General features: G+C 37.9%; 2 protein-coding genes across 2 annotated transcripts; one reads left to right on the forward strand and one right to left on the reverse strand.

Moving 5' to 3' along the window:
- Positions 1-15,528: 15,528 nt before the first annotated feature.
- Positions 15,529-22,892, reverse strand: YIPF5 (Yip1 domain family member 5). The gene is made up of 6 exons (XM_087709591.1): positions 22,746-22,892; positions 21,300-21,415; positions 19,965-20,137; positions 19,198-19,343; positions 17,877-18,058; positions 15,529-16,839 (listed from the first exon to the last, which is right to left on the reverse strand). Exons 2-6 carry the CDS (start codon positions 21,407-21,409, stop codon positions 16,677-16,679), a joined length of 774 nt encoding a protein of 257 aa, XP_087565717.1. The 5' UTR covers positions 21,410-21,415; positions 22,746-22,892; the 3' UTR covers positions 15,529-16,676.
- A 15,188-nt stretch (positions 22,893-38,080) lies between these two features.
- On the forward strand, positions 38,081-220,382 carry KCTD16 (potassium channel tetramerization domain containing 16). Its single transcript, XM_014060160.2, has 3 exons — positions 38,081-38,623; positions 38,889-40,034; positions 219,369-220,382. Exons 2-3 carry the CDS (start codon positions 39,203-39,205, stop codon positions 219,818-219,820), a joined length of 1,284 nt encoding a protein of 427 aa, XP_013915635.1. The 5' UTR covers positions 38,081-38,623; positions 38,889-39,202; the 3' UTR covers positions 219,821-220,382.
- Positions 220,383-288,358: the final 67,976 nt, after the last annotated feature.

Raw genomic sequence — 288,358 nt, forward strand, 5'->3', positions numbered from 1 at the left:
TACTTCTTCTAGGAATGAGGTACCTTGACTCACATTATGTCAGGCCATCAAGTACAATTACTTTGTTACCACTCCCAATTTACCTTTCTCTCCAGTGCTGTGCGGTGAGGTTTATGGCTGGTGAGGCACTGACACAATTTTTTTTAGACTTGTGGACTTCAACTCCCAGTTAAGCACTAAGCAGAGTCATCCACAGTGACTCTGGCAGCAACTAGCTCAGCCTGACCTCAGCTCTTGACTTTTTCCTTTTACATTTTCTTTTCTTTTCATGATGACAGTGGTGAGGCTCTGCCTCCCCTGTCTGCACGTCACTGTTTCTCTCCCAGTATGCTATTGTAACTTAGCTGGTCACACCACTTGGCAGTTTTTAAATTCTGAATGAAATGGAATGGAATAGCAGAGTTGGAAGATTGGAGATCTTGGAGATTTCTAATCTAAGCCCCTGCTCAAGCATGAGACCCTATATCATTTCAGAAAAAATGGCTGTCCATTCTCTTCTTAAAAACCTCCCGTGATGGAATATTCACAACTTCTGAAGGCAAGCCACTCTGCTAATTCTAACTGTCAAGAAATTTCTCATTTCTAAATTGGATTTCTTTACGATTAGTTTTCATCCATTCCTTCTTGTCCTGCTTTCAGATGCCTTGGAGATTAGGTTTTCCCAACTGCCTGCTAATTATCTTCCAATAACTTCCAACATATCTGCCTGCTCTGCTTTTTGGCACAGTCTTTGAAATCTGAACATACAATATTTTCTGAATGCCTCCCTCCCACTGTTAGCTCATCTTCCTGCGTGCCCATTGTTATATGAAAACCGAGTTGGCTGTTGATCACAACTAAAATAAAAGTGTGTGGATGTATTGCTTCCTGCTACACCACTGCCTGCTTCTATAATCAGCCTTCCTACTGTGTGGTATGATTTACCAAATCTGCTAACTTGATATTTTCTCTTCTGGTGACAATCACTCATTTCTGCCAACTCCACTGGCCCTGTTTGTTTGCTGCCTGCCTGATACAGATTCTCAACTCAGAGAATGACACTTTCTATACCTACCTCTGCTGCTTGTCTTCTCATTGAGAGTAAGTGACTCAGAGAGTAAGAGTATTCATTTTTGTGCCATACTGTCTGCTTCACAAAAACTTGCCCACCTGTCAAGAAACCTGAGTCGGAATTTAACCCTGCAATTCTTACAAAGAATATAGTCAGCAAACTGTAGCCCTTTGTGTTTAGTTTACATCAAATTCAAATTTATCATTGAACATTTTTCTGGGTCATTTTCAGAAAGCTTGAAAGAGACATACCTGGTGCTTCTGAGGAATCATACAAAGATGCCTACTGTACTCAGAAGTTACGGATCCCATAGTTGACACTCCTGGATTTAGGACATTGGCCTAGGAGAGGATTGAATAGACAGACACATAACCTAACAACAATCCCAAAAGTGCTTTTTCAAGAGGCAACTGGACTTTTTTGTTTCTTGAAGACGTTTCGCTTCTCATCCAAGAAGCTTCTTCAGCTCTGACAAGATAGCAGGGAATGGAAGGATTTATGCATAGATGTCTGCAAGGAGCATAAATCTTTCCATTGCCCACTATCCTGTCAGAGCTGAAGAAGCTTCTGGGATGAGAAGTGAAACGTTTTCAAAGAATAACAAGGAAGTCTAGTTGCTTTTTGAAAAAGCACCTTTAGGACAACCATGACCTGGATGACTTGAGAATCTCCATAGACATTTAGCTACAAACCTAACAACAACTTTTCCCCAAATTGTATGAAGTAGAGATCAGGCTGCAAATGTGCCATTATCTACAAGAAAAGTATAGTCATTTGCTAATGGGTTTGTGTTTAGGGGTGTGGGCCTTAATAAATTTCGCTCAGTGTTTCTCAACCTTAGAGATTTTAAAATGGGTGGACTTCAATTCCCAGTATTCCATGTGCGTGAATAGGAGAATTCCATGGCTGGGAGATCATGGTTGGGAGAATTCTGGGAATTAAAATCCATATATCTTAAAGTTGAGAAACACTGGGTTAGTTAAAAATTGCTCTCTGCTTTATTCACTTTTTCAGCACTTAGAATCTTGAACGTTGCCCATCAGGTGCCTTAATTTAATTCTTCCCTCCTTTTAATCTAGTGGAAAGTTTTACTTCTTTAATAATTCTGACAACATAATAGAAATTCAGCTGGCTACAACAGGGCACTCAAAGCTGACCAGCCCGGTATATTTATTCTTACTATAGGTGATATCATACTTTTAAAAATCTATATAGCTGGGGCAGATTTAAACTTCTTCACAATGAATGAATATATATCAGACTAAATCCGAGGCACTGATCCAAATATTTACAACTTGGATGAAGTGAAATGGGTGTGTATGTATGTGTAATGTGCCAGCTTCGTATAGATCTTATTGTGTCAGCCTGCCTTTCTTCTACTAAATACCAGCAAGCTACAAAGGTCACCTAACCAATTCAGAGTTTAAAGCAGGGAGTGTTGCAAACACATAATATAGTTTACCAACTCTCCACCCCTATTCTTTCAAAAAAAGCATTTCACCAGAGGTAGGCTGTTAAACTGCTTCTTCTTGTTCTTGAAGGGAGCAGTCCCTCCTCCTTTGCCACAGCAGAACAGGGGATCCCCGTTTACCGGGACCAAGCTTTTAAATAAATGGTGGTCTCATTTAACCAGAGGTTAGCAGGCCTCAAGTGGTTCTGGAGTATGCTGAAACTTTATTCTGTCACAAAGAAGTTACTATGCTTTGAGAACTGACACTCCTTTTATCAGTGGGAGAAGCAGCTTTCTCATTTCCCTTAAAAGAGGTACAGAAGAGAACGTTGCATTGTGGTAAAACCCTTGAAAATATCTGGCTGAATCTTTGTGAGGCATCTTCTTCTTGTTGTTAGTCGTGAAGTAGTGTCCGACCCATTGCAACCCCATGGACAATGTTCCTCCAGGCCTGCCTGTCCTCTACTATCCCCTGGAGCTGACTGCTCCAGCCACCTCATTCTCTGTCATCCCCTTCTTGTTTTGCCCTCAATCATTCCCAGCATTAGGCTCTTCTCCAGTGAGTCCTTCCTTCTCATTAGGTGGCCAAAGTATTTGAGTTTCATCTTCAGGATCTGGCCTTCTAAAAAGCAGTCAGGGTTGATCTCCTCTAGGACTGACTGGTTTGATCGCCTTGCAGCCCAAGGGACTCACAGGACTCTTCTCCAGCACCATAGTTCAAAAGCCTCATTGCTTCTCTTTTCCTTGGGGATGGGGTGACACACCAACAGTCCAGTGAGGCAATTTTAAAATGTTTGACATGCTGAGCTCAGAAGGGTCTCCATCACTGCAATAGACAAACTTTTTTTCTAATCTGGATAACAAATTATTATTTTGTACTTCAAATCCTGAATTACAAAAATCAACTGGGTAAGTTTGATTCACATAGACCAATAAATAGAAAAATATGTTTTGTCTTCTTTAAGTTCCATTTCAGTCATTTCAGTCTATGGATCATTTCAGTCTATGGATTTTGCAAAGACAAGAGCATTTTATTATATTTTCTCGGCAAATCGCACTGCTCTTCGGTCCATCAATCGAATGAGGAATTCCCCAACACCTAAGAAGCTCTGAAAAGAATTTAATTTTTTGTTTTCATTCACAAAAGCCCTCCTACTGTGATGCCAAAAAGGCAGTTTGAAAAAAAAAGTACTTTTGCAGGGGTTGATATGCTGATACCAACCCCTGCGATAATTCGAACTAACATTCAAAGACTTTTCTGTTAACTTGTATCAGGAGCTGTAGGATTTGAAATTCAGCTTATTTTCAAGATGTTATGCAATGGTAATTCTTGTATCTCTCCCTCATTCTCTTTTAGTAATGTAAGAAATAAGTTTGGCTTAATTGTTAATGCCTATTTCACAGGATGGATCGAAGATATTCCTGTTCTTATTTACTCTTTGTGAATTGGGGCAGGGGTGAAATGCTCTGAAGTCTGCTACCGCTTCGCTTTGCACCGCAGGCACTAAGAAGCGTTTTCTGAGTCTGCAAAGTTAAGTAGAACAGTGAAGGGGGGGGGGGGAGTGCCAACAATCAGTTGTGCGACAATCAGCTGTGCCGCGTGATCATCGGAACTTTTTAAAAAACTTTTTTTAAACATTTTTAAACTACCAGTTCAGGTGAATTGGTCCAAAGTGCTGATAAATAAATAAAGGGAGACTAGTATAGATCTATTTCAAGCTATTTAGCTCTCATCAGCTAGCCTCTCATCAGGTTTGATTCCCAGCAAGGGTATGGCTAGCTGATGAGAATATATATATATTCATCTAGCCATGTCTAAATAAAAAAAATGTCTTGAATTCAAATCACATGAGAAAAAAATCTTGAATGGAGGAAGATTTTAAAAAAATAGCATTCAAATGATTTTTGTAAGACGTAGGAAGATTGGCTTACATTGTAAAACTGAAACATTAAAGACAAACATACCATGAAGCAGCTTTCTTTTTTTGTTTTTTTACCCATCACCAGGGTTACCCAATTCACTCAAGCTTGTGATCGTATCTGTACTAATTTGAAAGACCATGATTAAAACAACCCCCTTGTGTTCTGCAGGAAACAGGGGCCTGGATTGCTGAAGCTGTGAATTTTAGCTCCGTTACTGATTCCTCTTGATGAATTTTGGATGGAAAAAGAACATAAATCTTTTTCTGGTATCAGCTGTGATAGTTTGGAGTTTCATTTGTGAATGAATAAATTGTAAAGCAAATTCAATTAGATATGCTGTAGGTCCACCCAGTGGGGAACTCGCATATAGCAATTTAAATGGATTGCTGTAGCTTTCTTTCGCGTCGCGTAGATACTATTCTTTCAGGTTTATACATCAGCTTTTCATACCTTCATACAGAATTAGAAGAATAAATGGAATAATGGTTGATCTGTATCAGATTTTGGAGAGGAGAAAGATATTTATATCTCTAGCTTAATATCTATCTATCTATCTATCTATCTATCTATCATCTATCTATCTATCTATCATTTATCATCTATCTATATCTATCTATCTATCTATCTATCCATCCATCCATCCATCCATCCATCCATCCATCCATCCATCTATATCTATCTATCTATATCTATCTATCTATCTATCTATCTATCTATCTATCTATCTATCTATCTATCTATCTATCTATCTATCTATCTATCTATCTATCTATCTATCTATCTATCTTGGTTAGGGGGTATTGACCCAGACATAGACCCTCAAAATAAAAAAGCCAGTAGTGACATGAAGTGATCATAAACATACTTGGAGAATGTTCCTCATTTCTACACTCCAAAGAATCTTATGGAAAGCAACTGAAAGTGGTGCTAGGGATAGTTGGGAGAATAGGGAATTCATGGAAAAAATCTCTTTCTATTGTTTTATGAGAGCTTCTGTTGAATTTTTCAGCTCCAGAAGTCACAAAGGGGAAAGGAATGGAATGTTATGGAATTTCATGCTTAATCTTATTGTTGATCATTATGCCACGGAAAGTAGAATGTCTAGGGAATTGATCCCCACCCACCCCAGGATCATAGAATAGAAAAAAGATTCCATTCAAATCTTCAATTTGGTTGTTAAGAAATGGTTTAATGCAGGCAGTCTTGGAAGTCGTTGACTTCTAGTGCTGGCTGATTTTGAAGCAAGGTTCCTAAGCCAGAAAGTTCACTTCTTCTTTCTTTATGTCATGAAAAATCTTTAAAATGCCCCCTTTTAATCTAACTGGATTTGTGAGCACGTTAGAACTTGCTGAGCAGGTGAAGTCTGCCAGCTGCTATGAATTTTTTTTTTAAAAGGATTTGGAGGTTTAGATGATAACTTCCTTTAATATTATGTTTCATTTTTTAACAGAATTAGATGACATTTGCTGACATGGTAGGCCCTTCAGGAGCAATAAAGCCTCAAAACAGGAGCAACAACAACAATAATAGTGGCTAGGGGGGAATGTGTGTATGAGGAGCCATTACTGTTTTATGGTGATTGACATTTGTGTATTTCTGCATCAACTTCAGCTCTGTGCTAAATGAATAACAAACTATTTGGTTTCTGAAATTGAGTAGACTTACTAGACATCTGCAAAAGGATGCCATGTCCTCTGTCTGGCAAGCATAGCCTTAAAATCAAATATTGTCCAGCTTTTTGTGTATGTAACTGTACAGCCTTTTCCCCAAACTTCCCTAGTAAATCTAACTGCAAATTAACAAACCTTACTTGAAGCTTCCCACAGAAAGCTTCAACCCTGAAGCAGAATTGTTTGCTGTGGGATTTATCCCTCAAATACTCGTCATCAGTCATCCTTCCAAAGTGGGGGCTGAGAAAAGGTGCATTGACAGACTTTAATGAGAAGAGTTATAGGAAATATAAACTTTCTGTTATACGAATTAGAAATGAATTTGTCATATTGGACCCATTGACTTGTGAAGTGTTCTATCTCTCAAGGTGTAAGGTGCAAATAACCAGATCCACATGTGTAGAGTTCAAAGTAGCTACTACCAATAATACAGGAATCTTGCCAGACTGGCAACTTTTGTCTAGGAAAGACTAAATAAGGCTAGGGGCATTTAGGGGAAAGACCTTGTCCTCTTGTATTTATTCAGTGGATCCAGGTTAATTTCCTGCTTGAGCCCTTTTCCCAATTGGGACTATTGCTTTCCAATACAGGGGTGTAGATCAGGGATTTTATGAAACAGCCTTCAAGACTTACAAAGTCTGCAGGGGTTATCTTTTTGGCTTCTATATTTGGGGGATAAATGAGGGTGCTAGAAATGTCTCAGTTTCGTTTCTGGAGTTCAAAGAAAGAAGCTGGAGAACCTTGAGGCTCAAGTGGTATAGTCATCATCCTTCTTGATCCATAGAAGAAAACATGAAATGGAATTAAGAATACTGCAGGGAAACTTTAGGTTCATTAATAGAGTTAATGGGAAACAGTTGATTCCTGGAATTACAATCTGTTTTACTTAAATAATAAATTTCTGAAAGAAAAAAGTTGAACTTGATAACTCTTGTGTTTGGACAAAATATTACACTTGACTAGAAAGGCTTTAAATTAAATACTTTAGGGTTGAATGTGAAAATGCAGAAGTAGGAATTTCAGATAAGTATAAATGCTTCAAGTATAAGTGAAAGAGTAAGCAAACAGGACTCTATTAAATTACTCATTGAAAGATCAGGAAGAACATTGACTCATAACAATCAGGTCCTTTGTTGTCTCGGTATTAACTGAAGCAGATGGGAAGTAAACAAGATGACCTTGAATTCTTATTACATGAAAGCAAACAATAATCTAAAACTTCCAATCATGAAAATAATTGTAGACAATAATTGAGACTTGGTAGGATGATTTTCATGATTGGAATACAGAAATTGAAGGATACAATTTGTTCAAAGGGAAGAGAACCAAAGGAAGAGAAAGAGTTGCATTGTTTGTTAAAAAAAATACTAACATCTGTACAGAAAATCCAAAGGAATGAACTTGGTGGTCTTAATGAGAACATTCTGGTTAAAATTAATGGAGGGTGGAATAAAACAGCACTGCTGCTAATGTATACTACTTTCCAATCAGCCAAGAAGAAAAGTAGATGATGTTTTTAAACATAAATTGCATTGTTTTGCATTAAAGAAGTAGTGAGAGAATGGGAGTTAAAAACCCTAACATCTGTGAGAAGACAACATTTGCAAAACACGAAGGCATCAGCTATTTTTTAACTTTTTTTTTTTAGCTGCCCAGAGATATATGACCAGGATGGCATCAAATATATCAAATCAATAATTTGTGACCAATAAAGAAAAATCCTAAAAGCAAATCTGCTATCTGCTATTCTTCAGATAGGTTCAAACAAAGAAAAGGAGAATCAGCATATTGTGACTTCAGTTAGGAGAGCAAAAGATAAGAAATTCAGCTCTTCAACTCCTATTTTATTTCATTCTTTTCTGAAAAGAAAATATGTGTTACTCCTTTGTTGCGAAGTCCAGGCTGAAACTGTCACTTTGTGTTTGATGCAGATACACAGAATATCTACAAATCTCCATGGCCAGATCATCTCAGAAAACAGTCTGGCTGAACTTCTGCTTATTGTCTGAGAAATCCTAGAGAAGAGATGAAGTGCTAGAGAATGAATAGACAACAAATGTTTTCTCCTAATGGGGGGGAGGGGATCCCCAATCAGTCAGTTTGACACTAAACACTGCTAACATTCTAGAACAGATCTGTGAATACTAAGAGTTCACAGATCTAACAATGCAGGGATTATTAAAAATCAGAACAGATTTGCAAAAGAAAAACAATTTTTGCCATATTAAAATAATTTTTATAACGTTTGCTTCATTAGTAGATTGTAGAAACAGTACATTGATTTTAGCAAAACATTCATCAAAAGACTTCATGACATTCTGATTAGTAAGCCAAAAAACTATAGGCCAGATGATATAATTAAATCATGCTCAAAAAGAGTTAATTACTAATTCCTCATCAAATTGAAGAGAAACATCAAAAGGGATTGTACAAAGTTAAGTCTTGAAACCTATACCTAGAATATTTGGTTAATATCTTGGATGAGGGAAGAAAAGATTTCTTTTGCAGCTGATAGAAAATTGGATTGGAGAGCTAATATTCAAGAAAAAGAAAAAAAATGGAATTATCATGATGTGTAGGTTACTAGAAACAACAATGTGAAGTTTAATAAATTTCATTTTTTTCCAGTTAGGAAACAGAAATCAGTACTTAAGTAAAGAATGGAGTATTATTTGGCATAATCTTAATACTTGTGGGGTGGGGGGGGCTTGGAAGAGATGCTAATTACAAATTAAATATGAATAATGTGTGCATAAATGTATTCTATAAATTTATAGAATGTATAATCAATAGTATAGTTAGTAAATCACAGCAGGTAATTGTGCTTTATTCTGTAATGATTTGAGCCCACTTGCAATATGGGTACCAGAAGTTTTAAGGGAATTGGAGCATGATCTGAGAAGTGGAATATGGATTATCAGACCTAGAAACCAAGTCTGATAAAGAGTGATGGGAGGTTCTGATTTGCTTAGCCTGGAGAAGAATAGCAAAGGATGGGATAACACTCTCCAAAAATCTAAAAGGATATCACATAAAAACATGCAGTTGAACATCTGAGACGGAAACAGAAATAATGGATTTAAGGTATAGAAAGGAAGGTTCTAGAAGAATGTTAGGGAAGCCCCCCAAGGCCTCCTCCCACCTTCCTAACAGTAGGAGCAATTCAGTAGCAGAACCAATTAGCTAAGTAGGTTCCTCTTTGCTAGATCTGTTCAAGTAAAAACTGGAGAGAACCACTTCTCAAGAGGGAAATAATAGCAAGACTGATTTTTTAAAAAAACAAGCCCCTATTCTTATTTTAAGAACCTACTATCAAATAAGAGCTGAGATCAGATGACATTTGCGTCATATTTTATACAAGCATTTTTTTCAAACATTTCTATTAGTGCAAACAAAAAATCCAAAATAAGAGTCTTTAAATTAGCCATTCTGTAAGCTGGCCACAAAATTATTCTTTAATTCAGTCGCTGAAAGTCCAAAGTTAAGGTGAAGATGAGATGATTAGTATATCTCATAACAGCATAACATTTTAGGATGAGAAGCAGATGTGCTCAGGAAAGAATTTGAGCTTTCATATCTATTAGAACAGTTTGGAATATGATTAGTTCTCATTTGAAAAAGTAACCACTGTAATTTAGTTGCACAAACACAGAACACTGTGATCCCTAAGCAGATACAATAAATAACTTTGTACTTTGGGGCAGATACATCACAATAATCAGAATGCAATGTATTATTTTAAAATACTCTTTGCAATTATATTTACGGTAGATCAAGAACATCATCCTATACATACCTATTCAAAATTAATTCCTACTAAATCCCAGCTTAGTTCATAGGTTTGTAGCCTTAGAGATCAAAATGCCAGTGAAAAGAAAAAAAAAAACTTCACCTCTTGGGAAACACAAACATGAAAATTAATGTTTCCAAAGTAGCTTGATGCTCATGTCTTGTAAATTGGGGGGGGGGGGATTATTACAGAATAATTTTGATAAGTAGGTAAGGTATACATACAATGCATTTCAATGGATATAAATAACTAGCACACTTACAGAGCCTCAGGACTGAGATCTAATGCAATGGATCTTCTAGTACTGGGCTCCTGTATTCCTAAGGACAAATACAATTGCTATAATTGTTTCTAAGCCACCTCCCTTTGCATTATAACAGGCTTGAAATGCTGCCTATGCAACATTATACCAATTGCTAACCACTGCCAGTTATATTGAGAAGGAAAGGGAATGTTATATAATGGCTCATTCAAGCATTGGCTCATTGCTTCTTAATTCAAGATGAAGTCTCTACCTTAACAAAACTCACTTGGCCAATGAAAGGACAAAGGTGCTTTTGGTGAAGATTCTCTGTCATCTAGAGTTGTATGCAAGTTGAGTCATGGGAACTGAACTTCTTTTCTTGTTGATTCAAAACGTTCAAAACATTTTACTGCTTATCCAAGTTGCTTCTTCTATCTGAAGAGATGACATATTGTTTATGATTACTTCCATTGGTAAAACCTACCTCACCTAAATTCAACCATATGGTTTTAAAATACAACATAATGTTATTAGGCATACAAATAATAATAATCTCAGCTCCTAGCAAAGCATTGGCAATTCTGTTGGGTAGCCCTTAGCAAAGGCAGAATCACAGCTTATTTATACCTTTGGCTGACTTTATATTGCAAAGGAAAGGCAAAGAAAAAGGAATATCCAATGGAACTTGCAGCATGATGTTGGAATGTTTTTGAAATGTTTCTTATTATTTATTCCTTTCTACTAGGTTGGCATGCTAGCTGTACGATTTTTTGAGATATGTTCAGTGCATATAAACAATCTGGTTTATTGGGACACAGGTTTGTGACTGATTCTTCTCCCTACGACCACATTCAGCTTGCTGTGAATGATTTCTTACAAGGTCACTTAAAGCGATTGGCACAGATTCGTGATGGTGAACCTATGGCACATGTGCCACACGTGGCACATGGAGCCATATCTGCTGGCACGCGAGCTGTCAGCTCCAGCACGCATGTGCGTGAGGGCCAGTTGATTTTCGGCCTTCTGGAGGGCTGGGAGAGGCTGTTTTTGCCCTCCCAGGCTCTGGAGGCTTTCCTGGAGCCTGGGGAGGGTGAAAATGGCCTTTCCTCAGCCCCCCAGAGGAAATACCAAGCTCAGCTTGGAGGCGAGCAGTGCGGTGCGCATGGGGGGGAAGTGTAGGGAGAGGGTTGTGCATCCATGCGCATGTGGGTGCCGGCACACACATGCACCATCATGCACCAGCACATTTTGGCACCACCCCCCCAAAAAAAAATTGTTAGCCATCACTGGCATAGATGGTGGAGGGGCATCTCATAGGCTTGGAAATGAATGCAGCTGGCATATGTTGAGGTGGGGGGTTGTGACTTTTTACCACTGCAAATGTACTAGAAGTTTTCCTGCAGGGTCCTTTGTGCTCTGAGAACTTGGTTGTTTTCTTCCAGATATTTCATTACTCAAACTAGGTAACATAATCAGTGCTGGTCGGGAGCGGCCTTTGTGCTCATCTTATATTCTAGCGCAGTAATGGCGAGCCTTTTTCACCTCAGATGTCAAAAGCACACGCATGTGTGCTATTGTGCTTGCATGCCCACCCCCATAATTTAATGCCCCCGTGCCGTGCCTCCTGCGCATGCACACATGGCCTTCCACCCCGCTGCCCCGTGGATGCTTGCATGGCTTTCTTGGAGCCTGGGGAGGGCGAAAACAGCCTTTCCCTGCCCCCCCCCCCCAGGAAGGCCTCTGGAGGCTGGAAATGGCCGTTTTCTGACTTCAGTGGGCCCAGTAGGTCTGTTTTTCATCCTCCCCAGGCTCCAGAGGCTTTCTAGGAGCCTGGGAAGGGCGAAAAACAGCCCAAAAGCCAAACCGGATGTCAATTCCCGAAAAACGGCTGAAAATCAAGTCCAAAAATAAGCTGGCCAGCACACACATGCGTGCTGGAACTGACAGGGCAACATCTTGCATCCCCTCAGAAATGGCTACACCTGTGGCACATGTGCCATAGGTACACCATCACAGTTCTAGTGCCTTGCCCTGTCCGTGTACATAGGAGTTGTCTTGGTTGTTTTTTGGTTGGTCTGTTGTTTACTGTTAGCTTGTTTGGTAATTCCTTGATTGGGGTATTGTTTGCCTCTTGATTGTTGGTCTAATGTTAATCGTGGTTTTCCTGCTTTTTCATTCTGCCTTCTCATTTCCACTCTTTCCATGAATAAATATTACAGTTTGCTAATTTGTCCAATTCTCTCTAAATACTGAATTATTTTCATTGTTTTGGGTAGGCCTTCTGTTGACTATTTATTTCAAAGAGATGGGAGCATTAGGACCTCTATTTTTTAAAAATCACAATATATTATATATTTAATAGTGCTAACACATACACATTTCCTATTTTTTTTTAAAAAAAAACATCTTTCAAAGCAGTCCATATTACCTCATATCCAGAAAAGGTTAACCCTGCCAAAGAGCCATGCCAGCAAGCCTAACACTACTAGCCTAGAAAAGCAATTTTTAAAAAAAATATGTTTACCATTTTAAATAACTTTTGGAAATTTTTATTTCTATATTGGAGGAGACAGTCTGCTTTAGTTCAACACAATATCCATATAGGTTCGATTGGGAGGTTGCTGCTATATTCTGTATTTATCCTTGCCTAAAGAGAGGTATAGAAGAATGTATCCAACATTTATTGCAGAGGATTCTTTGAAAGTATCTGATTGGAATCCGACAAGGTTAATTTGTTAAAGAAAGATACAATTTAGAAGTAAGGAGACATTTTCTCTTACAAGAAGAAGTTGTACTATTAATCAATGGAACTTGAGTTGTGGATGCTTCATCACTGCAGGTTTTCAAAAGTAGATTGAATAGCCATTTGACTGGGATAGTATAAAGTCTCTTCCCTTGAGCAGGGGGTTAGACTAGAAGACCTTTGAGGTTCCTTCCAACCCTATGATTCTATGTTCCATGATCAGTCGTGCTTTCTTAAATCCCAGATTGTCAAATAATGATGCAGCTGCAACCTGCATCATTTTGGGGTGGGTTTTTTTTTGCTTTTGATTTTTTTTATTCAAAGGGGGTTGAATTGAATTTTGTTTCCTTTGAACCTTGAATCAAAACATTGAATTAAATTATTCAACTGAGATGTGCCATCTCAGCCCTCAAACTCCAATTGGATTTTGTTTACTTCCCATGTTCCTATAAATTTCCCAGTTATGAGAAAATCAGTTGTTTTATTAAGTTTGTAATTGAGACTCTATAACTTGATAGTCCCAGAAAGACTCCATGAGAATCCCATAATTTTAAGAGCGGTATCTTAGAGTGGGGCTTTCAGAGCTAAAGTGTGATGGAGAAGGCAGGCGACTGCACAGTAATGATGTAGCTTTCGATGGATGGTGTCATTGGCAGCAAATGCTACATGCTCCTCCAATCTGTGCAGCACTGGAGAAGGTACAATGTACATCTTGTGAAATTTTGTCCTTGCTATCTTTTCAGATGTCTTGATGCTTCCGTCCCTCTGAAATTAGTCAATATAATGAATAAATTGCCTATTTCTCTCAGATCGGTTTTCCAGCTTCCCTCCCTACAACCCCTGCTTTTTATCTCCCAAAGCTTCACAGTACAGCTTCTCTGGTCACCTATCTGTTCATCCCTAATTCTATATTATCTGTGCAAAGTAACAAAGAATGCAACCCTTCAACCAAGCAATTCACATTACCTCACAGCCTGCTTTTGATTTCTCAGCCATCTTCAGGTTGGGTGACTTTGGTTTTCCAACTTTGGCATTGTACTCTGGGAGGTGGCTAGGAAGGAACACAAAGGGGTGCAATCCAAAACACTAAGGCTAATTCACTTTACGCTCAGAAGTGGGGCTATTTTATTTCATGTACCACAACTTCAAGGGGCACAGCCCACCTTCACAGCTTTGCAGAGTCAAATTTATAAGCAAGTTAAAAAACATATGTGACAATATGAAAACTTGGATTCCTGAAGAAAAAGGATCCTAGTCTTTAGGTATTTTTTTTTAAATAATAAGAATCACAGAGTTTTTTTCCTCTGACCTTTAACCAATCACCCATTATCAATACTATTTCATTTATTGAATGATTGCTAGGCCTGGAAAATTTTATTGAGTTCATGAAGAAATGAATCTAAATTAAGTCAATTTTGTCTGCTTGACCTTATTGGCATGCTTGACATCTGAAAACTCTAAAATAGATACTGAGATTTCTCTTTGTAAAACCAGTTCTAATTCCTTCAGAAAAGCAGGCACTTCAACGTGCTTTAATATGAAATCTAATAAAGCTTCATACTAATTTGCCCAGACAAATTATGCTAATACATCTATTATCTTAAATCCCATCGGGATCTTCCTTTAAAAAAATAATTGCATTGCCTATTGAATGATAAGAGCATCCAATCTTGGAGATATGCTATATGTTTTTGCTAGAATCCCATATGTCTGATAAGGTCCTCCATTTTCTCTTCTGGTTGTCCTATCATTAACACTTTGCAGTGACAAGCAGAAGTACTGAATGCTGCAGTATTATTACAAAGACCTCAAAAGCAACATGATACAAAATAGAATTATCCTATAAGATTCAGTAGGTATGACATTTAAATCTAGAACTTTTGCCATTTTAAAAAATATACCACTATTAAATTCAACATTCTCATTTTTGAAACATCTTACATTTTTAAAAGTCCAAGGCCATTTACAAAAGGTACTGGTTCAAATGTCTATCACAACATTGAGGGTAGATTTTATATAATAAAGAGTGTTGCAGAACCTGGTTTTCTGTTTTGAGTTCATTTTATTTAACAGAATTAACAGAATCAGAGGAAATCTTGGGGGGGTCTTCTAGTCCAACCCGCTGTTCAAGATGGTGAACATACCTAATACTTCTATTTTTCCCACAACAGGCCTGTGTGAGGTGGACTGGTCTGAAAGTAACTGGGCCGAAGTCACCCAGCTTGCTTTCATGCCTAAGGTAGGACTAAAACTCATTCTCCTGGTTTCTAGCATGTTGCCTTAACCATTACACCAAACTATCTCTATCCTGTTGTTCTGCTACAAATGAATTCTAAGTATGTAGAGGTAGCAATAAAGAGAAACGACATTATTTGCCAACATTGCCTTTATGTAGCAAAGCCCAACAAAGCTGTTTCTAATGGTACAAAATATCCATCATTTGGGGCATCAGGATAGTTCATTTGCATGTGAAATCACATCAATTAAGCATCATGGGGGGGGGGGGGGTGCCTAAATCTGGAATGTAGTTTATAATACAAATATCAGAAATTTGTATGTGTAAAGAAGTCTGAACTTCTTACACTGTAAGAAATTTAATAGGTAAAGTCAAACAATGTATGAAGAGCTCTGCAGTAACTCAGGAAGTTTTTTTTGGGGGGAGGGGGGGCTGGAAGTACAAAAAGAATTGCTACATTGTTCACCAGTATTGCTCAACGATACTTTAAAATGTCTACTTTTGTAATAAGCTTGTAAAGAACATGTTAGCCATTTCATTTCGTTATTCCATAACATTAAAGTAAGTCATTACTGCATTTTGTTAATGGTGTACATGGTTTCCAATTAAATCATTGTTTTTGTCATTATGGCTAAAATCTGAACTCAATATTTCTTGATAACCATGACACTGTAGTTGTTTAAACTGCTTAAATATGAAATGGATTCTACTACATCATAATTTAAACAATGTTTGCTCGGTGGGAATAAATTTTTATTCAAATAAATAGCTAAGCAATTCTGTAGTGGACAATATTACAGTAAAGGAAATTACTAAAAGGAAAAACGTAAGAACATTTTGAGAAAATTCAATCTGTGTGTTTTATACTAGACTGCATTACTGATATTTGTCAAAGCTGTTTTCTAAAACAAGCTTTTGGTGAACTACTGGAATTTTCAATTTTGCAATAAAAAGCACTTTCCCACATGTATATAAGATGACAGAACTATTTACAAAGTATATATAAAATGAAATAAACACAATAACTTTGAGCCTGGAAAGACATTTGGATAGTAAAGAAAAAGAATTGGAGGATTATAAAAAGGCTGAAAAATTATATATGGGATCCATTTTGTGTTTGCTTTCAGATTAAATGTTATTATGAGAAATTTTCTATTTTGCTAAGTTGATAAAATGGGAAATGTTTGTCATTTAAATTTGTTGCTGTATATTACTATGGGAAAACATGTTAATGATTTCATTTTCTTTTGTCAATAAAAATTTCTGAATTACAAAATTTTTCAAAAATAACGTTTTGCAAGTTATAGGACTGAAAAGAGTTTTACATTTTAAACAGCATAATTAGCTTGTTTGAAAGCTGAAGCTTTTATAGGTCAATGTAAAAATGTATTTAAGAGTCCTATAAAAAGAAACACAAAAGGAAAACTTTGTTATTGTTGCTCCAGACAATAATTCAAATATTAATCTTGAAAGATAGCAGCCAACAGTTGATTTCTGGTCCCAGTTTAAGGATCCCAAGTAAAAGCTTTCAGTTCGGCTCATTTAAGTCCAATAATTAAGACAGTCAGCTCAAAACACAGAAATGAGGGCGAAGACTCCATATAATAAAGCACAGGGATATGCTACTAGAAGTTGTTGTCCTTCCATTGCTAATGCTGAGATGAAGAGCTTGGAGGCCGAAAAACTACACCATCCAATAATTCCAGCAGCAAGAATAATTCCCATCATGCCCCTGAAAACAACAACAGGAAAGGAATCAAGCACTAATAATATCACATAACTCTGTATATATCAGAATAGTTTTACATTAGAGACATGCCAAGTGTGCTATCCAATTATACAGATTTTACGCACTAAATTATTTTCTGGCCAAAACTGTTGTTAACATTCCTAATTCAAATGTTCAAAAGCCTCCAACTGTCAATACAAAAGCTTTCCATTGAATTAGTACTTATATGGATCTCAGTAAATTTGGAAAATGTATACACACTTGGATGTCATTGAGCTTTATGTAACACTTTAATGTTAAATTACGTAACTATGATCTTGTTCTGAAGTCAGATAGTATTTCCTTTTAATAAGCTTCAGAAATTCACCCACTTTAGGTTACTCTGAATAATTTTTCCCCTACTAATGTAAAATGTTATGGAATTGTTTCAAAGATAAAAATGATAAAAGCTTGTACTTTGTATTATAGCATTTGTTTCTTATTTACTTATAATTAAAATGATTTTGAAAATAAGAAAATGAGAGGGGACAGGGAACCTTGTTAATGGAAAAGAACACATCTGCAGGACCAGACTGCCCACTTCTGGACTAAAAGATCCAACACAAAATATTGTGCTGAGAAGCTACTATTCCATAGTTTTAAACTAAAATGTTTGTGGTACTTGCATTTTGGAAGTGCTACAGTATCACATACTTTTTTTACTGGCTACATTTTGTTATTTAGATTGGTAGGTAGAATTTTAAAGAATGCTTAAAAAAAGCGAGATAATAGATTGAAAAAAAGAGCAAAAATTCAAATAATTTTCCCAGATTTGATTTAAAATGTTCCTTTCCAGTCAAATAGGACCAAAAATACAAACACTCTATTAATTTTAAAAAAAATGCAAAAATCAAATTCAGTTTGATTATAAATTGTAAAGTATTTTTTAAAATTCTACATAAATTCACATTCATTTGAGTACATTTTTATGGTGAGCAATATTATACAGTATTATTACAGTATTATTAAATGCAAATGTAATGGTCTTTGGTATTACTTACTGTAGGGAAAATACAATTCCAAAGCTTGAAAGTATGATCATAGGAAGAAGACAATATCCTAGGACACTTGCAACACAACCAAATGAGACACCTGTCATACTCATCAGATTCAGGAGACAGAACATTCCTAGACACCCTATTGCACTAATTCCATATACGTAGCCGAACTGAATTTTTCCAGCCTAAAAAAAAAAGGTGGGGGGAGAGGGGAAAATACATTAACATTCTGGATGTATTTTAGGAAGAGATTTTGCAAAGAGATAAATAAAGCATACAAAATAAAATCAAGCGAGTACCAGATACATTTTTTGGTAACAATGAACATTTCTGAAACCTTAGAACCTAAGATTATCTTTGTATTATTTCACATCTATGTTTCAAACGTTTTTTTACATTGGTTTAAAAAATAGGTTTCCCACATAAAAGTAGTGCCACCATTCCACTGCTTTATATAACTCAACCAAGTTTAGAGGGAAATACCAGCAATACAAATATCTGTCTAGTGAACCAACTTAGAAGTGAAGTACAGCTGTTTGGATCCAGAGTAGAAGAGGTATTTTGGCAGGCGCCTGGGTGTGCTCCTTAATAATGCGGTGCTGTTTCCTGTGCTTGCTCACAGTGGCCACCATGATTTCAGGAAAATAACAAAGAACCACAGTGAAGTACAAAAAAGTTAGTAAACCCTGTTGCCGTCTCCAAAATGCTTTATTTTTAATGAGGTATGCCATAATTAAGGACCGATAGATGGAGTAAGTATGCCCCATCTCTTCCAAAGCATCCTCTCCTCTTTGGATAGCTACGCATCCCTACAAGCTAGTTTTATAGAGACTTTTAATGCAACAGATGAAGCACCACTTAAGTATTTTTAAGGAGCATTGTTCATAAAAGTAATCCCAGAGATGTATCATTAATGCCTAAGTCTATATAAAAATACTATATCCATTAAAAAAGAAAAAAGGGGAAAAAAGGGAAGGGAGAGGGAACTGTAATTCCCTACCGAATTTGGAAGAATTTATATTTTTATGATAATTTACATATTACCCAGCCATTAACTGGGGACCCCTGTTCTAAATTATTCTGAGTGTAGTAAATGGGAGTATCCATCAACAGTTCTTGTCTTTCTCACCTTGTGGATCATGGGCAAGGTTCCAAATAATAACCATAAGACTGTAATTCACATTCTTCAATAGAAATTATATTCAACCCTGTGTATCAGTTTTTATAAATTACTGATGTTTAAATAAACAAGTCTTGATTCTGTTTGCTTTAAACTTGTAACTTTCAAACTGACAGGACTATATCTATAGTAATGAAATCTTACCAACAATAAGGTGGCTCCAAAGGCTAGGCAGAAAACCATAGGTCCTGCCAGATCAGTTTCATTCATAATGTTGCCATCTGCAGCTTTTAATGGGTGTAGTACTGTTAAAGTCTTCTGCCAGATATGGTCAAAATTTATTCCTAGTTCTGCAGATCAAATTAAGAACACAGATTTAATGGATTAATAAATGTAAGAGTCCTTCTCAATTATAATTGCATCCCTTGTGGATTACAAAATGTAGAACGTTCAACTAACAATAACTGACAACAGAAAATGACCAACCACCTAGATAAGGAAAAAACTACTAAACCACTTACGGAAACATAAAGTGTATTAGAAAAAAGGCTTATAATCCATTCTGCCCCTCCACCTGCTGAAACAAGAGAGATCTTCAGGGTTTTGCAGAAGCCTTGGATTACAGAAGTGGGTCCACACTTCTGTACTAAATTGGAGATCCACTTAGATCACCAAAGGTCAGAGACCAAGTATATAACTAGCTGCACTAGTCATCTTACTTTATAAAAGATCATTCTATTTCAATTTCGTATGGTTTTTTTCCTTTTGGTTTAAGCTAAAGATCTTAAAATCTTGATTTTAAGAGATCATGCCACTTAAGTAATTGAAGTGAAATTAAATGTTAAAAACTGCTATTTACATTAACATACATACATGCACACAAACTTCATCATCAGCTATGATTACGCCTTTGCTTATTGGATGATGTATTTTGGCTGGCATGGAAATTCTGCAAGGAATAAAAATCAAACCTTCTAGTAACGGAGGTTCATCCTCAAAATTGTTTCCATAGAACGATTGTGGTGAAGATGGAGTATATGCTGGTGTTGGCTGAAAAATTTGACCAGTATATGGCTGTTGAGGCGGGATCATCTCTGGAGGGACATATCCACCTTGCTGAGAATACTCATAGCCACCATATTGCCTGCAGAAAACAGAACTTAAACGTTTATCATATGAAAACAGAATCTTTCTTTGTCACAGAGGCAAGTTTACAATATTAGCTAAGCCACAAAGTACCCATTCCGTAACAAAGGCATCATTGTACACTGATAATCACATTGATACAAACTGTAAATATTCTATATAGTCCCTGAAGAAAACATTTTTATTAAATTTGTTTGCCGCCCAGCTCATCACAAGAAAATTAATGGAATATATTTATATAAACATTATTTATATAAAGAAAACAGATACATCAATGTTTGAAACATATCAAAATTATTTACAGGATACTTTGATTAAAATTACATGCATTTATTTGACTTTACTTTCTAACATGACAAAATACAATTTCTCACTTTAAATTTGTTATAACTTTCCAACTTATCTAACATTTTTCTCAAATTATTACCAAGTAAAAAGATATTATAATATATTCCTTCATATCCGCAGATATTATAATATAGTCCTTCTTTCAAGATAATGTAGGCCATTACTTTGCTTTCCCATCTGCTGCTATATAAAATAATTGATACTAGCATACTTCGGGTTTTGTGACATATAGGTCACCATGAATCTATTGTGACATATAGGGACACTGCCAGACTTAAGGAAGAGGAATTTCAGTGTCAGTATTTTCAGAAAACTTTATTGCAATAATCAATAATGGATACTTAAAGAGAAATTTTATACTGAAGAATGATTAATCCTTATTTGAATCAATAAACTAGTAATAGGTACATTATCTGGTAAGTGTGCCACATATTAAGAAGTACTATGGCAGTTCATACTGTATAAAAGAAGAATTCAATATGCACTAACATAAAAGCCGATTAGCATTAGCCTAACCAACTGCATTTATAACAGTCAACAGGTTATAAGTAATCTTGGTTGAGCATCAGTAAATGCTGTTATTCAAGAAATGGTATAGGATCTCCTGCTTGAACGGGGGAGGGGGGGGCTGGACTAGATGACTTATAAAGTCCCTTCGAACTCTGTTAATCTATTTTTAAATAAACAAAACCCTTCAGATATAAAAGTGGCATGACCATCAGAAATTAAATAAAATCAAACACTTCAATCAAATACAAATATCAGAGAATAATATATTGGTTATTTAGAAAAATTTTAAAAAATCAAATTACTTGCTATACGCTCCTCCTCCTCCAGCATCTGCTCCATATTGTTGTGCTTGATCATCAATACTGTAACTTGTCTGATAGAACTCTGTATTTAAATTATCAAATCCAGACATTGCTATCTGTAAAATAAATATTTATGTTACTATTTTCAAAAACATCACCCAAAGTATGGCTCTTCTATGAATAGCTTCATCTATCAATCATCAAAAGTAAATTACACAATCTTTTGGGGGAAAAATAATGCATGCAGTCAAACACTAAATTACTAGATACTTGCACTGTTGTGCATCCAAGTGGTTTACCCAAAAGGAGTAAAGGACCATAACATTTTATAATCTAGCATCTGATTTTCCTCAAATTGCCTAAGGAAAGTACAAGTAGTCCTCAACTTACAAACACAACTGAGCCCAAAATGTTGATTGCTAAGCAAGACATTTGTTAAGTAAGTTCTGTCCCATTTACTACCTTTCTTGTCAAAGTTGTTAAGTGGAATCACGGCACTTGATAAGTTAGTAACACAGTTGTTAAATGAATCTGGCTTCCCCATTGACTTTGCTTGTCAGAAAGTCACAAAAGGGGACACTACAACTGTCATAAATATGAGTCTGTTGCCAAGCAGCTGAATTTTGATCATGCTTCCATGGGGATGCTGTAATGTTGTTAAGTGTGCAAAACAGTCATAAGTCACTTTTTTTCAGTGATGTAACTTCAGTCATTTAACAAACTGTTGTAACTCGAAGACCACCTTGTACAATCTCCAACAGAACCTACAGCTATTATATTAAGATCTATATATTTTTCAATGTTTTCTATCATCCCGAAGGGAGGGTACATAAGCGCACCAACGTGCCTACCGTTCCTGTCCTACTGTCCCCATTGATATGTACTCATTTTATGTGTTCATGGCCATGTTATACTTATTTATATCCAACTATTTGTACCAATCTCAGGCGAAAATGTTGACAAATATTTTTTTTTTAAAAAAATCAAAGTGTTGGTGCCACGCAATTTGGCAGTTCTAATCCCACCAGGCTCACGGTTGACTCAGCCTTCCATCCTTCCGAGACGGATAAAACGAGGACCCAGATCGTTGGGGCAAAATATGCTGACTCTGTAAACCGCTTAGAGAAGGCAGTAAAGCACTGTGAAGCGGTATATAAGTCTAAGCGCTATTGCTATTAGACCTTCGGGGCGGCACAGAACACGATGACGATGGAAAACACAGGATCCAGAGAAAGGGGAAAGAGAAAAACCCATTGGGTCTCGAGAGACCACTAGCAGTATTAGGGCATCTCAGCCACGCACTCCAAAATCAGCCGGGGAGGCGAAAAGAAGCGAGGAAGATGCTCCTAGAACGACTCTCGCCGCCTGATATACGTCGCCCTGAAGGAGCGTCAGCTCTCTTAACAAGCTCGGACACCACCCTGCTCCCCATTTCCCGAAGCTCACCTTCCTTGGAAGCCTCCTTCCCCGGCGAGGCAACGACTCCCCCTCAACCTGCCCTCCTGGCGCCGTTGGGAACGACCCCTTCTTCCTCCTACCCGCTTTATCCCGCTCTCTGGGAAGCTACGTGTCAGGACCCAAGAGCAACAACTTCCGGGTTGCGGAAGTGAAGCGGCCGAACGCAACAGACGTTTCCTAGCGGAAGCCAGTCTCTCTCTCTATCTCTATCTCCCAGCATCTCCATGGTCAAACCTTCCAATCGGGATGAGAATGCCAAACACGAGCGGCGGGACTGGTTCAATACGCATAAGGACTTCAGCCTCTTCCCTACAACTTTGCACATCCTTGTGGATCCGCTTATATGTATATATGAATATACAAGCCGAGGGTATCCGAATATGTTAAGGGAAAAAGAGGATCTTTTATACAACTATAAAATGTGTATACAAATTTATTTTATACACATATACATTTATCTTTTTATGCAAATATTTTACGCAGCTTTGGTAGCTATAAGCTGAGATCTGGAGGGCAGTCAAATATGTAGAAAAACGTTTGTTGATCTCTAGCGATGCCCCTGATGCCTCCCCCCCCCTCAACACCAGAACACCAGACACCAGAAATGGTAAAAAGAACAAGAAGAAAAAGAAGACCCTAATTTTTGCAATCTTATATCTGGTAGTTTTAGGCTGTGGTATAGAATAGAATTCAATAGAATAGGAATAGGCATAGGAATAAATAGGAATAGAATGAATGGAGTGTGATTGAACGCACAAGAAATTTGTTTTTTGGTGCTTATGCTGTCAGTGTACATAAAAAGACAATACATTTGTTTTTATGGCCCTGTATAATTGTGCCTGTTGCTCTCTTTCTGCATTACATTTCCATATTGCAGGATGCTAAAGTGTTAACAATGGCACTTGCAGGCTTCTGATCCTTGACTTAGACTTTTTCAGAAGTTACTTTCATTTTTGCAGAAGGGAAGTTGGCATGTTGTAAAGCAAGTTGGCAGCCTCCGGACTCATCCTTATTTTTGTCAGTGTTCAATGCTTTGTTTGAAAATAGATCCACCTGCCCTGAATAAAATGGTTATAAATAAATAACCAGAAACGAACACTAAAAGGTTAGCCCAGATCATGCAGAAGGGCGCAATTACTGGAGCTGACAGCACTGGGAAATATTTCCCATGGCTGTTGTAGTATGAATGAGAAAATGTTTTACAGACCATTTGTGTGAGTGCCCACAACATGTACTCAAAATGTCCAAATATGCCCAGTAACCCTCCAAAAGTGAAAATATCCACTCTGTGACTTATCATTATTGGGATAATTGGGATTATCACTTCATTTAGTTTATAATATCGCTTCTGATAAGATATTCAAACACAAATCTGATGTTTTCAGTGCTTTATATTTATTACTAGAAATAAATATACACTACAATGAGCTTTCTGCATGTAGAAAGAAATTACAAGGAAGAAAAAGAAAACCCAATGAGCTGGATATTCCCTGCCGCTAGTATCAATTCTGGTTATAGGTACAATTTATGGAGGTTAGAAATGCAATCAGTCAGAAGTACAGTGAGGTCAAAAGGACAATCAAGGAAACAGAAACCTTATAAGGCTGATTGGATGCAGAATTACACTTTAACAATACTTGCATAAAACAGTGGGCAGGTTTTGTGGGAGATAGAAGAATTATTTATCTTTCGTTTATGAGAGTTCCAAGACTTTAAATAAAATGTCTATAAGGCAGAGCGGGTAATTCCTTCTAGTTGCTGAATCCTACCATTTATTAATTCTAGCAGATGATCAGAAATAATTGGAATTGTTATTTAAAAATTTCTTCAGGGCCTGTGTTACTAGAGAACTTGAGTTTGTACAATTTGCTGGAGTAACAAAATATAATGGGTATTTTTAATTTTGCCTTTAACATCCCATGAGTAATCTGGTTTGCTCAGTTCTTAATACATTATTCAATCTTCCATTGTCCGTCAGAAGATAAATTTTGGGTTCAAAATTGCCATATTTTATGTATCATACATAATCATAGCAGTCTTGTCTTTTATCCTTCATTATGTCAATAATTATAATGCATTTTATCTGTAACCAAATCTGTTATTTTCATGATTATTTTACTCTGGATTTCAGCAGGGTATTTTGAGGCTGTTGATATGTGAGATACTCTTGAAAATAACAGCAAACATTTGAAAAAAATATTAATATTACCTCTCAAGAAAAGGAAATGAAACACCTGATGATCAATGAAAAATATGGTTCTATTAATTTTTTTAGCATCATGCTTCTATTAGTGCTGCTTTGGGGTGATGTCTCATGATATTTAAGTGACTTTTATTTTGTCAGCAAGAAAATCTTTGGGGCAAGAAGTTACCCCTTAAAACAGCGTCTGTGTCTGTCTGTGGCAATGATTGGTAGTCTAAGACTTGAGTAGCAGAAATCAGCTTAATTTGTCTACAAATAGAAAAGGGAGGCCTTGGGAAACAGCTATTCCCAACCTCTCTCTTAATCCCTAAACTTCTTCAAATGGCCTGAAACTGTTCTAGGAAGGAAGAAAGGGAGGGAGAAAATTAAGAGTACTCCCAGGTCCCTCTTCCCCTCTAATCCCTATTATTGCCCCTTTCTCTGTTCATCTGACCTATCTAAGGACTCAGTATAGTGTAGCGGTTAGGGTATTAAACAGAACAGGGAAGAATCTGATACTAGTCTACCCTCAGTTGCAGAAGTTTAGTGGTACCAGTCATTCTCTGTAAGCACAGTTGATCTTATAAAGGGTGTGTGCATGAAAGAGAGAACACTATAAATGCTTTGAGTGCTGCACAAAAGGTAGGATATAAATGTAACACATCACTGTCAGTAGGGACAAACTTCAATTAGCAGAAATAACTTTCTATTTGCTATTCTTAGATTACTATTAATCTCAGACTGCTATTGCAACAGGGATGAATAAGAGGTGTACAGGTATGCCATACTGAATATATTTGTCACATATCTTGAGTGTACAGTCAACAATCAAGACTATTCTATTTGGATCAGTAATTTATCAAAGATGTTTTATAGTCAAGTTAAGCTCTTGACTTTATGCCCTCTTAATTAGAATTTAATTTTCAGATGTCATTTTTCTACTGGGATAGAAAAATGACATCTGAATGAATAAATAAATAAAGGGAGACTAGTATAGATCTATTTCAAGCTATTTAGCTCTCATCAGCTAGCCATGCCCTTACTGGGATTCGAACCTGGGCATCTGCCTAATATGTAATACAGCCCAGGTTCGAATCCCAGTAAGGGTATGGCTAGCTGATGAGAGCTAAATAGCTTGAAATAGATCTATACTAGTCTCCCTTTATTTATTTATCAGCACAAAAATACTACATACATACATACATACATACATACATACATACATACATACATACATACATACATATATATGATTACCCTTATTTATATATGATTTAAATTTAATAGGTTGAGTAGCTGATTCCTCAGTTGGCCAGTGAGATTTCATGTGCAAAAAAAGGAGTTTTGTGAGTCATTGGTACTACAGCTTTCGGCCATTTTAAGTGTGTTTCACTGTATGTTTCTCAGAATTTCTCCCCTGAATGGGAATTCATGTTATATGTAAATAAATAAGTGAGGCTGGCCCTTGATGGAGAATTGCCCTCAGTTAATTCCATCTCAGCTGCTTGTTTTTCCATTGGTTCTTAGATGCTGGCACTCCATTATGCTATTCCTTTCTGTTGCTAAGCTTTAATCCCAAGACATTTCATTAGGCATGTGTAGTTACTAACCTGCTTTGAAAATAATTTGTAACACTGGCACTGTTTCATCACTGTTATTTACTTCGGTTCGGGCCGTTAGTGATTCTGAAGATGCTTTAGATCACGTCACCTACAATAACTTCTCTGCAACTCACACCATCTATTGTGACTGACTGTGGAGTGGAAATACTGTTCATAAAAAGCAACTGGAAATTACTATGGAGATATTATTAAAATAATAATAATAATGAAGAGGGCTTTAGGTAATTCCTGGCTGGCTGATTTTACATATGGAGTTATGCTTTTCTTTTTCTCTGGTCATAATGTAAGGAGAAGCATTTTTTTCTACCTTAAAGTTATTCCAAAGAAGATCAGTTTAACGTATTTTCCGGCGTATAAGGCGACTGGGTGTATAAATTGACCCCCTACTTTTTCTGTTAAAATATAGGGTTTGGGCTATACTCGCCATATAAGACGACCCCCAATTTTTGGAATGATTTTTATAGGCTAAAAAGTCATCTTATACGCCAGAAAATACGGTAATCAATGGAACAATTTGCCTCCAGAAATTGTGAATGCTCCAACACTGGAAGTTTTTAAAGAAGAGATTAGATAACAATTTGTCTGAAGTGGTGTAGGGTTTCCTGTCTAGGCACTGGGTTGGACAAGTAGACTTCCAAGGTCCCTTCCAACTCTGTTATTCTATTCTATTCTATTTGAATATAAAAGTGCTTTATTTGATCAAGGTTAAATTAGTATATTATCTCTGGCTACCCTTAATGGACTTTTACTAACTGGGATCAAATGGCCGCCTTTACACTTGCTTACAAATAAGAGATGAGATATGGGAAGAAGATATTATTAGTTGTATTTTAAGAGAAATTGATATATTACTAAAATGCATATACTTTTATGAACCGATAAGTCATTTCTTTATATATTTTTGTTTTATTTTCTTTCACTTTTATTTTTCTTTCCATTCTTTTTACTTAGCATTCATTTGTAAATTTTAATGCCAATGTTTAATAAAATTATCTTATTTTTTTAAAGAACTCCTTACCACCATCCCCCGATACCCATTGAAATCCTTCAGGCTGGGTGTTACAGTCCGGCTGAATCCGAAGGCATCAGATAGGGAGCATATCACTTGTGCAGTCATAAGTTTTCTAAATCATTTAAGTTACTGACTCACGAAAACCTTCGTTACTTTGGCCACACACTACCTGAAGGTTTACACTAGTGGTTTTTTTTCAAACTGGGCCGCGTAAAGATGTGTGGACTTCAACTCCCAGAATTCCTCTGCCAGCATAGGGAATGGTTCATGGCTGGCTGGCTGTGGAATTTTGGGAGTTGAAGTCCACACATCTTAACATGGCCCAGTTTGAAAAACATTACTGTTAGATTGGGTAATGGATAGGCACACACAGGCTTAACGGTAACAACAGCTCTTTATTGAATACAACAAGTGAGAACAATCCAGCGGAGGTTGAGTCTGACAGCAGCCCTTTTATAGGGAGCTGTCAGACCCTTCGACCAATAGGATTAAACTTCTGTTCCTGCCGGAATAGAGGACCTTGGTGGAAACCACGGTAGATAGAGTGAATATATAACAATTACTGTTGCAAACACGAAAGAGTTAAGAAAAAATACATGCCGCAGCCAGGCTCCTAGAGTGGCTTGGCGAGCACCATTCAAAGGGAGGCGATGCAAGATGTGACCACGCTTTCCTGTTCCGTCCAAAGATGGAAAGAAACGGAATGCGGCCTTCAATTTGATCCCTTTTATTATTAGCCTCGAGGGGAACAGCAACAGCACTGAGTCCCAGGCAGTGAGAAAAAAGAGAGATGGAAGCCAGTGGTGACAATCCTGGGCTGGAGAATCAATGGGAAACAATGGCTCGCTTTGCTTTGCTTTGCTCCACCAGCCACGTGGTTCCTGAGCTCGAGGGGCTTTTTTGTATCGTGGGATGCACCCTTTTTTGGGGTGTGGGGCAGTGTGAAGTTGGTTTGGGGCTTTCCCTGGTCAATGTATGCGTGTCTTTCCACCCTTTGGAAAGATTTGGGTCTTCCTAGGTTGATTTGCACTAGTTTTAGGCAGAGCGGGATGGTGGAAGGGGAGGGAGAACCGCTCTATGAGCCAAGGTGGCGCAGTGGTTAAATGCAGCACTGCAGGCTACTGCTAGATCAGCAGGTCAGCAGTTCAAATCTCACCGGCTCAGGGTTGACTCAGCCTTCCATCCTTCCGAGGTGGGTAAAATGAGGACCCAGATTGTTGGGGGCAATATGCTGACTCTCTGTAAACCGCTTAGAGAGGCCTGAAAGGCCTATGAAGCGGTATATAAGTCTACTGCTATTGCTATTGCTATATGGTCAAGCATGTAGGTTGAGGATGCTGGCTTACTTTTGTTTTGAAAACCAATGCAAAGAAGCACCCTGCAAGTCTAGCATCGCTGCAGCTGGAAATCAAGGGTTCCCCTAACTCTCCCACCCACCCACCCCTCATTTTCTCTCCTTGTTGGGTTAGTCTTTTGCATGCAGGGAGTCTATGGAGAGCTGCTTTTGGCAGCGAGAGCATTAAAAAGTGTGCACTTTCCCATCCGTGTCCTGAAGTGGTGCAGTCCGTTCTTCCACTGTGCTTCAGACCGGTTTGGAATTGGTATACCTGGCGTATAAGACAACCCCTGATTTTTTGAATGATTTTTATAGGCTAAAAAGTCATCTTATACGCTGGAAAACATGCTATCTTTTATTGCCTTGACTTCTTTTTGCAAGATGGCTTAGTAAAAGTTCCAGCCATTCCCAATTAATTTATTTTCTTGTCATGTGGTGTTATAGCTGTATAATTCACCTTTTCCTGTAAAATGTGTCCTGTATACTGAATATTTACCTTCGGAATGGCAAAGGAATGGGGTTTACAAAGACACCTGCATGAAGCCTTGTAACATTGATCCTACAAAGGGCTTGAAGTTAAACGTTGATGCTAAAGTTGTTAAAGTGATTTTGCACTCAAGATATCAGTCTGTAATATTGCCTTCAATAGTTTATGTTATGCAGTCTTAAGAAAGGGGCATCAGCTTGGATAATGTGAGATTATTAATAAACATAGTTGGTGTCCAATCAGATAAATTAGATTTTGTGATGGTTATTTCATTGGATGCTGAGAAGGCCATTGATAAGGTTCATTTTAAATTTTTAGGGTGGATGTTGCTAAATATTGTTCTCTGTAAGAAAAATATTCTAACTGTTACTAGATTTGTCACAAATGGCATCATTTATTTGCTGAACAGGATGTTGCATGGAACTTGTAAAACAATGCCTACGTTCTCTTTTTATATTTAATTTGACTTTGAAATCATTGTCACTGAAATCACTGTTTCATCAAACAATACGAAGGTATTCTGGTTACTAAGATGGCCAGAATGGAATACAAATTGTTGTATTATGCTGATGATATTTCATGGCTTACTGACAATTACATTTTTAACCAAATGTGCAGTATAACTGTAGCACAAAATTTTTGTCTATTATCTGGTTATCATTTAAATAATCAGCATATTTAATGTTCTTACTATGGGATCTGTTTGTTAAAAAATGAAGCATTACATATTGTTTGAATTCATTGAATTTTTCATTTTATAAAGGTAAACATTTCAAATGGTTTACCTTGAATCAATAGTGATATAAATTGATGGTTAACAAGCCTGATGAGTTTATGGAGAAGAATAAATGTTTATAAAATGAATGTAACTCCAATATTTATAATAAACATTCAGAGGAATTCTATTTGTTACATATTTTAAACAGAATAATAAAAGTGAGTAAACTCTTATTAAATGAATACACTAGATTTTCTTAATATGAATTAAAACTGCCATATGCAGATAAAACTTTCATTTTTTTTCATTTCCAACTCTTATTGGACTTATATTTTTATTTCTAATTTTTTGTTATTGATATAAATGATTTCAAAACCATTATGGATACAATTATAAAGTTGTTGTTTGACTTCTTTTATTTCCTGACAATTCTTAGGATTTTCCATTTATATGCATTGCAACATCTAAGAACATTTATCACCTCTTATAAGTCATATCACTTTATCCATGTACATCCAAACTTCATAGATGTTCATGTTACATGGTCTGAGTTCTCTAATTCCAAAGCTCTGTCAGAATGAATGAGAGGATTGGAATGGGGAAAATTATGCATGATAATGCATATAAAATCCTAGAACCAAGGTTTACGCAATGAAATTGAAACTTGAAAGAATCAGGACAGACAAAAACATTTTTTTTCATACAATGTGTAATTAAACTTGGAATTCACTAGTTAAGAGGTCTGGTGCTGACAATCAGCATAGCTGGATTCAAAACAGGGTTGGACCAATTCATGGAAGACATGGGGATCAATGGTTATTAGACTTGTTGGTAGTAGAGTTTAGAGTTTTATTGGTTTTGTATGCCGCCCACTCCCGAAGGACTCCGGGTAGCTTTACGGAACGCCGGGAGCGTAGTAAGGGTCCGGAACTCCATGGAGAGCTTGTTCCAGAGGGCCGGAGCAGCAACAGAGAAGATCCTCCCCCAGAGGGTCGCCAGCCGACATTGGCTGGCAGATTGAATCCGGAGAAGGCCAAGCCTGTGCGATCAAATCGGTCTTTGGGAGGTAATTGGCAGGAGGCAGTCTCTCAGGTACCCAGGTCCGATGCCATGCAGGGCTTTATAAGTAACGACTAGCACCTTGAAGCATGTCCAGAGACCAATGGGCAGCCAGTGCAGCTCGCGGAGGATAGGTATAACCTGGGTGTACCTAGGTGCACCCACAATCGCTCGCGCGGCTGCATTCTGGACTAGCTGAAGTCTTCGAACACTCTTCAAGGGCAGCCCCATGTAGAGCGCATTACAATAATCCAGTCTTGAGGTGACGAGGGCATGAGTGACTATCTGAAGTGCCTCCCGGTCCAGGTAGGGTCGCAATTGGTGCACCTTTGCCCTCCAACGAACACCGACTGTGACCTGTCCGAGAGGTAGGAGGAGAATGGTGCCTCCCACCCCCACCTATCGCAACCGTCGCAGAAGGCTACCATGGTCGATGGTATCGAAGGCCGCTGAGAGGTCAAGGAGCACTAGGATAGAGGAGTGACCCCTATCTCTGGCTCGCCAGAGATCATCGATCAGCACGACCAAAGCAGTTTCCGTGCTGTAACCAGGCCTGAAAACGGACTGAAAGGGTTCCAGATAATCGGCTTTATCCAAGGACCGTCGGAGTTGAGAGGCCACCACTTTCTCAACAACCTTCCCTACAAAGGGGAGGTTGGAGACTGGATGATAGTTGCTCAAAATGGCTGGGTCCAGAGAGGGTTTCTTCAGGAGGGGTCTCACCACCGCATCCTTTAGGAGGAGCGGGAATGATCCCTCCCGGAGAGAGGTGTTAACTATCGTCTGGATCCAGCTACGTGTCACCTCCCTGCTGGTCGAGACCAGCCAGGAGGGGCACGGGTCCAGTATACAGGTGGAGGCACTCACCGCTCCCATGGCCCTGTCCACTTCCTCAGGAGCGTATGAGTAAAATACTCAGTATGAGTATTTTATATGGCTTAGAGTAAATGAGAAACCATGGCTTTCTGCTACATTTGATTTCTTCTGGATAAAACACAGGCTGGATCATCCCTAGGACACCATTAGCTATTTCTGGTTGGTTTGGACAATGTGATCACCCAGAGGGAGAAAGGGAAGCTATTGTTTAACTAATCAAGCATTTGCCAGGGAAAACCAGAGCTGGTTTTGATTATTCAGTACCAAAATGGTGTATCCAATAAAGTTTTACTTTTGGAAATTCAAAACTTCTGAGAGTGTTTTCTTGTTTTGGGTGCACTAGTTGGACAGTTGACAGCAGTTGGTTCTCATAGCAATATATAAGGATGACTTTGAATAATGAGTGGGGGTAGCATATAATGTTGATATAAATGTTTGTATGTATCCATTGTATGTACAAACATACATGGCTTATCTAGAGAGTGAATTGAATGTTTTAGAGTTCTCCAGAATATCCAATCCAAAAGATGAGGGTTTTTTTTAAAAAAAACCCATCCCTAATATACACTGATTTGCAAGCTGATTTATGCACTAGACAAGCAAGACTATAAATACCTTAGATAAATCATGCTTGTTCAGCCTTTGTGGTTCCCTATTAATTTTCATTGCCTGTTCAGGCCATTGCTGATCATTATTTATTAGAATCATTTACAGTTATTACTTCTGGAGCTCTAAAAAGCTTTGGTCCATCAAATCAGAAGCCCATTCTTCCTAATTTTATGAAGGATAGATAAGCGATTCTATTGGTAAATATCTATTCCCAAGGTTTTGATTGCCAAAACAATGGGGGATGAGTGTAAGAGGGATTTACAAGAAAGAATCAGAAGACACTGGAAAAGAATTGCTTGTTCGTACACACAAGTCAAATAGCATACAGGTAGTCTTTGACTTACAACTGTAGTGGACCTTGGAGTTATGGTTGTAAGTCATTGCAGTCATATGCCAGGGCATTACAAGACCACCTTCAACGTTACAACTATTTTAACAAGGGTTGGTAAGTGGATATGGTGACTGCCCCAAAGGCTGATTTTTGCTGGAAGTAAAAACTGGGAACTAGCAAAAATTAAAAATTAAAAGTAAACCAAGGTCATATAAGTGCAGGATGATGTCAATGACTGTAAAGGTGAGCTGGCTACTAAATGTGATCATGTGACCAAGGGCTTGTATACATCTGTTATAATTGTGAAAATGAGTTGTAAGTAGCTGTAGGTTAGATAAGTGACTGGTCATTAGTAGAGGACTACCTTTATATACTAGACTGGACTGGTCTGGACTAGACTAGACTAGAATAACAGAGTTGGAAGGGACCTTGGAAGTCTTCAAATCCAACACGCTGCTCAAGCAGGAGACCCTATACCATTTCAGACATATGGCTATCCAATCTCTTCTTAAAATCATCTAGTGATGGAGCACCCACAACTTCTGAAGGCAAGCTGTTCCAGTGATTGATTGCTGTATCAGGCAATTTCTCCTTATTTCTAGGTTGGATCTCTCCTTAATGAGTTTCCATCCATTGCTTCTTGTCCTGCCTTCAGATACTTTGGAGAATAGGTTGACCTTATCTTCTTTGTGGCTGCCCCTTGGAAGACTACTATCATGTCATCCCCTAGCCCTTCTTTTTGTTAGGCTACGAATACCCAGTTCCTGCAACATTTTGATGTTTTAGCCTCCAATCCCCTAATCCTCTTTGTTGCTCTTCTCTGCACACTTACCAGAATCTCAACAACTTTTTATATTGTGGTGACCAAAATTGGATGCAATATCCCAAATGTGGTCTTACCAAGGTATTGTATATTGCAGTGATGGCAAGCATTTTTTGGCTGCCGTGCCAAACATACGGGTAGCACAAGGGGGTCATGCACTGGCATGCCACACCCATAATGCTATGCGGTGATCTCCCCCAAGCACGCATGCATGCGTGTGATCAGCAACAACCCCCCCCCCCACTTTGCTGTGGCTTTTTCACCTTCCCCAAGCTCCAGAGGCTTTCTAGGACTCTGGGGAGGGCAAAAACAGCCTCTCCTGACCCACCCACCCCCAGGACGCCCTCAGGAGCTTCCCTGAAGCTTCCGAAGGGCGAAAAACAGACCTATGGGGAACCTGGAAGTTCAGGAATGGTGACTTCTGGTTTATCCATAAGGCCAATTTTCGACCCCCGGAGCCTTCAGGGGCCTTCAGGAGGCTTCCCTGAAGGCTCCGGAGGGAGAAAAATGGCCCTACGGACAAACTGGAAGTCCATTCCTGAATTTCCGGTTTGCCCGTAGGGCCAGCTTTTCACACTTTGGAGGCTTCAGGGAACCCTTTGGAGGGCAAAAAATGGCCTCAAAAGAAGGCCAAAGTCAGCTGGCCAGCACAGGCATGCGCGCTGGCCAGCTGACAGGACAACGCCTCGTGTTCCCTGACAAATGGCTCCATGTGCCACCTGTGGCACACGTGTCATAGGTTCGCCATCACGGGTATAGCCACTTTGCTATTTCTGCAAAAATTCAGTTAGCTCATTTTAAAATAATGAATACATCACAAACTATTAGGAAAGTATTAGCTGTTGGATTCAGTCTAAAGCAGTTTTTCTCAATCTTGGCAACTCTAAGGTGCGTATAGCACTAGCTGGGGAGTTCTGGGAGTTGAATTCAATGCATCTTAAAGTTGCCAAGGTTGAGAAACACTACTGTAAAGACAAATGGGAAACTCTTTTACAGTGCAGTCTTGTATTGCAAAGTAATAGGGATGAAGGCTATAAGAAAGATACAGACTTGTATATTGTATTTGAATGATACATATCTACATAGATGAACTACAAACAGAGTAGCAACAATAGTGCATTGAAAGATCTGCAAGAAATACCATTTGTCTACAAGCAAGAACTGGTGAGAACATGAAATAGACATTTTTTTTAAAAAAAAATTATGAAGTAGCTAAAGTGCACTGGGATCTTAAAATTCAGACAGACAGGAATCTTTCATGTATTATCTTAATCTCAACAATTGTCAATAAGAAGGACAAAAAAGTCTGGTTAATGGATGTTGTAGTGTATAGAGATAGCAGAAGAGAAGAGAAAGAACAGGAGACAATCACAAAATACGAAGGCCTACAAACAGAAGTAAAATGAGTGTGTTGAAAGAAAGCAAAGATAGAACCAACAGTGATAGGTGCCTTAGATACAACCTCAAAACATTTAGAACACCACTTGAACACCATCGGCATTGACATTGCCCATCAATTGCAAAAAGTAGATTTACTTGGAACAGCTTCCATCTTGCAACAACACTTTTATATCATCAAATGACAACTGCTTATCCCAGATCCTTGAGAAGGATTCAGCAGGAGGATAAGATGCCAAATACAGTGTAAAGATTTGGCTGACTGTGCAACACAACAGTAGTAATACATTGTTGGTAAGAAAGAAAGAAAAGTTATGAATAATGTATGTGGTACCTAGAGTCAGCAGGGTAGAAGGAAAAGAACTGGAAAGAATAGGAAAAATACTAAGACTTGCAAATACCAATAGTAGAATGACTGTGGCAAAAGGAAACAAAGACAATAGTAATAAGTGCCTTGGTTGCAATCCCAAAACATCATGAGCATCACTTGTACACTATCGGCATTGACAAAACCACTGTCAGTCAATTGCAAAAGGCAGTTTTATTTATAACAAGTTACATACTGCAACAATACCTCTAACACCATCAAAACCCAGTATCTGCTTCTTCCAAGTCCTTGGGAAGGGCTTGATAGGTAGGATAAAAATGCCAGATGCAGTCTAAACTTTCAGTTGACTGTATGGCCAACCATAATAAAAATACCCAGCCAAGAAGTTTCTTGAATGAATTCAATAATGAAATAAAACAAAGTGAATTCACGAATAAAGTGAATTCAAGATAGCATAAAAAAACACACCACAGTACTTAGGAGGTCTTTACACTTGTTTACAGTTTACAGTTATAGAAAAACAAGATCCCTAAATATATATTTTTGCAAGTCAGTCTTTAGCAATTTCCTCAGAAAAAGTAGCTATTTTTCTGAGAAAATTAGTGAACAAAACACTAAGATTTAAGTCTCTTTGGTATCCCCCCCTCAAATAAAAGACTCATTTTAATATCTTACTTTTTCCATTATATTCAAATCCAACAGACTAAATTAACTTATTATTGTAGTCATATTTTGTAACACTGTGAAAGAAAACTTTTAAATCAATGCAATACAATTTTTCAGCCATTAGGTGGTACTATAAACATATAAGAGAAGACTGCCTACAACTTGGTTTATCTACCTTTTTATGTATCGGAGCACAATTATTCAGACCACAGCTATTTAAGCTAAAATAGGACCAGAATTCAATGCGATCTAAGTTTATCATTTTATACATTTATCAAAATGAAAAGTATATTGTGTACTCTTTGGTCTATGGCAGTTTAGATAACAAATAAAATTAATACAAATAAATAAATTATTACCTATATTCAGTAGGCCAGCTATTTAAACATTTTTAACTCCAAGGATTCAGTTGAGACAGTGCAAACATAAAATCTGAGCCAACATCCCTGGATTCCAGGCTGGCAAATTCAAAATACATTAAATTGGAACTATTGCAAGTTCTCTGCCTCCCCCCCTCCTTTCTGCAATGCCTATAAAAATCCTCTGAGCAGCAATTACATATGATTGCACTTGACACTGTGCAACGAAGAATTTAAAATGACAAACTCCTAAGTAAGCCTTAGCTCAGCTTTTCCCACATGCACAGCCCAATTGTGTGGAGATCATGAGGATAGCAGTCATAGCTCATCAAGAGTGCTTGTGATGGGGTGAGAGGGGAGATTGTCTTAGTTAATCCTGATTATAACGGAGACATGAAACTATTAACCATCAGCATCATTTAATCCTTGCAACTTTATCACCTATAATGCATGTATCAGTGATATTATCATGGAACAACGCATCATATTATTGTTATTGCTGGATTTTCTCCATCTGTCAAATTGCCCTGATTGATTATATGCCATCAAGTCCCCAACCTGGTCCTCTGTCTCTTGCCTTTCATCTTTCCCAGCATTAGAGTCTTCTCCAGAGAGCTGGGTTTTTTGCATAATGTGTCTGAAGTCGGATAATTTGAGCCTGGTTATTTGTGCCTCGAGTGAAAAATCTGGGTTGAGTAGTAGCACTAATTAACTGTTTTTATATTACTCAGTCCTCAATGCTCTTTCCTGGGAGTAAGCCTCCCTGAACTCAATGGGGTTCACTGTAGTCTTGGGCAAAATTGTGCTGTGTATAGGTTTCTTTGCAGTAAACATGAATGGGATATTTTACTGCAAAGGCATAATTTGGCTCCTTTTTTGACTTCACAATAAAATGACTCTTTTCTTTACTCTCAGATTCTTTCCCCCCATCCTACATTGCTTTGACAGATCACAAAGTTCTATCTGTAAAGGCTAGCATTCCCTCTCCCTGCTCCCCGTGTGTGTGTGTGTGTGTGTGTGTGTGTGTGTGTGTGTGTAAAAAACAAAACTCGTCTTCACCTTAGCTCAGTTTTATTCTGCATTGCTCTTAAGGACAATAGCAAACTTGTTAGATAGGCAGCCTTTAGCAAGTTAGTCAAACAAATTCCGGGTTTAGGACAAGGACAAAAGTTAAATGAATGGCCACAGCCAGCGACTGCTGCTGCCACTGCCAGAGACGAGCTGCAGAGTTTGAAGATTTTTCATCCAGAAGATCGAGCAGTGTAAGCTTTCCTGGGGAATCGCTGTTGGTTGAGGGAGAGCTGTCTGAGGCACTCTCGTGCTGCTGTACTTCTCCTTCTGCAGCCGGTTAAAAAAAAAACGGAGAAGGGAGAAGCGAACGAATGAGTCCCACCCACTCTAGGTCTGCTTTCTCAAAGCCATATTCCTTTAAGATGATGTAATAGCCATTTCCCTGGATGGTTTCTTCCCTGCACTGCTGAAACAACAGCATCTGAACTGCACTGGGAACTGTGGAACCACCCAGCTCAGCAACTAGAGCAGCAGCTTAAGGTAGTGAAAGCACCAGGAGCAGCTTCCCTGGGCAGCCTTTTCAAACCTGCTGCAGGTTTGCACTCTCAGCCTAGCTGAGGACATGAGAGGCTCTCTGTGGAGAGTGATGGAGAAAGGGACTGCTCTGGGATGGAGCTCCTGAAAGATGCCTGGGGACTCCTCAGCATCTGGGCTTTCTGCAAGTCATCAAAACCAAATCCCCTCCCCTCCTAAAGGATCCTGACTTTGGGATTTATGTTGTTTTGCCTGTTCTGCCTCGTCTCCTGCTACACGTCTCTATTTCTCTTCCGTGCCTATTCCTGGTTAACTTTTGCATGTGTGGGTTTAACTCTTAACTTCTGCCTGGATCTTGCCAAACGGACTCGGCTTATCTTCTCTGAGCCTTTTCCCTCTTTGGATTTGCTGCTTCTCGAGTTGCAACCTACCACAACCATGATGTTGCTCCTGGAGCTGCTTAGAAAATGTTGTTGCTTCCTCTCAGAAGAACTGCATGCAGCAGCGTGACCAAGGTAAGGAGAGTCTCATCTCCTTTAAATGAGAATCGTGGGCAACGTGAAATGTGCAGGGAATCGGTTAATGCCTTTTCTGACAGGCAAAGAAATCCAAAAGGGGGAGGAAAAAAAAGAGAGGATGAAATAAGCAAATGTTCCCTTAAAGGGGTGACTTGTGGAGCTTTTGTAACTCAAATGCTTTTTTTGTTTTGTTTTGTTCTCTCAATCTTTTTCTCCATGCCTAGGGGGATAATGATTTTCTATTTTTCTTCTTATTCAACAGGCTTGTGAATAACAGGGATCTTGCGTTGATCATACTGTTTTGGGCTTTAGTGGAAGATTATTTGATTGCATCTTGTGACCTGAACTTTCTTCATCCACCAATTTTTTATGACCATCCTTTCTAGAAAAACTGGAAAAAAAAAAAACCCCACTTCCACATCTTCCTTTCCATTTTTCCCTCCCTCCCATCCCACAGATCCCAGGCTCCTTAAATGTTAGGAGATCCTTGGGGGAACGGATCTCGACACCTTGTTGAGACCTTGGGTGTCAGTGGGAGCTCTGCTATAACTTTCGGTTGTTTGGTTTGAAAGTACCATGGCCTTGAGTGGAAACTGCAGGACTTACCTCCCTCCGAGAGAACAAGCAACTGCTGCACATCCTTTCCCAGAGGTGATAGAACTGAATGTGGGGGGCCAGGTTTACTTCACTCGTCTCTCCACGTTAACAGGCCTTCCTCAATCCCTGCTTTGGAAAATGTTCACCTCCAAAAAAGAAACAGCCAATGACCTGGCCAAAGATTCCAAAGGAAGGATTTTCATTGATCGCGATGGCTTCCTATTCCGTTACATTCTGGACTATCTCAGGGACAAGCAGGTGGTCCTGCCCGACCATTTTCCAGAGCGAGGAAGGCTCAAGAGGGAAGCCGAGTACTTTCAGCTCCCAGATTTGGTCAAACTTCTGACGCCCGATGAGATCAAGCAAAGCCCTGACGATTATTGCCATAGTGACTATGAGGAGGTTTCCCAAAGCAGTGACCCAAGAATATGCGCCCCTTCATCTCTCATGGCCTCGGATAGAAAGTGGGGCTTCATTACCATTGGCTACAGAGGTTCATGCCCCATGGGCAGAGAGACCCAAGCAGATGCCAAATTCAGAAGAGTCCCGAGGATTTTGGTTTGTGGCAGGATTGCTCTAGTCAAAGAAGTTTTTGGAGAAAGTTTGAATGAAAGCAGAGACCCAGACCGAGCTCCCGATAGGTACACTTCTAGGTTCTACCTGAAGTTCAGGCACCTGGAACGGGCTTTTGATATGTTGTCAGAATGTGGCTTCCACATGGTAACCTGCAATTCCTCTGTGACGGCTTCTTTTGTCAATCAGTACACTGATGATAAAGTATGGTCCAGCTACACAGAATATGTCTTTTATCGTAAGTACAAACGATGTCTGATATTGATCCAGTTTGCTTGAAGTCTGTTTCTTTTGAGGGGCCCCCCTTTCTAGTTCATACGAGACTCACCGTCTGTGCTTTTAATTTGAGTTTCATTCTAGGAAAACAGGGTCCGAGGGGGATAAGTTTAGAACAAGTCTTTTCAGCACAGATTGACTGTACATTCAGGGGTATGGTCTTGGCTAGGTGGCAGCAAAGACTGCCAGAATTTTCTGGATCCTCCTTATGTCCAGCACACATTCAAAGACAAATACAGAGACACTACTATCTCTTTTATGTTAACTATTAATTGGATTGTCTGATGTGTTATCTGAGGATTCACTTAGTACCATCATGGCTCACAAAAAGGGACTGCTGATTTAATTACAGCAAATTGTCAAATGTGATTTAATGTGGGTGTTTGGAATAATCACACCCAGTCAGCAAAATCATCTGTCAACAATTTAACTCGCTTTCATGCAGAGGAAGGAAGTGAAATCTACTCATTCTATCCCTTTTCCAATAGGATCCTTTTTTTTAAAAAAAAATGAACATTTAAAAATAGTAACTGAAGAATGACATTCCAGTAATAATTCTGATATTTGCTGACTTTTTAAGGAGTCTCATCAGTTTTAGTATCTGATATAATGTTTTGTTATCTCTGAACATTCTGCTATTTTTTTCTGACAACAATATAGTTGTATTCAACTCCTGTACAAGTACTTGCATAGATTTGATCCTCATCAAAATCAGATTTTCAGTTTCTGTGGACACCAATATGAACTTGAATTGCTTTTCCCTGTTACTCTGCATGTAAATGAGTGCTTATGGTAATTTTGAAAAGTAATGCAGACATTGCAATGTTGCTCTTATTATGGTTCAGTAACAAATGCTAATACTTGAATTAGTGACTTAATTGGAAATGTAATTTATAAGGATGCTTATGTTAGGAAACTTTATGGCATGTTTTATATTAAAATACTTAATGTGCTATAATGTTAATTTATTTTAAACACTCTTTTTTGCTAAAATCTTCTGATCTACCCTGTTTTTGAAAGTAATGAACCAAAAACAATGTTAACTATATATGATTGTACAAGGGCAAAAACAGAATGTTGGCTACATATGATTGTACGTGGTTGATTGTTGGTGATTTTGCTTGTTTGAGAAGAGCTGGATTTCTTCTTTGTACTTGTATTGGGAAAATGAGAAAACATTAGAGATTGCCAATGTTGTAGTTAAAATCAATTATATTCATGCTGTTAATTAGGTTCTCATTTTCCTTTTGGATTGTTGTTTAAATTTTAGTATTTTCTTTTTTCTTATTTTTTTAATATCGAGGTTTTATTATCTATATGAAACACTGGTCATCAGGGGCCTCTAAGTATGGTGATGACTCTAAATCTTATCATCAGATTCAGAAGATGAAGTATTGGTGTCGAAACAATGTCTCAATGCCAATTAACATGGAATCCTATTAAATGGAAATAGATTGCACTGCTGGCCCATAGGTGCATGATTTGCATAGATCTATGACTCTGGATGATGTATACTCCTGTCCCTCAAAAACAAAAGCAAACAGTCTCCTAGTTTTGATGCACCATTGGATTCATCTCTGTCATGCAGAATAGCATCAGTGGCCCAAATCCATTTGGTCAGCTCTGATTTCCCTGAATCCTGAATAGAAGTGTCCCCAATGATCCATATTTTGGTAATTTTCCATTTAGGTTACTCACAATACATCAAGGGATCTGCATGCAATAGGTCCTAGAAAATGATTGCAAAGTTGCAGCTGATGCTCTTATGTGGAACACTCTTTGACTAGAACATTTTGATGCTAAACTGGTAGAGCGACATTAAAACTCAGTAACATTATTTTAAAAAAAGATTTCAATATTTTAATGATATATAAGGGTTTTAACAGTTTAGGAACTCATACCAGGGGAATCCTCTCATAGCATGGTAGTGATGGTGGCATTAGCTGCGGGGTTGTTAAGTATGTATATCGTATTATACATGGGCACAAGAGATGACCATTTCAGTTAAGGCATCCATAGCGATAGTACATTGGTTGCAGGTGAGTTTCAAATGTTGACTCCAAATCCTAAAATGGCTCAGAACCCAAATATCTGAAAGATCACTTCTTCCAATACCAGTACATCAACTAAGAGACAGCTGCTTGTGATCCAAAAGTCTAGTGGTGGGGAGTAGATACTGTAGTAGCACTTCATTTATGGAACTCTCTTAAAGGAAATATTTTATTCATAGCATGTCACCCAGGCATATTTCTATAGATTATATTTATGTTTTTTTATAAAACAAAAATGAGTTTGTTTTGTTTTATACAAAAACAAAAGCTTCCCTGAGATAAAGAACAATACTTATATAAATAAGATTTACTTACTAGTAAATTTCATAATGACCTTTTTGTGTTAAAAGTAGTTCTTCTCTTTCCCCATTCTTTGAAATATGTGATTTGTAGAACAAATAATTGTTTCGATCAGTTTCTGCACTGCTCTCTCACACAGACAAGCATGGTATAGGCATGCACTTTTGGATGTTTGGTGCTATAATTCACATCATTCTTGATGATTGATGGTGCTAGTGTTGCAACTTGTCACTTGGTGTCATGAATGGATGGGCTTTCTCTGACTGATCTATCTCCCTCCAAGTCATCAATGCAAGGACTTAGTCATACTTGGATTTAAGACTTTTCTTCGTTTTTCTTTTTCCTTACTCTTATATCCCTCTTTTCCTCTACAGCTCTTACGATAGCATATACTGTATGGGATGACCTTACAATTTATCTGTACAATAATAATATGTACTATAAAGTTGGTTGAGATATAGGGACTAAGTTTTAGTAGTTCATAGGGTTCTATGGTAAATCTGGGTCTCCCTAATCCCAGCCTAATTCTCTGAGCACTCAATCATTCATTGGACAAGGAACATTTTATAACATTCATAATTGTTGGGAAACTTTTCAGTGAGATCTCAGACTTGGGTCATAGTATAGAACCAATATTGATCATGTTTATTGATGACTTCTATGAGAACTGCGATATAGTGGTGGTTCTCCTTTATCTTTCACAACTTTGAATACTATTGATCATGGTATCCTTTTGGACATAATATGGAGATCAGGAGTGGGAGGCACAGTATAGGGTTTCTTCTTTTTTCACACCTGGTTCTAGTTGATGTTGGCATTGACTGGCAGGAGTGTTGCAATTGAGGCCTCTTATGTGTGGGTGCCATAAGACTTGTGGTTTATATCATCAATATGCTATCAATATCCTGTTCCTTGGGGTGCTATTGTTTTTGGATCTGGATGAGAAGAAGCAGATTTAAACTCCACCCTGGAAAGACCAAGTCACTTTATGTTTTGTGTTCTCTGTATTAAGCCTTTACTATTTTTAATTCTAAATGGGGTGGTGCCCCTTCAGATACCGTATGGAATTTGAGATTGTTCTAGACTCAACCCCCCTACTTAAAGAGCAGGTAAGTGCTGTTGCTGGGGTGGAGTAGGGACTGCTGAAATACATTTGGTGTGACAACTACATCCTTTCCTGGACTGGAAATACAATCCAATGGTCACTCACATCTTGTCAATTTTATGTGGATTATTGCAATGTGCAACGTTAGGATGCCATTTGGAAGCTACAGCTGATTCAGAACAGTGGCATGGGCCAATGTTCCCTCTAAGCTGCGTGGCTGCACGGCCGTGCACATGGCAACAAAACATTGCACAGCAGTTTCCAACTGCCGTGCAGTGGTTTTGGGGAGACGCCTTCCACGATAATAGGAAAGGAGAGCCAGCCCGCAGACAGCAGTGATCCAATCAGTTCTAGGTCCACGAGGCAGAAAGTAGATGAGAGAAGGGGTGAGGGGGTTGGGAGAAGGCATGGGATGGGCTCCCAGCAGCGGCTGCTCGGATTTGCTATGAGAACTCATCTCTCTTGCCTCTTCGCTTCCCCATTCAGTCGTTGGGTGGCAGATCGAAAGTAGGAGCCAAGCTGGGTCATTCCTTCCGAGAGGCAATTTTCCCAATGAATGACTCGAGGAGACCCTCTGCAGTCCCTCTTGCCTGGCCGGGACGCCAGCAAGAGTGTTGGGTTGAAGGAAGGAGGGATACACATGCTCACTCTCATGAGAGAGAGAGAGAGAGAGAGAGAGAGAGAGAGAGAGAGAGAGAGTGAGTGAGTGAGTGAGTGTATTGGTGGGCAGACTTAGCACTTTGTTAAGTTTGTTTCTCTGTGTGTTGTGTATATATATACATGTCTCCATGGGTGCAATTGTGCAAGCATTTTTTTCCTCTTTAAAAGAATTTTTGGATTTATCCTCACCAAACCTTTAAAACTGAAAGAGTTAGAGTTGGAATATAAAGAGATTGTCAATCGCCATACTGTTAGATTGATAGGCAATTATGGACTATCTTGATTATATCCTCCTTAGAAAGAATATGCTACTGTATGGTTGAGAAAAAGATCAAACTTCATTCCATGGAAACCCAATAAAGTTCACAGGGAGGGTTTCTTTCTATGATGGGCTTCTTGGGTCAACAGTGAATATCAGTTATCAAAAATGTAGGTAGAAAATTAAGCAGGCAATAGGCAATTACAAAAAGGGAAGCCAACTTTTTGAATTCTGTTTCTTTGCACTTAGTGACATAAATAGTAGACTAATGTTCTGAAAACCTGACCTAAATTACTATATATTTTAAATAGCTGAAAAGCTGTGCTGAAAAGGTTGTTCTCAAGGTATTGTGATAAATTCAATGAAAAGAAGGGAATTCTTCTTTAAGGAGAAATGAGAGTATTGGATAGTAAATGGACAAATAAAATTACCAATCAAAGAGAATATTTGCATCTCAGGGTTGAAATGAGATGTTCTCTCTTACTCTTTCCTCTTCTTCTCTTCTCTCTCTCTCTCTCTCATCCTATTTCTCTTTGTCTCTCTTCTCTTTCTCTCTCCTTCTCCATTCTTCTGATACTTTCTTTCTCCTTCTCCCTTCTCTCTCCTCCTTGTCTCTCTCACCCTCTTTCTCCTTGTCTCTCTTTCTCTCTCCTTCTTTCCTACTCTTCTGTCACTTTTCCTTTCCTCTTTCTGTCTCTCTTCCCTCTTTTTTCTTCCTCTCCTCCTCTCTCCCACTCTTTTATCACTTTCTCTCTCTCCCTCTTCCACTCTACTGATGCTCAGGCATGAAAATGTGCCACTCAAACACTATACTTTTCTGCACACACTGAAAAAAAATTAGAGGGAACATTGGTGTGGGCAGAACTATTATCCATGTGGGCAATCGCTTCCTAGTCAGCTGCCAAGTGCAATTAAAGGTGCTGGTTGTGATCTATAAAACCCTTCTTGGCATAGGACCTACTTATCTGAGGGACAACCAGTCTTCCATTCATTCTGCCCATCCAATAAGATCTGACAAAGTGCACATGCTCCAGGTTCCATCTTTAAATCAGTGTCATCTGATAGAACTTAGGTGGCACATCTGTATTCTATCTGATCTCCCCTCTGGAATACTATCCCTGAAAAAGTTTGAGTTGCCCCAGCCCTTGCTGTTTTGGAAGACTTAGCTGTTCCCCCAGATGCCAGGCAATCTTAGTCCCAATTTTATTAAAGCGACAATTTTATTAATGTGTTACTTGCCTAGTTATCCATTTCCCTTATTTCTATTGTTTTATATTCTTTTTATATCTCATATGCCACCCAGAGTTTCTTTGAGTTGAGTGGCCCATACATCACATTTATCAAACGGTCAGTAAATTAATAACCGGAATGGGATTTGAGGGTCATAAAAAGTGCTGTAGGCTGCTCATCCTGGTAGATCAGAGTGGAATATAAGGGGTTGCTGCTTGTTTATTTGTTAAGAAGGATTAAACATTGTGAGCCTCAGATCAGTTTCTGTGTACCAATAATTCTGTTTGTAGTGCAAATGTTTGCTGACTCAGCATTCCAATTCCAAATGAACTCAATGTTTGAGTCAGGACTGAGGAGTTAAACGCTCTTATCATGCTTTATTTATTTAGAAATTGTGGGTGGACACTATACACACATATTTATGTATAATCTTAATATGAGGATGAGGCCATTCCAATTTTCAGGGTGGGTTGAACATTGACATTCTGGTTTAAGTGCTGTCTTAGTACTTCATACTTCTTAAACATAAGACAGATTCATGTTGGCCATTTTATATATTAATCACTGTATCCCTTTCTCATCACTGACAGTGGTGGCAGTGGCAGTGGGAGCCGGGCAGTGGGAGCTGTGCATGATTAGGTTTCCAGCATGCAACCTAAACATGCACAAGTGCAAATGGAGCTTTCAGCATTCTTCAACTGCTTGGGTAGCCTGGTTCTCAGCGGTCCATGGACCGATACCAGTCCATGAACTGGGGGTTGGGTACCCTATCTTAGTGTACCTTTTAACTCAACTGATAATATTTCCTATATTTTCTTTTATTTTCTATACTATTCTTGTAGTCTTATTTTGAACTGAACAGTACCCATAAGATATACTGTATAACATGGTATCTCACAAGGGAGCATCTAAGGGATCAATCTGTTGTCCCCTATTAGTCCAGACTAGAACTGCCTACTCTACTTAAGAAGGAGCAGGATCATTGTAGAACAGTGCCATTAACCTCAAACCCTTGGAGACAATCCAGAAGGATGCTATGAACCAGGGAATCACAGGCTGCACTTCCTTTATCCAGCTTCCACAAAAGGTCCAGAAGATCAATTTAGTTCCTATTTAAAGAAATTTAGCATGCTAGAGACAACTAGGTTTTACTCTGATCAGTGGATCCAAATGGATTGATTCTTCTTTATATAATATGTGGACACTCAGAAATTTGGCTCCTATGAAATCAGTGGTTGTCACAAGAACCTACTCTTCGGACAGGACTCTGATGCAAAGCAGGAGAAGCTGGCTGGATCAGGAAATTTAAAGACATAACAAAGTCCATATCCAGATCCCAGCCCAAAGTTAAGTCAAGAGTCCCATGAATCAAAACGTCCCGATTTGAGATTTTATGAAACAGGCACCTCTTGAACCCCATTCTCCTTAGGAAGTACCCTTCTTAAATTTCCTGACAGTCTCCCAAATTGAATACCCATTTTGTCCAGGGGAATGTTTTATCCTGCCCTGAGTCAGATGTTAAATCTCCTCAACCAGGGAGGGTGTGTGTGAAATCCATTAACCTGGATGAATTTTTGTGACAGAATGATGCTGGTGAAGTGCTGATGAAGTGCCTGAGGTAGAATTTAGAGGTCACTGCACAGAGATCTTGCTGTTAAAAGTGCTATATTTTCCTACGGAAAAACATTATTTTTTATTATATTTATTTATTAAATGTGAACGCCGCCCAAGTCTCAATGCCTCTTGTTCCATATGAGATTCCCTCTCTCATCCCTTCCATGGGTCCATGAATGTAAATAACCAAAATATCACCTCCCATCTTGCGGTTCACTGACAAATGCGTGTACGATAAAAGCGTGTCGACAAAACCGCGGCGAGAAAACCGTGACCTCAAAATTGCGCCAACAGCGTGCCGACAAAAGCATGCCATCAACAAACAACGTGAAAACAAGGTAATAACCCTAACCCTAACCCCAACCCTAAACCTAACCCTGAACCTAACTCTAACTCTAATCCTTACCTTAACCTAATCACGCTTTTGTTGGTGCGCTGTTGTTGGCGCACTGTTGTGGGCGTGATTTCGAGGTCACGGTTTTCTCGCCACGGTTTTGTCGGCGTGCTTTTGTTGCACGCGCATCTTGCCAATGCATCCAAAGCAACACTAGGAAGTGGTACATTTGTTCAAGCAATTGTACCTGGATACATCATACACACTGCTGCATAATATTTGATTTTTGCTGAGATGCATCTTTGATATGAACATTTTTTAATCCCCTCTTGGACATCCTAAAATTTTGTTTTGAAAATGTATAGAATGGTGAAAGCCCCTTAACATCAAATTTCAAAAACTCTGAGGACCAATAAAACTGGCATCTGGTTTTCTAATGGGACATTCCAGCTTCTTTACAGCTGCATATCCATAATTATTTAATTAGAGCTGCCAACTGTGCCTCTATAAGCATTAATTCATCAAGCTGTTGAGTTTAGGTTAATGGCCCGAAACAGTGGGAGGTATTTCTAAAGCAACTAGTTAGCAAAGACATTCTTTCCTATCAATTTAGGAACCTCCTATCCAGATGCACAGGGAAGATAAACATCTGATTGAAAGAATTCTTACTTTTCAAAGGAGAAGAGAGAAACCAGTTTATTATATAAAATCCTCTTTTTGTGAATTTTTTGCTTCTTTGAAGGCGGAAATACTGCATCCCGCATTGCCAATATTTGGATGGATTAAGAAAAGCTATCAATTACGCGACTGTGCAGATGTCTGGGGAGCAGCAAAAGGGAGAGAGAGAGAGAGGGAGAGATCCCATTTCTCTTCCTGGAGGAGACAAGCAAATGCCCCCAATTCCTGCGTGGGACTTGCATTTGCTTGTACTTGCAGATGCCACTAAAGGCAGCCAGCACAGCAAAACTATTTCTGCTTTGCTGGGTGAACGGAGATAAAGTAGATGTAGGAAGCAAAAGCAAACTTATTCTGCATGTTCAGGGCAGCTGGGCTGTGTTCCAGTTTTAAACTAGGCTGGTAGAAGATTGTGGCTGTGTGTGTGGGTGCGGGCACGCGTGTGTTCGTTGAATAGACCTGTGGATTACAATCTCTTTGTACAATAAAGTTGAAACAGAGGATTTTGTGCTTCCTGTTGAATGAGCCACTGGTCCAGCTTTCTCTGGATTGAGTAGATTCCCTATTAATTCTTTATTAAGAAGAATTAATAGGGAATCCCCCTCCTGTTTTGCTCTTCATCTTATCTTCTTTTCCTTTTTCTGTTGCTCTTTTTTCATGAGAAGAGGTGTATTTAGCTTCTTTCCCCCTTTTCAGTGTTCAACATGCCACTTGGTTCTCTACACTTTCTCTAAAATCTGCTCTCAATATACAGAATTGTGGCATCATGAAGATGTAGGTTAGTTGATGATGTGAGTGAGAATATCGCCATTCCAAATGTGAATGAATTCTGGAAAAGTTCTGTCTGGAGGTCTCTCCCTATCAATTGATTTTACAAGCTCTATTCTTCCTGGTGCAGGTAGACTGCTGCACCAGCAGTCTTAGTAGTGATGCTCTGAGCAGCACAGACTAACTTTGATTTTGATTTCCGACAATGCCTTGGCATGATGCCAAGCTAATACTATTGTGGTGTATTCAAGTGACTGGGGCAGCTCTTAAAATTATGGGCTTGAAAAAGTGAAGTCCAAAAAGTTTTTCAGCAAGAGCTTTACAAGGATCTGTGGAACATCCCCAAAGTATTAAAATGCAGAATAATATAGGAAATGGGTGAAGCAGACTCATAAATCAAGACATATGCTCCAGATAAAAAATGAGTTCCCTTTCTTTATCTTCTTCTACATTTTCCATCACTTAGGAAAGGGGAAATGAAACAGTACAAAGAGAGGCTAAAACAATGTAATACTTTAAAGGGGGGGGGGTTGTGGTGGTTCAATGGTTAAAGACCCTGAACTTTTCAGCTGGAAAGAGCTGACCGCCTACGTTTGATAGCCGAGCGCCGCACAATGGGGTGAACTCCCGTTCCTGTTTTAGCTCCTGTTCACCTAGCAGTTTGAAAGCATGCAAATGTGAATAGGTTAATAGGTACCAGTTTGGTGGAAAGATAACAAGAGTTCTGGGTGCCTTTAGCGCAGAGCCACATTCTCAAGGGAAATTTCTTTAGACAACACTGGCTTCCTCAGCCAAGAAATGGAGATGAACACCACGCCCTAGAATTAGATACAACTGGACAGGGAAATCTTTACCTTTTACTTTAAAAGAAATTTGATGAGGCTTAACCAAATGACCATAGTGGAATCCATCTTCATAAAGCCTTATGATGCCCCCCCCCAATATGCTCTTTTAAAAGGGAATAAGGCAAAGGGAAAATTAAGACTGCCAATCAGAGGTGGTATTCAGCAGGTTCTGACCAGTTCTGGAGAATCAGCAGCAGAAATTTTGAGTAGTTCTGAGAACCGGTAAATACCACCTCTGATTGGCCCCACCTCCATCTATTCTTTGCCTCCTGAATCCCAGCTGATTGAGAGAGAATGGAGATTTTGCAGTAACCTTCCCCTGCCATGGCCACCAAGCCACGCCCACCAAGCCACGTCCACAGCACTGGTAGTATTTTTTTTAATCCCACCACTGCTGTCAATGATTAGAGGTGACAAAGATATCCTAGTTCCAAGATGAATGAATCTCCCCTGTGAATGCTAGTTTCAAAAACAGGTCCAAAAATGTGTGAAGAAATTTAGAATGTACATGGTTAGCCATTGTGAGAAAAGGAATGCAGGAATAAATGGATTTGTTTTTTCTGTTCTTCACATTCATACTCTGCCACTCACCTAATGAGCCCAGACACACCTGTACATAAATTTATCCATAATACCTGGGGACACTTTTTGAAGTGTATAGAAGCTCCTCTTTTTTTTAAAAAATGATGGGTATTATTTCAGGCTTGTCTTAGCTTCATGACCACATCTATAAAGATTCTGTGTAATTGTTTGGTTTAAAAAAAACCCCCAAAACTCCAGGACATCCATGGCTGTGAGGTGTAAATTAATTAACAGGCTTTCCAAGCCTTAAAATGACTAGCTACTTTGATTTGTTATTCAACCCCTAAGGAGATGGCCCCATTTTTCACCTTACTTTTCAACAAAGCGCATTTGGCTCATTCATTCTGCTGCTCAAATCTGCTGAGAATACGAAGGAATAGTTACGGTATACTCATCAAAGGTGCAGAGGTTCCAGTGAAAATGAATTCTCTGCTTAAGGAGAATCGTAACGTGACGACGACATGAGCCACCATCCCAAATGCTTGTGGAGGCAGATAAGAGCCAAGGTGGCACAGTGGTTAAATGCAGCACTGCAGGCTACTGCTAGATCAGCAGTTCAGCGGTTCAAATCTCACCGGCTCAGGGTTGACTCAGCCTTCCATCCTTCCGAGGTGGGTAAAATGAGGACCCAGATTGTTGGGGGCAATATGCTGACTCTCTGTAAACCGCTTAGAGAGGCCTGAAAGGCCTATGAAGCGGTATATAAGTCTACTGCTATATTGCTATTGCTATTGCCTTTTAGAGCCTTCTCTCAGCATGGTTGGAATGTCAACATCATATCATGATCTTTAAAAGAAATGACATAGACTACCTGGCTTTCTACTTTGATTGCGGCATTTGATTGTTGTTTGCTTTTGTAGACTGCAAGTCAGTTCATCACCTTATCAAAAAAGCTCGGAAAGTACTGTGTGTGAGTGAGTATACGTGCCTAGACAAACATATCCCATGCATACAGAGGAACAAACTTACAAAATATGGCTAAACAGTAATGAAAATGGATGAGATAATATAGAGCCGTGATGGCGAACCTATTGCACGCCTGCCAAAGGTGGCACACAGAGCCCTCTCTGCTGGCACGTGCGCTATTGCCCCTGCAAATGATGAAACAGAAGCTCACAGAAGAAAAAAGACCTGAAAAGACCTCTTGTCGCACTGCTGGTGTTGGGATGCCCCGCCCCCTGCTGGCCAGCTGGTCTTGGGGTCTCTGCTGCGCATGCATGTCCAGACGGGTGCACATTTGTGCATGTCTGTGGACAATCAAACAATTCCAGTGGAGCTGCAGGGTTCAGGTATGTAGGCGGTCAAGTTTTAAAACTTTCACAAACTAAAGAAAAGGTCTTATGAATAATGGCAGAAAAGCATGCATGCTTTACCAAGGTTTGTATGCCGCTGAGTTAAAGAATGGACTTCCACTGATTCAAACTTTGCTGTGAAGTCGAGGTTTGGAAGGAATATGAAGTCCTGCCTGCAGTACATTGTTCCAGAAACTTTTTTGGTATTTTCTTTAATAACTTCGTAATAATAACAACCCATGTTCCTTTCCATAGGCATGCTTACCTAGTGCAGTTCTATTGCAAAGGTGAAGAACAGAAAAAGAAGAGATTGTGTTCTTCAGAAAAGAACATAAACTACTTGTCAAACATTCTCAAACCTGCATATTCAGAGAGGATTGCAATGTAATTCAGCCGCTGTGATCTCCGTAATATGCAGTTTTATGTGAGATACGGGTGAATGATTCATTACCTATGTGCACTCTCGGCTTGGCAGGATTTGAAATTGCCTCTATTGACCATTGGGATTTATGTACTCCATCATTTATTTATCTCATGACGATTCAAAAATGTAAAACAAAGTTTAGAGTGAGTCATCTTATTTTCTAAGTGAGACTGCTGAGCAAAGTTTCATTCTTTTTTTTTTTTAATATATCACTGATTGCAGAATTACTTACTTAACTCTTGTGTCTAAATATACAGACATGGGTATTATTTTCTAGATATGCTATAAGCAGTTGGCAGCCTTGACACTGCTGCACAATGAAGAAGGAAATGTGCAGAATCTCTTATGCCATAGGGAAGGGGGGCATTGTGTGACTGGGAAGATGCTCCTGGAATAGTTTGGGCCTGGAATAGTGTTCTGCTTGCTTTAGACAAGAGGTGGGCATCTAGCAGGCCTTATCTACTTTTATGTTGCTTTAAGAATCCTCCTCTGAAAACTGAATTGACTGTTTCCCATCATAGTACAGTCCCTAAAACAAAAATAAAACAAACAACCTGTCCCCAAACTCCTAAAAACCCAGTCTCAAATTCATGGTTGACTCCACCTGAAAAATAACCATTTGCTATCTATCCTCCATATTAAAAGATGTAAAAACACTGGTGCTAATTATTATAACATATGATAGTAATTAATTAGGATATGGTAGCCAAAGTAGGGGAGAGTTGGGACAGGAGGCCACTCTGAAGATTTTTGACTGTTTCTTAAGTGGACTTCTTTAATATGAAGGTGGCAGTTACATTTTTAGTTAGAAGCATCTTGAGATCTCCAACTGCCTTTTTAATAGGTCCAGTTATTATCTAAAAGCAAAGCACATTTTGAAGTTATTGCGCTGTGCAGTAGATGACACAAACTGCTGATTGTTCTAAAATGTAATGATTTCTCATGAGAGCCAGAGTTCCAAAGTACTCAGAGTGTACGAAAGGAAGTGTGGGAGGAAGGAAGTTCAAATGCTGTTGGGTTTATACAGTGCCAGAGTGCAAGACAGATTGTGCACAGGATGAGAATTGAGGGAACCAAAACACCATCCCTTGATACAGGGTAGGATTTCCCTAAATGGAAGTGGAAATGATCTTAATTCATAGCAATATTCAGGGCTTGAGAGAAATATTAAATAAGAACATTTATGTTACTTCCTTGAGTTTTGCAGCTTATGTTCCTCGAGTCAATTGAAATTAAGCACTGATAGTTTTCTGCACTGGAATTGTTTGATTGTGAAAAAAATATTCTAAATTATCATATAGTTAGTAGAAAAGATAGCCCAATAATAGATGCTATTATGAATGTATATTGACTATATGTATAATATATTGCATGTCCTAGATTGAAGGGAATGGGAGAAAGAAGGATTGGCATGCAATTCAAGCCTCCTATTATGGGGTAGACATGGGGTATTCAGAAATTCATAGCCTGCCACAAGGATCTAAAGGATCTGTTCTAGAAAGAGAAGTAAGTGGGGTGACAGATAGAAGACAGAAGAGCTTGTGGTTGAATAAAAAGTTCCACCAAATCAGGGGTGGGTTCCTGCCAGTTCTAACCTCTTCTATAGAAGAGGTTCCACAAATCTACAGTGCCGTTTAGAACCAGTTCCAGCTCCCTCCCCCTGCTGGTCTGCACATCATCAAGATGAAGAGCGAGAGGAGGAATTCTGGAAATTAAAGTCCACAAGTCTTAAAGCTGTCAGGTTTGAACACCCCTGATTTTTTTTCCCTAAAGGGTTAGGGGTGCAACGGTCTTGAAACTTGACAGTTTTAAGACTTGCACACTCCAATACCAGAGTTCCTGGGCCAACATTTTGGTTGCTAAGTAAGAGTGTTGTTAAGTGAGTTTCATCACATTTTACAAGTTGGTCACGCACACCCAGTCACACGGCCGGCAAGCCACTCCCACCCGGTCACATGGCTGGCAAGCCACTCCCACAAAGCAGGCCACACCTACAGAAGAGGTTCTAAAAAATTTTGAAACCCACCACTGCACCAAATGTATGATTCATCTCTATCCATACAACTGGATCACATGGCATATCTATAGGAATAGATTCTATAGCTTTTTGATTCCATGACTCTAAGAAGAAAGTTATGATGGTGTGATGGATAATCTGTTGAATATAAGCTTCTTCTGAAGCTTATTGAGTATCTTTTTCTGAAAAGGCTCTGATGAGTTAAATGAGATATATGATTATGATTGGGGAGGGAAATAAATAATACTAGACACCATATGTTCTCTTCAACTGCAAGGTTTCCATATACTGTAGAACCAGATCCACTAAAATCCTGAAGATTAATGATCAACAAGCAGATTTTCTTGGCAAGTCTAGCATTTGTATGTTTAGCCTTATTGCCACCTGATGTATCTTTATAGACCTGTTACCTCCCCTAAAACAAGAACTCCCCCCCACTTTTGCTAAATTACACATTGTTAAATGATGACTTAAGAGAGAAAAAGTTGATCAGGAAGAAACAAGCATTTAGGAAAGTTTCAGACTATACAAGCTTCAGCCAGATGCCTGTCATTTTTACTGTGCTTTCTTTTAAAAACAAAATGATTTCACACATGGATTAGCCGCATATATTACACTATACTTTTAGTTGTTTTTGCACTGATTTGAAGCCTGTTTATTATTATTTTTTGACAATTAAGGTACTTTGAGCTTAACTTGAAATGATGCCATAGTTGGCATTACAATTCTACAAATAATGTTGGAAAACTATTAGTTATGTATGTATACTGTATATGGGCGTGTGTAGATAGATGAGATAGAGATAGATAGATGATAGATAGATAGATAGATAGATAGATAGATAGATAGATAGATAGATAGATAGACAGACAGATAAATAGATAGAGATTCGTTTCACAACAACAGGCATGTCATGAAGTATTTTCGTTGTAGGAATAAGATTGCTTGATTGGCAGCCAAGAAGAAAAGTAGTCACATGTCTATCAAATTGAACAGACTGTGATTCTAGCAGGAGACAATAACACTGGATTCTGTGATGCCACATTTCAGTGAGTCATTCGTAAAGGTTTTTTTTTTTAAACCAAGAAAGCTGCAAATGAACAAATACTTGTCAAGTTATTTTATATCAATTTGCAACACAGGGGGTCCTATGTATTTCTTGCTCTTTGTAAAGAAAATAAGAGAGAGGCTTAACCTGTCATTTTGCCTATTTCCCTAAGGACAAAAAAAATACCCTGTTCATAGTGATATGTTCTTTGGACATGCACTATAGCAGCTAAAAATTGTGTTACTCTGCAATTCCAGATTCTTGGAGAGTGACACATCGCTTGTCTTTATTTAAAGTGGTGGGCTGCCAAAAGCCATGCTCTATTAGCTATGGTGTTAACTTGAGTGGATTCTTCCTCATGATAGACACCATCTTGATTGGCAGTGGAACTGCTGCTGGAAGCATTCAGTTATCGAATATAATGATTCCAAAGATTTTTGGCGATTATCTAGCCTAACTCATACCTAGTGCAGGAATTACCTCTGCAGCGTTCTCAACACAGGGTTATTCAATCCAGTTTACCCATCCAGTGAAGAACAGCATTGCCTCTCACTCTCTGAACAGCTTTTAGTGTTAGGAATTTTCCCTGATACCCTATTGAAATTTCCTTCTTTATATCTGAAGCCCATTGTTTCTTGCCCTCTCTCCTGGAACAACTGTGAACAGTTCTCTCCATTTTCTACAAACTCGCTTAAATAACTGGGAGGCAGTTGTCATGACTTTTCTTTTCTCCACAATGAACTTCCACAACACTTCCAATTATTCCTCATAAAAATCCCTCCCTTATCATCTTAGTTGCTTTCCACTGGACAGCTACCAGTTTATCAATGTCCTTCCTCTCATGCAATGCCTGGAACTCAAGGCAATATTTTAGTATTTTAGTGTTTGAGTATTGCAGAATAGATAGGGAGGATGACTTCTCTACTGAGCCATTGACATGCATATGGGAAGGGAATCAGTCATCCTGTGGGGCAAGGGGGGTGGGTTTCCACAGCCATATTCAAGAGAACCCTTTGGAGTCTGGTGCCAGCTCAGGGAGAATACCAATAAAGGGAAAGGGTAGGCAACTCCTAGGGCAAAAGACTAACATGTATGCTAATAATTTATTTTGTATTGGGATTACTTTGAATGCAAACTACATTAAATATTTTTAATGAAGAAAGAACTAAATAACAACCTGGAATAAAGACAAGTTAGATTTGATTTAACACTTCTGTGCAATCCAATTATTTATATTTCTCTGACTTCCATGTGAACCACTTTATAATCATCTGTTTTAACATTCTCCAAATGCTGTGCTGCTGTTCCCCCAATTAAAAACAAATGATGCAACACATATTCACTTACACAATTATATACAAAAATGTATAAAAAAGTTTATGAAGACTTTTAAAAAAACCCTTTCAGATATATGACCTGTAAATATTATAGCAAGGAAAAATGACAGATTTCATCCACGCCCAAATGGATCCCAATTTAAAAATATATATTTCCTTAGGCGTTTGGTATAACACAAGGTGATGCACACATACTTGAAGATGAAATTAATTGGGACTTTGTAACACAAATACCAACCTTTGGTACTTGCATCTCAGTGTCAGTGCAAGTATCTAACTCATAAAACTTTGTAACCCTTTCATTCTTCCACCTTTCCCACTTCTGTTGAATGTGCAGAACAAATCATTTCAGATGCTTATTGATTAACTCTGGCAGTTTCTTTTTAATCATATAAAAGTAAAAGTGGGTACATAATAGGTTTTGTTTTTAAAAAAAGAACTTGTATCGCTTGTTTAAAGTTGCTGGTAGGAGGCATCGGTTTTGTAGGCTTGCTGGCTAGCTATCTTCTCTACAGATGTCATGACTGTGCTTTAGTTCCCTCCAGGCACCTGAAAGGTTTTTGTAACAGTCTGAAGCTGTGAGCTTCAGGTGGTGAGGGTGGAGTTGAATTTGCCCCACTCCTGAAGAGAAAGCACTTAACGCTACTTCTTCGACTTTAAAAGCAATAATTGTAAGAAAGGGACCACAAAACTTGGTGGGATCAGCAGACACACACAGGAAATGCTCACTTACAAATTGATTTTTGGACTTTACAGTATTTAAAGGGGAGTTCAGTTTAGAATTGCCACTAAGCAAATACAAAATATTATATATGATATATCCTACGGTATACGGTATAGCAGTGATGGTGAACCTTTTTTGCCTTGGGTGCCAAAAGCATGCATGTGTGCACTATCATGCGCACTTATGTGCCCTCCCCCATAATTTAATGCCTCCGCTGTGCCATTCCTGAACTTCCGGTTTGCACGTTGGGCTGTTTTTTTGCCCTCCAGGGAAGCTTCCGGAGGGCGAAAACCAGCCAAAAATCAAGCCCAAAAATCAGCTGGCCAGCATGCACATGGATACTGAAGCTGACAGGGCAATGTCTTGTGTGCCCTCAGAAATGGCTCCGTGTGCCACCTGTAGCACGTGTGCCATAGGTTCGCTATCACAGCGGTATAGCCTATACGGACCAGCGTAGGGGCCTAAAGGTGGAGATCTCACTTTTCAGCCAGGAAGTTGAGTTTGGTCCTAGGTAATGCCAGATATTTCTCTCTCTGGGGGCAATGAGTTATTGTTGTGAACTCCACATAGGCATCAGGAAGGGCACCCAGCCAGTAAATGTTTGAGTTCTGTTTAGTCATGCCCCAGCTCCACTGTGATGCAAGGAGTTACAGGGTCAATAAAACAGGGAAAAAATATATCCTATGCATATATATTCTTTCTCTCACACACTTGTTCTTTCTCTCCCCACCCCCCGCCAAACACATAAATTTATCCCAGTCTCACTGATTTCTCTTCTCTGGGTACTTTAGTCCTTCCTTAAATGAAACATTTGCTAATTGATTAACCCTCCAGGCCCAAAAGCTGGATCCACTTATACTCTCTTCAGCCACAAAGTGAAACTTCCTTAGTTTAGGAAGCTGCATGGTGCTATGAATGCTATCATAAAGAGGGTCAGGTTTATCATAGCAGCAAATACATCAGGTTGTAAGTGCCTATGAAAAAGCCTTTTTCCTTTCCTTCAGTCATTATAAGATAAATAATGAACATAGGAAAACTATATCTTATTAAGTGATAATTGTAGCATTAAGTGATATATAGGGCTACTAGATATGTGAATAGGCAAAGGACTATACAGATTGTTGGAAAAGAAAACAATGTGGCAAAAAGAAAGACTAACTTTGTAACATTCTTGGCATCAGTGACAAAGATTATAGCAGAAAGTGTATCCAGGCCTACAGGTATATTAAATTACTTTTTTCAGCATCAAAAAGACTGGTTTTTCAATTGCAATATTTTTCCAACGCATCTTTATTTTCAAGAACATATGCCTGTGATAATATAGAATCAATGATGATGTGCTTTTCCAATTTCACGATAGAAACATATGAAGGGGCATATGAACTACAGACTATATTGAGCATAAATTGAAAGGAATTGGATTGAAGCCGATTGCTGAAATTAACATAAATCTAGGCTGTTGAGTCTGCTGATGGACCAAAGAAAGAAAGACGAAGACAATCTTCAAGACCACAAGACACAAACATTTGAAAGGCAGTTGTGGAAACCATCAATTGTCTTTTTAAAGAGACACTCAGAAATCTGGACAATATTTCATTATAAAGCTATGTCAGCCAGATGGGGTCATGAGGACAAAACGGAGGACATCTCCTTTAGCTGGAGGTCTGGTAACTATTAATGTTTTCAGGACTTGGGTGGCTTCCACGTCTGTGGAATTACAATGCCCAGAATATTCAATGGGCATGAAAACTCTGGAAACTCCTGGGTTGGGGAAATTTATATTAATGCTTTGCAGGACATTTTACTTTGACAATTATTCTTCATGTGGTAGGCCTCAGCTTCAGGGTCTTCAATCTGACATCAACTAATTTTCTGTCCCTGGTTGGCTATGTCAGATGGGGAGTTATGGCACCAAAGGTCTGACATATCTGTGTAGTGCCCAGTGGACGAAAACTGAGTAACCCTATTTGATTGGATTTAGCACAAATATTTCCCACTGGAAAGACAAATTGTAAGGTATGTACCCTTACTTTGAAACTAGTCCCACTGAACAGGGTGGGAATTATTTCTCAGTAGTTCTGAAGAGCATCTCATTACACAGCTACAAATAAGAAGTGTGCCTGCTTGAATGTGTCTCTTTTTTCCCTCTCTACTTGCTGTTCAGATGAAAAAAAAAGTCAAAATGGATGCTTGATTGTATTATTGCTTTATGTAATGATTGTTTTCTCATTGGAAATAAATAAGGAATATAAAATAACTTATACTAAATTAGCAGTGCTAAGTACTACTGAAAGCACTATTGTATTTTCCACTCGAGGGAAACTCGTAGTGCCAACAATTAAAAGGTAAATGATGCTTTGGTTTTTTGACCAAAAGGGGAGAGGAGGAAAAAGAAGAAGCAGTAGGATTTGAAGAGATATAGATGAAGGGAAAATTGCATCTATGTCTGGGAAAGACAGTTCACAGAAATGTCTCCCCACCTTAATCAACCACAAATTCCCCCTTTTTTAAAATTCCAAAAAGTGTAATTTTCAGAATTCTTTTGGAAAATAAAACAATGCTCTTTTTTTTTCTGGGGAAATATTGCTAGTAATATATGAGAGAAAATAATTTAATTTTTTAAATCCTGCCTGTATTTTTTTAAAATAACCCAGGTAGTCAACATATCTAATACTTTTTTCTCCTCTTTTTTCCCCACAACAGCCCTGTGGAGTGAGTTGGGCTGAGAGAGACTGGCCCAAAGATACCCAGCCAGATTTACAGCCTATGGCAGTATTAGAACTTATATTTTCCTGGTTTCTAATCTGTTGCCCTAACCACTAAATAAAACTGGCTTAAAAGCTAAAAAAAAAAGTGTGTATTCCTGTTTGTTTAATCATTTAGAATGTCAAATGCACATTAAATATAATGTTAAGTACCGGAAATGTTATTACATTATAGCTAATGTAATCAGTGGCACATTTAATGTGTTGGAAAAATTGAATATGAAGTGAATAGAACTCTTTTAGTATTTTAACACTAATGAAGTCAATGCAGTTATTGTTTTGGGGATGGGTATTTCAAAAAGCAGCAGTATAATAAGAGGGCCTTGTTTTCTGGTTGATGTCAGATCATGTGGAATTGTGTTTGCTTATATCCAAAACACTAGTTGAATTAAAACCTCAGCCCAGAGCTTCACTGATTTGTTTGAGAATACTTTAGGGTGGGCCTTGGAAGATTGGAAACCATCAAATATCATTTACCATTTAGGGAAGGGGGTTGAGAAGGTAGTTCATGGCTTTTCCAGAGAACCTTGGAGGAAGCAGATTATCTGGTCTCCCTCAAGTTAGGATTCAGGCTTGCAAACTTTTTCTTTGACCTGGTTGCTATTTACATATATATTGAGGTGAAATCATTATTTTATTGAAACACACAAATAAACAAAATATATGAACTGGCCCCAGAAACACCACTGTTTGCAATACTGTGGAAGTGAAATTAAGAGTAGTTACAAGAAGGCAACACACCTATTTTGCACTACGCAGGCGTCCCTGGGGGCACATATAGATCTCCAGGTGGCCTCAATGAACTCTCTGAAAGAATGCAAATGACCAGCTGTCTGCAAGGAATATAAATTATTTCATTCCCGCTATCCAGTTAGAGCTGAAGAAGCTTCTTGGATGAGAAGTGAAAAGTCTTCAAAGAAAAACAAGAAACTCCAGTTGCCTCTTGAAAAGAAGTATCTTTGGGACAACCTGGATGACTGAGAATCCCCATGGATACTGTGGAAGAGAGAAGTCTCAGCACTTCTTTCAATGGTGATAGTCACTGAAAATTACTATTAATTAGGGAGATCATAAATGGGCTTAACCAAATAGTGATGACCACACGAATTGCTTTACATGATTGACAAAGGGATTGTGACAGGGAGTTCAAATAAGTAGGCTTTTGTGCAATAATACTAGCCTGGCAGGTAATTCTATTGTACCAATGGGTACTTCATACTATCCATTAAATGTAATTAAAAACATTTGAAGCAAAAATAATATGAGGAAGGGAGGGAGGGAAGGAAACAGAGAGAGACAGACAGAGAGAGACACAGACATAGACAGAGGGTCAGAGAGAGGGGGGGGAGGGAGGGAGGGAGGGAGGAAGAAGAAGAAGAAGAAGAAGAAGAAGAAGAAGAAGCAGAAGAAGAAGAAGAAGAAGAAGCAGAAGAAAAAGAAGAAGAAAAGAAGAAGAAGAAGAAATCCTACCTGTATCCTCTTCCCACCTTTCTACCTTCTCTTCACTGACTTCTTAGCAGTGTCAGTTGACTTATTTGCTCTTTCCTCTTGTGCTGCCTGTTTGACAGTTTTGATCTTCCTTCCTTTTTGAGGGAGCAGAGGTCTTGTAGCTTCTGATCTGTCTGACACAGTGCACAGATGGAACTTTGTAGTTGCCAATCAAACTCGCTTCTGGTATTGTTTCTTGTCGCAGGGATGTGTGAGAAGGTCTGTCTCCAACATATTTTCCTGACTGAGGTTGAACAGGACAATTTTTTTCCCTTCCTTGTCCTTGTTAAGGAGCATTGTGACTAAAGTTATCTTTCTCCAATGAAGCAGAAAATCTCACAAGCACCTCTTTCTGTCTCAGGTAGTAAAAATAAAGTAGTATCTAATGAAATAACACATGGTTTGTTGCTCTTTCCTTATACCTTGTAAAAAACAGTAAACGGGAACAGAGTTGGAAGGCACCTTGGAGGTCATGTAGTCCAACCCCCTGCTCACACAGGAGACCTGTACTAGGGATTTGAACCGCTGAACCGTCGAACTTTCTGATTGACAAGCTTGTATCTCTTTGTGGTGCTGTATTACTCTGCTTAATAAGTAGGCCTCTCCTCCATACCAATGTTGTTTAAAGAAGAAAGACACTATTCTCCTTTGGAAGAAAATGTGTTCCTTGCTCATCTTCCACCAGTTATGTGAACATTTGGCATGAACATAATGATCCTAAAATCAATGAAAGAGTCCTTTATTTTGCTAGATCGTTTTCATACCTTGCTTAACCCAGTTGACCATGTTTCATGTACCCAGTGAGAGATACTTTGGGTTCCATTAGAATTCTGTGCCATGTTTATTCCGCCTCTGTATAGGCCATAAGCTCACCAAGCTGTTGTGCTCCAAGTTAGCCACCCTTGGCGCCTCATTTCATTCAAATAGTGTAGCAAGTTATTTTGCAAATGAGGAGGCTGCCATCCTTAGTAACATAACTGTGATTTGACATATGGGTTACTGCATGGAAATCTCAGCTGAACAGATGGTGTTAGGATTTCACTAAACACTTAGGAGATGTAGTTAACCCAGGCGCTGAACTTATGTTCTTGTTATTTTTACTTCAAGCAGGTTAGGTATAAATTAGTTAATGGTTACACTCATTACTGTGGTCCTTGCCAATCTATGACATTCATAATTTATTCCTTTTCTTTGAAACCTAGTGTCAAATGATAGACAGTATATGATTTTCTGATTTTTGTCTCTATAAAAATTATATGGGACAAGGAAAAGTGGGGAGGGGGTTGTTTTACCCGTCAGCCAAAGTACTGGGACAAGGAATCATCCAAAGCAATTGATTGGAGGAAGATTTACACCGATAAAAGGACAATACATAATCCCGGTGTGTCTGGAGGCTGTGAGAGTTTAGAACAGGAAGAACAAACTCAAGTTTAGATCCAGTAAATCAACATGAGTTCAGAAAGCAGCCATGATGCGTATTAGGCAGAAGGAATAACTCCTAGTAGGAACAGAAGGAAGAGTTGCAACCAAGACAACAGTCACGTAAAAGAAATCGGAGTCCAGAGCAAAAATGTAGTGGGATAAAGCATCTCAGATATGACTTCTAAAGTTCTTATGAAGATAAATGGAAAGGAGGGAAGTAAATTCAGGCTGGCAAGACTGATATCAGCCTTCTAAGATAGACCAAACCTGGAAATAAAAGACACATAAGCTAATACTGTTTTTATTGTAAAGTTATAGTAACAGAATACTACATTACATATTTTTTGGGGGGTGCCTTCAAAGTAATTTTTGACTCCTGGGCTGCTACCTGCACAGGTCCATGAAATTTTCTTGGCAACTGGTTTGCCACTGTTTCCTTCCTAGACTATGGATGACTACCCCAAAGTCATCTTTAAGAAGAGCCGAGGTGGCACAGTGGTTAGAGTGCAGTACTGCAGGCCACTTCAGCTGACTGCTATCTGCAGTTCAGCAGTTCAAATCTCACCGGCTCAAGGTTGACCTAGCCTTCCATCCTTCCGAGGTGGGTAAAATGAGGACCCAGACTGTGGGGGCAATATGCTGTAAACTGCTTAGAGAGGGCTGAAACCCCTATGAAGCGGTATATAAGTCTAACTGCTATTGCTATTGCTATCTATCTGTCTTCATGCCTAAAGTAACCACTGCACCAAACTAGCTTTCTCTGTGGTCTTGGGCATCCAGACAGATAACCAGAGAACTCTTTGTGCCCCATATCTGTAAAACTGTTAGCAGAGTCTATAGGGCTAGATATCTTCTGTTACTGACTCTCTCCTTTGAAAAAGTATTCTCCTCAAAAATTAGAACAGCATCATTCATGTCAGTGTTTTAAACAGCTGCTAAGATGTAGCATTTAGCATTTATTACTTATTTAATGTTCCCTATTTTGTTCCTTGTATTTATTAGATTATTGTTGATTTTTTTATTAGATCGTTTTAGTCTAGGTTGTTGGTTGGGTTTAATATTTTTAACTGTTTTAATGTTTTTTTTCCTAGATTTATCCTTTCTACTAGAGTGGAGTGGTCAATAAACATAAACAAATAAGAAATTAATATTTCATAATGTTTCCACAGATATTATCATTAGGTTCCTTCATTGTGTTATATGATTTTTATGCTATAGAGAGTGATGTCATATTTTTTTGGTGTGATGGAGCTGAAGATGATCACTACTATTGCTTTTGTACTGTATTAGATTTGTTGTTTTAATCTTTGTGCTACATCAGAGTTTATAATGTTTAGTGTACTTTGCCAGTAAAGTGGCCTATAAAACCAAATAAATAAATCACCAATTAATGGAATTTATTACCATTAGGCAAGGTAATGGTCAATATTTTGGAGGATTTTAAGTTGGGTAATTTTGATAAGTGAGTATCAAGAATTGTTAGTCATTAAATCTCTGTGTTACCCCTCGATAGTAAGGCTCTATGCTTCCAAACACCAATTGCAAGTGAGAAAAATGGACATATTTCCATCTCTTGTTTTTGAGTACTCCAGATATGTAAGAAACAAAATTATGTACTAAGATGGGACTTTGTTCAATTCATCAGATCTAGTCTTATAGCTCCCCTCTCTATAATTCTCTCTCTCTCTCTCTCTCTCTCTCTCTCTCTCTCTCTCTCACACACACACACACACACACACACACACCCACACCCACACCCACACACACTTTTTTTCACCTCTTCCACCGACTTAACCTCCCTCAATTTATTGTTCAATAGAAAACTTGCCATTTCAGTCCATTTGTGTTACTGGATGGTTTGAACCCCCTGCAGAGGAGAAGCTGCCTATGACATTTGAAGTGGGATAATTCTCACGTTGTAATTTATTTCAATCTTCTGAGGGGGAAAAAAAGCATACTTTATTGTCAAGAAAAACAAATTTCCTGGCAGGCTTCCTGAAACACTTTCCGGGTGCTGCAACTGAAGAAAAAAGCCGAATGCTGGAAAGACAGATGTAAACAAGCCTTTTTTTGATATGTTTCTTTTGACCGTGGGATAAAAATGAAATGAGCTCCTCCTGTGTAGGGAGGTGGTCTTCAGCTGGAAAGCAGAGCAAATATAAAATGAGAATTGAGGTGCACAAATTTCAAATGGCTCTAAAATCAAATGTCTCATTCCAAGGGTTTCACTGTGCCTGGATTAAACCATTTCTACCAGTTGGGATTGTTATTTTGAACTTGAAGCTACTGTTTTGAATTTGAAATCTTTTCCATAGCTCTAGTGCAGGGGTCTCCAACCTTGGCAACTTTAAGCCTGGCGGACCTCAACTCCCAGAATTTACCAGCCAGCTTTCAGTTGAAGTCTTCCAGGCTTAAAGTTGCCAAGGTTGGAGACCCATGCACGGCATCCTCTTTTCTCCAGAGCATGCCCATTTCACAAATTTAAAATCAGATATAAAAAGTTTTGGGGAATTCAACTATGATACTAATCTCTGCATCAGTAAGTTAGTAACGGTAAGCTACTTCACTGTGTAAGATCTTGAGCAAAGGGCTATGTTTCTTTATTGGCCGTACAGCTATTTCAGTTCACACTTTCCCTCCACAAGTGCAAGAAAGAACAATTGCTATCCTATATTCTTTTACAACCCAAAGGGAGAATGAAGGATTTGGCTTTTCAAAAAGATATTCTCCTGTACTACTTGCAGCAGAAGGAATGTAATAGGTTCCTGAATCATTTGTGCTCAAGTATCCAGGAAAAACTGTAGAAAGTAACATCCAGCAGTGATACAATAATGAGCTGCAGTTGATTTAGTTTGAACTGAGGTGGCAGGGAGACAAAAGTTATAGCAGTGTTCTGTTATTATGTGAATACAGACAGTCTATAGCTCTATTCTTTTTTTTAAAACAACATCATTCAAAAATTGAAAAAAACTAAATTTCAAGTGATACTACCAAGTGCTAGCTTATAGTATAAACATTCAGTGCACATATAACGAGTCAGCTTCATTTATTTAAGCTTAATTTAACTGGAGTCCTGTAATCCCCAGCATAGAGAATACACACCATTTCTCATTAAGAGTTTCCACTTGGTATAGCGCTTAATTGTAGCTACTGCACATTTTAAAGGGACTGACATTTAGAACTCATACACCAAGGCAAGATCATTCCTAGCAATATCTATTGGCTTATATGTGTATGTATTTGAGTAGGAAAATCTTCAACAAAATAACAGAATTGGAAGAGACCTTGGAGGTCTTCTAGTCTAATGCCCTGCTCAAGCAGGACACCCTATTCTATTTTAGACAAGTGGCTATCTGGTCTCTTTTTAAAAACATCCAGTGATGAAGCACCCACAATTTCTGAAGGCAAACCATTTTATTGGTTGATTGTTCTCACTGTTAGAAAATTCCTCCTTAGTTCTAGGTTGCTTCTCTCTGTATTGGCTTTGCTTAGTTTCCACACATTGTTTTATGGTGCTTTGGAAAATAGGTTGACACCCACCCTTCTTTGCAACAGCCCTTCAAATATTGAAACTATCATGTCACTCCTAGTCCTTCTTTTCACCAGACTAGACATACGCAATTCCTGCAACCATTCTTCATATATTTTAACCTCCAGCGCCCTAATCATTTTGTTGTCCTTTTCTGTTTAAATGTCGCCACAGTGGATACCAAGTGAGCTTCTCCGAGATCAGACATAACCATTGAAAGGCCTTCTTCTCCTATCAACAATTAATCAGACTTAACTTTTATGCAGCAGAATAACATAATTAAATAGTAAATCAGAGTCTATGGTCTGAAGAGACAAATGTTTGATTGATTATTTGCCATCAAATTGGTATTGACTCTTGGTGACTGCGTAGAGAGATTTTCTCCATGATGATCACTCTCTAACTTGGTTTTTCCAATGGTGTTCCCATTACCACTGAGTCCATCCATTCAGATGTAGTAGGTAATAACATTTGTTTCATGAGAGATTTGGGGTGTATAGGAAACCCAGATTCCAATGTAGAGGTAATATCCTGGCACTTTTATAAAAGAGGGCTCCCCCCCCGCCTGCCACCAAGTCTAGCAATCTTAAAGCATCAGAAATTTATAGCCCATCAATTTAACATGAGCTTCACTCATTTTTTTAAAATCTTGTATTACTATCTGATTTCTTCCTTGGGTCATACAACTTCAAGCAGTTGATCGGTACCACAGTATTCATTGGGTTAAAAATCAAGTTCTTTAAATTTCCTTTGATAAGAATCTGCACAGCTAATGGGCTGTTAAGGCCAATTGAATAATTAATATTTCTAAATGCCCTTTTGAAGATTCTCTTTAAATGCTAATCAGAATTTGCTACTTTCTCAGATTTTAAAACCTTCAGCTTTGTAAGAAATTCATTTGACACAATTGGTAATTAGTGTTTCTTACTGTTCCAGCAGTTTCTGAGTCACAGCTGCTGACTACTTATTCATACTGTAATGGTTGTCAGAAGATGATTTTTAACAGAGCCATAACACTGTAATTGATGAAAATAATGGCAATCTGGAAGCATTGTATGGAATCAGCACAGCAAATGTATGTATAGACAGGTTGTACAATGCTTTGGATTTGATTCCCCCAAAATTATAGACACATAGGGTGTGAGTTTTGTTATGTTTATACTATACAATGGGGCACAATGGCTCAATGACAAAGACACTGAACTTGTCAATAAGAAGGTCAGTAGTTCAGCAGTTTGAAACCCTAGTGCCACATAATGGAGTGAGCTCCCATTACTTGTCCCAGCTTCTTCCAACCTAGCAGTTCGAAAGCACGTTAAAAATTCAAAAATCAGGGACCACTTTGGTGGGAAGGTAACAGTGCTCCATGTGCCTTCGGCATTTAGTCATGCTGGCTACCTGGCTATGGAGATGTCTTCAGACAACGCTGGCTCTTCAGCTTAGAAACAGAGATGAGCACCGTCCCTAAAGCTGGAAATGACTAGCATGCATGTGCGGGGGAACCTTCACCTTTACCTGTGCTATACAACATACTCTGGAAAAAGATATATCCACTTTAAAGTGAAACTAATGGGTGTTGCATACACATTCCTATGCATGCTGAAGCACCTTTGGGAGTTCAAACCCAAATAAATGTTTCAGGGACAAATATATCAGAATAATAGTTATTCCCAGACCACTTGATTTTTTGAGCTTGGCTATAATACCTTATTTTTTGTTTGTTTATTTATTTATAAAATGTATTGCTGCCCATCTAGCCTCAAGATAACTCTGGATGGAGAACAGAGTTGATGAGACAGACTTTTCAACTAGTTATAGAGTATACTCTAGTTATAAAGTAGACTCTAGTAGACTCTATTGTTATGATCATTGGTTGGAAAGGAGCTGTAAAACTCTCAGAGTTAGGGGAGAAACTTACTCAGAACTAGAAGTGCTTGACAAATGGGCTTGGAGATTTATTGACATTCATATTTGTCTGTATTTAACATCTTTCTTACAGTCTTCATTCAGGCTAGCAAAATCAAAAGATGCACAGTAATTTCAAATATATTACAATGCTTCCAACTGTAGTGAGAGTGGGACGCGTCAATCAGAAAGGCAGGCAGTTTGGTATCTCGAATCCCTAGCAGTGTGTAACAGAGTGAGCTCCCGTTACTTGTCCCAGCTTCTCTCAACCTAGCAGTTCGAAAGCTTGTAAAAAAGCAAGTAGAAAAATAGGAACCACTTTGATGGGAAGGTAACAGCTTTCCATGCACTGTCAGTGTTTAGTCATGCTGACCACATGACCATGGAAATGTCTTCGGACAGTGCTGGCTCTTTGGCTTTGAAATGGAGATCAGCACCGCCCCCTAGAGTCAGATACTTTTGGTTCTTTATTTTTGTGTGTATTCAATTCCTGTAGCTGCCCAACTCAACCAAGTCCAAAGTCACCCAACAGACTTTCATGCCTCAGGAGGGACCAGAAGTTATAGTCTGGTTTCTAGCCTGGGGCCCTAACTATTAGAACTTTTATCTTGGCTCTTTTGCTGGACCCAATAGGCAATTCTTTTATTTCTATCATATTTCCAACACTGGAGGTTTTTAAGAAGACATTGCACAACCATTCATCTGGAATGGTATAGGGTCCCCTGCTTGAGCAGGGGGTTGGACTAGAAGTCCCCTTCCAACTCTCTTATTCTGTTATTTGAAAACAAACCAGTTGTTATTCTGTATTTAATGTGATTAATTGATTAACATTTGTTCTTTGGATAAAATAGTCTGATGGATATATTTTTATCCAAAAGAATACAACTTAACACCTGTATACATTTGTATAGTACTACTGATGTTTTCAGATCCTAATAAGAAAAATGGGGCATTATAAACATTGCTTGTTTATTATGCACACACATATGAATCTCTCTCTCACTTCCTCTGTAAACCCTTTCTAGTTGTTATCTTACCTGGAGGGAATAACAAATTATATTCCGAATTCAATGTGCCACAATTTTGCACTGGATGTTTGAAATTCTAAAATTCTGTTTCTGAACCATTGTATTAAATAGTTATGAAATATTAATTTCAAATGTTTTCTTTTATTATAGAAAGAAATTAACAGAAACCAAGTTTCTGTTCAAAGTTCTGTGAAATAGGAAAAAATATCCTTTCAAATGGTTGGTTTCACATTTAAAAAAAAGTCTATAATGTGCATCTCGCTAAATTCCAGAGGAAACTATAGGCACAGCAGAATCAACTATTTATTTAAGCCAAATAAATAAACACCCCCAAATTAGTGGAATGTGGCTTTTCCTAACAAATCTTGAAATGTATTTAATATACTTTGCAATATTGCTGCAAATTTTTTAGTACAGCTCAATAGCTATTAAGAGAACTCTAATTCCCTAGGCAGTGATTTAATTTAGCCTTTAGAAACAAGGAGACAAATTCAGAGAGGATAAGGTTTAATGTTATGTAAGCAAGTTGGGACATATGATATTCTACTTCTGCCTGTTCTGGGCTTTTTGAAAGAGAACATTGAAAAAGACAAAGGATTCCAGCACAACTTATACAATCATAGAGTTGAAAGGGTCAATTTAGGCTGGTGGATCCAATCTCAGTGCAGGAATCCAAATAAAAATATTTCCAAAATGTGATAGTCTAGTATATTTCCAGTGAAAGGGCATTTATCACCCACTTCATGAAAACTGGTTCTCCTGTTGAACTTCTCTTACTCTTAGTATAGATTCTAAGTTCTTGGAGTTTAATTCTGTTGCTGCATTCCATGTCCTGCACTCTGGAAAGACAGAAAACAGGTTTTCCATGTCACGTCCTTTCAGTTACAGTATTTTAAGAGTAGTATTATTCCCCCACTTCCAGCTCCATCTTTCTTTCTCAAGTCTTTCTTTTAGTCTTTCTCAAAACTAAATATTCCTAATTCCTTGAAATGTATTTCATAATCTGATAGATGTATGCAGTTGATGATAAACGGGGAAGTGATGTCATTATTTCCTGTGGTTTTCATAATTCTAATCAATGAGTTTCATGTGAATCAAATGTTTAGGATGGCAGCAATAGGAAGACATTTTTCTGGATGCCCTTTCTGATTGCTTGTAATAGGAAAAGTCTAGGAAGTCTATGATATGTTAATTCCCATGGATCTCTGCTGGAGACCCTGAAAATACCATCTTTCCAGATCTGATGGCTCTAGATTAGAGACTGGAAGGCATTTAGAAAGAGAGCACAGTGTCAATCCATTGCTGACTTCTGCTGTTGCACTAATAAGGGACAATTGAATCCATTGTCAAATTTGCTTGTTAAAACCAAGTTTGTCCTTATTTAAAAGACTCAATTTAGGGATGGGAGGTGCTTAGGTGCTATAAATATAACACCAATCAATGGAAACTCATTGTTTTGACTTTGGAGTGAGCAGAGTTTCATTTTACTAAGCATGGAATCAAGTATGTGCTTATCATTGACAAGGAACAGATGATTTCATTTTCTGTTAGAAGAAAGCAAAGGCTTGAGCTGCTGAGTTTCAAATGGTTGAACTCAGAATATTCTGGTGATCATGTATTCCTTGGGTATTTTTTTTCTTTTCCATGTATTAGCTGGACCACCTTCATTCAAAAAAGAATCCTACTGATGTCAATAACACAACTAAGAATAGGAATGAAATTTGACCTTATGCAGATGGATTTTTTTCCCATCCCATTAATATTTTCTCATCTCTTCCTTTCTATTCCAAAGAGCTTAGAGACCTTCCAGAGCACATTTTGGGGCATTATAAAATATGATAAGTTTTATAAAATATGACTAGCTTTATTATTAGAAAGAGGCTGCTAGATTTCATTTTTGCTTCACCCTTTGAGTTTCATACCACCAACATGCATGCATGCATATGTGGCAGCAAAGAAAGGAACCTACAGGAATGCTTATGCTTAGTTTTAATTATTTTATGGCTTGCCTAGTTAGCTCTAAAGAGCTTTGAGAAACCTGGCTTAGATTGCAGATGACTAGGAATCTTAAAACCTACCAGTGTTCCTATTAGGAATGCTTTGTACATTTTGTTACTTATTTATACGGTGTATGTTCTAGCTAAATAAAATGTTCCAGCCAAAAGATATATGTAAAAGCCAACAGTTTGCTGACTGCTGTACAACCTGGTTGATTATTTGACCCTAAAGTGGATTTATAATGAGCCAGAACACCTCGTCAATACTTGCTCATTTTTCATAGATAGAGTTTTCTATCAATCGTTTCCATCCGGCTGCAGGAAGTGAAAGGTTTATTCATCTCTTCTTTCTATTTGATGCCCTCAGTGCTTCCAACTAATGAGATATGAGATTGAAAAGAACCATGACTGGAAATAAAATTCCCCTTTACAGTGACAGGCGGTGTAAAACAAAGCAGGAGGGTCCCTGGGACCAGGTGAACAAAAATGGGGTGACGCAAAGCTGTATAACATGAAAATCAAGAGAGAGACAGAATAGAAGCAGCTACAGCAACATCTAGGGAGAAGAAGGGAAAGGCTTAGAAAGCACATGTCCCAGAAGGCAATTTCCATTGTTTTGAAATGCTTCAAAGTGACCAAGTGGTACATTTACCTTCCACTTCCTTTTTTGCTCTAAATAATGTAGAACAATCTATAACATTTGGAAAGAATCATTTGTGAATACTTTGTCTTTCAAATGATCAGGCCATCAAGTTCTTTTTAAATTTATATGCCTGCCTTCAACATTTTAGGCAACCCAAGCTATATATGTATCAACATGCCTCTTATGATTTCAGCAGCAGACAATCCCATGTGTAAGATCACAATCTCAAAACTATTATTTTAAGATATGAATTTATTAAAAGCCCATTCATCCAGAAAGGCTTCAACTGCATCTAAAGTATGAGCAATGAAAACGATAGACCTGGCACAAAAGAATAATGGGATGAAAAAGGAAAGGGGAAACCTAACATTCTCTGGCACCTATTTGGAAAAGTCCATGCTGATTAGAATAGAATGGAGTGAAAATGGGCTGTCTCAACAGCTCAGTTCTTGAAGGTCAGGAAAACAAAAATGATCTTTGAGCCGTGGTGGCGTAGTGGTTAGAATGCAGTATTGCAGGCTAACTCACTGCTCATTGTTAGAAGTTCAATTCTGACTGGCTCAAGATTGACTTAGCTTTCCATCCTTCAGAGGCTGGAAAAATGCAGATCCAGATTATTGGGGCAATATGCTGACTCTGTAAACCGCTTAGAGAGTGTGGGAAAGCACTCTGTGCTATTGCTATCTGTGGTGCCACATCTGCTTCAAGTTCTGAATATTTTGGAGAGAGATTGTAAGAAGAGCAAGTTAGAACCCACTAAGATCCATGGAATCTTCTCACTTCCCCATGTCAGATCCACAGTAGTCTGATTTGAGCCTCACTGAATTCTCCCTATTGCTTTCAGAGGGGGAAATTTAAAAATCATGTTGGACAAAAATCTCCACAAAACTGATCTCTTTTCTCTTCCTCCATCCTGACTGAAGTAACCTGGTGGGACTTTAGATGAAGGAAAAGCTCTTCTTTCTTGATTTTTTTCCAAACCTGACATAAGTGTCCACCATTTCTAATTCTGAAAATGACTGCTGGAATGGAGATAGCAACATCAATGTGATTGGTCCTTTTCCTCTGCTGTTACCTGATGAAATAGAAAGGGGCAGCTATTGATATATGGCTGGGTGAGGTTGTGGATTAATTCTCATTGGTTCTGTATCATACATTAAAAACTCCCAAACAATGTGATGTTAATAATGCAACCTTTCCCTTCTCATCATCAATAGCTTGTTTTCTCAAATAAAAGTCCTGGTCCTTATTTTGTGAGACAATCATTATGTGAGATAATAATCATTCTTATTATGTGAGACAACACACCGTATCATGTGAGAAATAAAAGGAAGACTCTTAAAAGAAGACAATGGTAAAATGCCCCTGTCAGGAGAGTCAACCTTATGTGAGACAACAAGTACCACAAGTCTGTGAGTTTGTATAAACAGATAAGAGAAACTAATTGCATTCCCTACCACATACTGTGTTATCTTTACAGGTTAATTGCTCTGCTGGTTGCTACTTTTGAAGCTGCTGCTCTCCCAGATTTCCTTTGCCACCTTTTACAAAATAAGCTGTTTTAAGATTCTGTATTCTTCTGGAAAATCACAGAGCCCCGCTTCTTAACTTATCAAAGTTGTCAGGAAATCATTTTATTTTCATTATAGTATAATAATAAATTTCACCTTCTGGGTCAATTTTGTTGTCTCTTAGGAACATGACAATGGTGTGTAGCTTCTAATGTATAATCTTTTATGTTTGGCAGTAGATTGAATTGAGGACATCTGCAAAATGAAAACAGCAATGCTTTTGTGAAAATACCATGCGGGCTTAAAAGTTTACCTCCTTCATACGTCACACCAAATAATAGCAGCTGCCACATGCCAATTTGCTTGTTTCCAAGATATTTGGATGTCAATCAGGGGTGGGTTCCAGAAGCCGCTACTGCCGGTTCACTCATGGTTGCGCAGTGCATGCACACACTTGATGCGTGCAGTGTGTGCATGCACAGTACTATTAAAACAAAGATGGCGGCTCCTACGGCACTGCTGGGGGACCAAGGGTGTGGCAGGCCTAGGTCATTGCCGGTTCCAGTGACCCAGGCTGTCAAATCACTACCAGTTTGGCTGAACGGGGCTGAACTGGTAGGAACCCATCACTGATGGTAATTATTTAAGAGTACGTTTGTCCATCTGACATATATCAGAGGTAGAACAGTGATGTGCCTTTCCTTCACTACAAGATTTGATCAAGTTCATCTTGACTTTGGCTGATTTGTAAAAAAACTAAACAAGATCAGATATGGTTCATGCTTGTGTGAGAGATCCTTGGGAAATATCAGGAGAATGGAAAAGACCAAGAAGTAAAAGAAAAAGACTCCTAAGGGAAGACAATGGCGAAATACCCTTTACAGCTATAAACAGGGGAGTCAAACTGTCAGTCCTGAGGAAGCTAATATATAGTACTTACTAAGTTTTTCTGTAGAGAAGAACAAAAATGGTACCCATTTATATAACTAGGAGAGATAACACATTTTTAGTTAAGACCATCTTCTGCAATAGTCTAAACTGATAAACCAGATTTTTTTTTACATATGAAAATCTGTGTTAAATTATTCTGGCTTTTTTGTGTGAGAAAACCCCTGTATTTTAATTGCCTGTTCCTTTGGAAGACAAGGAATCAATAGGCAGTGATGAAAACCCTTCTATAAATACTAAACCGTGTATGTCCAATAATAATCCAATGGTAAAATGTTAACATAAAGGGCTTCTGGCACCAGAGTGATTTATTTCTCAGTTCTGTGGGAGATGCAATCAGTTGGAACCTACAGTTGGAAGTGATGGCTGCAGCTTCATCTATGCATCGCTTCAAAACTCACCTCCCGTTCAAACTTTAATATGTCATATATCGATTGGAGTTTGATTGTAAGCCTGTCTTAAGTCTTGGACCCCGGGGGGGAGGGTGACTTACTGCCATTTTAAAAGATGCCTAAAGTAGATTGAAATAGATTATACTGCTGCTAAAAAAAAACAAACCTATGCTTATTCCCCAGCTAAAAACTTCCTCTCTGAAATAAAAATAGTTTATTTTGTGCCCTGGACTTCAGCAGCACCAATAGCAGTACACTGGCAGGTTCTATTTTCTTTGTGTAGTTTCTGCACAGTTGGCGGGAGAGTTAGAGTTACCCATATAGGGCTTAATGCAGTGTTTCTCAACCTCGGTGACATTAAGGTGCACGGACTTCAACTTTTCTTTAAAGAAGGGAGGAAAAAAAACCAGAAGGTGTGTGTGAATCAAAGTGGCATTTCTGTACAGGCAGTAATTATACACACAAAATAAGGGGCAGGGAATCACTGATTTGGTTTTTCCTCTGCATGGCAAATGCCATCTGCGCAAATCTTTTCTATTGTGACCCAATTAAAGGTGCAGGAATGTATGTCATAGCTGGGATGCTACAGATTTTATCTCTGCAATAACCCACTTAATTGTAAAGGAAGTAATTGTACAGACATCCCTGAAGGCCAATATGCATCTATCTGTGTGTATAGGTACCTGTGCAGGCATGTATGCGTTTTGAGATGGTGAATTTCATGTACAATTAAAGAGGAACCCAGCAACTAAAAATTGAAAGTCACTTTTCTATTATGTTATCTAAAACTAAAAGATAATTCAGAATTCAGGGTTAGAGATCTATACAATACAATAGCAGAGTTGGAAGGGACCTTGGAGGTCTTCTAGTCCAACCCCCTGCCTAGGCAGGAAACCCTATTCTGTTTCAGACAAATGGCTATCCAACATCTTTTTAAAGACTTCCAGTGTTGGGGCATTCACAACTTCTGGAGGCAAGCTGTTCTACTGATTAATTGTTCTAACTGTCAGGAAATTTCTCCTCAGTTCTAAGTTGCTTCTCTCCTTGATTAGTTTCCACCCATTGCTTCTTGTTCTACCCTCAGGTGCCTTGGAAAATAGTTTGACTCCCTCTTCTTTGTGGCAACCCCTTTGTGGGAATCTGTGACAGAATTCTCATCACAGTTACAGTTTCCAAGATTCACTAGAATAAACTATGATTAGTTAAATTATTAAAAAGCCAGTATAAACATAGTTTAAATTCCACATGTTCACTCCTTATTGATGCTCAGCATTAGGAAGCATTTTCTGCTTACCAGAGATGCTGTAATGGGAAAGGAATGAGCAATCAGTTGTGGACTCATAAAATGGGTACTTCTCTCCCCTCCAAAAATCCCCTCAATAAACTTTATATGAGAGCAATTCATTTTTTAATAAGTCTATAATTGATCCTGTCTCAAATATCACTTCAGATGTGGCATTACATTTTTAGTATTCTTTAGTTGAAGAGACTACCGGATCAATGAAAGTTGCTGCTGTTTCCCCAAAATGGGGAGCGAAGAGAAAGACACAAACTTGGCCCCTTTTCTAAACGCTTTTATCAGTTTGAAAGACAACTCCACAAAAGGACTATTACTCTAATGAAGTGGCTTTGTTTCTCAGATGAGCTCTTATATGGTGTTCTCATCTCACCTCCCATTCCTCACTGCAGAAAAGTGACACTTAAAAGTTGGCAGCTGAGGGAAATATCTCTGAGAAGATTGAGGAAAATAACACCCAAATAAAACGGCAGGTGTTTGGGGTTGCTCTTATGGTAGCAATTGAACTTCCAGCAATGTGCAGTAAATGTGTTTTATAGTCAGCGTTATTCACTAAATATGCATAGACATGGATGAAGCATAGATCAATGTAATGGTTCAGCAGGCCTCGATTAGTTGAATGAGAGCTGCACAGAGAGCAGGGTTTCTGCTCATATGCCACCTCAATTTATTTTAACGGAGGTTATGTTTGGCAGATTTCTCAGCAGATTATAGGTCTGAACTCCATTGCTTTTGATAACTGCCCTGCTCTGGCCATGAACTGTGTTCAGGTGGGCTCTTCTGGCACCAATATAAGTGATATAATAGCTCATCACAGACATGATATCCAGTTTGAAAGCTTGTGCTACAAATGGTGCTGCTTTGCTTTTTCAATATCAACATTTTAATTTTTTTTTATTTTGTTTTCCACCTGAGATCTTCTATAAAATAAATCATGTGGCCAGTAATAGAATCAGAAGCTTGTGGAAGTTCTCTGGAGACTTCTCTGAACAGATGACAAATCTGAATTCCTGTGGGAAAGTATTCCTGCATTTCTCCTGCCTGGACAGCTGTTACCTTTCCCAGCGGGTCAGTGTCAAAAACATCTCAATGTGACTTTTAAATTTCCTCATTATTCACTCGTTAAATTAGAGTTCATCTGACTTGAGGCACTTCACATTACCTTGCCTTTTTTAATCACTTCCTTACATCAATTCAGCAGAAAGCCTATAAAATGTGAAGATTTTTAAAATAAAAAAATATGGCCTTAATTAGTCATTGGAGAATTTCTTTCAGCTAAATGTGCAACCGTAGTAAGTGTTAAAAAGTTATACAAAAATTGGAGAGAAATAAAATGTGAAATGATCCTGATATTGATTTTAATATAACTCACCATTTTCATACATGAGTATTTCCTTTGATCTTTTTACCAAGATTTTTCACTCCCAAACTTTCAGTGGCAATCCTACCTATGCACGCACACGCACACACACATACACACACACCTTTCTTATTCTTACTGAGCAGATAAAACTTCATTATTGGTAAAAACAATGGTTTGATTCACTCATAACATCAAGTTGGGATTTGTTTTGACTTTTGTCTTATTGAAAAATGTACAATATTTTATTCTCATATAGTGCTAAATTGTAATGACCTTTACTAACAAGCCCATTCATATGGATTAGCTCACCTCAGCACATGTATCATATAAGAATCTTGTAATAAATATTTTGTTTATCTGAAGTATTTTATGTAAAGTTTTTTTATTGTTAAATTTTATAGTCTGCCTTTCACTTATACAACACAAAGGAATATATATAAGTAGGACCATTGTAAAGATAAGATGGATCTATGGGATATTAAAAAAGCAATCTTCAAGTATATTGTCAACAGTAGGGAAAAATTGTTATAAATACATATTATTAATAACAGTTATGAGATTATATAATTGTGAATGTATATATGAAATTGATAAAATTAATATATATATATTAATATATGTTGTATTTGTGCTGATAAATAAATAAAGGGAGACTAGTATAGATCTATTTCAAGCTATTTAGCTCTCATCAGCTAGCCATACCCTTACTGGGATTTGAACCTGGGCTATATTACATATTAGGCAGACGTCTTAGCCATTAGGCTAAGATGTCTGCCTAATATGTATATGTACATATTAGGCAGACGTCTGCCTAATATATGTACATATTACATATGTATACACACACACACACACACACACATATACATTGCTATTTTTTCCATGAAACAACCTTGTGAGATGGGCTTAGAGAGAGTGATATGCCCAAAGTAGTCTGTCTGTCTATCTACCTATCTACCAAATCTAGAGATACCCATCTCCCTCACATAGTGACTGAGCAGTGTACTCATACCTTAAATGAGAACTAGAACTCACCATTTCCCAGTTTCTATACCAGCACCTGATCACTATGGCAAACTGGCTCTCTTAGTCAGCCAAGATAACTTAAATTGAAAACAGTCATTATTTACTTCATTATTTAACTGCAACAAAATACTAAATATTGGTTATTTGATTCTCTGGTGACATTATCTGAACAGAGGAGATTAATATTGCTGATTAGCACTGATCAAATGATAGATGCAATGCAGTCCTGACTGTCTAAATTGCTAATTCATTCTCTTCAGCACTTGTATGCTTATCCTTGGTGCGCCACAGAGTGCGAACTAGCTTATGGCAGCTGACTAATGGCTTAAGGTTGCTTGCTTTTCCAAGCTCCTCTGCTGGTCTTGCCTCGCCTTGTGTTGCATTGCCCTACGTCAAGCCAGGTCCAGCACTGGCTTCCGCTTTCTTCATACATGAATGCAGCTAGGTTTTCCCACCGAAGTGATAACCATTTATTTACTTATAATGTGGGTTGCTTTCAAACTGCTGTGTGGGCAGGAGCCAGGGAGCGAGCAATGGGATTTCACCCCATCTCATGGAGTCAGGCTCCAACCACTGGAATGCAAAACATTTCTGGCTGATAGTTCCAGCATCATTAAGCCTGTGTGCCACCACATCCCTTAACAGTAATTAGAAAACTACCAACCATAAAAAGCCTCATAGCTGCCTCTGAATTTGAACTGTGGCTCCTTAATGATTCAGGATCCAAAAAAACAACTGTAAGTATTGGCTTCAACTCTGATGTGTTAAAAAAGTGATTTTGCACTATTGCTTTCTTTATCATCTCTCTCCTATCTATTGACATTTATTTGATCTCCTCTCTGTTTCAGATTTTTTTTTTCTTTCAAAATTTGCCATATATCCATTTTGGTCTCCCCGAATTCTTTCCAGGTCAATTTTTTCCTTGAAAATAGCAATAGCAGTTAGACTTATATACTGCTTCATAGGGCTTTCAGCCCCCTCTAAGCGGTTTACAGAGTCAGCATATTGCCCCCACAGTCTGGGTCCTCGTTTCACCCACCTCTGAAGGATTGAAGGCTGAGTCAACCTTGAGCCAGTGAGATTTGAACCTTTGAACTGCAGATAGCAGTCAGCTGAAGTGGCCTGCAGTACTGCACTCTAACCACTGCACCACCTTGGCTCTTGATATCCAGAATAAATTTCCACTCCATATGAGATTTAAGAACTCTCCAAGCCTGAAAAAAAGTACATTTCCCTCCCCTCATACAATTTAAAATGAAACTAGTCAATGGAAAGAGGGCGTTGGGATGTCATGATTACTTTTTTGACTTACGCTAGAATTATTTCTAAGGTATTATTCAACAAACAATAAAAAGGGAAATTTCTTCACAGGATTAATAATATTTTATTTCTATGCTGGAACTACAGCTAAGAGATATATGGTGATATCGGAGATTATAAACTTATTTTTCAAATGTGATTTAAAATTAGATTAGAAATAGTAGAATAACTCTGGGGCAGATGCGAGACGTATTTTAAAACTAATTTGCAGTGGGATTATATATACTTCATTCTTTTGAAAGATTCTATTCGTTAGAATCAGTTTTTTTCCCAAACACAAAACAAGCATATTGTGCATTGAGTTAAGAAACTGCAAATCTTCTTCAACATAATTTCTACAAAATATTACCAGTCAAATAAGAACTTGGCATCCTGTTGGTGAGATCACGCAAGAAGCAGCATGTTTTTGAATTCATGCCAGGGGCAGACCAATTTCTAACATTTGAATGCAAGTCACTTTGATTTAAACCCCAGGATTGATTTTGGAACTGTGCTGTGCTGAAAATTAAAACATTACCCAGGTAGATATTTCCATACAACTAGCATTTTATACTCCTACAGGTGGTTTGCATGGGTTTATTTTATTCTAGCATTGGAATAGTGGATAGCTTAAGCACCATTTTGAACTTTTTTTGGGTCACATCTAATTACATACAGACAACAACATACATTCTACCGTAGCTACATAAATGTAGGTATTTAGCTGAAGAAGCTTCTTGGATGAGAAGTGAAACGTCTTCAAAGAAAAACAAGAAAGTCCAGTTGCCTCTTGAAAAAGCACCTTTGGAATGTCTTACGGAGTATCTTAAAGAATTGAAATTATTATTTCAGACAACATTGCCATATAAAATACAGTTAAAGAAGCTGAAATAAATAAAACATAACAATCTAAAGAAATGTGATTCTCAGTAATGAGACTCAAAGGGAGAGCTACTAGGTCTCTATATTGGGTCTAAACGGCCCTGCTTCTTTTCCTGATCAGATGAGCTTCATGATAAAAAATAGAAGGTGAATAACAGGGATATGTTTTTCATGGGTAGTATTTATGTTTAACCATTTTGAGTAAATTTTAGTTTGAAATAATACAGTGCAAGCATGTGTCAAATATACAGTATGATGCAGGCTTTTTCACAAGAAAGGCAAAATTGCAACGCTCTAATTTTTTAACAGAAAGTTTGAAGACAATACCAGCTAGAGAAATAACTCTTATATTTAATAATTTAGTTCATTTAGGCAAAATAATAAGTAATAATACTCCAAATATATTGCTTTAACTACCTTTCAGAACAAGCAGGTAGAGACCTAAAGACTGCTTTAAATAATCTGTTGGAGGTTGGCTTGCCAAGGGAGGCCTTATTAGATAACATATTCAATATATCAAAGATGTATGACTGAAAATTCCAGAGAAATGTGGTTTGCCAAAAGTAATTTTGTATCTGGGTTATTTAATTGCTGATTATATATTCATTGTGTACAAATCACACCTGAAACCCCTAGCTGAAATTTGTACTTTGGGGGCAAAAGAAAAAGAAACCCAGCTGATTGCCTGAAAATATATAAACCTAGCTGATCAATTTCTAATGAAGGGTTTTAGAAATAAAAAAGGTTTATCCTTGTGTTTTGATATCCATGTTTCTCATCATTTCAATTACCCAATTTGGCCAGATGCATCAGAAATCTATTGAATCTACAATTCAAATTGTCCCCAGCCAACCCATTTGAGAATATGGGAGTCAACATTTGACATACTTCAAAGTTGGATGAGATTATTCTAGAAATATATAGTCTATGTGAGAATTAGCTGTGAATTCAACACACCAATCGTCTGATAGAAATTATATAATCTGAGAGAAAAGGAACATTGTTGAGGAAGGACTTGTTTTCTAAAAATAAGCACCTTAGTTTCCTCTCATCATTTATTTTTGATAAATGCTTCAGCTTTGTCTCACATTTGTCGGATAAACATTCATCCTGTGCCATATATCCCACCGGCATTGTCTTTCAAGTAACTCCTTAAAGTCTCCAAGAATTGATCTCATTCCAATGACAGCCGTGCTTTTGATAGTCTCTCTTTCTTTCCCTTTTTCATTTCCATTTTATAGAACTATATTTTTATCTGCCTTTCACAGCCTACACAACATAAGACGTTTCATTTCAAGAAAAATAAATCCTGTATTTTACAAGAATAATTAGACAAATGATTGCTTCTAATGATCAAACTGCTTTTAGACAGTATCTTGCATGATGATCAAAAAAGAAAAAGGGGGAAAGAGAATTCTAAAACACACCACAAACCAAGACAGAAGGGAACATCAATTTGCCTGAAATTTATGTATGCTAATTTATATAGCTAATTTATATGTAAAATGAAAACTTGGGAGCCACTGCTGGAACTGAAATGGGATGCAGACATTGTGACCAGATATCCCTCCCTCTTCCTATTGCAATCAGCCTGCTGAAAAGGAATTTTATGTGATTCCTTTTTTTACTTGCTTAACTTAAAACATGCTCAATTCAAAAGAGGACTATTGTCAATATTGCAGGATATATAAGCACCCAATCAGTTACAAAAGGAATCACAGACATGTCACTCACCCTTATGCTTCTAAAATATTATGAGATATACTTCTGCCTCTTAATTCAAAAAACTGCAGTCAAAATTTAATGGCTGGGATGGAGAGGAAGATAAATTTCATTTCTGTTTTACTTCCTAGCAAGACTTTGGGAAAACAACTTTATGATATTTGATGTTGTGAGAGTTGCAGCAGTCAACCAAACATAATACACAATTTTGGCTTCTTTCCAGGCTTTCTGGTGCTCAGGAACAAGCTTATTGTGGAGGGAAAATAAAGATTAACTTCATGGATTCATTAATGGACATTAATGAACATTAATGTAATGAACATGGACATTAATGAATCTGCTGACAGAAAGAAGAGAACAGCTGCATTTCATCCCAATTATTATCCAAATCCTTTCACAATTTTTAATTGTAGATTAATATGTTTACATAGCTTCACAACCTCCATTTCTTATAATCCTGACCTAGCATAACTCTTTTTGTTGGGCACAATGGTCTGATACAGCTGGAGAATGCCAGCTGAGGAAGAGTTTGAGTTCTAATAAAAGAGAATATTTGTAGCTCAGGATTGAATCCTGGGTGCTCTCTGAGTTTTGTTGTTTGCTTGTAGACATTTCATTACCTGACTAGGTAACATCATCAGTGTTAGTGTGAGGTTTGTTCCCTATGTAAAGCTCCTGTATATAAACAGAGAGCAAGCCCTATACTCGTTAGTACTGATGATGTTACCGAGTTGAATAATGTCAGCAAGTGAATAACTAACCTCAAAGAGCATCAAGGATTCTGAAGAGTTTTATGTAAGCTAACACTCTACATGAGCAAAGTGGTATGTTTTAAAACCCTTATTTTAATCTCCATAATTCCTCTTCAGCATAGTCTTAAATTCCAATGCATCTGGAATAGCTCAGGTTTGGGAAAACTGTTCTAAAATGTTTCAATAGAAATCCCATTTCACAATAAAAGAAACTCATTGTCTATGGAAGAAGGAAGCCATTCTATCTTAATCCGGCATTCTTGTGACAACTGATGTTCTTTAGAGATTAAGTGTTGAAATAGGTTAACTAGGAAAAAGAAATTATTATGCACTATTCTACTATAATGGAAAATTATATTTTGCAGATAAGCTTTGTTAGCAAATCCTTTGCACAAAAGATTCAAAGATCCTAAGCAGCTGTCATGGAGGGCACCCCAATAATTTCATATTACTTTCTCCCTCCAATCTGAATTCTCTTGGAACAAAATTTTAGATCAGTTGTAACTGCAACTTTTGTATTTCCTTGCAAAACCAGCTGCAGAGGGAAAAGTCTAGCTGATAACAAAGAGAAATCATGCTTTACTTTATTTAAGGAGAGTGCGTAATTGTCATTAGTGGGCAATAAGAATGGGATACTAAAGTTTTGTGCTGCCTCAAAAGGACGAGACTGTGGATAGTGAGTTTTAGACCTCTATTGTATGAGTTAATAAATTTACATCTACTAGGCAGCTGCATTGCTCTGACAGAAGAGCTGAAACCTTTCCTTTTCCTTATTTCTTATTCAGATAATGTACTATTTAATTAATTGACCAAAGGATACATTATGCAAAAAAAAAAAAGAGTGTTATCAGATTGTAGTTATTCAGAAAAAAATAAAAGGAAAACCAGCTGGGGAAAAAATGTAGTGCAAGCAGTAGTTTGGAGAACAGATGACATTTAATCACTTATTTTCAAGCTTTCTTTTACCAAATTTAAAATCCAGACTGAATCTACACCAGCGTTTTTCACAAGGCAGTGAAAGGTTTGATTCTCCCCCCTCCCCCCAATCAAGTCTATGGTCTAGTAATGTGGGCAAGCTTCCTTCGATTGTGGATGTTTGCTATGTGTCACTTGGCTGTTATTTTATGTTATCTTTGGTGTTGTTTATTGTTTTTAATTATTAGCTGCCCTGAGCATGCATTTGAGAAGTAATAGCAATAGCAATAGCACTTAGACATATATACTGCTTTACCGTGCTTTACAGCCCTCTCTAAGCGGTTTACAGAGTCAGCATATTGCCCTCAACAATCTGGGTCCTCATTTTACCCACTTCAGAAGGATGAAAGGCTGAGTCAACCTTGAGCCTGGTGAGATTTGAACTGTCAAATTGCAGGCAGCTGCCAGCCAGCAGAAATAGCCTGCAGTACTACATTCTAACCACTGTGCCACCATGGCTCATATATATTTAATGAATAAATAAACATATAACACTTTTAAGGAAGAAAATAATAATTAGCTGGGCAACTATTTGGAGATAGAAGTGACAAATATCAATATTTGAATTGGGGAAACTGAGAATGAAGAAAAGTTTTAAGCAGTTTATTTTCTGATGTCCCTGCTGAGACAAAATGCTGCCCCTCATTTTATTAGAAGTTTTAAAGGTTCTACCAAAATATCAAGAGGTCTTATGAGTGCTATCCAAAATACAATTGAGCCTTACATATGCATGCAATATAGAATCATTTATGAACACCTCACTGTCATGAAGGCAATTTTCAAAAGGAGGCCAGGTGGAGGAGGTGATAGAACATGGTACCTTTGAGCATCTATATAACAGTAGACATTTCCCTTGGCACTTACCCGGCTTTTTGACCCATCCGAAGATAAAATGGGAAGCTGGCAAGTTGCAAAGCAAAGAACATTTGTCTTCTTTATTTCCAAGAATGCCTCTGAGCTGCACATAACACATTCCCAAGAAATAAAAATGATGGATGGGTACAGTCTAGTGCTTTGTTTGAAAGGGTGCCTAAAAAAAGATAAAAATAACCTTGAATGGAGTGGAGCATCCTGTGTGTCCATACAGAGGGGCAAGGAATCATCTTATCCAAAAAAGAATAGAATAGATTAGAATAGAATAGAATAGAATAGAATAGTATAACAGAGTTGGAAGGGGCCTTGGTGGTCTTCTAGTCCAACCCTCTGCACCACTTCAGACAAATGGTTATTCAACATCTTTTTAAATACTTCCAGTGTTGGAGCATTCACAACTTCTGGGGACAAGTTGTTCCACGGATTAATTCTTCTAACTGTCAGGAAATTTCTCCTCAGTTCTAAGTTGTTTCTATCCTTGATTAGTTTTCACCCATTGCTTCTTGTCCTACCCTGTTTGCTTTTGGTGGGTGGTTGCTTTGTGACTGACCAGATTCCTATGGTAACTTTCTGCAAATGTAGAATTTCCTTTGATAGAAATCATTTTATTAAAAAATGGCTTTTGAGGTGCTTATTAGTCCTGAAAAATTGGCTTCCTCTTCCTCTGAATTAGGCTGTAGATTGGTCCTTTATCCATCGATCCCATGATCAAACATTTGCAGCATCAAGGCTGACTGCAGTTCTCTTTGACTTGGGTCCTACCCTATAAACCAATAGGAAACAAATTTACTTCAGTCATCCTAATAGACCTTTGAAGAAAGCAATGACATTGTCCCTTTTTCAGGCTAATATAATTCAACTGGTCTACAAACTCTCCCACTTTTTGTCATCCTTCTCAATTATAGTCACAGAAATGGAGTGGGAAGTATCACTATTTGGAACCCATTTTCAACAGTAATTAAATGGTCCAGTGGTATATAAATTTGAATGTTAAATGTTAAAGATTTTTGAGGATGATCAAGCAACTTCAAAAAGATGGTTCTGACTTCATGCTACTTGAGGTGCCCAACTTTTACCACCACAGAAATAATACAATACAGTTATTTAATTGCACAACATTGATATAAACTAGGAAGATAATCCTGATCCTATATAACCTTGGATGTAATTTTTATAAGAAGCATGTACAAAGATATATCCTTCTTGATTATTTTATAGTTAAGATATTTGCATTCCAGAGACAGGCCATTTTTGGAAAAGTTAAAGATCATATTTTGTATTTTGAATCAACCCAATTTGAAGTTAGGGATAAGGCAGGAGACATATTTTATTGATTTATTTATCAAATCTATATATGGTAGCTGCCCACTTCATCAAACAGCAAGCAACAATATTTGGATAAAAATCACTAACATAAAAGCAACAGATATAAAAAATATAGAAGTCTACTTTAAGAAATATATGGTATAAGAAAACAAATATGCAAATCCCTAGGCAAAAAGAGGATAAAAAGGGCCACCACAACAAAGCAAATCTCTGGTTCTCTGAGTACCCCATGCATAACCAGATTTTGCTGGCCTTGAGAAATGACAAAAGGGAAGGAGCTCATCTAATATCAGGGGGAAAGGAAGTCCCTTAAGGTGTGCATTGCAGGAGAGAATGCATTTTTCTTGGGACCCATGACACGTATATTCCTAGTTTACAGTATCCGTAGAATGCCTTTCTCCTCATATTTTCTTCACAATAGCAACCTTGTGAGGTGAGTTGGGCTGAGAGAGAGTGACTGGCTCAAGGTCACCCAGCTGTCTTTCATGGCTAATTCAGGACTAGAACTCACTGTTTCTTGCTTTCTAGCCTGGTACTTTAACCACTAGACCAAACATATTTTTAATTTTAACTTTAAGATACAAATTATTTCTATTTTATTGGATTTTCCTGCAAAGTTTTGTTATCATTCTAAATCCACAGGATGAGTGCATAAAAACTTTAATAAATATATGATGTATTTTCTTCTCAATATTTGAGTTTTTCAACACAATCCAATAAAGCTTGGTATCTGAGAAAACTTAATTTTGTTTGCCATATTTTCCTTCAGGATCAACAATTTCAATTTTTGATGATACTTTGGTATTTCTATTAAAATATGTTCTCGAAAAATTGTTAAGGTGTACATTAAAATGCAAATTGGTGGTTTTATTAAAGATTTCTTTAAGTTCCCTGACAATGCATTTATATGCAAATTGATGAAATGTAGACTTGGTATTAAAAATCAAACCACATATTGAAAATTAAAATAGAGAAGCATTCTACTTTTCAGAAGATCAGCAAACAACTTGAAAGTGTGCGAGAAACGGGTTTGCAAGTGTCTTGCATTTGTTCCCTGGTTACTCAATAGGAAGTAAACTGATAATGAAAATGTATTCTTATATGCCAAAAGGTCTGTATTGTTAAAAATGGAAGTTGGCAAATGGTTTGTTACTGGGCACAACCTAAGATGTTCCACAGTCCATTGTCTCCTGTCAAATATTATTATTATTATTATTATCAGTGATGAAGCACCCACAACTTCTGAGGACAATGAAAGAGCCTGCCGTTAGAAGTTGGGGATGCTTCATCACTGGAGGCTTTCAAGAAGAGATTGGACAGCCACTTGTCAGAAATGGTATAGGATCTCCTGTTATAGCAGGGAGTTGGACTAGATGATTTACAAGATCCTTTCCAACTCTGTTATTCTGTTAGGTGAACTGATAATGAAAATATATTCTTATATGCCAAAAAGTCTATATTGGTAAAATGGAAGTTGGCGTATGGTTTGCTGTTGGGCAGAACCTGAGATGCTCCACAGCCTTTTGTTTCCTGGCAAATATTATTATCCCTTTCATTTTCTCTGGTTGTTTCACATCAAAGATGAAAGTCCTTTTCTCCTATCTTGGCCATCCTAGGATGGGGAGAGCAGCTTTGAGATGATAGCAGAAACTGTGGACTTTTTATAGCATAACTCTTTTTGTAGGGCACAATGGTCTGATACAGCCGGAGAATGCCAGCTGAGGAAGAGTTTAAGTTCCAATAAAAGAGAATATTTGTAGCTCAGGGTTGAATCCTGGGTGCTCTCTTGAGTTTCGTTGTTTGCTTGTAGACATTTCATTACCTGACTAAGTGACATCATCAGTGTTAGTGTGAGGTTTGTTCCCTATGTAAAGCTCCTGTATATAAACAGAGAGCAAGCCCTATACTCGTTAGCACTGACGAGTTGAATAATGTCAGCAAGTGAATAACCAACCACAAAGAGCATCAAGGATTCTGAAGAGTTTTATGTAAGCTAACACTCTACATGAGCAAAGTGGTATGTTGTTTCACATCAAAGATGAAAGTCCTTTTCTCCCATCTTGGCCATCCTAGGATGGGGAGAGAAGTTTTGAGATGATAGCAGAAACTCTGGACTTTTTATAAAGATCACTTGGTCTTGGTGACTATTTGACAACAAAGGAAATTGATGAATAATCATCAATCACAAGCTGCATGTTCCATGTAGATCAGGGTGTCAAAGTTGCATCGTCACAATGTCGTCATTTGATGTATTGTGACTTCCCCCCCCTTTGCTAAATCGGGCATAGGCATGGCCAGCATGTGACACATCTGGCCTGCAGCCCTGATGTAGATTACCTAATGCAGCTTGTTGCTAGACAAAGCCGATCTAAGGCAGCAAAGTTGATGTTCTGCTGACTGGTCTCTCTCGTGATTGCTGATTGATTTATATCCTGGTAATATGAATCCCCAGACAAACCCCACCAATATATGGCATTTATACCATCAAGTTTACCATTGTATTATCCTATGCTGGAGCTAATTGTCATGCTTAAGGATTAGCAATATATGCAAAGCTGAAATGTCAGAATGTATAAAATAGAAAATTCAGAATATTAAACTTTTATAATATAGAGTTTGGAAAACGTATTTGAATTCCAACTGATTCTTCAAAATAGAACTTAAATACTGAGAGCCACTGCCCTTGAATTATCTGGCTGGAGAACTATGAATCTTTCAGTTAATTAAAAAGATGCTCTTCTTAAGGAGAGCTGATAACACAGTTTCCCCTCAGACATCAGCACCTCTTTGCAACAGAGTTTTATACAGAGGGATTTGAGCTGAATATTGGAATTTTTAAACTAATAATGAGAAATATTAGGATACACGAAGGATAATTTGACAGACACTTTAAAAGTGAAAAATGCAATCATTTGGAAGCTATTCCCAGGTTCTCTGAGTTATTATTCAGTCATTGATTAAACTGGCTACAGAATACTGAGAGATCTCCATTCCGCAAATCATCTAGCTGAGATTATAATGCTTAATTTGAGTTTCTTCGCAGTTTAAGAACTAGTTTCACATTATACAAGAACTTTTATTTCCTACAGCCCACAGCTGTGATGGTTTCTCTACAAGAGCTAGAAAAACCCGTACTTTCAATCTCATCATTACTTCAAACATTGTTTTTTCACCTTCCCTTGGATGCCCTAAATATTTTGGGCAGCAGAGAAGAAAACCAAGGAATCCCTTGCAGTTTTCTTTTTCCTTTTCCAAATAATTTTATTAGAAATCATAATAAAACAAAATCTATACAAGAATATAAAATAGTGTGAAAAAGAAGTAACTTTTCCTGTCTTCCCAACAAATACACATAATTTAGGTAAATTTATCACCATCTCTTAAATTGCAACCTATAGTCTCTTCATCCCAGATTTCATGTCTTAACTAAAAACAGAATCTAAGTTCTCATCATGCATTCCTTATCAGCAAAAGTTGAATAAGACGTAATTACTTATCTTAACCTGCACCAAATAAGCCATTCTTGTATTCCCTACTTAACAATCTCAATTCTTGACCCCCACCTCAAACAAAACCCTACACCTTGACTTTTTGTCATCTCCTCAAAAGATCTTTCAGCCATTTAGCAAGTCTGTTTTGTAAATCCAATGAAAGAATTTTTGGGGGTGTGTGTGTGACTCCTCAGAAAGTCCTTCAAAACTTTAACAGATCTCTTTTGTGCATGCTGTCAAAAATATCTCTTTTCTGGTTTCAAGTTGTATTGAAGCATCATCCGGTTTCATCTGAATGTCCAATGCATTCTTTTTCTGCATCTTTTGCTTTCCTTACCATATTTATATCCGTATTCAGATTAATTTCAAGCTTCTCCGAGGTATCTTGTTCTTTTTCCATTGCATCCTTAACTGTCCATTTATCAATCATTTCTGAGTTTCATTTGACAAAAATCTTCATAATTTTTTTCATGTGAGCCGAGGTGGCACAGTGGTTAGAGTGCAGCACTGCAGGCTACTTCAGCTGACTGCAGTTCAGCAGTTCGGTGTTCAAATCTCACCGGCTCAAGGTTGACTCAGTCTTCCATCCTTCCGAGGTGGGTAAAATGAGGACCCAGATTGTTGGGGGCAATATGCTGACTCTGTAAACTGCTTAGAGAGGGCTGAAAGCCCTATGAAGCAGTATATAAGTCTAACTGCTATTGCTAACTGCTATTGCTATTAGTATTGCATCAAAAAGTCCACTCTTAGATTTCCTTACATTTTTTTAACTTCTAGCTGCCTCTTGGGTCCAATTCTTGTGCCCAGTTTTTTAAAGTCTCATTATCCCATCTTGTTTTGGTTAGTGAAAGTATAAAAGTGAAAGTCACTCTCTTAGACAGATAGATAGATAGATAGATAGATGATAGATAGATAGATGATAGATAGATATAGATATATATGCCTTTAATCTATTACTGAACATATTTCTAAGCAAACCTTTTGCTGTTTAACCCCCAAAGTATTATTTTTCAAAAGCTTTTTAAACTGCATTTAAAAATCCTTTCTCTATGGAGAAATCAACTCACCTGGTGAATACAGTATAACTTGTTGTTCTAAAGAAAACAGGGAAAAAATCCACAAATCCAAAGGGATTCATAACTGAGGTTCATCTTCCTTAATGTCCTTAAAAAGACTATGTTAATGACTGTGAGCATAGATGGTCCCTTCCTTGACTCCCAGCTGCTCAACTCACAAGCAAACCACAAAATGGTGATACTCATGAGAAGCTGCTGTAAGGAGTCACAAGGGCTATCTCAAAGATCTCTCCTTAATCCAGAGATAATTTTGGCAGCCAGAATCCTGTATCCCATACCAATCTCCATTGTAATGCCATCCTCTGCAAAGAGGATGCTTAACTTGCCTTGACTTTTGGAGGCAAAAGTCTTCAAAAGCTTTGGAGGACTTTGGAGCCCTGCACTTTTCCACTGTTGGAAGAAAACAGATACTTCTAAAAAAGGAGAAAATGCTTCCTATCTTTGTGGCAAGGCAATTAAGGATGTGTGGAGCCATGCAAGTTGCTTGGTATTACAATGGAGCAGAATGCAGCAGTGTCATATCATGACGTTACTGTTTATGCTACATTTTGATGGCAATATACTGCGGTATCTGCTCCACCAGTAGCACCATGGAGGTGCCAGTCACTGTGGGTGAAAAGTGAAGAGGAGAGATAGGTCAAAACAGTGTTGTCATTGGCAGCATTCCTGATGTCTTTGGCTTAAAAGAACAATTATTAGAGCACATAACTTTAGAGCTATCTGGAGCTGAAGCTTCAAGGTCTATTTCACAGTTATTGTCACATTGATATCTCATCTTCCTTTAAGAGTCTCAGGACAGTAATTCATGTAAGCAATCTAATGTGGTTTTCAAAACATACTTGTGCAGTCAGTTGAATTGAGACTAGATGACTCAGCCAATCCATCACAGGTCTGTTGGAAGCTAAATTAGTGTGTGTCAGTTAGTGTCTATCTGCATATCTATGTACAGAGTACAGAACCTTTCTTGCAAAATGGAACTATGATGGTGCAGCACCCCTGGAAGTTACTTGCCCAAAGGCTTCCTCTCTGAAGACACAAATACCAAACAGCTGGCAACAGAAAGACTAGCTTGTCAAAGCACTATGGAAAATGTCTGATATGGATTTTGGGTACTCATGTTGCTCTGCCACAATGGTGAAATTCATTTTTTTAACTACTGGTTCTGTGGGCATGGCTTGGTGAGTGTGGCCAGCCAGAGGTGGTATTTGCCAGTTCTCCAAACCACTCAAACTTTCTGCTACTGGTTCTGCAGAACCTGTCAGAACATGCTGAATTTTACTCCCGCTTTGCCATTTATATTGCTAGCAGGACTGCTTTGAAACCAGAATGAAATTTAGAAGAGCCATGGATTTGATAGATTGCTCTTAAATATTGTCTGATTCTACAGTTATAGTGTGATCTGCTGTGATTGTCTAGCCCAGGGATGTCAAACAAACGACCCGTGGGCTGGATGCATCACACGCTGGCCACACACGGTTTAGCGAAGGGGAAAAAAGTCATGATACATCAAATGACTATACGGGTTTGAGACCCCTGGTCTAGCCTCTTGATCCTTTGTATGCTGTAGCGCTTGAGCATAGTCTTCCAGTTGGGTAAGATGCAGGGGTGGGTTACTGCTGGTTTTACTACCAGTTCGCAACCCATGTGCAACGCACGCTCTGCGTGTGTGCACTGTTCAATGTAAATTGTTCTTTGCACATGCACAGAACAATTTACAGTGAAATATGCACACGAAGTCACTAAAAAACAAAATTATGGTGGCCCAGCAGTGGCGAGGGAACCGATTCGCGGGCTGTGGCAAACCTGGGTCGCTGCCGGTTCTGAGATCCAGGCCTGAATTCCACTACCGGTTCAGTCGAACCAGGCTGAACTGGGAGCAACCCACCTCTGGTAAGATGGCTGCTTAATTAGAAAGTGGTTTGTATTGATCCTTGTTATGAAAAAAGGGATTCTCTTGTACTTGCTTCACAAAAGTTATTTGGCACAAAAGGAACAGAAAGAGAATCTTACCTTGAGACTTCCTCAACCTTTGCACCTAGCCAAAGCCTTGGTGTCTCTCTGTGTATAATAGTGCAGGCAGAGCTATTTTCTACATCAGTTGGATAAATCGGCTAGGTAAAAAATTGTAACTGTCAAAATGGACCACCTGTTTGAAATACAGAAAAACTCATTTTGCTCTGAATTGAGATATTGGTTAAGCAGGATAATAACTTTACCTTATTGCTTACTCTTCTTAATAATGTGCAATACAGCTGCACATTTTGCTTTAACAAAACCAGCTAACATCTCACCTGCCCTGACTATAAGCACAATCTGTTGTTTTAGCTCACTGAACAACAAAAGTTCTAAAAGCAATTTTATTCTTGACTGGCACAACTTAGTTTAAAAAAGCAGATTTTTAATAAGCAAAAAATAGCTAAAGTTAGGAAAAATGTGTCTAATAATCCAAGGCTGGCTACATCATCCCAAATCATGATCGGAACTACTTCATAAAGAGCTCTGAACTCTTTTGAACCATATTCTACAACACATACAGTATTTGCACACCAATCTTTGGCTAGTTGTACTAATTAAATTATTTTTATTTCTCATTCTTGTGTCATGATTACTATCACTTCTTAAAATGGCCCATATACCTCATGAAAATCAATTTGTCTTCAATATACCCTTTGATCGTTTTAATGTAGGTCTATATTGCTTGCCATACAATTTCTGTAGGAATAATTCTTATAGAATATGATGGTTTTGGGTAAAGTTGGTTAAAGTTCTTAAATGCCTCTGTGTACATGGGTAAGTAAATGCAGATGAGGATAAATTATCTGCAACACGATGATCACAATCATGCCTGATTTAGGATTATTGATCTGCAAGGACAAGATAGGAACCAGGGATTTCCCTGTCAGATATGGTAGTTATATGAATTGACAACTACTCCCCACCTTTAAGCTACTAATTACTATACCAAATATCTGTTTATTCCCAAGGGTAGGAGTGGAAACCATGACTTTAAATACCCAAGTGTATGAAAGCCCTTTACATGCTTTACACTGGAAGTTATGAATCACACTGTCTTTGTCTCGCAGCTTTTTGCATGGCTAATTATCTTCCATAGTGACTCCATCAGGTCCCAACTGTGTAGTGCAAGGATGTCTGAAGGCTGAATGACACAGAACACATTCATTCTATTCAAATTCATTCTGTGAGCAGATTCATAAAACATAGAATCATAGGATTGGAAGGGATCTCAGAGGTCTTATAGTCCAATCCCTTACTCAAGGAGGAGATCTTATACCATCACAAATGGTTGTTCAGTCTATTTCTGAAAACTTCCAGTGATGGAGCATCTACAACTCCAGGAGGCAAGCTCTTCCTGATTAATTGTTCTTACTATCAGAAAATTTCTTCTTACTGCTAAGTTGGATCTCTCTTTAACGAGCTTTGGCCCACAACTTTCCATTTATGGGCAGTTAGCCAGGGTTGCAACCTGGAATGAAAGCAAACAGGGAATTATACAACTACTATAAATGCTTGTGTGATTCATGTATTGTGATCTGGATGCATGGAATGTAGCTAAAAGTTAATTATTCCATTAGATCTCTCTGTTCCTTTTGTCAGTCTAGAGAATCAGTATTATTACCCAAAGATACTGAGTTCTGAAAAGAAGTGCCTTTTATGTGCCCTTGAATGTAATTCTTAATATAGGTTCTGTAACTTAAAGAGGGAAAAGCTAGGAAATTGAAAACAAGCACAATTTTTTTCCATTTTTACAATATGTATATGAGATTCTTAAAAAAAAAACTTTTTTATGCAATTGATCTTTCCGGTGTCAGAAAAAGTCAGGCACAAGGGAGGTATTTATTCTCCCTATCCCTGTATCATATTTAGTATATCAAAGTATCTATGCTCTTTTTTCCCAAATATGTAGAGATGTCCTTATTTTTAGACATAATGTTTTTTATCTGCATGGAATAAATTTTCCACCCTTATTTCTTAACAGCAGGGAGAGAGTCCTTGAATTTCAGTAAATAAATATATCTTTGAGGATTTATCTTCAAAACAAGCCTGTGATTCTATAAACTATGTGGTCTTATCCAGATAAATTCATGGTCGGAAAAATAGCATTTGGAGTTAGTCACTGAACTAAATGGAGCTTCTTTCTAAATGGGTGTATTTAGTCGTACTTTGTTCAGTTCTAGTTTAGTGCATTTGAGTAAGCCTAACCAAACATATTGGATACTGGAAGCCAAAAAGATTTTCAGTAAAGAAATTGCAAGCCAATGAGGTTTACTTCTAACAATCCCAGAAAAGCTAATTTTAATGAGCTAAGTGGTGAAAAAATACCATATATTAATGAGAACAATTATCTCTTAACTCCTTTGCAGGAATAAAAGAATCAATATGGTTAATTTATTTGCCCTATTCATGAAGCTGAATATGCCTCTTATGACAGGAATGGAATCTGTCTACAAATTTCTTTGATTCATTTCACTTTGAAAACTTCTGTCTATGGTAGACAGGTCCTTTAAGCAGTTTCTTGCCATACATTTTCTCAGGTATTAAAACATTCACTGGCTGATTATTTTTTCCTGACATGCAATCTGTTTCTGTGGAGGATGAACTTGAAGAATGCCGAAGTGCCTACTTTTCTTTGAAGCATTTTGTTTATAGGAAGTTTTAGAATTGTTAGTGCAGTTTTGATTGACGTTTTCAAACTTATTTTAAAAAAACTGATCTGAATTTCTGTTACAAAATATTGTCTTCTTGGAATGAGTTGAACTTTTCAGTCTATTTGGCAGATTAATTATTTCTTCCCATCCAGGACTGGAAAAAGAAAGAAGGATGGATAGAGACGTTTCTACCAGATTAACTGAACTATATCAAGAAGATAATCAGACATCCCCTGTACTTAGCCTCATCTAATCTATTCCTAATCAAGAAATAAATTGGATATACCATGACCACTTATGTAAAACTTTTACTTATGGTAAAAGTAAAATAGGGTAAACAAAGAAGCAACGAAGAGTGGCAATTCTCTTTTTTTCAAAGCCACTGAGAAATCTAACAGAACTAAGACAGGGAAACTACCCCCATCCAGATCCTGACAAAGATTATCCATGAGTGTGACCAAAAGTTGATTGTATATGTTATTCCATGACAGATACAATCAACTTTGGTCACACTAATGGATGATCTTTGTCAGGATCTGGATACGGGTAGTCTTGTCTTGGTTCTCTAAGATTTCTCAGTGGCTTTTAATAAAATTGACCATAGAATACTTCTGATCTGACTCCAAGAACTGTTTTACAATGATTTTATTCCTCCACCCTTGTAGATCAGTTACAGTGGTTGATGACAGGAGGGATTAAATTTACCCAATGCTCTCTTGTGGGGGCTACAGGGGACAATCCTGTTGCCCCTACTGCTTGGTATTTACACAGAATCCCTAGGTGAGATTATCCATCAGTTCAAAATGCAGTACCATAAGTGTCATGATGATAGTCAGTTTTACAACATCAGTTCTTCTTTTGGCTGGTAATGTCTTGGTGTTTGGTCGTTATAAAGGTCTGGATTTGTGAGAGCAAGCTAAAATTGGATTATGTCTAGCAAGGCATAATTATTGTTTGTTCACTGGGATTCTGCCTGCTCCAGTGCCTGTTGATGGTGAAGCACTGTCCCTGAAGCAACAAACCCATTACTTGGGTTTGAACTGGTGTGCTGTTGTGCAAATCCCTTGATAGTACAATCCATCTTTAGGATTGTGCTTACTAGCTTGAATTGGGAAAAGCAACCAAGGAATCCTTACTTTTAGGAAGTGTGGGAAGCTGAGGCACACAAGTGCTGCTTTCCAATAGCAGTGCTAGTTCTTTGAAGTGGTTTAACTGCATTCCGTAGGTAGTATTTTCAGACCAACATGGTCCAGAATTTATCTGTATCATGTATGTTTCAATTCACAGCTTAAACTTAACTTTACAAACTGTTTGGAATCTTAAATATTTATCTGGGTGGGGAGGGCACTGGGAGTTCTAATCCTTGCAACCTATAGGGTGAATGAAAAGCTGGAGCTATGCAAAATACCCTCTTTCATGTGGCCCCTGGTTCATTTCCAAACATCTGAAAGATGAAAAGTATTATTGGAAATGAATTTTGTCTAAATAATATCAACAGAATTTGGAAACTTCTGTTTGAATTAAACGTTTGAGAATGTCTAAGGTAGGGGTGTTAAACTCACATTGTCACATCATCATGTGACATATGATGACTTCCCCCCCTTTGTTAAAATGGGGTGGGCATGGCCAGCACATGATGCATCTGGCCCACGGGCCGCAAGCTTGACACCTCTGGTCTAAGGGATATTAGTAATAATGGTTGTTCTATTTCTTTTTTCTAGCTACAATAAGGTAATGTGCAGTCAAGATGTCCTGTGTTGAGGTTGCATCTCAACAGCATCATAAACTTGAGGCTTTACTTCTTCCAGTAAGTTTAGAATTGAAGAATTGGCATCCCAATGCAATGTGTATCTGCAAGCTATGATTTACAACAGGCTACCAGGTGTGTAAATTGCTCCTTTCAAAACAGAAATTATATACACACAGTGACCTTGAAGGTATGAAGTCACTTTATGTGTATTATTCAGAGAAAAACCACCATTTCTACCCATGGATAACCTTTATGAATAATGCCGTAATGTCTGGTTTTATACTTCAGAATCATTTGCTGGGCAAAAATATAGTTCAAGAAGGGAAATGCGGCAAATGGAACTGCAATACATTTTTAAAATCAGTTGTAAAGAAATGTTCCTAACCTCCATCTCAACATTTTTATATAATCTAAAAATTGAAAGGTACATAAAATGTTCATACCCTTGAATTGGCTATATATATCATCATACACCAGTAGCAATAGCATTTAGACTTATATACTTATCTGTAGTGCTTTACATCATTCTCTGGGTGGCTAACAATATAAGCATTATTTGCACATTGCTCCCAACAATCTGGGTCCTTATTTTACTCACTTGGAAGGCTGGAAGGGTGAATCAACCGTGAGCTGATCAGGATGAAATCTCCAGGCTATGGGGAGAGTTTTCCTGCAATACTGCACTTAACCATTGCCACCAAAGCTCCTTATATATGCCTAGCTCCACATGGGAAAAGAGAAGATTTTTTCTCTGGATTTCTCTTGCATGTGTGAGGAGCAATGGAAGAAAAGAGAGAGAGAGAGAGAATAGTGGTGGCATGGAGGAACTGAAGTGGGCAGGGCCTTTTCACATGAAGTTAACAAGATAGCAAACAAGAATGGTCTAATGGGTGAATTAATTTAGACTTACTCAAATTGGTTTCTTAACTTATGCTAAGATACTTGGCTCAGAATTCCCACCCAGCATGTCATGAGTACATAAAGACAATGGACTTGCAGGCTCTTCAAAATCTGCTGAAATCTGGACTCTGAATATTTTGATATAGACCTTATCAATATCTTATAACACTTCTTATGAATGATAATTATTTGTGTGTGTGTGTGTGTGTGTGTGTGTGTTTGTGTGTGTGTGTGTGTGTGTGTGTGTATAAAATCTCCCCAGCAAATAATATGCATATCTTGACTACCTTAGGAATAATAGAGGAAGTTAAGACTATGGTTTTGTCCAAAGTCATGGCACTCTTTATTGTGCCAAAACTAGCAAAAGAATCCATGGCACTATACAACACACCTAATTTCACTAAATACACTAAAAGCAAAATATCCAGAATCATGGACCTCATCAACTTCTGTCTCACTACCTACTTTCAGTTTGATGGACAAATATGCCAATATTTTTTTTTAAAAAAATAACATGGGATCACCACTTTCAGGACTCAGCAGAGACACTAATACAATGTCTAGAAAATATAGCACTACTACACATACAATCAAAAGTATGGATCTGGTATGTAGATATTAATAAAAAAGAAGACATGTGAAACTATGAACAACACCTTCAAAGGGATATAATTCATAACAGTTGGAGAAAACAGTAACATATTAGTCTTTCTGGATAGCCTCATCAGCAGAAGAAATAGGGACAAATTACAAACACAAGTCTATCGAAAAACACCCACATTCACCAATTGCTCCACTACCAAAGTAACAACCCAACCTCCCACAAAAGGATGTGTACAAGGACATTATTCAATGAGCACAAACACAGTGTAGCAAGCCAAAAATCAGAAAGAAGAAACAGACTGCCTATATATCATTTTCCAACAAAATAGATACACACAGAACTTTATCAAAAAGTATCTAACCACACAACTATTATAGCATAACCAAAACAAGCTATGAAAAGATAACACTCCTTACATTCAAAAATCACCTACTGTCTGTCTCAACACAAGGCATCTCCACAGCACACAAACCAACTAAAGACCTCCAAAATATCTTAAGTAAACCAAAAGATCCACTAGCCCAAGTAGAAAAAGCAGGAGTCATCCACAACATACACTATAAGGATTATAACAGCCACTATGTAGGATAGTCAGAAAATTAGACCAAGCTATATTTAACAATGGTAGGGAATTCCTGGAAGCTTGGCAATGAGACAAATCAGTCATTAATAGGCATATAGAGATAAGTATATCTCTATAAGTAGATAAATGTATGTAAATATTGCATATAAGCAATATTTACATACATTTCAAAACAGTACAATAAAAATGCTAAAAAGGAAACCAAAAGACTGGAACACTTCCTGGCAATCAATCAACATCCTGACAAGCAGAGATTAATACCAGGATTAATACCAGAGAAGCAATCAAGCAATAAACAATAGCCCAGTCAAGGAACTACCTAGGAGAAAACACCATCTCCATTAACACTGATAGGAGGAGCTAGTGTATATAAGGGAGAGCAAACTACACTCCCTTCAGAGGTGGCTTCCTACCAGTTCGCACCTATTCAGTAGAACCGGTTCGTCAAATCTACCGAACCGGTTAGAAGAGGTTCCACCAGTGGGTCCGGAAAGCAGGCCACACCTACAGAAGAGGTTCCAAATTTTTTTGAAACCCACCACTGGTCCTTGGATATGATTATTCTACACTATCATGCTCATATTTATAAAACTCAGTGCCTCTGTGAAAGGTAAGGATGACTGCTGCGTTTGTGGTGCAATCAGAATATTGCGTGTGTTGAAGTTGTTTTAACGCAAACCAAAGATGCCTTTTAAAAAACAAGTTTACATCATATTCTTATGCATGCCAGTGCTGTGTGTGAGGTAATTTAAGGTGGTTCTGACAAGTGTCGTCAGCATCTTCATATCCGGTCACATGGGCGGCAAGCCACTCCAATCCCATCACATGGGTGGCAAGCCACTCCCACAAAGGAGGCCACACCCACAGAGTAGGTTCGAACAATTTTTGAAACCCACCACTGACTCCCTTCCAACACTAATGAAACATCTTTATAAAAACAACCATGTTCAGAGAGCACCAAGGAATCTACAGTTCAGCCATGTACTTGTACTACATATATTCCCTTCTACTGCACCTGAGTTCTAGCTTTTGTTTAGGGAAAATTTGGATGCAATTATCTGTTTTCTTTCTGCTTTACTGATTAGTAATTCAAAACTCCTTACACACACACACACACACACACACACACACACACTCTTCTACCAACCAGAACATAACAATTATTTCTAGATGGCTGTTTTTTTTAAAAAAATGTGGCTATTACCTTATTCCTTTTGAGGAATATCCATATTGAAGTATTAAAACAATTCAGTTTACAAAAATCAACCTGTTTAATCATTGTGACCTATATAATAATAATAATGGACAAATGCATTTTTAGCATATTTTAAGAACATCATTCAGTACTTAGCAACAGCCACTAATTTGACTTTTTAAACTCTAGGGAGAATGATTACGAAGCATGCTTGGGGAAAAGTGTCAGAAATTGTGCAACGAAAGTAGATTAAGGGATAAAAGCATCTGCCTAAAATGTTGGAAAACTGGTATGAAAAGAAGCTACAGTGTATTTGGTTGAATGTATTTTTGCAGCTATTCAACAATGCAGTTTACATTTGCATTCCAGCTTGGAATAAGTGGTAATGCTCTCAAGATAACAGCTGAAAAGCCAGGGATTAGCTTGCTTGGAGATGTAGTGAAGGTAGCAGACACAGCAAATTATGTTGTAACTTCTCATTTGGACTTTTCATACAATTAACAAACAAACAAACAAATAAAAAGACCCCTCATCTACTGCAAGCCAGAGTGTTATTGCCACATTTTGCTGTAGTAATAAAGATATTGCAACTACAGCAGTTTCAAATAAATTCTTATTAAAGTTGTATAGGATCCACCAAGAATCTTGACATTTTAGGGCAGCAAGGCTAGATATGCAAAAAAACATTTCTTTGCCATGAGATGGGCAGCAAATTAACTGAATGAATGAATGAATGAATGAATGAATGAAGGAAGGAAGGAAGGAAGGAAGGAAGGAAGGAAGGAAGGAGAAAGGAAAGAAGAAATATTTTTCTATATGATCATGGCATGATGAGGCCATAAGGTCAAATGCAAAAATTAGATGTGTTAGCTTCCAATTGACATTTGGTTGATCTCTGTATGATCTTTTGATAGATCTTTTGCTCTATCTTCAATCCAAACATTTTAACAAGCTATTTTAAATCAAGTAGTATGCAAGGTTGACTCCCATATAGCAATATTACAGCAGGAAAAATAAACTGCTGTGTTGTTGCATCTCATTAAATATAGGAATAATCTTAGCAGATTTATATTTTGCAGAAGCAAAAGATTACATTTCAGATGATAGAAAAATCACGTATGTGTAATTAAAACTGAACTGGCTTTCAACCATGCCACCTTGAGCAATTGATACATTATTAGAGGATTATTGTATTTTCCCAAAAATGACTAATAGTTAAATAATCTGCAGTCATTAACATTTTTCTTATAGTAGATGACAGGAATAATTTTTGTTTCATTTACAAAGTCTGATATTAAAAAAGAAGCAATACCAAAGACAGTCACAAGTTTTTAAACATCTATGCCTTTCCAATGTCTCTCTCCTTTTTCTTGTTACAAGTTTTAAAAATGCTGTTGGGGAAAAGGTGGCAAAAATACTACTCTTGAATTAAATATTCATTTATCTTTTGGTTTAATTTGACAAAATCAGAAGGTGCAAACTTTGAGTCATGTCTCTCCTTCTTAGATCTGTCTAAAAAAAGGAGCTACTTCTCATCAGATGACATTGTTTTTTGTCCTGTCCCAATGGACATGAATGCCCCCCCCCCAACATGCCTCAAAACACAGGTCTGTTAAATGAAGGCATTGCAACCATGAATTGGAAATCTGAAATATCAAAGAGAAAACCTTTACAGAAAGATTCAGGGTCAGTTTCCCCCAATTTCACAGAAATCAGCTTGGATTACCAAAGCCTCGCTTTGGTAAGGATCCAAATCATCCTTACCGCCTGTAATGCCAATCCTGAACTATGAAAAGGATCGGTTTATAGTATGTTGCTGAGGTTAACTGGAGCCAGTTATTTACAAAAGGCTCACTGAGTCATAGCACATTTGAGAGCTTTTTCCTATCTAGTGCCTGTCCTCTGGCATCAATTGCCAATATTTTTAAAGGTGCTAAAACATTTCCACTCTATAGTTTTTTGTGGAGCTGGTTTAAGCAGTAATGCTTTATACAAAAATGCATGTTTATTCAGACAGATGTTCTAATTCTTGCCCTAAAACATATAATACGTTCAAATTGCTGAGGTGCTATCTTTTAGCTGTGATTCAAAACTAAAATGTTGTATTAATCACTTGATGTGATATTTTATTTCCTACTGTTCAAAGTTATAAATGTTAAACTATTGTTACTTCTACTACTGCAACCCCCCACTACTGCCATCACAACTACACTGCTGCTGAAAGTTGTCTAGTCAATTGTTTATCTGATTCAGTGGCAACATCCCAGCTCTCCTGCCCAAAAAGGAGATCTTCAATAGCCATGCTTTTTACAGCAACAAGCATCCACCCCAAAGATAGGTTGGGTGTCAGTCATTTGATAGGCCTAGTATGATGCGAACCACATAAACTGGCTAACGTTGTTGCATCTTGGCTATCAGCAACCAATTGTGTCATTTATGGGAAGAAGGATGAGTCATTTTGCCAGGAGGTAGAACAAGCAAGAGCAGAAGCAGAGATTTTTAGTCTTGCTGCACTGTCTTCAGCCGCAATCTAGTTCCATTCTGAGCTGTGAAAAGGCAGGGAGGGAAAATTTACCTATTGGTTCCAGTTTCTTTATTAGCTGAACTATTACAACAATTCAATGTATAGATTTAAGGTTATTAATAAGGCAAATACTTACATGCAGTGAGAGATTTTGCCATGGAGTTCTTGTCTATAATCTGGAGCAAAGAATAAGGGAATCCATAGAAGTAGCTGAAGGAGATAAAATCTAAGCCATTAGCTGGTAATTGCAGCATTCAGAGCCAGAGAAGCTTATGGAACTGAATCCCATGGTCCAAAGCTGGTTATCAATCCACAGGAAAAGGAGTCAGAAAGAACTAGAAACTTTAAGTCAGCAGAAAGCAAGTTGAAAGGGAGACAACTGTTTCCAACCAGGAAGAAAGTCTCAGAAATGTCATCTTATAGCAAGATTCCCTGGCCTTGTTTGATTAAAGGAGTTGACACAATTGTCTTCAAGGATTTGGATCATATGGCTCATTTTAACTGCCATCTTGTTTCAGGGCTAGGCACTTGGCCAAAGTTTGAATCCATCCCTCCCTCACCAGAGGTGGTATTCAGCAGGTTCTGACCAATTCTGGAGAACCAGTAGCAGAAATTTTGAGTAATTCAAAGAACCAGTAAATACCACCTCTGACTGGTCCCTCCCACATCTATTCTCTGCCACCTGAGCAGTGGTGAAATGCAATTTTTTTTTTACTACTGGTTCTATGGACCTGACTTGGTGGGTGTAGCAGGGGAAGGATACTGCAAAATCTCCATTTCCACCCCACTCTGGGGCCAGCCAGGAGTGGTATTTGATGGTTCTCTAAATTACTCAAAATTTCCACTACTGGTTCTCCAGAACCTGTCAGAACCTGCTGAATTTCATGCCTGCTTCCAAGTCCCAGCTGATTGGGAGGAAATGGGGATTGTGCAGTAATATTCCCCTGGAATGGGGAGGGAATGGAGATTTTACAGTATCCTTCTCCTGCCACACCCATCAAGCCATGCCCACCAAACCACACCCAAAGAACTGGTAGTAACAATTTTTGAATCCCACCACTGTCCCCCACCTTTGCTGAATCAAACTCATTCATTATAGAAACTGCATCAAGTGGCTGAGTTCCCATTGGCTTCCTTGTTATAGGCTGGCAATATCCAATTTCAAACTCAGAGAAGTTTATGATGCCCAAACAGTAATTTGTGAAGACTTTTCTGTCTCCCTTTGATTGCAGTTAATGTTAGGTGAATAGTCATAAAACTACTACTATCCATTATTTGATTATGAATCTACTTGTCATCAGTGAGACTTATTAGATTAACATTGGCTCATCTTATTTCAAACAGATAGTTGGTGCTCCAATGAAACCGCATACTTTGCATTGCAGATTGGTTTCTAAATCAGATTCAAAATTCTTCGACGCTCATAGTGTCCTGCCAGAACAATACAATGTTATGTCATCTCTCACTTGAATATTTCTATACTCAACATATTATTCATGTCAAACGTTGACATGTATTCACTCTGCTTTCACTTTTGCTGCTTCTCAGCTTGCCAACAAACTATGGGGGGAGGGGAGGGAGAATTGGAATGTGGATTTTAAACATCAAGCAGTCAAGCCACGGGAACCAAGGTCACATCAGCCAGTGTTTGCCAGATTTTCAAGTTATTTTCTCACTACAATATTGTGACACTCAATTGGACAATGTGACCTGCACTAATAGTAGAGAGAGAGAGTATTCTATACTTTAATTATATTGAATTGCATGGGAATTAGCCAGAGTTGGTTTTGCTTTAATTCTGTGCCAAAATGATGTACCCAATAAAGTTTTGCATAAAGAGATTGGATCGTCTCAAGAGTGCTTGCTTGCTTGAGTTCATCAGTCAGAACCTTGACAGTTATCTCTGAACTAAACAAAATGTTATTACACCTTCATCTGAAGCCCCCAGAGTTATTGGTCCTGGATACTTTTACTATGAATACTATTGACAGTTATAATCGGTAATATATATTTTTGGGAGACTATATTTTCTTTACAGTTCTTACAGAGTATAAAAAAATATTTGTATTTGGGGTGATTTAGATGTGGTTTGTCAATACATTTCTTAATGATTGAGTGCAGAATGATATTTTTGTCAAGGACCAATCATTATCTACTGCAATGCCTGATTTAAGAAAAACTTCCTCCATTAGCTTTACCCAAGAAGCAAGTCAGATGTGGCAATTTTCACCTTACTCAATGAGCCTTCAAGAGTCCCAGCCTTTTGGCCAGTATTCTACTTATAACAGCATAGCTGACTGGTTCCCAAATAGTTTCTTACTCAGGGATATTCTCATAATTCACCCTTTTAGTTGGATGACCTCTGAAAATGAAACAGAAGCAATAAAGACTGAATTGTTCTGGTGATTTATTTGCTCCTATGCTTATTGTGCATGCCTTATTGCATTTTGCTTGCAATATGTTAGGGATCTTGTGATGGTAAAGAAGCTTTTCTTATAAACATGACAAAGAATCATTTAGAAGACTTCTTTAGAGTTCTGCACAGTCTACTAAATTCAATCTGTTAAAAAACCCAAACAGAGTTACCCAGTCAGTGCTTGGAGAATTTTCCTCCTCCTGTGCTGTTATGATCAGATTAGAACTTGCTTTCTTCTAGCTCTCATTACAGATTTATATCTGAAAAACAGCAGAATTGGACCTTCTCTGGGCTGTTTCAGGAAGACTGATTAATAGAAGTAGATGGGATTCTGAAGTATCTCAGTTGAACTTGGCTGCTTCAGTCTACCTGACAAGTGATTGATCTATTCATGAGGATAGAGATTAATGCCTCCTTTAAGGATGGATAGTCCCTCTCTCTGGTTTGAAATTGCAAGTGTAAAGTTGCTGAGCAAGAAAACACATATTGATTCTTCTGTATGCTCAAGTTCATCAGCAAATGTTTGCCCCGCCTCTACTCTATTTTTAGGGAAGTTAAATGCAAACATGATGCTTGAGGTGCTGAGATCTATCTGAATTGGATTTTTCAATCAACATCGGTTTGGGATTACAACCCAGTGACTTCCTTTTGTCAGTAAGCAAAGGCCATCTGTCAGATCCACTGATGGCATTCAATACTATTGACCATTGGTTGGCCAAATTTTTGCCAAATTACTGTAACGCGCTCTACATGGGACTGCCCTTGAAGAGTGTTCGAAGACTCCAGCTGGTCCAGAATGCAGCCGCGCGAGCGATTGTGGGTGCACCCAGGTACACCCACGTTACATCTATCCTCCGCGAGCTGCACTGGTTACCCATTAGTCTCTGGATCCGCTTCAAGGCGCTGGTCATTACCTATAAAGCCCTTCATGGCATCGGACCTGGGTACCTGAGAGACCGCCTCCTGCTGATCACCTCCCATAGGCTGATTAGATCACACAGGTTAGGTCTCCTCCGGATTCCATCTGCCAGCCAATGTCGGCTGGCGACTCCCTGGGGGAGAGCCTTCTCTGTTGCAGCTCCAGCCCTCTGGAATGATCTCCCTGTGGAGATCCGGACCCTTACTACCCTCCCGGCCTTCCACAAAGCCGTTAAGTCCTGGCTGCTCCAGCAGGCCGGGGGGCTCTCGAAATATCCAGCCCCTCGGAAATTGTGACTGTTGTATATTTTAATATGTTGTTTGTGTATTATCCCCCCTCCCTTGTTTTATTGTAAGCTGCCCGGAGTCCTTCGGGAGTGGGCGGCATACAAATCAATAAAACTCTAACTATACCTCTAACTCTTGCCCAATTCCTTTCATGTTGGAAGAGTAGATCTGGTTAATAAAGATGAACATTTCCCTGGCCTTGTCCCTGCAATATTCAATGGAGTTCATTCCTTTCATATTTAATAGTAAGAGCAACCACTGGAAAATCTTGTTAAATTTCAGGGGTTGTGGTAATCGGTGACATCCAACTTTGTATTCCATGGGTTCAGATTTGGATAGCATTGTGTCCATGTTGTTTCAGTGCAGAGCTGATGCTTGCACCTGAATGATTGGAAACTGCTTGAAGCTCAATATTGAGATAACTGATTTGCTGGAGATAGGTAGGTGAGCAACTAGGAAAACAGACACAGGAGATTTATGGCATGTCATTCTTGGGAATCAATCTAAAAATTTTGCCTGAGGGTCAGGACCCAGATGTCATCTTAAGGCAATCAGTTACTATGTCATCTCAGATGGGTGATATGGTTTGAAGCTGCTTCTGTCAATTGCGGCAATTATAGGAGATAGGTGGACATATTAGTTCCTTAAATAAATAAATATAGATCCACAGTAAAGAATCTTCTGCTAGAGGAACTCTGCTGGAGAAAAGTGCCTGAGGATGGGCACAAGTCCAAAAGCTCAGAAGACTAAACCTCTGGTCCTGATGACCGACCCAGACTGGATCCTGCAAGATTATCCCGGGACACATATATTCACCTTCATTCATGAGGGAATCTTCTGCTTCTCATTTTTAACTTTCATAATTTCTTTCTTTTTTTTAAAGACTAAAGAATGGTACAATTTTCAGTCAAGCACTTACCTTTACTACCCTCCTCACCTCCAAATTGCTTCTCTGAAAATGATATGACATAGAAGTCACAGATTTTCTTTTTTACTATTTCCATTGCCAGGAAATATAATCATATTTAATGCATACTGATTAACAATGTAACATACAATATATTTTTCTTTTAAATCAGCTTGTTTATGTTTCCACACAAAGCCCCCCAAGCTATACAATTTATTTTCAAAGTAACAGGCAGAAAAAAACCCCGTGTAATATTTACATCATGTATTCCTCAAGGAAGGCCCATCAATACTGTGGAAGACTTATGTAGTTAATTATTTTGGCGTCTTTTTATTTTGAATAGATAGAATGATTTCAGAGGGAAGGAATGATTCAAAAGAGACTTGGTAATTCAGACAGAATTTATGGCATTTGATCTTTCTTCAACCAACTGGTATTCTAATATATAAAATGTCAATCCTTCTCAGAGATGCTTTTAAAAAAATCAAATTTGCAGCTGAAATGCATGATGCAGTTTTACAGTTAGAAAAAAAGCAGTGGAAGATTATTACAATATATAACTGTAGTGATATTAACATATGCACTGAAATGGAAAGATTTGATACTACTCGCTATGAAGGAACGGCTAGTGAAATTTACACATTTTGCTGAAATGGATAAATGGACTTCTTTGATTAGAGAAAATACATAATCTACATTTATTGGTGACTGGAAGTCTCTTATGGACTTATTGTGTAAAAATAAAGAATTTGTGATTTGTGTCTTAGGATAGATTATAGAAAGAAGAGTAATACGATGTAAATTTAGAGAAATTAAAATATATTTGTTCTTATAATGCTGTGGAGAAAGAAGCCATTTCTTGATATCTTTTTTTCTCTTTCTTTCCTTTCTTCAACTTTTTTCTTTTTCTTTGAGTTCTTTTTCTTTTTTCTTCCTTATTTTATATTAGCTTGTATTAGATTTATCTTCTTGTCTAAAAGTTTTAATAAAAATTATATACCAAAAAACAAAGTGTGTGAGACAGTTTTATGTCAGAATTCTAAACAGATAAACGAAACACACCCTTTCTCATATCATTTACATTCTTGGCTAAAAGTTTCCATCTCTTACGGAAGCTTTCCATATTAGTAATTACATATGCTGCTAATTAACATGGAGATGATTTCTTCTTAAGGAGCTTCCCAATTTCCTGAACCAGCATCTGCTTTGTAAATCTTAATAGATGGTAAATGCCACCACAGAGAGAAATTTCCTGGTACGAACACTGAAAAAAAATCCTGAATCTTGCTTTTGTAAGGTTTTAATCCTGTTAAGTCTAGCGTGATAATCAGAATTTGCATGGCAGTATTACTGCACTAATTTTATATATGATTATAACTTTTCTTACTCTCTTTGCTTTTGAACTGAAATTATATTTATGTGCCAGTAGTAAAATTCTCCTCATGTTTCATATGGTAAACACTGTTGGAGAAAAACCCTCTTAGTCTTCGATAACTAACAAGCAGAAGAGTCTACTAGTACCTTTTAAAATTTATCAAGTTTATAATATGGGTCAAGTGTTTTTGAATTCAGTTAATTTCATCTGATAATTCATCACTATACATGGTAACTTTTCTGATGTTGACTACCAGCTTCTATAATCAGGAAGTTCTTGTGTTGTGGGGTGATAGAGAAAAATAGATAATAATAGACTCATTTGTTGTAGAGGTTAAGGCTTTAGCCTAGAAACCAGGTGATAGTGAGTTCTAGCCCTACTTTAGACATGAAAACATGAAAGTCAGTCATTCTCACTCAGTCCAACACACCTCACAGTGTTCTTGTTGTAGGAACAATAGAAGGAGAAAGAAATATTAAATATGTTTAATGCCTTGAGTTACTTATAAAGTAACAAAGGCAGGATAAAAATCTAATCTAAATCTAATAGTAACTCTACTTTATACTCAGCCATAGTGGCGCAGTGGTTAGAATGCAATACTACAGCTACTTCTGCTGACTGCCAGCTGCCTGCAATTTGGCAGTTTGAATCTCACCAGACTCAAAGTTGACTCAACCTTCCATCGTTTTGAGGTCAGTAAAATGAGGACCCATATTGCTGGGGGCAATATGCGGACTCTGTAAATCGTTTAGAGAGGGCTGTAAAGTACTGTAAAGTGATATATAAGTTTAAGTAGTGCTATTGCTATTATATGCTATCTCATCTCTCCCTATAGTGATTTCTTCTGTATGCCAAACAACCCAGATCTTTTTTTCATTGGCATAGGACTTGGTTTCCATACCCTTCACCTCTGAACATTCCTTATTTTCTATAATTTTTGAATTATAAGTTTCAGAGCCAGTACAGATAGACTTAGAAGGTAACAACTTCCAGCAATCTAGCTTCAATGCTCTTGTTACTGCAAGTCAAAATAGATTAGGGTATTTATTTATGGAGTTAATTGTCATATGTATGAGGTCATATTTAATACTGGACCTATATATAACAATAGCAACCACTTCCTTTTTTTTAACCTGAGTTCAGAATTAGTTCTGCTTCTTCAATCACAAGGTATTAATAAAATGCATAGGCAAAAAAGTGTATATGTATGTATATGCATATACTGGAGCCATAGAAACTGTTAGAGCACAGAAGGTTGCAACTGTGTGATCCCAATTGATGTAGGGAGTTACAGACAGATGCTTCATGCATACTTTGAAGCATCTTTTTGCCTCCAGCCCTGAGGCACTACCCAGCCTTATTAAACCTTATTAAAAAAACTGTACACAATTAGTATTCCACTAAAAACAACAACAATAATCCAGATCTATGCCTACAAGTAATAAGAAGCATTGCTATGGCTTGAGAAATGTGGCAGGCCAAAGAACCACTTATTTGAAGATTCAGTAAATTAGTGTACTTTCAGAATTTGTATTTGGGAGATATGAATACTGGTATACATACCAGAGCAATCTTCATTCATTTTATGAAGAAAGGAAAATGTAGACTTAATATAATGGAAAGTTACAGTCAGCATCCTCTCTTAGAACGGTTATTACCTTTCCCCCCTTATTCCTAGTCTCGTTAAGTCTTTCTTATGGCTCTGCTTGCCTAATGCCCATTAAAGTTATTTCTTAAATGTCATATTTTATCCAGCTAAGTTATTTACATCCTGCCTACCTTGAACACTGTACTACTGCTTTTGATGGTATTTCAGTAATTGATTATTCTGTTAGTGATCACTCATGGTTAATATTAATTTTCATAGTGTCTTACATTATTATTATTTGTTTTTGTTTTTTAAGTATGATATCTTCTTTCACTTTTTAAGTATGATACCTTTTTTTTCCACTTTAGAGCAGTCTGTCTAGAATTTACCAGCCATACCTATGTTTCCATGGATTTATATGTGCTCCTATGCACAATTGTCCTTATAGCTGTTGTTTCTCAATTATATCATGAATGAATTGGAAGATGCAGAATTGTTCCTATTGATTGAAAATACTTCCTGTCTCAATCTGAGAATAATACAGTTTAGAGCAAACTGCAATCTTGACTGCTGCTTTGTTCCTTACATCTTATCTATATACAGTTTTTGGTGGGATATCAGGAACTTGTTTTTAAGGAACTAGCTGACTTGCACTTTGAAGAAATTCAGGGAAACACCAGCTCGCCCCGCACTCCACAGAAGATTCCTTCAAAACACATCAGAAACTGGTATACTATGGATAGTATACTAGTCTACTCTGGACTGGCATAGGTTTTTTAAAATAATTACAGAAAGCTGCTGAGAAAAGCCAGCTGAAGTTTTCATTCACATCTCTGCAACAAAAGTATCCAGCTCCCTTTGTTGTTTACATCTGATAATTTGGAAACCTTCATTTAACATCTAGAAGGTGCAGTAAAGCATCTGATGTGGGCAAAACAATTGTAGCTGTCCTTGAAAAAAATGAATGAATGCTATTTGGCCTATATGTGGCACCACACTGAGACTGGGGGTGGGTTTTACCCCCAGGATTGAAAGAGGGAACTACGTTATTGCCTATATGTTATGGGAGGTGGCCCGAGAACCAAGAACATTGCACTCAGCCCTCCATTAGTCATAGCAAGGCATTTAGAGGATACTGAGATCTGGCTGTAATTCTGGCAGGCAGATCACTCTTCTTTTGCTTAATTCTTTCTGCACATGAAGCAGTTCAAATGCTGATTACATTGTAAGCAATTAATTGATTAAATTTCACCAGCTGTTCTTCCTCCTCTGCTTAATCTCTGATAGCTCAGACATGTTATGGGATATAACAGTAGAGTGTTCAGACGAGTTTCTTAAAAACTCATTATTACTGATATTCTTCCTGATGGCATCTAGGAAGAAAGGAGCCACGGGAATAGAATAGGAGGCTATAATATTTGCCTCTATCAGCTATTGGTCTGTGTGTGTGTGTGTGTGTGTGTGTGTGTGTGTGTGTGTGTGTGTGTGTGTGTGTTGTAGCAAATATACCTTGTTTTTTACATATGATTCCAGCTCTTTGATTGTTTCCCTGCATTATTTTCAGTCCTTTTGGGCTTTCTAGTATCATTACAGAATAATGTTACCTTACTCTAAAACATTACAGCATTTCCTTAAGCCATACATAGCATACATAGCATTATTCAAATATATGTTTCAGATTATATCATATCCTACCTATTGGGTGGGTTCTATCCGGCATTACTGCTGGTTTGCTCATGTGCACACTTTGCATGCGCACACACAGTTCAATGGAAAATGTTCTGTGCATGCGCAGAACTCCCAAAAAAGATGGCAGTGATGGTGATCGGGACACCGGTTTGAGGGTGTGGCCAGCCTGGGTCACTTCCGGTTCTGTGATCCTGGCCGGCATACCACTACCACTACATACCACATACCCAGCTGAACTGGTAGGAACCCACCTCTGCTACATACTTGTCAATTTGTGATATAAAAACTTTTTTAAAATGTTGCTTAAAACTTGATTTTCTTCTTCTTCTTGGTTCCATTTTAATTTCCATCAACTGCAGCCATCTTACTCTATCTGCCGATTTAATTTCAGGCTGTTAATAGCCTAATTAGACCAGGATTTCATTCAGCACCCTGTCTACGTTGAGTTTTTCAACCCACTGCCCATGTAAAGTGATTCTTAATTCTTCCATTTTCTTCTGAAGAATTTTGAGCACAGCATGTGCAGCTGCACCTTTCACATACATAGCTGACATAATGAGCTTTGTCAGTCTCAGCTGTCTGTTTTGCTCTGTCCCCCTTACAGTTTGGAGGATGCTCAGTGCATATCTTTTCCTTTAAATTTTTAAAACGTTGCTCATTTTGTTTTTGCACTTTGCCAATCTTGCTTATCCAAAAAGATATGAGATGTGGATGTATAAGTGTGCATGATGTCTTGAGCAATGAACATCCGGAAATATAATCAGAAAAGCCCTGTCCAGATTGAGTGATGGCAATACTGTTCTGACTTCAAGGAAGTTTGCCCCTCTTTGTGAAAATTTGTCTATCTTTGTGATAGTTTAAAAAAAAGAACCGCAACAGTCTGTTCCTTAAAAAGGTTGTGTGCTTAGAAAAATCTGTGCTTTATGGTGCGGAAAGGAGTGGAAAAATAATACATTCAGATAATATAATTCTAAGAGCAACCCCTGGGCTTAGGAAAAAATGGAAGCCTTTTAATAATTGTTTGAATAGGACTTAATTAATATTATGAATTTATTTTAAAAGGCATTCACATTTTTTGTATCTAGAGTACATGCATTGTCTGCATTTCATTTATATGCCTCCTTGCATCTGTATGCACTCCTTCTGGGTGTTTATTAACCTAAAATGGTTTCATTAGCTGGATATAATTAAATCTTTATGCAATGCTGTACATAAGCTACTTAAACAAAGTATGAAAAATGAAAATTATTAAAGTTTTCTATAATACTGGGAAGTGGGTTAATGTGCCATTTGCTATTCAGTTTTGGGTGAGGAAAATAAACCTTGGCTGAATTCCATGCTTAGTTGAGCAACATAAATACAGTGTTTTCTATAGAATTATTCATATTTTAGCTTAACTAACTACTAGTTTTGGGAGTTGTTTATCTGAATCCTTCCTTCAGAACAAGTAAAGAGAGACTGTGCTCCTTACCATTTCTCTCTTAAGTTTCTTCATCTAATATGAAGTGATTTTGTAGACCTCATGAGAAGATGCTGAAGAACAACTTAACCATCCTGTTGGATGGAAAGTGAGATAAAAATTCAAAAAGTCAATAAATTCAAATCTTTAATGATGCTTCCCATGACTTCTATACACACTTTCTTAGTAGGCGATTCTAGTAATGTATATTGAAAGAGAAATTATTTATTCACACTCTCATATTACAATAAACCACAAATTAGGTTCCAGGTATTGACTTTAATCAATTACTAAGTGATCATAATTCTTTGAATCAAAATGAATTCAGTTTCCTTTGAGATGAATTGATTTTGAATCACTGAGAAATTCAATACAGTTTGATGAAGATAAGCCTACAAAGTCAGAAGATGATTTTAATTTTAGAAATTAAGGTCCTTTTCAGGAGTGGGTTCCAGCAGTCCCAACTGCCAGTTTGCTCGTAGGTGCGCACATTTAATGTGCAATACAATTTGCTCTGTGCATGTGCAGAATCAAAAAATAAGATGATGATACCTATGGTGTCACCCGGAGAACTAGTTCAGGGGCGTGGCAGTCCAGGGTCACTGCCAATTCCAGAGACCCAGGCTCCCAAACCACTCCCGAACCAGTCTGAACAGGTAGGAACCCACCACTGGTTCTTTTATATAATAGTGGGAAGAGATTTTCTTTAGTGGCTTTAGAAGAAGTAGCATCTTATTTGGTGCTTTTAGTTTAGACGTGCAAACAAAGCCTTCTGCCATCAGCTCTTCAAGGACTTTTCTCTTGCTCAGCTTTCAGAACAAAAGTAGACGGCTGAAATCAAATCAGAGTTGTGGGCAGTCGAATATCAACACTGGTTTTGGTTTCATATCCTGGGCAATTTTTGGAATGGAAAGATGCCCTAAGAGGTAGAGTGTGATGAAGTTTGAATTCTGTTGACAAGATACAGAAGTAATTGTTGACAGCCTTCAAAGATGACATTTTGTTAATTTTTTTCAAACATGTTGGATCCTGATATGAATTAAACCTTTGCTTTGAAAAAATGAAGGACCATATCCCATTAATAAGCCATCATCTTTCAATGGGAATCCTCTTCAGTCCCTGGTATTTTCAGCCGGATGGAAAAATCTCCATCCTGAAACTCTGCCAACTATGCCAACTATGACTGCCAACTATGACTGCTATAGAGTTGATGGGCTGACTTGGCCTCCAAAATCTGGTGCTAAAATTTACTAATTTTCCCTTGCTCCATCTATGCTAAGGTCACAAAAAGTGCTTTGTCCTTACTAAGTAAATAGATGTAAGCATTCACTTATAAGGCATGGAGATAATTTGTAACCTTTGCAGCATTCTAAAAATACTTATTTGTTAAATTTTAGCTCTGTTCTCTGTATTTGTAAATCAAGACTGGGAATAGACTGGGAATAGCATGATAGCTATCAAGCTTTAAAAAAATATTTTGGATGTTGTTAAGAAAATGAAGATGTTCTTCACGGCAATGCCATTTTCCCCAGAACTTCCTACTAGGAGGAAAAATTAATCATGTCTTTTTCCCACTAGCTATATTTTTTCTATAGCACAGCCATATTTATTAGATCCCACTGGATGCTTCAGAAAGTTATGTTAGTGATTAATGATAGACATTTTCCTTTAAAAAATGTGCATTTTATACGTTGTTGCTGCCGTTGTCTGAAAATCATCGTTATTTTGCATTTTCTTCTCAGAAAGTCTCATGAGTGCCAATAAAATTTATGATTGATTAAAACATCACTACCATAGAAAATTGCTAAACATTTTTTTATGTTGCCCCATTGATTTACTTATTTATATTTCTTAGATCCATATTGTTAATAAGGTTAGGGCACCAACGCTAATCCAGGGAAGTAAAATGGTGGAGAATAGTCTTTTCATGTCTTTCATGTGTCTTGTTTTGCTGCTGTAAATTCTGGATAATCAAGCCACAGATGCAGGTTTTAAATGGCCAGGACAAGGATGAACTCCACACATATCAGAGGTGGGTTCCTACCATGGGTGGCAAGCCACTCCCATCCAGTCACATGGACAGCAAGCCAGTCCCACAAAGGAGGCCACACCCACAGAGTAGGTTCGATTGCAGAAAATATGACTTCAGCAACAGAGTGGTCAATGCCTGGAATGTGTTACCTGACTTAGTGGTTTCTTCCCAAAACTCCCACAACTTTAACCTTAAATTGTCTACTGTTGACCTCACCCCATTCCTAAGAGGTCTGCAAGGGGCGTGCATAAGCGCACCAGCGTGTCTACGGTCCCTGTCCTAACAACCCCATTTATTCGTATCCATTTCATGTATTCATAATCTTGTATCTACTTATATCTAATACCTTATACACGCTTGGCAAAACAAAATAAATAAAAAAATTAGGTAAATCAAAGTAGAAAATAAAAGCTATGGAAGACACCAGGTGGCTCAAAGTATGAGATGCTATTGAATCAAAAGAGAAAGGAAAAAGACTTTTTCATCATGGTTGCTGTGAGTCCCACCTAGGGGCTATCCATCTAAGTTGAGCCCAGTACCAAACTGCCTATAACTCACCTCACAAATCCCCGCCAAAACCTCTTGAGTTTGTTTTGTGTTAGCAAATTTGTCCTTGAGCTGTTTGTCCTCTTTTACTGAAATTCTTTACTCTGCTTTTTTTTCTCATTAAAGTTTATTTAAATTCTCTCAGCCCTTCTTCAAAAATCCATAGAGTTGTTTTTTCCTGTTGTAGACATCCAGCTTTTAGGCTTATAGCTGTTAGGACCCTCACGGATAGACATAACCCACTCTTCTTTGCCTCGGTGATAGTCATAAAGTAGACTTGTAAGCATTGCTAAACATTCTGTAAATGGGAATACTTGAGAATATCATATGGGAACAGCAGTTTAATCCCTTTTCTCCTTTTATCTGAAAAAGCTAAACTTGCCTCTCTAGGATGTGTGCCAAATGGGTTTCTGTTTTATTCTCTTATGGGGTGATAATTCTCTTTTTTCTAACTCATTAATAAGCATTTCATGCCTTATTTTAATATATATTTTATGTTAAAAAATTAACATATTTTTTACTATTTCCATCATGTCTTGCTTGACACCTGGCACTTATTTCCTCTTCTCTTCTCTTTTCTTCTCTTCTCTTCCCTTCCCTTCCCTTCCCTTCCTTTCCCCTTCCTTTCCCCTCCCCTCCCCTCCCCTCCCCTCTCCTCTCCTCTCTCCTCTTCAAATACTGATCTTTGATCTTCACAAAGAAGATCAATATGAGACTTCTTCATCTATGGCATACAATAATCTTGAAATTCTTGAGCTATATAGGAAAAAATCTGGATAACAAATTGAAAGCAGCAGGTGTGAGAAAAGCTCTGTGGTGTACAAATATACATTAAACCCTTAAAAAAAAAACCACAAAAAAACTCCACATGACATCAGTAGCAGACCACACTTATTTTGTGGAGAGCAGGAGAGACTCTTAAAGTGTTTTAGCTGCCACAAAAGACATTGATGGAGGGTCAGATGATGAAGCAGTATTCAATAAACCACATATTATAGTTGATAGCTTAGCACTCATCCAACTTAGCTTAATGTCATATGAGAACTCAGTCACAGTTTTTAACCAATAATTTGTCATTTCTATAAGACCCAGTTTAAATGATGAAATACTAAAAGTAGCCAATTCATTTAGTGATTGTTAAAAGTTATAATGGTACTGAAAATAGTGACTTATGACCATTTTTTTACACTTACAATTGTGCTCACGTGATCAAGATTCTGACTTTCGGCAACTCTCTCATATTTATGATGGTTGCTTTGTCCTGGGGTCATGTGATAACCTTTTGTGACCATATAACAAGCAAAATCAATGGGGAAACTAGAGTCACTTAACAACCATGTGACCAACATAACAACTGCAGTGATTCACTTAACAACTGTGGTTGTAAAATGGTGCAGAATTCACTTTACAACTGTCTCGCTTGGCAACAGAAACTTTGGGTTCAATTGTGATCATAAGTCAAGGACTATCTGTACAATGTTTTTCTCTCTCCCTCTCTGTACATTTTGATGTTGTTGTTGTTTGGGAATATAGTGTGTAAAGAAGGAAGGCATATCTCTCATTCCAAGGAAAACCCACCCAAAATTATAACATTTGCCTCAAGGAAACCAAACACAAAGAAGCCTGCAAATGCCAGTTACTTGCCTAGCTTCCATGATTGCAATCTTCCTTCAATGTATCTCCCTAGTAGAGCTTATGTTATTTATTTAACAGTATTTTAGGCCATAAATGCCATGCAGACTGTGGGCGATGTACAACAGCTGAAAATCAATACAATAACAGTAACACAATCTAATAATAATGGTACTTAACAAACTATGATCATCCTTAAACAGATGATCTATGGGCCTAAGGCTCACTGGAATACTACCAGTTAAAGGCACTTAGAAGTGTGTGACTCACCAAAGAGATGAATCACAGATTGTTCATCTGTAACAGGAGTTATCTCAAGGTTGACTCAGCCTTCCATCCTTCTGAGGTCAGTAAAATGAGGACCCAGATTGTTGGGGGCGATATGTTGAATCTGTAAACCACTTAGGGCTGTAAAGCACTGTGAAACAGTGTATAAGTCTAAGTGTGATTGCTATTTAGTAGTTATCAATTCTTTGAATTCACACCTTCTTACTGTACTTGGCCTCAGATGTTTTCACTGTTACTTTCAATCTGCTGTGTCAGTCTTGGGAATTGAAGGTGTGAGGACTCTATGGGAACTATATTTCATGACATCATACTTTATCAAAAAACTCCAAAAGCTGCAGAAATTTTTGCAGAAGTAGGCTCTGTACCGGTACCATGTACAAATTAACAGATGACCATTCATAGAATTCCTGTGTAACCAGTAAGTACTGGTTCCATCTCAGATCGAACTTTGTTATTTAGAAGAATTATTTCAAAAAAAAAAATCAGAAATGCACTAAAGATGAATAATCTTTAATAATCTTTTATAAACGGTAAAGGCTTCCCTGTCCAGTTTTGTCCAGCTCTAGGATACAGTGTTCATTTCAAATTCTTGGCTGAGGGAGCCAGCATTGTCTGAAGACAATTTCCATGGCTATGTGCAAAAGGTGCACAAAATGCTGTTACCTTGCCACCAAAGTGGTATCTATTAATCTACTCACATTTGCATGCTTTCGAACTGCTAGATGGGCAGGAGCTGAAGCAGGAATGGGAGCTCATCCCATTGCAGGGCATTTGGATCTCGAACCCACACTGTCAGCTTTCCAGTTGACAAACTCAGCATCTTTAATCACTGTGTTATCCCCCCTCTTTTTTTAAAATTGCAGGTATTTAAATATAGTACCACTGCAGAGAAGGTGATATGTTTCTGAAGTTTTGCACAAAAATTTCCAGAATCCCTTGCAAATGAACATAATGACTGGGACTACCTGAAAGACACAAGGTCATAGAATCAGGGAATCAATTAAATTACATTTCTGTATTAGAATTGACATGAATATGATTTACATCATCAACTCTTCCAACGATTCCTGACTGCAAGAATGGAAACTAAAAACATCCATAACAAAGCATGATTTATTCAAGAGGATTTTCACACTGATAATGAGGCTAGCAACAATTATGTCAACAAAATCCAGATACAGACTGGTTTCTTTCTCAGTAGAACCTTAAAAACAAAACACAAGACAAAGGAAGCTTTTTCTTCTGTTTGGAGGAAGAGCCAGGTCCTCAGGGATCTTTAGAAGGGTAGGAAGGTAGGGACCCTCTGGATGTCAGACAGGAACCTGTTCCATAGGAGGGGCACCCCTCTGGAAAAGATATGCCTCGGAGGTCCCACCATATGATATTGGTTTAATAGATTTAATAGGTTCTGAAGCATGGCCACCTTTTCCAATCTGATGGAATGGGCAGATACCCTAAGGGAGATGTAATCCTGAAGATAATGTGACCTCATATCATTCAGAGCTTTGTAGATAATAAACAGCAACTTGAGCTGCACCTGGGTGGTATTGTAGACTGGGAGACTTTAGCACCATGCATAAAAACAAAAATTAAAAACCAAATTCCTGTCTATGCCTATTTATTTATTTCCACAAAAATTGGAGTTTCCTAAAGCAAAATATTCTACTTCCTTTTCTGAACTTTTCTTTGCTCTGTGGAGACCCCTAGATTTTATCCAAGGCTGTGGGAAACAATGACATTCCTATCCCTTTCTCATTCTCAGGTCTCATTCTTCTCCATTGAATATAGAATTATAGCCATAGCTCTATCACATGTAAGTAAATGCTAAACCTGAGAATATAATTAAATCATGCTTACTATAGATACTTGACTTGTGTTCATTGATTTCAATGAGACTTTTTAAAAAATATGGAAACCTAAAGAGAGATGGTCACAATTATAACAATGGTAGACATAAGTTCATTTAGAAGTAGTGCCTTATTTTGTAACATTTTTGGAAACTACATGAAAGCAAAATTCACTACTGGATCTAAATAATTTCATGTATGAGGAAATCAATGATTAATCATAGCCACATATATTTTCTATTTGCAAAATACAGCAGATTTCTTCAAGCTAAGAATTATTATGAAATTAATTTTCAAGAGAAGAACTTTAATATGCACACCTCAGCAATTGTTTATATAGTGCAAAGTTTTCAGTGTTGATTTTTCTTTTGATATGGGGCAGAAATAATTGAAGAACTCAGGGAAATCTCCCAGGAAAAAGTATTGCATTCAGCATGAGCATTTCTACTTATGGGACCATTTCCCTCGTTCTAAAAGATAGCTGTGCAACATATTTAAAAGACAGGCCAGACAATTAAAACTGACAATCTGCTTGATGCATAAAAAGAAACTGGATTACTTCAAAGATACAAAGCATACCATTTATTGCTCATCTTGGTTCTCCGATAAGTATTGGAAGGTCAGCCCTAGAATCCAGGTTATTTAATATTTTTATAAGGTATTTTGAGTGTTGGGGAAAAGGGCGGCATATAAATGTAATAAAATCCAAAAAATCCAAATCCAAATGTGGCAAGAAAAGTCGTAAAATGGGGGAAAGCCCATTTAGCAAATTTCTCACTTAATAACATAAATTTTGGGTTCAATTGTGGTTGTAAGTTGAGAACTGCTTGTAGTGCAACATTTATTTACCGTTTCCACAAAAATAAGTTTGTTATGTGAATCTGGCTTCCCCATTGTCTTTGCTTATCAAAAGGTCACACAAGTTGATTACATGACTTCAGGACACTGCAACAGTCATAAATATGAACCAGTTGTCAAGATCCAAATGTAAATCAGGTAGCTTGGGGATGCTGGAATGGTCATAAATGTGAAATATGGTCATAAGTAACTTTTCAATGCCATTTGAACTGTTGAATAAAGGAACTGACAACTTGAGCAATGCCTGTATTTCACTCCATGCAAAAGAATTCCATGACTTCTACCACGCTTTTTTTCCTCTATATATTAAACAACATATATCCTGTTTAGAGTTACAGTGACCACCAGGAAGCAGAATGTGACCAGTTTTATCTTTATTAGGAATCTTCAAATGTACATAGACAATTATCATTCTATGGAGATCAAGCCCTCTACTTCAGGGCTATGTAACTCACAGCCCGTGGTCCAGATGGGGCACGCACTGGCCACACCAATGCATGATTTAGCAAAGTGGAAAAAAGTCCTACTATTCTTGTGACAACACATGATGACGCGAGTTTGACACCCCTGCTCTACTGGGAATTCAACTCATGGACCTTTGCACTTTAGGTAACTACTGCATATACAATGCAATAGTTTTAGGAGCTATCCAGGTTCTGAAACTTAGCACTCTGGAAATACATAGAAGAAAATGTGAATGTTATGGGGGGGGGAGGAACATATGTGAGAGTATGACATAATGTAACATCTATATATATTTCTGCTGTGAAAGCCTAAAGGAAAATGGACTACATATACCATTCTAATAGATTTTAAGAAGACATTGATGATGGAAAGTGGCAAAAAAATAATCAGGATGGAAAGAAAAAATACTATTTCATTCTATAAAGAACATTTGAAATAAATGATTGTATGCAATATGAAGGTGTGAATATTGTAAGGAGATATGAGAACTGCCATGTATACCATATAGCAGGCCCATTCTTAATAAGCATCAGGAATCAAAATTAGAATCATTCCAATTTCAGGGAAGCAACTTTTGGTTAAATATTTAGGAAATGCTTCTTAGAGGTAGGAGTTATTAAAGAATAAACAGGCTACTTCTGGAAACAATGGCTTCTCATTCCTGGCAGCTCAATCCTGCATTTAACGTAATTGACTGCAATGATTTTCAAGGTCTTTTCTGATTCCATAATTGTTAATATATCATGAAATGATAAGGCTGCCTCTCTGCTGAGTGACCAATTTAGCAAAAAAACTCTTTGTAGCTAATCATATAAAACTTCTCTTTTCTGCATAATGGTTCTGAGCTTAGTGCAAAAGCTTTCATAAATTTATACTTTCCAAGTTTCTCTGGGACTAAGGCAGAAACCATTTAACCTTCACCTTCAGAGTACTCCAAGATTGCTTAGTTGAATTGTCTTGTGTCCACTAGCTCCAGCACCAGCAGACAGATGTTTCAATCAGCTTCTTAGCACTCTTTTGAGAGAATTTAATTTACATGAAATGCAGGGAAAGTGAAGGAGCTGTCTCTGGTGTTTCAGATTGTTCTTCAAAAGAATCTCAGTTTTGAGATAGGAATTATTGCATAAACGCATGGGAATGAGATTGTGCGGACACTTATATGATGTATGGCAAAAGAGAGAGAGAGAACAAGGGAGACCCTCAGAGCAAAAACATAGCATCATTACATTAATTTTAAAACAAAATAATCTAGGAATTGTAACTATCAGAATTAATAAGTATAAAGTTAAGACTGGGAACAGGGGATTTATCTAGAATTTTGAGGGTACTCTTATAAAATAGTTTTTGCTAGGAGTGGATGCAATCCTGTCCCCAAAGTAATATATTTAGTTTTAAAATTACTTATTTACCAGAAAGCTATCTTCCTCTCTTTTTAATGACCCGGGTTTTTTTCTCTATCACCTCAATTTTTGCATCTATTTTCTCTTTTATTTTCATCATTATTCATAAGTAGACGAGCATTTTCCAACAAAGCCTCTAAATTATATATAAACTATATGTCTAAGGGGTCTATGTGAGTGAGATGGTATAGGGTGATTCTTTGCTTTGCAGTATTTCTATTTGATTGTTTTTATATTAATCATTATAATCTAAAACAAAATTAATAGCCTGGGCAGGGATTTTTTCCAGGTGAGATGTCTATATGCAGAATGCTACATGCACCTGTTTTTAGCCAAAGTGTAAATGGAAGTTGAATTTTGACATGTTACGCATGGCTTATGCTCATGTTTATAATTATAGAGAAAGTAGCAATCATCCCAAATCTACACAAGAAGCACTGGAATCTCTGCCAGCTATCTGGTTCCAAGATTTGAATACAAGCTGTGAGTTGTTTGGCTAGGCAATGCCAACTTACAAAGCACAGAAGCTCCCACTACTCTTTCTAGATCCAAATATAAATTCATACACAGGTAAAATGCAACTTCTGTTCCGTAATGAATAGCAGGCCATACAGAGTTTGACTTAACTAACACAACCTGCCAGAAAACTTTGCAGTAATTTGAGTAGAGTTCACTATGTTGACTAAGGGAACATTGAGAGGAAAAAGATTTGTCTTGTCGTGTGGTAAATTTTATAGGCCAGTGATAATAACTGACATTGTGTGTCAACGGTAACTCTTTGATTTAAGTACCAAATAACTTGGACAAATCATTATAGAATTCATGAAGTTTTTGTTTTAAAGTAAAGTGATACTCATGTGTAACTAAATGTGTCCACACCAAACTTAAAAAAAGGAATACTTCCAGTTCCAAGAGGTATCAAGAATGCTGTTTTATGGTTACAAACAGGTTTGGTTTTTGCATGTGCCACAGTCTGGAATCTCTCTATTGCCTTAAATTTCGGATTAAATTGAATTTTTCTTCTGTGAGTTTGGGTCTTCGGACACCATTTTAAATTGGCTAACAAAAGCTAATAGCAGATTCCAATATTTTTAGAATTTAGAATTTATTTGTTATTTATAGGCCGCCCTTTTCCCTGAGGGGACTCAGGGCGGCTTACAGTTCATGGGAAGGGGGGTGCAAGATAAAACATAAGATAGGACTGTCTTTGGAAAGTCTCTGTCCATTAAGGCAGTGGTCCCCAACCTTTTTATTGCTGCGGACCAGTCAGCCTTTGATAATTTTACCGTGGCCCGCTCTCTTCCCTGGAGCCTTTGCGCACGGCCCAGGAGCTTTTGCGCACGGCCCAGGAGCCTTTGCGCACGGCCCAGGAGCTTTTACGCACAGCCCAGGAGCCTTTGCGCTGCAGCGATCATGTCCCCCGGCCGCTGCAGCGATCATGTCCCCCGGCCGCTGCAGCGATCATGTCCCCCGGCCGCTGCAGCGATCATGGCCCCCGGCCGCTGTGCGGCCCGGTGCCAGGTACTCCACGGCCCGGCATCGGTCCGTGGACCGGGGGTTGGGGACCACTGCATTAAGGCTTGAAAATGCCAGACATCATCTTAAACAATGTATCTGGGATATTGATTTTCAAACCAGTTGAAGCCTAGTATCCAACTCTACTGTTTATGGATTCTTCTCAAATGGGCACATCCCCTCATCTTACCTCTCTTCCATTCCCATTCTGAAATTTTGTAATGCTTCCACCTTGCCCTGGTTGGCTACACTATCTTTTTCAGTTCTCTGGGCATGAAATAATAACAATAAATTCATTTTCAGCCATGCTTATGCCTATGTGGAGATGGCTCTGTAGAATCCCTAAGCCATATGTTCTTTTGTGGTTCTCTCTATAGAGAATCATAGAAAAGATATATTTATCTTATTTTAAAGAACTACCCTGGCAGATACATGTGTATCTGTCTCTGCTTCTCTTTGACTAAAAGCCCCGGCATATCATTCCAGGTTGCCAGATTTTGTATTATCATTTGTCATATCGGTCCTATCTAGGGTTGACATTTAGACATTTAGGTTGACATTTTAGAATTTTGGTGATTTTGTGGTACAGTTACTATAATAATGTATTTTATGACATTTCATTGCTTTTTAACGTTTTATCAATAGTTCCAGATCTACGTATTTTATTGTTGTGCTTTTTGGCCCCAAAACCATAATAAAGCCTTGATTTGATAACTCATGTGTAACTAACTTTTAGCAATGCTATGGAGTTCCCCACTTTCTGGGGAAATGGGAAATAAAAGCTGAAAGGAAGACCGGAAGCGCTGTTTTTCTTTCGACAGAAATTGTGTTGTATCTCAGCCTTTTCCAACAGAACACAGAGTACACAAAATTGGTGGCAGGCCAAGGGGAGCATCTGCACTTACATTCTGTGAATTAGCAAACAATCTGTTGCTAGATGAAATAGATGCAGATTCCACATCAAGCTTTCTGAACACCTTGTAGTAGTTTCAAAGCCATTTCATTCCCATTTCCAATAATCACACTTTATTTATTTGGCCAAGAAATATATATTCTGTCTTTCTGTTTGCTTAGCCAAGATGGCTAATCAAATCAAAGTTGCATAAAGAACATTTCCCTCTTGCTACACGGGAAGCAGTTTCATAGCAGGTGAAGCAATTTGTCTGCCTTGACCAATTTTATCTCTTCTAACTGGCAGCCGCATCAGGCGAGCAGGATTTTTGTTCCTATCACCTGCTCCTGTTTTCTTTGGATCTGAGATTCTGTATGGTGAGGCTGAGACAGACCTTGTATACTCCACTACACAGGTGTCAAATTTGCCGCATCACGTTGACGTCATGTGATGTATCATGTTTTTCCTTTCGTGGAGCTGGGGTGGGGGTGGCTTGTGCATGATGCATCTGGCTCGCGGGCTGCCAGTTTGACACCCCTGCTCTACTACTCCACTCCTCCTCTCCTGCTCCACTACACCCTGCTCTACTACTCCATTCCTCTACCCACAATAGAATACCTTATGCCACTAGGCCTGAAATTTTGGGCTTGGACAACTTTGAATTACGCCGCCTACAGTCTGACCTAAGCATAGTACACAAAATTGTCTGCTACAATGTCCTACCTGTCAATAACTACTTCAGCTTCAACCACAATAATACATGGGCAAACAATAGATTCAAACTCAAGGTAAACCGCTCCAAACTCGATTGCAGAAAATATGACTTCAGCAATAGAGTGGTCAATGTTTGGAATGCTCTACCTGACTCCATTGTTACTTCCTCAAACCCCCTATAGCTTCAACCTTAAACTGTCTACTGTGGACCTCACATCATTCCTAAGAGATCTGTAAGGGGGCTTGCATAAGCGCACCAGCATACCTACCATCCCTGTCCTACTATCCCCATTGATTTGTACTCATTTCATGTGCTGATGTCCATGTTTATACTTACACCTGTTATATATGTTTGACAAACAAATATAAATAAAATAAATAAAATAAATAAAATAAATAAAATAAATAAAATAAATAAAATAAATAAAATAAATAAAATAAATAAAATAAATAAAATAAATAAAATAAATAAAATAAATAAAATAAATAAAATAAATAAAATAAATAAAATAAATAAATAAAATAAATAAAATAAATAAAATAAATAAAATAAATAAAATAAATAAAATAAAATAAATAAATAAATAAAATAAATAAAATAAATAAAATAAATAAAATAATAAATAAAATAAATAAAATAATAAATAAAATAATAAATAAAATAAATAAAATAAATAAAATAAATAAAATAAATAAAATAAATAAAATAAATAAAATAAATAAAATAAATAAAATAAATAAAATAAATAAAATAAATAAAATAAATAAAATAAATAAAATAAATAATAAAATAAATAATAAAATAAATAAAATAATAAATAAAATAAATAAATAAATAGTATCTTAATGAAGATAGCCCTACAATTAGACTATGAAGTAAAATTACTATTTAAGAGAGTATTTAAGACATTTATTTTGTGGTCTATATGTTTTGCACACACACAGACACACACACAGACACACACACAGACACAGAATGGGCTTTTATCCTGCAAGTCAAATTTCAGTGGTGAACAAGAAAATCAGTAAATAACAATTAAGATAAGCTCTGGATGCTGTACTGAAAATAATATAAAATTTAAAAAAAACAGTATGATATGCCACTTCTAAAAAAGTGTATAATATTATGAGGCACACAGTAAAGGGATGAGCGTGATACACAACTCTGTTTTTGTCAGACATCACACATGTGAATGCTGCTGATTAAAATTCAAGTAAAAAAAAAACAAAGTTAGACATATAAACACATCTCCAGCTATTTAAAAATTATAGGCAAACATCACGACAACAGCACACCCAAATCAATTTAAAAAATCATTTAAAAGGGCATTGGCAATTAAAATATGGCAGGAAGCTAAATGTGGCTACTACATCGGAAAACATGAGAGTAAAAATATGTCGTTTTTTTTCCCTTTGGAGCATGAGAAAGAAGAGGCTGCATGGATGTTTTGAGGAGGGAATTGGTGAGGATTGGCATGGCCATAAAAAAACACAAATGCCTTAATGCTGTTTGATCCTTTCCTAGGTAGCAAACTTGAAAAGTCTCTGTTTGCAGTGTGTAGATCCCAGGAAACTACATTTGAAAGAAGCCATTCTTTCCAGCGGGAGGGGTTTAAGCTGTACATGCAGGGGTGAAATTCAGCAGGTTCTGGAGAACTGATAGTAGAAATTTGGAGTAGTTTGGAGAACTGGCAAATACTACCTTCGGCTGGCCCCCAGAATGGGGTGGGAATGGGGATTTTGCAGTATCCTTCCCCTGCCACTCCCACTAAGCCACGCCCACAGAACCAATAGTAAAAAAAAATTGAATTTCACCACTGTCTACATGTAATACTCAGCACTACATTAACTTGTAATTAGCTGATGTTTATGTACGTTAATATTAACTTTGAATTAATAGTTAACATTATAGTTAAGGTTATAATGCCGTTAGTTAACAATTGGGAGCCAAGCAACTTAGCTTGCATGATTTGCCATGGGATATCACAGACTCCCAACTTTAACATTCTGTGTTGGCTGCCATTTCCTGATCTCCTTCAAGGGCTTCTCACCAGGGGCCACCGTGATAGCTTAAATGAGAGACAAGCCTTCCTGAGAGAATGGTAGCCAGTCCATGAAGCTGACAAATCATTTGCAGATGGGAATAGGCAATCCTAACCACCAATCCTGCCAATGACATGGCAAACATGCATATCTGATATCTTTAGAGGGAGAATATTCCCTCCTGGCATGATAAAAGTCCTTTCAGAATAGTTAAGAAGTCCCCCAACCCCCATAATTCAAAACTATCTAATTTCAATTTTGATTTTAATAATTTTAATTTCTTAATTAACTTTATTTGCTGCCCATATCATCATAAGATAACATAAAGTAATTTTATCCAGTTTGCTCTCCAATCCAAATGAGAGCCAAAGTGTTCAGAATACCTGATGATTTAAACCCAGGCTTGTGAATTTATTACGGTAGTTTGGATTCTTCCCCTGACTCATCCTCTGTCTCTGAAGATGAAACTTTTAAAGGGAGCATGGGAATTGTCAGATTTACCTCACAATGTGTCATTATATATTCAACACTTGGGTAGCTGATAAGGGTGACCAATAGTATTGTGGTTTTTGAGTGTGACAGAATGGTGCTGCCTGAAACACTATATGGCATCTTGCCTTGTGATCTTCCAGATACACAATCATGGTGGTTCAGTGGCTAAGACACTGGGCTTGTCGATCAGAAAGGTCGGCAGTTTGCTGGTTTGAATCCCTAGCGCCGAGTAACGGAGTGAGCTCCAGTTACTTGTTCCAGCTTCTGCCAACCTGGCAATTCGAAAGCATGTATAAATGCAAGTAGAAAAATAGGAACCACCTTGGTGGAAAGGTAACAGTGTTCCGTGCGCCTTTGGCATTTAGTCATGCTGGTCACATAACCATGGAGATGTCTTTGGACAGTGCTGGCTCTTCGGCTTTGAAATGGAGATGAGCACCACCCCCTAGAGTCGGGAACGACTTGCATATATGTACAAGGGGAACCTAGATAGCAATAGCAATAGCAGTAGACTTATATACCGCTTCATAGGCCTTTCAGGCCTCTCTAAGCGGTTTACAGAGAGTCAGCATATTGCCCCCAACAACCTGGGTCCTCATTTTACCCACCTCGGAAGGATGGAAGGCTGAGTCAACCCTGAGCCGGTGAGATTTGAACCGCTGACCTGCTGATCTAGCAGTAGCCTGCAGTGCTGCATTTAACCACTGCGCCACCTTGGCTCTAGATGCACAAACTATACTTGGAAGGGGATAAATTCAGTCTGGGATAACAAGGAGTTGATAAAGGATTCACACTGAGAGAGGGTGAGAAAGGAAGTACAAGGAATAGGCAGGTAAAATCATTGGAGTTGGGATTTTGGAAAGAAAAAGGGAGGTGGCCCAAACCAGATTTAGGCAGCTTTGCCTGTTGAAGATCTGCAAGTTCCAATGGGGTTTAGAAACAGCACTAACTGTGCGCTTAGGGATCAAATTTGAGGGTTCATGTTAATTTGACCTGAGCGGAAAAAGATGTAAAGAAGATTCAAGAAAAAAAATCAGTGAGTGGCTAGACACATGATAGTGCCAGCTAAATGTAATCAATGCCCTTGATTAACTCTAAGAAATTTAGTAGAGGTATGGAAGGAATTGCTTTATACGGATAGTCCTCAGATTATGACTATTCATTTAGTGACAGTTCAAAGTTATGATGGTGCTAAACTAGGGATGTGCCAGATGCTGCTTCACTTAATAACCAAGAAAGAAACCACTCAACTCCATTTTTCAGAATTAAGAGTATTTTTATTGATTATAAGTAAATAGAAGCTAGGCAAAGCTGGATCTGAGCAAAAGCGCGCGAAAGCATTAGATATCAATACATGACCCACTCCCCTCCCCTTGGTAACCCCAGTCCATAGTCCAATCCAATACCTCCACAGCTATCAGGTGGGAGACGTCTTCAAAAATAATCATCAGGTTGGCATGCCGGACAGTTAGCCTTGGCGGGAAACTCCCCTCCTTGCCACATGCGCAGACGATGGTGAGAACAACTCCTAATTAACAGTCCTCCTGTACAGATTATTTCCCTCACCCAAATACCATGCCCTCCCTCCCCGTTTCAATGGCAGCCAAAAAGCAAGCAGCAAAACAGAGGTTGACAGGATGTGTGTGTGTGTTATGACATATCTTCAAATCTGTGGCCATTGCAGATCATATGATCATGATTCAGACATTTGGAAGTCAGATTGCAGTTACAAAGGTTACAGATTGCCATTTGTGATGTTCTCTCCTGGATTCCACAAAGTCAAGAGGATGTCAGCAGGAAGTGACAAGTTGCTCCTCCTCCTGCCACTTTTTTTTACCTACACACCCATTTGAACTTTGTAATGCTTGCCTGTGGCACCTACCCACTAGTCTGCACTCTGCAGTGCCTGCCCGTCACACGTACCCATTCGCCCGTAGCTCTCAAGTGGAGGCTTCACCTGCCAGCTTGCTTGCCTGGGACTCTTGCCTCTTCCCATATTGCGATCCTCACTTGACAATACATACAGTCCTGGGTTAGGATGGCAACCAGACAACTGTCAGTATTGCCACTGCTAAAACTGATGTGGTCATGTGACATCCTGCTTTATGACCACATCACTTAGTGATGGAAATTCCAATGCTAATTGCCATTGTAAACCCAAGATTACCTATAGAATAAACACTCTGTTTTTAAATAAGTATTGCTTTACAGGCAGGCAGATGAGTTAATTTCTGAAGGATCGGAGCAATTAGCATCATAAAGTACTTTAGTGTTTCAAAGTTTAATTTTGAAGTCAGATGCACACTAAGAAGAAAGATTTTCCTAGCCTTTGTAATGAGCCGTGCTCTGCAATGGGCTGTGACAACAACCTTGAATAAAAGCTGCAGCCAAGACAATAGTTAGATAAGAGAAATTTAAGTCTGAAGCAGAAATGTAATTTGAGAAACTGTCTCAGATTTGACCTTCCCAATTTTTTGGATATAGGCAGGGAGTGGAGAGGCACATTCAGAATTGCAAGTTTTTCTTAACTGTTTAATAAAAGTAGTTTTAGTAGCAATAATTTTGGTATCCAAGTCTGACTTATCTCAGAGGGGCTGACATCAAATCCCACAAGTTTGAATGTGACTGAATGAATCTCACAAATAAGTTCTGACACTAATGCACAGGAGAAAATGTTCTTCTACTTCAGGCAATGGATCCATCATGGATACTCTTCATCTTTAACTTTGTATTTTATTGCAAGTTAGTAAACAGATTCAGAATGTAGCAAAAAATACATTCTGAATAGCAGACATTGTTTTGCCTCCATTGTTGGTCTCACTCAGTAGCAGGAATGGGAAACTATGTTTCCTGCTATTGGATGTGGATGTTATCATTGCCAGCAACTACAAAGATAAATGGGATGTTTTGGGCTATATCTTTGTTGTATTGTTCCCTGAGTCGGCCAAGAACTGAATAGCATATTTCTGTGGGACAGAGCTTTTTTTAAAAGCAATAACAACACCTCATAGTTAAGGCAAGAATTCAAGACTATCTCTGAACGGAACTTAATCTCTTTCAAATTGGTTTATTTTCTTTTGACCCCTGAAATAAGCATGTGGCCTTATTTTTGGGGCGGTCTTATTATTTTTGAGGTGCAGAAGGAGGTGAGCATGGTCACCTCATGGCTGCTGCTGTGTTGCAATATTTTCAGGGAGGGCTTATTTTCAGGGGAGGGTTTATTTTAGCACATGCGCTCAAAAGCCCGATTGGGCTTATTATCCAGGGAGTATTTATTTTCGGGGAACAGGGTAGTATAAAAATCTGAAACCGTGAAGTTGAGAGGGGGATATCACCTGGCTGTTGTAGACAAGTCAAATCATATTTCAGGACACATTTTTGTGCAGCTTGAATTTATTTCTTCCCTCCCCCCCCCAAATCAAAGGAGTGACCCCAGAGAAGTTTGGTGATCCAAAATGGAATAAAGCATGGAACAAGGGTAGATTATTAGGATGGACATTGTCCTAGGCCAGTGATGGCTAACCTTTTTGTCCTTGCATGTCGAAATCATGTGCTCATGTGGGAGTGTGACCCCCCCCCCAATCCATGCACACATGAGCCCCCCATGCATGTGTGTGCGAAAAAACCCTCCATGGTGGTGGTGGTGGGGTTTTTGCCCTCCCCAGGCTCAGGAGGCATTTCTCGAACCTTTGGGGGGTGAAAAAGGTCTCCCCTGGGCTCCAGAGGCCCTCTGTCATGCATGTGGGAGACACACAGACATGAGCCAGGGGTAGGGGCAGGGGCAGTGCGAAGGGGACACGGCATGCCCCCTATACTCTGTTTTTTGTGCCAGGAGACTTCAGGGAGGTCCTCCAGAGCCCGGGGCATGCTGTTTTTGATCTTAAAGAGACTCAAGGAAAGCCTCCGGAGCTTGCCCCCCCCCAAAATGAGCCTCCTGGAAGTTCTGAAGTCTATAAATGGGCCTGTTTCCTGCCTCCGGAGGGCCTCCAGAGCCCAGGGAAGATGTTTTCGTCCTCCTGGAGGCTCAAGGAAATCCTCCCGAGCCTGGGGAGGACAAAACATGGGACCCCTGAAAGCTCCAGAAGTCCAGAAACAGACTTGTTTCTGGTGTCCGGAGGGTCTATGGGGCCCGGGGGAGGCTGTTTCTGCTCTCCTAGAAGCTCGGGGAAAGCTTCCGGAGCCTGGGAAGGGAGAAAAACAGGGCTCCCTGAAGTTTTGGAAGAGCACGGCAGAGATCCAAAAATCAGCTGGCTGGCGGTAGGCACATGTGCAGTGGAGCTGAGCTGGGCGATGGCTCACATGCCCACAGGGAGGAATGCCACCTGTGACATGCATGCCGTAGATTCACCAGCACAGTTCTAGGCTATGGGTGCTTTCATTCTGACTCTTTCATACATACATTTTGTTGGAGCAATTGCTTCAAGAATGTTGGACTTCTACTTCTCTCAGTAAGTACCATATGTTTTATTCCAAAAAGAAGTTTTTCTTAATTACCTTGGCTTGTTAGCATATACGATCATTCCTGTTGAAATCACGATGCATTTCTTCCAAATATGTAAGAAACAACATTATATATATCCAAAAATATATATATATGCATTTTTCCAAATATGTAAGAAACAACATGATTTTATATAGATAGATAGATAGATAGATAGATAGATAGATAGATAGATAGATAGAGATAGATAGATAGATAGATAGATAGATAGAGATAGAGATAGAGATAGAGATAGAGATAGAGATAGAGATAGAGATATAGAGATATAGAGATATAGAGATAGAGATAGATAGATAGATAGATAGATAGATAGATAGATAGATAGATAGATAGATAGATAGATAGATAATAGATAGATATAGATATAGATATAGATATAGATATAGATATAGATATAGATATAGATATAGATATAGATATAGATATAGATATAGATATAGATATAGATATAGATATAGATATAGATATAGATATAGATATAGATATAGATATAGATATAGATATAGATATAGATATAGATATAGATATAGATATAGATATAGATATAGATATAGATATAGATATAGATATAGATAGATAGATAGATAGATAGATAGATAGATAGATAGATAGATAGGAGGTGGCGCAGTGGTTAGAGTGCAGTACTGAAGCCACTTCAGCTGACTGCTAAGCTGCAGTTTGGCAGTTCAAATCTCACCGGCTCAAGGTTGACTCAGCCTTCCATCCTTCCGAGGTGGGTAAAATGAGGACCCAGATTGTTGGGGGCAATATGCTGACTCTGTAAACCGCTTAGAGAGGGCTGAAAGCCCTATGAAGCGGTATATAAGTTTAACTGCTATTGCTATTGCTAACTGCTAGGATTTTTTATTGGCTCCGCTACAGTACCCATATTGTTCCTGGCCATTACTTATGCTTCTCAAGACTACTTGGTCTTGAAGTTCTTTGGACAATAGCAGATTGCTTGACTCTCATATAATATCCAGATTGGGAATTTCCTTTTTATTTCTTCTCTTTTTGAATTGGACAAAGTTAGTGATTTAGAAAAACAATTGGAGTCTTCCTGTTAATTTTTATAGTAATTTTTATAATTTTTGTTTTTGACCCAAAGGTAGATGCTTCAATCTGATTTTTATTGATTTGCAGGACACATGTAGGTGCAAAGTATATCTTATGTATACAGTGACCGCAGAGTATGAGAGTATTGACTGGGATCAGCAGAATCCTACCGACAAAGGCAAGCTCACTGAAGAACCATTAGCTTAGCCTGCTTCATAGAGATCTCGTAGGGTTCATGTTTGGAGGAAGGATTTAATCATAGATCAACTTCATTTCCTGGAAAGCAGATACAACCCCCCCCCCCCAACTTTAAATAAACATAATATGGTTGATATTTATATTGCTTTAAAAACTCTGCTGCAGACAATGTAAAACAGTTTTAAATACAGAAGCTATAAACAAATAAGGAATCATGCTGGTTTTCATCTTGCTAACAGGCAGCTGAATATTTATGGATAAATTAACTGGTAAAAAAAATTCTTCCACCAAAAATGTAATTCTTGTACATATCTAGACCATTACCGATTTCTTTTTTTTTAAAAAAAAAAGATCATTATAATAAAACTCCTCATAATTATGACCCATTGAAAACATTAGTATGGCTCAGTTGTGCCACCTACAGTATATGGAATTTTAATTATATGCTTGAATGCACGTTGTTGTCTTTTCATCCAGGACTATGGTGAAAATGTGTTTGTTTGTTTATACAAGACTCTGAGCAGTTTAAAAGCAGACCAGCACTGATACAAAGCTAAAATTATGGCTGCCTGGAAGAAGACAGATGATTAACAAATGAAATGTTCTACAGGAACATGGCCCACCTTTTCCTAAGGACTAGGAGAATAATTGTGTTTTCAAGGGTTTTCTGAACATGATCAGGGTGGCAGCTGTAGAATTTATGGTGGGAAATTGTTTCAGAAGGCAGGCAGCACAACAAAGAAACTTATTTTTCCCCATAACAAAAGACCAGGGAGGTGTGTTGTGCTGAGAAAGAGTGACTGGCCCAAAGTCACCCAATCAGCTTTCATTCTTAAGGCACAGCTAGAAATTGGTTCACTGACAAAAGGGTGACTGACAAAAGCATGCCTGACTAAATGGCGATGACAAAACCGCGAGTTCTAAACCATGCTGACGAATGAGCGCTAAAGTGCGCCAACAACAGTGCGCCGACAGAAGCGCGCTGTAACCCTAACCCTAACCCTAACCCTAACTCTAAACCTAACCCTTACCTTAACTTAAAATACGCTTCTGTTGGCGTGCTGTTGTCGGCGCACTGTTATCAGCACATTGATGATGTCGCGGTGCGCGTTGATAATGTCACGGTTTTAGCACCACGGTTTTGTCAGCATGCTTTTGCCGTGCGCACATTTGTCGGGTCACGTAGAAATCATAGTCTCCTGCTTTCTAGCCTGGTGCCTTAACCACGAGACCAAACTGGCTCTTAATTGTCTTAATTGTCTATTTCCAGTTCAAAACAATGTAAAAAACAGTTAGTTCCATACCAATAATATAATAATGGTGAGTAACATCAAACTGAGTTCTACATATTTTCATTTTTCCACCATTTGAAGATGAACAATGTGAAGGGCTGTTCTCTAGACAATTTATAAATTGACTAGTTGTTAGACTCTGAGTAGACCGTGCTTTACGATTTCCCAGACAGAAGTTCAATGCAAAATGGCTCCCTCTATACATTTTAAAATGCATTTTTACTCAGTTCATATTTCCCAAACATATGTGTCAGGGTTAGACATTTCCTTCAAATGTGAAAAAAAAAAGCCTTCAAAATCATGCTAGTATGCTTTTTGTGTCAGAATGATAATATTGCTGTCAAGAGAATTCAAAGGAGAGGGTTAGAAGGATACGGCCCTCAGAGGCCTCCTGCTGCAATCTCCCATTTAATTTTTCCAAACACCACCAATTGTCAATGACTTTGGCTGTATCTTTTTGACTGTGCAATGGCCTACTGTAAATTGTTCTGTACAATTTACAATTAATTTACAAATAAATACAAATGTTTCTGGGAGAAAGGTCTGTATAAATATAGACATACATTGGGGAACATGTGCACAAAGCCCATGAAAATGTAAATAGGGTGTGTGTGTGTGCAAAGATTATACCCATTTTACATAACAAGAGAAGTACACACAAAAAGGTATATGAATTTTTCTGATGGTTTAAAAAGAAAGGAGAGAGAAAGAAATCCTCAAATTGATTTATTGAAGCAGAAAAGGAATGGCATACACTTCATGTTTGAAAAATGAAACATGAGAAAATGAATAAAATCAAACTGGACAGATTCACCCATTCCTGCCTGGGAGGCATCGTCTAAGAGTCCTGATTTAGATGTGAGCCGTGGAGGCTAAGAAAGAAGGTAGAATGGAGGGAAGCAGAACCAGCTATAGGTCAAAGGCTGAACAAAAGTGAACACAACAACTCCTGATTTGGAGAGACAAAATGACTAACTCTACTGTCAAAAAGCAATAAATGAACTAAGCTCAACTAGTCCTATAGGGTTGCGCTAAGAATTTATGAGCAAAGCCTAGATCTGCCCCTTTACTAAGGCAAATTATTGTGGATTGTTTATCCAGTGAAGGAGCATTTACTTACATGGCCTTTCCCCACCCTAACAGCTGTTATTGGCTAATTTCAATGTGCTTTGTGCAAAAGGCAGAGCTGTCAAACTCGTGTCATCATGTTGGCATCATGTGACTTATCGGGACTTTTTCTCCATTTGTTAAACTGGGTGTGGGTGTGGCCACTGCGTGATGCATTTGGCCCGCAGGCCATGAATTTGATAGCCCTGAATTAGGGCAAGGGCATATCAAAAGGGTTTGGCATCTTGAGGATGATCCTTAGCTCTGTATGTTGTAGATACCCATTAGTTTATAGTTACATGCCCTAAGAATTCTTATCCAGAAATGATTTCATTCTTTGTAAAATCAGAATGTTTGGAACTTACTTACAATGGTAGGGAGACTAAGTTACTCAGAATTGCTTTTGCTGATTTCAATAGGATTTAGAATTTATTGGGCAATCTGAATGCAACCTAGAATGCCTGACCTGTTCCTTTAAGTCACTTTTAATGTTGCCCCTTTCCTCCAAAATTGTTCCTAGTGCCTTTCTTTTGTTAAGAAAAAAAGGTTGACTCAGCACCATTTTAACACTTTACAGGGAAATTCTACTTGAATGTGCATCAGAAATTAATAATCCATTTTGATTGCTTCTTTTGGAAGCTAGTCAATTAATTTTTATAGAGAAATAGGATGGAAATTGCATAAGAGAGAAATTTGACCTACTCTGAGTGCACCTGCAAGGCTTGAATGAAAGACCCAGCTGTTGGATTTGTGGAAATGAAAAATAGATGTCATGCAAAAAAGCTGCAAAGCAATTTTTATCCACAGAATATAGAGCATTTATTTTCTCATAGCCCAATCAGAGCTTCTTTGAGGATCCTGGATGCTGTTGCATTTCCCAAAGATTACTCTTCCACAATCTTATGGTATTCAAATACGATGGATTTCAACTCCAAGAATTCCTACACAGGATGACTTTTCTTGCCCAAAAAACCCAACGAATGAGAAGGAGAGGAGCTTTCTCTTCGGCACGTAAATATGCTGTCACAATGAAGAAAATTTGGTGGTACCCCCCTTTCTTTTTAATGGCAAGTATTATTGCCTTTATTAATATGTAATTAAACTTGCAGTGCATATTTCTGCTTGTCTGATTACATAATTGGGGTAAGAGCAGCTCTATAATTTATCACTTGTTGGAACAGTTTGGAATGCTCAAAAAACCATGCCTTATAATTAGACTATAATTGGCACGCCTTGAGTAAAAACCCAGTAAAATGAAAACCAGCAAGAAATTACTTTATAATTATTTGCAGAAAAGACTTCTTTCTGCAAAAGCAACTAGATATAAGCACAGGAATTGTGTTATCTAGATGGAGTCCTTCATCAACGCTGATTGGTGCTACTTGCATCAATCCATTATATCGGAGCTTCTATCTCTGGATCATTAGGATTAATGATCACGACTTCCAAAGAGAACACATTTAGTGGTTTCATATTTTAGAAGATTATCCATGATATATCTCAAGGTAACACAAATAACTTTCTCTGAGCCTAAGGACACTTTCACTATCATCGGATGAGTGCCTTAAATCCATACTGTGTCTTAGATGCCCATTTCCCAGGTTAGAGTTTTCTTTTGTGGACACTTCAATAACAGATGTTATGATCAGGAGTATCCACAGCAGGCTGAGGTCTTGTAAAAAATGATAAAACTCACATTTTATGTCATCACGATGCAAGTTGTGCCTATTACACAGTGGTGAAATTCAAATATTTTTACTACCGGTTCTGTGGGTGTGGCTTGGTGGGCATGGCATGGGAAGGATACTGCAAAATCTCCATTCCTTCCCCACTCCTGGGGGAAGGATACTGCAAAATCTCCATTCCTTCCCCACTCCGGGAGAAGGATACTGCAAAATCTCTATTACTTCCCCATTCCTGGGGGAAGGATATTGCAAAATCTCCATTCCCACCTCACTCTGGGACCAGCCAGAGGTGGTATTTGCCGGTTCTCCAAACTACTCAAAATTTCCGCTACCAGTTCTCCAGAACCTGTCAGAACTGGCTGAATTTCACCACGGCTATTATATACTTGTCTGCAATGTTGTGATGCAAATACAAAAGGGATGAAGTATGCATATCATGTTAATGGGGAACATTTCATCATTTGTATCTCCTTCTGGATGCTTGCAGTTATGATGGCTTATCTGCACCAGCTTCCAGTAACATTATTATCCATCTGTCTAGTGATTTCTCCATTTCAAATTTACCAAACCAGTATGAATATCCTACTGATGATATTGGTAACAATCTAGTATTTGTTAGAAGTCGGAAATCTCAGAAAACTTTCAAATCACGCTAGAGAGATAAAAACCACTGTTCATTATACAATACTTTTTCCTGAAAGGGAGAATGATAGTAATCTCAGTCAAATGGCATATAGTGGGCTATTTAGCGTCAACAGGTGGCAGCACTTAACTAATCTTGGTTGATTTAAAAAGATAAGCAGAGTCAACTTGGAAAAGTATTTAAGAGAGGACTCCTTGGGAGTTGCAAAGCTGTAAGTTAGACTGGGAAGTGCACACATTTTGCATATATATGTGTGCATTTCTGAGAAGAAAGGCAGTGGCAAACTACATACTTCCATAATATTGACAAGGAAACTTGATGGATGCTATCACCAGTTCAGTTTGAAGGTGTCTTGATTTATACTGCTTCCATTGAAAGTTACAGAAGAAAAATGGAAAATAATGGATTATCTCTCCCTCTCTCCCTCTAGCCAAAACAGTATTAAACTGTGCATCAAAACTTGGAAGAGGAATGATATTAAACAGACTATCTTAAGGTACAGGGTTAGGACTTACATTACAAACAAAAGCCAAAGGAAATGTGAATTATTTTATCTTTTTTTAAGAGGTCTTGGTTCACCCACTTCTCAAGAAGCCATTACTGAACCCCACCACACTGAACAACTTTCATCTAGTATCTACGTAATCTCCAATTTTTGAAGATTGAGAAGGAAATGACACAGCAGCTTCAGTGAACCTTGGATGAAGTGGATTATCTGGATCCTTTTCAGTCAGGATCCAGACCCGGTTATAGGATGGAAACAGCATTCGTCTCACTTTTGGATGATTTGTTAGGTGGGCAGGATAGAGGTTGTTCATCTATTCTTGTTGTTCTTGGCTTCTTGATGTCTTCCATTGACCAATCTCATTCTAGATTGGTTCCAGAGGATTGGAGGTGGGTTGCACAGTGCTGTGCTGCTTTGCCTCCTTTTTTCAAGGTTGGTTTCATTTGGTGATGATTAGGAAGGAAAGGTCCTAGCTTTGGCCCCACCTATTTGGGTGCTGCAGGGTTTGGTGACTCCACTCTCCTGTTTAACATCTACATGAGGCTACTGATAAGCTCCTCTGTCATGGGCTGGGACATCATCAGTATGCTGATGATATCCAACTATATCATCCAAATACCCATCTCTACCCTTGGTGAATTAAGCAATACCATGAATATCTTATTCTGCGTGGGGCGGGGACAACAAACTTAAACTGAACCTTGGCAGGATGGAATGGCTTTCGGTTTTATGTTCTACTGGTTCTAGAACTATAAAACCATGTTCAGTGTTGAATGGATTGGCACTGCCCCATGCAGAACTGATGCACCATCTGGGGCCTCCTAGATAACAACTCCTACTCAAGGCTAGAAGGGCTTTTGCACAGCTCACATTGTGCACCAGTTGTGTCCTTTCTTGAACTGAAAAACTCCAATCACTCCTCTCCTAGTCACTTTCATATTAGACTATTGTAGGGGGGCTACCCTTGAAGAGTATCTCGTGTAGAATGTAGAATGCAAATATTCCTATTTGTGCTCCAAGAGAGCACATATTGTATCTTTTATCCACATTGGCTTCTGCTACTAGGTCTAATTCTGGGGTGCTGGTTTCAATCTTCATAGCATGGAATATCTCTCCCTGATTACATCAGCCCATTCTATTAGATCAGGTAGAGAAGGCATCTTGCAGGTACCATCTGCCATAGACCTATATTTGGTGGGTCCCATGAGGCAGGACTTATTTGCTCTATGGAACATTCTCCCCCTCCCTGAAGTCACATTAGCTCTATTCCTATTATCACTTCAGAAATTCCCTGTGATCTGGTCACATTCAGGAAACCAGATAAATTCTTTGATGGCTCCATTGTGTTTGATCTTTTTAGACTCTTCATATGGTTTGTATATTTTAATTTTTTATAGTGTTTTCATTTTTAACCACTTTTTGCATTTTTACAGTGATGGCTTTTTACATTGTTGTTTTACTGAGTGTTGCATTCTGCCCATTATTGCATCTTGTGAGATGGGCAGCTGTATAAAGGTGATTGATAAAAGAACAATAATTTCTAACAACTTAAGAGATCAGCCTGTGAATAGTTACTTGATTTCTTGTCTAATTGATGCAAAACTGGCAATGGTCATGAAATTACATCTTGCTGTATCAAAATGAATGCAGAATTTTGTACTTGGCTAATAGGCTCACAGCCAGCTTAGTGAGGAGCTGTGATCTTTGAATCCCAGGTACACCCGCATGCCCAGAAATCTTTTAAGCTATCAACTTCTTGTTCAGGAAAAGGAGAAAACTGAAGCTGAAAACTGATATTGAATAAGGCAGAGGCGAAAGACAGAAGGTTGGATCTGTACATCAATATTGTCAACTTGTAAAGCGTTACCATGACTATTATCAATATCAATATATTGTGTAGAGAATTATATGAGTATTTAATTTGTATGTCAAAGAGGTATATGAGCTCTAAATGTGCAGAAAGTCTCCACTTAACCCTGCAGAGCAATATTTATTCCTTTTGGGTGATATTCCTGGTTTTTTAGGTGGGATATAGTGAATGCATCCTGAATGTAGAAGGATACATGCTGACCTTTAGCTGAACCAAAAAGAAAAAAAGGCCTCCAATTGCAAGAAATGGAACAGCTTATGCATATATTTATTAGCTGTAGCCTTGTAGGCTCTCTTCAGACTTTTTGCCAAAAACATACAGAATAGGAGAGAACATGTACACAGATTTCCCACCCATTCACATTATTGCATATTGAACAAGATTCAGATAAATATGTTTCTGGGATCCAATATAGGACATTGGGAAGTTAAGTTCCCATATTTGTGGCTTTGGATTTCTTTGGATTTGGAAATGCTCTGGATCTTTTCCAGTATTGTTTCATCCATATACCCATTAGTTCTCTTCAGAAGTGCTCCTAAACTAAGGCCAAAGCACAAGGCTACCCACAGTGCCTTGTTCATCATCATCATTTAAGTAGCAGCTGTATAGATCTCTCCATCTCTTGGAAGCCCAGTGATCTTTCTGGAGTGCTTCACTCTCACTCAGGCTGAAGAATTTGGTTTCTATGTAGCATATTTGCATACTCCTGTGCTCCTTGGGTGCCAAACAGTTGGAACAAGGCAACATAAGATTTTGTGGGAATAATCACATGATGCTTATATTTTCACAAGAGCATGAGAACCTGACTCTGCTGGTTGCTTTGAGGACCAAATGGGGGAGTTGCATACTGGAGGTGACTGCTAGATGGATGGCAGTCCCCCTCCCCGAACCCTTACTCTCTCCTCTCCACCCACCTGTAGTTCAGGGTTACCATATTGATGTATTTATTCTTGTTGTTTTCCTTTGTCATTGTTTATTTTATTTTTCTGTTATTTTGCTTCTGTTTGCACTCATTTTTCTTCCTTTTTATTATTGTAAGCTGCCTAGCAAGATAGGTGGCAAATAATTTTAACCAACAAATTTAACAATCAACCAACAAACCAACAAACAAATACTATGAGCCACGTTGGCATTATGGTTAGAATGCAGTACTCCAGCTTACTTCTGCTGACTGCCGGCTGATTTCAATTTGACAGATCGAATTTCACCAGGCTCAAGGTTGACTCAGGTTCCATCTTTCTGAGATTGGCAAAATGAAGACCCAGATTGTTGGGGGCAATATGCTGACTTTGTAAACCACTTCTAAAAGTGCTGTGAAGTGGTATATAAGTCTAAATGCTATTGCTACTAGATGCAATCAAAGGGAAAAGTAGTACATACTTGAGCATTTCTTCTCTGTTTAATTAGAACAGATTTATCACAAGGGAGTCCTTCCACTTGCACCGGCAGCACTCAGCAACAAACTTTCAGTAGTGATATATCTTTGATATAAGCATCGAAAAGGATTCCTTCTGGGATGATTGCCCAAATAGTGATCTATTGCATTAGCATAATCAGAGAACACCGTTTGGTGTCCCAATAACCTTCAGCATCAAATATTTTACTATTAGCATGAACTCTCAGGCATTGCTTCGATTCTGTTTTAGAATTGCCATGTTGCATTTTCATCAAATAAATGATAAATCATGTCATGGGTTTTCCCAAGTAGATAAATACTTACTTTCTCACTCTCCTTTTTAAAATGTACTTTTCAAAGCCTTAATGAAAATGAGTGGAGAGAGCTAAGGGAGCTTTCCCAGCCCCCTAGAAAATGTCTTTGTGTTATTTGCTAAAACTAATTAGCAGTTCGTTGCATCTGCTCTGTTGAATTACCGCCTAAGCTCTTTTGGTAGGAGAAGGTGACATAAGACTCCAATATATAGCCTCGAGTGGTAAATCCTCTCTTGCCTGGTAAAAGAAACCCAAATGAAAACCAAATACATGGCAAAGGATTCTTTATCTATAATATTGATTAGTTGCGGGAGATGAAATGGAAAAGGACAAAGAGCAGATTAGGAATAATGACTTGGTTGCAATAACTGAAGAAGTTTTCAGGATACAGGATAGGATACAGACTATCCCTCTATGACTAATGTTGATGGGATTATATTAATCTTTATTTAAGGTTTAATTTGTAGCCAAAGAAAATGCCTATAGTGAGGTACTGGGAAGGGATCACAGGTTCAAAGATTATTTACTTTTTATATGGTATCAATTCCACACAGACTTACAATTTTAAAGATTAACAGTACAATATTACAATATCCACAGAAAGAACAAACAATACCAGCACTATAATTTAATTTAGCAATCAATATCATGTTACCCATCACACATAAAAGCAGAAAAGAAAATCACACAATTAGAAATAGGCCAACTCAAATGAAATGGTATCAATCACTGAAGACCCTCCAGGATATTCAGTTTTTAATAGAATGTTTTCCAGAATGTCTATCACAATATATTATTGAGTCAGATGTTGACTCAATAGTACAAAGGGGCCAAATTGGGGCCAACATGTGGTACTGTTTTAAAAAAATTGTGGGAAATTATACAGTGACACGTATGAGTAAAAATCATCACATTAAATATAAAAATGATTTTATTAGTTAGAATATGAGGGATTGAAGTTCATATTGCTGCCTGTGCTTTAGATACTTTGCAGCCAGGCAGAAAAGCTGCTTGCCCCACACTACCCTTGTGCATTCATACATTCACTCAAAAGTTTTGATTCTGAGCAAATGGGTCACATCCTGGTGTTCTCAAGGATGTATTGACATCCAGAGGCAGTCCTGGATCATCTCCATCTTCCTGTACCTTGCTTTGCAAGTTGATGCTGCCATATAAATACAGGTAGTCCTCGACTTATGATCACAATTGAGCCCCAAAGTTCTGTTGTTAAGTGAGACATTTGTCAAGTGAGTTTTGCCCCATTTTATGATCTTTCTTGCCACAGTTTTTAAGTGAATCACTGCAGTTGATAAATTAGTAATCCAGTTGTTGAGAGCCGAGGTGGCGCAGTGGTCAGAGTGCAGCACAGTAGGCTACTTCAGCTGATTTGCAGTTCTGCAGTTCGGCTGTTCAAATCTCACCGGCTCAAGGTTGACTCAGCCTTCCATCCTTCCGAGGTGGGTAAAATGAGGACCTGGATTGTTGGGGGCAATATGCTGACTCTATAAACCGCTTAGAGAAAGCCCTATGAAGCGGTATATAAGTCTAACTGCTAAGTGAATCTGGCTTCCCCATCTGGCTTCCCCATTTGCTTGGGTTAAGGTTGCAAAAGGGGATCACATGATCTTGGGACAAAGCAAAGGTCATAAGTATGAACCAGTTAGCAAGCATCTGAATTTTGATCACATGATGATGGGGATGCTGCTAAGGTTGTAACTATGAAAAATGGTCATAACTTACATTTTTCAGTGCTGTTGTAACTTTGAACAGTCACTAGGTGAACAGTTTTAAGTCAAGGACCACCTATATGTCTTTAATTACTTAGCCTTTTAATACTCAGTTCAAACAAAAGTCTCAAAGCCTAAAAAGTAGCATAAAACCTTTGCCATTTTCCAGACTTGCACTAGTTGGGATGAGATGCTGTTTTGGCCTTTATGCCTCAGCACAAAACAGGAAGTCAGATCAACCAATCAGGATGTTGGGTGTGCACAGTGGTGGGATTCAAATAATTTAACAACCAGTTCGCCAAGGGTCAGGTTGGCTGCTGTCCTCCAGCTCTGTTTGAGTTTGGCTCAATTAGCTAGAAGGCCTAGAATGGATACCTGGGAGTAAATGAATGCATGCATGAACCTTTGAGTTTCTGGCACTTAAACTTTTACAATGTTTTGAGAAACAACATAAACTGTGCTCAGCCTTGGGGAAGTGGGATGAGAAGCATTTTTGCTTGACTGCAGCTCCTTTCCCCAATGCCTCACACAGAGATACACCAGGTATAAAAATGATGCTTCAGCAATCACAAAATGAGCTACAAACATAACAAAATCCCCTAGTTCCTAGTTTGAAGGTAAATGGTGAAAACATGCATTGAGAAAAATTTAAAATTTAGGGGAACTATGAATGTTTGGTAATGTGAACCATACAGGTGTAAAACCTAAGTCATTTTACAGTGGGATCATCAAATCAGGAATACACATATGTGAAAGAGTCAAGAAGACACAGAAAGAAGACTTGTTCTTTCAAAATGATTGCCATTGATAGACCATCTGCTGATGCTTTGGCTAACCCTAGAGTTCACTAATTAGACCTACTTCAACTCTGACATTGCTGGCAGGTAATCCTTGATTTATGAACATTGGTTTAACTATAGTTTAAAGTTATCATAACACTGAAAAAAGTGAACTTATTACCATTGCACAACCCCTATGATCATGATAATTGACTTTCCCAGATGGCTTCTGAAAACAAAAACAATGGGGAAGCTATATTTGCTTAACAATTATGTGATTCACTTAATGACTACATTATTCACTTAACAACCGCAGTGATACAGTTAACAAACATGATAAAAATTGTCATAAAATTGGGTCTAGTCAGAGGATGACTTGCGTAGCAATCAAAATTCTGGTCCTAATTTTGCTCACAAGTCAAAGAGTACCTATAATCCACATGTACGGCAGTGGTGGGTTGCAGGTGGTACGCTCCGGTATGGGCGTACCAGAGCCTGCCTGGAGCACCAGGTACCGTTCCGGTATGATGCTCCGGAGGGCCCGCCCATTGTCCTTACCTGTCTTTAAACTCTTTGGCGCTTCTGCGCACACGCACGGTGTGTATAGCACCTGTGCGATGCTCTGCCAAGCAGCTACAGCCTTGCGGAGGCTTGCTGGAGGATAAGATGCATGTGTGTGCTGTGTGTGTGCATGCGCTGTGCGCATTCATGTGGAGGATGCCTGGCTCTGTTGCAACCGTAACAGTTGGAATGGGATCCGGAACCCACCACTGATGTATGCATGGATTTTGCTATAGCAATGTAATCCCTTTTCACCTCAGATTTTATGGGTGATGATGGCCGATCTCTCTTAATTCAAACAGAATGAAGAATGGGCATTCTTGTTGGCCAACCATGAAATGGGTGAAGTATGTACAGAGCTTTACATAGACAGAGAGAGTTAATGCTGTGGTCCACTAACATGTCTTCCATACATGGGATCTGCTTCTCAATTTTACATGCAGGAAATTATTGGTTGAATTTATGCTGATTGACTAAATGCCTTGAAATTGATCTGGAATAATGAACTGATCATTATTACATATTGTCATGGATTTTTGAATAATTACCCACTTGGAAGAGTATTCATTTAGAAAAAATTATGTGTGCATAATCACCACTCCAGACAGCATACATCAAATAAAAATCAAAGAACAAAAAGATGATTATACACATAATCAGATGAAACAAATGCCATAGCCCACATATAAAATTGTATTTCTAGCCATACAGATTTTTGGCATTTATAAAGCAGTGTAGAACTGTTCAAAATGTTTTGACAGATTAATTTACCAATTTCAGCAACCTTATGGATCAGAAGTAAATAATTGCATGCATTTTAGCTCTACTGTTTCTGGGCTAAGGTCACAGCAACTATTTTAAACAGTGGTGTTCAAATGAATTTCAAGTGTATATGACCCCTCCTCCCCCTCCAAATATATTACCCACAGTGTATAGAAAAGATGAGATCAAGACATGGACCTCAGTCTACACTATGTTAATTGAAAGTAGATCCTATTTAATCAAGGAGGAAACACTGCAAAAAGTTCTTAACTCAATGCCAGTAATTTAAATAGGAATACAATACAATACAATACAATACAATACAATACAATACAATACAATACAATACAATACAATACAATACAATACAATACAATACAATACAATACAATACAATACAATAGCAGAGTTGGAAGGGACCTTGGAGGTCTTCTAGTCCAACCCCCTGCCTAGGAAGGAAACCCTATACCATTTCAGACAAATGGCTATCCAACAGCTTCTTGAAGAGTTTCAGTGTTGGGACATTCACAACTTCTGGAGGCAAGCTGTTCCACTGATTAACCATTCTAACTGTCAGGAAATTTCTCCTCAGTTCTAAGTTGCTTCTCTTCTTGATTAGTTTCCATCCATTGCTTCTTGTTTTACACTCAGGTGCCTTGGAGAATAGTTTGACTCCCACCCTGAGATATTGGAACACTGCTATCATCTCTCCCCTAGTCCTTCTTTTCATTAAACTAGACATACCCAGTTCCTGCAACCGTTCTTCATATGTTTTAGTCTCCAGTCCCCTAATCATCTTTGTTGCTTTTCTCTGCACTCTTTCTAGAGTCTTCACATCTTTTCTACATTGTGGCGACCAAAACTGAATGCAGTATTCCAAGCGTGGCCTTACCCAGGCATTATAAAGTGGTATTAACACTTCATGTGATCTTGATTCTATCCCTCTGTTTATGCAGCCTAGAACTGTGTTGGCTTTTTTGGCAGCTGCTGCACACGGCTGGCTCATATTTAAATGGTTGTCCACTAGGACTCCAAGATCCATCTCACAGTTACTACTATTGAGTAAGGTACCACCTATATTGTACCTGTGCATTTCGTTTTTCTTGCCTAAATGTAGAACCTTACTCTTTTCACCATTGAATTTCATTTTATTAGATAGTGCCCAATGTTCAAGTTTGTCAAAATTCTTCTGTATCTTTAGCCTATCTTCTGGAGTATTGGCTATTGCTGCCAGCTTGGTGTCACCTGCAAATTTGATGAGTTTCCCATTTATTCCCTGATCCAAATCATTGATGAAGATGTTGAAGAATACTGGGCCTAAAACAGAGCCTTGGGGTACTCCACTGCATACTTCCCTCCATGTAGATGCAGTTCCATTGAGGACTGCATGTTGAGTGCGGTTGGTCAGCCAGTTACGAATCCATCTTGAATCAAATGCAGCTTTTAAAAAAATCTTAGATTCAGGCATGTTTTTCCTTTTTTAAAATAGAGGAAGATAGAAGCATTCCTTTGTGAAGCATTCCTCAGACAACTTTCAATAAATAGGAGTCTTTTGTCTCAATATTTGAAATGGAAATTAAAAAAAGCACAGTGAAGATTTTATGTTTTGAGACACCGTATTTTAGTGATATATTTCAGTGAGGACATTTCAGTGAGGACAGTTAGAACAATTAATCAGCGGAACTGCCTGCCTCCAGAAGTTGGTGGATGTTCCAATATTGGAAGGATTCTTAAGAAGAAATTGGACAACCATTTGTCTGAAATGGTATAGGATCTCCTGCTTGAGCAGGAAGTTGGACTAGAAAACCTTCAAGATCTCTTCCAACTCTGTTATTCTGTTATATTGGATCAAATCCAAACTTTTCTGGCTTTTTGGATAAAGAATGGATCTTGTGGTCATAAATTATTTAGGTTGGGTGGGGAAAGAGCAATGCATCAAATGTTATGAGTCTGTGCAGAAATCATTCTTAGCTACTCAGTATGCTTGACTACGATGGAGACAAATGATTGCTTTGTCTTAGGTAGCTTTGGATAATGTATTGGCCATCAGTTTAACACTTATCATAGCAGCAATGCAAGCATCCATGAAATGGGATTTCAGTTGATTAATTAAATATTTGGTGTGAAGAGACTGATCTCCTGTAATGGCTACTAGATTTCCTTCCAGAAATGTGAAGACCTGACATAAAGTATTGATTCTTTGATGGATATTATCTAAGAAGTCCAGCTTATGCACTTTGACCTTTGTGTAAAATGCCTTTTGAGTCTTCTAGAACTGGAAACTGGGAACTGGAAAAAATTCTTCAAGGCTGGTGGTATTAGGATAAGGGATGCATCTTTAGCATTGGCAAAACCCACACTTCAGAGGTGGTATTCAGCAGGTTCTGACCAGTTCTGGAGAACCAGTAGCGGAAATTTTGAGTAGTTTCAGAGAACCAGTAAATACCACCTCTGACTGCCCCCCCCCCACATCTATTCTCTGCTGCCTGAGCAGTGGTGAAATGCATTTTTTTTACTACCAGTTCTGTGGATGTGGCTTGGTGGGTGTGGCAGGGGAAGGATACTGCAAAATCTCCATTCCCACCCCATAAAGGTGGTATTTGATGGTTCTCCAAATTACTCAAAATTTCCACTACTGGTTCTCCAGAACCTGTCAGAACCTGCTGAATTTCACTGCCTCCCAGTGAGTCCCAGCTGATCAGGAGGGAATGGGGATTTTGCAGTAACCTTTCCCTGCTATGCCCACCAAGCCACGCCCACAGAACCGGTAGAATTTTTTTTTTGAATCCCACTACTGCCGCACTTGATATGGGGGCTTTGCTGCAGTGAAGAAACCATCAGAAAAAGCAATAACTTGTGCATCTGTCATGAAGGTGGTTCCTATTAGGGCTATGTAGATTCAAAGAGGAAGGAAGATGGTAGTTTGGTTTCAGCAAGTGTTGCTTGGTGTGATGTGCATGGACGTGAACCTTCCAATTTACCTGTTCCCCTTTGAATCCAGGTAATTGCATAACTCAAGTATTTCGTGGGATGATTTTGGCCAGTCGCTTTCTGTCTCAGGACATCTTCCCTCACTGGGTTGTTGGTGTTGTGGAGAAAATTGGGTGTAGCAATCAGTATGTGTGCTATATTGAGTAGGGATAGAAATCTGATAATACTATATGAGCTATTGAAGAAATAGGAGGATATAGTCAAGAACTGATTGATGTATGCCATCAAGTATTTTTCAACTCCTACTGACCACATAGATTTTCCTCCTATATAGATTTTTATTCAAGGATAGATTAAGAAATAGTCTTACAAATCTTGCTCAAGAATCACCCAGATAGCTCTGGATTGATATTTTGGTTTTAGTCCTCTACTATCAACAGTTCACTTAGTGACTGTTTGAAGTTACAACAACATTGAAAAAAGTTACTTATGACCATTTTTCACACTTATGACCATTGCGGAATCTCCATGGTCACATGATTTACATTTGGATGCTTCCTATTTATGACAGTTGCTGTGTCCTAAAGTCATATGATCACTTTTTGCAACCTTTCTGACAAGCAAAGTCAACGGGGAAGCCAGATTCACTTAACAACTGTGTTACTAAATTAACAAGTGATTCACTTAACAAGTGTGGCAAAAAAAGTAAAAGTAAAATGGGGCAAGACTCAACAAATTTCTCACAGAACAACATACATTAGGGGCTCAATTGTGGTCATACGTTGAGGACTACAGTACTTTTAATATTTTCTTCACAATATCTCCTCTGAAGATCTAACTGAATGTAGAAAAGGCTGCAGAGAGACTGAAAACCACCAGAGGGGACAGTAAAAGATGTATATTAATGGACATGTAGGTTGGGCATAGAAGCAACAGATCCTTCATACCCTTCAACCTTAAGTCATGCATGGCTTTAAAAATGAACAGAAGCATTTTAGTTATGCTTGAATTTCCTATAACATGTCTGTTTGTTCAAAATTCTATTTTTTCCCTTTAACAGCCTCAAATGAATAATGTTAGAACATGCTTTCTTTTGAAAAGACCATATTGTCTCAGATATCTTTGGGAAAATGTCCCCTTTCCCCCACTCCACCTAATCTACTGCTTCATGATTACTTGGGATTAAAGGGGAGGAGAAAAATCAAGTTTACTTGTAGATTAATGTGTGCAGGTGGAGGACATGCAACATTTATGCAACACTTCCATTCCTTCCTTTGCCACAAAATTATTGGTCTCACGGCAGTGTGAAATCATGGTGATTCTCTATGAATTCTAATAATTATCCTCGGCTGAATTGTTGGCAATGTTGCTGACAGGTTGCTATTTTTGAATTCAGCTTCACATACAGCTGCAAAAGCAAACCCATCCTATTTATCTTCAGGTGCATGATCAGCCCTTGCCTTGACTGTGCTACAGATTGATCAACATTTCTCAGAATGCAATTCTACCCAGGTTCTTTCAGCCTTCGGAAGAGCAGGATAATGCAGTTTTGGCTTGAGTGTTGTTAATATTCATTACTAGATGTTCCTATAAGTGCTTTGGAAATGGAAATAATCTTAAATTCAGAGCTGTAATTGACCTTCATCCAACTCATCCAAGGATATTTGCTTTTGTGCTATTTTGAAGTATTAAGGAGGATCCGCATCTGAATGGCCCAGATTAATTTGAAATCCCATCTTGTGCTTGTCTGCAATTACCCAGTAGAGCTGGTGACAGCTGTTATGTTCTTAATGACAGCCAGTCATTATTTCCTCCAGGAATATTTTCTGTGATCACTTTTTCCCACTGTAACTCCATCATTGTGACATTGTGTTATCACATGATAACAGCCTGTTTAACTCCTGTCATCTCTAAAGTTAACATTTATAGAAGGCTGCTTGTGATTAGAAGAATCACTTTGGGATGTTGGGGTGAATTAACACAAATACACAAACATTTGATTTATTCTACAGTAAATCATGATACCCAGTTCCAGTTGCAATCATATTATCAACATACAACATGCTCAATCTCTTTACGTATCATCTACTTTTGCTGAAAGCTACATCCAAAGAAGACAGAAATATGGGCTGTCTCTGTTTTAGCCACTCCAACACAGTTTGATGAGAATTTGTGAAACATTTGGCTGAAAGCAGTTATAGATCTCATAGTTAACAATTGGTTATGTTGTGTGATATGTGATATTCCTAACTATCATAAGCTCAGGAAATCACAATTAGAAAGATAGCATTGGTTATTGTGTTTGTTTTGTATATTTTATATTACAGCATATTGAAGTGTAAAGTATAAATTGCTAGAATATTTTAATATTATTTAAACAGACTTTATATGATTGATTAAGCTTTATTTTATTTACGAATTTTAGCTTTAGCAAAGATATATAGAGGTGAATTTTTCTTCTCCATATAACTGTTATTAATGAGAATATAAAACCATTCATATCTCTGCCAACCCATAAATATAAACATATAATATACTACAGTGAAATTAGTGAGCTTCTTAAAAGTTATTTTTAGATATATTTTTTTAATAAATGGAGAAAGTAAGCATTGCTTCTTGGCAAATAGGTATTCCCAGGTTCATTAATACCTAGCAACCTTATGAAGTTCCATGTCCAGGGGGAGGGGGAAAGAGTCATCTAAGGACCGTCTTAATTGCTAAGGAAGAAATTTTCAAAATTGCTTGCTATGGCTGCATATCCTCCCTTGAGAAGAGAGTTTTGCTTTCTTTTCTCCACTCAAGTAGCAACTGTCCATTCATTTAGCTGTAGAGCTCTTGCATCTGCCTTTTCTTCTTCCCAACCATTCAGAACTTTGTAAGGGCATCCAGAAATGCTTAAATTTCACCCATTTAGGGCCAGGGGTGGGCTTCAAAAGTTCCAGTAATGGGTTCACTGCCCCATTGCTGGGTGGGCGTGCCCATGGTAGGCGTGGCCTAGTCAGCTTCCTGTACCAGGGTGGGGGTGGAGCATTTTTTGCCCTCCCCAGATTCCGGAGGTTTTCTTTGAGCCTCCGGGAGGGCAAAAACTGCTTCCCCTGGGCTCCCCGAACCCCTCCGGAGGCCACAAGAGGCACATTTCCAGTTCGCCGAACCGGGCAGAATCCTAGCTAGAGGATCGCCTGAACCTGTGTGAACCCCCAGCATTCCACCCCTGTTTAGAGCTGAGAAAGGAGATATTTATATTTTTAAAGCCAGCCTTGCCCTGTTAAATGAAAACAACTATTAATGAACCATTTTCAGTCCTTTTTCCCCCTGCTTTTTAAAATTGACTTTGACGCTAATCTATCAGAGAAAAGATCTTGGAAGCTCTGAACAAAATTTGCTATTTGGGGTGTAGAGTTCCAATTTAGTATTTTCAGAACATTGACTTAAAAAAAATTACAAACCAGTTTAGGATTTTCATAAATTTTCAACTCAGCCGAAGTTCATCATTTGGTTTTCTTCTCCTTTTGCGTCATTGTTTGTTGTTAGCTATTCCATGCCTTCTTCAGAAACACTTAAGGAAAGTTTTATAAAACTTCCTTTCCAAAGATCCTAATTATTGGTCAGCAGCCAGTATTGGGACTTCTTGAACAATATATTCTACCACATCTAATATATTCATGATGGAGTGGTGTGGGGACCTAGAGGTGGAGCTCTTGCTTCACAATCAGGAGGCTGTGAGCTCAACACTAGGGAGAGGCAGATATTTCTCTCTCTGGGCACACTGAGAATATATCTGCTGGACAAAACTCTGCATTGGCAACAGGAAGGGCATCGGGCCATTAAAACACTCTGCTAGCTCTATTCAGTTGCCTAGACTACACCCCACAAACAATTATGGGGTGGTTAAAAGATGATGATGATGATGATGATGATGATGATGATGATGATGATGATGATGATCTAATATGTTCATGGTATGTAGATAAAGTTTTGTGAAAAACAAAGTGATTAAGAACAGTAAAGTGAACCAAAAAGGATACAAAAATAAGACTGACTTTAATAAAAGGTCTGAATAGCTTTCTAACTGGTTATTGGGAGGGTTAGGGTGGAGCAATCAGGATCAAAATCATGCCCTTTTATGCACACAGGTAAAAGGGGTGGGGCTCTGTTGTACAATCCCAGCCACTGTCTTGACTTTTTTTTGAACACTCTCCCAAGGGCATCTGTGCTGATTGCAGCTTTCTTTCATAATGGTCGTAGAGTTACAGTTACTTGAATACATGCTGTATAAAGCTGTTGTATCCAGCACTCCTTAGAGAATTGCATCATTAACCCAATCAGTGAGTTTGGCACTACTAGTAAGTCAGACAGTTTTCCTCTGGAGTAAGGAAATGTGTCCCCTATATTGTCTTTGAAGCAAAACCTTATTAAAACCACATTCCTAATTTTTAAAACATTGTAAGTTTTCAAATTTCTCTGCTTTCTGTGCTGCTTCCATAAAGGGCATACCTACAAAATGGAATCAGTATTTTTCATGTACATTTAATTTAACTTGGTTAACTTCCTGTGCTTTGGAGCATATGGCTTTTCATGTAGAAGAACTTGGAGTTGAAATTTCCAAGTAGGGCTGAACAATCTTCTGCCTAAAATCTATGTACATGATTTAATGGGCCAATAGTTTGCCTTAACCATAATACACCTTAGCTCAGTGGCTAAGACGCTGAGCTTGTCAATCAGAAAGGTCGGCAGTTTGAATCCCTAGTGGCGTGTAACAGAGTGAACTCCCGTTGTTTGTCCCAGCTTCTTCCAACCTAGCAGTTCGAAAGCATGTAAAAATGCAAGTAGAAAAATAGAAACCACCTTTGGTGGGAAGGTAACAGTGCTCCATACGCCTTTGGCATTTAGTCACGCTGGCCACATGACTACAGAGATATCTTTGGACAGCACTGGCTCTTCAGCTTTAAAACGGAGATGAACACCACCGCCTAGAGCCGGGAACAATTAGCACATATGTGCAAGGGGAACCTTTTTTTATACTCCTATAACATCTCCATCTTATGAATAAAACCAAGCTGTTTGGTAACCACACATCCTACCACTGATTCAGATATGAAAGTATCAGATTGTCTTTGAGGAAAAGATGAAAATTTGTAGCAAGATTCCATATTTTGAATCAGAAAGAAATAAAAAGTTCTACTGTGTGCAGCAGATATAGGCTCAGATCAATGCATCCTTACAATATCTGAATAAAACATCACTGAGTCATATTCTATCTTATACGAATGGTGGGTTCCTACCAGTTCGGACCAGTTCAGCCAAACCGGTAGTGGTTTGGCGGCCTGGGTCACTGGAACCAGCGGCCCAGACCTGCCACATCCCTGAACCAGTCCTCCGGGCAATGCGATAGCGGTAGCTGCCACTATCTTGTTTTTGAGTTCTGCACACGCGCAGAACAATTTTTATTGCACTGTGTAATAATTTTTTTTTATTGCCCTGCACAGCATGCCCACGAGCAAACCAGTAGTAGTGCCTGCCGGAACCTATCCCTTTCTTATACATATTTCCCCAATTTCACATTCTCTCCTTTTCTTTCTTGATGCAGTCCTCAATACATCTAATCTATTCAAAAAAAAAAAAAAACCCAAATCTTCTTGAGCAGATTTGTTGTACATGGAAGGTTCAAGAAGAGAGGGGCTCTTCCTTACTTTGTTTTGTTTTAAATAAAAATGTTGGTATATACAGTACTCAAAGAGAGACAGTTTGCTGGTGTGATTAGGGCATCAGTCTAAAAACTAGAGGACTGTGAGTTCTAGTTCCATCTTAGGCAAGGGAGCCAACTGGGTGACCTTGGACGAGTCATTCTCTGTAAGTCAAAGGAAGCAGGGATTGGCAAGGTATTTCCAAAATCTTGCCAAGAAAACAGCAGGGACTAGTGCCGGCAGTTGCCAGGAGTCAACACTGACTTGACGGCCAAAAATAAAATAATTTTTTTTAAAAAAAATTCTCCAAAGGAATTTGCCAACTACCAGCATTATACTTATTTCAAACAATGCCTCTGGCCTATTCTTACAAAATAAAAATAAAAAGTGGCTGCAACAATATGCTCTGTTTGGAAATGGGCCCGTATATTTTTTTTCTGAAAAAAAGAAAAAGGCACAGACAGAGATCTACTCTGGAAGGCTACAAAATGGCATGACATGTTCTCCCACTATGTCTTTTAAGCTATATATTCACCATGGCCCAGATGTAACATTAAGATGAGATAGGAGAGCATCTATTAACTGTTAGAATCTTAAGGAACTTCAGAAAGCCTCAAGCAAATATTCTATTGTCTTTTTTTTTAAATTCCATAAAGTTCAAGGATATAGATGTAGTTATACACAAACATTATGATCGATTGAAATGTAAACACCAAGACTTCAGCAGACTAAAAAGTATAGTTATTAGCACTTGTTTGATTTTGCTAAAAATGATATTCAGGTTCATTGCACATCAAATTGCTAGCAACAGTTTCTTCCCAGGTATTGTTTTTCTTTGCCCTGCTCTTCAAGTTAACTGCTATTATGCCATAAAATAAACATAAACTAGATTAAGGGTGTCAAACTCATATTGTCACAGCATTGTCACATGGCGTATGATGACTTTCCCCCCTTTGCTAAACTGGGCCTGAGCAGTGTGGGACACATCTGGCCTGCGGGTCACAAGTTTGACAACCCTAGACTAGATTAATGGGGAATTTGAGAAGTGTTTCTAGATACTTGTATCAATTTAAATTATTTCACAATGCAAAACCTAAAATGAGAACATACATAACAATTTTGTGAATGTTATCGAAATGTATTTCTGAAGCTCCTTAGCAAAATGATGTAGATAGATAACAGATAACAGATTAAGAGAGTTGCACTAAACACTTATTATTAAAAATATTATACATCAGGAGTGAAATGAGAGTGGTAAGTTAGTAAAAGCAAACAAACCTTTATTTGACTTAATCACTACAATTGCTTTATGGAAAGAGTAAAGTTTAGCAACCCAAATTCAGCTGACCCATTTGTTAAACCAGTTTGATAGAGGAATTCTGGGAGAAGCAATAGATTGGTGAACATTGGTGGCACCTAGTGGTGCAAAGTATAAAGGTTCTTTCAGAACAACAAAGATACTTGGGACAATACAAGAAAAGAATCTGGACAGCAGAACGGAGATGATCACAAGCTGAAAGAACTCCCTGGATAAAGAAATGACTTCTCATCAAACGTCCTTTATAACAGATGAAGCAGTTGATACATGCTTGAATGTGCATCATTGCACTTGTTACCATTCTGTCATTTGAACGGTGATAGCTTATAACTGAAGATATGTATAGAGGGGCTTGCAGAAACTTCGTATCTCATAGAAAGATTCTTATTCTGAAAGAATAAGAGTGTTTAGCTGTGATATTTGATCATCCAGACATGAAGAAATACCAATCTTGTGTTGGCAGAACCAGCAGGAAGTTATGGAATTGTAGTTTGAAGAATCCATCGTGGGAAAGGATATTGATGACTGAGCTACAGTTTGTTTTCAGGAATATTTGTCAGATTATGATATTTTGATTTGATTTTGATTTGATTTTATTAATATTTATAGGCCGCCCTTTTCCCTGAGGGGACTCAGGGCGGCTTACATAAAATGGGGAAGGGAGGGTACAGACAATAGACACAAAACAGTACATAAAAGTAAAATAGTAAACAACATTCATTCATCATTCGGGTGGGGACAGATTATCTTTATCCCCAGGCCTGACGGGCTAGCCAGGTCTTAAGGACTGTGCGGAAGGTCTGGACGGTGGTGAGGGTACGAATCTCCACGGGGAGATCGTTCCAAAGGGTCGGAGCTACTACTGAAAAGGCTCTCCTCCGTGTGGTTGCCAGTCGACACTGACTGGCAGATGGAACTCGGAGGAGGCCTAATCTATGCGATCTAATTGGTCGCAGGGAGGTGATTGGCAGGAGGCGGTCTCTCAAGTTCTTCTTCTTGTGATTCATTTCGTACACATATTTATATATGTAAACATGTGCTCATTACATATATTTATATGTGTAAATAAAGGGATTTGAACCAGCTCCAACTTTTCCAACAAAATGGAGATCCAAGGAAAGTAATATTTTATCATTTATTGTTTAAAATAATTATATGCCATTGTGCTTTAGACTCAGTAAATGTAGTCAGTCTGAATAATTCTTTTACTCTCTGATATGACTACTAAGTTGAAAGAACATTTCTGTCATAGAAATCCTATGAAACCCAACACTAAGCTACATGTCTCTATGATCTTTTTGGTATCTATGTAATTGGACTGCTTCTCCCCCGCCCTCCCCGCAGTTATCTTTGGTATGAAAATTAAAATGACTTGCTTTGTCATGCTGATGAAAAGAGAGTTCATAGTTCTGAGGGTTTCAGATTTGATAGTTTGCATGCTCATCTTGTCACATGATCCACTGTTTCTTTGACTTCGATCCCTCAAAACACATCCCAAGGGAGACTTGCTACATGAATGCCTTCTTCATTCTGGGCTCTCTTCAGTATGATTCTCTCACTAATATAGTGCTCTCACTCTCTAAAGGCTTTCTAATTTAAACTGAAGCGCAGCGGGAGACCTCTGGGAAAAACTAAGACAGAGGAGAAGGAAATTGGACTAAATGTAACAAAGTGAAGCAAGGCAAAATAAGATTATCTATATTTCAATCTTCCAGCCAGTCGTATCTACGTTTATTAAGAAATAGGTCAAGGCTTAAAAGTAAGTATGCAACCTTATTTTGAGTAGAGTATTGGTCCGAAATCTGGTACTGATGTGCTGGCTTACAGCTGCTAGAAATTCCATCCAGCAACATTATTCTCCAACACTGCACTGTCAGTAATTCTATGGGTTGAAATCCAAAGAAGACCCAACTGGGGGATATTGCAGTGCAGCACAGACATATCAGGAAAGATATAAAGTCTCCTGGGAATTGAGCACAGCGCCTGATTATTTCCATACAATTTTCTTTGCAGCATTATATAATAGCAGCTGATAACCCGGTATTTATTTATAGGGGGAAAGTGTCTGGACCAAATATAATTTCTAATGTTGGATTTTACCCTTTACCAGAGGGAGCCCCCTTGTGGAGTACTGTGAAGCTGTTATCATGGCAACTCCACTGCACTGTACAGTAGAAGCCATTTGAAGGCACAACAGGCTGTATTGTAACAGAACACACACAGAGAAGGTGCTAGGGGTGTCTTAACCCCACAGTATTTGTTTCCAGAGAGTAAGCCATCTGTATACCAAATTTGGTTGAAATTGCTCGAGGCTTTCCAGAGTTATGGTGGAACACACACACACACATACAAGATGTATGTATGTATGTATGTATGTATGTATGTATGTATGTATGTATGTATGTATGTATGTATATATGTATATATGTATATAAGATTTTGCCATTGCCTTTTTTGCAAATATATTTTTGTATTTTGTAATCTAGTTAACACCCCTGTAAATTTCAGGTGGACCATCATTGAAGTTCAGTGTGCAGTGGGTGACTCTGCTTAGCTTCCAAAAGCAATCAAGGTTTTGTTAGGTACTACTACTATCTAACCAATTGTGGAAGATGCTAAATAATTGAGACTTACTATAGGAGTTGAACCTGCCTTGAGCCTAAAAAGATCTCTTCTCAAGAAGAACCGCAAAACATGATGTGGCAAAAAGGACCATTTTAATTTTCTCTTAAGCAAAAAGCACAATAAATTAATACATTTAACACTACAGTCATACTTATTTATTTACTATCTATTTATTTTTCACTTTTGTAACTTTGACAAATACCTCAGAATGGCGAATGTATCCAACACACCTTCCTCCTCCTATATTTCCCACAACAACAAACTCATGAGGTGGGTTGGGATGAGTGGGAATGACTGGCCTTGGATTAATCAGGCTTTCATGGCTAACATGGATTTTGACATCATGGTTTTTTAACCTCTGCATGCCAAACTTAGATGTTTGGGTATAAATTATGAATCTCATGTTAAATTGAAGCATGTAATTACAGTCAAGCTTCTTGTTTGAATAGATTAAGGATGGATTCAAATTCCTGTTCAGGCAAGACTTTATTTTTTTTATACTTTATTGAAAAGACAGTGCCATGTCAGTGTAACAATTACAGATAAAGCAAAGCCAAAGAAAAATCAATAGCAATTCTTAATAAGCTAATAACTATAACAGTAATATATTTACAGTAATTATAATAATACAACCAATGAGGAAAAAAGAGAAAAGAAAATGAGCTTTAACTAAATTTCTACTTACATTAGCCTATTTATAATTTACATATTATATCCATAATTCTATAACATCTTTATTTTCCATACTAATACTTATTGACATTCATCAACTTCCCTCTCATTTCTATCTCTTGCCTCTATCCGTTCATAAAATTTATTCCATGTCCTATAATATTTTGAGTCTTCTTTATCTTTGATTTTTAAGGTTAATCTTTCCATTTCAGCACAATTCCAAATTTTCCTAATTATATCGTCATCTGATGGGGTGTTTACATTTTTCCAATATTTAGCATATATGATTCTTGCTGCAACACTAAACATGTAACACTAAATATATGGTTGCTTTGTCATAACTTTTGACAATATATCTAAAAGCCATGTTTCTGGTTTAAATTCAATATGTTGCTCAGTTATCATTTATAACCAATTATGAATTTTCACCCAGTAATTCCTTCTCAGCAAGGCTTTAATGGGTCTAGTCATATACACTCTCTTAATTCTTTTTCTATAAAATGGGGATGAGAGTGATGTAATTACTTTCCCATTGTGAAACAAGGAAATGATCATCAAGCCATGACTGTACAGAATAAAATGTGCAAAAGGATTATTGATAATGGGTTAGATGCAATTTTTGCTAATCAGCCTCTATCCATGTATGCATTCCAGGAATCCAGGAATTGCTTCCAAGTACAATTCAGAGCACTGGTTAGCACTCCCTCCTTGGCACAGAACCAGAATATTTGAGGGACTGTCTACTCCTGATTGTGTCTGCTCATCCATTAGATTTTACATAAAGTGTATTCCTTGAGTTTCCTCTATGAAGCAATGTCATCTTTTATATATATATAAAGTTTTTTATTTTTTTTTATTTTCATAACATATAACCACATGTATACTATTACATAACCAACATTGTATTATATTATTAAATGTTTACATCAATTCGTCTTACCATCAGCTCCCAAAAACAATTATTAGCTTTTCTGCTCTCCATACACCATATTTGTACCTTATCCATCACTTTCTTCTTCCGCTCTCCTCTTCCTCCCTACCTCCTTTCTTCCTTCTGTCATCCTTCTCTTTTCTAATTCCCCTTCCTTTCTCCTTCTCCTCTCTCCTCTTTCCACTCCTTCTTTCTTTCCTTCTCTTCCCTCCATCCTCTCTCCTATCCCTCTCTTCTTCCCTTACCACTCTCCTCTACTTCATACTCTTCATCTCATTTACTTGGTATATTTCAGCCTCTGAGTGAGCTCTATTTTATGTTGATGGTATTTATAATTCCTTTTCAATATACATATTTAATTTTAACATACATCTTCGTCCTTCTTTTTTAAAAGAGAAAAAAAAGCATACATATGTAGTGATTGTATTTTTAAACTCCTCCCCCCCAAGCCTATTTTTGGCTGAGATGTGGACCTAGTTACAATTCCCAGCTATTCTCAACATTATATTTATATAATTATGCATCCTTACACATCCCAAATTTGTGATTCTGTCTTTATAATCTCAATAATTCCCCATTGTAAGTATATTTCATTTTCCCTCTCCATTTTTTCATATCTTGGCTTAGATTACCCTTTCTTGTCTTTAAATAACAATCCTTACTGTTCAATGTTCATTATAATTCCCTTAATCTAATATCTAGAATAACAAGCGGTACACATTTCACTTTGTTCATCATTTTAGGAGTTCTATATGTGTCCATGTTTCATATATTTTAACCCATACTTAATTGTCCTTCCATTGTCATATTTAATCGATTAGCAACTCAGCTTAATTATCATGTATAAAAGTGAGTCACATACCTCTGCTTTACATTCTCCCCATAACAGTTTCATGTTTGTCCATATTCCACATATTTTAACCTTTATTTGATTATCTTTCCATTATCATATTCAATTAGTTAGCAACTCAATTTTATTATCATGTATAGGAATAAACCACCTATCTCAGCTTTATATTTCCCCTTATAACAATTTCTAATTGTCTGATCCCCCCCCCCCAGTAAGCCTTTTTTCCACAATTCTCTATTCCTGTCTTCTTCCTTTTCTTTGTTTTGACATGTCCACTCTCTTCAATTTTCCCCAAGCCACTGTCAAACCCAGTGAAATCTTTTGTATTTCCCTTTGTTGGGGCATAACCCCTATCTTCAGTTTTCTCTATGCCACTGTCAGCCTCCATAAGACCTTTTGTCTGCTTTTTATTTCCTTTTCTTGGAACACATCCCCCCTTTTCAATTTTCCCTATACCACTGTCAAACCCAATGAAGTTTTTTTTATTTTCCACAGTTTCTACCCCTTCATTATCCCTCCCCTTCTTCCTTCACTTCCTTCACTTCACTTCCTTCAATTCCTGCTTCTCTGAGTTCAAAATTCTATTTAGACTTTATTTTAATGATTTATGCATATTTTTTATAATTTCATGTGGTTCTTCAAATTCCCACCTTTCCATAATGTCCAGTTCCAAAGTCACAGTTAGTTATATAGTTTTTATTTCAGAGTTCTGGTCCACTTAAATTTAGCTAGTTCAGCTAATGTGAAAAGGAAGAGAAGAGGGAGCTATCCTAATCTTTTGCAGAGAAAAAAAAATCTTCATATTTTCCCAGTTCTTGATTTTATTATTTTTCCCCTTGTTGCCTTCTACCTCTCATTGCTTATAGTTGCTCAAAATATATTAATTGGAACACAATCAAAATACAGCAAATCTCTGGTATGTTTATCTTCGCCTCCTACTTTTCAAAGTTCTGATTTGTAGCAATTGGTTAATTAAATCTTACTGCTCAAGTTTTGCATTCTGTCTGCCGCATAGGCAAGATTAGGTTATCAGTGAGAAAATAGTTCTTATTTTTTGCTTTATTACATTTCACCTTTCATTAATTAGAGTTGCTTAAGATATATTAGTTAGAAGAAATTTGAAGGAAGCAAATCTTGGTATGTTTTGGTTTCCATTTCAACCTCATAGTCTCTTTTAAAAACTCTTTGGATTTTCAAATCCAAAACCAAATTTAGGTTTTGTGTTTGAGTGGGTTTGTTGCTTCTCTACTTTTTCCTTTTCTGTCCAAATTGTTTGAAGCAAATGGCTCTTTTTGGACTAGTGATTCAACCCTCCATTTTTCCCCTTCTTTCTTTCTTTTTGCCAAAATCCAGATCTGTCTATTAATATTATTTATACTTTCAAGGTTTTTTGCCTTTTCCAAGTTCTGGTTTACAACTGTGGGTTAATTAGATCTTCTTACCAGGTTTTCATCTCGTCCTGCGTGCTCCTGCTCAGTAGCTTTGGCTGGAAGCCAGCTTCTTATGCAGCCATGTTGCCACCTCCAATAGACCGATTAGATCCCACAGATTAGGCCTCCTCCGAATTCCATCCGCCAGCCAATGCCGGCTGGCGACTACCCGGAGGACAGCCTTCTCTGTGGCTGCTCCGACCCTCTGGAACGAGCTCCCTGTGGAGATTCGAACCCTCACCACCCTCCAGGCCTTCCGCAAAGCCCTTAAGACCTGGCTGTTCCGGCAGGCCTGGGGCTAAAGAGCTTTTGCCCCCCTCCCCGAATGGTATGGTTGTTGTGTGCTTTTAAATTGTGTATTGTTTTGTTCGTCTTTTTTATCCCTTATCTGTATCCCCTTCCCTGACTTGGATTGTGAGCCGCCCTGAGTCCCCTTCGGGGAAAAGGGCGGCATATAAGTGCAATAAATTCAATTCAATTCAATTCATGCTGCTGACCTGACTCCAATTCAGAGAGCAAATACCCTACCAACAAGGGACCTGTTTCACTCCCTCTGGGTCTGATGAGATGCTGCCCTTCTTCACCCACCCCCCCAGGAGGGTTCTGATCCAAAGAGGATCTCAGAATTGGTTTGTCAGACAGAGCTCATGTGAGACTCTTCAGAGCTCATACACTCCTTGTCTGTCCAGCTGGAGAACTTCCGGTTGAATCTATGAAACAGGGTCATCTAATAGGATATGAATTTTCTGTTGTGGCGTGTGCCCTTTGGAACAGCATTGTCCACAAGACCCAAATGGCTCAATCCTGATAGTCTTTAGGAAGACCTTAAAACCTGCCTCTTTCTGCAGACATTGAGGGTGGGATGTTAGGTGAGCAGTGTGGTTTGAATGAAAAAAAATTGCTATTTTTACTGGGCTCTAGGGCATTGCACTATTTTGCTCCACTGGTTTATTTCTCGGATGTTAGCCACTCAGAATGGTGAGAATGAACTGGGTAGTCATCTCATAAAGGGTTTAAACAAACACATAGTGCTAGGATGGAGGACGAGTGAGTGCACATCTTCATTTTGCTGGAGTTTGCTGCATTTCACTTCATATTAATATTCTGCAGAACCTGTGCCAATTTGCAACAGCTTGCTTCTCATCCTCACATTTTTTTTAAAGCTGCATAACAGGCTGATTCATTTTGATGTTGATTAAAAAAAAACTTACAAAAACATGGCTTTGCATGTGGTTGGAAATGTGGGCAAGCCTCCCTCTAGAAGGAATGATTGGCAGATGCCCTTTCTTGCAGATGTTGAACAAGGGAAACTGATTTTCTGTCTGACCTGCAACTTTCTGTCCTTTCACTGTGCGAGTGATTACAGCCATTCTTGGCCAGATGGAACTTTTAACTTCTTACAGAGTGTCTCTTTTCTGTCATTCATGTATCATGATTATGACAGGCATGCTACCATTGAATCCTCTGTTTTTTAGTGTTGTTTGAACTGCTAATGTTATGCAAATTATCTGCATCCACAAGGAATGCAGAGTTCCAAATGGGAACATTCACAAACTGTATATTGTTTAGGATCTGACATGATGGCAGGTTGATATGCATACAGGATGAGACATTTTGCCCTCAACAGCTTTGAAATCTGAAGACTTGTCGTGAACGTTGTAAGATTTTCAAGGGATGATATGTAAAATGCTAGAGTAAGTTAAAAAAAAGTCTGAGTGCCAGATTTCTATGATCAGAAGATAAACAGAGATCAAACCTTTTCTGCACTGGTAGGGTGCTTGCTGCCAAGATTGGGTGACAGAAGAGTTTCACTTGGAACATCTGCAGAACCTGTGAATTTTCAAGAATCTCACAGACCTGTGTCACATGTACACAACTCATCCAAACCTCAATTGTAAGGATCGATTCAGTTTAATAAGTCCTGATTCAGTCAGATGAGCCAAATCAGTTCAATGTAGCTGGCCAATTCAGACCGATTGAGTTCAGCTTGTTGATTTAATTTGATAAATTGTGCATATGCAACAATCTATGGAGATCCAAAGGTATCTTATTTAGCTTAAAGCATCAGTTTGAATCAAAGCTTTGCAAAGCCCCAGCTTTTACAAGGTCTCTGATGCTTTCCAAAAGTGATTTGGAACGTTTGACGGAATTATCCTCTCCCACCCCTGAAGATTAATTGTCCATCAACCGAGAAGAAAAAACAACAAAAGAATAAAGAGCCTGGCTGAGCTTAGTCTAATAGTAGCCAAGCAGAAAATATGATTCCAATTCTTTCATACTTTTGAATGGCATATAGGGTTTTTTTTTCCTGACCACATAGTAGTCTAGGTTTAAAATCTTCAGATCGCAGCCTCTTATGATACTTGGAAAATATCACATGTGCTTTTACAAGATGCCAATATCTTATGCAATTTCATTTTATTTTATTTTTGAGAAGGCTTGCGGAGCCTCTGGGAACACCAGTAAGAACTTTTGACAATCCCTGAATTAGGGGAAGGATATGAACATAAGAAGCATCGATATATTATGCTTTTCACAACTTCCACCCAGAAGCCTATGACAAACAAACAAGCAAGATGACAATATTCTTGTGTTTTCAGTAACATTCTTCAGATAAACACCATGGATCTTCTACCTTTCCTTCTTATCTCTTTTAAGACCATTTAGGTCAAGGGTGTCAAATTCGCATGTCATGGCATTGTCATTTGAAATATTGTGACTTTTTCTCCCTTTGTTAAACCAGGCATGGGTGTGGCCAGCGCATGATGCAGCCCATGGCCAGCCAGTTTAACAGCCCGATCTAGTTAGTTGGCATCATCAGCTCTTAGGGAAGCCATGTCCATGATTTAATTATGTGTTATGTCCTATAGCTATCTCATTTTGACTGTTCGGAGTCTCTCTCATCTTCTGCATGCTCCATATTATATAGAATTGTATAAACCCCTGCCTTCTCTCTTCCTTGCTGTGATATCTCTACTAAAAAGATTCAAATGTTTCTATTAATTTAAACTGCAATTCCTGCAACAACCAGTTGGAGCATACAAGTAATCCTCAACTTATGACAATTCCTGTTGCAAAGCCAGGTGAGGGTTAAGTGAATCGTGCTTGATTTGGTGACCTTATTTGCCATGGTTGTTAAGTGAATTGCTGCAGTCGTTAGGTGAATCATGCAGCCATTAAGTGACTCCAGCTTCCCCCCAATTGATTTTCCTTGTTGGAAGTCAGCTGGAAGGTTTTCAATGGTGATCAGATGACCCTGAGATGCTGCAACTCTTGCAAATCCATGCTGGGTGCCAAGCATCCAAATTTTGATCACTTGATCACTTGGGATGCTGTAAATACAAGGACCAGTTGTAAGTGACTTGTTTCTGTGAGGTTGAAACTTCAAATGGCCGCTGAATGAATGGCTGAAGGTTGAGGACTACGTGTATTGTTCTCCTACTAGCCTTTTAGCACTGATATGGTTTGAATATATTCCACCATGTCTTGGCACAATGGTTCAAACAGCAGAGGCCATAGCAAAGTTGAATATTGTCTTTCCCATCCCTCTCCTTTTGTGTTCTCAGGAGGAGGTGTTTGGCAACAATTGTATTCCTTTCTTTTATATCCCTGCCTGTCGCTCACCTGAACCAAAGCTGTGGTTTATTTGCACAGGTAGTCCTTGACGTATGACCACAATTGAGCCCAAAATTTCTGTTGCTACGTGAGATATTTGTTAAGGAAGCTTTGCCCCATTTTACAACGTTTCTTGCCACAGTTGTGAAGTGAATCACTGTAGCTGTTAAGTTACTAACATGGTTGTTAAGTGAACCTGCCATTATACTTTGCTTGCCAGAAGATTGCAAAGGGTGATCACATGACCCTGGGACACTGCAATCATCATAAATATGAGTCAGTTGCCAAGCGGCTGAGTTTTGATCACGTGACCATGGGGATGCTGAAACGGCTATAAGTGTGAAGAACGGTCGTAAAGTCACTTTTGTCAGCCCCGTTGAAACTTCGAATGGTCATTAAATGAACTGTGATAAGTTGAGTACTACCTGTATTTAGTTTTTTAAAAGGTATCAGGATATCTTTTAGAATATCGTTTAGGATATCAGTAGTGATGCTGTCTTAGGTAAATTGAAATTAGATTAAACAAGATTACAGAATAAGATTCAGGGAGTCTCAAAATATGTTGGACTGAAACACATGTCACCCAGATGACTATTGTATTTCAAAGATCTCTCCCTCCCTCCCTCCCTCCCTCCCTCCCTCCCTCCCTCCCTCTCTCACTCTCTGACTCTCTGTGTGTGTGTCTCTCTCTGTGTCTCTCTCTGTGTCTCTCTCTCTGTCTCTTTGTCTTTGTCTCTGTGTCTCTGTCTGTCTGTCTGTCTCTCTCTCTCTCTGCAGGTCTTTGAATCTATATCTCCCTTTAATCTGTTTGTTGTTATGTTTTGTGTTAAATAATACCTGTTGCTTTTTTTTTTTTTTTTTTTACAATACATCACTTGAGAGGCTCTCTGGAGTGAAATAGTAGAATATCCAGATATCTCCATACACATACACACTAATGCACATCCCACACATATACACTGATGCAGGAAGCAAGAGATAAACAAACAGGTGGAAAGAAAGCCAGGTATATATTCTCCCCTAGGACATTTCTTGTAGCTCTGGTTATATTTTTCAGCACGAGAGACTGAATAGATGTGTACGGGAGTCACCATCTGGATGTTTCATTTATGGAGGCTGGTGTGAACTGAATTCACAAAAAGGCAAAATCAAGGTGTTATAACTTTCCGTGTTATTTGGGAGTAATAACGCTCCTGTTGACACATTTGGAAATGAGGCGGGTTGCTGACTCACTGTGATTTTGGATCATTGTTCTAATGTTTTTATTTGCTGTTTTCTCAAGATAGCATTGTTTGGGTGTTTAGGTGTACATCATTTTGCAGGTAATTAAATAGAAAAAGTCAGAGTACAAATATGTTAAACAGAAACTTTTTTTTTCCTTTTGCAACCAACCCAATACATTTTAGAAATCAGTTAAACTTCTATACTGTTTAAGAAACCCTGTGGATATTATCCTATCTAAATAAAATTTTAAAATCTTTGGATTTTTCAAATATTTTATCAGCACACAAATACGTAGAAGAGTTTCTAGCCCTTGTGTATTAATTTTCACTTCTTTCTGATTAAGAATCATACAGATTGGGATGTTGAAGAATAATTAGCAAAGTTGTTATCTTATATTAGATGTTCAGAATAATGTATGATATTCCCTGTTGAACCTAACTGCGTCTGGGTTGGTTTTATTTATTTTTGGCTGCTTATTTATTTATTTATTTCAACACATTTCAAAAATGACCAGGAAAATGGAAAAAAGAAAAACACACAAACAATTAAAAAACAAGTAAACAAAAAATGAAATAATAATAAGGGCTTATAAATTACATATATGACATCCATACAATATTAAATCATACTTTAAAGTTTCTAAATAAATGGTAGTAGTGTGGTTGTAAAATATCTTGACATTTGGTGATTTTTATATCACCAACAAAGAAAATCTGATTCTATCCATTCAAATTCATTCTTGGGGATGTTTAGTAGGCTCAAAATGTAATATTTTGATAAATCAATTTTCATCTTAAATCCAATGAAGCCAATAGGACATTTTAAAAAAGATCAGCAACCGTTAATTTCCCAGTATTGGATCTTCCAATTCTTTAGTCCATAAACTATGTAAGTTATTAATATCAACACAATGGAGCACCTAGTTTGTGTGTGTGTGTGTGTGTGTGTGTGTGTGTGTGTGTGTGTGTGTGTGTGTGTGTGTGTGTGTTGCAAGCAATAATGGGATACTGCTAAGCTGGTGGCAGGTCTAGAAATGGGATGCTGCTGCCCATATACAGATCAGCCAGAGGTGGTATTCAGCAGGTTATACCAGTTCTGGAGAACTGATAGCAAAAAATTTCAGGGAACCAGTAAATACCACCTCTGACTGTCCCCATCCCCATCTATTCTCTGCCTCCCAAGTCCCAGCTGATTGTGAGGAAATGGGGATTTTGCAGTATCCTTCCCCTGGAGTGGGGTGGGAATGAAGATTTTACAGTATTCTTCCCCTGCCACGCCCACCATGTTATGTCCACCAAGCCATGCCACACCCACCAAGCCCAACCCACAAAACCGGTAGCAAAAAGAAATTGAATCCCATCACTGAGATCAGCTATTTGGTTATGGGCAGGGGCATAGCAGTGAGAGGAGGAAAATTGTACATTCAAGTCAACACTGACTTCTTGAAACTGCCCATTGCAGTTTTCTTAGCAGCCTTTTTTCCTTCTTTCTAGGGCTGGGACTTGCTCAAGATTCTCCATCTGGTTTTGTGTCGAAGGCAGAACTAGAACTCACAGTATCTTGGCTTATATTGTAGTGCACACAATATAGCACTACTCCAAAGGACGTTTTCTCCTCTGTGTGCATGGGAAGACTCAGTTAAACATATCTCCCTCCCCACCAATGAATATGTGGCCCTGATAATAAGACAAGGTTGAGTGTCAATTTAGTATTTAGTATGTAGTGGGACAGTGAGTAGAAAGCAGTATTGTAGGCTAATTCTGCTGACTGCCAGCAGTTCAATTCTCACCAGCTCAAGGTTGACTCAGCCTTCTATTTTTCTAAGGTCAGTAACATGAGGATCCAGATTGTTGGGGGTAATAGGCTGATTCTGTAAACTGCTCAGAGAAGGATGTAAAGCACTGTGAAGCAGGTTATAAGTAAGTGCTACAGCTATTACTACTATTGGGTCTCCCTCTGCCATATCTAGGTCATAGGATTGATTTTCTTTAAAACTAGTTTATTCAGTTTCAAAAAGATGGCTATGAGTACAGAATGGGGGAGGGGGTGTCAGTTCAATGGGCATGGCACCTTAAGGTCTACAGAAAAAAAAGGCTGAATAAAATTCTAATAAATAAATATTTATTATTTATTTATTTTTCACATTTTTTTTAACCTCATCATCTCCTTCAGCAATAGTACTTCCTCCCCCCTTTCAGGGGTTCTCTGGATTTTTATGCCTCCAGGTTAAGATGTTGGATGGAGAGATCCAAATTTGAAGTCCACTGTCAGCCATGGAGACTCACAGGGTGACCTTGAGCATTTACTGACTAACTCTGAGGCCAATCTGAGTTGTTGCTGGGAAGAAACTTAGACACGAAGTGTTACGTATGCCCTTTGCTTCTAAAGGAAAGGTGGTATAAATCTAACACATTTATAAAACGAACAAATGAATGATACATTTAAGCATTTTTCGACATTGTGTTTAATTGCTATCTCATAGGACTAATTATCCAAACCTCACTGATAAAAAATAAATCCTAGCACCTTCAGATTTGCTGATTTGGGTTGCGATAAAGGAAAAATGCCAATATATTTATTATTTTACTCTAACATTTAACTTACTCGAGATGTCTCGAAGCATCCATTTTCCCATGCTTGAAAAATGAACGTGGCTTACATTTACAGCTGCTGTCTTAGAAATAAATCCTTCTAAATTCCATAGGGTTAACTCTCAGGCAAAAAGGTTCAAGAATACATCCTAAAAATGCACATTTCTTTATTCAGAATCATAGAACAATAGCGTTGGAAGGCACCTCGAAGGTTATCTAGTCCAACCCCCTGCTCAAGCAAGAGACCTTTACAGAATAATAGCATTGGAAGGTACCTCTGAGGTCATCTAGTCCAACCTATTATATATATATGTGTGTGTGTGTGTGTGTGTGTGTGTGTGTGTGTGTGTAAAATGTGTGTGTGTATGTATGTTTTTGTAGATTTTCACGGGTGTAGGTATGCTGGTCTTGTTGTTGTCAGGTCTTTTCCCATGTAAGATTGAGATTGTCTTGGTAACATTTCGGTGAGGTCCCACTCATCATCTTCAGGCTGGTGTTTTCGGCTTCATGCTTATGCAAGTAAAGCGTGGTTGGAGCTGCCATCTTTCTATAAATCTTGGTGGGGTGTGTGGAGTGCTGGCTTTGTTGCTGTAAGTCAGTTGATTGGCTGTGTACTTGCATCCTTATTGGTAGATGGACTTGATGTTTGTAGATTGTTTCGTATCATCCTGTGTGGCTGAGGTGCTGGCTGTGTGTCCGTTGTTCTTTTGTGTTGTAACGACCTGGGTGGTGGGTGGGGCTCATTTGTTGACTAGGGCTGGTTTCCAGATGTCTGGTAGGTGGGAGATATCATCACATTTATTCATGTTGTGGGGGTGTTTTTCTATTTCAGTGGCTTCCATAATTATTTTCTTTTTGAAGTGTTCAGTTTTGGAGATTAATTTGGTTTCTTCAAAATCAATTTCATGTCCTATTGCTTTAAGGTGCTGGAAAAGGAAGGAAGTTTTTTCTTTTTTCTGACTGCGTTCTTGTGTTCTGCGATGTGTGCATTTATTCTCCTATTAGTTTGTCCAATGTATGCGGCAGGGCAGATTTTGCATGGTGTTTCGTAGACTCCTTGGTTTTCTAGCTGGATTTTGTCTTTGAGGTTTCTTAAGGTGTTGGCTACTGAAAACATCATATGTGGAGTTGAAGCCACCCTCACCAAAATCAACCCAGATGAAGCCAATAAAATCAGACTTGAAGACACCAATGTTCTCTGCTCCAGTAATCCACCCAGAAGCAACTTACAGACAGAAGAACAAAAAGCAGTAACCAACTTGAGGAAAGATAACAACATAATCATTCTCCCAGCAGACAAAGGTAACACCACAGTGGTGATGAACATGTCTGATTACCAAGCCAAACTATGCAACCTATTCCAAGACCCTGTTTAGAAACCTCTAAACACAGATCCCACCACCTACCTGGAAAAAAACCACAAAATCCAAAATAAAAGCCTCTCCCATCAGTGAAGAGATCCAGCAAAGAATCATCCCCACAGAGAAATCATCCAGATGCCCCAAGCTCTATGGCCTCCCCAAGATATACAAAGACCCATAGTCAGCTCCCTAGGCTCACCTCTACAGAATCTTGCCAAATTCCTCGCCAAACAACTTCAACCCTACACAGAATCCATCACCTCACACGTATAAAACCCACTTCACTTCATAGAAACAATAAAGAAATAAAATCTATAACCAAGCGACCTACTCATGAGCTTCGATGCCATATCCCTCTTCACCCAAGTGCCTATAAAAAATGCCTTGAGAGCTATCCAGAACAAATACAACCCCCCTAAGCACATCCTGGACCTGACCAACCACTGCCTAACCGACACATACTTCATCCATAATGGACAAAGATACAAACAGATAGACGGAGCAGCCATGGGATCACCCCTCTCACCCATCATCGCAAACTTATACATGGAACATTTTGAAACTAATACCTTAGATAAATCTGAACACAAACACAAACTCTGGCTTAGATATGTAGATGACCCTTTTGTAATCTGGTCACACGGGAAAGAAAAACTGGAGAACTTCCTCACACATCTCAACAGTCTACACCCCAAAATATAATTCACTATGGAAATAGAAGCAAACAACCAACTTCCCTTTCTGGATGTCCTAATCTACAAAAACCCCTATCGCTTCCTAGGACATACCATCTACCAAAAACAAACAAACAAAAAAAAAAACTACAGACCAACTGCTTACTTAAACGCACAATCCCATCACCACTCTGCATAGATCAACTCTATAGTCAAGACCCTCATCTCCAGAACCAAATGCCTAGCCGACAAAGACCACCTGAAAACTGAATTACACACACTTACAAATATATTAATCTCCAACGGATTCCAAAGAAAAACAATTGCCAACCTAATCCAAAGGGAGACTCCCCCACAAAAAACTAAGAACAGGACAACGGCATCGCCCTCCTCCCTTACATCAAAGGCACCACAGATAAAATCAGCAAAATTCTCCACAAACACAATATCAAGACAGCCTTCAACACTGACCAAAAAATAGTCAACAACTTAAGAAACCCCAAAGACAAAATCCAGCTAGAAAACCAAGGAGTCTACAAAATACCATGCAAAATCTGCCCTGCAACATACAAAGGACAAACGAACAGGAGAATAAATGCATGCATCGCAGAACACAAGAACACAGTAAGAAAAAAAGAAAAAAACTTCCTCCTTTTTCCAGCACCTTAAAGCTATAGGACATAAAATTAATTTTGAAGGAACCAGGTTCATCTCCAAAACAGAATACTTCAACAAGAGAATAATTATGGAAGCTATCAAAATAGAGAAACATCCCCACAACATTAATAACGAGCCCCACCCACCACCCACGCCATTACAACATGAAACAACAATAGACACACAGCCAGTACCAATCAGCACCAATCTACCAATCATGATACAACCATACAACCAATCATTCCACTTACTGAAACAAAGCCAGCACTCCACACACCCCCATCAAGATTTATAGAAAGATGGCAGCTCCGATCACACTTTAAGCCCAAAACCCAGCCTGAAGATGGTGAGTGAGCATATATGTATGTATATTTACAGTAAATATATATGTATATATTTACAGTGCTCAACTTGGTAGTCAACTCCTTTGAAACTCATTGAATTTGGTACTCAACTCATTTGATGAAAAAGTTTTGTTCTGGTATTTCTTTTTTCTTTTCTTTTCTTTTATTGGTACACAATGCATAAGCTGGAACTTGTCAAATTGTTGACTTTTGACTCAGTACTTTATTCCTTATGGGAAAAAATGTTTGGTACTCATCATTTTTGGTAGTCCTCCTGGAATCAGTTAACGGTGGTAGGTTCATATTTCTCTTTGATTTGCACATTTATTTATTTATTTATTTATTTATTTATTTATTTATTTATTTATTTATTTATTTATTTATTTATTTATTCTGCCTTTATTGTTTTTATAAATAACTTAAGTCAATTATTGAAGCAAAAAGTGGCTTTTTAAATGTTTTAATTGAAGAATAGGGTTGCTTCTTTTGCATTGTAAGTAAAGCTCAGAGTGGTTGGAAACATGTGAATTACTCGAAAATATCAAATAAAGATGTTTAGCTAATAATTACTTGACAAGAATATTTAATCATACATTCTATGACACATGAAGATGAAACAACATGTCAATAATTTACATTGAGAAACAACATTATATATAATTATATATAATTATCCATGGCAAGTCCTAAATGTTGTAAGGTATCTTCTAGCAGTCTTTGTAGCAAAAAGTGTATAGCTAAGAGTAAGGCAAACTTTTTAAAGCAATATTTTAACATACACTATTCTAATTTTCCTTTCTTGATATAACATTCATAGTGGGATACAGTTTTCACACACTTCTCTCTCTCTCTCTCTCTCTCTCTCTCTCTCTCTCTCTCTCTCTCTCTCTCTCTCTCTCTGTCTCTCTCTTTCTCCCACTCTCCCATTCTCTCTGTCTCCGTCTCTCTGTCTCTGTCTCTCTCTCCTCTCTGTCTCTATGTCTCTCTCTGTCTCTGTCTTCTCTCTCTCTCTCTCTCTCTCTCTCTCTCTCACACACACACACACACACACACACACACACACACACACACCCCTAGTATGTCTATTTTTAAAAAAGGTTTGAGGCAATTTAAAGGCAGCCCATCTCCTGAAAACTCTAAGTGGCTTACATAAAAAAGAGATTAATAATAGGTGTTTAGAAGATGTCTGTCTATTTATCTTCCCTCAACATAATATCCTACAGGGACTCAAGGGCTCTATCAAGAGTCTAGTTCATGGCCTGGGATAATATTGTAATGTAGCTCAGTAAGAAACTGTATGCCAATTTAGCCAAATGCAAGTTAAGGTTGAAAAGTGGAATAAAGACATGCATTCTGGGACATAAGTTTGCAAACAGTGGTTCATATAAAAGTAAAAGGTGAGAAAGATGCATATAGCAATAGCAATAGCAGTAGACTTATATACCGCTTCATAGGGCTTTCAGCCCTCTCTAAGCGGTTTACAGAGAGTCAGCATATTGCCCCCAACAATCTGGGTCCTCATTTTACCCACCTCGGAAGGATGGAAGGCTGAGTCAACCCTGAGCCGGTGAGATTTGAACCGCTGAACTGCTGATCTAGCAGTAGCCTGCAGTGCTGCATTTAACCACTGCGCCACCTCGGCTCTTGCATATGCATATTTCCTTTTCTTTTCTATTCTATTCTAAATTTGGAAAGGGCAGCCCATGGAGATTTTATAGGAAGTGAGGGAGATAAACCTGAATGGGAAAAAACATTAAGGCAGTGAAATTTGATGAAGAGGCTATGCAGTGATGTATGCAAAACATTCTTATCATAGCTTAAAGAAAACAACCCTATTAACCCAACCCTACTAACCAGGACTACGTATGTTGTACTTTTGTCAATATCAATGCAAACTGTCATTTCTGTATCAAAAAAATGTAAGCATGTTTCCAAAGTGTCATAAGACAAAATGGCAGTTCCAGCAATTATAATCATTCCTGGGATGGGAAGCACCAGTAGCAGTCAGCCCTGTGCAGAGATGGATTCCTACCAGTTCGGACCGGTTCGGCTGAGTAGATAATAACTCGGCCCGCTGGTTCTATCAGTGGCACCATAGGCACCGCCATCTTGTTTTTTGCTTCTGCGCATGCGCAAAAGCATTTTTCACTACTGTGCATGCACGCGTAGCATGGCATCAAGCATGCATGTGCCTGAAGTGCGTTCCTGAGCGAACTGGCAGTAGTAGAAGTTGGAACCTACCCCTGCTTGTTAGCTATGACAATATGCTATATGTGGGACTGCCCTTGACGATCACCCAGAATTGCAGCTGGTACAAAATCTAGCTGGCCAACTACTAACTAGTAGTACCAAGTATATAACTTCAATACTGTATTGTGGGAAATGCTTTGATTGCCAATTTGTTGCAGTGGCAATTCAAGCACAGGTTATCACCTAGATACAGGTGATAACCTTGTGCTTGTGACATACCTTGTGTCCTGTAGTATTTGCAAGACCATTTACTCCAACTAGAATCTCTCCTCACTAGGCTTTCCTCCACAAGATATATCCTAATAGTTGCAGGAGGACATTTTCTTTGGGGATTTCTCTCCTATAAAATTCTCTAACTCCAGATATAAGGCAGGCATACTCGGGCCTGATATTTTGACTGAATGATTTTGTGCATTCAGGTCAGTTTGACTCTTAGTAACCACATAGAATTTCTCCAGCAAGATAGGTTGTTTTAGCTTAGTTTTCTGTCTATCCACCCATTCCCATTATAATTAAATTCATCCATCTTGCTACTCGTCATTCTTTTCCTTTTTTCTTTTCACCTTTCCTAGCATTAGAGCCTTTTTTTTTTTTTTTGGAGAGCTAGATTTTTACAAAAACGAATCTGGTCATTTGTGCCTTGAGTGAGAATTGTGAGTTGAATTTGTTTGTTTATTTTCTTGGCTATCCATTACACTCTTAGGAGTTTTTCCCACCATCCATAGAGTGGTATTGTGAACATCCAGCCTCCAGGACCATTTCATTTCTGAAAAGCTTACTGTTTATTGAGTACATGGCATAGTAATTTCGAGGTAAAAGTAACTCTGAGATCCTTAAGCTCCAATTCATAGTATTAAACCATGATTTTCCCAGCCAAATCCCCAGGCCACATAGACCAAGTAAACAAGTTCCCTTTGTTATGGGAACCATCTGCCTCAACTGCACACATCCTAAGATGTCATTGAAAAGTTTCCAGACTCTCACAGGCATCAGTGGAACTGTAGAAATTTTGCTTCTCTAGTTAACTCATTCATAACCAACATCTCTCTCCGCCACTACCTCTAATGTCAAATAAAAACAACAAGGCACGTAGAGTAGCTGTCAAATTTTCACCCTTGACAGGTATTTTGTTTCCATAAATTATCGTAGGATGAACCATTGCCTCCACAATTCTGATCTTTGTAGGTATAGACACATTCCAACATCTGAATATCTCTCTGAGGACTTCATGGGTGCATCTATGAAGTGCTGCTCTGTTGATTCCTTTACTGTTGATAGTTGATTCTAAAAGGCAGAAACTATCTGCCACTTCAATACCCTTGTGGTCAGTTCTAAGGCTGGTTGCTGTATCTGTTGTCTTTAATTTGGTTTTTTAAATATTTAAACTTACTATAAATTTTTCATTGTGCTCTTTGACTTTCATTACTAGAGCCTGCAGTTCCTTTGCATTTTTCAGCTATCCCAGTAGTGTTATCAGCACAGGAAAGGTTATTGATGTTTTTTCTTCTTATATTAAAACTACCTTCTTTCAATCTATCTTCCCTTAATACATATTCCATATATATATACTCAATTATTAAGGGGAGCATGTAAACCCTGTATCACTCCTTTCTCCACTCTAGTGCTGGTCTGTTTCTCCATGTTTTGTCCATTTGTGATTTCTTGACTTGTATATAGGTTTTACCCTGAGGATAGTGAAATGTTCTGGAATTCCCATTTCTCTAAGGACATTCATTAAGCTTGATATGATCAACATAACTGAAGGCCTTTTTATAATCAATGAAACATATGCTGATTTCTTTTTGGTATACTTTGGCTTTCTCAATTATTCAGCATGCTTCAGCAATAATGTTTCATATTTCTTAGCCTTTTCTAAAGGCAGCATGAACATCTGGCATTTCACTTTCCATGGAGGACTCTAATCTGCATTGGATGACTGTCAGCATTAATTTTCTGGCATATGAAATTTAGGTTATTATATGCACATTCTCTTAAGACTCATATTTTCATATTTGTATGCACTCTTTTACTCTGTCGGTGATTGTGTGGTTCTCCAGATTTGCTGCTATAGCTTGGTTAGAAGCTTTTCTTATTTTTATTCTGCTGCTTGCCATAATTCTATATAGATAGTCCATTAATTCCTGTAGCTTTCTGGTTTTTTAATGACCAGAATACTACTCTATCTTTTAGTACTAAAGATTGTTACAAGCAGGGAATATCTTCCAAACTATCTTGGATGCTGACATCTCTATCGTATAGAATTTTTAAATCAATTTATTGGCATCATTTGGCATACAATTTCAAGTTTGGAATCTCCTTCTGATTTCAGAGATCTTTTAGAAGACTTCCCATGTTTTTTCAATGTTTTTATAGGTTATTAGTGTAATAACATTGTTCTTGTCCCTTCTAGCATTTCTCTGAAATTCATTATTGAACTTCTTTCTTAGATATTTGTCTTTTTTTTTTGCCTTTGCCTTTTCTTTTTAGAAATGACTTGTTCTGACATCCAATATGCTTTCTTCTCTTTCTTGATCTTTAGCAGTCTATCATTTTTATCATTAACAACCTCTGTGATTTTATTCTCTAATGCTTCTAGTTCCTGATCAAGAGGTTGGGAACTTGACATTTGGCAACTTAGTAAGTCCTTGGCTCTTTCAAGGAGCATTTGAGATTGAAAAAGGAGAGACACAAACGGCCCAAATGATCTGTGGTTCAGTCAAGATGTTACAAACGTTTTATATAATTGATTCTATTTATGAGACTATCATTATTATTGTGGGTTTTTAGTGTGATTTTTCTCATATTGCATGCAGTATGACAAAGGCAATGAAATAAACAGTTACATAGTCTGATGCTAGTACTGCCATTACATTTTATATTTTATTTATCAATTTGAAAATAAAGGTAGTCCTCAACAGTACATTTAGTGGCTTGTGTGAAGTTACAGTGGCACTGAAGAAATTGACTTATGACCTTTTTTCCACACTTACAACCATAGCAGCATCCTCATGGGCGTGTGATCAAAATTTAGATGTTTGATAACTGACTCATATTTATGATGGTTGCAGTGTCATGGGGTCATGTGATCCTTTTTCGCCATGGCCCTGGGATACTGCAACCACCATAAAACCTTATGACTTTGTATTGTTAAGCAAATTAAATACCCAGAGAACATGATGTTTATTAAGCACTAAGAAAGGTATTTAATAGAAAATCAATTAAAAAAACCCCTTCTGACAAGCAAAGTCAATGGGGAAGCCAGATTTAGTTAACAACCAAATTAATAATTTAAGAGCTGCAGTGATTCACTGAACAACTGTGGCAAGAAACATTGTAAAATGGGGGCAAAGGTCACTTAACAAATGTCTCACTTAGCAACAGAAAGTTTGGGCTCAATTGTGGTCATAAGCCAAGAAATACCCATATACATCTTTTTCTAAAATAGAGCATCAAGCCTTTTACTATAAAGTATTTCCTTTTACTATAAAGATATAGTTTTGAAGTGTAGAATAACTGGGGAGGGTTCTCCTGTTTCTTAACTCTTCTAACCATGAAGAGAAGGCAAGATTCCCCCTATGGCTTCTATGTCAACCAGTTTAGCAATAGCTGTATTTTCCTTTTAGGATCTTTCTCATTCCTCACTAATCTTCCACATCTTTCCTTTGCTTCCCCATGGATCCCTTCCCATGTCCTTCCCATGTTATCTTCTCTGATACTAATGCAGACCTTTTCTATTTAATTCTTTCCCCTTCTTGGAGCTCTGATACCATAATAATCAAAATAACAGAAAAACAGGCTGTTGTTCGGTTCCTGCCTTCCTCTACAGTTCCATGGAAACCTTGCCTAGCAAAGAAGCAGTGTCCTTAACTTATGACTGAAAGCTATTTTAAACATAAAGAGAAAGGAAGGGAACCTTTGCAGTGCTATGGAAAAGGGGAAAAACAAAAGGAAGCTTGCTTTACCCAGCCTAATTAGACCTTGAAAGGATGCCGAGTGGAAGATGTGAGTTGTTGAATAGATAATGAGCATTTAGGGTTGAGGAGAGTTCATTGACTTCATGGGTCCTTGCCGGATTAACAACAACAAAAAACTGTTTAAAACTATAGAGAAAAGAAATGGCCTCAGATAAAATGTTTGTACTAGAGGGGAGAGAACATATCAATCAATCAGAATAGAGCTGGAAGGGACCTTGAAGATTTTCTAGTCCAACCCCCTGATGAAGCAGGAGACCCTATACCATTTCAGATAGGTAGCTGTCCAGTTTTTTCTTAAAAATCTCCAGTAATGAAGCACCCACAACTTCTGAAGTCAAGCTGCTTCTTTGGTTAATTGTTCTCACTGTTAGGAAATTTCTCCTTAATTCCAGAGTTTCCATCCATTGTTTCTTGTCTTGCTTTCTGTTGCTTTGGAAAATAAGTTAACCCATCTTCTTTGTGGCAGTCCCTCAAACTCTGGAATACTGATATCATGTCACCACTAGTCCTTCTTTTCTCTAGACTGGCCTTACCCAATTCCTGCAACTGTTCTTCATATGTTCTTGTCTCCAGGCCCTTAATCAGACACCACAACCAACAAAAGCTAAGAATGCTATTAGAATGGAATGAAACACTGGAGACAATCAGATCTGAAGGGCATGGAATGGTTTAGGTGAAATAGAAGCAGTTTTAAATTGAAAACACAGGTGTGGACTTCATTTTTAAAGGGTTAGGAGAAGGTGAAGGAAAAGAAGGAAGCTATCCATTCTTCCACCCAGGAAATTCTTGGTGATGGGCCAAGGAGAATGTGTGATCTTCACTTGGTTGCCTTGTGGGTACAGTATGACCTATGCTCTGACATTATTACAAAAATTTCTAAAACAGCCTATAGATTTATCACTGGTTTATATGAAGTTAGAGACATATTTAACTTTATACCAGACTTCTGGAAAAAACAATCATGAATTTTTCTTCTATTTATTTTTAGAAGACTTTTATTACTAGATTCTGTTTTATTTAGAGTTTCTCCACTGAAACTATAGCATGCTCCAGATGTGCAAGGGATAATTCATCTCCTTTGGTAACAGCAACATACATCATATTACTGTGGAAGATCAAGGACACACCTGCCTTCTCAGGTCTGCCAAATGCAGCTAATTTCTCCTCTAGCAGTCAAGAGATATTTGCCACAACTGGCTAATTCAAATGGGTAATGCTTAGTGGGAGAGTATGTATATGAAATAAATTTAAATTGATTATTATTTTCAGTAGACTCAGAATGAAAGAATGTAAGGGTCAGACAGAGATGCCATTTGTTTATTTAATTATTTTCTGCCTTTCTAATCCACTGTAAATTTCTGCAGTTTATGCCATCACAATTCAGATATGCTTGGTGGCTTATAAGGTTAAAACTTATAGATCTTTTAGATTAAACTAGCACCTTAAGATATATCCCCAAACCTATTAGTGACTACAACAGGAAAGTAGTAGTAGTAGTAGTAGTAGTAGTAGTAGTAGTAGTAGTAGTAGTAATATTGGACTTTAGTCCTCTGACAAATGGCCATCCAATCACTACTTAAACAATTTCAGTAGACAAATATGTCTGTCCTTAGAATCCCCCCCCCCCGTCCAATGTTCATTGAAATTTGCTTCTCTGACATTAACATTTGTTTGCAGTTGTAATTTAGACTTGAGTTTGCCCTTGAAAAGGACACCACCAATAAATCCAAGAGTTGTGGGGTAGATTGTGAAGTGGGAAATTGGATAAACATTTTTTCCCCAAAAGACATGGGAAAACTGTCTCCATTCTGTTGTCAGGAAAAAAGTGTTGTGCTGAAAATGGAACTGTCTTTAATTTTACTGCAACACATGCTATATAAATGAAAAGTGAGTGTCCAAATATATAGCAACCTTGAACCATGCAATATTTTTTAGGCTAAGAGATTTATTGAAGTATAAACTTCTAGAGTAATGTCATCCTCATAAGAAGTGTGAAACATAATTCTTTATAGGAAAACAGTTTGATTTTACTGTTTGATTTTAAAAAGCCATGAAGTTCCAGTGGGGCAGATCCTAAATGCCCAGCAAAAACACAGAGTCCCTTCTTTATTTGCAAGAACAGCAGTTGTAGTAACTACTCTATAGCAGGGGTGTCAAACTCTCAGCCTATGGATCAGATGCTTCATACGCTGGCCACGCCCACCCCTGATTTAATGAAGGGGGGAAAAGTTGGGATACGTTACGTGATAACAATGTGTCATCATGAGTTTGACACCCCTGCTCTATAGGTAAAGCCAAAGAACTGACATGCTGCTACCAAGTTAAACAAATGCTGCTCTAACTGAAAAGGATTGCACTATAAGTGCAATTATAGGAATAAAATCCCAATTCTTCCTTTCCAAATTGCAGTTATAATTTACAATAATGGTGTCTGGAATTGCAAACATGAATAAAGATGATGCCTGAAATGGTCTCCTCTATTGTACTCTTTTCATCTTCTCATTAACCAGAACTAGATATTTTCAAAATTGATGAATAAATGTGTGGATTTAATCTCATGCCACCTCATACTTGCATATGTTCATGTTTGTGGGTGTATGTACGCATGCATCCATATGTAATCAAAATGCACACGTGTGCATAGTACATGTTTTGACTTTTCAAGATAGTGCATAATTTAGCCTGTGCTTTTTGGCATTTATATTCTGCATACCCAAATTACTTTGATGTTGTGGATCTTATAGGGGAAAAAATGAAATCTATTCCTCAGGCTATAGAATACCTTAGTTTGTGCAAAGTTCAAACTGCCTCTAACATTTTCCTGCTAAAAGAAGTTACTGAAAGATAAGAAGAAAATAAACAGAAGTTTGTAGTAATGGAAAAGAAGAGTTGGGTTATGATATATCTCACTGCATTTGTTTTTCTCAAAAAATAGTGAACATTGATGGAAAAAAAAGGTGGAGCAAAAAAATCGTAGGCTGGAATGCTAATCAGAGAGAATCAGCGGCAGAAAGAAAGTGGCAGATTGAGGAGTCTCACTCTCCACTGATATCCGATGGCATTTTGAGTGACAGACGTCCATGGAAATGAGACTGTACAGGAAACCCCTAAGAAAATTAATAATATGAGATGGAGGGAAAGAAAAAGTAATTTTAAGGAGAGAGTTGAAAGATGAAAACATAATTTCTGAGAAGGAATGAAAAGGATTGAATTTCATTTGGGAAACATAATGTCAAATATATAGAAGAAAAACAGAAGTCGCACATTAAAGTCATCTTTTCCAATTGGCTCAGCCGCCCAGGAAGGACAATATAATGGGAATACAATATAGCTGGGCATATATGGAGGGTCCCACAGTCTGCACTTAGGAACTGATGTTAAAGATGTAAAAGCATGCATCAGCAAGACCTAAGGAAATTACACTGTTTTCAAATATTTATTTATTTTCAATATAAAGAGTATTGGAAAAAAATCTATCTGCATAAAGATGGGAACATGTTCCTTTTCTGTTAATTTCCCTCTTTGGTTTCAAGTCTCAGCAGCATAGCTGGGGAGGCAGTGGGGTGATAATACCATGAAGTATCTCAGGTGATATTAGGGCACCTGTTCCATGTGGGACAGGGTGTGAGTGTCTATACTTGAAAGATTACATTGAAGATCTTGCTTTGTCCTTCCCGATCTCCTGGGTTTTATTATGCGGCCAGTGATGGAATCCTGCTAACTCCTGGAGTTGGGCATTTTAATCTCTGTAACACAGAGTGAAGTGGGATAAAGAAACTCATGAACTCATGGAATCCATAGCCTTGTGCCAGATAATGTCTGAGTGGATCCATATAGGAAGTTTTACATTATATTTTTTTTCCTCCTAGAGGCTAGCTTGTGATCAAAAGATAAAGGACATTGTTATTAATCCTTTGCATCATTTCCTGATACATCTTGTATAGAGATATAATGGGGTAGGGCCAATTAAGATGATTTTACAGATCTGCATGAATTCTGGCAAATACCTAAGGATTTCCCCAAGAAACCTGTCAGATTATTACTCTGACAGCCTGGTCAAACTTTGGAATGTGAAGCAACAGAGCACTGGACTTCAATTTTCCATGACTGGCCTTTATCCTGAGGATGTCTGGAAAATGAAATGATAGAAATGATGTGATTCATTGAATGTGAATCTGACTGAGCACAGGCAGGAAATCATATTCAAACCTACTCTGATAAGTAGAAAGCATAAATATTTTTCACCCTTATTTCATTGATAAAACATTACCTAATGCTCAGTTTGAATGATCCAAACTTTCTGGGAAAGACCAGGAAAGACCAACAGCCATGATGGCAAACCTATGGCACGGCATACAGTACCCTCTCTGATGGCACGGAAGCCATTGCCCCAGTACAGCTCTGCTGCACATGCGTGTGTACCACCCACTGGCCAGCTGGTCTTCGGGTCTCTGCCACACATGCATGAGGGTGGGGCGCTTGTAAGTGGGCCGCACACACAGGTGCCATGCATGCATTGCATTTGGGGGGGTGCTTTGGGCACTCGGTCCAGAAAAGCCATCACTGACCTACATTGTTCCTTTGGTGAAATAAGAATAAAGTTGGGAAAGATACAAAACCTGTTAGCAGACAACAGATAGTAAATGACATCTTAGCCTTGGGAAAGAGGGAATAGGACAAAGAGGCTCAAAAGAACCCCACCTTGATTCTGTAGGTATAAGAGAGGGCAAAGAGAAATTCTGACAATAATATTGTTTGTTTGTTTGTTTGTTTGTTTGTTTGTTTGTTTGTTTGTTGGTCTTGTATGCCGCCCACTCCTGAAGGACTTCGGGCGGCTTACAATAAACAAGGGAAGGGGATAAATAAACAAGACAACACTTTAAAATACACAACAGTCACAGTTTCCGTGGGGCTGGATATTTCGAAAGCCCCCCGGCCTGCTGGAGCAGCCAAGACTTAACGGCTTTGCAGAAGGCCGGGAGGGTAGTAAGGGTCTGGATGTCCACGGGGAGGTCGTTCCCTTATTATCCCATACAACAATACAGTAGAATTCCAGTAGTCCTTGTTTCCTGGTCTGAGATATCTTGATGATTCCTAGATGGTTTTTATTTGGGATCTAGTAGCTATTTAGATCCTTTTAGACATCTCTGTACTATTAAGTATCATCAATCATGGTAGCCTGTAAAAGTGGGGATTTGAGAGCACCATTTTGCAGTGGTTCAGTTTACTAATTGGTACTGATAGAGGAGAATATTTGTAGTTCAGGGTGGAAATGGGGGATTCTTTGGACTCCAGGCTCAGAGAGCACCATGGATTCTCCATTAGTACCAAAACACCAGAAGGTATTTAAGATAAAGAAACCAATGGCTGGAAACTAACCAAGGAGAGAAGCAACCTAGAACTAAGGAGAAATTTCCTAATGGTGAGAGCAATGAACCAATGATTAGCTTGCCTTCAGAAGTTGTGGGTGCTTCATCACTGGGGGCTTTCAAAAAGAGACTGGACAACCATTTGTCTGAAATGGTATAGGGCCTCCTGCTTGAGCAGTGGGGGTTGGACTAGAAGACCTCCAAAGTCCCTTCCAACTTTAAGTACTAGTATGTGGTTCCAGTCAATGATTTGAGAAATTTGTATAGTGGGACCATTGCAAGGGTCCTCTCTCCTCTCCTTTTTAACATCTACATGAAACTACTAACAGAGTTCATCCTTTGGTTTGGAATGAAGAAAATGTGGTGGAGTTAGATAAGGCTGTACAGACTTGGAAGATGAACTGCAATAAAAGGTCCAAAATATACAAGAATACAATTGTAGAATCAGCCTTTAAGAATTGAAAACAGTCTGTCCTTTCTCTCTTGGTTTCATTTGTCTTCTAGATTTTACTCAGGTTTCCTGTACTGAGAAGCAAATAAATCTACTCTCTGCCTATTTACTGCTAGTGCTGATACTATAGCCAATTACTTCCTTGGCATTTGTCATTGTGCCTGTGCTTTACCTTAATAATTTTTCTTAGACAGGGGCATTTTCTGCTGATAAATCTGGCTATATTATCAAGTTAGAGTATATTTATTAAACCACCAATTAGTTCTTCTTCCACCATCAATCATATGCTGCTTAATTCATGTGTGGAAATAAGAAGCTATTGAAGCATTGTGTATGCATGAGTGACTGATCTAAATCAAATTGCCACCAAACTGGCATTACCTAACCTTCAGGCCTAATGGCAATCCATTTTTTATTTACTATATGAATCTGTCATCCTATTAAGTGACTTAGTCTTTCAGCTTTCAAACCTGGAAGAAAAAAAACCTCCCCTACTAAGGTAGATTTTGTTTATTTATTTATTTGTTTGTCTTGTTTGCTGCCCATTTTAACAAGAGGTAATTCTAGACAGCGTACAAACATTAAAAGACAATGAAACATTGAAGCAATAAATAATCATAATAACAATAATATACACAAACAATAATATACACAAAAAAGCTGTGTGCCGCAGTAATTAGAATGCATTATTGCAAGCTAATTCTGCCCATAACCAGGAGTTCGATCCTCACTGGCTCAAGCCTTCCATTCCTCTGAGGTCGGTAAAATGGGGATCCAGATTGTTGCAGGCAATATGCTGTAAATTGCTTAGAGAGAGCTGTAAAGCACTATGAAGCAGCATATAAGTCTAAGTGCTACTGCTAAAAGATGGGGAGGAAGGGAGTAGAATGCACTTGGGAGGGGAAGTAGGGTCTTGTCTTAATCCATAAACCACTTCCAGTGTGATTCGCCCCCATGGAATCCCAGGCCAACTGGCAGAACTAGGTCTTCAGATCCTTATGGAAGGTCAGAAGGGTAGGTGTGGATCTCATCTTGGGCACATAATGTTCCAAAGAGGAGGAGCCATGGCAGAAAATATTCTTCTGCTGGACTCCACCAGCCAAAATTCCTTGACTGATTGGATCTGTAGCACGCATGCAGGTTATGAGCTGTGGTGGTGCAGTGGTTAGAGTGCAGTACTGCAGGCTACTTCTGTTGCCTGCCAGCTGCCTGCAATTTGGCAGTTCAAATCTTATCAAGGTTGACTCGGACTTCCATCCTTCAGAGGTGAATAAAATGAGAAGCTAAATTGGGGACAATATGCTGACTCTGTAAAGTGTAAACTGCTTAGAGAGGTACTGCAAATCGGTATATATGTCTAAATCAGTGGTGGATTCCTACCAGTTCGGACTTGGAACCAGCAGCGACCTTGGCCTGCCATGCCCCTGAACTGGTTCTCCGGGCGATGCCATAGGCACCACCATCTTGGGCTTTGCTTCTGTGCATGCACAGAACAATTTTTATTGTATTGTGCATGCCCGTGCAGCACACATCAAGCGCCTGTGTGCACAGCACACCCACCAGCGAACCAGCAGTACTGACTGCCGGGAACTGACCCGTGGTCTAAATGCTATTGCTATGGGGATCTAAGAGAAAGGCAGAGTAGCATATGCATGTATAGCAGACATGTTCTGTTATTAGATTCAAATGAGACTATATACATATCTAAGCTATGCAATACTCTGGATTCAAGGGGAAAAGATACTTCAGAATGCTCAGGACTGCTGCTCAACTGCTTAAAACGGCTGCATCATTCACACAGCTGCTTTTTACAATTCCAGGATGGCCTTGGCAAAAGACATGTTTAGTTTAAAGGTTAATGATAGGTGGTCCTTGGCTGCTGGCATTCTAAGGCACTGTTTTCTCCTCCCATCTGGAGATCTGAAGACACATAGCAGATTCCTACAAAAATATAACATTGGCAGAAAATCCAGCAAATGCAAATTTGAAGGTACTTACAATGCTGATTTAGATTTTTTTTTTTTAATCTTTGGCTTTCTGACTGCATAATATTTCAATGATATGAAGTGAACATTTAGCCACTTTATTTCTGATTTATTGTACTTCACTGTTGAATGGATTTTTGCTCATTGCTTCTGATTATGGATATGGAACAGGAAATACAACCCATGATCCTAAGCTGCGTTGGATCTACTATTTTTAATATTTTGAAACCAATGGATATTGTTCCTTTGGAAAAATAATAGAAATGAAGTAGGGTGCTTTTAGGAAGCTAACATTTTAATCCCTGATCTATCCCATGGTTCCAAATAATACTGATGAAATTTGACCATTTTGGCCCTGTGACCCTTGATTTGATTTGATTTGATTTATTGGATTTCTATGCCGCCCTATTCCCAGAGGGACTCAGGGCGGCTCACAAACCAAAATAGGGGGGGGGGGAGATACAAACAAGAGGAACAACGGACAAACAACTACAAACAATTTAATAACACTCAACAACCACACAATTTGAGCGGGGGCGGGGAATCCGTCAGCCCCAGGCCTGTCGGAACAACCAGGTTTTAAGGGCTTTGCGAAAAGCCTGAAGGGTGGTGAGGGTACGAATCTCCACGGGGAGCTCGATCCAGAGGGCCGGAGCAGCCACAGAGAAGGCCCTCCTCCGGGTGGTGGCCAATCGGCATTGGCCAGTAGATGGAATTCGGAGGAGGCCTAATCTGTGGGATCTAATAGGTCTGTTGGAGGTAATTGGCAGCAGGCGGTCTCTCAAGTACCCAGGTCCAATACCATGAAGGGCTTTATAAGTGACGACTAGCAACTTGAAGCGTATCCGAAGACCAATAGGCAGCCAGTGCAGCTCACGGAGGATAGGTGTGACGTGGGTGTACCGGGGTGCACCCACAATCGCTCGCGCGGCTGCATTCTGGACAAGCTGAAGTCTCCGAATGCTCTTCAAGGGCTGCCCCATGTAGAGCGCATTGCATATGTGTTTGTGTGCTTTGTTAAGTGAAGTCCTCACAGAGGACAAGTACTCCTCTCAGAGGACTTAATCCTCCTCAACATTTAAAAAAAAATTGCGGGGAAAATTGGCCCTAAGAATTCCTGTAATGCCAGCATGGCTTCTAAAGGGATGGAGACTTGATACTGCTTAATCCTGATAAAGATTTTGGTAAGAATATAATCATTTTATCATACTTTTTGAAAATATCCTTCCTAGATAGGGAAAGAGGGTTACCATTTCCAGAGGACAGTCTTTTATTCATTGTTGTGTTCTATTAAAATCCATATGTAAAAAAAAAACCATAATAGACGCCCATCTATATTTCACAAATACACAGAATGTAACTTGATCGTAGTTCCTCTCTTGCCTTTGGAAAAAAAAAACACCCAAATAATTATTTATAGACATCTGTAGCTATAAATATGAATCTGTTTGTCCTTTTGTCCTCTTTTGGTGATGTGCCTTGCTCTTTTTTGGCAGAGCTTTACATCTTCCTCATACAGGAAAAAAAACGACTCTTACATTTTTGCAAATTCTCCTATTTCTTTTTCATTATGTCTTCAGCAACTCTGGGACCTATCAACGGCTAAACAATATAATATGTCATGCCAGAACAGAATAGACTTGAAAATGAAAATGCATTTAACATTTTCCCAAATGTTACATTATATATAATGTTTTACATATAAAGATATCAAACTACCCAACAGAAAATAAAACCTTGCTGTCATAAGATGTTTGGTATGTTTATATTTAGAATATTGTGCACAATTTATTTTGCTCAGCCTCCCTAAAGATTGGCAGGTTTATTATAGAAAGTTTCTGGGGGGGGAGGTGCAGGGGGAAACAAAGCTTCTTAAAACAACATTGTAAAAGTTCTTTTAAAGATTATTTTATCTCACCTTGATTGGTTTTTTATAAATAACTCAAGATGGCAAGCATACATAATGTTCCCTCCTCCTCCTATTTTCTTCATAATACTTCTGTGAGGTAGATTGGACTAAGAAAGAGTGACTGGCTCAAATGACCCAGCCAGCTTTCATGTCTAGGACAGAACTAGAACTACAACATCTCCTGGTTTCTAGTCTGGTGCCTTAGCCACTTTAGTACCTTTTTAAAGTTTAATCAGTGGTGGCTTCCTACCAGTTCGGCAGAACCAATAGTGGTTTGGTGGCCTGAGTCACTGGAACCGGCAGCGATACAGGCATGCCACCCCCAAACTGGTTCTCCGGGCAGCGTTGTAGGCACCACCATCTTGTTTTTCACTTCTGCACCGCATGCATAGAACAATTTTTATTACACTGTGCCTGCGTGCCCACAAGCGAACCAGTAGTAGTGCCTGCCAGAACCCACTCCTGAGTTTAATATAAATAAAAATCATCTGTCTGATGATGAAAGAAATACATTGTCTTTAACCTTGTACTTCCAGATGATCCAGAAGGATTCCATGCTAAAGAGATCCAATGGAGATCCTTCCCACATCCATTTTTGTCACTAGCTATTCTTGTACAGTTTCATATTCTAGTTTAATGTTTGACAGCTTCATTAGTTTGAACATGGGTGGAGTTCAACTCCAAGAACGCTACCAGCCAGTATGTTGAAGCCCACCCATTGTAAAGTTGCTGAGGGGGAGAAACATTGCTCTAATTGACAGTCCAATTGAAATATACCCACATAACTGTATTGCCCAAATATATAATATTTATAACTCTGAATCATGTTGATGTGAAACCCAGTATGGTTTTGTTATTTCCCATATCTATTGGTTCAATGGAAGGCTTCTTCTCTGGTAGAGATCTTCTTTTTGCCTCCTTTGAGGGGTAACTATTTGTTAGAGAAGCTCCTTGAAATGGGGATTTTGTTGCACCAAGGAAAGAATGATTTTTCAATACCTACCAATTGTGGAACTTATCGCTGAATATGCAAGTATCATTTCCAGAATTATTTTAATGGGGAAAGAAAATAACCCTATGCATGATGTCTTCTTCATGGTATGAAGTTATTACAGATACATTTCTAGAAAGGAATCACAGCAACTTTGATTTGAGCTACTTGAGTTGGCCCCTATCTGTTATTTTAACAGATTGACCCTACATTTCACAGACAGGAAAGACAAGGGGCTAAAGTAATATAAATTCTCGTTTCTCCAAGTTTTGGACTCTACTGTTAGCTAGTTACTAAAAGGTACGAATTGGCAATGCAATAAAAAAAATCAGCATTAAAAATTCAACAGGAGAGATCTTAAAGAAAAATATATATTTGCACCATATTTGCAAACACAACCATAACACTGACTCAGATGTAAAATCTTATTTTCATTCATCTGCATGAGGAGGTTTAAGTAATTTATAGATAGAAGATTTATAAAGGTTTTTTGGTGGTCTTGTTCAGGGCTGGGTGATGATATTAAGTCCTTGTTCTCAGTATTTCTAAGCCAGCAGAAATGGATATGAGGATGGATCATTTTTTGAATGTTCTTGAGGAATTGGTGAGACAGAAATGAAGCTACCAGTATAGCCCCGTATAAATCCTACCCATCCCTGTATGATCCCAGACAGCCAACCAATCAAATTTCAGTAGACTGCTTCTGGGAAGGCAAGAGAGAAAGTGAGAGGCTGAAAATTACTGCATTTCTATTTTTGCTCTCTATGAAAATGCCAAAGGCTTTTCTTCCAGTGAAGGAGCATGGGAGGAATATCTCTATGTTTTAAAATAATATAAGAAGTATGAGGTTAATTGATGCTTTTGATGACAATATGCTAAAACCATGTTAGTTGAATATCGTTTACAAATACAGTGAAGTGAAGAATAGTTTTGAAAGTATAACTTCTCATGCATATTTTTATGGATGGGTTCTCGCATGGCTGTTTATCCATGTTTTGCTGCTTAAATCCACACTTGGCTGGGTCCATACAACAAGCTAAGTTTAAACCATGGTTATCATGATAACCTCATGTTAGTACAATGTATGAATCTTATGTAGTAACCATTATAGAAGGCCAGAAAAAAATGGTGGCTTGCTCTGACAAAGGAAAAAAAAGGATAATGACTGGAAAGTTTTATTCTCACTAGTAGAGAGAGTAAGGAAAAAGCTCATGAATTGGCTTAATTCTCCATTCTTCTTCAATAGTTTTTTTTAACAGCTGAATTCATAGTATTCATTAAGATGCTAGCATTTATTTGAGTGTGCACTTATCCTGGAAACTAAATTGCTGATATTTTGTTAAGGTTAAATAGCCAAACCTATATTAAAAGAATATGTTCCATAAATTCCATACAGCCAGCTTGATCTAGGGCTGATTCAAAGATTTTGTCAATTCTGAATTCTATGTTTTAGGGTGGGGTAGCTGAAAATCAGCTGCTTAGCATCCCACCATAAAATAAACAGTGAAGTGGTGGAACACGTAGGTTTCTGTGCAGCATTTCCCAGATGGCATCATTTGGAGGGCTGAAAAATTGTTGCCAGTCAGACTTAGTAAAACTGGACTAGATGGATCAATGGACTGATTCATTTGAAGGCTTCTTCCAACATATCTAAGCATACAAATGAACAGGAAAAGTTCTGTGACGCTAATGTGTGTACAAAGCTGTCAGATTGAATTCTTACACTACCCAATTGACACTGTCTGAGATGTAACATCTAACCACCCTGCCCCCACACCACCCAACAGCAACCTAATTGCCAAATCACTCAGGCAGGCATAGGAAATACAGAATGTGTACCTCTATTTCTAAATGGAAATACTTCTTCTGTTTTTGCAGTCAAGAGCATCAGGTGATCTTTGAGGGTTTTTAATGTGTATACTGCAACTGAAATGATTTTCTACCCTGTCAAGATTTGGGGTTAATATATACATATTTCTTCTCAGCATACATCTGTGATTGTCTCGCAAGAGAGGGAATAACAGCAATAACGTGCAATGAGCTTTTTATTTATATGGATGGAAATTTAATGCTTCATAAATATTTATTTGGTTCTTAATGCTTATGAAAATGCAATACAGAACATACAGGAAATATGTATCTCAGAAATCCAAAAAGAATTGAGCTAACAAGCTTTAAAATAACAGCTACAATGACAGCAGCAGTACCCATGAGGCTGTATGGTTCAATGAGAAAAGTTTGTTTTGTTTTATTTCGGGCAAAGGATAGCTGCTCACAGATACATGAATTTCACAATGAGTTTTTACATCTACAAAAAAAAACCCACTGTTATGTTCTTATCAAAACAATTTAAAGATCAAGGTAAACCCGTAATCTTATTAATTAGAAGAGCAACTTTCATGAAATCTACAAATAACTTTTCCTTAATAGTCACATATGTTCTGGTCAAGAGGAGAGTCATAGATAAAACAGCTTCCAACTACCCCAAATTGCCCTCTGTTGCAACAACCTGCCAAATTTGTTTTCATAGGTAGAGTTTACATCCAGAAAGTTACCTGCTTCTTTAACAGACCTCCGAAAGGCCGACTTAGTAACATTTGAAACTATATTTGACAAAACCCATGGATGTAAATCCATATCTACAATAAATAACATTCTCCCCTTGTTTCATTGCACAACTTTTACCACTTGTTATACAATCTTTTAATAAGGTCTTTATCATGGTTTAGTTCCATGAGTTATACCATGAGTATATACCATATATTCCATGAGTCCAGAATTAATGAAGTCTGCCATCTAAGTGTAGCTTCTGTTTTAAATGTTTTCTGCCCCCAATGTAACTACTACACTGTTTCATGCAATGATTGGCCCTGAATTTTAAAAACTCTGAAAACTGGGACAAATGTTTATGTCTTGATTTACGGTTTGCTTTGCTAACATCATCAGTGGGCAATCTAGCTCCGCTAATGTGTGAAATTGTTTTCTACATTCCAGCACAGTGAAAGTTAATCGCTTTCAACCACAAAAATGAAATTGTCACTAATCTGGCTCTGGACTCAGGGAGAGCATTCATCTGTAGCCAACACTCTCCTTGATGAGACTGCTCCCCATCATAGTTTCTTTCTGGCTCTTCACATATCCCTGCATTCATGAAGATGCACAAATAAGCTTTCTGAGCTCTGTGTTGCTTCTAAAGACCCGGGAAAAGAGATTTGCACCCTTAGGATCTCACTAAAAGGAGAAGGGAGGGAGGACAAGGAGAAAGGAAGGAGGCTTAAACACCCAAAATGACATTGTTAACAACAGAAGAAATTCTGAAAGAAGCAGCTTAGTAATGGAAGGGTTAGCAGAGAGCTAAAGGGGCTAATATAACTGGAATGAGTAGAGTGCTGTAGTACCTGTTAAGCCTGGCCAGCTGATCCAGAGAAAGATGACACCTGGTACTCCTAAAGTGGATTGTGCAGCTTCTCTACTGCTAAAAGCTTATGGCAGGAGTCTCCAGCACTTGGGCCACAGACCAGTTACAGTCTGTGGCCTGTTAGGAACTGGGCCTTGTAAGCAGCCTGCAAGTGAGTGAAGCTTCATCTACACATGCGAAGGATCTAGGTAGGGTGTGACAAACACTTCCCACCCAGATCTGTGGAAAAAATATTTTCCATGAAACCAGTTGCCAGAAAGGTTGGCCTATGGGTTCCTGAGAGAAACTGAGTCTGTAAAATGTTTGAGAATGAGTTCATCAAAGGGGAAATGAACTGGAGGACAAATTGGTAACCAATGCATACAGCAGATGTGGCAGAAGATAGATGGAAGAAGGGTCTTAGCTTTCTGAGGGACAAAGTGAAACCTAAACCAGATGTTAATATATCTGACAGAAAAAGATAGGTAGCTCACCACTAAGTTCTGTTAAAACTTTTTCTGAAATCTAGAGTGATTTACTAAATACTTAGTATCATAATTAGTATTTAGTATCATAATTAATGAGGAGAGTTCATTGTGAAAGAGGGACAAACATGGGAATCTGTGACTTTATGGCGATCTTTGTGAATCTTTCAGTCAAGTCCCTTGAATCAGTGTAAGTGTTCTACTGCATTTTTCTTCCTAAAATTCTACACCAGTGGTTCTCAATCTTTTCTTCACCATGGATCCTTTTAAATACCATTTGTGGCCATGGTCCATGGACACCAACACTTAACTCAAGTTTTAAATCATAACATTTCTTTAGGCCTTCGTGGAACCCCTGTGATGACGTTGCAGGCCCTCCCTCCACAGGGATACAGAGACCACAGGTTGAGAACCACCATTCTGCAACACAACAAGTCAAAAAGGTTAAATATATTTACTACATTTGTTATTTTTGAATTTTTTATTTTAATTAAACAAAAACACAAAAAAAGAATCATCCTTCATTACGTCTTGTAGAAAGCATGTCAATTGGTTACAGATAACTTTCGTGCATTTCTTCCACAGTCATTACTTATAGTTCATATTAGATTATACACTTTAAGTCAAAAATCTTTGTATATCTTACTATCAATGTACCACAATTCTCATTTGACTACAATTATTTGAACATGCTTTTACCTCAAATCATTCATACTTAAAGACACAACCACATAATGGCATTCATTAGCTATTTCAAAAAATCCTCCAATAACATTACATCTTTACAGCATCTTTTAAGTAAAAGTCAATTAATAAAGTTTCTAAACCTTTACCCTCCCTTTGCCCCCCAACTCACTGATTAAAATTTATATCCAAGTTACTTTTGCCAATCCAAAAGTATAGTATAAACATGTATATACTGTTAAACAATGACCATTAACATTTCCTTGTTATTATTATAATTGGCTAAAAATCATTTACTATTTATGTCCCATCTCCCCCCGCCCCCCGAAAAAGAAAAACCTTACATCTTTATAACAAGATCTAAATAAAAATTTGTTAATACAATTTTATAGGTCTTTTTCCCAAGTCACAATTTGCAATTTATATCCAAATTTATTTTGCTAGATTACCATACATGTATATATCATTAAGCTTTATCCATTATCATTTCCTTATTGTTATTATAGTTAATTAATTGTTAGCAAATAAACATTTGATAACAATCTAAAACGATCTAAGAGTTACAAAATTCCTACTTATTAATCACCAAAATCAACCGATTTTTTATTATCAACTTTCATTGTCAACCTGTATCTTTCCAGTAACAAAACAGTCTTACCTCTCTTGCCAATTGTGGTGTCAGTCTTCTTTTTATCTCCTTTATAAGGTTTTTATAGACTTCTCTCCGCACTTGGTTGCTTGAAGGGTCTCTCAGATAATCTCGTTGCCACCAGCTGCTACTAAAATTAGTTTGTTTTTGGTTGTCAATCTTGCTTCTGAAAAAAAATTATCTTCTTATGTCTATCATCATTAGTATTTTTTCTTCTTCTGTGTCCTGGACTGGGGTAGAGTTCCAATTTGTCGAATTCCTTTTTCCATATTCCCTTCTTTCCACTTTCACCCACATTTGCTCCATTAATAAATTCATCTATTGTCTTATCTTTATCTTCTATATCTTCATTCTCTCCTTTAAGTTTTGGGATTCCAACCCCATCATCTTTTGCTGTGAGGAAGACTAGTCTTTCCAACTTCTTCTCAATTCTCCCATATCCTTCCAATAGATTTTGAATTCCAGCAGAAATATTTTGGAATTTTAACATTTCCTCATCTAAGTATTGATCCTTGTTTCCAAAACAGAAGAAAGAAAGAAAGAAAGAAAGAAAGAAAGAAAGAAAGAAAGAAAGAAAGAAAGAAAGAAGAAAAACTAATAGCGACCGCCACTCTAGCCTTGCAGGCCTCTTTTATTTTATTTTTTATTTTAGATTGACTTGAACACAAGTTCTTTTATGCTCTTCAAAGGAGAAGGGTTCTGTTTTTCCCCCTTTCTTTCTTTCCCCTGCCAAAATAATTCTCAGATGCACCTGTAAAAACATTTCATGCCCTTGGTTCTTTATCAGTTTCTGTAAACAAGTTGCAAACCCTTCAGCTACAAAGTTAGTAGGAAGAATTGTTAAAATATGAAGGAAGGTTTTAATCTAGAAGCCAAAAAATAAAGCAACAAAAAGCAGAAGAAAAAAAATCAGTCCATTCACTTTAAGAGGAGAGATGGAAAAAAAACATTACGAATACTTCAATCCACAAAAAATAATTAAAAAGAGAGAAAAAAAACTTTCCACAGTGATCCAATTAGGATTATTTTCGCCACTCAGTTCTTTTGCTTAAGGATCTAATTTGGCTTTAAAGAAACATTTCTTTGGGCAGTCTTTAGCAAAATAGAAAAAATACCTCACCAGATGGAGTCACTTTCTCTTTTCACTTTCTTCCTTCCAGAACGTCCTGATTTCATCAGCCTGGGGCCTGCCTGTTTACTGCTGGCTTGAAGCACTTCCCTTGGGTCTATCAGGGATTTTGTGATATCCCTGAGACCAGCAAGGCTTTGTCTTCCTGATCACCATCTCTACAGGACAATTTAGGTCTCAATGGACTGTCCAGTGGCAAAAGTGTCAACGGCGGTCTCAGAGTATCTTGGCTCCTCCTTCTCTTTACTACATTTGTTAAGCACTCTAGTTTTATGGCTCTGAGTATAACCACTCAAATCTATGAAATCTGGGAGTGTACAACATAGTGAAACCTAAAATATTGTAACACATGAAGAAAATAAGAGACAAAATTTTCAGAAAATTATACATTCATAACAGCACACCTCTGTGCCAATCAGCTAGAGTCAAAGCTTTTTGAAATGGGAAGCTTTTTTGTGATCTTTCTCAATACAAGAAGGAAAATGCCATCTAGGGTAACATATTTCATTATTTGAGGCCGCCACACAGAAGGCCCCCAGCCTCATCTCAACCCCCTGCTCTTCCTTGGACAGAGAAAGAACTCTAAGCAAACCTTTATTTTTACCTTTGAAAATGGCCTCTTTTTATAGATTTCAATGAAGTCTCTCTCTCTTTTTACTTCTTTCAAGGAAGCCATAAAGGTTCCTTATTTTATATCAATGAAGAATTCATAAATAAAGTACATTTTCTTTGCTTCTTTGCAACATTGCTATGCTTGTGATAATTTTTTTCTACTTTCTAGGGTTGAACTGCTATAGGTGCACTAAAAAGAATTCATAAAAGTGTTCATCACTTGAGTTTTTCATTAACTCCTATGATATTTCTACCAAATCTCTGTTAATATGATTTTGAGAATGTTCATATTTTTCTTTCAACATTTAAATTGTTCACTGACCTAAATTAATAAAATCTGTCTCTAAAAATCATAGTCTATCACAACAAATATAGGCAAAATTCATGTAGATGATTGTAAAGGATCATTACTTCTCCCAAGACAACACCTTTCAAAAGTTTAAATAGGGTGTAAAAGCTTTCTATAATGCAGTCATTCTAGTATATATCTTCTTCATCTGCTCATTCAACATGCTCCTTTTCTATTTTGTTTAGACAATTAATTCACTTTTTAATTATGTCTCCCCTGACATTCATGGGCCATGAGAACAGACCCTCAGAGTCTGACAGAATTTCTGATTCTCTTTGTAGAGTTTGCACAGATAACAGGTTGCTATTTATGTTTTATTTTAAGGTATGGTGCATTCTATTCTCTTTTAGAAGAGAATCCTCTGTGTCTCTTCTCATATGGTTAAAACTTCATAATGAGGAAAACAAAAACTGCAGTTTTTATGGAGTATTAAACATGTATCATGCTGTTTTCTGCCTGAAAATAAACTGAGCCTCTTGAGACTGAAATATGGTTAATCCTGGAAGTCCTTCGTTCTGAAAATTGGATTCACCCAAGCATCAACATGATAATAATGCAGCAAAGATCATGTGAACTGCCACTCTGACAGTACAGTACCAGGTTTTGACGCTAAATAAAAGCACTCAGCTTTTACACTTGAAGATTACTTATTAATTACTTATAAATACTTATGTAGTGTTTCTTATTTACCTCGCACAGTTTTGGGAGAAAAAGTAGAATGTGGGAAATGTGGGAAAGATAAAGGAGGAGAGAATTAAGCACCTTCTGCTAAAACAGCAGAAAACAGTACATTGGAGGAGGCTACAATCATAGATATTCCACCTTGCCTATTGTTAGTCCTACAATATGTTAAATTTGAAAGCCATTTGTTTCTCAGCCTGGGGTGGCTTCCATCAGTGACTGGTGTTTTAACACCAAGCTGGAAAAAGAGACAAAGCTGGTGGGAATGGCCATAATGAAAATTATAATCCCATGCTCTGATCAGGGAAAAATATTCTGAAGAAGTTAATTTCTAATGTCCTTCCTCTCCTATCTCAAAGAAAAGTCTCCTTCCTATTTTTTTAAAAATCTTCACAAGTAAGAAAGTATGGAAATAACCAAAAGTTTTTTCAAGAAATTGTGAAAAAGCTCAGGGAAAAATTACCCTAGAGCAGGGCTGTTAAACTTATGGCCCGCAGGCCAGACGCATCACGTGCTGGCCATGCCCAGCTTAGCAAAGGGGAAATAAAGTCACAATATGCCACGTGACGCGTTTGACACCCCTGCCCTAGAGTGTATCCTTACCATTGAAATATTGCACTAACTCTAATAATATGGTAAAGTACAGAATATCTCTGCTTCTTAACTGAACGAGCAAAGTGTTGCTTAACTATTGCTGAGAAGAACTTAATTATGGCCTGTGTATTGCAATGCAAATTTGAACAACTGTTTTGGACATGCCATAGACTAGAACCTAATTTATGGGTAGTCTAATATGAATATTTTCTCATTATAAACTAAGGCATCGATAGAGGTTCTCTCTCTCTCTTTGAGTCAAATTTTAATGGAATGTTCCCAAGCAGAGACATACTACTATCTGCTTATTTGAAAGCATGCTAATATTTCTCATTTATTCTTTGAGACTTAATAGTAAAATGAAAAATAATGGCATACTTTCATACTTTGGATTCATTAATCCATACTGGCTACTCTGATTTATTATGTATAGCAAAAAAAAAGCAATTTCTTTCTATATGTATATATTTGGGGTGTATATCTTTTTTCCCCTAGGTCTTCTACAGGGACAGGCATATAGTTGTGATATAGTGAGATTGTAAGATGGGCTAGAGGCAAAAATTTCAATTCTATCTCTGTATTTCAGAGACTGGAATTTTTAAAACTCAAAACCAGATGAAAATATCACCAAGTCTTAAATTCCATATTAAGTATTCTGATTTGGGTTAAAATCAATATGTGTAACGTGAGCCTTAATGTATACCCGCCTTGCTTTCACTCAAATGCAACATGGGTGTTTTTCTTTAGTCAGTTCCTTTGTTCCTTTCACTTTCTCTTACATTGAAAAAAATCAACACTGCAGGGAACTTAAGTTGTTGATGATTCTGAAAAATATTCACTCTTAAAAGAGCAATTGGAGGCTCGGAAATTGGTGCAAAGTATTTGGAATAAACGAGTTCTTGCTGCACTAAAACTTTTGTGGGAAAATCTTGACACTCAAATAATATCTCAAAGCTGTGGTGGCAGAAGTTCCTGCATAATTTAAAATAACAATGGATCTTTAATCAGATGAAAACAAAGAGAATAAAAGCTGTACAGGCCTTATGAGGGCAGTATTGAAGAACTTTAATTTTCTTCCTTTTTTTCTTACAAATTCTCTATGAGACCTCATAATTTATCTTGTACAAAATGAGCATAATTAGTGCTTTGGCTATTTCAGAACATTATTTTACTTAGATTAGTTCTAAGGACCTTTTATGGTATATTTTATTTTCTACTGGAGGAGGAGTTAGCTGCATTAGGTAACCAAACTGCATTGCTTGGTTTAATACAACTATTTCACAATTGCAACAGGTGTCCTTGTTGCCATTTAATGATGGGATATAAACAATCATATGGGGAATTTTCAAGAACACACACACACACCGCAGTATTTCTTTTCAGGGTAAATGATATCATGTAAAGCTAAGGAAAAAAACCTAAGGAATAATAAGCAACAGGAATTAAAGTAGGAGATTGGGGGGTAGGGAATTAATTAAATCCAGTTTGCTTCAAAATCACTGTAAGGGTAAAGGTCAGGGAATGGATTTTACTCTGCTAGTCATAGCCAACTATGGGGAGAAGTGCTCATCTCCCTTTCAAATCTATTGAGCCAGTTCTGTCTGAAGGCATTTCTGCAGTCATGTGGCTAGCATGGCATCCCAGAAAACTTATTATTCCCTACTGAAGTGGTACATATTTTTCTACTTGCATTTACATACTTTCAAACTGCTAGATTGGCAGTAGCTGGGGCAAGGATGGGAGCTCACCCAGTAACATGGCGCTTAGGACTCGAACCTGAGCTGTCAATTTTCCAGCCACAAGCCAAGCATCTTAACTGAACCACTACATTGTCCCTCAACATCACCATATTTTCCATAATTGTTTAGCATTGCAAGTCATTTTTGCTTCAACAGATCCATTCTGAGTTCTTTTGCTCTTGTTTTAAGGAACCCATCAACACCATCCAACAATGATTTTTGCTTCCTCTAATCCATTCACTCTTTCTTTATATATCTCCTTTTCTGGTGAGTCTTCATTTATTCTCCATTTTCATTAGCAAATCACTTTCTGTCCTAGGGATCATTCACTTTTATATTTAAAGCAAAATGGGAAGAGGTATTTAGCTTATTTAGGCAAAAATTCATTCCCCATAACAAATCACATATAACCACCATTATATTGACTTTAATATGTTAATTTTCATATTCCAACATCTTATACAGAGGACAAAATTATGTATGTTCAGTTTAAATGATTTCCCAATTTGCCATTATCCTACATCCATTTATAAGTGGCCAAAAGATATACATGTAAATATGAGTACTGAATACTTATCTGAGTATTGAATAAAATTCAGGCTGTTGTTTTGAAAAAAACAACCCACTTCAATTTGAACTGGAACTGTTGTGATTCAGAGGTTTCCACGAAGTCAATAATATGCCTCCTATTGACTAATATGAGAGAAATATTAATGGCTGTTTTTTTTTCTTTTTCCACACTAGACAATTATGAGGAGATTAAGAGTGCCTAATTATAAATTCACTGGAGCGTCAGAAGCATCAAAATAGCAAATTAAAAATATGTGGGTTTCATATCAGTAATACACAATCAGTAAACATTTGTATGTACATATTGTTCTAAATTTACAGCTTATTCTCTAGACACTCACATGTTCTCTTTCTTTTTGTTTTTAAAATCACAGCCCAATTATATACCCAGCAAATCCTAAATTCCTCCATCTTATCTGGATTATTTTTTGTTTATTCAAAGCACCCCCTTTTTTGGAGGGAGGGAGGCAGGATAAACCTTTTAAACCTACTATTTTCCATTCGTGTCTACCCATTATTCTTTCACAAACTACCTTTAGAAATACAGATATAGGCCGCTTCTGACATAGTCATTCCTGCATGCCATCCAACTGGAGATTCTAGTATTTAAGTAATTATACAACCTTGGTAGCTCTAATACATTTCCAAGACATTGCCAAACACTCTGAAAGACATCTTCAGCAGCCAAGATACCCTTAGGCAGGATGGTCTCCATATATCAATTGGCAATTGCCTTATTTTCTCTGCCATTATGCTAGCAAGATGAAATGGCTGACCTGAATTTTGTGCTGTATATCACAAATCTAGTAATAGACCTGTGAGGAACGGAGGCAGGTATCAAGAGATTTGAAAAGTGAGGAAGAATTTCCCTACTATGATGCCTACACCTTGTCTTATGAGCCGATTTGCCAAATGTCGACTTTCTATGGCTTTTAACAAATGGCTATTCTGGCACTTTTTAATCTCAAACCCTCAAGCTCTGACTGAGTGATAAACATTTGTAACTCACTCCGGTGGCAACAACAAATGTTAGTGCCATACACTTAGCGAGCCACAGAATGGTCTTATTCTCCTCATGAGAGAAAAAAGAAGTCTGCATTTTCTAACAGAATAAGAGTTCATTTGAGGACATCTGCATTTTTTTTTCTTTCAGAGAACTTATGTGTCTTTCCACTCCAACAGTACAGCAATTCTGAACTGCAAAGTGGAACATAAAAAGGGAAAGGAAAATACAACGTTGCACAAAAAATAAGAAGGGTATATTTACTGCTCAGGATGGGCAGCACTTAAAGATGAAAGTGAGATGAAAAAACAAGGTCACCCTGAGACTAATAGATGACTTGTATACAACCATACTGAAATCTATAAATGTAAATGTAATAACTTAACAAATGAATAATTTCACAGCAGATGAAATAATTGGGACCTTGATTTATAAAGAGGAAAAACCCTGCTTATTACCACTTTGTAGATTTTTTTCACCCAGGTGTGTTATTAGCCTGCCTGCCTGCCTGCCTGCCTGCCTGCCTGCCTGCCTGCCTGCCTCACTCACTCACTCACTCACTCACTCACTCACTCACTCACTCACTTCCTTCCTTTTTCATTTATATAGACACCCATCTCACCTTAGAGAGGTGCCTTCCAGAGGGGGGAAAAACCACGAACACTTGTGATTTGTTTGCCATTGTTTTGAGTTGATATTTTTTTCTACTGGCAACTTGGTCAATCTATAAAGCCAGAATAAATACAGCACTCATACTACAGTGATTATTGTGGTAGAAAAATATGTTGGCGAGCTATTTCAGCTGCTATTAAGATTTTACTGCTCATGTTTTACAGCAGGGGGTGGAGGGTATAACTTTCCCCAAGTGACTGAGGTACAATTTCCAACAACTCATTACTGGCCTTGCTAGCTGAGACTTCTGAAAATTGTGCTACCATCACTTTCCAGTATAGGATGGATGGATGATTATATATTTGTAAAAGCTAAACAGAAAAATGGATGGGAAATCTCTGAGGGAAAATGTCAGCCCCACTGGATGGACCAAACCAAGAAACCAACTCTGCAGGAAGGCTTAAAGTACTTGCTTTTAAAGTGGCTATAATAACTGGATGTTACAAGTCTGTATTGCACCTCTTTCTTATAGCCTAGTGAACTGGGGAGATGCCAACCCATTATCATTGGGTTGTTTTTCTTTCAGTGGGCCTGGTCCAGTTGCCCATCCACAGTCGACATTAAGTAGCAACCAAAATCATTTCAGTAAACAGCAACAAGAATCCTTATTTCTTTGATAGCTATAAACTTAAGTCAGATGTGTCCAGCCTAAAACTCAACTTTTAAGGTAACAAAAGGACAAAATTACGAAAGGCACAGAGAGTAATCATATCAAATTGCATTAAATTAAATATGAATTACATTTAAATTAAATACATTTAATCCTAGTTGTTTCCATCCATTACTTTGTCCTGGCTGCATATGTTCTTTGGAGTATGGATCCTGGCACACCACTTAAAGGCCAGATGAAACCCATACTTATTTCTACTACCACCAACAAAAGGACCACTCTGACTTAAATCTACCAACATGAAATAAAAGTAGTACAGTACAGGTAGTCCTAGGCTCACATTTCATTTATGGACTGTTCAAAGTTACAATAATACTGGGAAAAAAAGTGACTTGTGAATATTTTTCACACTTATGACCATTGTAGCATCTCCATGGTCATGTGATCAAAATTCAAATGCTTGGCAACTGACTTGTATTTATGACAGTTGTGGTGTTCCAGGGTCCCGTGATCACCTTTTGCAATCTTCTGACAAGCAAAGTCAATGGGGAAGCCAGATTCACTTTACAAAATGGGTCAAAACTCACTTAACAATGGTCTCACTAGGAAGAGAAATGCTGGGCTCGATTGTGGTTGTAAGTCAAGAAACTACCTGTAGTTACCAAAACTTTGAGCTAGGGAATCAGGTTATGAATTTGCATGGTTGCTAAAATCAAATTTAATATTTCCAAAGTTCAGGCTAACAATCTTTATTCTCTCCCATTGTAACACTCTTCCTGAAGCGTCAGTTCATGGGCGCTTAGAGAGATGGTAGGAAGAGAAAGATCTGCTTTGCTAGTCTGCTCTCTTTCTAAAGCAACTGGCTTTGCTCTCTGCCATCAAAAATGGACATTTTCTCTCTCTTCACAGAGAATTAGGACAATTCCATGCCACAATTTAAGTGGCTTGTCTCTTTTGCTATTCCTATGTGTTTCTTAAGTCAACTTCAGAACTAGTTCATTTTAGGAGGGTGAAATGGAACTGGCCTGGTGCTCAGACTACAACTACTACAATGCCTTATTGATTAGTCTTCTGCTTCTTGACCTTCCCATCCATGCCTTTTTCTCTCTAAGGGTTGCTTCTTCCTCATTATTCTTGCCCTTGCTTTTTTTAAAAAAATAATCTTTATTGGTTATAATTTTTTTTTAGTAAGACATACAAATACAGCTTTAAACATATAAACCCTCCCCCCCCGTTGACAGTCATTCACAGCCCAACATTCTTTTCTTCCTCATTGTTTAGTCTCTAATCAGCATCTTCTTGTTACAAAATTAAGGGATCTAATACAATACCCATGTTCACTTTTAGTTCCCATTGTTAACAACTGTTATTTAACTTTCCCTGTTTTAAGTCCCTGCTGTTTTCCTTGTCGCCCACATACACCATAGGTTCCAGCTAAGATAATGTTCTGTTTCTCCTTTGTTCCTCAGCCAACCTGTCATTCTGTCCATTTCTGCACATTCATAAATCTTTTTAATTATGGCATCTTCCGATGGTATGGTAGTAGATTTCCAAAATTGTGCATAGGTTATTCTTGCGGCCACAATTATATGTAGGCTCAAATGCCATATAGATTTACTCATGTTTTCAGGTTTTATGCTTTTTCAGATGTTTGCATACATGGATGCATTCATCCCCCTCCCACATTATCTCTCTTGGTGTCAAGGAAGATTTAATCTTTGTTTTTCTCGTGGAAACATCACAGTTCCAATGCTACAATAATCAAAGCTCAATAATCAAATAATCAAACCAAAGGGAACATATTGCACTGATGATGTTGCCTAGTTTAGTAATGAAATGTATACAAGAAGACAACCAAACTCAGAGAGTATCAAGGACCCCACAGATTGTCCTCTTGTTCATTGTTCATCTGGAGGAGCTTTTAAATGAGGAAGAATTTTTCAGCTTTATAGAAATAGAATAACAATGTGTCTGCATTGCAACTTAAAAGTGTTTACTAAAATGAAGGCAACATTTGTAGTATTGTGGGCAGGTAACTGAAAAGTAAGAGGAATGTACTTTATTCAATCTATGGAAAAATGGGTGATGTAAGAATTGAGTGATTATGGGTTTAGGACAAGCCATAGACTTAAGGATTTTTTGCTGGGTCAACCATGTTTGTTGCTAGTTGTGAAGTTGTGTCCAACCCATCGAAACCCCATGGACAACATTCCTCCAGACCTTCCTATTCTCTTCCATCCTCTGGAGTCCCTTTAAACTCACACCTACTGCTTCGGTGACTCCATCCAGCTACCTCCTTTTCTGTCATCCCATACTTCTTTTGCCCTCAATCTTTCCCAGCAGTGGCTCAACCATAACATTATTAAAAAAAATATAGAGGAGAGAGCAGCCTAGTGTGAAATGGTTGCGCTAGAGGGGAGAAGGTGTACCAGGCAGTGCAGCCATTGTAGATGGAATTGCTGCTGGAATATAATGAAATGTTGGACACCAACAGTTCTGAAGGTCTTAAGATGGATGGGGCCAAAACAAAACAGTAAGAATTGAAGCTAGAAAACACAAGAATGTGATGGATTTGCAATGTGCTAGGAATGTCATCCACTCCTGCCCTCAAAAATTAGTGAGTGGCCTGTCCTGATGATGGGCCATGCAGAAAGTGCAGGTTTGCTCTAAGAGAGCATAGCTTTCCATGCTCTTGAAGGGCAGAGTGCATTTGCTAATTGATGTTCATTGCCCAATGAAACTGACTGCTCCTTTTGCAGTACAGAGTGTTATGAAGCGAGGAAGTTATTTATTCATGAAGGAGAAGGATTGTTCTTTGCAGTCTCTTATGATGGTTGCATGGGGTAGTGTGCAATAATGTGTGGGAAAAGATTTTCTTAGCCCTTTGTGGGTCTGAAGGAACACACTTGCAAAATTCTCCATGTCTTGTTTCAAAGACTCTGCATTCTCAGATAAAGTACAACTTTGAAGTCCAGGGTTAGTTGTTACTCATGAGTCAGCTGCCCAGCTCTTTATCTTCAAGGGACTTTTCCACAATTCTGTCCCCAAATATTAGGAATCAGCCAGTGATAGGCTTATGAAGAGCCGAGGTGGCGCAGTGGTTAGAGTGCAGTACTGCAGGCCACTTCAGCTGACTGCTATGTGCAGTTCGGCAGTTCAAATCTCACCGGCTCAAGGTTGACTCAGCCTTCCATCCTTCTGAGGTGGGTGAAATGAGGACCCAGACTGTGGGGGCAATATGCTGACTCTGTAAACCGCTTAGAGAGCCCTATGCTGAAAGCCCTATGAAGCGGTATATAAGTCTAAGTCTAACTGCTATTGTCAGCCTAAGCAATAGCAATAGCACTTAGACTTATATACTGCTTTACAGTGCTTTTACAGCCCTCTCTAAATGGTTTACAGACTCAGCCTGTTGCCCCCAATCATCTGTGTCCTCATTTTATCCACCTCAGAAAGATGGAAGGCTGAGTCAACTCTGAGATGGTGAGATTTGATCTGCCAAATTGCATTCAGCCAGCAGTCAGCAGAAGTAGTCTGCAGTACTGCATTCTAACCACTGTGCCACCGTGGCTAAGGCACAAATGACAGCTTTTCAGTCCAGTGATCAGCACTTCATTGATGGAGAAGATGAGATAATTAACGAAGCAACGATGAATACCCATTCTTTTATTGTACAATGATCTAGTAGCAATGTGCCAAGTAGATATAATTAATACTTATGAGCCAACTTAAAACTTCTGGAAAGTGTGTTTTAAATTTGTAAGTTGCATTTTTATCTTTATTATCTATTCACCATTTTTCTTATTTTTTTTCTCTAAAAATTGTATTGTCTTTTAATCTTGTTAAACATATTTTAATAAAAATGATCACAATTCATTTATGATTAAAGCTATTTTTTATTGCTTTTGTTGCTGCTGCTGCTGTTGGTTGGCCATTCATTCTGTAAATGACAAAAGCTACATAAATACAAAGGTCACCTAAACATTTTAACTTGTTTAACTTAACCCTGAATGATCTGAAGATCAGATTATCGAGGGAACAAAGGCAAGGACTGATACTTTTTTTTTTCATAATGGAGAAACATAAAAGAGGACACAAAAACCTTGAGAATGGTATCTTGAAACTGACTGAATGAGAAACAAGAGCAACTACAATAGCAGAATAACTTCATATATATGCTAATTGGGTCTGTCTGAGAGTGACTGCCCAGACAAGAAAACATACACTTGTAGTGGATAATGAAAAGAAAACAACTATTCAATGTGCCATGGCAATGAAGACGGAAATGCCCATTCTATGGTTTATAAGAAAAAGTAGTGAGAGCTTCCAGTGTCATAATGTGTTTACACAAATCACAGTGAATACAATCATATTGAGTACATTATAGTTCAATCACCCCATCTCTTCGTAGCAACTGGTTAAGATACAGAGCAAATGAACTAAGGGAAACTTAAACTGTTTGGGTTCCTTTTAGGTTAGAATAATAATTGTAACTCTGTTCAAGCTTATTTCAAGAAGTAAGTCCTATTAAATTAGAAAACCGCAATAAATTTCCACATGCTTTTAGTGTGGTCAAGATAAGATGCTCTTTTCTAAACATGAATTATGTGGAAAAATAGATTCAGTTATTGTCCTTTTGCATAAGACCAAAAGCCCTGGGTCACTGGGTTTCAATATGTTAATCTAAATATCAGACTGACTGATTATTTGAGGTATGGATATGGATGAACTCTGTTTCATCCTCATTGATTCAAGTCTTGAGGGGAACATGAAATGAACCTAAACTTTGTATATGGCTTTTCCCAAAGTTTAGTTTAGTTTTAGTTTTATTTAAATTTATAGGCCGCCCTTTTCCCTGAGGGGACTCAGGGCGGCTTACAATTAATGGGAAGGGAGTGTAGGACAAAACACAAGAAAGAAAAAATGTGAATAATAAAAAAAATAAACCAATAAAACACAACATTCATTCAGCATTCGGGTGGGGCAAAGTACAAGTCTTATCCCCAGGCCTGATGGGATAGCCAGATCTTGAGGGCTGTGCGGAAGGCCTGGACGGTGGTGAGGGTACGAATCTCCAAGGGGAGATCGTTCCAAAGCGTCGGAGCTGCAACCGAGAAGGCTCTCCTCCGCATAGTCGGAGTATCATTTAATATTTTGAACTATGCAGATAAATTGATATTTTTCAGTATATGAAAGTTAGTAAAATGATATCTATTTTACTAGTAAAATCTATTAAAATGTATCATTTTTTTTACCACTCTTGTTACTGGATCATCAATTTTAATGGACAATGAGATTCCTGTTGATTGATCGTCAAATCTAATCTACATAAGGTTAATGAAGTTATTGCCTTCTCCTAGCTTGACTGGTAGTAACAATTGAATATGGAAAGATTATCTCTTTCTCTTGAAAGTATTGTTCAGGGACTAGCAGCTCACCCCAGTATTAAACTGCTTCAACAGCTGTTTTTTTTAGCTACCCATAGTAAACCCAAAGCTGCTTTTTTCAAGAGGCAACTGGACTTTCTGTTTTTTCTTTGAAGATGTTTCACTTCTCATCCAAAAAGCACATTTTGGGCAACCAAGACCTGGATGACTGAGAATCTTCATAGACATTTACTCATAGTAAATTTTTCCCATTTTAGGAATTCTTACTTATTTGACTCTAATATCCAGTAAATAAAAGTGACGCAGTGGCTCAGTGGCTAAGATGCTGAGCTTGTCGACCAGCAAAGTCAGCAGTTCGGCAGTTCGAATCCCTAGCGCCACATAACGGAGTGAGGTCCCGTTACTTGTCCCAGCTTCTGCCAACCTAGCAGTACGAAAGCATATAAAAATGCAAGTAGAAAAATAGGAACCACCTTTGGTGGGAAGGTGACAGTGTTCTATGTGTCTTCAGAATTTAGTCATGCCAGCCACATGACCATGGAGACATCTTCCTACAACGCTGGCTCTTCGGTTTTGAAACAGAGATGAGCACCGTCCCCTAGAGTCAGGAACGACTAGCACAAATGTGTGAGGGAAACCCTTACCTTATCCAGTAAGTAGTGTTGTATGTCCAATGGCATGTTTTGTGTAGAACACAGAGAGGGAAATGGTATTCACAGACAGGAGGAAGAATCATTATCAAGTCAGATAAGCAAAGCTTGAGCCTGATCCAAGAAACTAGTTTGAGAAAACTTCTTAAACAAGCTCTCCCTAGTTCATAGTGAGGGACAGGGAAAGCACACTAAGACTTGCTATAATAAAAGCTGTTATAATAAAAGCAGGCCCAGCCTCTATGACATGGTTTCTGAGTGTGGCCTAAGTTATAGGTTGCCACTTTGTTTGTTCCTATTAACCTGTAACTTGCTCTTCCTAATGAAAAATAGGACATAAGTGCTTTAAATAAATAATAAGCCAATTAAGACCTTGTAAGCATGATCTGGTTTTCATGTTTTTGCACATGAAAAGAAGCCTATAGTGGAAATATTTCCCTTCAGGTTATTGTTTGGCTTTTTCAAAGAATATAGTTGCTTTTATATTTTCAGTATGGTAATAAGGTATTTGACAAAACATAGGTAGAGAGCATGAATGCTATTTAAAAATAGGTCTGACAGCATGTTACTAACATGGAAACATTTTATCATGGAAATTTTTGATAAATGGGGAGAGTGCTATTCACTTAACTACTGTTTGCACTTCCAATTTCTGGGATTTGCAGTTAAACTGACCCTTTTCATACATTATCATTCATTATTTCTTGTGTTTTATTCCCTTCCTTGAAGTTTCCTTAATATGTGATCCTAGTTAACTCACTTAGTTATCTTATAATGAGGTTGTCATGGCATAAGTGATGAATTTCACATAGCAACAGTAGCAAGAAAGGGAAAAAAATTATCACTCACATAAAATTCCAGTCATCTAGAAACAAGGGGCTAAAATATACAAATTTATCTCAAAGTATTCTTTGAGTTTGTTGGATTTTCCCCTCCTATCCTCTGAAATAAGTATGTGGAGAGTTGCAGCTTTTTCAAGATCATCACAGATTTTCAGAATTTTACATACATTTAAAAAAAAACCCGAAAGCTTGCATTGTCATTGTTCCGTAAAACTTTCTTTGTTATCTTTTCTGTTATTATTTTACTTCTCATGAACTATATGTGGCTGTCTTGTTCTGCCTATGGAAGCTTTTTGCTTAGAATAGTGTTCAATGTGACTTTAAAGATGTGATCAGGACTATGCATGCAGATGGAGATGGTGCCACTTAACTTTGGAAGCTATGTATTGAGCTAACATTTAGAGCAGGGGTCCCCAACACTGGTCTGTGGACTGGTACAGGTCCATGGCAGGCCAGAAACTGTGCCATGCAAATAAGCAAAGCCCCATCCATGGAATGCAGGCAGCACACAAAACTGCACCCATTCCAGTCTGTGGAAAACTACAGAACCAGTCCCTGCTGCCCAAAAGCTTGAAGGCTGCCAATTTAGAATATCTCTAGTTGATCAGGAATTAAAACGCTCACTCTCCAAATCTATTCCCAATCTTTCTGCACCTTCTTGATTGTGTACTTGAAGGATCAAGACACTTTGCCAGAATCAAGGATGAATCACTGCCTCACAAATGTATCCAGTCCATACAGGGGCTTCACTTTGGATTAAAACTTCTTCTTGGCCTTTTCACTCCTGATACAGTAGTTTTATTTGGTTTTGTTGCGGGGGGAAAGCCTCCATTAACTTTCATTTGGATTTCTTTTCTCCTTTTTGAACTGATGGGACTGTGGAGGCATTACAAGTGGCAAACACCTATACTGAGAAATATTAAACTTTCCTTTCCTGTGTTCAGTGATCCCGATGTGGATCAAAGCCTGTTTGCTTAGTTCAGTAATATGTTTTATATCCTGCCTTTCTTTGAAAGGTTCAAGAAGCAATATATCTAGCATTATTTTCCTGGGATTCAAAAGCCACTTGTCTGGAATGGAATAGGTGTTAAGTATTCAGAGTGAAGCAAGTAGGCTTCACTCAGGTCCACTGTTCTGGCGGGAAAATAATTTAAGCTTATTGATCGAGCCGTCTGACAACTCCCTATATAAACGCAAGCTGTCAGACAGGCAAGTTGCTGGATTGTACATAGTTGTTGAATAAAGACCCGTTTGGTGCTGAAGCTCTTCCGTTCGCCCTCTCTAAAAATAGGGTCTCCTGATAGTGCAAGGGATTGGATTAGAAGACCTCCAAGGTCCCTTCCAACTCTGGTATTCCTCCATTCACGCCTCCCCCCAACACTTAGCCTATAAAGTAAGTTAAACCAAAGGTGACTGGTCGAAAGTCCTTCAGGAAATTTTTAATGCTGAAGGATCTTGGTCTTAGTTCTCTGCCAGGAACATAGATTTCAAGGACCTGTTTCTGTAATAGCCTATATTTTTATGCTTTTGGTATTGTGAGCCACCTATAGGTTGAGATGTGTAGCTATTTACACCCCAAAAATTCCATAATCAATTAAAAGGGGAAGTTATAGAATGCCTATTTACCTTAGAGTAAATATGTTGAATTCAGTGGAAGATTTTACTGAAAAATAAACAAGACACACTGGTAAAAGCCAGCCCCTTCTGACGAAGTTGATTGGCTTGTATTTGTGTGGTATTTTAGTTTTCCTGCATCTGATCCTTTGGCTTTTTCCAGGCTGGTTGGCAAAACTTGGCTTCTTCTAGAAATGATCCCACGTGAAGGGTAGGTTCTAGTTTTGTCAAGGTTTGTGGCTCATTATGCAGAAGAAAAATGGTGGCTTAAATTACACAAAGCCACAAAGAAACAAGCTGGCAGACAAAAACGTACACATTCAGGTCAGTGCTGATGAGCATTAGTTTGGCACCCATTCATTGATTGTCAAGAGATCGAAAACTGCTCGATTGTGCAGAAACCTTGAGCCCATGTTCAGAATTGAGTTGCACTGTTGAGTTCTATTTGCAAGACCAGCTCAGAAGTGTAAGATTCCATTAGCACAAAAGACATAAAATGTAGAGTTTTATAGCTGGCTCTATTAAAGATTTTGACAGCTGGGAAAATAAATGAAGCCCAACACAGTGTTAGCCTTGCGACCCCAAAATTGCCCTGATAGCCAGTTTAATGAGGTGCTAAAATGTATTGGCTGGCTACTCATGTCTGCATCAGAGCACCCGGCCACACCTCCAGTCCCCTAGGTGATTCACCAGCATCCTGTAGTGTTAGTGACAAACCCAGAAGCCATCAAATCTGCAAAGCTCTAATTCAACTTGCTATCTCCCACTTTCAGTTCATGAATCAATCGGGTGATTTGATCAAAGCTTAGTCAAATCAAAGGCTCCCTTTCAAGTGTTCGTAGCTCTGTTGCTATATAGTCTATACACAAAGTTGTGCTGTAGGAAATCATTTCCCTCCCTCCCACTTTTGGGTGATGTGGGAGCTTATGCTCTGATTATACATAGATCACTTACTTGGCCTACATAAGCAGTGATGTGTGTAGCTCCCTCTTTATATTATTTATGAAATCTGAAAGTTTCATAGATCTACAGCAACACTGGCCCAAACAAAAAAGAATATTAGTCAAATTGTTTTGTTTATCTTTGAGCTAAAAGGATTTAGTCACTGAATAGAAAAAGCTGTTACCGTATATGTGACTGTCTTTGTCTACTTTGACAATGCTTGGTAAAGAGAACTAAATAAAAATATGGAATTTATCCTGTGGGAATCTAGTCGGATAAAGGAAGCGATACAAGAACATACATGGAAATCATGTGCTGCAATGTTGAATCTATAATCTATGATACGCAGCTAAAATATTTGATAGTGAAAGAGGAAAAGACTGTTTCACCATTATGCTTATCTCACCAAAAAGAAACAGAACAAAACTGAACAACAAAACAAATGTCAGAAATGCCAGAATAAACTACTTGCACAATGAGGTTTTGTGAAACTTTGGCTCCCTGTGCATTTTGCCATATATTCAGACCTTCGTACCATTGGCTGTCTTTATTAACAGGCCTCCCTGTTGCAAGGTTTACATGACTCCCTTTCTCAAAACATTGGAAGAGTGTGACACACTGTCAGCCTTGCTTCTGCTGGGCATCTTCACCACTGGGGAGCAGCTTCCTATTGAGGAGTGTACCTTCATCTCACATTCCTGAGAGCTAATTGGAGGCTTTGGGGAATTTGTGCTGCCTTGCTGAGAAAGATCTCTTTCTCCAGTAAGATAGTGCTCTCTGGCATCCTCCCAATCAGCTGGATAGCACCTCCTTTTCTTTTGCTGAAAGTAACTTCCAAGTGCACTAATGCTTTCTCAGAACTGCCAATCAGCAGTTACTGAAGTGCTGGGGAAGAAAGATGGTTATCTGCACCACAGCTACAATCATTGGGAACAAAATCAGACCCTGCATTCAGCAGAATCAGAAGGTAATCATTTGATACTAGGTGAAATAAAATCAGACTTCTCGCTGAAACACCAATAATGAAGCTAAAGATGCATGGCAAAACAGTGATGCTTAGAAAAAAAACTGTATGCCATTTAAAAAAAAGGCTTGCAAAAGGCAATGTAGCAAGATACTATCCCAGATGACATAAGCACTATACAATTACACAAATAAACATATATTAACAGATAATTCTATCAGATTAGCATTATTTTTGTTACTCTATTAAAAGGTTATCTATTATTCATTAATTAAATTTTTCATCCACTGTGAGGCAGATGGGAAATTTCAAAATTTGATAAACAAACAAACAAACAAATGCTGTCCATCTCACTTTGAAAAGCAACTCTGGGTGGCTTCCAATTAAAATCATAAATGTAAAAAATATTTAAAAGCATCAAAAAGCCGTGGTGATGCAGTGGTTAGAATGGTTAGAAATTGGCTGACTCCAATTTCCACCAGTTCAGTAGTTCAATCCTCTCTCAAAGTTGACTCAGCCTTCCATCCTTCCGAGTTGGGTAAAATGAGGATCCAAATTGTTGGGGCCAATATGCTGACTCTGTAAACCATTTAGAGAGGGCTGCAAAGCACTGTGAAGTGGTATATAAGTCTTTCTTTGAAATACAAAAGCAAGATAAAAGGCAAGATCAGTAAAGGGCTAGTCCCTTTTCAGTTAATTCACCAACCACCTCCCGTACTGAGCTAACAGAGGCTTATTGGCAGAGTCAAGTTTTAATGCCCTTCTGGAAGGCCAAAAGGGTGGTGGCAGAACATTCCATAGTCATGGCAATATTTCATAGAGTAGGGGGCCATAGAGTAGGGGCCATGGAAGGGTAGAGTCTCCTTCTAGACCTGCTGACTGAAATTCTTTGAGATGAGATCTGCAGCATGCCCCTTCTGCCAGACTGTTGAGATGGGCTGACCACATTGGAGCGAGATGATTCCTCAAATAATCTGGCTCCATACTATAAAAGGTTTAGGCCATAATCTAGTTAAAATTATGTCCATTATGGCCATAAAAAGTTGGAAGAGACTGAGTGGTGGAACAACAAACTATTTCAAGCTACAGGACAAAAACAGTTTGAATGTTTGGCTCTTTTTTTTTAACAAGACAACTCATTTGCAAAGCTTGCTTCAAATCATCCCATTGTACATATTGATTTGCAAAAGTGTACTAGTAACAAACAGTCACACCTGGTTTGTGATGCCTGATTTGTGCAAATGCACACAAGTTCCAGACAGGTTTACAAAGCAGTAAGCCTTGTGGGAGAGCTGTTCAGTTAGTTTAGTCCAAAACAGAGCACAGGATCAGAAGTATAAATGTACCCACGGCAGAGGTGGTATTCAGCAGGTTCTCACCAGTTCTGGAGAACCGGTAGAAGAAATTTTGTGTAGTTCGGAGAACCAGTAAATACTACCTCTGACTGGCCCTGTCCCATCTACTCTCTGCCTCCCAAGTCCCAGGAAATGGGGATTTTGCAGTAACCTTCCCTGGGAGTGGGGACGAATGGAGATTTTACAGTATCCTTCCCCTACCATGCCCACCAAGCTATGCCATGCCCACTAAGCCACACTCACTGAACCAGTAGTAAAAAAAATTGAATTCCACCACTGATCCACAACAAAAAATCCAGTAGCCAAGAAAGATGACAGTAGTCAAGGAATCTAAGAACCAAGGTTAGGTGTCAAGCTGGCATCAGGGACATAAGACAGAGATTTTTTAATAGCAGTAGACTTAGCAATAGCAGTAGACTTGTATACCGCTTCATGGGGCTTTCAGCCCTCTCTAAGCGGTTTACAGAGAGTCAGCATATTGCCCCCAACAATCTGGGTCCTCATTTTACCCACCTCGGAAGGATGGAAGGCTGAGTCAACCCTGAGCCAGTGAGATTTGAACCGCTGAACTGCTGATCTAGCAGTAGCCTGCAGTGCTGCATTTAACCACTGTGCCACCTTGGCTCTTAAAGATTTTTAAATCTTTTTTATCTGCCAAAAACCTGATCACATCCAGCTCATATTATTTTCTCCTGAAATAATAAAGTCTTTCTTATTGGTTGCTTTCTGGAACAAATCTTACCTGATGTTCTAAATCAGTTCCTTTTTTGCAAATAAAAACTAGATAGTGGCAGGTTTCTCCTGCTGTAACTAAGTAAAAATGTCATCTTTGAACTAAGAGTCTGTGAATCAATAAGGCTGATAAATATGTTTTTCAAAAATTTCTGTGGTCTACATTTAACTACACTTCTCTATGTAATATCTCTTCCAGTGGTGGAAGATTTATTTTTTAAAAAATTAAAAATCTAATTTAACTATTATTGACTTTTCTCCTAGACCATATAGTGAAGGAGTTTCAAGTCTATCAATTAAATTACCAATGCAATTCACAGTCTGTCAGTTTCCTTCATTGTAAATAAGAAAAAATGAATAGCAAGATAAGTTGTTTTCCAACTGTTTTTGTAAATGATGGATATTTTGTTAACAGGTGTCACAGTCACAGAGAACCAGAAAAAGTGTCAGTGGGAAGGGAGTGATTGTTTGTTTGCAAGTTTAATAAATAAATGACCACAAAGTTGAAGAGACAGCTTTTTCTTCTGTATGGTTGGCTTTTTAAGAGAAGGGATGAGATAAGCATGATCAAGAGACAAAGAATAATGACAAACCTGACTTGATTTTTTAAAATAATGTATATACTTAATACCTGCAAGTAGCGTCTATTGTAAAACCTCTTCAAAATATGAAAATGATATGGATACTTAAAATAATTAATTCATTCTGTAGAACAAGATACTTAGAATTGATTGTATGCCAAGGCTTTACATGCGCTTTTAAATAATTCAAAATAATTATTGTAAATCCTCTTCAGATTTACAATATATGCATGAGAAAAAATGGTAACAGGACCACGCTGTTGGCTCATTGAAGCACAGTGATTTAAAATGGGTCATCTGGATTAAAGTGTTTTACATCTACTTGCAATTCCATGCAACCACCCACACAAAACTTTGTGTCAATAGATGCCTCACTTTATAGCTAAGCAAAAAGCAGAGAGTGGAACCAGTAGGAAGATAGCATGGCATCCAGAGCACAGAAAGTGATAAAGTTATTCTTCCTTTTTAAATTTCTCCATCCAATGTATACAAACAGATACAGAGACAACAAGGGAACATTTTACATCCCTGAGCATATCCACCATCACCACCCCAAAAAATCTCACTGTAGGAGAACATTCCTGTATTACTTCCCTTACTATGGAATAAAATTCATCGAATGAAAGGCATTTACTCTAGAAAAGATAGAGATAAACTCTTAAGTGTTGACAAGTTTTTAACACTCTTAATTTAAGAGGCCGAAGTTGAATTTGATAGCACAAAAGTGAAATTTGACTTACATCATCAAACTTTCTTCTTCTACAAGTTCTTAATACGCTCTTGCCATCTGCTGTGAAGTCTTGGGGGACCTTTTGGACGTACATTGTGGGTGTATAGAAGCTGTTCTATAATACAACCATGGTGATGGTTCCTTATCCATACAAATTAAGCTTACATTTTGCATTGCTGTGACGAGATAAATTAGTTATTCAGGTTAAACAGAACGATCAGGTCTTTTGGCTTGTACTAATGATATTTGTTTTTAATTGCTTATGTTTTCTTTTTTTAACTCTCAGCTGTTTAAAAATGTCCAATGGTTAGAAAGGTTGGGTAAAATTGTATACCTGTGCATGTTTGTATGTATATATTGAATTTTGATAACAACTTTTTATGGCCTCTGGGAGCCGACACAAAGCTTTTGTGACTACATGCAACAATGGATACAACTCTAACACCAATAGTATATTTGTTCCTTTAACAAATAAAGCCTGAGCATATTTCTCCTCCGTGTAAAAAAAATTACATGTAAAAATTAAAAATTGATATTAAGGAATAGATTGAACCCATTTTTTCGCTTTTTAGTAGTTAAAGAGGCACTTTTCCCATAATATCTGATTCCAGTTTGTTTGTTGGTGAAATCACACTGAATATTACAGAAGGATTGAAATGGCCTTTGTATGCAAAATGATCTCATCTTCATCCATTTTCATTTATCAAACCTGTGCCCTAATTGTCCTCAATATTCAACAGCTGGAATTAATTTTGGCTTAATCTGTGTGAACTTTATAACCCTCACATGTTGAGAAATCAATTTTTGTTGTTTAACAATTGGTGATATTTAAATACACAATTAATTTAACGTTTCATCCAGAAGGAAATATAGTTATGCTGTTAATCTATGGACTTTTCAGGAAATGGATGTTTTTATTTATACTTTGCTTTTAACACTGCTAACAAAACCTCACAGTTCTGTTTGGGGCTTCTGACTGTGATTCTGTAGACAATTATCTACCGTATGTGCAAGCTCTGTTAAATGAAATGGAACTTGTGCATACATAGTTTTTTTGTAAAACACCAAGAACTTCCCTTGCAGTATTGCAGTCTTTATCTTAAATCTGACACACCGCCAAAGGTATTAAGAAATATTACTAGTGGAAGTATTAGTATGAAGTGAAATGTTATCAATGGATGATATCAGTGAAAAAAAAGACCTTTGGTTGATTATTGTCCAAAGTTTCTGACTTCCTGTACTAATCTGATACTAACATGTGTAAAATTTGAAAGCCATCTGCCTTATTGCAGAATAAGATGGATGAGCCAATTTCTCTAGCCCTCCAGATAATTCTTTATTCATGTTTCCAACACTTCTAAACTTTCATTGCCCACTATTTATTTCACTGCTTATATTTATCTTGCTTCCAAAATCCTAGGTGAATTCAATGCTATATAATCCAAATATGTTAATAGGTTAAAAAAGAAGAAAAGGTGCATTTCATGCCTGCTTCTTGGCAAGTCTAAGTTCCCTTTGTTTGTTCTCCCAGGTGAACCATCACGATGGTCATCATCACACTGTGACTGCTGTTGCAAAAATGGCAAAGGTGATAAAGAAGGCGAAAGTGGCACATCCTGCAATGAACTCTCCACCTCTAGCTGTGACAGCCAATCAGAAGCCAGCTCCCCTCAAGAGACTGTCATCTGTGGCCCAGTCACTCGCCAATCCAATATACAGACTCTGGATCGACCAATCAAGAAAGGTCCTGTGCAGCTCCTTCAGCAGTCTGAAATCCGGAGAAAAAGTGACTTGCTCCGAACTCTAACTTCTGGCTCTAGAGAATCCAACTCTAGCAAAAAAAAAGCAGCAAAAGAAAAGCTCTCAATTGAGGAAGAATTAGAAAAATGCATCCAGGATTTTCTCAAAATCAAAATCCCAGACAGGTTTCCAGAACGAAAACATCCCTGGCAATCTGAACTTTTACGAAAATATCATCTATAGGAATGGGGTTTTGCCAAGGAAAATCACCTGTGCATCTTTAGAAATAGGATGAGGAGAAAGAATAATAATAATAACTTAAATCACACATAAAGAACCCATTGCTATGTCCTGCCTAATTTGCCTATTTCACCAAAGCAATTCTAGTTCCATGTAAACAATGAGATAGGGAGGAATAACAATGCTTTCATTTGTTAGGCTGTTAACATACATCAAATGCTTGCAGTGCCACCTGCACATTGAAATCAAATGCTAGAGATCATTTACACTATGATTTATGGCAGCACCAATCTATTAGAGAGGTAAAATAAGGCAGAATCCTGGCAGGTGGTGATTTTTTTTAAAGCTGCATGCATTCCTGAAATCATTTTAAAACATTATTTATCTATGGCCAGGATAGGCAGAGGCCAAGAATTCTGAAATTAAGAAATTGTTGTTCCAGTTTACAATAGGAGAGGCTATGTATACTTGTCTGTCTCTCTACCACTGTTTTTACCTTCTTACTGTACTTTCTCTGAAAAATATTGACTACAATCTTTTGGTGACCAATTTATCTTGGTCTCTTCTTCTTTATCTTGGTCTCTTCTTCTTCGTGATGGCTGAATTGTTCTTTTGGATATTTTAATTTTTGTATTGAGAGCAGTCTGTTGTTGCTACCTGGGGATACATCTGAATTTGCTTTGTCTGCATACCATGAACATCTCTGGGCACAGGCGTCTGTCAGCTTAGAAACATCTGAAAATCCACAGGTGCAAACCAGCTGCAGGCAGGTGATCACAATTACATTTCCTTGTTGAAGGTCATGCTCAGCCTTTGGTCTTTTGGAATAGCAAGGGGGAGAACCAGACCAAATTGGATTTCTTTATATTTAAGTAAAATCATGTTTAGTTAATATGATGTCCCCTTTCTCAAGTATTTACTAATTTCCCTTTTTCTCACATTCAGAATTAACATTAAAGTTTAAAGAGACCACCCTATGGCCTTCTGCTGGATGCCGCTGCACTCAGTTGAAACCTGCATGCAGAAAGGGGATATTTTTGTGCAACCGTAATGAGTTTTTCTCTGTTTTGCCTTTAGCTGTTTTTCTACAAGCTCAGATCAAAATTGAAAAATTCAGAGAAGTTTAAAACTCAGTCGGGATTCATTGGAGCGCAATGGCTGGAAAGAAATTGGTGGGAATTCTAGAATATATATAGATGTGATCTATGGGTTTTCTGACTTGCCAACTGGTTTTTGGTAGCCCTGGTCCTATTTATAACAGAAAGTGAATATGCATACAGAAATTAAGCAGGAGACCTTTTATCTCCTACCCATCTGCGTATCAGGTAAAGATAAAAGACCCTTGTGCCCAATAATTGTACTTTATTGCTTTGTTTCAGTGGCTAGCATTTCTATAAACTCTAGGCTCTTTTGGCTAGCTATGTTTCCTTTCAACATAGGCTTCTCATATATTCTATATATAAAGGTGATTTTTTTTAAAAATGAAAAAGAAGGCAGACTACTGAATAGGAGGGTGTGGATTGTTTGCTTCTCTTTCTAGAGAAAGAATCAAATAGCTAAGTGTTGATTTATATAAATTTGTCAGGCCTTGCAGTAAAAAAAAACCCCAACCATAAACTGGGAAATGCAGGCTCTCAGTTCCCTTCAAAACAGATGCCATTAGAAGAAATCACATGCCTAACATTACAAGATGCCTTTTGCATTGTGGTTTGCAGGAAATTGATTGTCCCAGTGACAGGCAACATAGCACTCTGGCTGCCTGCATCTGAAGATGAAATTAAAAATTGAAAAGAGTCCACATGCACTCAGCTAATGGAAACAGCCTGCTTGGCACTCTAGAAATTCCCTTGAAGGGACGAAGTTCATTAATGAGCATCTTTTGCATCCAGAGCATTTAATGAAGAAGGCGAAGATGGTAATTATGTTTCTTTTGTGGAAGTGGGTGTGATTTTAGGAAGGAACTCCCCTGTGAGAAGAGAGTTGAAAGCTCAAATATTACATAGCTGACTCTCATCTAAGTACCACACAGAGTAGCAACTTTTTCAAGAAAATTTAAAGGGTATCAAATGAATGCAGATAACTGTTATTTTGTCTGCTTATAATTTTATGACACAAATACAGTTTAGAATAATAATACTGATAGGATTAGATGCATATGTAGTCATTCTTTGCTTATACCAATGAAATCAATCAAATTTTCCCATGGATTTTAATAGATTTATTTTTAAGATTCAGTTTGTTGTGGTAATTGTTGTTATTAGCTATTTTATCTCACATTTGTCAAAAAAACTGACACTGTGAGGTAAAAATATGATAATCCCCTATCTCTGTGGTAAACCAATGAGTTTCATGGCTAATGAGAATCTGAATTTACTTTCCACATTCTGGGGAAACCCCTTCTTGAGCTAAGACAAACTTGAGACAAACTAAGTCTCTCTCCTTCCCTCCTTCCTTCCCATTCTCTCCCTCCCTCCTCTCTCTCCTTCCTTGTAATTTTGTGGAAGCACTCATATTAAACAATATTTAGAATTAGTAGCATCTTTAACAACATGTTAACAAAGCTATTCATACCAGAGACATTGGATTTATATTGATTTAATTAACTGGAGGATATTTGATTAAATTAAATCCAGGCTAGTTGGAAATCTCTTTCCCTCCCTCCCTCCCTCTCTTTCTCTCTGCAGATCTGTCTGGAAGCTATAAGGTATTTACCATCTATACTTTGGACAACAACTTCCATCATATAGAAATATTTTCTATGGAATGTCTACAATGTAAATTAAATTACGGTATATAGGTTTATAAATTATTTTGAGCAGGGCTTAAGCCATGTCTCCTCGTTTTATAAGTACAATTTTTCTTCCACAGTTTGGCAAGTAAATTATTGATGAAGGAAAAATTGTGAGAGAGTCTGAAAGGATAATTAGCTAGGTCAAACCTACCTTTCACTCAAATATAGTAGCTTTTCTGCATATAGAACACAGTTATGTTCCTATAGTTGATACACGAACTGTGGCAAACCTACTGGAAATTAAATCACATTGAGTTCAGTGGTATGTTTGTCCAAGTAAAGTTCTAAAAGACAGAGATTTTAAGAGCAGCTAAATTGAACAGCTTTTTCCTGGGAGCCTACAAAGGTTTCAAAGTGGAAACATCTTACCATGATTCAATACCACCAAGTTACATCTAAATATTATAGTAAAGGCTATATTTCCCATCATTTGTAACATCCATGATTCTTCCATTTCCCTATATCCTTTGGTAAGTTAGGAGGTGAGGACTGGCCACGCAAAGGGAGATTTGAATCTGGGTCTCATCATCTAACATTGTTATCCAAAGATGGCCACATTGCTGATCTCGGATGTTGCTGATTTAAAGCTTTCAGGATTCTCTGTTGTTAGCTATCCTGGATAGGGCTATTGAGGGCTGTAGTTCTACAATATTGCTACTTCTTCAACAGTAAATTATACCATCTACATGGGATCACTCACCATTGTTGAAATGATGTTCTCATTATTGTTTTTATTGTTTTCATCAGTGCAATTTTGGTTGAAGGTCCTTACATGCATATCTGCAAGCTTCGGGGATCTGCACCATTGGGAGACTCTATTATATGAATCTGCCCAATAAAGGAAGGAGTTAAGCTAAACTAACGTTTAGCAATTTTTGGCCATGTCTAATAGAGTAACATTAGAATAAAAGGCTTGCCAGGAATGTTTATCATGATATCCATATGATAGGGAAAACTAAATGCATTACAACCAGAGGTGGTATTCAGCAAGTTCTGACCAGTTCTAGAGAACCAGTAGTGGAAATTTTAAGTAGTTCAGAGAACTGGTAAATATCACCTCTATCCATCTATTCTCTGCCTTCTGAGTCCCAGCTGATCAGGAGGAAATGGGGATTTTGTAGCAACCTTCCCTTGGAATGGCAGTATCCTTCCCCTGCCACACCCACCAAGCCACACCACACCCATCAAGCCACGCCCACAGAATGAGTAGTAAAAAAAAAAAATCCCACCACTGATCACAACATACCTGGTCTCATTTTTTAAGAATGCAGTGTATATGTTATTATATCATAGAAGAAAGAATGCAGCCATCGGATAACAATACGGGCAAAATTCAGATGTGCAGCATGTGCGCGCGCGCATACACACACATTTCCTTGTGAACTCATCAGTTTATAAAACTAAAAAAAGCCCTCTAAAATATAAAGGTATAAATTTAAACTGGAAATGGGAGCAGTCAGAAAACTAAAATCATCAGTATTGGTATTGATATTCACCATTTGGGATAGGGACATAAGTGAAATAGATAAATGAAATGCTATGTTTTCAAAAGCATACATTCCACATCCCTCCCCCAACCCTCAGTGTGGATTCAAAGCGGCTCACAAAATCAATAGCAACATAAACAGCAAGCAAGAATAAGAAATAAATTGCTTAAAAATAAGCATATGGAAGTCCTGAAAGCTGTGAAAAGAAATCAATAAAGGTTTATTTTGCAAATGGAAAGAGGGCAGTTGAATTGTCCCAAAACAGCAGCCACGAACAAGAGCCCAAAACCTTTAGTAACAAACTGAGATTTGACATCTACATATTCCCGTTCCATATTTGCCTCATTAATATTTGAGCTTAAGAGGTCATTAAGAAGTTTGGACTGGGGAGGGGCAGTATTGGATTTCCCCCCCTCTAATTAATCTTGGCTGCTGGAGTATGAGGTCAAAGTAGCAAACTGTGCCCTTGTCTTAATGATCAATGTTCAAACCCATAGGAGGCTTCTAATGAAGTCTATAAACAAAATCTTATAATGGAATAAATCTAATTGACTGCTATGGGGTTTGGACCTATCCACAGGCATTTAGGCAAACTTAGACTTGCCTGGTCTAAAGCATTTTTCACTTCTAAAAGAGCAGTCTCCGTAAAGCGCAAGTCTCTTCTGGTCCTACTGCCACTGTTTCTAAATCTAGCTATACAAACAACAATAACAACAGTAATGGTACATCATTAGAGAGAATAAGATCTTAAAGCTCAAACTCAGTGAAAGAAATATCATTGAAGCAATTAATACCTGGGCAACTCTAACCATTAGATACACAGCTAGAATAGTGGACTGGAATCAAGCAGAAGTAAAAGTCCTGGATATGAAGGCCTGGAAAAATAATGACAATGAATCATGCCCTTCAGCAATGTTGACAGATTAGTTTTACACTGGATATAAATTAATCAATGAGAGGGTCAACCTAAAGAGAAACTTCCTAACAGGGAGAACAATCAACCGTTACCTTCAGAAGTTTTGGGTGCTCCCTCACTGGAAGTTTGTAAGACGAGATTGTACAACCATAGGTTATCTTGCTTGAGTAAGGGGTTAGACTAGAAGACCTCCAAGGTCCCTTCCAACTCTGTTATTTTATTATTCTGATTCTACTTGCCAAGGAAAATAGGTGGGATGGAATGCTGCAAGTACACCAGACAGTTGAAGAAAAAAGAAAAAGAGCATTGGAAAATATTTGAAGGAAAGTGAAGAAGATGCACCAAAGTTAGTACACTATGAAGGCTTACTGAGTACCCAAGAGACTAAATTGCCCTAAAAGAAAGACTAAATGAAGAGTGGGAAAGATTCATGGCAAAGAAAAGTATTACATGATCAGTATATTAAAAAGCTAGCAGACCAATTAGGTAACAATAATTAGCTAAGAGCAGGAAAATTGCTTTTAGAGGAGCTAATGCTGGCTGCACTAGAAGACAAGAAGACAAAAAGAATTGAGAAGACAACGACATGGAACAAATGCCACTTTTCTAAGAAGCTGACCGAACAGTGAACCACCTAGTTAGTTGCTGCAAAACATCACATTAATGGACTACAAACAACAGCGAGACAAAGTGGCAACAATGATGCATTGGAAGATCTGCAAGAAATGTAATTTGTCAAGCAAGAACTGGTGGTACCAGAAGACAGAGAAAATAGTAGGGAAAAAAAAAGAAACTAAAGTGCTTCTTTATAATTCAAGCATACAAATACTTGACACATAACACCCAGACTTAACAACTTTCGATAAGAAAAAGAAAAAAGTCTGACTAGTGAACATGGCAGTGCCTGGAGAGAGCAGAATAGAAAAGAAAGAACTGAATAAAATTACAAAATACAAAGACCCACAAATAAAAGTAGAATGATTGTGGCGAAAGACCCACAAATAAAAGTAGAATGACTGTGGCAAAAGAATGCAAAGATATACCCATAGTGATAGGTGCCTTGGATGTAATCCCAAATCATCTGGAGCACCACTTGAACACCATTGGCTTTGACAAAATTACCATCAGTCAATTGCAAGAAGGCAACTTTATTGGAATAGTTTACATACTGTGATGATATTTCTAATATCATTTGCCTACTCCAGGTTCTTGGAAAGGACTTGATAGGTAGACAAAAATGCCAGATTGACTCTCAACATCTGGCTGACTGCACCTAGTTATAAATTCTCACATCTTTGATGAACATCTTATTGCACTTTGAATTTTTGTCCATATGGTTAATTTCCTGCATTTATTGGATTATGCTGACTTCTAATAAAATTCTCAGTCAGTTTCCATTTCAGTTAAGGCTGAACACACATATTCTTTTTTTGCCCTCCTTTCTTCCAATTTTTGGCAAATCAATATATCAAACAGATCTGAACCAGATTCTAAACTGGAATCAGAAATATATATAAAGTGATTTTTGGTGAATTCCCATGACCATAAAAACAGGGCTCTCTTTAATCGTTCAATTTTGAAGAAACTCTGGTTCTCCTCTTCCAAACCAGATAGCAGCAGACATTGAAGAACAACAGAGACTAAGAAATTAGCCTAATCTATTATTAAAAGTTCTTGACAAGAATCAGCCATTTTTAGGATTATCCGGTCCCCCTTCTCTCCATAGCAAGCCTCAAAGAAAACATTTTAGCATCAATTTATCTTAATAGCAAATTATAGAGAAAAATGAATGTGTGGTTATTTCACTCAGCAATACTTCAGAAGGAATTTATTTTGCACTTCATATATTGGATTGCCAATGAGGCACAGACTATTTCTCTTTTTCTGAACCTTGTTATGGCTGAAACTCTGAAATCTCACCTAGAGCAAGATTCTTCTTATAGTTAAAAAAAAATAGACAAGCTTACAGGATATTGTGGTATGATATATTATCCAGCAAGAACTGAGTTCTTTTCCCGCCCTGAAGTTGAATAGAACTGGGTTTCATTTACACAAGATAGTAAAGTTATTAATATCCACAGGGGAAAAAAAAGAAGCTCCATGAAACAGATTGTGACTGACTTGATTTATAGGGTCTTTTCACCCAACTTTAGATGAAATAGTTATTGTCCTGTACCAAGGCCATTTCACAAATGATCTTAAAGTTTAATGTATAAATTCAAAAGTGTGTGTTATGAATGGGTGAGTGTCTCCATTTCAGAGTTTCATAGATCCTCACTTTTGCAAAACTGTGAAGCTCTATCTATCAAATTTGAAAATATTCCTTTTTTTAAAAAAAATTACTCTAATAGATTTAAATATTGTGCATTTCTCCGAAAAGCATTTTGTTTGCAGTTTGCCTAAAATTCACAGATTATGCAAACAATTATCCCTGATAAAATGGAAGCATGAACATTGTTTTAATGAATATATTCATTTCATCTAATGTAATATTTAATAGATGAAGTGCACTGTAATATTTGGAAATGTGCACGTTCCAAATGGTAATTTTATTTGTAGTGCATATAACTGATTTGTAATTGTGAAATTGGTTTAAGTTTTCAGTCAGCTATAAACTAAGCAAATAGTTTTCTCATTTTCACATGGCACTTATGTATACAGTATGTATGCTGTGTGTTTGCATATTCAGCATTAGCCAATCTATATAGGGAAAAATATAGCTCATGCAAACAGAACTTCATGCATATTTTGAGCTCCACATGAATATCTGCAGATAAGGCTCATGAATGTAATATCTATTCATTGTACCAAAAAGACAGGTAAACCCTTACAGGCAAGAAAACTGTGTGGGAATAAATAATTAGGTTGAAATGAAATCTCTGTATAGTCAGTTAACTTGATAAAATGCATATAACTGAACATCTTCTATCAAATGATTAGCTATAATATGCATATGTATGAAACAGACAGGATATAATCGATAGCCCAAATTTTGTTTTGGAACTGCTTCTCTGGAACCTTTCATTAGTTTTCAAGCTGTGAAAAAACCAAGCAATAACAGCACTTTGTAATAATAATTCTTATAAAGCAACCACACATGTAGTATCACCCGTTGTCTTCTCCCTATAGCTCTCAAATCAGTTCCAGATTTGTGAGTTCTTACTCACATTATGAAATGCCAGTCCAACAAAGGAAAAGTGATAATGAAATCACAAGGGAGAAAAGAACAAGAGAAAGCCCTTTTCTGCGAGTGGAAAGATGCTCATGTGTTTTTCAGTATAATCTATAATTTAATATATCTGATAACCATATCCGAAAGAATATCTAGTTTTCATATGTTGCTAGGAACTTTAGACATTGTTGAAAATACCAATGCTTGCCTTACATCAACCTTCTCTAACCTAGTGCTTTCCGTATGCATTGAGAATACAATTCCCAGAATTGACAGCCATGCATACCAAAAGCCATGAGTGATCCAGCTTGGGCGAGGCTGCCTTATATCATCAGGCCATGAATGGTGCTCTTTTAGCTTATCCCTGATCTCATAATTTAATGTTAGGAACACATATTAAAAGCTTGATCTATTTTTCCTCCTGTAATGTTAAGTAGTTCTGCTTAAGCATCAGCTAAATTCTGGGTGAAGTAAATGAAGATCCCATCTTAGTAAAATTTAAGTCCGAGTGATACAGTAGTTAGAAAGGGGTGCATTTCTTTTTTGGTATGACAGAAAGAAATCCGTTTTTTTTTAAAGGCTGTGCTCTTTTATTTTCTTATATTGCTCACTTGATTTGGAGAGGTAAAAATAACAACTTTTAAAAATTTATTTCAGTTTTCAAATGGATCTTTCTTTGTTTAGATTTCAAAAAGCAAATGAGTTTTTGTAAATCGTGTCTAAAAGGAATATTCTTATGAATCTCTACACTGGAAAAAATTTACAACTGCACTTTGATATGGAATAGGGAAATCTGTTAGGTTTGCTTTCTACTGCACTTGCTTTCATTTGTCTGCTTAAATTTCAGCTCTATGACCTCTCGCTTCTAGACTGACAAATAAATGAAATAGGCATCTATCTGTACAGATTCCACAGGCAGAGCTGTACTTAGCTATTAACCTGGCTATTGTACTACAGTATTAAAGTTGAAGGACTTTAATCCAAGGATCCAAAGACCTCTGCCAGGTGGGTCAGTTATATATTCCTACATTTTTTTATTCCATTCATAAATATTCAACTTGTGAACATTTTGTTTTGTACACAAGACAAAATTCTTGCCAATTTCTGTATAACATTTTGATTGATTTATTTTCTATTATTTCTATGCCAACTGTCTCTTGATGTACATGTGTGTGTTCAGGCAGCCAATTATGTTGTATTAAAAGAGCCATCTCCTCGAGATGCTTTCCATGACAGGCATTATCAATTTGTTTTGACAAACAAAATAACAAGAATTCATTGCACAAGAAAATGCAAATCTGCCAACAGGAGCATAACTCAGTTCTTCATTCTGTGATTTAAAAAAAGTATCTGGTTCCTTTGGACATTGCCAATATTGGAGGAAGGCTACCTAGCAATAACACATAGACTTATATACCCCTTCATAGTGCTTTTTACAGCCCTCTCTAAGTGGTTTACAGAGTCAGCATATTGCCCCCATTTTACCCACCTTGGAAGGATGGATGGCTGAGTCAACCTTGAGCCAGTAAGACTCGAGGTCTGCAGTTCAGCAGAATTAGCCTGCTGAATCACTGCATTCACCCTGGCTCAAGGCTGAGCTGATGAGAAATTCTAGGAAGACCATTTTATGTATAAACTTGTGATATGGAAAACTGCAGGCTCAGATTTATTACGCTAGTGCAATCCAACTACCAGCTGAGCATCTTGATACATCTTTTTCAAACATCTAATTCAGGAAAGAAAGCAGAAGCTTGATCTACTGCTGTCAATTTTCTGTGGCAAACTGTAATCTAGCAGGCTTGTCAGCATTCATCACGATTTTATTCAACATTGCTAAGAGAAGGCTGGTAAGCAGCATATTTTTTTTACATCCAGCTGTTATGCATTCACTCTTCTGAATCAGAGACATTATTTAAGAGTTTATTATATTTCCTTTTTACGGTGAAAATCAGTAAAGCCAATAAAGCCAGGCTAAATTGCTGCATGCTTTTTTCACTGAATTCAATACCTTGGTTAAGAAAGCAAGAGAAATAAGAGGAAATGCAATAAACAAGTTCAGTGTGGTGGTGATCTCTATTCTTTCCAATGACTCTCTTTTTCTTTCTCTCTTTCAAATGTTTCTCTCTCTTTATTTCTCTTTCTGACTCTTTCTCAATAGTTCCCATTGTCAGTCATGAATATGTAGCTCTTTTCTGTGAAGCTACCACTAGAATATTTATTTGTAGGGTTATTAGGAAGTTCTATTTAAAAGGAAGGTTTGTGGCAGATTCAGACCAATTCAAAGAATCCCAACTGAACAACTTCAAGCTTTGATTACATTGAAGGATTAGATCAATGAAGGCTTAGACCAGTTAGAACCCTGACCATTCTCCATGCTGGCTAAGAAATTCTGGGAGTTGAAGTCCCTACATCTTAAAGTTTCTAAGATTGAGCAACACTGGATTAGACTATTCAAAAGCCATAGATTACTAGTACAAATTGTTATATGTTGTACAACTAACTCTCATTTCTTCTCTATAGCTCTTGTCATCCTAACAAGAAACTAGGCTGGTGAAGAAATCCTTTATGCTGTAGGAAAGATTGATAAACATGAGACTAGAACTGCCACTTGAGTTCAAAGCAATTATAATTCACAATAAAATGGGTGCTATTGCTCAGGAAAAGAATATGAATAATTTCGAGGGAAGTCAAACTGATAGCTGAAAAATACCAAGTGAAAATTGTTAAAAGTGAGATTACATTTTATATGGAAATGAATCTTCGCAAATTTAGCATGACTTACTCCCATGCTTTTGAAATCAATACTGAACTTTTAGCTTTTGTGCATGGCATTTTCTACTTGACTAGCAAGATAAATTCTTTAAGTATGCTGACAGTTTATTATAATAATGTAGACCTTGATAACTATTGGTTGAAATTATGAAATGCAGTTGTGTCCTTCATAGTCCAATTTTTAAGAATCTCTGATTAGGATTAACTCCTATTATATTCACTTGGATTTAAACCAGAAATATTTCATGGTATCAGACTGATAGCATAAGCAATCTCTCATAGCTTAACATTCCAGTAACAAAATTTTCTGGATGTTTTCAATCATATATACAATCATTTTTGGGGTAAACACTTCTCAATTTATTTCAAATTCTCATAAAATCAAATGTGGGATTATAGATACTACCATAATTTGAAAAGAAAAGCAAGGAAGCAAGCAAAAAAGAGCATGTATCACCAGGTTGTGCTAACAACGGGCCACTGAAAGAATCGAAGTTTTGATTGTCTGTATAAGATCTGTGTAAACATTTAGAATGAATTGTAAAGAGCAGAGTAAGTGTTATCGTACATTATAAGAAGCACTGGATCTTTAGAATTGTTATCTTCAATGTTCAATTTTCCTCATGCCTCCAATTGTCATTTCTACTGCTACAGCTCATCTGAAGTGGTAGACTTTGGGGTAAGTTATGAAAGCCTTTCACATGGAGAAGAAAGAAAGAATCTGAATCTTTTCTTTAAAAAAAACACAGAACGCTCTCTAATCATATATTGGTGACTGATATTTCCTACATAGGTATTTATACACAAATACAAAAATGCATATACAGTGCAATATTTTCACAGTGGACACAGGAATTGATGTTTATTTTGTGACTTCTGTGATATTGTAATCTATACGGGGCCTTGCTCATGTTTTGAATTCTCCCCTCTCCCCAACCTCCTGTGAGCACTTCAATTCATGGATTTGATGGGCTGAGTAGATCTGTTGCACTTTGCTCTGTATCAAGTGATACCCACTGAATTACCTCTTTGACTTTTTTTCTTACGTGGTTCACTTTGTATATAAGTGTCATGTCAAAACTGTTTACAGGTTATTTTTTGTGTACTTGTGGATTTAAAGAAAAAAGTTGAATGAACTCAAAACACCAACATTGGGGGGTGGGGGAGAAGAAAAAAGTTTTAAAATGGATGAATTATTATACTGGAAGGTGTTTAAAAATGAATGTTTTAATGCAGTATAGACTTCATTCAATATGGTCTCACATGAATGCATGTACTTACATGTTGTCAGTCTCCCTGGTGAGGTTACTTGGCAATATTCTGCAGTGTGTGAATAGAAAATATACATAAAAAACTGCTGTGACTCTGACAAATATAACAGTCATTGTTTTTATTTTAAATTGTATTAAGTAAAAAAAAAAGAATGTGGATTTTGACTTTTGTATTTCCCTGTCACTGACAAAAACTTGAGCGAAAAAGGTTCCACCAAGAATATATAATGTACTAGACCATTAACTTGATACATTTCCGAGTTATAACCACATACTGATGTAAAATGTTATTCCACCAATGAGGGAGAAATGCTATTTTCTCTTTTGAATCACTCAATATGGGGAAAAAAGCCACCAATGAGCTATTAAAAGGTGACACTGTTGCTGCTATGTACTTTAATGACAGCAAAAATATGAAACTAGAGAACTACAAGTTGCAGCGTGCCATGTATTTCATTACTGGAACAAAGATCATTTCATGTATCTGCTGAAAGGAAATCTCAGTGATGTATTTCATCAGATCGCTGGTCTCAGAGAAGGATCTGATGGACATATTCACAGAGTAACTACCTCTGAATGGTTTTGAATGCAGCTGAACAATCAACCATTTTGTTTTAGTTTAAAGACTGCTCTGATTGTAGCCACAATTGCATAGATATAAGTTCTGCAAATGGAATATACTTTTAAATGAACATAATTCAATTTATATCTCATATCCAACTGTTACTATGTCTCTTTGTTTACTCACAAATACCAGTACATATGTAAATCCCTAAAGTCAATGTTGGGGATACACATGTGTATTGGTATATGTGAGTAAATGAGGAGACATAGTAATTGAGAATCTCTGATAAAGAGCTATGGTGCTCAGTGGCAGGTTTAGAGTAATTAAACACACTGTTTATTACTAAAATAGATTATTATTTAGATTATAATATATAATATAGATTATTTAGGTAACAAGTAAGTTAGACCAGGATATATTTTGTCCTAAAGTAAAAGAATTAGAAGAGATCTGCCTCATAGGAACATGTTGATGGAAAAAGGAGATGTAAGAGTGATATTTAATGGATGCATTGAATGTTGAACTCTATTATAGAGTAGATGAAATGTTATCAAACTCATATTTAATTCAGAAAGAAAAGAGAATTAAAGAGAATAGAAATAAGGTAAAGAGGGTAATAGAAGAGGATCCTTCCTTCCTGTCTGCTATAAATCAAGATGTTTTTTATGATTTCTTGGATAATTCTCCTATAGTTTGATTATTGCTATTTTTTCAACATTAAAGTTGGACGTTATCCAAGATTACTAGGATAAAGGTTATGATAAGGAAACTAAAGTGAGATTGATCTCTTGATGGAATTTCCTTTGCCTCTCTAGGCCAATGAAACAAGACTATGACTCTCTGCAACGAAAATCAAAGGACTGTATGAGGAAATCTAACTGTGTCAAGCAATAGATAGAATCTGATTATTCTTTTTGAAGATTGAGTTAGATGACTATACCTTCACCTCTCACAAAATAAAGAAGAGGAAATAGGTCTATAGAACTAATATGTTTTATGTTTCTTTCCACTGCGGGTCATAAGTTAAGGGTAGATGCAAAAGAGTTTCTAATGAGGTGAATAGTACAGTACTACAGCTCCAAACTATGTTGAATATGAATGGATTTCTTTGGGTTTTCTGCACAATGGCTTTCCTAAACAGATTTTAGAGAAGCAAATCAATAGATAATTCTTGGGTAATTTGACTGAGTGGGGAGTAATGAATGTCCAAGGCCTTCATTACTACATCACACTGCACTAGATTTCTGTTCTTACATAGATTTATTACTCTGCTAACTAAACTCCATTGTATATATTATAAAAACATCTTGAAGTTAGATTACTAAGGAAATATTCAAACATGACAGTAATGCTCATTTACTAGATGAAAACAGGATAGAGTTGGAAGGGCTTCAAGGGGTCAAACCCAAACTAAATCCTCTTGCTAAAGCTAATGATTTTTTTTTAAGCCAAGTTGGTAGTGATAAAATTCACTTTGGCATGCCAGAAGAGATCGATCACACTGTCGATCTATCCAAATTGACTTCTTCATTTCATTTGTACTGTGCAGCCTATGCACTTGTTAGAGAGCACTTCAACTGCAAACACTTTCATTTTCACAGGACATCATAATTTCAATTTAGTGCCTAGCTTTTCTATACATATTGCTACACTAGACTGGAATTCACAACTCCTGCAGGCAGGTTTGCACAGCTGAAAAGGGAAGCTAACTCAATTTTTTAAGGCAGGAAGTCCTTTGCATTGCATTGTTTCTGCAGGCTGTAGTTTGAATACTGAACACTGTTATTTATTACCAAAAATGTTATTGCCAAAAATCATATAAAAGAGATGAACTACCTTCCCTTTTGTTATTTCCAAGGGGAAGACTGTTATTGCCAAAAGAATGTGAATCAAGGCTAAAAAAGAGAAAGCATTCTGAGAAATGTGATCATAATTTTAAATTCAACTTGACACAAAATTCAGGCTATTAGGTGGATTAGAATTGAATGCCACAAGGAACAACAAGGGACCAGTACTGTAATATGAAACGAAAATATATGGAGTAAGTTACTAGCTGTTGTTTGTTTTCCTTCAATATCTGATACAATTCACTAAGAGTCATTTAAATCTTTTCAGTAGATATGTATCTTTCAAATGAGTACTGTGCTTATGTATTCAATTAAAATGTCCATTTTACCAAAAGCTCAATACATCCTTTCAATATCTTAAAGCTATGAAATTAAAACACATTTTCTCTTGGAAGAGAGATAAATGATGACTTAATAAAGAAAGGTTACCTTGTATTGTTAGGCAAAAAAACTCCTCTTCATTTTTTTAAAATCAATATGTGAACATAGAATTGAAAATAAAAGTCACATACTACAAACAAACTCAGTTCCAATCAATATTCATCTAATAATCAGATTTAGGTTAGATAGAAATAAAAAGGGGACCATCCATAAATACAAATTAATTAGGGCAGGCCTGTTGGGCAATAAAACTAGATTCAAATCTATATTACTATACTATATTTATTAAATCAGTTTCAAGATATAAAACAGTGTTTGAAATTTGTCATATGAAAATATGAGTTTGTTTGGCCTTCATTGCCTATGCTTTCAGTTTAAAATTAATCCATGGATCCACCAGCAGTTATACATTTTTTAAATCTTTAGTTGTGATTTCATAGATAGGAAAAACTGAAATAATTACATTTACTGCATATCTCTTATTGTTTTTACTTCCTGGACCTATAAAGAAATTGAAGTACAAGTCTATATTCACAGTTTTTCAAATTTGATGACTCATTTCATCAATTTAGAAACAATTTGCATATTGGGAGAAAAAAATCTGTGCATCAATTACCAGTAGAGGAACATAATTGCGTTATGTTAGGGAAATTTGTTTGGATCATTGCATACATTAGGTAAATGCATATGAAAATGAATGTTCTAAAAGAAACGAAGATGTGAATAATTCATTCATTCATCCATGCATTCATTCAATTTATATGGCTGCCTACTCACAAGTGTAACTCTGAATTTTCATAGTGATATCTAAAAGATAAACTGATATAACAACCAGATATAAAAAATCTTACACTTTGGCCACCAGTGAACAATCATAAGTTGGTTGTTAAATCATTGGGCAGTGAAATTTATCCAAGGAAGATTAAAAACCAATGAATTGGACAAAAATAATCTGTGATTCATATAATTGAAATTACAATAGATTGGGAATTTTTTGCAAGGCTTTAGAATTCCTTCCTTGGACATTTGTAGCTGAACTTATCAACCCTTATTATTTTGACCCTCAGTCCTCTTAAATATGAAGTGAATCCCTGGCCACTAACAAATTCTCTATCTGTAGTGCCAAGATTTATTTGGCCATTTGGCTGCTTTTTATCCCTTTGCTGATTGCATATGTGTTCTTCATGATCTTTTATACTCCTGCGGCTAAAGAGTTAACTGCAGTAGTTCCTATCTTGCTAGTGCCTGTAGAACTATTAGCTTCTATCAAATCAAACAAAGTAATCATGTTGATTAAAAACCAGCCAACTGAACTCTGCCTTCCCCCTCCCAAGCAACATCATAAACAGTGAGGGTACACTAGCACATGGGCATCATATTGAGCCTTCAGAACTGACAAGAGGTTGCGCCATGTTGAGGAAGCAGAGGGCTGAGAGACTTTCAAAAGGACCCCAGCAATGCTTAAGATCGTGACCCGACAAAAGGGCGAACGACAAAACCGCGCCCGACTAAACCGCATCGCTGACATCATCAACACGGCGACAACAGCCAGAGCGGAGAAAGAAGGGTGCTTTAAATAGCGCATCGAAAGAAAGCCGATTTAACTTAAGGTAAGGGTTAGGCTTAGGGTTAGGTTAAGGGTTAGGCTTAGGGTTAGGTTAAGGGTTAGGTTTAGGGTTAGGTTTAGGGTTAGGGTTAGGGTTAGGTTTAGGGTTAGGTTTAGGTTTAGGATTACGTTTAGGGTTAGGTTTAGGATTAGGTTTAGGGTTAGGGATTAAGTTTAGGTTTAGGATTTACAGCGTGCTTCTGTCTCCGCGCTGTTGTCGCCCTGTTGATGACATCAGCGACGCGGTTTAGTCGGGCGCGGTTTTGTCGTTCGCCCTTTTGTCAGTGAACCGCTTAAGATATTGTACGATGCTATATGAAATATCTTTTATCTGCACTTCATAAAGGGAGAAAGACACAATAATGTACTAAGGTTAAATGCCAGGGGAAAAGATTTCCCTCCCCCCATTCATCAAACTTTCTATTTGAAACAGATGTGTCCAGGAAGCAACAGGTGTACATTTTAAATATGCCATTGGAGCAGCGTCACGTGAACATGGAAATGGCAGCTCCAGGATAAATGGAAGGCGCAGAAGACAACCACTGAAGTGATGGACAATGGCAAAGTGCTGGACCTTTACCAAAGAATTGGCATTAATACCAAGTCAGTTTAAAATATCACTAGCCAATAAAGTGCCAGTCATAATAATGCAAACGGTAGCGGGAACAGAGAATCAAATTTATCCAGGAATCACAATTTATGGCTCAAGGCCTAGTAAACCTGGGCTTTTCCCCCAACTGCAACAGAAGCCAAATCAGTTGGAGGTATGTATCTGCACCTTCCAAACAACTAACAGGGGCACCTCAATTTTCCATAAAACAAAACAAAAACAAAAAGCAAAGCAAAAAGCAATGATTGTACAAGCTATTGAAATAGCCAAAGAGTTATTTGGACACAAAATGTGGATTTCATGTGAAAAGAAGGTGTATATTTGAAAAGCATCCATTGTGCTGGTAATTTGTCATTATTTGACTTACAGTATCTGTTTTTCTCTACAAATCCTGAAACTTCAAATCATATAGTGAGCTGGCTAGATGAACATTTTTAGGTGTAGTATTAAGTTATAAAACACTAAATTAAGTTCATACATTTCTCTCAAACTAGCAATCTCTTTCAGGCTTCTGCAGATGGTTTACCTCACAGGGTACTTGATATGGGACAGATATATCTTGACTGGCTGCATTAATTCAATAACATGATTGCACATACATAGAAATCAATTCATTTACTGATAAGTAGTAAGAAGCCACATATAAAGCACACAGAGTCAGTATGTGTGAAGGCATGCAAGAGCTACAAAGTGTACACAGGAGAGCAAAATCTTGTCTGAGAACTGTATGACTAGCAAGTTCAATCCAAAATGAAGATGGGTTCAGTGACATAGGCATAATCAGGTAACAGCCCAAAAATCTAACTGCTAAGGAAATTATTTAATCAGTCCAGACTGAAGAGCCAAGAACACAAATTAACAAATCTGATGTCAGTTATTCTTCCTAACAAGATATTTTGGCTATAGGCAGCGGCTCCAATATAGCCCAAACAGGCTTCTCAAGAAGCCAAGTAGATCTCTTCTGTTCAGTTCTCTGGAGTTCCCAACATTTCCTTAGGATGGGTAATCATTCAGGACCAGGATGTTTGCTAGGTAACTCCTTCTGCTCACACATTTTGTCTTATTGATTGTTAGCTTTGTCAGCCTCAGAAATCTGCTTGTTCGCTGAATTCTAGAGCAAATAACCTGCTAAATCAGGGCCCTCAACCGATAACTCTCCTGAATCAAATAAGACTATAATATCACCTTGTGTTGAGATCATGTCTGTTCCATAGAAAGGGGTTGCTCGTGAAGAAACTTTGGTTCCTGCAATTAGACGTTGCAATGCATGGGGCATCCCATGCCTGTTTTTATATGTATTATGCAGGCAGATTCTAGTTGGAACAAGTGCTCCAAAATTACCCAGATGCCAGACAATAGAGGCTTTATAAATGTTATAAAGATTGTAGATGTTGCAGATGTCTTGAGGACCTTACAGCTCCATCTCTTCTTTAGCTATAGCCAACAGCCATGATAGAACAATGGTTAGAATGCAGTATTAGAGGTTAATACTGGCCACTGCCAGCAGTTTGATCCTGACTGGCTCAAGGTTGACTCAGCCTTCCAACATTCTAAGATTGATAAAATGAGGACCCAAATGGTTAGGGGCAATATGCTGATTTTGTAAACTGCTTAGAGAGGGCTGCAAAGCACTGTGAAGTGGTTTGTAAGTCTAAATCTATTGCTATTGCTAACAGAAACTGTTCTGATGTGCTGCCTTGTAGCAATATTTAGCAAAATCACAGGTTGCATTTCCTCTTCCAGCATGTCATCTGCATTAGTTACATGGAAGCTGACACATGCTATTTTCCAACACAAGATCAGACCTGTAAATATCCATGCAGCAGAAGCAATTTTCAGCCTTCTTCTGCTCTGCTACACCATTTCCACCCTTAGTTCTATAGCACAACATAAAACTTTATGATGATAATATGCACAGCACCATCAATTTGACAACATGTAGCATTTTCAAAGTCCATAGATGTACTGCTGAGTCACTCTTAGCAGTCACTTCCTGTCAATTCTGTCAGTCTTGCCAAAGAAATGACAGGCTGATACTAAATCAGAGCATGTTTCTGACTTGGTGTTTCAGTGCTCAGTTCCAGGTTGCCTTAAAGAAATATGTAGAATATCCTGCTCACCTCTGCCCAGAGGTAAAGAAACGCTCCACATTAAACTTGATTTCTTTTAAGTATTCTTTTGAGTCATTCACATTTTCTTCTAGGTGAACAAATGGATAAACAGACTCTTCTTCATACATACATGAATTTAGGGCTGAGAAGCTACTGGTTCGCCCGAACCAGTAGTAAAACAAATGCTATCTGTTCAGGCAAACCAGTATTTCTGATAATCAGCTGTTACATGTGATGTATATTTGCTAGAAAGCAGGATTTCCTGCTTTCTAGCTAATCTAAATTGCATGGCACAGCGGATCGCCCCCACTGTTCTACTTACCTTTCAGGAGCACTTGGTAGCAGGCTCCACCCACTTGTCTGGATGTCATCACATCCATTTTTGACACTGTGCATGCATGGAAGGTCCTGTGCATGCACGGAGGTGGTGCTAGTGAGTGGAGCGAGCACATGGGTGCTCACGTTTGCGAACCGGTAGCGAAGGTAAGTAGATTTCACCCTTGCATGAATTGCATTCTAGTGCTATTAATAAACATATCAACCACTTGTTTAAGTCATTGTCACAACCATAAAACTCTGTTGTAAAATATCACAGTTGCCTGTCCTTGATAATGAAGAGTTATCTGAACATCTATTATATAGAGATGGAAGCTTCTGAGTGGAAGAATATGAACTTTTTTGCTCCTTTGCTGTTGTTAGTGAAGGACAAGGGCTGTGGCTTACAGATAAGCCAGAGGCACTAGAAGAAGTAATAAAATGCTACCAAACAAATACAGTGCCCAAGGCTTTCACATATTAAGTGTAACTTCTTTATTTATGCAATTGAAAATTATGGGAAACAAAGGGATATGGTATCCCATTAAAAATAACAAGATCTATATTTGCTTAAAACTACCATAATCCAAGAAATCACAATATGTATTGTAGTAATACATGCTCTTCTTCAAAATCAAGTACAAAAAAGTTGATAGTGAAATCCTACATACTTTTCTTTTATATATTAGTAAGTTCTGCCCTACTGGGTTGAGCTGATTTTCTTTAGAAACAACTTCAGAATTTGCTTTGGATGTTCCGTCTTTTTTATCATTTGCACCAGTGACGTGCAGTCAGGTGAGGCAAGTGAAGCACAGCCTCACCGCTCTCATCATGAAAAGAAAAGAAATGTAAAAGGAAAAAGGCGAGAGCTGAGGCGAGGCTGAGCTAGTTGCTGCCTCACAGTGGATGACTCTGTTTAACTGTTTAAAAAAGCCTCTAAAAAGCGCCCTCTACTATGAGGCAGGAAAACTGCATGCCTCATCTAATCTGACTTTTTAGGCATTTTATGATCGCTTGAGCAGAGTTAAGCAGAGGCTTAAAAGCCTACAAAGTCCCGAGTAGGTGAGGCACGCAGTTCTCCTGCCTCATAGTAGAGGCCGCTGGTTCTTCCTGTGATTCAGCGGCAGCAGAGTAAGTGAAGAGTCAAGTGCAGTCATTGGTCCCTTCCCTTCCAACTCTGTCATTCTGTTTAAAGCTGCAGTGATGCGCCTGCTCTTCCTCCTCTCTTTCTCCATTTCTGATGCCCCCCACCCTACGCTCCCTCTTTTCCTTTAGATTTCCTTTTTTTGCCTTTAATAAATGCAATGCCAGTTGCCATTTGGATTGAGTCTTCTCTGTTGAGTTAACCTTGCATGAATTGCAAAGGGAGGAAGATTGGGGTGGTGGGAATGTGAGCCTACCAAAGCTTCCAACAAATAGGTGGGTTAATCAGTGGGTTGTTGGGGGAGAGGAGAGAATGGCTGAGCTCTGCCGCAGGCGAAAGGAGGCGCTTTCTCTAGTGAGTTTTCCCCGCAGCCCAGGCCAAGCTGCAAATAGTGGAATGGCTCAGATCTGGCGCTTCCTGGCGGGCTGGAAGGTGAAGGGAAAACACAGTCTTTTACCATGCCGAGAAATCACATGGCAAAAGAAGCAGCTGGCGAGGTAGCCAGGTGAGAGCCCGGGAGGAAAGGTACACACGTGGAGGAGAAGAATCTAACGCGAAAGCAGCACGTGGCTCTCCCGGACGAGTTCCTCGCCCCTTGCTGCTTTTCTCCAGTTGCTGCATTTTGTTGGAAGTTGCCCCTGCCCTGCCTGCCAGAGCATGGATGGCAATAGCACTTTATTATCCGAGGTGGGCTAATAATAGAATCCAGTCATTTCTGCTGAGCTAAGGCCATGCTTATTCCCTTTTAACCACCTGAGGTTCCTTTGGTAACAGACGGGGATGGCTGCCCCCCCCTCCCCCCAAGCTCCAGGAGGAACAAGTTTATTCTTCATTGTTTTCTACACACCCCTAGCTAAATAATACCTGGGGTGCAAAGCGGGGTGGTTGAGCAGACCTGGACGTGAATTACAGTTACCTGCCATTGAGGGCTTTAAGCATAGGAAATCCTCCTCCCCCCTTGCCTTTCATCTCTCCATTCCATTATGAAAACATCCAGTGCAAGCAACATATATTAAATTAGTTATTAATATTTAACTTGCCTTAAATATATTCCAAAACTTCTACCCAGGATTGTAGGGGACAATATGTTTTCAATAGTGTATGCCATTCCCTGCTAAACTTTATTACTGATAGCTGTTCATTTCCAAGTAGAACTGAAGTAGAATATTAATTCTCACCATTTTCTATACAATTGCAAAAAGATCAAAGATGTCACAGTCCTCCCTTCATGATGATCATTTGTCATGTTTTAATAGGAGACAGGTAGTCCTGAACCTATGACCACAATTGAACCTAACATTTTATTTTGCACAGTAAGACAGTTAAATGAATTTTGCCCACTCTATGACATTTTTGTGGCAGTTGTTAAGTGAATCACTGCAGGTGTTAAGTTAGTAACACGGTTGTTAAGTGAATCTGGCTTCCTCCATTGCCTTTGCTTGTCTACTGTCAGAAGGTTGCAAAATGTCAGATGGTTGCACAAAGTGATCACGTGACTCTAGGACACTGCAACCATCAAAAATATGAACCAGTTGCCAACCATCTGAATTTCGATCATGTGACCATGGGGATGCTGCAATGGTCATAAGTGAAAAACGGTCTTAAGTCACTTTTTTCAGTGGTGCAACTTTGAATAGTCACTAAATGAACAGTTGTAAGTTGAGGAGTACCTGTATGCTGTTGAAGTACTGAAATGTCTTTGTTATATTTTGTAAATGTAAAATGTTTCTGTTCTTCAGCATCTTGGATGATGACATCAGTGCCTCACCAGCCATAAACTTCACTGCACGTCACTGATTTGCACAATAGCAGGGCACCAAAGTCCATGCAGAGTATTGTGTCTTTTTCAAGTACTACTTGTCCACAGCAAATTCAAAGAAGAGTTTTGGGTAATTTTATCAGGCACAGATAGCTAGATGAGTATCTAGCTGGCTGATCATTAATATAGATATGTGAAATCTCAAGCTATAGTAGGCAAAAAGGTGACAATTTACAACATATTTAAATGTAGCGCAAGTGTTTCCAGTGCTTTCTGGTTTGCTGACAAATTGAAAACAAGTTTCTTCACTGTAAATGTCATATGTTTCATAATAGAACTATGGAATCATTGAAGAAATGGCAATGACTAAGCAAAAAACATATGTGGGTGAAAAATGCGTAATAAAATTTTCTTCCAAATTTCCATTTTAGATCTTTTTGGATGATGAGACATTGTTCTGCTTGAAATAGCACAACTCAATTTAGCATGTAAGTGTAAATATAACCATTGTCCAAAAAGGATCCAAGGTTACCATGATGTCATGGGAGTACCATTTTAATTCTTAGATTTCACTGATGTCCTGATTTATAGTTGCCAGCAAAGAATGGTGGTCATGTAAGATTGGATATTTTTTCCACCTGGAAATAATTTCATGTGTAACTTTTATTAAACTTGCCAAAATTTATTTGTAGATACGTACGTACGTACACACACACACACACACACACACACACACACACACACACACATGCATATTCACTTCAAAACTGAGTATGCATTTTGCAAAATTTATAAAACAATACCTACACCTACAAATACATATATCTATATAGATATGGAGATAGAGATAGAGATAGAGATAGACAGACAGACAGACACACACGCACACACACATACACAATGAGGATCTCTTTAAAAAAATATTCTGTTTGCATTGAAAGTGAAGAAGAAGCTATCATTTTTTTGCTAGAGATAGAAACACGAAGGATACAACTTTTTTCCAGTTTTCTCTTCTGTTTCCCCACCCTCTAAATTGGAGCAATATATAAAAATGGTGAGTGGCCAGAAGCAAAACTAGCAAAAAGAAAAGATGACATTGGTTCAAGAAGGACTAAGCATTTACAGTACTTGAAACTGGAAGCCTCAGCTCCTCATGGATTAGTTAGAAATTCATGTCCCAACAACAATTTATGAAATTTGTTTTCAATGGTCAACTTAAGAGAATAAAGAGAATAACATTTGTACCTTTGCAGAGATATTTATGATACAGAGAGGCAAATACTACAGTTATATGTAATTTCCATGTTCAGATGTGTTTCTTCTTAGCACAACTTCCTCCCAATACAGCAAATTCCTGATGCTTTTCTTCTAGTTGCAATCTTCACACTTCTAGAGATAAAAAGATTGGAAAAAAAATGGTTTGGCGTATAAAAATGAAAATTCTGAAGCTAGTTACAATCAGTGAAAAGTTTCCATTAGAAGCATAAACAGGGAAGGATCAAACACACTGTATCTGAGTTAATGTGCCAAACCATATACATATATAATCTGCAGGTATTAATGGGTACTGATAACATCTTTAAAATTCATTGGCTCAAATAAAATACAGTTTAATTTAACTTCATCAGTGTGACAGCTAGACTTCAAGATAAGTTTGTAAAAAATGGCACCATCAAAGAATCATTACAATGATTGAAAATATTAATTCTCTAAGCATTCATCTGGATTGTACGCTTTAGATGGCAAATGAATATATTATCAAAAAGAATGTAAAATGACAGGCTTTGATAATTAGCAGCCTAACCCTAACCTTCTTTTTCAGAAGTTTCCTGCCTTTGATGAATGGATCTTATGTTTCTTTGGTTCCTCCAGAAAAAAGTGACTCTAAGAGGATCAGAAAGGAGTAAATCAAGGAAAGGTAAAATCCATGCAATCAGGGTAGAAAACGTACTGTATATGTCCAGCAGAGAAATGTGATTTATTTTCTAGGGCTTGTCTGGGAACATAAGGAAATTGAAATGGGCTTTTCTGGGCCCTGTGACCAAGTCTTCGCTTGATCCAACATCCTGTTTTTTCTCAAGTGATAAAAGTGATAAAAAGAAATTTCAGCTGTTACAATAAGGAGATCTCAAATGATAGACAACTTTCTTTATTCATGAATCTCCCTTTCCACCTCAGAGAGACATTTTCAATATTCTGTAGCCCTTGGGAAGGCCTGCTAACAACAAAGGACTACATATAAAATATAGCTTTTAGAAACTTAAATATTAAATAGTTCTGAGTGCACTAGATAGTGAAGATACGTTTCACTTTTAAAACAATTCCTGTTCTCCTCATGGGAATTTTCTGGTGCAGTTCAATTCAGAATGATTTGTGATGAATATTGCAAAACCAGCATGGCAAAAAGAATGAGGGTTGGTTTCAATATAAGAGCAGGAGCTGGGAGCTCCTAGGATAGATTGACATAAACAGCATCTTGAATTCTCTTGTTGATTATGTTTTTACCATGTCATCGCATTTCTTATGGCATTATTACTTGTATTATAGCATCTTCAGTTAAGCATGCATTTCAGAATGAATAAATCACAATGAGTTTGGCTTTGTAGCAGAGAATATTCTTGCGGGCAGGCAGATGTGCAGGCAGGCAGGAAAGAAGGCAAGCAGGAAAGAAAGGCAGGCAGGCAGGAAGGAAGGAAGGAAGGAGGGAAGGAAGGAAGGAAAAGAGAGGAGGGAGGGAGAGGAGATAGGGCTGAACTAGATAAACTAATTGTATGCCTGAATGCCACCTCCCATTTTGCAGAGGGAAGTTTTTAACTCCCTGAATAGTAATTCAGCAAACTATGTTCATAATATCTAGAATCTTTCTTTATGAAAAAGAGTACAAAAATGCAGAACATGAAAATAAAGCCATGGTGATCATAACAATGCTAACAGTAGCCCATATTTAGATCTGGTTTTTTTTAATATACAGTCCAAATCTGGCAAGTGGCTAGCAGCAGCCACTGGAATGTTTTCTTGCATATGAACTTTCGCTTTCTCCATTAACTCAAGGCTATTCACCAGCAGCTGCTGCTTTCTTACTCCATGACCAGGAATCTATACATAGCTCAACAGATGGGCGATCAATGTGGGGCACTGGACTTTTTATGCAGCTGCTGAGACTCCTTTATTTTTTCCACTGGTCAATCAGCTTAATCATTGAGAAAAATAACAGAACGTAATTGTCCCCATCAGCAAAACCTATCACCAAAAACAGGAAGATAAATGAAGCTGCCACGCTTTTGGATTTTGTTTAAGAGAGGTGCATTGGGGGAAAAAAATGAAAATACCAACATTAATTGTTAGATTTCTCCCCTTTTTGCACTTGTTCTTTTATTTTACAAATGGGGAATAAGAAAGGTAAGCTGAAATTATAAAATAACTATATAACCCATTCCTGTTGCAGGGTCATCTTTTCCCTGGTACCCAACCCACCAAAATGGTGACAGAGGGTGTGTCCTTCTCTTAAGCAAGTCCATCCAGTGGCAGTAACAAGGAGGGCCTTCTCAGAGGTGGCTCCCTCCCTGTAGAACATCATCCTTCTCTTAATAAGATTGTCACTTTTTTGAAAGGCTCAGAAGACATGCTTTGCCACTGGGCCCGGGACCCCAGAGTGATATGAAGCCCACCAAGAATTGGTTTGATGGTTGTTTCCAGGACAGCGAGGATTATTGGTTTTTAATTGGGGTTTGATTTCTGCAAGCCACCCAAAGTTACTGTATGTGTGTTGGGTGACCATATTTTTAAAAATAAATAAATGTTCTTTGTGTATTATTTGGGCTTATCAATTTAACCATGATAGTTGTTCTTCTGGTAGACAGCGGCCTCTGGATGGAAGGGCTGTATACATTCTTGAAAGAAGGGCTGTGAACATGAAGAGGACATTCAAAGCACCTCCTTGTAATAAAGGAATGGAGGTAAGAAAATGTAAATGGATTCATCAATGCAGCCTTTTTTTCAAACTTGCAACTTTGAGATATGTGGAGCCTTTTTTTCAAACTTGCAACTTTGAGATATGTGGAGTTTAACTCTCAATATTGAAGCATGCTGACTGGGAAATCCTGGGAGTAGAATTCACACATCTTGAACTTGCCAAGTGTAATAAACACAGAGTTAATGTAAAAGCTATTATGCGTAATGTATCATATTTGTAATCAAAATAATTCTTAGAATTTTAAAAGTAACAACACACAAACAGAAAAATCCATCAAAGCATGTCTTCTTTTCAAGTTGTAAAAAAGCCACCACCACTCCTGGAATTGTTAAGGTAAAGGTAAATGTTTCCCTCACACATATGTGCTAGTCGTTCCCAACTGTAGGGGTTGGTGCTCATCTCTGTTTCAAAGCCATCGCCGCCCGAAGACGTCTCCATGGTCATGTGGCTGGCATGATTCAATGTCGAAGGTGCATGGAATGCTCTTACCTTCCCATCAAGGTGGTTCCTGTTTTTCTACTTGCATTTTACATGCTTTCGAACTGCTAGGTTGTCAGAAGCTGGGACAAGTAACGGGAGCTCACTCCATTACACGGCACTAGGGATTTGAACTGCCGAACTGCCAACCTTTCTGATCAAGAAGCTCAGTGTCTTAGCCATTGAGCCACCATATCCCTCTAGAATTGTTAGGACTACTTTAAAAACTGTTGTCAACTAACTCCACATATGTGTTCATCCACTACCATTTTGCATTGTTGGAAAATAAACCAAACTTTCAAAGGAATAAATGATCCGTTGCTTCTTAGGTCTGTTTGTTTTGAAGAAATCATACATCAGATTCCTTGATTTGGGATTGATTTCCGAAATGAGATTTAGTGTGATTAAAGCTATGCCTTCATATTATCTCTCAGTCCAAAAGGTATATGTATTTGCAGAAAATTTAATATTGTTTTACACTACTTTGCAATGTTGCCTTTAGGCCACACAATTTTTTATTAAAATGTTCTGAAGCTTTACTAACAAGATTTCTACTAACATTTTACCGTGTCAATAATGGATTTGCTTGATTTTAGCGATGTGAAAGCAGACACATTATCATGGAGTCTTAATGTGTGACCTATGAAATAGGTGGCCTCAATTGCTCTTTTCATTCTTTGCTCAAAAGATAGAATAAAACATTATCACAAAGATCATTTGCTTTATTTCAGACAAAGACAAAAACAAACCAAAACACTTTCAAATGTTGGAGTGAACTTAGAAGGAAATAGATATAGGTAAGTTCCAATTTTGGGGAGTGGGGGGATTTCCAAGTCAACCTTTTTTTGTCTAATATTTTATTGGTTTATTTCGTGACTTTGCCCAGCAATTTAAGAAGCTTACTTTCTTTGTTTCTTTGCAACTTTTATATTGGTCTTTATTTTTGAGAATGTGCGGTGACAAATAGAATTTGAAATAGTATCAGGAAAGAAAAACCCAAATGCCCTTACAATTTGGAAGGTTCCTAAAGCCCAGCATTAATTCTGTGCAAGGCCTATTTTATTTGCAGCCAAGTACATTCCCAGGACCAGGAATCTCAGGTTTGCAGTAAATCAGCAGTAATTGTTCCTGGGAGATGACTGCCTGGATGTCAGGCAGCAATACTAGAGCTTTTTAGGTAAGATTGGCAGTGTAGAAATTAAACACATAAATGAACCACTTTTTATTTAATGGTTGCCTCTTTTCAGCATTTCAGGGCTTATGGGAGCATCAGACTGGTGTGGAAAGAAGCATATTGTGCAGCAGCAGGGGAGAAAATGAGTAACAAGCATCCCTTTTCCCTACTAGACTGCCTTATTAAAAATTAGCCTAGTAGTGGCACTGATTCAAAATTAACAACTCTCTAGTTTCATGAGAAGGAAGAGCAGGACTGAGAGTCACTTATGGAGGTACCCATTGCAAACTGCACTGATGAAAGAAATTACAAAATGTGGGTCTGACATGATACAGATCTGATCTCCCTATTTGCACCTGGATATTGGACAGCATTATAATGCATGAACCCATCTCTGCACTCTTCAAAGAGTCAGTTTGGTGTAGCAGTAGAAGCATCAGGCTAGAATCTGGGAGACCATAGTTCTAGATCCATATTAGACACCCAAAAGTCATCTGGATGTGCTTGGGACACCCATTGTTTCTCAGCACTAGGAGGGAGGCAATGGCGAAGAACTTCTGAAAACCCTTGCCAAGAAAATTGCAGGAACTAGTCCCGACACTCTCCAGGAGTTAACACTGACTTGAAGACATATATATGCACACTGCACTTCTCACCCCTGCAGATGCCTATGTCACCCCTTACTCTCAGAAAATTTTTTGCATTAGTTTCATGTAGAGAGTCAAAAGTATAAGAGCTAAATTAGAGCCGTGAAGAGCTCCACAATACAAGTGCCTTGGGGCAAATCAATAATTCCCCAGGACTATCTTCTGAAACTGACCATTTAGAAAGAGCAGAATCAATATTATATAATACCTCCAACTTCCCAGCCCACAGAGTTTATCTAGAATATAATTTATGGTATCAAAAGTGAAAGATTTAAAAAAATAAAGAGGGTTGTATTCTCATGTTTCTTTCTGTTTAAGGAAATGCCATCCCATAGTAACTCCAAGAAAAACCAGATTTGAAGCTGGATTAAAATGGATTGAGAAAATGATTTCCATTCAGATTTCCAGTGAGGCAAGAAAAACTATTTCTCCACTCTGCATGGATTTCAGTGACATTTCAGAAAACAAGGCACCTGCATGTGAGATCCAGATTGTTGAAATTCTCTCTGGAAGAAAGGGAGGTCTGGAAAAGGCCCACATATAATTCAGACAGCTGATCAGACAGCTGTTTTTTGTATGCAAGTAGCAGACATTGTCATTTTTGCAGCTGCTTGCGATCAGCTAGGAGTTATGGATTCATTGTGGTCTGAGCTATAAATGCAGCCTTGGTGGACTGAAGGCTTAACCAAACATGTATTTTTTAACAACTTTGGAATTTACATTTTTTTTCTGCCTCTTTAAGGTTGAAAAACCTTCAGAATTATAAGTCTCCAAATTACTGGGTGAGCTTCCCTTCAATCTATTTAAAAGAAAGAAAACAACATCTTTTCAGATTTGCATGATCTTTATTTTATTTTTTTGTAGCTTTTTGCAATATACAGCAAAAGAGTGATTTTAGACTTCAGAGTAATTTCTGAGCTAAGGCTTTGTGAAACTGATTTAAAGAAAAACATTGAAACTAATTAGCAAGATCCTGTCATCTGGGGAAATCTGTTTTGTTTACGTTTCAGTGCAAAACAAGAAGTTTGTTTATTTATATATAAAATGTAGAAACTGCCCATCTCCCTTCCAAAGCAACTCTGAGTGGTTAAAATACTAAAACACATTAATGGCTATCTTAAAGGAAATTTTTGATCTACGAGAAAGTGCTTGAGCTTTTTAACTTTTTATTGGAAATAAATGTTACTGGAGATGAGCAACTATTTTTGAAGATAACCAAAATGGACTCTAAGATGGACTTTAAAAAGACAGAGATGGAACTAGCGGATCAACATATGGAATTGGATGATCATTTTAAAACCTAATAAAGTATACAAATAATATACCCAAAGAGCATTGTGGATAACATTTAAAATATTTCAAATTTATTGGAGCTATTACATGGAAAGAACAAATGGGCTTGGAAAAAGATGATAAGAACTTCCAGAGAAGAGGCAAAGAGATTAAAACAAAATGGGAGTTAGATTGTTATCTATGGGATTTATGGATGGCTAGGAGGGAGAAGGAAAGTTGGTTTATTTGACTATGATTAAATAGTGAGGTGCTACCTTTGGTGATGTTTAATGGTTGCCTAAATTGGATAATTTCTCTTGGAAATGTTCAATGTATTGTAATATTTGTTGCAATATTTATATCATTTTTGGACATCAAATTGAGGGGTTTTTATTTATGGTAACATTTAATAGTTTTCGATATTATTATTACTATTATAGATAGTTGCACAGTCAGCCAGATATTTAGGCTGGGTTTAACATTTTTATCCACCTATTGAGTCAATTTGATAAGAAGATGTTGTTGCTTGATGGTATTAAAGGTATTGTCTCAGGATGTCGGCAATAATTGGTATATATTAAAAAGAAATTTGGTGCATACAGCTTTCAAAGAGTCACCACTTTAAATGTACACTACATAAACATGACAAAATAAATAAATACAAAATTTGCATACACCTACATATATTATATGACACAGAGAAACAGCACAGTCTAGTTCGGATGTATACATGTACATGGTGATTCTTTACCAGATGGATGGCCTAGGGAACAAAGCTGTTACAGAATCTGGTAGTCCTGCTAGAAACACTTCAAAATCTCCTCCCAGAGGGGAGCAACAGAAACAGACTGTGAAGTGGGTGTATGGGGTCTCTAACAATGCTTTGAGCTTTATGCATATTGAGCTTTAAGCATAAGGAGTAACCTGAATAACAGGAAGCGTATTTCCTATAGTATTCTTGGATGTCCTTACCATTCTCTGTATGGACTTTCCATCTGAGGCACTGATGCCACCAAACCAAACGTTGATGCAGTTTCTTAAAATGCTCTCAATTGTGTGAAAAGTGGCCAAGACAAAAGGAGAAAGATGTACTCTTCATCCAGGCTCTCGATTTGAAGAATTTTGCCCTAAAAAAATCATTTGGGAGGGATTTCATTATCATTTATAAACTGCTGTGCTCTTTTTTTCTGATTTCATAACACAATTTTCATCTTTGTCTTCATTCTCCAACTATAGAAGAGGAAGAATATAAAACATGGAAGATATATTTGTAAAGATTGGATGGCCAAGAATATGCATACTACAAATAGGATTCACTTTGCATAACTGAGTGTCTCTGTATCCTAGAAACTGCCTCCCTCCATATAATCAAAGTTGACAGTCATGATTTCAGGAAGAGCAGCTTTATCATCTGAGATTTTTTAAAGTTGCTGGCTATATTTTTTTCATTCTGGGTCTTAGCTGTGAAATTCATTTTTTTTGCAAATTGAGCTCCAATTAAATCAGAAAGATGACTTTTTTTATTTTAACCGGTGTAATGATTTTGTACACGCAATTGAATGCTAGTGAGGGTGAGGGTTTTGAATTTCTTCTAATTAAATATTAGATAGCATACCTCTATGGTGCTATTTCAAGGAAATATTTATATTTTTCACTTATGAAGCTATCCCGTACAGTTGGTTCAAAATATGTAAATTAGCTCAGTGAGAATCAAAGTCAATTTGCTGCAATGATGCAGTTTAGATTGTGAGATCGATGCAGTTTGCTTTTCCAAAGTGAAGAGGCCACTCAAATCACTTGAATGAAGAGGTTTAATGGCATCAACCTATGCCAGGTCAGGGCTCCTTCCAGACTTCTTTCCTGTATTGGCCAAGGGACATCCAGGTTGGGCATCTTTAGGGTTGTCCACAAGATATGTCAAAGCTACCCATTCTGGAAAATCCATAGCAAGCAAAAATTGGCCAGAAAGGCATGACTCCTTCCACCATTCTAGGACAGATGCTCCAATTGCCTAGTAAAAACATGACCTAAAAGGATGAGGGGAGCAGATTAACTCCTAACATTAAAACAAGGGATGTGGATAAAGCTAGGGGACTTCGGCACATTTTGAGTCAACTGTTTCCAAACAATCTCTATGTAAGAAGTAAAGAAAGAAATCTCAAATCTCCATTTGAATGTAGGTGGAACTTACCATCATGAAGCATAAATAGTAGTGTTTTGGTTAAAGAAAAACTGTCACAGAGGCAAAAGGGTTGCATTTGTTAAAGATTTTAACAAGGAGGCCAAGAGGTCTTCCATGTTCTCTTTTTACACATATTAAAAATGATACACTCTTTTAAAGGCAAAGGTAAAGGTTCCCCTCGCACGTATGTGCTAGTCATTCCAGATTCTAGGGGGCAGTGCTCATCTCTGTTTCAAAGCCGAAGAGCCAGTGCTGTCCAAAGACATCTCCGTGGTAATGTGGCTGAATGTTATGTGATTAAATGCTGAAGGCGAATGGAACGCTGTTACCTTTCCACCAAAGTGATCCCTATTTTTCTACTTGCATTTTTACATGCTTTCGAACTGCTAGGTTGGCAGAAGCTGGGACAAGTAACGAGAGCTCACTCCGTTATGCAGTGCTAGGGATTCGAACCGCCAAACTCTTCTACCAAAGCTTTATTTTTCACAAATGCTTCCTGGAATGCCAAGGTGATTTTAGAATATTGCATGTTGTATGAATGTTTCAGGAAGTGGAGCAGCAGAAGAGACTTTCTCTTATGAAAATCCCAAATCAGTTGGGAATCAGAAATGGCTGTTCTTTACATTAAATCTAAGACTATAGACTTTTATGGATGGAAAATTAGGAGAAATATAAAATTAGGGGAAATATAAAATATAAAAATATGGGTGGAAAATTAGAGGAAAATTAAGGGAAATATAAAATGATCAGCACAATTAGTATCAAAGACCAAAACTCCATAGGATTTAATGCATAGGACTGCATAGGATTTTATATATATTGTATAGGATTTTATGCCCTGGTTTTAAACCTAGTTTGCAATGTTGGAGGCAGGGAGATATGAAAAGGGAGCTATGGAAGGAGAGATATAGATATTACAGGTAATTTTCCTTCCTTCCTCCTCCTCCTTTCCTCTCTCTATATTGCACTTTTGCACTTTTCTAAAACCCATTTTATGACCTTACCAGGCAGGGCAGTTAAATGGTATGCAATTTAATCTGATTGACAGCCAGACTTTCTAATACAATGGCATGTTTTGTGCCATTCAGTGGTGAGATACTACCAGTTAAACAACTGGTTCAGTGAGCATGCGCTTTGTGTGCGCACACGTGCTTTGTGCATGCACACTGCTTTGTGTGTGGGCATGATTAAAGCGCTTGCACGCAGCGCTGAAAATGGAACATTTAGAAGCTCAACTACTTACCTTCCAAGTCAGCAATGGTAAGTAAAACAGTGAGGGGGGGAATCAGCTGTGATTGAGATGAGCTAGAATTAAAGGACATGTTGGGTGGGGGCAGGTGGATGAGGCTAGCTGATTGTTGGAGCTACTGGTTTGTCTGAACTGGTCTGAACTGGCTGAATACCACCTCTGCTGCCATTGCTTGTAGTACAAGACAAATGTGACTTAAAGTTAATTTCTTTCAGAAGATGTAGTACTAAGTCATTATTAGCAGAAACTTATTGGTAAATAGGTTGTCAAGAGGCTTGTATACAGAATGTGTATTATGGGAAATATAAATGTGGGTTTTTTTTCTGCCAATTTAATTAACTAAAACTATCTGTTAGCTACCTATTATCTAGACCGTACAGACTGAATTCTTCAGTTTTGAAGTTTGATGCTCCAAGGCTAATGGTAACTACTAAGGCCATTTGTTTTCGAAAATTAGATAGCAATATACTCGGTATGCAATCCTACCATTAGAGATTTCTGTCAAGAACCAGTATTAACATTGATTGGATTGTTGCATCTCCTGAAAGCAGCACACTATTCAGTAGCACGCCTGTTAAACAGTAAGAAAATAACAGGTGGATGGCATTGTTTGCAACATTCTCATCTGCCTTGATATCACTTGGTGTAGAAATGGTGGCATGGGCATTTTATTATGTTGTGACTGCTGTCAACCTAGTTTAGCAAATCTTCTCTGTAGTTGTCACTGCCAGAGTATTTAGGACATTCAGTTGTTTTGCTACTCTTATTCTATAACAAGACTTCCTGGTCATTTAGCAAAGCACGGCTGAGCATCTGAGATAAGAACACTCATCAGATTTTACTTGAGAATGTCACTGTCACTATGGCAACCATGAGGCTCTCCCACATGTGCAATATCCCAACATACAAACTGCGAATCATATTAGAGTTCTTGATTTGCAAAAGGCTGGTTAGTGGGCTTGACGTAGCTAATCTTGCTTCATATTATCATCCCTATTTAAGGAGAAAGCTGTAATATGACTGGAGAGCTTTATTAGATCAGTCTGATGATGAAGTGGAAAGCTCTGTCTAAACCCTGTATTTTATTAATTCAATCTGGTTGAGGGTAAAGGGTTAGATTACTTTTTAGCATATGGAGGGAGTCAGTAAATGAATGAATAAAAGCTGTAATCTTAGATCCATTCAATGAAGTATCCTTTATTTAGACGCATGTAGGATTACCCTGTAATTTCAAGGTATATCATGATATCCTTCATAGGAATTTAACTTCAAAAACAGGGAGTTGAAGGTTGTATTTTCTTGAACTTTTAAACCTTAACTCTGCAGAAACTGTCACTTTGACTGTTGAATGCTGTGCAGAAGACCAGAATAGCTGCAAAGGAGAAAGAAAAATTCTGAAGTACATGAATTTATTTTATACAGTAGCAGAAGCATTTGTAGAAGTGCCCCCTACTAAAAGATTTAGGGACAGGAAGCAGTTGTTTCAGCAAAAAAAGGCTATGCCTACTCCTTATTCAAGACTGGTGGCAAAGCTCATTTGTTCAGTTCAGTTCTCCATAACAATATCAGTGTATATAGAACTTGTCTGGGAAAGCCAGTTTCTTAGGGAACTTATTTAAGATAGAGTCACTCTCATTTTACTACTTTGTTAAATAATAGCCAACACCCATGAGAAATGAATGTGCACTGGTTAATTCATTCAGTTTCTTCATTAAATAAATGGAATTATGGATGCATTTTAGATTTATATGGTCCATCAGTGGGAAACAAGACAAGATCACCATCCACCCTGTTGCACTGTATGGCACTGAATGCTGGACAGCAACAACAGCGATCGAAAGTTATCTCCATGCCATGGAATTGCGAATGGTCCTTTGGATATCAGGCATCTCCCTTCTTGACCACATCACAAATGACACCATTTGACAACATTTTGGGGTGGTTCCAACTATGTAGAAAATAAGAGAAGGCCAGCTCCACTGGTATGGACATGTCCTGAGAGCAGCACCTTCCACTGTTGCCAAGACTGCCTACCAAATAGAAGTCAATGGCTGGAGACCTCATGGGCTCCCAAAACAGAGATGGCAAGACACCATCAACAAAGATATGCAAGCTGCAGGCCTGCATGCTGGAGATGCAGCTGACTGTGCAAAGTGGCATTAAATGATCTGAAAAGCGGAGCCTGTAGTTGCAGGAATGCGCTAAGAAGACAAAAAAGAATCAATGGGAAACTCCCCCATTTTATATGCTACTTTCAAATATATTTCACATTGATGACATGATAAATGCAATTTAATCTGTTTCATCAGTTGCTCTTTGATTTCTCTGAGATTTTGCAGCATAGTTTTCTTTCAGGTTGGTGAGATCAGATTATTGTGTTAATATTTTTATTCCACGCTGTGCTATCAGAAATCACAGGTTAGCACAGTTACTTGTGAATTTGTGATTGTACTAAAAACGATGTGCCTTTATCTTCTCTCTATTTAAGATCTTCCCACTTTTCATCTCAAATCTCATCAAAACAGATAATAAACCACTTCATGGACAGATGTGCCATTTATTCATCTAGTTCTGTAATGATAATCAAGAAAATTTAATCTTGGAAGTCTGATTTAGTCTTGAAAGATGATTTAAAAGACAGATTGATATGAATAATAAATATATGTTATACTGAAAACAAAAATGATATGAAAAGGCTATTATTATGTATGATACAATACTCCCTTTGATACCATCCACTAATATATAAAAATAAGCAATTCGTGGAAGCAATGTGGCACACATAGATTATACTGTTTTTATACTTTCTCAATTGCTTTTCCTTAAAAAGAACAACAATATTCTCTTCCAACTAGAAGCACTATTTCATATCGCAAAATTATTTAAACATGCTACAGAGATTCCATAATCTTAGCAGGTCTATATACAAGTTAAATAAGCAATACGTGTTATTGAAGGAGAGGTGAAATATTATTGAAGACAAGAACAATAATACTGAACTTTTGGAAAATAATGGAGATTATGCCTAAATTTTGATATGTTGAGGACCTCTCCAGCAAATCTGAACATGCATCTTCCCAGGTTCATATCATTCAGGGTCATGTCTGGCTTGAACATTCTGGAATTGATACCATTAATAGATTGGGAGGAAAACATTGGGAAAGGTTTTTGTACATATTCAGAATTAACCATTTTGTATATTTTATCAGTAATTTGTATTTTTTAATGCCTCACCTCAAATTTGTTATCTTGCTGATTTTATGTCTATTTTCTGCAATTCCAGGAAGTTTTCTGTGGAATTTTTGTTAACAGTCCCAATATGTATTTTCTTCCAGGTACAGTAGCTCCCTTTGTATATACTTCACTTAAATGAAAATTAGTGACCTATTAAAAGAGCTACACAACTATTCTAATTTGAATTGCTTTGAAAAAGATTTCTTCACTTCATATCTTTGAATTGATGAGACAAAGTCAATAAAGTTATTCAATGAATTGAACCAATGTGGCTGAATGTGTGCTCAGACATTTGTATGTGTATCTGATTGAGTTGGTTCTTTGGTTTAATTTCAATAGTAAAATCTAAAAAAATATTCTGTCCCACTTCCTTGCCCTCAATGTGATCAGAACAAATTTAGGCCCATAATTAAGCCTTAATTCAGATTGGAATGAGATGGCATGGTTTGTTTTCTTGGTATTTCCATTATTTGTATATTTCCAGATAATTTTCATTGCCAAAAGGTCCTAAGAGATTCAGGAGATTCAGTGCAGTTCTTTGGTGTGATCCATAATAAGACATCCATAGTGACCGGATGGCCATGGAAAGTCCTAGATGATTCCCAATTGGGCATGGAAGAAGAGTCAATTTGCAAATAAATCTTGAACCATTGCACAGCTCCAAGAGATCCAGGACTGGCACCCCCCACAAACTCCATAGAACCTTATCTATCTCTTCTTAAGGGAAGGCAAGCAATCTTGGGAGATTCCTGTATTATAAGCAGCAGGGGTGGTTTCCAGATTCTTTTACTGCTGGATCAATCATAGATGCACTTTGGGCATGCACACACTTGATGCTCGCTTTGTGCACATGCACAGTAGTAAAAAAATTGCTTCTGCACATGCGCAGAAGCAAAAAAAAAACAAGATGGCACTGTCGATAGAATCAGTTTGGAGGCCTGGGTGGCCAAGTTACTACCTACTCGGCCAAACTGGTCTGAAGCAATAGAACCCAGCACACAATAAAATAGCTTGAACTCAGCATATGTGGATCTGGTTGCTTGCACCTGACATGAAGTATGGTATGAAAACATCCTACTCTTGTTTTATCACAACTTATATTTAGATATATTTTTCTTATGATTCTAGCATATTATAGGCATAGTAAGTAGCAATCATCCTTATTCTTCATGAGTCTATCCAATGTTCCTTTGAATAATTCTAAACTTGTTTAGTCTAACATGCTCTTAACTTGAAATTACATGACATGCAATTAATGTGCACTGTCTAAAGGTCCATGTAGACATTCTTTAAAAAGTTTTTTGTTTAAATATGACGCCATGTCAGCCATCATATTTCTTACATTAATGCTGGCTTTCAAATTAATCTTTGCAGTCAATTCTGACTCAAGTAATAGTTCTACAACAACAAAAGCAACAACACCTTTTTCCCCCATCCACATGAAGCTAATTTTATCTTGGTGAGAAATTGCTCCCCAGGAAGCTATGATGAGCTGTCTGAATGTAAGTCATTTCAAGGTCATTCTGATTGATAGATTGTCGAAAGAGATTTGATTTATTTTTTGTTTCCAAAAAGATATGGTGGAACTACTGTGGATCTATTGTGCAGACTTGTAATTTTGAATAAAATCTAACAAATATCACCAGGCTGCAAGCCTAGTCTGGTTATTTTTTCAGATTCAACCCCCCCCCCCCCAAAAAAAAAGGTAAGCAATTCAAGCTCAACTCCTAGTGACTTACACTGAAGCATTTATGTAATTTGGAAATAGTTTCCATGCCTCCTTCTGAGAGGTTTTTCATATTTCTATTCTAAGCCTACTAACTATTAAATTCTTGGCAGAGCTGACAAATTGGTACATTTAGTTAGAAATCTTGAATTGCCTTGATCTCTAGTGGACATCTACTTTTTCCTTGGAGACCTATTTCCTGTTTATGTCCCTAAAGCATGTTTCAATGTGATCTATGGTGCCAATGTGCCAAATAACTTCCCATCGCAAAAGAACCAGAAGGGAAATCAGCAGGCAATAATAGTAAATCTCTTTTTAAAGAATTTGTCAACAACTAATGCTGTAGTGGATACTAAAACTGTTGGCAACATCTATTATAAGAGCTACAAATTATCACCAGAAAAAGTGGCTCCTTAAACTAGTGAGGTGGGTATAAATGATTATAGGAAGAAAGTCTTGTTGATCTATGGAGACAAAAATCAGGAAGTCTGTTGGCTCCTTTACTGACTAATAAATGTTATTATAAGTTTTTGTGATCTGCAGTTCATGTTATCAGATGTACAAAGTAATTAGACTGGGCTAGACTGATATGTATATAATCATGGCAAATTTAACATAACCAATGAAAAATTGTGCTTTCTATCATCAGAGTTTGATGCTCTGTAAATACAATAATTGATCATTCTACATTATAAAATAATGCCTACAATTCTCAGTAGGATCTCTTGTGCTACACCTTTGCAATACAGTTGCAGTATAAAGAAAAATACCCATAGTCATTTAATAATTCACATAAACATGTAAAAACACAGAATATCTGAAGACAGGAGAGTGCTAATAGTAGTTTGTAGATTACTATGGTTTAAGAAGGCAATGAAGAATGAATGAATGAATGAATCTAGAGCTAAAGATTTTCTTAACAGTCTCACAAAAATGTCATCTTATCCACTCTATAAATCAGATTGTATTGATATAAATTAACCTATGATACACTTCACAGGAAATGTCACAATCCACTTGGGTATATTACTTAAAGATGTGACTAGCAGGAGTATTTGACACATACGAAAACTTTCCCATTTAATCACCAGCCTTTGACATCAAAACTTGTCAATGAATAGAAAGAAATATGTTTAGGTTTAAGTTGAACAGCTTGAAATGAATCACACTCTGTGTCACCCGTAAGGCACTACTCAAACCTTATTCCAGGGGGTGACAATTTGGCGGTCCATAGGCCGGATGCATCACACACAGGCCAATGCCACCCCAGCTCCGTGAAGAGAAAAAAACATCACAAAATGTTACATGGTAGCTACATGACTCTACGAGTTTGACACCCGTGCCTTATTCTCTAACTTTGCAAACTCACATGTATTCTATTATGAGTTTGTATCATGTTGATGAGTAAAACAAGATTTAGGCAGAATTACAGAATGAAGCAGAAAGATATCTCCCATGAAGCTATCTTTGTGAAGAAGAACAGTGAAGAAGTTATTTTTTTTCTGCGTCCAGACTTTGCTCCCAATACTAATTCTTCCCACATTCATAAGATATACAGTAATAATTAATCAGCTTGTCTTGGACCAAATCAATATTTGCTGCTCTTTTCTTGAGGCAAGGATCAAGAAGCAGATTTGGAGATGTGACACAAATGGATGATAGACTTGATACATACTTTTGTTTGGCAAGTTTGAGGAAAGTCTAAATCTAAGAAAGCAATGGACATGCTGTATGGAAAACAAAGAAATAACTGGACTGTCCTTGGAATGGCTATGAACTAGAAATATAACAAGAGATTGGACATTGTTCAGAAAGGTACCAGGAGTTAAACCAAATATGATGGTAACTAACTAACTAACTAACTAACTAACTAACTAACTAACTAACTAACTAACTAACTAACTAACTGGCACAGCATAAAACAAGGAGGCAAATGGCATTTCATCACTCATCTATTATTTCTGGGATAATATGATAGAGTTACGAAGTGAGATAAACTAACTTTATGGATTTGTTCATCGACATAAGAAAGTTTGTTCACTTTTATGAATAATCCAAGTAATTTTGGGTTATTCATAAATAATCCAAACCTGGATTAGATTTTCTTTGGAATTTGTCAGTATTTTGGAATGCACATTTCTTTTACAATATTTACACTATTGTAACCAGTTTTCCTAAGGTTTCATTTGTTGTCAATTTTCCCAGACACACTTCATTTCCTGCATCATTTTTCCCTGTACATTTCTTTGTACAGTTTTTCTTCATATTCCCATTTTTCTTGTGAATCATGCCCAACACTTTTTCAAGAAGTTGAATACACAAATTTACTCCAGCATATAAAGCACAAGTTGGGTAAATTCAAAAATATGTCATACCAAGTGAAATTTTCCTTCAACACTGCATCCACTAAGAAGACTATTCTACCCTTCAAGGCAGATTGAACTGCACTGGAACCCGCTGACCTTGCATTGAAAAATCAGTGTAGCTTATAGAAAGTGACTGCTTGCATCTATGTTCACTTCTCAGGGCGAAACACCAAGTCAAATAATTCCTAATTCTATGACTAGCATTCAGCAGGCAGCACCTTAGGATTTATCCTTAGGGTTTATCATTAAATAAACCCTAGAATCCTAACATATTATCTTAAAAAATACCCTACACTTCTGGAATCCTGAACTGAAAATACAATGAAAAGTATAATCTTGGTTTCAGTAGGATTACCCTGTTTCCCTGAAAATAAGACCTCCCTGGATAATAAGCCCAATCGGGCTGTTGAGTGCATGCGCTAAAATAAGCCCTCCCCTGAAAGTAAGCCCTTCCTGAAAATATTACAACACAGCAGCAGCCATGAGGTGACCACGCTCGCCGCCTCCTGCAGCTCAAAAATAATAAGACCTCCCCAAAAATAAGGCCAAGGACTTATTTCGAGGCTCAACAGAAAATAAGACCCTGTCTTATTTTCAGGGAAATATGGTATTTCTACACATATGAATTTAAAATATAATTCCAAGCTTGTCTAAAACACCATGGCATAGCCTAAGGAACTGCAGTTACAAGTTGCAAAAATTATTTGAACATATCAAACTATACAATTTGGAATGCTACCCTCATGATCTTTGCATGGCTTGGAGCATTTAGCAGTCTTTATTCTTGTAAAAATTCCTATGCAGAATTTCTAACAGCTATTGATTAAATATAAAAATAACAGAAGTACCTATCTATCTGCATTTCCACACCTGTAAAATAGGAAACCATTTGCTGCAGTGATTGCAAATGCAGGTATTATAATGTAATACAAAGTGGAATATATGTAATAAATAGCATAGGAATATATAGCTGGGAAATTTGTTCATTGAGTAAAATAATTAGCTTGTTAACAAACAATTTGCTTGCTATAATAGCAACATTAATATATGTAGCAACTGAGTTTAAATATAAAATGAAAAGTGGAAATTCTCTTTGGTTTTGCCTATGTTGTCTTTAATCTCTTCAACAGATTATCTTCCATGTCATCGCTTGCACTGGCTACATCAAATGATTGGGTGCCTTACTTGATTTTTGTCACCAGGAATGCCCAGCTTGTAAAACAACTCTATCAGAGCAAAAATTTGAACTACTACATCAGTGCAATCAGCTTGGTGTTCATTCTAATAGCCAGTATTATTATTCTAGTCATTTTTTGATGCTGCAATAAAGGACACCAGCAATGACAAGGGTCAATTGAATTCTATATTGATGAAACCTAAACATAATGTATGCTTGCAGGATGCTACACGCTTTCAAATGTACCGTAAGCCAGAATTTGTCACAACAATCAGTTTTAGCTGTGACTTAGAAATGTTTGCCTGTAAAAAATGGCTGTAACCAAAGCTTGCTTTAAATGGGCCCCAAACTGTTACTTTGAAGAGCTTTATGATCTAAATTTTAAAAAATGCTTTACGAATCTATACTGGGCTTTTCTCTTTATTTTAGCTATAAAATGCATAGCTGGGAGAATAAAAGTTGACATGTGAATATAGTTTTATAGAAAACTGATCCATTCGTTATGAGATATTCTATTCTACTTGAGGGTTGTCATAAGTAAAATAAGCAATTAAAAGTAAAGTTTTGAATTTTTTATAGCAATCCCCATCCATCCAAATGACCATATAGAAATACATTGGATCTTAACAAATGACATGTAGATATAATGCAAATATAATGTACATTCCTGCTACTTATATACCCTTAATTTTATGTAATCTTTGGGATGTTATTATTTTTCTCACATAGTCTGTAATGGTGAAGTATTCTGTTGAATCAAGCATACAGTGATACACAGAATTTATGGTATTTCAAAAATTTGATTATATTTAACACATTAAATATAGAGTCATATCAACCATTTGATCAAGCCCCAGCAAATGGAAGTTAAGATTAATTTTGAATAGCTATTAGCTAATGCTCCACATTAATAACAGTTGACAGAATATATCAGTTGGAAGAAATCTATTTTGCTTGATTGGCATACAGTTATATTAGGAACTTTATTTTATTTTTAATATTCAGTTTTAGAGAGTTACTGAGATTCCGTTTGATCGACACTATCCAATAAAGGAATCTGGTTCAAAAAGCTGAAATGTATTTTATTAGTTATCCTTTCACTAGATTGACAGCTAATTTCAGCTGATTTATGCTTCAAGATTTCATGTTCTTAACTTGTTTTTTAGTTGGTTATGTATTTCTTCCATTTTACATAGTTTTACAGGATTTACACATAGTGCTTAGGCCTCTACTGCACTCTGCACTATCCTTACTCTGTTGCAGCTTAGTTTATTTTTATATGTACATAGGACCAGTCTTGGACCACAATAATAAATTTTGATATAATTTTTAAATTGATCTTTCCTTTTATGCGGTCTCCATTAGCTCCCTGCAGCAACCCAGGGAAAAAAAATCTAGCATTTCAATATTCCTAAGAACAAGTTCAGAGTCATCTTAAGTAAATTTCTGCTTGTATGCCATGGTCCCAGTCCATTAAGATCACATATGTAGCAAGAGTAGCATTAAACAACCCCTTTGGACCTTAACGCTCCTTTCTTGCTTGGAGTTTGCCAAAAACATATCAAAATATATTAACACAATGGTTCATCTAACACAGTAACAGTGCCTCCTGGAATTTGATACTGGATTTTCTAAGGAATAAGAATAGAAAGGAAGGAAAAGGCCTACTCTTCTACGATAATTAAATCAGTGATAGGTTTCACATTTTGTTACCACCAGTTCGCCCTGCGCGTGCCCGCTCAGCAGCAGTGGTGGGTTTAAAAAAATGTTCGAACCTACTCTGTGGGTGTGCCTTCCTTTGTGGGAGTGGCTTGCCGCCCATGTGACCAGATGGGAGTGGCTAGCCCCCCATGTGACCGGATATGAAGATGCCGATGACACTTGTCAGAACCACCTTAAATTACCTCACACACAGCACTGGCATGCATAAGAATATGATGTAAACTTGTTTTTTAAAAGGCATCTTTGGTTTGCGTTAAAACAACTTCAACACACGCAATGTTCTGATTGCACCACAAATGCAGTAGTCATCCTTACCTTTCACAGAGGCACTGAGTTTTATAAATATGAGCATGATAGTGTAGAATAATCATATCCAAGGACCAGTGGTGGGTTTCAAAAAATTTTGGAACCTCTTCTGTAGGTGTGGCCTGCTTTCCGGGTCCACTGGTGGAACCTCTTCTAACCGGTTTGGTAGATTTGATGAACCGGTTCTACCGAATAGGTGCAAACTGGTAGGAACCCACCTCTGAGGTGCAGGCACCTCTTCCACACATGCACACAGCCTTCCATGCATGTACTTTGTCACACACATGCCTTCTTCCCCAAACTTAAAAATGTGCCTGAATAGAACGGCATAGAGCCGGGGCAGGTAGGCAGGCCCACCAGTGATTTCTGCTACCAGTTCTAGCGAGCTGGTCTGAACTGGCTGAATACCACCTCTGAATTAAATTGTCTTTCCTTACACTTCCTTTCAAACTGCCTTGGCAACATATCCATTTTTCAGCATTTTTGGAACTGAGAATTGAGTTGTATCAGTGTTGTGAAATATCACTGTCCCCAAAATGAACATTTGCTCCCACAATTATGCTTCTTAGGAGAACAGTTGGTGGTAACAATTTGTATTGGTGTAGATAGATGAAGAATGCTAATATAAGGAACAAGGCTTAGAAGCTTATGAGCATCATTGGACAAGACAAACTGAAAACAAACTGCATCTATTTTGTAGGTTACTTAAATATAAGTCATTCATGTTATAGATGGAGAAGTTTAAAAAATAGTCATTTTTATCCTTTGACATTGGAGATTTAAATTTATTTGTTTAATATAAACAGTGGCAGCCCTGCCTCAGCTTGCACTTCTAAGTAAAAATGATCCATTTGGCTCCATTTGTTGCAAAAGGTACAGTTTTATTAGAAGTCAAGTGAATGAAGTCAAGTGAATGAAGCAAAGCCAGAACTGAAATTCGCTTGCCAAAATCCCCAAGGGAAAACCTTTCCCACATAGGCACTTCCCATTCCTGCTCCCCCATCATACAATCAATCTCCAGGAAGATGTTTTTGAAATGGCCACTCTGATTGTAGGCTGACTCACAGCTGCATTCTTCTCATCGTGAGGTGACCTTGAAACACTGTTTCAGAAAGTTATCTTCATTTTTGTAACTTTCACTTCCCCCCCAGCACTCCCCCTCCCCAACTCCCCAGGGTTCATGGCAATCTGTTACCAGCATGAGGTGACAGTTCTGACACACAGATTCAGGGATTTCCTAGCTTCCTGTTTCGAACTTTGAGAATAAGAACTGGTTAAATAATATAAAGCTTTTAAAGTTTTTTCTTTCCTGGAATCTTTGGCATATGATGGATGTATCAGAGATTATAATCTCCACTGCCATGTGTCATAGCTGTGCTAACTAAGGATAATGGATTTTTTAGTTTAGAAGAAAATTAAGGAATATTTATGTGTTTTCTATGTCTGCTACTTGTTTTTTTCTTTAATCCATACGTTATAATTTGTTATAATTTACTATGTAGTAGGCCATAATTTTATAGCAATTTCATTTGGAAATTTACCTGACCTGGGAACCAATAGTCATTATAAGCAATGCTTGGCAGTAGTTGATCTAGCATATTTTAGTAGAATAAGTATAAGAGGCTATAATGGCACATATTCCCACAGAATCATCAAGGCTCTTGCACTAATGCCCTCTTCCATGGAGCTGTATGATACATATGCGACTTCCACAGAACTGTATGATACATATGCTATCACAACCTCACGCATCCACACCATCTCCACACCATAATGCCAGGCAGAGAAATTCTATATTTTTCTCCAGCAGTTTTCAAGCTTCAAAGATAAAATTATTAATTCATACATTTTCCCCATATTTATAGACTTCTAGTTTTTATTAAAACTACCGTATTTTTGGACTATAAGACGTACCGGAGTATAAGACGCACCATGATTTTGAAGAGGTAATTTTTTTAAAAAAAGTGTTTGCACTCTGCAGGCCTCCCAAACCCGCTACACGCCTCATTTTTTGCAAAAAAAAAAAAAAAAAGGACATGCACAGCTTTGGGAGGCTCCTGCAAGCTGGGGTGGGGGCAAAAACTAGCAAAAAATGGCCTAGTTTTTTTGCTCTTTTTTTCCCTTCCCAATTCTTAGAGCACTTTGCAAGCCTCCCAAACCCTCTGCACGTCCATTTTTGCAAAGGCGATGGGATTTTGGTAGGCCAAAAATGCTGTATTCAGTGTATAAGATGCACCCAGATTTTCACCTTCTTTTTGAGGGAAAAAGGTGCGTCTTATACTCCAAAAATACAATAGTACAGGTGGTCCTCGATTTACAACCACAATTGAGTCCACAATTTCTGTTCCTAAGCAAGACAATTATTAAGTGAGCTTTGCTCCATTTCTTGCCACAGTTGTAAACAGAACCACTGCAATTGTTAAGTTAGCAACAGGGCTGTTAAGAGAATCTGGCTTCCCCATTGACTTTGCTTGTCAGGGGTCACAAAAGGTGGTCCCATGACCCTGGGACACTGAAACCGTCATAAACAAGCATCTGAATCCTGTTTCACCTGACTATGGGGATGCTGTGACAGTCATAAGTGTGAAAAATGATCATAAGTCACTTTTTCTGTTGTAACTTTGAATGGTCACTAAACAAACTGCTGTAAGTTGAGGATTACCTATAGTGGTTTTCAAAGCATGGTGTAGGATTAGCACTTGAAGCAACATCTGAAACATATAGTGTGTGATGTTGAACTGCACATGCTATTTCTATTTTAGAACATTCACAATAATCACTTTGTATTTTCCCTCAAGTTTGATGGATCCCAATAGACATTATCAGAAATGTTTTCCAAAGGGTCTGTCACCATCCCCTCCATAGTCTTTTACTGTACAGTAAAGCCCTTCTACTTTTTCTTGGATGTAGCTCTTTTTCCGATTCAGGGAAGTGCAAGATGATTTATGGAACTACTATCTGTTGTGCTCGGTTTTTCATATTAATCTGACAAATGTAGGATTTATGCTGTTCTTTGCTTTTCTCCCTTGATAACAGTTTGCAGGACCCTCAGAGTGCAAATCTTTTCAATGCCACTTTCTGAAATGTTTATCAGAACACATTTTTTTTTTATTAAGCAGGGCTTCCTGAATGGGACATGCACAATTTTTGTGGAAGGTAATGAAAGGAAATTATTATTACGGCCAAGGATTCTCGTGAAATTTGCTGCAGTGCTGCAAATGGTATGTGACTGTATCTTTATTGAGCTGAGTCTACTTAAGTGGATGAGAAAAATTGAACTAAGCAAACTTGTTACCGTAGTGTTTTCAATTTATTGACTTTGTTCGCAGCATATACAATAAAACAGATCATTGATTATATAGCTTTGTGCTCATTTAAGCTAAAAGGGATTTTATTTATTTATTTTATGTTCTTGTTTATTGGTCCTGATTCTTAAGAGATGAATCAGCTATATATCAGACAGGGCCAGCAATTGCCATTTTACTCACTGAAAAGGAATTCCACTATGTGATTTGTCCTAATTCCCATATGGAAATTTACCAAACTGTCAGCTGAATCTGAGCCACTAGACTAACCTGACTATTACAGTTGTTGTTGTTGTTGTTGTTGTTGTTCTTCTTCTTCTTCTTCTTCTTCTTCTTCTTCTTCTTCTTCTTCTTCTTCTTCTTCTTCTTCTTCTTCTTCTTCTTCTTCTTCTTCTTCTTCTTCTTTTCTCCTCCTCCTCCTCCTCCTCCTCCTCCTCCTCCTCCTCCTCCTCCTCCTCCTCTTCACAGTGCAGCAGATATTCAGACTGGATTTGGCATTTTTGCCTACCAATTGAGTCCTTCCCAAAGACCTGGGATAGGCAGATGTTGGTATTTGATGGTGTTAGTGTATTGTTGCAGGATATAAGCTGTTCTGAGTAAAGCTGCCTTTTGCAATTGACTGATCGTGAATTTGTCAATGCCAATGGTGATTTGGTTGTTTTTGAATTGCACCCAAGGCACTTAATACTATTTGTATTACATCTACTTTCTTTGGCTATAGTTGCTCTATTTCTATGAACGTCTTTGTATTTTGTAATTTTATCCAGTTCTTTCTCTTGTATTCTATTGTCTCCACGTAATAGTATCCACTATCTAGACATTTTTGTCTTTCTTAAGACTAAATTGTTAAGTCTAGTGTATTATGTGTTTGAATTCTAAAATTCAGATTACTTCAGCTTCTTCATTTTCTATTACTTTATCAATTTTATGATCCTACCAGTTCTCCCTTACAGGGAAATGATACTGTATTTCTTGCATTTCTCTGATGCTCCATTGTTGCTATTTTATTTGTAGTCAGTTGGTGCCAACTTTTGCAACAGCTAATTAGATGGTCCGTTGTTTCTTTAGCTTCTTTGCAAAGGTGGCATTTGTGCCTGGTATTGTCTTCTCACTCACCACTGCCACCTATCCCCGCCACCTGGAATGGGCTGAAAATCGGACGCATAAAGGCCGAAAATGGGGGGCGTGGAAGCTGAAAATGGAGGGCATGGAGGCAGAAAATGGGGCAAGTGGAGGAAGTAATAGGCAGCAGCGGCGATGGGCAATGGTGATCCCCAGCTGTGGAACAGCTGATAGGTGGTATTCTGTAAGGCAGATCCAACTGCAAATCATTTGCGTGTGCTAAATCAGGCTGTGCTGAAGCTGACCAGGCTGTTTGCTGCAAGGCAGGGGTGGGTTCCTGCTAGTTCTAATATCTTCTTTAGGAGAGGTTCCACAAATCTACAGTGCTGTTTAGAACTGGTTCCAGCTCCCGCCCTCTAGTGGTCATCCAGAGTTTTCCAGTAGCCCTACTATAAACACAAGAGTATACCAAATCTCTATTAATCTGTTCATGCCTCACCCTACATATTTTTAACCATCCTCTGTCAATGCTAAGGAAAAGAGGCAATTGGTATATTTGCATCATGTGAGGGGATAATGCAGCTACACACTTCATGATATCATCCTGCGAATGATGAAAATAATGTCATTTACGTCATGATTTTACAGATGTACATTGCATATATTGCACTGTAGTATCACCATAGCTTCCAGCAGATGTTTATGATCCATGGTGGCACAGTGGTTAGAATGCAGTATTGCAGGCTAATTCTGAAGACTGCCATAAGTTTGATTCTCAAAGTTGAGTCAGTCTTCCATCCTTCTTAGGTCAGTAAAATGAAGACCCAAATTGTTGTAGGCAATATGCTGACTTGGTAAGCACTATGAAGCAGTATATAAGTCTAAGTGCGATTGCTCTTATTAATCCCTTATCACTTCTCACTCCTTGTACTTATGAATTTACTCCAATCTTAATTCCCTTTAAAGCCCACTGATCAGTTCCTTGGCAATGAGCCAATCCACCTTTCACCTTTATCTTGGAAACTCCTTCCGGGCATCAAGCAATCTAATTTATACTTCCCAATTTCCCTCCCTTCCTTATTATGAAAAAATGTAACTAATCTTGGAAGCTACCAGGAGATAACTAAAAACACACATGCTCTCATATGATGACTGAAACCATGATTCAAAAACACAGTTATGAAAAATGGCTATATGATTTGTTTTTGGTTTGAAAGCTTGCATGTAACAGACATTTAGGAACAATAAACCACTCTTAGGATGAGTGAAACCTTTCACTTCACTTCACAATACAATACAATACACAATACAGTACACCATACAGTACACAATACACAATACACAATAAAATAAACAATACAACACACTACACACACTACACAAAACAATACACAATACACAATACAGCACACAATACACAAAACAATACACAGTACAGCACACAATGCACAAAGCGATACACAGAACAATACACACAATACAATACAATACACAATAGACAGTACAACACAAAAACAATACACACCACACCACACAACACACAAAACAATACACACCACACAGCACAATACACAGCAGACTGTTCAATGCACAAAAATACACGATGGACAATGCAATACACAAACATATACACACTACACAATGCAATACACAAAACAAAATACAGTGCACAATACAATACACAATACACAAGAGTTGGAAGGGAACTTGGAGATCTTCTAGTCCAACCCCTGCCTAGGCAGGAAACCCTATACCGTTTCAGACAAATGGCTATCCAACATCTTCTTAAAGACTTCCAGTGTGGGACTTCCAAAGTGTGGGACATTCACAACTTCTGGAGGCAAGTTATTCCATTGATTAATTGTTCTAACTGTCAGGAAATTTCTCCTCAGTTCTAAGTTGCTTTTCTCCTTTATTAGTTTCCACCCATTGCTTCTTGTTCTACCCCCAGGTGCCTTGGAGAATAGTTTGAACATTAGGAAAATATTTAAAAGAGTAGAATAGAATAGAATAACTTTCTGAACAGAACAGAACAGAATAGAACAGAACAACAGAGTTGGAAGGGACCTTGGAGGTCTTCTAGTTCAACCCCCTGCATAGGCAGGAAACCCTATACCAGTTCAGACAAATGATTGTCCAATTTCTTCATAAAAACTTCCAGTGTTGGGGCATTCACAACTTCTGGAGACAAGTTGTTCCACTGATTAATTGTTCTAACTGTCAGGAAATTTCTCCTTAGTTTTAGGTTGCTTCTCTCCTTGATTACTTTTCATTCATTGCTTCTTGTCATCACCTCAAGTGCTTTGGGAAATAGCTCAGCTCCCTCTTCTTTGTGGAAACCACTGAGATATTGGAACACTGCTATCATGTCTCCCCTAGTCCTTCTTTTCATCAAACTAGACAGACCCAGTTCCTGCAACCGTTCTTCATATGTTTTATTATCTTTGTTGCTCTTCTCTGCACTCTTTCTAGAGTCTCCACATTGTGGTGACCAAAACTGAACACAGTATTCCAAGTGTGGCCTTACCAAGGCATTATAAAGTGGTATTTGCACTTCACATGATCTTGATTCTATCCCTCTGTTTATGTAGCCTAGAACTGTGTTGGCTTTTTTGGCAGCTGCTGCACACTGCTGGCTCATATTTAAATAGTTGCCCACTAGGACTCCAAGATCCCTCTCACAGTTACTACTATTGTGTATTGTTTTGTGTATTGTTTTGTGTATTGTTTTGTGTATTGTTTTGTGTATTGTGTGTTGCGTATTGTGTATTGTGTGTTGCGTGTTGCATATTGCATATTGCATATTGAGTATTGCGTGTTGCATATTGCATATCGTATATTGTATATTGTATCGTGTTTTGTGTATTGCATATTGCGTATTGCATATTGCGTATTGCGTGTTGCACGTTGCGCGTTGCGTGTTGCAAATTGCATATTGCATATTGTATATTGTATCGTGTTTTGTGTTTTGTGTTTTGTGTTTTGTGTTTTGTGTTTTGTGTTTTGTGTTTTGTGTTTTGTGTTTTGTGTTTTGTGTTTTGTGTTTTGTGTTTTGTGTTTTGTGTTTTGTGTTTTGTGTTTTGTGTTTTGTGTTTTGTGTTTTGTGTTTTGTGTTTTGTGTTTTGTGTATTACGTATTACGTATTACGTATTACGTATTATGTATTGTGTGCGGCGTATGGTATTGTATTGTGTATTGTGTTATGTATTGCGTGTTGTGTTTGGTATTGCATTGTGTATTGTGTGTTGTGTTTTGTATTGTGTATTGTGCGCTGTGTTGTGTATTGTATTGTGTTTTGTGTATTGTGTATTGTGTATTGTGTATGGTGTATGGTATTGTATTGTGAAGTGAAAGGTTTCACTCATCCTAAGAGTGGTTTATTGTTTCTAAATGTCTGTTACCTGCAAGCTTTCAAACCAAAAACAAATCATATAGCCATTTTTCATAACTGTGTTTTTGAATCACGGTTTCAGTCATCATATGAGAGCATGTGTGTTTTTAGTTATCTCCTGGTAGCTTCCAAGATTCTCGTGGGTAGATCATAGGCATCAGAAATAGGAAATAATTGCCTGGAAATCAAACTCCTTTCCACATAAACATAAATTAATGCAAGCAAAATTCATAACTGAAATTAATATCTGAGAGTTTGATGAAATAGATAATCTTTTACTATCTTCTTAAAACACCAAGAACCAAATGTACCTTTTTAGGACATGCATTCCACTCTACTTGAGAACACAAAAGAGAACATCCCTTCCCATATAATCAAAAGTCAAATAACTAATGTGATACCTCTCTAGCTGATAGAAAGCACCAAATAGGTTTATAATGAGAAGAAAGCCATTCTCTAATAGAACTGGGCCATCAGTCTTTGGGGCTACCAAGGTGAACAACAGAACCTTAAATTGTGCTTAAGTAATTAGCAGCCAGTGCATATCTTTGAGGACACACATTAATGATCCCTACACTTTGCATAGATTAACAGGCTGGCCCTTGAATTTTGCAGTAATGTCAATTTCCAAGAACTGTCCAAGCTAAACTTCATGTAAAAAACAGGGAAGGACGAATGTGGAATGGTAACAATTTCACTGATTCTATTATAAACAGGACTTTGTTGAAGAAGCATGATGTGCATTCGTTTTTGTTTTTACATTCTTCAATGTTCTCAAAAAGGGAGAAAGGAATATCTACATCCAAGGGCCTCCTGCTGAATTAGATATGGATTTATTTATTTTGTAAGAGAGGATAATGGGTGAATAAATCTATCACTATAAATCAGGGGTGTCAAACTTGATTTCATTGAGGACCACATCAGAGTTTTATTTGACCTTGGGGGGGGGCAGGGGGGCATGGCCAGCTTGATGTCACTCATGTCGGGGGTGCCTGTGGTGGCCTGAGTATTCTGCCAGCAAAAACTGGCTTATTCCATTTTTGACTGCAAAAGCGTCCTGTAGCCTTCTGCCAGGAAAAAAAATGGAGGGGGGCTGCATGCAGCACCCACAGGTCCCCTTTTCAATAGGACAAACTGTTCGGAAGCAACTGAGAGATATATAATTTATTCATCCTTTATTGAGATGATTTGTTTCCCTGAAGGAATTTACGCCTCTCTATTAAATCAGAGTACTGGTAAATAAATGTATGCTGCCAGCATGAGAACAGAGGATATGATTAACTAGGAATCATCTTGGCTCCTGGTTGTGTGCTACACATGACTCTTGGAATAGATTTGCACATATGGAAAAGGCAGTAACATGGAAACATACCAGCATGGAGAGAGCAACAATTTTTCATCTTTGGTTTTCTTCAATATGCACAGTTATTGTATCTGGAACTGAAATGTAATCAATATTAATCTATCTAAATGCATACACATATATAAATACCTACTGTACATCAATATATACAGCATCTTTACTCCTGAATTTATGATGATTCCTCCTACAAAAAAGAGAAGATTAGACAGAGGGGGGAAATCACTCCCACCCTTACTACATTTCTGCAGCTGTAAATCAATCTTCCTAATTTGAAGATGAATTATTGAATGAAACATGGTATTTCTTTCAGGTACATTCAGCATGTTATCTCTCTTGCATATATATATTGAATAATATATAAACAAAGCTAGCATATGCATTGAATTTAGCACAAGGAACAAGTTTTATAAATCAAACAGTTAAATGTTTGGGTTTAGAAAATGATACACAAGAGTTTAGAACCTGGTAAGTTTCAGATGGGTCAACTACAACTGCCAGAAGTCTTAGCATGCACTATCTTGAAGCATGATTTAGGGCAGTAGTCACCAACCGGTGATCCGCAGACCACTGGTGGTCTACGAGAAAAATTTGGTGGTCTGCAGAAAATTTATTTGTATTTTTTATATTCCTCAAATTATGGCCAGAGACATTAATGAATGTTTGTGTTGTAGCCAGCTCAGGTGCTAGATTGGTCCCTGCAAATTCCATCTCTTGAGCCCAAAGTTTCATGTGCTGCTCTCTAAACCGCCAGGACTTGCAGTGATGGGATGGGGTCCTTCAGGCACTTAGCTTGGCCTCCTGTTTAGTAGATCTAGCCCTTCCCTTTGTCACAGGAGATCAAATGCATCAGTGAGCAGTGCACTTGTTAGGGAATGAAAACTAACAAGGATCAGCAAACAATGGAACTGAATGATTTCCTTAAGAATGTCATTCCTTCCTCTGTTTTCCTAGCACCAGCCAGTATTGTCGAAAATTGTGCTTTAATTTCACTTTTTCTCCTTTACAAGACATGTGCCTTATCTCCAGGAAATTTCTCAATAAGTAGTAGGGCACCTACTGGGTAGCGAGAGCCAGATGTAAGGGTGGCCCTTCTAGCAAAATGCCTGATGTCATTTATTAAGCCAGATGGTGTTGCACAAACCTTGGCAACCTTGGGGGGTTGGTACCACCTTTTCCTCCTCCAGGGTTGTTAAGCAAATCACTGCAGTTGTTAGATGAATCACGCAGTTGTTAAGCAAATCTGGTTTCCCCTATTGACTTCGTTTGTCAGGGGCCAGCTGGAAAGGTTGCAGATGGTAATCACTAGAACCCAGGATGTTGAAACTATCTTGTATACATGCTGGTTGCCAAGTGCCCAAATTTTCAATCATGTGACCAAGAGGATGCTTAGATGATCGTAAGTGGTAGCACCAGGTGTGTGTTACTTTTTTCAAACAGTGACTATATAAATGGACTGTTAATGAGGACTACTTGTAAAAGGAACCATGATCGGGAACAATTAAAATGAAAGAAGCTTGTTTTACTCATGGCCGACAAATCTGATTAGTTTCAAACTAATTGCAGCTAATTTTTAGATGACTTTTCTTATTTCTTAAGAGTATGGTGTCATAATTCATTAAAGAGGTCTAATTCTGGTTCTTGTTTTGAGCCATAATGCCTGGCTTCATATGTATTTCATGTCTTCTTGTTTTCTGGAGAAATATACCAAACTTGTATCATATTCAATATATTATAAAAGTACATGCATTTTTTTTAAAAAATGTGGAGGTTAAAAAAACTAAACAACCACCACAACAACAAAAAACCAGCTTAGATTTCTATGAACTGGGAAACTGACAGATTTTCCCCAGAAGCATTGTCAAATCATGTTTATATATTGCCAAGAAAATTAAATGGATGTTTTCATAATAACAGGAATAGAACTTGATTAGAAGGAAAGGTTGCAACTTAAGTTTTGATAACCACCCTAGATTCCAGTCTCCTTTTTTAAAATAGAATACCCCTTCCCTATGCTTTAGTATTGATACTAGTTGTAGTTGAGCAAAATCAGTGAGCTTTTGCTTTCTGATGTGATTTACCCACGGAAAATCTTCCATCCACTGCGGTTATTTGCTTTCAGTTGTGCCACTTGATATGATCTTGAGATGTATCGCTCAATGCAGCTGTGTGTTGCTCCCAGTGGTGGGTTGCTCATCCTGTTCCAACCAGTACGGTTGGAATGGGCCGGCAGCATCCTCATGAATGCGCACAGTTCATGCATATGTCTTAGCACCGGCGCAATGCTCCAGCTGCTTGTGGAGAATCGCGCAGGCGCTGTATGTGCCATGTGCCTGCGTGGAAGCACAAAAGCCTTCAAAGACCGGTAAGGAGCACGGGCGGACAGGTGGGCCCTTCGGCGTTCCTGGAAGTTATTTCCGGGTTCACCGACCAACCGGTCCGCGTGGACCACCACAGACCAGTTGAAACCCACCCCTGGTTACTCTTGATCTGAAAGCAAAAAGGGAGCAAGGCACAACTGTGGCCAGAAGGGTTTTTACATAATTTCATTTTCTGCACCAGTTTCACCCCTTGCTGGACTGTCAGCCACTACTTACAGTCATTGTGCTTTAGTCACTTCCTAAATGGATTTCAGCAACCTGGTCTACATGGGCCTGTCCTTGATGACCATCTGGAAGCTGCAGCTGGCCCAGAATACAACAGCACTGTCAGTTATGATCTTACCTTAATACATCCATGTTACATCTCTGTTCTGAGAGCTGCACTGTGAGGTTCTAGTATACTTCCAGGTGGAGTTCCAGGTTTTGATTGGCATCTATAAAGCCCTCCATGGCATGGGGCTTGGCTATTTGTTGGATCATCTCTCCCTGGTTGTTTCTACCATCCCACTAGGTCCAATAGGAAGTGCTCACTCTGGATCACTTAAATAAAAAGAACTTGATAATCTAGAAGTTAGAAGTTGCCTATCATAAAGGATTGAAGACCTGGTATGTTTTAGGTCCTGGAAGCTGGAAGGTGATATAGTCATATAACTTTTGTCAGGGCTTATCTTCAGGAACCACTCTTCATTTTACCCATCGCTAGTAATTGTTTTTAATTGCTTTAACTTCTTAGCCACTCAGAATAAAAACAGATACTTATTAAAGAAGAATCAAAGAAAAACTCCCTGATTTCTCCCTCCCATGAATCATTAAGCTGATTTTAGCCCCTGTGAATGTTTTCTGTTGTTTCTCCCTCTCTCTAGCCTTGGACATTCTACAGGATGATGAAATCCAAGCCGAAACCTGGTCACAGAAGGCTTCAAGAGAGGCTCACTCATTGTTTGCACAAACAATAACCTTCGATCCTACAGTCTGTTCCACTGGGCTGCACAAGAGACATCATTCAGATACTGTTAGTTTGCAGGGAATTAAGATGAAAAGAAAGAACGAAAGAGTGGCTTCTCACTAATGAGAGACAGTTGGAAGCCATTTAGGTAATTAACTGAATATACAGCATGTTATGAGCATTAGGAAAGTTAGCACACATTTTTTTAAAAAGACACATCCATCTTCCAAAGCGGTATCATTGTTCACTGCCTCTTTCCCTCATACATCTTAATGACACAAAATGAACCTATTAAACATGTTCTTTCCAACAAATCATAGGAGCAACCTGGATAGCTATATCTAGGTCAAGGAAAGAATAGGAAATAAAACCGTAGGAAACGTAAAGGCCAAATTGTTTAGCAGAGCTGTCTTCGGAAGTTTTCGGAAGGGTGTTTCTTTCATGTGGAGACCTGAGATAAGGCCCCTCCTGAAATATTTTGCAACATCCTCCTGTCCTCTTATTTCTCAGGGTGAAGCTCTTTACCTTGAGGCTGAGGGCTCTCTTTGGCAGTTTTGATAGCCAAAAGAGATTTGTGTGCAGACCCAAGGATGGGACCGACAAAGGACACGTTGCTGAAGGCCTCTTTAAATCCTGAATCAGTTCTGCATGACAGATCCCATCTGGGGACTAGTTATGGAATAATGATGCTGATGTGTCACACTGACTTCATCGCACAATAATATTATGGTTAAAGATGGTTCTTAGAGGCAAAAGGGGGAAGCGTTTAGAACAATTATTTCAAGCTTTATGCACATTGGCAACCAGGAAAAATCTAACAAAGACTCATCCCCAGGCATCAACACTTAGCTCTGATGAAATAAAGCATTTCTCTCACTATTTAAATTCAAATTGGAAGGATGCTATAGAAGCCAGAGTTTGTCATTGTTTCCAAGGCAGACGGATACACCAACATGAGAAAAGACTTCATATCCCAGCCTGTCCGTAATGGCACGAGCAAACACAAGCGGCCATGCTACAACAGTTCCAGTATCAAGGCAAACTCCTTGCTTTTGTCGGAAATGTCAGAAATTAAATTAGTCCTGAATAATCCACTATTGCTGCTCTATCTCTCATACTTAATTTTTTAGGGTAGTGATGCCCAGGTATTGGGTGGGAAAATATTCTCGCAAATACAACTTGCCCAGGTATTGGGTGGGAAAATATTCTCGCAAATACAACTTGCCCAGGTATTGGGTGGGAAAATATTCTCGCAAATACAACTTGGGGGATATTTGGGCACTTCATTTTAAAAAGGTAAATATGCTTTATGAAGCAGTTGCCATGCAATGATAATTTTAAGACTATGGCTAGCTGCCCAGGGATGGGCTTTTCAAAAGGTTGGACCATTACTGTAATGAGGCCTGTAGAGACTTTAGGGCAGTCTTAGCCTAAGATTCAGCCAGCTACGAAAACAGAGTCATGCCCCTCTGAGAGTTCAGACCAGCAGTCCTTGCCCTGTTTACAGAAACAGTTTAAATGGATTTCATGGAAACAAACTTTCCCCTGCCTGCAGCTAAACAGTCACTGCTTGGCTTGATTCATGGGACTGAGGGTAGATTTCATCAACTAAAGCATTTGGTCCTTATACTCAAGGGGGAATAGCATGCCTTACCATGCCAGTATCACTGTAGTTACTTTAAGCCCAGTTACAGCAAAAACTGCCCTGCAGATTTTCAGAAGTTTTCTTTTCCTATGTCAAGAAGCTTCAGATTGTTTGTATTATTATTATTATAGAACCAAGATTACATGAAGTGTAATATAATTTTATAATGCCTTGATAAGGCCACACTTGGAATACTGTAACCAGTTTTGGTTGACACGATATAAAAAAGATGTGGGAGCTCTAGAAAGAATGCAGAGAAGAAGAACAAAGATGATTAGGGGACTGGAGACTAAAATATATGAAGAACGGTTGCTGGAATTGGGTATGTCTCATTTAATGAAAAGAAGGACTAGGGGAGACATGATAGCAGTGTTCCAATATCTCAGGGGCTGCCACAACGAAGAGGGAGCTGAGCTATTCCTCAAAGCACTTGAGGTGAGGACAAGAAGCAATGAATGGAAACTAATCAAGGAGTGAAGCAACCTAAAACTAAGGAGAAATTTCCTGACAGTTAGAACAATTAATCAGTGGAACAACTTGTATCCAGAAGTTGTGAATGCCCCAACACTGGACGTTTTTATGAAGAAATTGGACAATCATTTGTCTGAACTCTGAACTGGTATAGGGTTTCCTGCCTATGCAGGGGGTTGAACTAGAAGACCTCCAAGGTCCCTTCCAACTTTGTTGTTCTGTTCTATTCTGTTACATTCTGTTCAGAAAGTTATTCTATTCTATTCTATTCTATTCTATTCTATTCTTTTAAATATTTTCCTAATGTTCTTTTGGTGATGTTTTGAGGTTTATTCAATCATTAGACATGGTGATGGTCTGATACAGCTGTGATGTTGGGCTCTAACTTGCTGAATTCAGAGCTACCCTCCTTCCTTACCTGAAAATGTCCAGTGTGTGGTGTTCCCCAACAAAGACAATTCTTGGGACTGCATAGAAGTGCAGGAGATGAGAAAGTGGAGTAAGGCTTGTACAAACCATTAAACCATTTACACATACACCCTAGGCTAACATAACCGAAGGCTGGAGATGGACAAGAATGTCATCCTTTATCCATGATAAATTCATCACATTTTTTTTCTTTTTAAAGAAAAATCCTACTTCTCTTTCATCATACTGAATAAAAATTAATTGTAGAAATGTAGGAGAAATATCTAGCACTTTATGAGTTTTCAATTCTACCTCCTAAAGAGAGTAACAATATGCACTGAGGAGTCTAATCTATCGAAGGAGGCATTTCCAAAGATGTACACTCTTGAAAATTAGAGTTTTAAATCATGAAAAGAGCTTTGATGGGTAGGCTGCTGACAGCCATACAGGTAATCCTCAATTTACAACCATTCGTTTAGTGACCATTTGAAGTTACAACAACACTGAAAAAAATGACTCATGGTTGTTCTCAGCATCCCTGTGGTCACATGATCAAAATTCAGATGCTTGGTAACAGACTCATCTTTATGATGGTTGCAGTGTCCCTGTGTCATGTGACAATCTTTTGCAAAATTAAAGGGAAGCCAGATTCACTTTACAACCGTGTTCCAAACTCAACAACTGCAGTGATTTTCTTGAAAAGTGTGCCAAGAACGATGGTAAAATGCGCCAAAACTCACTTAACAAATGTCTCACTTAGCAATATAAATCTTGGGCTCAACTATGGTCATAAGTCAAGGACTAGCTGTATGTAGTATAGGTGGGGTACAGTAGAAATAAGGAGACAAAAATGACATGCTTGTTGGCATTTTCCTCCATGCTTCATATTTTTTATATTAGAACAAAGATGGGTCCCTGGTGATTGACCTCTTATTGACTAAAATCTCTAGGGTATGGTGCTCTAATCTATGAAAGAGCATCTCAAATGCCTTAGGAAAGATACAGAGGATTGTTCAGAAAGTTACTAGATAGTTCTCTTATGTCCCAGCAAATCGTTGAAATTCAAATCATCAGTTCAGAAAAAAACTCTAAAGGGGAAAATGGATATTGGACAAAAGAGATTTTAAATCCCCCCCCCAATCTTAATTCACATCTTTAATCCAGACTACTAAACCTTTATTCCTAAAATATATAAATATTTGTAACTCTATTATTTAGACTTTTTTGAATCAACTTCCTGAACTCTTGTTTGTTTTCTTCACTGCCTGTGAGCCTTGGAAGAGGATTGTTTGGGAAAACGGAATTCAAAATGTCCAGAGGCAGCCCAAACCTCTGAACTGCACTGAAGGAGGAAAATATATATTTGAAATAATGCAAACTTGTTTTATTCTTTTTTTTTTTAAAGAAAAATGAGAAATGCATTATGGGTACTAAATCAGAATATATTCATAAATATTTGAATAGCAAAGATGCAGATGTCCATAGCAAATTAATGCATCTTTAATAAGTCAGGATTAGATGGTCAGAAGGTACTTTGCTCTTCAGGAAAACGGCATTGTTTCTAAGTAGAAAGCCCTGAACAACTCTTTTTCTGCTGGATGCTTAAAATGACTCTTGTGAGAAGCCCTCCATGCTTGCTGTACAGTTCACATACATCTCCATGTGGCAGAGGATGACATCTAACTGAAGGACCTCAATTCCAGACACAGTATTCCAGGGTAAGCTCAGCAGTGTTTATAACAGGGATGTCAAACTCAAGACCCGCAGACCAGATCCAGTGCCTCTGCCGGCAAAATGGGCTATGTGAGGGTGTATCCAGCCTCCTGCAGCTTTCTGTTGGCCAAAAACAGGCTGCACGGAGATCTCCCCCATGCCCCATTTTGGCTGGCAAAGTGCTGCAGGAAGCATCCATTCCATCTGCCACCACCCCTCCCCTTGCTTCGCCCTCTGGCCCTCAAAGAAATCCAGTTTGACAGCTCTGCCTTATAATATTTATAATATACACCTATACCTGAACAGAAATGTCTCAGATCTTTACATAGGACATTCAGGGATTGGATTTCTTTCTTCTCTGCTTTAATAATTTCCATTATTATTTTAATAAATAGCAAAGGGGTGAATAGAAAATTGATTTTGGAAAGTTATAAATGGTTTTGAGGCCAGGTGGACTTGAAATAAGATTTTGAGATTAATTACAAGAACACTTCCTCAGAGTTGTTTATATATTAAGATTTTGAAACTAACTGTAAGACACATTCCATGGGAAAATATTGTTGATTAGAAGCAAAAAATAAAAGTGAGCATTAGAGGTTACCTAGAGGGAACCAGAAAGAACTAAAGATTATAAGTAAAGGAGCAGAGAGCTATTACTATAGAATGAGCAATATTATCTGACTGTGGAAGAATTTAAGAATATTTGGGACAACACAGAGAGAAATTACTCCCAAGAATGTCTGCTTTTATAAAAATGGATTCAAAATAAGTTATGGAAAAGGAATAGCTCTTACTAGATAAAAGAAAGACTGTGGCTGATTTGAATGTGGATCTGAAAATGGATTTCAAAAAGTCAGACTACAAGAATGATATGGCAAATTGTGTTAAGATGGATTTACAAATGAACCTGGCTGATGTTTTAATAATTAAAGGACACATATAAATAATAACATATATAAAATATATATGTTGTTATTTCTGGTAATCCTTAATGGACTTTTACAACATTCATTAGGACTGAATGTTGAGACTTTATAACTTGGTTATAGCTAAAGGATGGAATATGGGAAGAAGAGATCATTTGCTTCATTTTTTTAAAAAAAGGTGATGTTATTAAAACTTTATGTTTGTGTTTATTTCTTTATAAATTTGTTTTCTTTTTTATTATGATACTATTTTTTATTTTTCCTTCTTTTTTATACACTTATTTTTCTTCTTATTCTTTTTCTTTTTATTCCTTTTTTAAAGCTTGTATTCATATTCTTTATTTTTATTCTTGCCGTTGTAATTCTTAATCAAATTACTACAGGAAAGGTAGCATAATCTTGCAGTTTGAGGACATTTCAAAGCAACTGTTTCAGTTGGTTAGATCAGAAGCAAAGGAAATTAAAAAAAACACCAGTGGTTTTAGGAACTGAAGATCCACATCTTAAATGGTCTGATGTTTCAGTAGAATGATTAAATGTTACTCATGTTTAAAATGTTAGGAAAAGAATTTCAAATGGATGCAAATCAGATTGCCTGAAATCTTGCTGCCAAGAAACAGATGTCTTAATATGCTCAGGATGTAGGAAACTCTGACCTTTTTTCCTTTGGGCAAGAGAAGGGCTGTGAATTGTGGCCATGTTCAACAATTCATTCACGTCTATAACCTTCACAAATAAGACTCCTGGCTGTTTGCTTATATTAAATACCTGATTTACTGAAATGGAAGTTCCAGGACTTAAATAATTCATTAAAATGCCTTTTGGATTCTAATTGAAAGACCAGAATCGTCTTCGACAATGAGGATTCTCTAGTTTTTTTCCTTTGAGCAATAGGAAAGCCATTTAGGATTTTCTTTTTATGATGGAAATGGGTGAGTAATAAATGTCTTGCTGGATTTCCTTGACAATAATACTAAGGGAGACATTCAGAAATGGAAACATGTTAATGTTATAAATGAAGCAGTGGTGGGTTCTGGATCCTGTTCCAACTGGTACGGTTGGAACGGGCCCGACGTCACCCACATGGCACATGCATACGTCATACTTGCCTGCAACGCTTCTGTAACCATCCGCGAAGCTCCAGCATTGCGCAGGTGCCATACGTGCCATGCTTGTCCGCAGAAGCGCCAAAGGCTTAAAGAACAGGTAAGGAGCTTGGGTGGGCAGGTAGGCCCTCCTGAGCACCGTACTGGAACAGTACCTGGTGCTCCTGACAGGCTCCAGTATGCCTGTACCGGGGCGTACCGCCTGAAACCCACCACTGAAATGAAGGCAGTAGAGAGTTTCATAGATTGTTTAGAAAGCCCTTAAAATACAATATCATCATCATCATCATTCATCATCATCATCATCATCATCATCATCATCATCATCATCATCATCATCATTTTAGCTACTGCATGTTTCCAACCAAACAGTCCTGAGATTTCTTTTGCCAATACCTGCTGATGTCGTCGATCCATCTTTTTTTAGGTCTCTTTCCTGAATGCATTTTAACAAGTGGAAGCCATTCTATGACTGACTTGGTCCACCTGACATCAGTTCTTCTTACTATGTGGCCAGCCCATTTCCATTTCAATTCTTTCACTCTCTTGATGCTATTGAATACTTTCATTTGTTCCCTAATCCATGTGCAGGTCTTTCTATCTTTTTTTGTAATGCTGAGCATGTATCTTTCCATGACTCTTTGTGCCACTCATAACTTTTATATCGATTGTGAGGTTAGTTTCTGTGTCAATTGTGAGTCTTTGTATTAATTGCGAGATACATTTTCACTGGGATATGTTAGAGCAGGTAGCACACACTGATCAAAAACATTTCTCTTCAGGCATAGAGGGAGGTTGCTCTTGAAAACCACATTTAACATGCGAACTACATTTAACACACCATTCAATTTTCTTTATTGTATCACCTCCCATTGAGATCCATTAGTCGAGGTATATGTAGTGGTTTACTACATCTAGTTCTACTCCAGATATATTTTCTTTCTTTCTTTGGTGAATGTATTAAACATAATCTGGCTCTTTTTCAGGTTTATTTTTAAGCCAAATGGTTCTCCTGCATTTTATGCAGCTCTCGTATGTGTCTGTGAGACGAGAACAACAACATCTGCAAATCTTAAGTGATTTAAATGGGTGTCCTTGACTTTTATTCCATCTTTTGCCCTTAAGTTTGTGGAATACTTCTTCAAGGCTAGCTGAGAAAAGGGTTGGTGATATTGTATTACCTTGTTATATGCCTTGTTCTATGTTGACTTCCACTTTAAGATCATTAAGGCAAATCATCACCATTGTTTTTCATATATTGATTGTAGTAAGTTTATGTAATCAGTGTCTACACCTTGGTTGAGCAATGTCTTAATTATTGCTTGCTGGAATACTGAGTCAAATGCCTTTTTGTAGTCAATGAAAGCCATGCACAGGGGCATGGTGTACTCATTGTGCCTTTCAATCACTTGCAGAATAATCTGAATGTGATGCATATACACATTATATTTAACCATGTTTACTTCTTAAATGATACCCACAATTGTTTTTTCTTCTTCTGTTTCTGAATTTATAATCTTCAGGATGTGATTCCCAGGTTGATAGTGAGCACTCTATTTTTCACTGTAAAGTGTTGAGCAAATTCTCTCAAACCAAAATAATGCATGTTCCTAATTTCCCTAACCTGCTTTGATGATGATTTATAGATTAATTTTATCTGTGAAGAAAGATCTGCCCAATAGATAATCTAATTGTTCTGAGCAGAAGTGATTCCCCCCCCCCCCCCGGCAACTGCACTATTTTTGCATTTTAAGGGAGAAATTAGTCTTTTTTAAAAAAATGATGTTCTGACCCCCCCCCCCTCCGACCTGCGAATCACCCAGACACAGGCTTGGCTGTTTGCCCCTCTTTAATCATGGAGTTATCGACTCCTTTGGCTGAAGGCCCAGATAAGACTCACTTGCAAGAATAGTTGGCAGCAACCCAAAATCCAACTGGCACGGATACAAGACAGACAGAGTTTTCCAATACTGTTTCAAGCAGTTGTGTCCTGCAAATGTCCCCTCCCAACTTCTCCACATATACTCTCTTGGGAGGGGCCCAGCCACAACCACCTGGGCTTAATTATCATCTCTGAGTCTGCCTCTGGAGATGCTGCTTCCGTTTCTCCACCCTTCTTAATCTTGCGTCAGGGACAAACTGTCTTTCATCCCCCCCACTGCTCCATGCCTCAGGTGCCTCCTGGTGGCCAAGCAGCCTGTCTGGTCCCTGCTCTAAGTCTGAACCCTGCCCAGGGTCCTCCACATCTTCCCTGGCAGACTCATATGGTTCCTTGCTATCCGAGTCCATCAGCAGCTCAACTGGATCCTGCTGGGCCACAACAAATGATGATCAATATTTATGTTTGATAGAATGTTAGAATTAATATGGAGTGATTATTGCTACTTATATTTAAGAAATTCATCTTACAACTGCCTAAATGGTACACATCTACAACTGATCTACAACCAATCAATATTCTTGATTTTTAATAGAATTCCCAAATGAAATTCCCTCTTCTCACCATCTGTTTGCAATGCTTTATTGCCATATGTGCATTCTCTCCATGGAAATACAAGTGTTCCATTGAGGATTGTTTAGTTATTGAACATCATGACAATATTATGAAAATATACATGAACTAGAAATTGTGCCAAAAGTTCGGATTTGAGTACAGCAAAAACCACTGGGACCATCAGATTGAGAAGGTTTTAGAGAATGAGAAAGGCAAAACCTTGTGGGACTTCAGAATCCAAACTGACAGGCACTTGGCCCACAACACACCTGACATAATAATTTAAAAGAAAAAAGTATGGTTCATTGATATTGCAATACCTGGAGATGCACGAATTGAAGTTAAACAGCAAGAAAAAATTACAAAATACCAGGACTTGCAAATTGAAGTTGAATGACTGTGGAAAAAGAAATCATTTGTTGTTCCAATTGTAATTGGAGCCCTTGGAGCAATACCCAAAGGGCCACCTTGCTATTTGAAAATTCTAAATTCACCTGACTTGAACATTCTGACTCTACAAAAAACCACCCTACTTGGAAAAGCTTATATCCTCCGATGTTACCTTAACAGTTCCTAGGTCCTTGGTTAGGACGCGAGCTGTTGAGCTACGAACCAGCCCCAAAGGCTGTGAATCTCACCAAAGTGTAATAATAATAATAATAATAATAATAATAATAATAATAATAATAATAATAATAATAATAATAATAATAATAATAATGACGTCCTAGGCCCCTGGGTGGGGCCCGACTAGTAACCAATGCCAAATCCGGCGAAACAACTGGCCGCTGTGATACAATTGTATAATAATAATAATAATAATAATAATAATAATAATAATAATAATAATAACAACAACAACAACAACAACAACAACAACAACAACAACAACTACTTCGCTGTTGCCAGTCCCAAGCCCGGATGAGAAAGGAGGAGGGTTGGGGTCAGGTTGGCATCTGGTCCTGTAAAAACAAACCTGCCAACCCATACAATATGGTGAAAAAAAGAAATAAGAATTCCATACCGCATCAGTCGTCACGCGGGTTAACAAGGGCCACGGCAGATGTTGGGGTCCCTGGACATCCGTCAACAAGTGGGCTACAAGTGGACCAGCCAACAAAAAGACAAAAATATAGTGCAGATGAAAACCGTGCCATAATAGCCTGTTACTACAACTCAGAGCCAGAAAAAAGAGGTTACTTAAAGCGAATGTATGAATTATGGAAACAACAATATCCAGATTCAAATGTTAGTGAACAACGACTAGCAGATCAAAGGCGATTTATTATACGGAATAAAGTGTTTAGTGAAGTTGAACATGAGGAAATTCAGGCAAATTGCAAAACCCAAAAAACAATATCACAAGCGGAAATAACTGATATTCAAGACACAACTAAAGACATTATAGTAGAACTCCCAGAAGAAGCTCTCGGGGAGGAAATAACATCACCACCACTAGAACCAGTTATCACTGAACCAACTGATGAACTAACTCAAAAACAAAAAGAATTGAAGGATAAGATCATGGAGCATTTTCTGCTTAATGAGGAAAGGCAACGTTTACCATCACTAAAAACTGTGCCTAAGAAAATTTTGGCCCCTATCATGAAAATGGTTAATGCAGTGTTTTCAACAATTGAACCGGGATCCATCTTGGAAACAAACCAGTTAATGTACAGAGCAGCTGTAATAGTCACTAATGAACTAGGCATTAAAATTAAAGTACCTAGTCACACAAAAGAAAAAGCATCAAAGCCAAAGTGGAAAATCCATTTAGAACAAAAAATCAAAAAATTAAGGGCAGATGCTAGTAACTTAAAGAACATGCATGAGCAACGGCTCAAAAACAAAAAAAATCATAGATCGGCTAATCAGAAGATATAGATTGGATACAAGAAACATCAATGAAGCTGTAGAGATTGTAAAACAGCAGATAACAGCAACAACTAGAAAAATTGAAAGATATGAGGCACGAATCATCCAATATAAACAAAATCAGCAATTTCGATCAGACCAATGGCGTTTTTATCAAAGTCTTAATGTGAATGGTGACACCAAAAGTGAAAAACCAGAAAAGCAGGCCACAGTTGAATTCTGGAAAGAATTGTGGGAAAATGCAAAGGATTACAACAAGAAAGCAAAGTGGATACATGACTTTGAGAAAAGCATTGGCAACAAACAAATGCAAGTATTAGAAATAACAACTGAGATGGTCAAAAATCGAGTTAAAAAGGTAAAGAATTGGACATCACCTGGAAAGGACCAATTACATGGTTTCTGGCTCAAATATCTGACCAGTTTACATGCAATATTGGCCAGGCAACTGAATGAAATTTTACGAAAGGGCCAAATTGATGAATGGTTGACAACTGGAAAAACATACTTGATTCAGAAAGATGCAACTAAAGGAACAACACCTGAAAACTACAGACCAATAACATGCTTGCCAACAACCTTCAAATTACTCACAGGCATTATTGCAGATAACATGATGGATTATTTGCAAACAAACAACATCTTGCCAGTAGAGCAAAAAGGCAACAAAAGAAGGAGCAGGGGCACAAAAGATCAGCTTCTAATTGATAAAATGATATTAGAAAATTGTAAGAACAGAAAAATGAACTTGAATATGGTCTGGATTGATACAAAAAGGCATTTGACTCACTGCCACATAGTTGGATCATAAAATGCTTAGAAACAACTGGCATTAGCAAAAATATTACATCCTTTACTGAAAAGGCGATGAAACAATGGAGAACTGAGCTGGAAGTAGGGAATGAGATCTACGGAATGGTTAATATCAAGCGAGGAATTTTCCAGGGTGATTCACTTTCACCTCTTCTCTTCATCATCGCAATGATCCCACTATCAGTAATCTTAAAAAAAATGAAATTAGGCTACCAAACAGCCAAAAAAGCTGAAAAAATTTCGCATTTACTATATATGGATGATTTGAAACTCTATGGAAAGTCAGAAATAGAAATCCAATCATTGACAAACACAGTCCGAGTATTCAGCACCGATATTTCAATGCAGTTTGGTATGGAAAAATGTGCCACTGTATCCATAAAAAGAGGCAAA

Source organism: Thamnophis sirtalis, unplaced genomic scaffold (genome assembly GCF_051295495.1).
Source record: "Thamnophis sirtalis isolate CommonGarterSnake01/CBP01778 unplaced genomic scaffold, rThaSir2_p1.2 scaffold_3, whole genome shotgun sequence".
NCBI lineage: Eukaryota > Metazoa > Chordata > Lepidosauria > Squamata > Natricidae > Thamnophis > Thamnophis sirtalis.

Bases quoted from the DNA above. Each gene is read 5' to 3' on its own strand.
- YIPF5 (XM_087709591.1), bottom strand. From the start codon at position 21,409: ATGTCTGGATTTGATAATTTAAATACAGAGTTCTATCAGACAAGTTAC. The intron at 19,344-19,964 runs GTTTGATTTTTA...TTTGATCTGCAG, and splicing joins TGAACCTCCGTTACTAGAAG to AACTAGGAATAAATTTTGAC. The intron at 16,840-17,876 runs GTAAGTAATACC...TGTTGTTTTCAG, and splicing joins GGAATTGTATTTTCCCTACA to GGGCATGATGGGAATTATTC.
- KCTD16 (XM_014060160.2), top strand. From the start codon at position 39,203: ATGGCCTTGAGTGGAAACTGCAGGACTTACCTCCCTCCGAGAGAACAA. The intron at 40,035-219,368 runs GTAAGTACAAAC...TTGTTCTCCCAG, and splicing joins CACAGAATATGTCTTTTATC to GTGAACCATCACGATGGTCA.